The following is a 288,358-nucleotide window of genomic DNA, read 5'->3' as shown; positions in this document are numbered from 1 at the left end:
ACTACGTAACGCCGGGCGTGTATGAGAGCCGTACACGCCGGCGTTACAGCAGGGCTGCCGAACACTTCCCATTCACTTCAATGGGAGCGCTCGTAAACGCCGCTGTTACGAGCGCTCCCATTGAAGTGAATGGGAAGTGTTCGGCAGTCTGCTGTAATGCCGGCGTGTACGGCTCTCATACACGCCCGGCGTTACTCAGTGTGCATGCACCCTAAAACTCCCACTCTGTCCTTTATCTGCAGTTGGACAGTTAAAGTATGTAATCTGCAGCAGACAGTGAAGCCCTGGCAGGAGAAGACCAAACACCCTTTTCTGCTAATTTGCATAAGAGTAAAATGAAAATTTCAGGAAAATGGAACTGCAATGCATAATAAGAAAGACATCTTTGGAAAGTGTAGAAGCAGCTCTGCAAGGTTCTGTCATTAATTAACACCAGGCCATAAGAGAAAGGGTTGGGAGAAAAACCACATCGGCAACACATTGCGTTTTTTCCCGCTGCACTTTTCAGATTTTTCACACCATCTGCTTCCATTATACCTTTAGGAAAACTGCCAGCGTTTCCTTAGGTATAAGTGATATACAATAGCACAAATGAGAAAAAGGGTTCTTAATTACTCATGAATCTGCAAAATTGTTAGAAAATTTTATGGAATTTTTACTTTCATTATACCTATAGGGAAACTGCCGGTATTTCCGTAGGTATAATTAATAGAGATGACCGAGTAGTACTCGATCGAGTAAGTATTCGATCGAATACTACGGTATTCGAAATACTCGTACTCGATCGAGTACAACTCACTGTTCGAATGCAGAACCAGCATTGATTGGCCGAATGCTATACAGTTGGCCAATCAACGCTGGTTCTTCTCCTACCTTTAGAAGTCTTCTCCGTGCAGCTTCCCCGCGGCGCCTTCCGGCTTATTCATTCACTCTGCCAGGCATTGGGCCTGGGCAGAGCCAACTGCATATGTCTGCTTGTAGTGTGGGCATGCGCAGTCGGCTCTGCCCAGGCCCGATGCCTGACAGAGTGAATGAAGAGCCGGAAGACGCCGCAAGGAGAAGACTTCTCGGCGGATCCAGCCCGACCCTCACTCGTGGACTTGGTAAGTATAATTTGATCGAACGTTGCTTACCCCTGACACGAGCATTTTCCCCCCATAGACTATAATAGGGTTCGATATTCGATTCGAGTAGTCGAATATTGAGGGGCTACTCGAAACGAATATCGAATCTCGAACATTTTACTGTTCACTCATCTCTAATAACATACTGTGAGTTCCAAAACTGTAATGTCTTTGGAAATCGCAGAGTATCCACTGTGCGTATTTTTCTGCAATGTGTGGATGGGATTTGCCTGTAAGACACTGCGTTTTTTTGTCATATGTATATGTTTCTGTATGATTGTATAGTATATCTGTCACAGAATTTTGGGGGGAAAGAAAAATTTGTTATAAACCAAAACAAAAAAACAGTGTACAGTGATGCGAAATATGTTGGTGCAACATAAATAAATTGTAATTTTTTTTTTATTATTATTATTAATAATATTGTACAGAACTGTATAATAATCATATTCTAGTATATAATACTACTACACTACTACTACTACTACTACTACTACTATAATGCAACTATATTTATTTTTGCCTACTTTTTTAGAATTTAAAGAAAAAAAACAAATTTTTAATTCCCAATATAAAAGGGAGCTAAAAGCTGCATTCACAGTTAATATTACAGAATATTTTAGTGGAACCAAACACATACTGTAACATAGCTTGTGTAGTGTCTGCGGTGCTATAAGATTGGATTATGTTTCTGTCAAAAACACTAATTTCTTTGTGTCTTGTACTTGGGCTATTTACAATTGGCTATGTATAAATGTTTGCTCTGGAAAGTTCAAGATACAATCAACAGGTAAAGTTCAATTTTGTCTTGCATGTTCAAAGGTGACATAAAAAAGGTCATTTTCATCTCACAGCGGAGTACTCCGAGACTAACATGCCAAAGTCTATTATACTCAAAAAGTCTGCAAAGAATCACCATGTCTGAGTGTGCAGAACAGCAATGTAAACATAGGCACATATTACACAAATCTAAGCCCATGTATGATCGGCACAGCTCCTATTCAACCTATAGGTCAATTCACATTTAGTTGTTGTTGAGTTGTTACTAGTGAAAGGTTCTCTTTAAGTATAGGTCTTGAAAAATGGTGGTGCAAAAAAAAAATGTTATAATTTATTTGTTATTTATTTATTTATTTGTTACAATTTATTTATAATTTATACTTGCGCATGCATTGAATTTTGACCCACCGCGCTCCGGAAGAAGAAGATGAAGAGGCCGTTGATGACGAAGATGGAGGTGGCGCTGGAGAGAGTTCTCTCGCAGCATTGGGGACTCCCCAAGTGCTGCAACAGAACTCATTTGCATACCGACAAAAAACGGGATTTCGGGTGAACGGCGGCACGGAGAAGACAACGAAAGGTAGGAGATGAATAGCCTTTATCATGGCTATTCTGACGTGTTAGTCATAAAAAATACGTTTGAATGATAGGATCCCTTTAATTTATTAGGTGACTGGAGCAAAATTTCTAGTATAAAAAGTCAATGGCAAAATTGTAGTTTTTTTTTTCTATTGCCTTCTAGATTATGTTAAAAAAAGTTAATCAAATAGATATATCTATGGGAAAATATTGTCATGAACCCCTTGGCGTCACAGCCAGTTTTGGACTTAATGACATCCCCATTTTTCAAATATGACGTGTTAATTTTTATGGTAATAACTTTGGTACGCATTAACTTTTCCAGTTGATTTTATATATGTATTTTTTGTGACACATTCTAATTCGTTTTTGTTGTAAATTTGGGTCAATATGTTTTGTGTTTATTTATGAAAGAATAGGAAATTTGGAGAAAATTCTAAAGTTTGAAATTGTCCTCTTTTCTTATAAAGAGTCATACCACTCAAATTAGTTAATAAACACAATTTACCATATCTCTGCTTTATGTTGACACCAAAATTAAAATGTTCAGTTAATTTTTTTGGACATTATAAGGCTTACGGTCTAACAGGAAATTTTTTAAGGTACTAATTCAGTTCCAAAGGGGCTTTGAAAGGTCTTTGTATTAGAAACATCCATAAATCGCCACGTTTTCAAAACTGCACCACAAAAACAATTCAACACAGCATTTGAGAAGTTTGTTAACCCTTTGGGTGCGTTCACACGATGTAACGTTGCGCATGATCTGGCACGTATACACGTGCCGGCAGATTGAGCACTCAAAATGCTCCCATTCATTTCAATGGGAGTTAGGAGCATATATAGGAGACTGCTGTGGTCCGATCTTAGACTCCGCCTCCTCACAGATGAGCCTCCGGCAGAACCAGCGTTGATTGGCTGAATGCTGTACACTGTCCAATCAACGCTGGTCTATTCATTCCTATGAGAAAAAGTAAGCTCGCTCATAACAGCAAGCTGCCAGCTCTCCTGACTAGCAAGGACGAGCCTGCGGCATATCAACGCTGGTTCTGCAGCAGGCTCGTCCTTGCTAGTCAGGAGAGCTGGCAGCTTGCTGTTACAAGGGAGCTGACTTTTTATCAGCGCAACTGCAAGCGCTTTTCTCATTTTCCTGTATCCTTGTATGTTTATCCCACCGAGCTTACAGAGGATGGAATGAGAAAGTTGTTATGGAGGGTCCCATTGACACAAATTCTTGTGGTCTCCCCACCCCCATTGCCCTCCTCTCTCCTTTGTACTCTTCCCAAGGAGATTAGCAAGGACACCTTCGAACTGCTTCTTTATTTCTCATGGTCACTTGGTGCTTCATAGCTTGTGGCTGGATGCAAATTCCACCTTTAATAATAACAGGACTTGCTCTCACAGATCTGTGGAGTATTACACATGAAGACTTGGTAAAACCCCTCAGTAACCAACTAGAGTTCAGGTAATTAGAGAGTCTTTGGATTATTATTGGGTCCAGAACAATCCATGTGAGGCTCGTGGTGCCCTTCCTAGTTCTAGCTTGCTTACAAGCTATGCCCTGGTAACTTTCTCTATTTCCATTTTCCCCCCCATGTGTTTGCCTTGTCTCCTCTTGTTGATTAAGCTTTAATATAAAGAAAAAATTGTAGGCTGTAGCTTACCACATGGAAGTTCCAAATATTCGAGGTGCTAGACCCAGCTTCTGGACCCTGGAAGCTTGTGCAATAGCGGAGATTCACAGAAGAAAGGAGGATGTCTGCAACACTCTTCATGAATAAAACTTAAATACTTTTAATCCATCATTTAAAATAGAGGAAAAAACACACAGAAGTAGTGACGGAAAAACATGTAGGTGCGTTAAAATCACACGCCTTGATTAAGCTTTATCTGCAGGGTTTTTTTTATACATTTAGCTTTCACATCACTTGTTTTATTGTATTGTGGTGACTGCCGACAGTTTTGTTGACGTGACCTTTACCCAAATGTGATATACTAAAGTACTGCACTGCTGCAATGACTTTGCACATGTTTTGCTGTTTTTAATAATGAAATGGGAAATTGGCAAGAACATAATAAAAAAAAACTAAACAAAACATGGTTATCTATAACATTTGACTAAAACAATATTGTAGGTCATTTAATGATTTTACATTCTTTTCAAAACTTTCCCGATATCTGTTATAATAGTACGGTGGGTGTCAGATAATTAAATATGTTGTCTGCTGTATTATACAAGAGACCCCCAGCACTAATGCAGCCATTAACTCCCCTGGTGCCTCGGTCAAAGCTGACTGAGGCACCATTTTACCAGACTGAGATCCGGGGCCAACATCCTATTGGCATGACAGCCATGAACCTATCAAAGGCTCCCAGGCTTGTCTGCCATTCACTTGTATGGCAGGTTTCTTTGTGTAGCTTGGCATACATAGGCCGATATTTAGCAATTTTGAGTAAGCTTTGTAATGCATTGAATTAGTAATCAGATTCCCTGAAGTTCAAGACCCCTAGAGAGTCTAATAAATGCACAAAAAATGTAAATAAATAAATAAATAAAAAAAATTCAATTCAAACTGCAACCCTATTCCTATAACATATATAAAAGTATTTAAAACTGTGAAACACATAAACATTAGGTCCTATAGAAATCTTTTTCCTGTGCTCCAAGATGGGAAAAAAAATCTAAAGTACCGAACCGCCGTTTTTTCACTGTTTTGTCTCTGATTAAAATTTAAATAAGAAGTGATCAAACCAATAAACATTCTCCAAAATGGTATAACTAAAAAGTACACCTAGCTCCGCAAAAAAGACGCCCTATGCATCATTGTACATAGAAATATAAAAAAGTTATGGGTGTCAGAATTTAAGACTTAAAGAAAAAAATTTATTTTGCAAAGATTTGGATTTTTGTTAAGGGATTAAAATGTAAATAAATTCATATAAATTTGGTATTCCTGGAATCATACCGACACACAGAATACAGGTGACATGTCATTTTGGCTGTACAGTGAATGCACTAAAATGAGGCCAGTAACTTTTTTCCAGACTCCCAATATATTGTACAGAATAATAAATGGTACCATCATGAAGAACAATTTGTCCCGCAAACATTAAGTTCTCATATGGCTTTGTGAACAGAAAAATAGAAAGTTATGAAGTTTGGAAGGCGAGGAGTAAAAAACGAAAATTGAAAAATGTCACCAGTGGGAAGGGCTTAAATCTTTCCTTCTTTAGGATTTACTCCTGGCTCAGACTCAAAAACTGCGCCAAAAGAATCCAGTATTAAGAGAAGTTCAAAAATGGTGACCTGGCGCCCATCTGGTGGTAATAGTAGACTCCAGTCAGGAGCCCACCAGGCCAATTGCAGCTCTTACCCGGACACCGTCCCACACAGTGGGTGGTGATGCAAAATGGAAACGATATATGGAAAAACTGGGAACTGACAGAGTGCTAATGGCAGCAAAATCCGTAATAAACGTGAAAATAAAAATAATGGTGTGCAAGGTTAAGATGAATTGGTTCTGTTTTATTGCTCCAAGGACATGAACAACAGCTTAAAACGGCTATGCGTTTCGACACCGGGCGGGTGTCTTCTTCAGGCCACTAAAATATACAGTAACAGACAAATACTAGAATTAAAATCAATAATCAAAACATGATAAAACTTAATCATAAATAAATACATAAAAAATAGAAAAAACAGTGGTAGGAATCATAATAAAAAGTCACATGGTAGACATAAAATATCAGGTATAGGAGATAGATTGTCTCAGCAGCTCTAAACAAAGATTTTTGGAAAAAGAAACGAAAAAACCATGGCAAGACTTGGTTGACAGATAAATAGATACATACATGGGTAACAGATAGATGGAAAGGTGGTAATGGTCATAATAAAAAGTCATATGATAGATATCGAATATCAGGTATAGGGGAGTATGCTTGTCCCAGCAAGCTCTGAATAAAGGGGGGGGGGGGGGAGAGAGAGACAGTCATGTGCAGTTTTAGGTAGGCTAAATCAAAAGCTTTGGACATGTGCAAAGGTGGGGGTCCCCAAAACCTAAACCAACGTCCTAGTAAGATAGTGATGCGCAAACTTAAAGTTGCTAAGTAGGGTGGTAAAGTGGTAGTATACTGATAAAACAAGAAAGCCCCATAAAACACGTCATAGGGTGCAATAAACACATTCTTTTGTATATTAGTTGTGGATCCCTGTAAGGGCTTCAGTGTAATGCTAATGGGTAATGGAGAGTTACTTACAGCAGGAAGTGTCCAGCAATAGCCTTAGAACCAAATCAGGCCTTGTAGTGCCATGAGGGGTATATATACCCTGATGTGGGAGGAGGAAAAAGGGGTCGGGTATATGGGAGTAAGCTTGTCTCAGCAAACTATAAATAAAGACAAAAAAAAAAAAGAAAAAGAAAAGGGGAACAGGACCAAAAAGTATCAAATATAATGCATGCAAGGGCATAAAGTGGACAAATAAGTAGATACAGAGAGTTGCAAATGCATGGCACATGTCAGCGAGGTGGAATAGACATAGTTTGTAATATATAACAATACATAAATATATCATTAATGATATAGAGGTACACATAGTAAATAAAAACAAATAATTGGGAAATCAGGATGGATATACATATTGAAGGGTCAAAGGCGACAGGTAACAGTGAAAGTGGTAGTGGGCAGCGGGAAGATGAATCAAAAGGACGATTCTACAGTGTCATTAAGACCATTGGGTTCTAGGGTTTGAAGCCTAAATATCCAATAGGATTGTCTCTGTCGTAATTTTTGAAACCGATTTGGGATGGCTGTAGGAATCTGTTCAATTGGCATAATGGTAATATTGGAAAATTTGCTGTTATGAGTGCTGGCAAAGTGTGCTGACAGGTTATGTTTCAGATACCATTTTGAAACATTAGTTCTGTGTCCATTGATCCGACAATGGAATGGCTGGATTGTCTGACCCACGTATTGACGGCCACAGGGGCATTCTAATAGATATATCACATAGTCTGATGAGCAATCTAGATGTGTGAGAATGGGGAAAGACTCATGTGTCACATTTGATTGAAAGGATGTGGCTTTGTGTTTAATATTAAAGCAACAGAGACATCTAGTGTGGCTACATTTGTACACCCCCAGTGGTTTTTGGATAAGGTTTGTGGGTGGGGTAGGGGTTTTATTCCGGAGTCTACTTGGTGCTAAGATGTTGCGTAAGGTGGTAGACCTTCTGAAAGTCAGAGTTGGTTTGCCTTGATTTTGGTATGCCCTGAGTTATAGGTGGTGATGAAGTTCCTTCTACATGGAGGAAAGGAAGTGGGTGGGCTAGATGAGAGGATCACAGTGGTCAAACATGATTCCTGGCTGAGTACAGATGCTCTATTGAAGGCATGTTTGACAATGGAGTTAGGGTATTTTGTCTCACAAAACCTTTTCTTGAGAATGAGTGCCTGCTGTTTAAAAGTCTGATCGTTGTCACAGTTTTTGCGGATTTGTTTAACCCCTTAACGCTCTGGTCAGTAATAGTACGTCCTGGCAAGTAGCACGTTCGCGCTCAGGTCAGTACTATTACTGACCAGTAATGGCGCCGGCACAGAAGCTGTGCCTGCGCCATTACACCCGGCGCTCGGCTGCATTACACAGCCGAGGGCCTGGACGAGCTGCCCCAGTGAATTGCCGGTCGGAGATCCGCTCCGATCGGCGGTATTAACCCTCCCGATGCCGCGGACGCATGTCTGCGACATCGGGAGCGTTTTCTGTCACATCACCCCCCCTGGGCACCCTCCGCGGCGAGATCGGGGGGTGCCCTGATGAATTTTATGTAGCCCGGGGTCTGGTTAGTGACCCCGGGCTGCTAGGACCCCTGCTTACCTGGTGATGCTCCTGCCTTGATGCCCTGAAGTGTGTCTCTGCGTCTGCAGAGACACACTTCCTATATAGCCTGCAATACATGTGTATTGCAGGCTATAGTACTGGACCAGCAATCAGAGTATTGCTGGTTCAAGTACACTAATAGGACAAATAAAAAATGTGAAAAAAGTGTAAAAAATAAATAAATAAAGTGTGTGAAATAAATAAATAAATTAATAAAGCCCCAAAATTCCCTTTTTCTATAGCAAATGAGTTATTAAAAAAAAACACCTACAAAATAATAAAAACAATGCATATTTGGTATCGCCGCATCCATAACAACCTGTACCATAAAAGTAAAACATTATTTCACCTATATGGTAAATGTCGGGGAAAAAAAACGGAAAAAAACCCGCCGGAAATAATCTTTTTTTGCCATCTCACCTTAGAAAATATGCTATAAAAAGTGATCAAAAAGTCGTATGTACACCAAAATAGTACCAATGAAAAGCACAGGTTGTCTCGCAAAAAATAAGCCCTCAACCAACTCTGTCAATTGAAAAATAAAAATGTTACGCATCTCAGAAGATGGCGATGCAAAAAACATTGATTTATGTCCCCAAATGGGTTTTTGTTCGGCAAAATTACTAATGCATAAAAAATCCTATAAATGAGGTATCGCCGTAACCGTACCAACCCGCAGAATAAAGTTCACATGATACTTATGCTGTACACCATGTGGAAAAACATTTAAAAAGTAAAATTCAATGCCAGAATTGATTGATTTCTTTTTATCCAGCAAAAAAAGAGTTAATAAAAAATAGCCAATAAGCTATAGGCACCCAAAAATGGTGTCATTACAAAATGCATCATATCCCGGAAAAATACAAGCACTCATATGGCCACATCAACACAAAATAAAAAAAAATATAGCTTGAATAATGTGAAGACAAAAAAAAAACAAAATCGCCAAATGCGTCAGAAGGGGAATATATAAGCGGTGCGAGCGTATGTCAGGGTACAGACCAGTTTTGCAGCTTACAAAAAAAAAAACAATAGAAGAGACCCCCAAAGTGACCCCCCCAATCATAGTAGCTACTGGGACATAGTAGGGAATTTGGTGCTCCCAATGTCCTCCGCACCGCTTACATATTACCTCTTCACCATCCGCTGTGCATTCACGTCTGGGATACTAATACTCACTACACCCCCTGATAAATTCTTTGAGGGGTGCAGTTTCCAAAATGGGGTCACTTTTGGAGGTTTTCCACTATTGTGGTACTTCTAGGGCTCTGTAAAGCAACATGGTATCTAAAAACTATCCTAATGAAATTGCTGCCCGAAATCCCTAAAGGTGCTCTTTGATTTTGAGGACACGTATTGAGTCACGTTGCACAGAAGGGCCACATATGTGATATTTCTACAAACTGCAGAATCAGAGAAATAAATATTATGGTATGTTTTGCTGTTAACCCCTTCATTGTTACGGAAAAATGTGGTTTGAAATGGAAAATGTGCATAAAAAAGTGACTTTTGGAAATTTCACCTTCATTTTGAATTAATTCCTGTGGAACACCTAAAGGGTTAATAAAGTTCCTATATACAATTTTGAATAATTTGAAGACTACCGTTTCAAAAATGGGGTCATTTATGGATCTTTTCTATTATATAGGCCCCTCAAAGTCACTTCACAACTAAATAGGTCCCTAGAATACAAAATCTTCAAATTTTCTTGAAAATCTGACAATTTGCTACTAAAGTTATAAACCTTCTAACTTCCTAGAAAAGTAAAAATACATTGAAGAAACAATGCCAATATAAAGTAGTCATATGGGAAATGTTAATAAGGAAGAATTTTGTGTGTTATGACTGTCTGTGTTTTCACGAGAATAACAGAAACTTTCAAAATTGATAATTTTATGAAATTTTCAGTACATTGTCCGTTTTTTAACAAACAAACGCAAAGTATAATGACCAAAATTTACCACCAACATAAACTACAATGTGTCACGAAAAAACAATCTTGGAATCACCTGGATAGGTAAATGCATTATGAAGCTATCCTCACATAAAGTAAAAGACGTCATATTTGAAAAACAGGGTCTGAGCCTTAAGGCCCAAAGTACCTTGCGTCTTTAAGGGGTTAAACTGACTGTAGGGTATATTTCTCAGCCAGTTTAAACTATTCCACCTCGCTGACATGTGCCATGCATTTGCAACTCTCTGTATCTACTTATTTATCCACTTTATGCCATTACATGCATTATATTTGATACTTTTTGGTCCCGTTCCCCTTTTTTTTTTTTGCCTTTATTTATAGTTTGCTGAGACAAGCTTACTCCCATATACCCGACCCCTTTTTCCTCCTCCCACATCAGGGTATATATACCCCTCATGGCACTACAAGGCCTGATTTGGTTCTAAGGCTATTGCTGGACACTTCCTGCTGTAAGTAACTCTCCATTACCCATTAGCATTACACTGAAGCCCTTACAGGGATCCACAATTAATATGCAAAAGAATGTGTTTATTGCAACCCATGACATGTTATATGGGGCTTTCTTGTTTTATCAGTATACTACCACTTTACCACCCTACTTAGCAACTTTAAGTTTGCGCATCACTATCTTACTAGGATGTTGGTCTAGGTTTTGGGGACCCCCACCTTTGCACATGTCCAAAGCTTTTGATTTAGCCTACCTAGAACTGCACATGACTGTCTTTTTTTTTTTTTTTCTTTTTTTTTCCCTTTATTCAGAGCTTGCTGGGACAAGTATACTCCTCTATACTTGATATTTTATGTCTACCATGTGACTTTTTATTATGATTACTACCACTGTTATTTCTATCTATTTTTTATGTATCTATCTATCTATCTATCTATCTATCTATCTATATATTTATGATTAAGTTTTATCATGTTTTGATTATTGATTTCAATTCTAGTATTTGTCTGTTACTGTATATTTTAGTGGCCTGAAGAAGACACCCGCCCGGTGTCGAAACGCATAGCCATTTTAAGCTGTTGTTCATGTCCTTGGAGCAATAAAACAGAACCAATTCATCTTAACCTTGCACACCATTATTTTTATTTTCACGTTTATTACGGATTTTGCTGCCATTAGCACTCTGTCAGTTCCCAGTTTTTCCATATATCGAATCGAGTATTAGTCTTACTGTATATCGCATACAATATAATCTTATGTGCAATCTTTGAATTGACAAATAAGGGCCAGTGAAATTTTCAGTGAAAAGGTTTTTCTAGGGGATTGAATATTTCAAAGAAGAATCCCATACACAGAAGATGGGGAATTGAAAATTGAGGACTGATAATTGTGATCTAGCTGTGGTGGTGCTTTAAAGAGGACCTTTCACCGATTTGGGCACAGGCAGTTTTATATACTGCTGGAAAGCTGACAGTGTGCTGAATTCAGCGCACTGTCGGCTTTCCCGATCTGTGCCCTGGGTAAAGCGCTATCGGTCTTGGTACCGTAGCACTTTAGTGTCAGAAGGGCGTTTCTGACACTTAGCCAGAGACGCCCTTCTGCCCAGCAGCACCTATCGCGCTGTAGAGTGTGAGCGGGGAGGAACTCCTCCCTCCCTCTCCTGATAATACTCGTCTATGGACGAGCTGTGTGAGCAGAGGGAGGGGGCGTTCCTCCCCGCTCCACAGTACAGCGCGATAGGCGCTGCTGGGCAGAAGGGCGTCTCTGGCTAAGTGTCAGAAACGCCCTTCTGACTGTAAAGCGCTACGGTACCGGGACTGATAGCGCTTTACCCAGGGCACAGATTGGGAAAGCCGACAGTGCGGCTGAATTCAGCGCACTGTCAGCTTTCCAGCAGTATATAGAACTGCCTGTGCCCAATCTGATGAAAGGTCCTCTTTAAAAGAGAGATATACACTATGTATCTTATTTTTAATAAAGTAATATTTTATACGTTTAGGTATTAAATGGCAGGATGAAAGTTTCTAAACGTTATCGATTTGACTTTTTAGAAGATTTACTGCCATAAAGTATTAATTTACAAAATCAATTGTTGGAGCTCGTATAGCATGTGGATAAAGCTAATTTTATTATTTAATCATTTATTTTTCGAAGTACATGTAAATGTATACACAGGATTACTAGTTGTTCACAGTTATATTATCTATTATTCATACACAATGAACTTGCTTAGCCTTGTGGCTGCTGCGCTGAATTTCCCGCAATGAATTTTTCTTACTCAAATTTAAAGATGTTATCCCAGTTAAATACTAACAGAGAAACAACAGAATAAAAGGACATCTCCTTATGGACTGTACGTTTTACCTGTAGTTAACCCAAGCAGTGGGACTTACAACAGCCTGTCACCAAAATGCTAAATGACATATGATTATTGCTGTGCCCCTGAACAATTTGGCATTGTTTTTTTTTTAATATACTGGATGTAAAATAGGTCTGACCCTTCAAGTGGATGGTAAAGTTTTATTTTTCTCTAACATTTATCATACACCTGGATAATAAAAGATACTTTACATATAACTAGAGATGAGCGAACAGTAAAATGTTCGAGGTTCGATATTCGTTTCAAGTAGCCCCTCAATATTCGACTACTGGAATTGAATATCAAACCCTATTATAGCCTATGGGGGAAAATGCTCGTTTCAGGGGTAGGCAACGTTCGATCAAATTATACTTACCAAGTCCATGAGTGAGGGTCAGGCTGGATCCTCCGAGAAGTCTTCTCCTTGCAGGGTCCCCGCGGCGTCTTCTGGCTCTTCATTCACTCTGCCAGGTATCAGGCCTGGGCAGAGCTGACTGCGCATGCCCGCACTACAAGCAGACATGCACAGTCGGCTCTGCCCAGGCCCGATGCCTGGCAGAGTGAATGAAGAGCTGGAAGAAGCCGCGGGGAAGCTGCACGGAGAAGACTTCTAAAGGTAGGAGAAGAACCAGCATTGATTGGCCGACTGTATAGCATTCGAAAAATCAATGCTGGTTCTGCATCGAACTTTTACATTCGAACAGCGAGTGGTAATCTGCCTCCAAAAAAACTCCTCACCATACCTATGTAATCCACTTGTGATTTTTTTCCGCTAGCGGAAAAAAGAAGTGACATGTCCATTCTTCAAGTGGATTCCACCTGAAAAAATCAATGCAAGTCATTACGCTCACTGCTAGAAGACAGGAAGAGGGGGAGAACCCGTTCCCTGGACACAGGAAGGTTTGGTAAGTATTACAGGGGATAGGGGAGGGGAAAGAGTGATGGTGACGTTCCATTTCAGAAGTGGTGAAACAGAACGTCACTGGATTATCAGAAAGTGTCCTTGGAGTGGTCACATGACTAATTCAGTGATATGAGTAATTGTAGATTTTTGCTAATTAAAGTAAAATAGAAGTTAGGTGGGGGAGGGAGTTTATCAGTTTATCCTGGACAATCGCTTTAAGCAGCTATGCTATCTTCAGTGGGATCGAAATCCCATGCAAGCGCTGTACATGAACTCAATACTCTTGTGTAGAAATAAAATAAAGATGGCTGTCGAGCATGTGCTGTCGGCTCTACACATGCTCGGCGGCCATCTTTATTCTATTCCTACATGAGCTAGGAGAACCAGGACATTGCAGGGGGCGTGATTCAACAACCCAGGAGGAGGCATTCAAGTCATAATTAAGCAGAGCATGCGAGGGGGGTGTGGACACACAGACATCCCCTGTGTTCTCTGAGCCTCATTTGCATACATGGAAAAAGTGATTTATGTAAAAAATGGCGACATTGAGGACTGAAGCAAAGGTAGGAGAAGAATAGCCTTGTGTCCTTTTAATGCAGTAACATGCCATGTTGGTGGCCTTTTGCCTTGGCTTCCTCACTGACTTCATTGAAATATTGTATATTGAAAAGAGATGAGCGAACACTGTTCGATTGAATGGATATTCAATCAAATATCAGGCTGTTCGAGGCCGTTCAGACCACGAGGCAAATGCACTAAAAATTTGTATCCCCTCCAACCTTCCCTGGCGCTTTTTTTGCACCAATAATTGCGCAGGCGAGATGGGACAGGAACTACGACAATGGAGGCATCAAAAAAAATTGGAAAAAGTAATTGGCTGGCTAAATCAGGTGACCTCCAATTTATACGAATGGTGGATTTAACATTCGGTTAATTTGAGACTGAGAACTACGTGACTGTGAGACAGGGACAGATCTACAGGCAGGGTTAGCTAGGGATTACCTTTATTTAGGTGGGGATGTTACTCACCCAGCTCTTTGGGGCTCTATCTGGTCGGGATCCCTGTCAGCTTGCAATATGCGGGAGCTGACTTTTTCCCATAGGAATGCATCAAAAACATATGATTTAAATCAGGTTTTTATTCTGTACATATTTTTTAAACATTTTTGCTGTACATCATCTCTTCTAGAAAACTGTATTAGTTTTTTGATACTATTAGTTTTTTTTTTAATCTCATTTATTTAGGCTGCTACAACATTCACAGTGGGGTAGATGAACTGATAATTCTAAGAATTCTGGTGTAATTTGTTCCAAGAAATTGGTGTACAAGCTATATATCTCAGTTTCTATGTGTTTTAGACACTTTATATCAGTTTCTGCACCTCGTCCAACAGATGTACATGTTCAATTGTAACACACACTGTCTTGGAAGGTGCCAGTAGAGGACTTGTCACAGCCAGTTAGGATGCAGAGAAAGTCACAGCACACGTTCCAGTGCAGTTGAGACAATTTATTGAAGTATGTGATAGCAACAGTAGATAGTTGTTGTATTCACACTAAGAAATATTCCTAAATGTTTTGGTCTTCCTGATCTTTTTCAATGTGTATTCTATGAACCAAAATATTGGCTGAAACTAAGACAACTAGTAAGTTATGTAATGTTATACTAGACAGTCTATAGGTGCACAAGATTTTAAAAACAATATTAGATACTTTGGAACATCTGGTGCACTTTAAGATGGTCTAGTCTAAGGCCAAGTTCACACAGGATACTTTGGACCAGAATTTGACACGGAGGCTGCCTCAGATTCCGGTCCAAAAAATTGGGTAGCTGCGACTGGATGCCGGAGCAAATGAATGGGCCTAGTCGGGAGGAGGGAGTGTCTTCAGGCGGATGTCGTGAGAGAATCCGCCTGAAGAATGAGCATGTCGCTTCTTTTTTCTGGGAGCCGGAACAAACAGAATAATAACGGTAAGAGAAGAATAGTCTTCCTACGTGTATTTAGTTTGAAAAGGGTATTCTAATAATAAAAATCCCTTTAAGAGCTATCTTCAACGTAAAGAACAACAAGGAGTCTTGGAAGTGATGCTACCCTGATCTCAACATCATCAAGTCTGTCTGCGATTACACAAAGAGATAGAAAGATGTGAGCAATCCTACATCCACAGAAGATCTGGGCTTACCAAGATGTTTGGAACAATGCCCCTGTAAAGTTCCTTCAAAAACTGTTTGCAAGACTCGATGTTTTGAAAATAAAGGGCGGACACACCAAGTATTGATTTGGTTTATATTTCTCTTTTGTTCATTCACTTTGCATTATGTTAATTGACAAATATAAACTATTAACACTTCTATTTTATAAAGCTTTTTTCCATATCAACCTAAAATGCCTGATCTGCTTTTGTGGTGGCAGCCATGCTGGAAAGTCAGCATCGTGTCCACCGATATGGCCCCAGCTTTAGACTAAAGTACCATCTTCTACCTAGTTTTTGATATTATAGTTGTATTCTTTAACAGTTTGTAGTAGTCAGTAAAGAACTTTAATATGTCTCTCTGCACTTTGTAGGAAGCTCAGATTTTTAGTTCAGTGTGAGGGTTCTCATTGATATGGTGAACACTGTGAATATGAAATAAACCACTTTGCACAGGCATTGGGAAAAATGTATATGAAACAAATCAAAGCATGAGAATCCCCGGATATTTCTGTACTTGAACAATGTAAAAGACACGGGACTAAGTATGACAAGACACCCCCTATCAGTGCCAATGTGAGTTCCAACTGAGCGCAGAGAACTGTACAGAGAGTGAAGAAACGGTCTGCAGACAGTAACTGGTGCTCTATATAGTAGAGGAGGAGTATCAAAGAACTTTCAGATTTTCAAATTTTTTTTGTGTTGATTTTCACATTTCTCGAAAACAAAACCTGCAATTATTTCCTTTGGATTGAGAAAAAAAGCATGTTTACAACATAAGAATACTTTCTAACAATTGTGGTTAATAAGAAAGCCTGGAATGTTATGTTAAATTGAAAGGTATGATTGACGTTAGCTACTGAGATAATAATAGATGATAATTGACACATTGGAGCCTTTCACTGCTCTTACATTGTATCAGCTCACATTCCTATCTTATTAATTATCCCATAGGCCTTCACCCCATTGCTGGTTAATTCCTCTGTAGGTACTGTATATAGGTGAACGTCCTTGTGAATAGCTGTTGGAAGAAAAGACACATAGACTAAGGTAATACAGCCATTATTGTTATATAACTTCCATGCTGAATTCTTCTGTTCATAATTGTTCAAATTTGTACAAGACCGAAATAATAAGCATTAAATGGAAAACGTGTTCCGGTGCAGAGGCTAAGTTTTATTCCCACTTTTTAATTCTTTATGCGAATATTCCTAATTTTTTACCAATGTCCAAGGGCGCTTATGTTCTGTGGGCTTCCTATGTATGACCCCTGCCTGTCCTTGACTTCTGAATCTGAGCTGTCCATCCTGATCCTTTGACTGGTTTATGACCTTGCTCTACTACTGCAGGCCACTGACCTTCAGCCCATATGCAACGATTCATTGCCTGGATGCCTTGCACATAAGTCATTCTGCTCCCTAGCCAGCTGCCACCTATACTGGGACCTCTATGAGAGGTACAGACTGTAGTCTCCCTGTGGCAAAGATAAGATCCCTGTAGTCAGGGAGACTACTTGGACAACACTCTTGAGAATGACCCAATGCTAATCTTGTTAGTTGGCACAGCAATTCTAAGATCTGATGCCCTTGATAAATCTGTTTCAATGTATTGTGACAATTTGGGGTAATTTAGCATCAAAGGAAGCGATTTCCTGGACTCAACAGATGTGTTGGTGGTGCTGGATGCCAAATAAACAGCATAGCAGGTAATGGCAGTCCAAAATAAGTGGTTTTAGTTGGCTTGTAAGTGACAACAGGAGCAAAAATAACAAAACAGCCTAGCCCACACACAGGGCAATACCTCAGTTCTTTAACCCTAACTAATCTACTGAGGGCAAGATACTTTACTGAGGCTTCTTGCCAGCAGTCTGGTTCACACTGAGCTTAACCAAGTCCCTTTTAGATTCCAATCCTCTTGCAACTGAAATCCAAACTCCAACTCCACCATCAGGAGCTCTGGCGAAGACCTCTGGGACCTGGTTCTGCTCCAGTTAGGAGAGCGCTCGACACTCCGTGCTGTTTTTGCCTCGGTGTGCAGGGGTTTCTGGTTGTCCACTGGTTGTTATTGCACTAGGTTTCTAACATAAAGACTATTAAGGGTTTTGGTAGCATATTGAAGTATTCTATTGAATTGGTTTTGGTGTGAAATTTAAGATTGTAAGCCGTATAATTTATGTAGCAAAAACAACCTCTGAAGCAAACGTTATAGATCTTGGAATGCAGCAATGATAATTCTGAAAAAAGCAAAAGCAGACCTAGAACCCAATTTTGCAATGGTATTTATGACAGAAATTCAACAGTGTGTCGGCCATTGTGACCCTTCAAACTTAAAACCATCTAAATCTAAACTTCTGTAGTTTTGCTTTTCAACAATTTGTATTACTAAGTAAAGACTAAAGTCTTATAAGAAACTTATGTCTTATTTAGTTCAGTCTGAGGATTTTCAATGACATGATGAACATTCTGACGGTGACCCAGATAATTCTGTGCTTGAGCAATGTAAATGACTAGTAGCAAATTGCAATGAGACCCCCTTTCAGTACCAGTATGATCTCTGGCAGAGTATAGAGCATTTTGCAGGAATTCGTGCCTTATATAGTAGTAGTAGTGGAATATCTCAGAATATTTATATTTTCAAATATTTTGGCTTTGTATTTTAATTTTCTCTATAATAATAATAATAATAATAATAATAATAATAATATATACATATAGAGAGAGGAGAGAAGGTGACAGGCAGCGTGCTGGAAGTGAGTACTTACGGTCCTGAGACCTTCCTCAGACTCTACATAAGATACAAAATAAACGTATAAGCAAACAGACACCATGTTACATGTTAAATTTCACATGTGACTCATGATAGTCAGTGACAGTAAGTATATACACTATATACAGAAAAAGCCATGTGTCGTAATAGGCAGGGTTCTGCAGCAGTGAGGAAAAGCCTGGATTGTAGTCTTTGTATACTGCATTAGTCAAAGATAATTGCTCAACAATTGTAAAGATGATGCAAGATATATGGAACACATAACTCAAATTAATGAAGTAATAATAAAGTTAATGTAATAAGAAAATTAATGAAAAGCTCCCCATAGCACTCCCATGCCAGAACCACCATAAATATGCATGTAAAGGTAATCACCTGGTAGTTAGATAATGTAAAGGATGGTCAGGGTCAGTTGTTTAGTAAGGAGGATCTAATGTACCTAAAATAATACATGGATAAGTATACAGTGGCCAACAGATGTCTACAGGGTTACAGTAGAAAGCCCAGCAGCTCGTTGTCAGGGGTCTTTACCTCCCGCCCGTCCGGGCCCGCAAAAATGGTCCAAATACAAGGCTGAATGCCAAGAATGTAGGGAAGAGCCTGTGGCTGAATGAAGAAAGTGCGCCGTATTGGCGTCTCTTGCTCATTCCAACTTTATACATACCAGTGTCTATACTATCTACTCTGGGCTACTCATACTTACAGTCTGACCACACTTTCCATTTACACATTGCATGGAGGTATTGCGTACCGTTGCCGGTTACTACATTATGAGGTAGTCCGTACAAGCGCTTATGCGCATGCGCGCCCTGGACCAATCATGAAGGGTCCGGCACCATTTTTTAAAATCACACCAGGGACGCCAATACGGCGCGCTTTCTTCATTCAGCCACAGGCTCTTCCCTGCTGCGCATATACTCTTCCCTGCTCCGCGTAACGGTGACCAGTTAAAGCGTAATCTTGTGTGGAGCTCCATTACTCATTGCAAGACGGAGTGGGACCCTAACTCCACAAACGGGACAATAGCTGTATCCCTGTATCTACAGGCAGAGTGCTGGAGTTATGGTATATCTCCCCCAGATTTCTGACATATGTGTGGTACAGCACTGCTCTTGAATAAGCCTCAGCACCCGGTGTTGTTCCCACACTTGTTACTGGACCATAAAAGGCTGCAGAGCCTGCAATACAGGGCAGATCCTGGGAGTGAGAGGAGGCACCTGGGTCTGTCCTGACACTGTGAGTCTGGTGAGACTGTATTGTGCTGTTTTTGTTCATTCGTATAGCTGGTGGTAAGCTACCTTTACAGTTAGTAATTATTGTGCAGTTAGCGCTCAGACGAGCAGGGTTTTGTTTCACACTTTTTTTGCCTGAAGTTAAGGCTGTATTTTATTTGCTAATTTTGTACCTGATGTGAAGGTTTATTGATTTTTCTATTTTTCTAAATAAACATGTTTGCTACAAGATTTTGTCTCCTTGTTCTGATGGGTTGTGTTTGCAGCATTGCTGCCACCAAGCTACCTTACCCACTATATCTATATATTTAAACATTTTTATATGTAATATTACTTTATAACCCCAATTTTGGCTAGTAAGAAAACCCAGAAGGTTACGGAATTGTTTCATACGTGGATGACTGACATCAACTATGGTCCATTGAGATAATAAGACCGTCTTTAGTATAACTACATAATATACGTTGAACTAGACAGGAAATCTGGCGATTGATATATAAGAAGCTTTCATGGCTGTTACATTGTATCAGCTCACATTCCTATGTTATTAATTATCCTATTGGCCTTTACCCTATTGCTGGTTAATTCCATTGTAGGTACCGTATGTGAACCTTATTAGGAATAACGGTTGTAGGAAAAGACACATAGACTAATTAAGGTAATAAAGTCATTATTGTTATATAACTTCCAGATTGAATTCTTCTGTATATAATTGTTCCTGCAAATTTATACAAGACCGAAATAATGAGCATTAAATGGAAAACGTGTTCCAGTGCAGAGGTTAAGCTTTAATCCCACTTTCTGCAAATGTTCTGCATTTTCTGCCAGTGCACAAGGGCATGCATAGTATATATTGTAGCGTATCAGTTATATAGGCTGCAATGGGTGGGGTGGCAAAGTATAGTATAAGATACATAAAGAAACATACAGAATTATCTCTTCTGTTGAATTGTTTATTAATCCATAAAAAAAAATGATGTTATATTTGACACTGTACAGAGACATTCCACTGTGAGTGTATGTCAGTGCATAGGGGCTGTAACTCTCAGTACTTTGGCAGCCATGTAAACTCCATGCACTGTTTGTGTTCTGAACATGAGCACTGATTGTTTAGGTTTTAGGATGAAATTTATTATACCATTATCAAAGATATCAGCAAGCTGTTTCAATGCGTATAAAATTACTGACACATTATTATCAATAATCTTTCTTGCTGCTGAACTTGTTCCTTCCGTCATGCCTATGACTGTTCCGGCATTTCAGGAGCTGACTGGGACACTATATAATGAGCATGTTGTTGGCTTCGATGATCCAACGGCTCTGGCATTTTGGCAGCTGTCAAGCTGGCCTGCCGCTGAACTCGTTTCTCACACCGTGCCCGTGATTGTTCCAGCATCTCAGCAGCTTGCTGGGACGCCACATAATGAGTGTGTTTTTGGTGTCGATGATCCGCTTGCTCCGGCGTTTTGGCTGCTCTAAGAGCCGCTTGACACCTAGCTTTTCAATCCTCCTGAGCTCCGCTTGAGGAGAAGTCTGTGACTTCTGGCTACCTCCATAGCCCTCGTTGTTTTAGATTTTTGCCACAAATTAGATTTTTTTTTTTCCCCAGCATGTTTAAAATTGGCAAAGTGCTGATTTGTATTAAAGGTGGTTTTCCTACATCAGTGTCTAAGCATTGAACCAGATCAGATAATATGCAGATGTTTGTACACAATGGACTCAGTATTATTTGTGTGTTTACATAGAGAGATAATAGACCTGGTGTTATCAGCAAGTTGCAGATTAGCTGATTCTCCTGGCAGCAATAGCAGTTTAATATAGTATATGAAAATAAATTCATAACAGTCCTGAATCCATGTCATTTACTGGGATAAAAATTAGCCTATGTGTTAATGCCATTAGATGCCATTACTATGATTCTGGCACAATTGGAATTTTCTCTGTTACCCTCACCATTCTGAAGCAATCAATGCTTTTAGTTTTGGTGCTTGGTATGCTACTTAGTCTCTGTACTGTCAGAAAGGCATTGTCATGCAGGAGCAGATAAGGGGCGTGATTCTGACCTCTGACACTGGCTGCTTCTGATTTGAGCCATGAATCCTGTCCGCCTGCCCTTCTGATATTACAGAGCTTAAATAGCACATCAGACACCAAATATATCCAGCCTGTTGATCGGGAACTGTGGGCACTAGAGAGAAATTTCTAACTGCACTGAAATCAATGGAGCAGCGCATATTATTCTGAGAACTTGAGTTTATGGAGATGATGAAAGGTCTTCTTTAACCACATTTGAGCTAAATTAAGGGTGGTAAGCAGCAGGTTGTACCATTGAGACCTGCACCTATGTGGAGAACAGGTGTCACCCATATGGAAAGGTAGCCATCACATTTAGGGCCCCTTAACACTACTGATACGCTGCCTGATTCTGAACGTTAAAACACGGTCAGAATCAGCGTGTATAAAGCAGATCCCATTCATTTCAATGGGGAGCCGGCATACGAGCGCTCCCCATTGAAATGAATGGGCTGCTTTGTACTCTACGAGCGCTCCCATTGAAGTGAATGGGAAGCGCTAACGTGTACGGCTCGCCGTGTGAAGGGGCCCGGCGCTCGGCTCAGTCCAAGCCGTACACGTGAGCGCTTCCCATTCACTTCAATGGGAGCTCTCGTAGAGTACAAAGCAGCCCATTCATTTCAATGGGGAGCGCTCGTATGCCAGCTCCCATTGAAATGAATGGGATCTGCTTTATACGCGCTGATTCTGACCGTGTTTTAACGTTCAGAATCAGGTAGCGTATCAGTAGTGTGAAGGGGCCCTTAGATTGAGAATGAATGGAGAAGTGACCTCACATATATGTAGCCCTCTATCCCCATTTTTACGGTAGTTGCATAAACTGTTGAATAGCAATGCAGCATCACTTCTCCAATTAAAGTTTTCCTGTATGAATGTCTTAATAAGGAAGTCACCTCTGGACACCAGTTCTCCACAGAACAGTAAGTTTCAAAGATAAGAACTCTATCCAACATAGAAATTCTTTGTCTTAAAAATGAGAGCGATATGAAAAAGTTATCTCAATTCTTGGGTCTCTTTGCTGCACGTCTTCTCATGATTTGCTTTCTGTATCCTGCTTTTGCGGTGGTCACATGGGAATAAAAATGTATCTTACATAACATTGTTTTATATTATTTTAAGAGTAGTTTGTAGCAACACCTTATTAAATATTTAGGTTATAGAAAGTAAGAAGTGTGAGCAGATGTCTCACATTTAAGTTTTTGGGGTTTTTTTGTACATGAGGACATTTAAACATCTACTAGCAAAATTAAAGGCAAACTAAATATATTATGAAATACATTTTATATGGAGATTTGTACACAATACCACCAAGAATATATTCTCTATCTTACTTAATGATCAACCAATAGCGATTGACTGGAGGCAGCACTGAGAGCAGAATAGAACAAGAAGCTAATTGTATACAAGTAAACTCTTTGGTGTGGAACTGTGTATAAGATTTCTTGGGTAGAGACTGATTTTTTGAAAAGCAACGTGCCCTGAAGTGAGTTAATAGAAAAACGTCTCCGATCAATGTTTCATCAACAATATTTACTTCCCTCAAAAGTAAACTTGCAGTTTAAAGTTCTTTGTAGCGACACTATGAAAGCAACCCTTGGAGGCTTCTTATGTTTGCTGGAAGGTTATAAATGAGATTAAACAACAACATCTAGTTCTTTGGAGAAGCGATAGGATGGTCATTTCAGGGTCTTTACAAATGTTGTTTTAAGGCTTTGTGTGATGTTAGTTAAAACCATTACATGTTCATTGTTCAGCATAATTCAAGAACTGTGAGAGTCTGTGCTTATAGCAATGGGAATAGATGAACCCGCACTCCTTACAGTTTACTTAAGAGTAGCATTGTTAGAAAAATAAAGGGAATCTGTTAGGGCTATCTGGGCACTAAAATACCAACAGGTTCTTATGGGCTGGTGATTTCAATTTACAAATAGTATAAGAAGACTTCATAGACCAATACATGCAGGGTAAACGGGGTTTTATTTACCAACAAATATTCAGTCTGTAGAGTGAGCAACGTTTTGGTCAGTGTAGGTCCTTTGTTAGACAAAAAAATTCTGGTACTCCAAATTGCTTCCAAAACACATCCAATATTTATTTCATCCACAAAAGAAAAACATGTCGGTCCCGTTATGGTCATTCATCAGTTTATCGGATGAAGAGAAGATGAGCAGGATATCTTTCCTGACATCCATTACATGGCTTCCACACTATGCCTGCTTATCTTCCCTTCATCCAATAAACTGATGAAGGTCCGTACCAGAACCGAAACATTTTTCTTTTGTGGATTAAATAAATATCTGATTTATTTTGGAAGATATTTGAAATGCCAGATTTTTTTGTCTACTGTTGTACGGCTGTGAGAAGCCTCTCTGGGCACGTCTGCAGACACTGAGCGATGGAACTTTATCACTAGAGTTGAGCAAGTAGTACTCGATCGAGTAGGTATTCGATCGAATACTACGGTATTCGAAATACTCGTACTCGATCGAGTACCACGCGCTGTTCGAATGTAAAAGTTTGATGCAGAACCAGCATTGATTGGCCGAATGCTATACAGTCGGCCAATCAATGCTGGTTCTTCTCCTACCTTTAGAAGTCTTCTCCGTGCAGCTTCCCCGCGGTGTCTTCCGGCTCTTCATTCACTCTGCCAGGCATCGGGCCTGGGCAGAACCAACTGCACATGTCCGCTTGTAGTGCGGGCATGCGCAGTCGGCTCTGCCAAGGCCCGACGCCTGGTAGAGTGAATGAACAGCCGGAAGACGCCAAGGAGAAGACTGCACAGAGGATCCAGCCCGACCCTCACTCGTGGACTTGGTAAGTATAATTTGTTCAAATGTTGCCTACCCCTGAAACAAGCATTTTTCCCCCATAGACTATAATAGGGTTCAATATTTGATTTGAGTAGTAGAATATTGAGGGGCTACTCGAAACAAATATTGAACCTCGGACATTTTACTGTTCACTCATCTCTAATTATTACTTTTATAGTATATGGCCTTCATCAGACTGTTAGAAGGCAGGAGAGCTGAGGGCAAGAGAGTACCACTCTGGTGACGGTGCCATGGTACTGCATCTAGGAAATAGCATATGCTGTGTATAATAGAGCACTCCCATATACACAGCATAAATAAAACAAAGTTAAAAAAACCTCTTTATATTTAATTTTATCTGGCAACTGCACTCCCAATGCATCTGCGTTTCTTCACTGACGCTGGAGTAGTACACTTTGGCTTTAGTACGCATGCGCCATACCTGCATGTACAGTGAAGCTTTGGTATACTTCCCCCACTTCAGTGAAGAGTCCTGCCAGTATCAGTAGCACGAGAGATGAGTCCAATAAGACAATAACACTCCTTTTCTCCTAATATTAGCCAAACTGTAGCAGATCTTTTGACTGGTAAGCACCTATTGCACATGGTATGGCTTGAAATGGGGTATTTTCATACATGTTGACCTTTAATCAATGTGAAAACATTATGCAGTGACATCCACATGTTTTTAATGCTGAAATTGTACAGTATTTCCAGAAATTGGTTCTCCACAAGTATAACTTACTAAATATTCAGAACACATATATATGGAACTTCTGAATATATTACCCAAAAAGTTCCTATTGTTAAATTGGACACAATTGTCCAATTGAGTCCATTTGGTTTATATAAACTAACATTTCTCTTGGGCTATTCCAAAAATTGTCATGAAATTCTGGAAGCCTTGGCTGAAGGCCCAGACTCAGTGAGCATTGCCAGGCATATGATGTACCACTGAGAAAAGTAGCATGAGTGTGGTGTAAATGTTATTGTCTGGTAATACACTAATGTTCAGACAGAAGCGGCGAAAGTATGAAAAAACTAATCTGGATTTCCAAAACAAAAGAAGATCTAAATTGTTGGTCCGCTAAAGAGTTTGGTAAGCATTAAACATTTGCACTGATATTATTAGAGCCAAGGAACGTACATCTTGCGCCATTACGCATGCACAGTGAATTGAGGCTGACTGTTCTTAGTTTATATAGTGCAATACACATGTGCTAAGAGCCACCAGAGATGAGTCCTGGACTCATTAAGAGAGAGGCAGATGGGACTGAAATTACCAGGCTTGGCACCCAAAACCTCAACAGTATAAGGACATGCCATTGATTTAGGAGCCTCACTTTAAAAAATATTAAAATGAAAAAGTATCGACTTATATTACCATCTTTGTAGTAGTATTTGGCACTCAATAAAATGAGTCAGAACCTCCTCAAAGGTTAAAGATAAAAGATATGTCTCCCCTATCCATAGGATACCACATCACTGGAGATCTGAAAGTCCCCCATTTCTCCTCCATGTGAATAAAGCAACAGTGCACTAGCATGACCCTCACTCCATTCCCTGCTATGGGGCTGCTGGCTGCAGTCTCTGGTTTTCAGTCCCCTGTTTTCCCGATCTCTCAGGGACCCAATAGTTGGACCCCCAACCCCTATCCTGTAGATAGAATATGTGTTTTTATTGGGACAGCCCCTTTAATTATTCTGTTTGGTTGCTTACTAAATTATTTTTTTCCACTATTACACCAATTGGTCGGCTGATCATCAACACTATTAGACAAGGATATTTTTGGAAACAAGCTTTCATAGGATCACTCATTGCTGATAATAGTGCTGAATATCAGTTAGTCTAAAAGGACCTTAAGTCACTGACGGACATATCTGATACCAGCTAATCTTCCGTAAGAAAAAAAGTTTATCCAACTTCCTAAACCTTCTTGGAGGTTGAGAGGCTTGCATGTAGTACACATTAGATGGTCCGCCAGTCCCATGTGAATTAGTCTGACAGTAATCTGCTTAACTAACTTTTTGCTTTTAGAATTTTAATGATATGCTAATACCCGCTGTTTTTAAAGGGGTATTCCCATCTGAAGTTTCATATTCTGAAGTGCCATACCCAATACATTAGTTTATTCATCTTGCTATGTTAGCCTGAAACAGCAAAATATCTTTGGAATTTACATCCGGTTGCCTAGATTACAGACCTGTTCTCAGATCACACTGATGACTTAATCCCTGCTCCTAACCAACAATATTCTCTTCTCTTTCTCTACACAAGGGCGTAACTATCGGGGCAGCAGTGGCAGTGGCTGCCACAGGGCTCGGGACATTAGCGGACCCGGGGACAACCGCTACCACTGCATTTTAAATTTTTTTTAACCCTGCTGTTCTGTTCGCATTTGCTATACACTTGTACTGTTCCCGGGTCAATATGACCCGACCTATTAATTCTTGATTTTTAGCTACTCTAATTGTTTTATTTGAATACTTTTTTCATTGAAATACTGTATGTGAACATGTTTGATCATAAACAAAAGAAAAATTTAAATTCAAACTTAATTTTTTTATTTTTTTTTGCAATTATCTTCGATTGTTGACATTCTGCACACAAATAATAAAGAAGCTTTACATTACTATTACTAAAACATGAAATTTATCTTTTTGAAAACAAATTTTATAAATCAACAAATGGAAAATCATAAAAACTTCAACCATTTTAGAAAGAAAAAAGAAAAAACTGAACATGTTCATGCGTTTTTACACTGAGCACAATAATAAAACACATGTCCTTTACACAGATATTTTGAACATCCAGCACAGATTAGTCTTATTGTCACAGGACAGAAGCTCCATCTCTTCCTTTTTTTGCTGGTAGCTGTGCTGGTGGAGGCCGTGGATGTGGAGTCTCTTTCTTGAGCATGCTGGACACTTTTTACAATGGCTGCTGCTCCCTCACTTCTGGGGGTCACTTTTCTGCTCTCAATATATGGCCTCACCAGGGATTTTCCCAATTCCTCAAGAAATAATCTTCTTTTATGCAGCTTATTCTGGTTCCACTCGGGGTCGATTTCTCCCCATAAGACAAATGCCTTGTATGCAGAAACGTCCAGTATGTTATAAAATAAAATCATTGGCCACCGATTGGTTTTGCGTTTGCATGTATATGTTGATATTACTTGGTCTAAAGTATCAACTGCTCCCTTTGTGGCATTATAATCCAAAATAATGTCAGGCTTTCTGTCTTCTCTATCACTTACGGAATTGTCATGGTGCATTGTGCTCATGAGAATTACCTGTTTGGTTTTTTTTGGAACATAAGAAACAACAGTTGTATTTCCAGAAAAATAAAAAGTTGAACTGTACACCTCTCTCTTGCTAAGGATACCTTGCGTTAGTTCAGGTTTGTTTTTTCTCATAGTACCCAGCATGGTAAGTTTTTTCTTCAACATCTGGCCTAGTTGATAGGATGTAAAAAAGTTGTCACATGTGACATTTTGTCCTTTTAGTCCATGAGTCAAATCTAGAACAACACGCATACCCTGATTTTTTTCAGGTCTTTCATCAGGGGCTTTTCCTGTATACACTTGAACATTTAGAGCGTATAAACTTTTGCTGTCGCAAAGTGTCCAGATCTTGATGCCATATTTTGCTGGCTTACTTGGTATATATTGTCTGAATGGGCACCTACCTCGGAATGCCACCAGTTGCTCATCAACAGTTACATTTTCACCACTGTTATACAATTTTGGTAGAATCTCTACCCATTGATTCCAAACATTTCTAATAGGGGCTAGTTTATCTTTAGCTCTTCTTTCCATTCTATCTGTTTTAGAATCAAACCGTAGTACTCTCGAAACGTCATGAAACCTTTCAAGACACATTGTACCTCTAAATATGTGGCGACCGGTTTCGCAATTCCACAAACTTTTACCCATTGAATGATAGACAACCAGTCTCCTCTCTCACAAACATACTAGTAATTACTTGCTTATTGATAAGAACAGTGAAACCACCACCATTTGGGGATGAAGTACATATAAAAAAACATAACTTTTGCAGTCAGAAATAATCAGAGACCTGTAGAACAGTATAAAATGCTATCGGGTCATATTGACCCGAACAGTACAAGTGTAACAATCAGCGTGTAGCAAAAAGTAAACAAAAAAAATTAAAAAAATTAAAAAATAAATGTAGAGCTCCACAAATGAGGAAAAGTCAAGGAACCACTAGTTTCAAATCCTCATTAAAAAAAAATCTGCAGGGTCTCAAAAATCGTTTCGGGTCATATTGACCCGAACAGAACAGCAGGGTTAAATAGGCCGTAACGGGCCCTACTTACCGATATTGGCAGGGGCCGGGATCAGTAAGTGACGCCGCGGGCCCCTCAAGCACTATTATTCTTGGGGGGCCTTTTCGGACCCCTGAGTATGTATATATGTGTATATATATATATATATATATATATATATATATATTCCGGGCAGGCTTTGTGCCTACTTGCGTGACATCCATGACGTCACATGTCAGGGACCTGCGTCCATATTGCATCGTGACGCAGGCCCCCCGGTCACATGATGTCCCGGACGTCATTGAAGATGGCCGACAGCGGCGGAGACTGTGTGCAGGGGCCACTATGGGGCATAATACTGTGTGCAGGGGTCACTACTATGGGGCATAATACTGTGTGCAGGGGCCACTATGGGACATATTATTGTGAGTAGAAATGAGGTGGGGGGGGGTTGGTTGGTCAAGGTCATGCCACTGTCTCTACATTACCAGAATAATTTTCTTGATAAGAGCTCTGTTATCTCTGTATAAATCCAGAGATAACTGTGCAGTTTCCAACAAGCACAGAGCAGCTGCTGGCCTGACCTGGAAACCAGGAAGTGGAGGGAAGAGGACATAAGAAGGAGGTGAAATCCTGACATAGGAAAATAGTTTTCTGGCAACACTGTACAATAAATGTATATTAAAATATATACAAATCAATACAATAATATAACAAAGTAGAGAATAACAACAAGGCCATGGAGAACCTACATCAATCTCATGCAGCATAATAAGCATTGTAGAGTTACTGTAAAATCCCAAGGTTAAGGTTCCCATATACATAACAGTTAGGTCAGTCAAAGCCACTAATCTTGCATGCTAATAGCACACTTGCATATTAGGAGGTCGGGAATAATAGATAGTCAGCTAAAAGCTCATCAGCCTCCTATCAAATTCCTAAAATTATTGCAAACCACCCTTCGACTTTTTTTGTTTCGAGGAAACACTAAATTGTTTGGCACTCACCATAACCTGTAATTTTACCGCAATTTTACTCAACCAAATGTCATCATAGCTTTATTGACAGCTTTTGTTCTTGAACGATTATCTGCTTTACCGTTTACTCATACTGAAAGGCTAAATCCAAGCCTGCTGTGAGTATACTGTAAATGAAAAGATTGAAGTCAAGTAAGGAAAGCAAATAGCCAAAAGTATTTAGTAAATGACTGCTTGAATTACACTTCTATGTTCTTCCTGCTGTACATATGTCATAATTAGTACGCGCTTCAAGCTAACCTGTCACTGTTACAAGAGTGCAATTCTCACCTTATGCTTCCTGTCTGAAAACCGCATGCATAAACATAAACCATTCTAATAGCCCATAATTCTATAATTATGGAATTAAAATACATTATTTCTTCATGTTAGGTTTGATTTAAAAGGAAAACTACTCGAGTTACATATTGTGAATTATAAGAAAGCGGTGACAAAGTATAAAAACAAGATTTGACACAGCAGTAGTTCCATAAATATTGAGAAAAACACAAGTTTAATTGCCTAGTCCATATTATTGCGGAATTAGGGGCTGTCTTTATAATTGATTGAAATTTTTTCCATAATGTTTTCTCCACATGCATCCAATATTTGTTCAACAAATCTGGATATATAGAATCAGCCAAGTACCACGTCTCTGGTCTGATTCACAGTTTATTTACTTGTTTATTTCAGTTTTATCTGCTTTACAAACATTAGTTACGGCTTCCTCATAAAATCTGGATTTTTTTCTTTACAATCACAGTCAGGTCTGCAAGGAATATATTACAGTGATTTATAAATCTCTTTGGAAACAAGCCAGATGGAGCAGCCTACAAAGGATCAAAGTGCTCCGAAAGTGATGGTTTATTTAAAGGGGCTTCCTTAAGGTGTCAGGAGTCCGTATGGCAGATATGTCCATGTGGCGTCATACTACACAGCCATAGGCACTCTGTATACCTCCATATGGTATTTTCTACAGAGTTATTCTTTCTAGAAACAGTATTTTAATAAAAGATTAGTTTTTTAATGTGACATCTGATGGAGCATGCAAAGGGTTTTTTTATTGTCAGATTCAGGCTGAATCTACCAGAAAAAGAAGGGGTCTCTTTATGAATTATAGGATTATGGGTCTACAACAGAGAGACATGTAGTGAAGTGAAAAAAACATTCTGGAGGATTACCCAATTACCCAATTTAAGCTACTTCCCCAATTTTAAAGATACTATTCCTGTCTGATTTTGTGGCCCTGCTTACGTGGCTCCTATTCATTGAATGAAAGGGGCAGTGGAAGCATAGCCATACATGGGCGTCATACAGATGATATCCGTGTGTCCACCATACGCCGCCTGTGCCATTTATTCAGTGCAGCCGCTTCTCTCAGGGTTATGTACAAGCAGCTTAACAGATATGAAACATGCAACTCCTGGGCCCATAATGCAAAATCTGTAAACGCGCTCCTTACTACAATGGGCCATTTAGAATAGTTGTATATTTATTGTGGCAGTAGGACATTTGGGAACCCGCTGTAGCTATGCCCCTGCTTACCAATACATTGGTACATACAATTATTGACATTCATACTTGTTGAAATACATTGGGGATTCACGCACATATGCAAAGTGAATGGACTTTTGGCTAGTCCTATCCACATATTGCAGACAAAAATCTGCCGTGCTGTGTTCTTAAAAGCACTTGCGTTTTTGAAAATTGCAGTATGTCAATTATACCTAAGGAAACCGTTTCGAATAGCCCCTCAATATTCGACTATTCAAACGAATATTGAACCCCATTATAGTCTATGGGGAAAAATGCTTTGTTTCAGGGGAAGCCACATTTCGACTTAGGAGAGTCACCAAGTCCATTATGACACCCCAGGAAATGATGACAACACCCTGGAATGCAACTGGGACAGCAGGGGAAGCATGCCTGGGGGCATCTAACGTGCCCAAGTACCTGTATTACGCCACTATCTCGTCGGGATCCCTATCAGCTTGCGATATGCGGGAGCTGACTTTTTCCCCATAGGAATGCATTGATCAGCGTTGATTTGCCGAATACCATACAGAGTACAGCATTCGGCCAATCAACGCTGGTTCTGCCGGAAGAGGCGGAGTCTAAGATCGGTCCAAAGCAGTCTCCATTGTGGTCCAATCTCTGATGTAGCGGAGCTCAGCACACACTCAGCTCTGCTACATCTCTGGTGTAGCAGAGCTCAGCGCACACAACTCTTCTACATCTCTGGTGTAGCAGAGCTCAGTGCACACTCAGCTCTGCTACATCTCTGGTGTAGTAGAGCTCAGCGCATGGCCATCTCTGCTACATCTCAGCTGTAGCAGAGCTATGCACTCAACATTGCTACATCTAAGATTGGACTGTGGACCGATCTTAGACTCCGCCTCCTCCGGCACTCAGCTCTGCTACATCTCTGGTGTAGCAGAGCTCAGCGCACACTCAGCTCTGCTACATCTATGGTGTAGCAGAGCTCAGCGCACAGCCAGCTCTGCTACATCTCGAGTGTAGCAGAGCTCAGCGCAGGGTCAGCTCTGCTACATCTCGAGTGTAGCAGAGCTCAGCATACGGCCAGCTCTGCTACATCTCAAGTGTAGCAGAGCTCAGCGCACAGTCAGCTCTGCTACATCTAGAGTGTAGCAGAGCTCAGCGCATGGCCAGCTCTGCTACATTTCAGGTGTAGCAGAGCTGTGCGCTCAACACTGCTACATCTGAGATCGGACCACAATGGAGACTGCTTGGATCTTTGACTCCGCCTCCTCCGGCAGAACCAGCATTGATTGACCGAATGCTGTACTCTGTATGGCATTTGACCAATCAACCCTGGTCAATGCATTCCTATGGGAAAAAGTCAGCTCCAGCATATCTCAAGCTGACAGGGATCCCGACGAGATAGAGCCCCAAAGAGATGTTTGAGTAACATTCCCACCTAAATAAAGGTAATCCCTAGCTAACCCTGCCAGTACATCTATCCCTGTCTCACAGTCACATAGTTCACAGTCTCATATGACCCGGATCTTAAATCCACTATTCATATAAATTGGAGGTCACCCGATTTAGCTAGCCAATTACTTTTTCCGATTTTTTTTCGATGCCTCCATTGTCGTAGTTCCTGTCCAACCTCCCCTGCACAGTTATTGGTGCAAAAAAAGCGCCAGGGAAGGTGGGAGGGGATACAAATTTTTAGTGTGTTTGCCTCGTGGTATTCAATTGGAATCGAATACCTCGAACGGCCTGATATTTGATCGAATATCAATTCGATCGAACGCCATTTACTCATCTCTAATAATAGTCATTCTGTATAAAAAAAAAAAAACATGCTGGAAAATAAAGTGTTAAAATCTGCATTAAAATTTAAGTGAACTTTGACAATATGAACATACAGTTAGGGCAGGGTTCAGCAACCTGCAGGACTCCAACTACTCTGACGCTACAACGTCAAGCATGCTCTCAAAACCATGGCATCTGACGGTATGCTGGGAATTGTAAATTTATAACAGTTATGCTAGGTTCACACTAGTGTTCTCCTGTCCGTTCTGTGGTTTCCGTCTTCTGCATGCCAGAAGACGGAAACCACAGACCGGGTCCAGCCGTGAGCGGCGGTGAGCGTTTTAGGCTCTCCGCCGCGAAACCGGATTTTTTTATCCGGACACAGAGTACTGCATATCCGACTCTGTGTCCGGATTATAAAACCCGGTTTCAATGGGTGAGAGAGACTCCTGCAGGTTTCCGTATCCTGCCTCTGTTTTAGGCAGGAAACGGAAACCTGAAGTACGGAGTTCACAACGCTGATGTGAACGAGCCGTTAGAGTATGACAATGTGCTGACCCCTGCCATATGGTGTCAGCAGTATACATTGTTTCAATCATTATTTCTTTTTTTTTTGGCCTTTATTATAATATAGTAGATTATATGTGGAAATGCATTTTTCAAGCTCTACAAAAATGACATTTATTATCACTTCTAGACACATTATAATTCTGAGCATGATCATTCATCCACTTTACTTACACATTCATTTTATGCTTTAAAACTCAATATGTTTTACAAGTAGTATAGTTAATCCATGGAGATCACGTATATACAGTCGTGGTGTTTCATGTGATTCTAGTATAAATGTATCGGTATCTGGAGGCCATTGATGATGAGTCAGTTTCTTGGCAAAAACAACACTATGAAGAATTAGCACACTCAAGATGACTCAAGAGTGACAATGTTATTAGAAAGTACCTTTCAAGGAACAAATTCAAGAAAATATCCAAGTCACTGAATATTTCTTGAATCACATTTAGTCAGTTATTAGAAGTGGTAAGAGCATGGCATGTTTGTAAACCTGGTGGGCGCATGGTCTGAGCAAGCATGGTGGGCACCAATAGGGAGAACCATCAATAGGCCTATGAAAAGTCTTACAAATAACATGTTCCCTCTGCCAGTAGCATACAGCAGGGGTAGGCAACCTACAGCACTCCAGGTTTTATGAATCTACGACTTTCAGCATTTATACTCTCTGCTGTTCTTAAAATTTTCATAGAAGTAAAGGTGGCATGTTGGGAATTGTAGTTTCACAGCAGCCACAGTGCCAAAGGTTTCTGTACATCCCACCAGATTTTCACCTTCATTTTTGGAGTGCTAACTATTGCTTTATCTGTTAATTTCAGGCTTTACACCCAATTACTTATATGGTGCGTCTGTGAACTTTTTATTTTCTGCTTGATAGCAGCAATGGTGCAGACTCAGCCAGTCACAGACGGGGACACAAAATATGCAGGAAACAAGTTTATTTAGAAACCTGTCAGGAAAATAAATAAACCTTGACTTCAGGCACAAAATGAGCAAAATAAAATACAGCCTTAACTTCAGGCAAAACAATAAGAAACAAAATCCTGCTCGTCTGAGCAACTATTACGGTTCTGTGTATATATATAAATATTTTTTTTTAAACTACAGAACCTCTTAGCTGTAGAACACTACAGCGAGGTCCACAGGCCCAATGGTGGGCGGCTGTTTGTCTGAACTCAATGCGAACTACTGCAAAGACACTGCAGCGTGAAAATCAATGTGAACTACTGAAAAGACACTGCAGCATGGACTCAATATGAACTACTGCAAGACACTGCAGCCTGGACTCAATGTGAACAACTGCAAGACATTGCAGCCTGAACTCAATGTGAACAGTGTGTACTGTGCAACACTCCATGTGAACAAGGTGCAACTAAAGTCCTGCCAGTTTAGCTCACTGGCCAGGTGCACCAGTACAAGTGAAACACACGGCTGCCAAGGGTTAACACTCACCCCAGGCCAGCAAACACACACACTTACCCCTGCGACAGCTAGGGGCCACCACGGAAGTTTTAGAACATTCTCCTGCACACAGCTTGGAGTTACCAGGGGAGTTTGCATGCTCCTGCACACAGCTTGGAGCCATCAAACACCCATGCTCCCGCACACAGCTAGGTTCCATACATGAAGTCAGACAGTACACATAGGCTATCTCAGAGACCATATCTGCCGCAGATCTACAAGCTGGAACGGTGTCTACCGCTCCTAGCCCTGGTGTAGATCTAACGGTTCAGGGCTTACAGGTACTACCTAACAGCACCCAGATTGAAGCAGAGAAACCCCACATAGAGGCCTAGTCTGAAACCTGCCTGAGTACTGGAGCATATCCCTGAAAACTACTGTCATTCACTCTGTGGACTTTGAGGAAATTTTAGTGGAAGTGTGAGCACCCGGCGGGCGTCGGCTCACACTATTTAAAGGGAAGTCCCCACCCAATAGTGGCAGAGGTGATGACCTCACCGCTCATGCTCAATAGGGGAGAAATGACACTTAGCTTGTGAGCAGCTCCAATACGTCTGAGCATGCTCAGTAAGGTGACAGCTGGATGGTTAGACTGACCCGCAGGTGGCGCTGTGCGCTATGCTAGCCACCTGCGGGTCAGTCCTAACAGCAACTAACTAAACAGTAGTAATAAACTAACTATACGTGTGGCTTACTAACAGCCACACGAACAAACCAATAAACATGGCACAGTCTCACCGGACTCAGAGCAACAGGACAGAATCAGACACCTCCTCTCACTCCCTGGAACTGCCCTGAAGTGCAGGCTCTTTAGCTTTTTATGGGCCAGTAAAGCGCCCAGGATCTACACTTGAAGCTGAGGCATACTCCAGATCCGCCCTGGAACACACATATGTTAGAAACCTGGGGGTGATACATAGCGGGACTCCAGCACTCTGCCTGTCATTTTCTCACTATATTATATATATATATATATATATATATATATATATATATATATATATATATATACACACGCATACATGTATATCTCTACATAGATAGACATATGTATATCTACCTATTACATGCTCACATACAGTCAGTGGTTTGTAGGGCTTTTAAAGTTTTGTGTACAAAATGGAACAAATGCAGTCACCTCTGTAGGTTATTGTAAATTGCCTGAATACCTTATATAGTATAGTTGAATAATTATGGGTGACTTCTATTGGAAGTAAGAGGGAATTGGAATTATTGTGTAAAATTCAATGCAGAAAAATTGTGCTGGGGTCACAGAGGTCTTCCCAAACATGTAGAAAGAAACACAAATAACGAAAAATGACAAGGCTATAGTAGAGTATTGAGAAGTACATTTTGTAGTCATGGGCTCATGTTAACATTATGTCTATGCTACTATAATACACAACAAGCTAATAGCGAGTGAGATGTACATGAATAACCTGTGGCATTTTGTATAGCAGTGTGCAAGGCTGTTTCATTTCCAAGCAAGAGACAAACCACAGTGATTGTTAGAAGGTCAGTTCATGATTGATAATATCGCTCTATGGCTTTTTGCTGATGGGATGAATAGCAATGAATAAGATACTTTCAGAGCTTGTGTCATTTAGTAGCATAGCCGTAATATCAGCTTCTGACAGGGGCTCTAGGGAGTGCAGAGGTTGCAGTCGTGACTGGGCCCTGGACACTAAGTGGGCCCCAAAGGTCTCTTTGTACACATAATATACTACTATTCTAAATGTCACATGATCGGTAGGAGCCACATAACAGATTTTGCATTAAAGCCTAGTTACGCCTCTGGGACACCAATGCTCAAGAGCAAGCTCCTTGTTGGCTTGACTTTGCTGTGTAGTGGTGGGCCTATTCTGGGGGCCCCATAATCAAAATGCTCCATACCTTTTTTTTTTTAATATGGTTATGTACACCATGCACAATACAGATATACTATTGGCTATAGTCTCAGTTTTCTATGTTTATATCCATATTGCATGTAACCTACAGCAAGACAGGGTAGATACTGAGGTAGTAAAGAATAGATATTGAGGTCAAAGTCCACATTGTGCACGTTCTTACATACTTGCTCCTGTATACCTTGTCTAACACTTTTGTCCTATATACTAAAATTGCATTTGAAAGAAAAAACCCAAATAACATAGCCTATAGTCATTATAACTTCTCTGGCTCTTCTTAATACTTAATACTGTTTTTTGTGGTCAAAATATAATTTAATTGTGGAACAATAATAGAGCTTATTCCATGGAACAATATTTATGGATTAGACATAGGATGATCAGTGGGGGTCTGACCACTCTGATCCAACTGATCCTGAGAATAGGGGTGTTTTTCCCCTTTTGGGAATAAAGTCAACTGCACCCTTGTTGCGCACAGACGTACCTCTGCTCCATTTTACTTCAATAGGAGTGCTGCATATTGCAAGTGCTACACTATGGGTATCTCTGTCGCTCACATTGAAATGAATAAGATCAGTGACATGTCTGGATCCACCAGGGCTCAGCTGCCTTCACAGCGGCTGCATTCACAATTCAGATACAAACACTGCCTTTCTCAGCATCAGTGGGGGTCTTAGTGGAGAGACCCTCACCAATCAGCCATTTATCTTCTATCGTGAGGATAGAGAATAAATATTGCTCATGGCATTTCCTCATTAAATGTCAAGGAAATAAAACCAAGTCCTGTTTTTAACCTGACTATTCCATTGAACCCATTTGAACTTTTAACACTGTCTTAGCTTTTCACGATTGCTATCTAAATATCATATTTGTATAGTGAATGTCCTTTAGTTAAATATTCAACAATCCAGGAAATCTGATAATTCCTTCTTTTTTCAATACATAAAAACAGAGAACTTGGAGAATTTCCCAACTGTTAACACTTAGTATAGAAGAACTTGGTATCTTACTACTTGGAAATTACCTCTGGAACCTCAATCTTCATGCGAAAAGATTCCTTGAGTTATTGTCTGTTCTTGAAGCCCCAAAGCAGTAAATAGATCAGTGGTCATGTATGTACACTACAGTCTATTCACGTGAGGCATTTGGGGATGATTGGTTAATTCTCTTGATTGCTTGGTGTCCCAAAGACACTTATCCTCTATCCCTTGGACTTTCATAAGTGTAAGAAGTTGGGAAAAGGTGGCCATAAGTATTCAATAACTGTTGTCTAAACTATCAATAGATTCACATTAGTGTTTGGATATTCCATCCGAGATTGTGCCTAAAATCGGTGGAATGAAAAATAACTGGGAACTGGTTAGACTCAGCGGACCCTATTATAGTCTATGGAGTCCGTGGGTTTCCGTATATAACCACTTTTTAAGTAGATAGGGTTACCATTTTTCAGTTCCCTAAGCATACCTCAAGAAAGGAAACGTGAACTTAGCGTATGTGGTCTTCATAGGTAGTGTTGAGCGAATAGTATTTGTCGAATACCTCGCCGGCATAGGAATGCGTGTAATCGGCCGAACACCAAGGGGATAAACGCATTGAATCTTCGAAGTGTTTAACCCCTTGGTGTTCGTCCGATTACACGCATTCCTATGCCGGTGAGGTATTCGACGAATACTATTCGTTACTATGGCTACCTTTAGTGGACACAAGATTCCTCTTAGCATTGGAATACTTAGTAACAAGTTATGTAACAGAATATTGACCTAGTTCCATTTACCTGTTAATTTACAATTTCTCTTTGATGAAGCTGATCAATTACTTTTGCATTCGCTGTGGAAGAGAAGGATAAACTGCTATGGGAAAATTTATTAAGACCTATCTTTATATGGAGGTCATATGCTAAACCCTACTCACACCTCTTCTCATTGGGAAAAGTCATTTTTAACTAAGCACATACATGCATAGCCTTTAGAAATGCTATTCCACACCTACATTCGTATGTAAACAGGGCGGTGAGACGTGACGTCTCCCCTCCCAGTACCCGCCCACACTCTCCTAACCCGCCCACACTCTCCTAACCTGGCAGGGAGGGGGCAGCGAGTAGAAGAAGACAGCAGCTGGACCGGCAGCGGACCAGCCATCTCTGCAGGTAAGTGGACACCAGGGGGGAGTAAGTAGCCAGAGGATTAAAAAAAAATCCTCTGGCTACTTAGTGATTCACTACACAGCGTGGATTCTAACAATTGTTAGATTCCATGCTGTATAGTGAATAGGATTGCTTTTAAAATCCGATCTCCGATTAATAAAAAAATCCCATTGATTTGCATTGGGATCGAGATCGGGTTCGAATGAAAAATGATCGGAAATCGGATTTTAAAATCGATCCTGAAAAGTCAGCATTGGTTCAACCCTAATGATGGTGCTATATAAGTACGCAAAATGAAGAAATAATAATGAGATGTAGCCGAACCACGCAATGTGTGTAGTGGTGGAAATCTCAAAAAAGCCATTTGTTAACATACAGAGCCTAATTTTGGCTGCTACATCTGTATACATACAGACTGAAGCATTACTCACACAACACAGTTATTTTATAAACCCTCAGTCAGATTCAGATGCAAGACTCTTATGGAAACGGCATAAGGGAGTTCTGCACCGGTTCTCACCACCTAATAACAAAGTGGAAAGAACGAACCATGGCTGTACCACCTCTATCCCAATGGGCTATCACTATATTATATACATTATGCTCTTACTATTTGCTCATGTAAACCTAGAAGAGGGCAGTCATCCAGAATTCAATATGTATGGATGTTAATATATTTTTGTTGCCTCTAAATAATCTATGCATGAAGTAATTGTTGATGTCACTACTCATAATGGGTATGTTTTGCCATCACTAGACCATGTATTTAGAAAACTTAGTTATGAAAATGTATATTAATAATTCCAAATATAGCAGGCATGCTGCAGTTTATTACGGCAATTTTACATATGATGGATTGTTGTGGCTCTGTTAATTTATCGTTCATTGCTTTTAATTATTGAGATCATATGCCTTCAGCTTACACTACAATAATTCATTTTATATTGGAAACAATATTATGTTATATAAAGCTAGAACACTGTGATGTACTATTGTAAGTATAACATGATATACATCTCACTGTTTGATCATTTTATTCGGTATTACGTATTTTTGAAAATGAGCACAGACATTTTGTACATTTCCAGATGTATTTGGCCCTAATTGTAATGTTGATGTGAGCTTGAATTTCCTGGACACAACATGACCCCTGCCTGCCATTCATTAATCTGGTACCTTCTTATGTTCATATACAGACATCCTCTTATCATATCACATTATGCTGCATTAATATAGTACATACGATGTGGCTGTCTTTATCAACTGAAGCCTATAGGAATTACATGCATAGTAAAGTGCACATCAGCAGATCCATAGCTCCTAATTGTCCCGGATCCTTCAGGACAGTCCCGATTTTACACTGCCATTCCGCCGTCCCGGACAGGTTACAATTTGCTCCATTATGCCCCTGAAGTGTTTTGCTGTTAACAGCCTTTGTTAGAGTAAGGTAAAGAATAAATGGTAGGATAAAGGTAGATGCTAATCCTAGTGAGCTAAAGGACCTTTGATGATGTTATGACCATGTGATGAGATTCTAGTGTAGGCAGAGCTATTCTGGATACTACAGGACAGTGCGGTGTTACACAGAAAGTGGAAGCTGGGAACGGAGACTGATGGAAGGTAAGGAGGAGAGCAGAGACAGCATGTGAGAGCAAGAGGGGGGAACTGTGGGCAGATATTGAAGGCAGATGAAGGGGCAATTAAACTGAAGGCAGATGAAGGGGCAGTTAAACTGGAGGCAGATAAAGGTCGAGATTAAGCTGGTGACAGATGAAGGGGGACATTAAATTGGTGGTAGATGAAGGGGGATATTAAACTGGGGCAGATGAAGGGGAATATTAAAATGAGAACAGATGCCCCTCCAGATGCCACAGTTTAATGCCCCCCTCTAGTTTCCACCAGTTTAAACTGGTGCAGGAGGAGAGGGACTTAATACTGTGGGGCAATTGGAGGGGGACATTATAATATGAGGGAATATAATGTTAGGGTGACTGTATGAGCATTATACTGTGTGGCAATACATGGAGAAATAGATGGGAATGGGCGGAGTCAACATAGAAGTGGGTGGAGCTAAATTTGCCATGGCATGCATAGCACGCTGCACATTTTGTCACTCTTTCTGTCCTTTGAAAGTTGGGAGGTATGGCAGATCTACTCCTGAGCTTGATACCACCTAAAGCTTTATACAGCTTTTGGTGCCCAGTGTTCCTCGGTAAGGTATCATTGTGTCACTATCCTGCAGCGCCCCAGCCATCTCCAGATAGCCGTAAACGTTTGGGCCCGGTCATAGGCACAACTGTGATCGTTATGCCACTGCTGAGCATGCTATCAAGACATATCCAGTGAAAACAGTGCTCAGACACTGGAAGGAGGAGAGAATTTCATTAGACTTTTCGTACTGGTGTATACAACTTGTCTTATTACATACAATGGGTGACAATGATAGTTTTAAAGGGATCCTATCACTTACACACAATTTTTTTTTAGTTACCACGTCGGAATAGCGTTAAGAAAGGCTCACAATACTGTGCAAGTGGCCATTTTCTCGTGGGCTGTGGGCATGCGCAGTCTGCTCTGCCGAAGGCCCGAGGCCTAGAATTTACAAGCCACCACCGGAAGAAGAGGATGAAGAGGACGCTGCTGATGAAGATGGAGGCGGTGCTGGAGAGAGTTCTCTCGTAGCATTGGGGACACCCCCAGTGCTGTTTGAGTGCTGGGGCCCACCCCCAGTGCTGCGAGAGAGCTAATTTGCACACCGAGAAAAACTGGGATTGTAGGCGAACAGCGGCGCGGAGAAGACAACAAGAGGTAGAAGAAGAATAGCCTTTCTTAAGACTATTCCGTCGTGGTACCTAGAAAAAATTTTGTGTGAGTGATAGGATCCCTTTAAAGCACTTTTATATAATTAACTAGCCTCTGCCTGCGACTTCGTCTGCGGGTTGTTGGAGTGGATGATCCGCCTTTATTCAGCAAATTGCTGCTGTCGATGGTTTGCTTGCTTCGGAGTTTTGGAAGCTCTTAAGCTGTCCTGCTGCTGAACTTGTTCCTCGCACCATGCCTCTGATTCTTCCTGCATCTCAGCAGCTCTCTGGGCCGCCATATAATGAGCGTGTTGTTGGTGTTGATCCATCTGCTCCGGCGTTTCAACAGCTGTCAAGCTGACCTGTCACTGAATTTGTTCCTTGCGCTGGTCCCGGGATTGTTTCAGGATCTCAGAAGCTCGCTGGGACACCATATAATGAGCGTGTTGTTGGCGTTGAGGATCCACCAGCTCCGGCATTTTGGCAGCTCTCGAGCTGGCCTGTCGCTGAATTCGTTCCACGTGCTGTGACGCCATATAATGCAAACTGGGAAAGGTGTTGGGGACTACTTTGTTTCTGCAATGAGCACTTCCAGATTGAATTGCTCATTGCACTGTTAACACAGCAGAGCGGTATGGGTAGGTTTCATTCTAACTTACAGGACGTAGTTCCTCAGATGAGGTGGTAACTAGAGGAGCTAAGTGTGGTACGTGAGCATGAAATCTGCAGTGACCCCTCAGCCTTGTAAAGCAGGAGGTGTCATAAGGGGCCATAATATTGTGGCGTATAGAGCCATTGTACTGTAAGGAGGCATAAGGGGCTATTATATGGGGTATTTTACTGTATCAGGACATAAGGACATTTACTGTATCAGGTCATTGTATGAGGGCATAAGGAACCATTATATGGAGGAATTATATAGGACTATAAGGGGGCCATTGTACTGAATGAGGGCATAAGCGGCCATTGTAATACATGGTGGCATAAGGAGGGCATCCTAATATAGGCATATAAAGGGGACATTATACTGTGTGGGTTATAAGGAAGTCCTTATGCTTTGTGGTGAAATGAGCGTTCATTATACTATTTGGGACATAATATGGAGTCCATTATACTGCGTGAGGGCATACAAGGGCCATTAGGTATGGGGGCATGTCAATGTCATATCACCCAGGGTTTTCAACTGTTGTAATGCAGTGTCTGATCAATGATGCCCCTAACCTCACTGAACTGCTCCATGGACTCAACATCAGCCTGAAATAGGATTCCTTACTGGACATCATAGGGGGAGGGAGGTGTGTTGGGGGTTAGCAGCTCCTTGGAAAGTAGTACTATCATCAGAGTAGGTAGCTCATTCTTATGCATGATGCATCTTTTGGAGGAAACATGAAAAATTCAGTCAAAAGATGAAGAGGTTACTGTCACTAAAAACTAACAACAGAGGAATGGTCTGTTTTTTCTCATGGCTGTTTTACATCTGTGGGGCATCCATTTTCACAGATTCCTAATAAGCTTGAGTCTATGAGGAATCTGTGAAAATGGATCAAAATAGGACAAGTGAATAGACCAATAGATTCATGGTTATGAAAATAGACAAGTGGCGGCAATGACAAATGACCCCTAGATGCTCTGTCTTGTTTATGCCTCTTAAAGGATTTGTTATCTGACATGTCTTTTAACACTGCTTTAGAAAGATTTCTGGAAACATTGTTCTCTTCACCTTCAACTTCACCTATAGCAAAAGATTGAAGCTCTTAAAGGGGCTCTCTAGTCTCCATTAGTTTCTGCCTGAAGGTTCAGGGTACCATAGTGGCCAGTGGTGTAACTAAAGTCTTACGGGCCCTGGTGAAAATGTTGACTGGGGCCCCCTACCCCCTCTTAAAGCATTGTATTGATAGCGATGGTTATGGGTACTGCAGCAGTATCTCAGATACAACTATAGTGAGCAATGCAGCACCCAACATGGAAACAATGCTTGGAGCTGCGTGCTCTGGGAAAAAGCTGATGAGCAGTGGACCTAACATTTTAAGAGATCAGTGGAGGTCCAATACCAATGGGCCCCTGTTGATCACCTGTTTGATAGGACCATGGTGCCTTTGTGAGCTTGTTGACTCCTTTTACTATTGCACAGTATCTTCTGTATAGTGATTGTGTGATGTAATTACAGCCTGTAATATTATTATATGACTACTATAAAAAGATGTACTTCCAGTATCTTCCAACAGCTCTTTCCACCAGGAGAGCTGTTTAATCCCAAGGTGGCGAACCATTGTCTGGATACCAATCATCTCCTATTTTACCTAATTTGAGAGGACAATAGTCTTAGGAAATGTATGGGATTTTTTTGAGGACAAGTTTCCAAACGTGACCCAATTTAATATTTCCAAAAGGAAGCGCAAGATATCCTTCTTTTTTGGTTCCTCTCCATCCAGCATACTATAAAAAGATAGCATGTAATGTAGATAGTGTAGGGACCCCACACAGTATAATATGCTTCTCAGAGTCCTCCACAATATAATGCTCCACAGATGCCCATCCACCACTGTATAATGCTCCACTATGGCCCCTCACAGTATAATATGTTCCCCACAGTGGCCCCACACAATATAATATACTCCTCAATGAACCTCCACAGTATAATAATTCACATTGGCCCCACATTATTATTATTTTATTATTATTGTTTATTTATATAGCACCATTAATTCCATGGTCCTTTACATTTGGGTAGCATAATATATTCCACAATGGCCCCACATAGAATACTGCTCCACAGTGGCCCCACACAGTATAATATGCTCCCAAGAGGACCCAGTCCCAGTCTAATATGCTCTGAAATCTCAATCTGCTTTAGGCGAAGCCCGTGAAATTCGTTTTGACCAATATTTGTGAGGTTCAACCTTCTGGATCATTTTGGTACTATTATTACGCACTGGAGTCTCTCAGTTGCAAGCCAGAAGAACTCCAAAGAGAATGCTGGGGACTGTCAAAAACCCAGGAGTGGTGAGTAGAAGTGTTTGTTATTTTATCTTACCTCTCTTGGGCACCTTCTATTTCCAATTTCCATTAACAGCGCTGACTACGAGCTTTCCCCAACCATTATAATGGTGCTGCAGAGCCACAGCCATCTCCACCCCTCTTTGTGATAAGATGCTGCTATAGTAATACATATACATACACTGACAGACATGATGATGACATGCTGTGGTAATAATGTATATACACTGACAGACATGATTAGATGCTCTAGTAATGCTGTATATACACTGACAGACATGTTAAGCTGCTGTAGTAAAAGTGTACGTATATAGACTAACAGACATGATAAGCTTCTGTAGTAATAGTGTATAAACAGTGTTAAACATAAAATAATACTGTAGTAATAATGTGTGTTTATACACTGACAAATAATAAAATACTGTAGTAATGTTTTTCCTCTTAGCCATTCTTGGGTGTTTAGCCGTGAGTTTTGGCTCATTATCCTGTTGCAAGACCCATGACCTGAGACTGAGACCAATCTTTCTGACATTGGGCAGCACATTTCTCTCTAGAATCCCTTGATAGTTTTGAGATTTCATTGTACCCTGCACAGATTAAGACACCCTGTACCAGATGTAACAAAGCAGCCCCAGAACATAACAGAGCCTCCACCATGTTTCACAGTACGGACCGTGTTCTTTTCAAGATATGCTTCATATTTCCATCTGTGAGCATAGAGCTGATGTGCCTTGTCAAAAAGCTTTGTGGCTTGTCAACATGCAGTTTGGCAAATTTAATGGGATTCTACCATTAAACTACCTTTTTTTCTAATGAACACGTCGGAATAGCCTTAAGAAAGGCTATTCGTCTCCTACCTTTAGATGTGGTCTCCGCCGCGCCGTTCCGTAGAAATACCGGTTTTAACCGGTATGCAAATGAGCTCTCCGCAGCAATGAGGGCGGGCCCCAGCACTGAAACACTGATGAGCGCGTCCCCATTGCTGCCCAGAGCTCTTTCCTGTGCCGCCTCCTTGTTCTGTAGCAACTCCGCCTCTTCTGGCTTCTCTTGCTCTTGTAGTTATATACAGGAGCATAGAGAGGCCACCCCAAAATGGCTGCCGGCCGGCTCCTGTATTGAACTGCAAGAGCGGCTACCCAAAAATGGCCGCCGGCGAGTTGCTGCAGAAGAAGGAGGTGGCGCAGGAAAGAGCTCTCAGGCAGCAATGGGGATGTGCTCATCGGCCTTTCAGCGCTGGGGCCCACCCTCATTGCTGCGGAAAGCTCATTTGCATATCGGTTAAAAACGGTATTTCTACGGAACGGCGCGGCGGAGACCACATCTAAAGGTAGGAGACGAATAGCCTTTCTAAAGGCAATTCCGACGTCTTCATTAGAAAAAAAAGGTAGTTTAATGGTAGAATCCCTTTAAGTTATTTCTGTGACCATTGTGGGTTTTTCTTTCATTAAACGAGGGGTACCAACAATTTTGTCCACGTGTGTATGTACTGTACATTGGCAGACATGTTGAGATACTGCAGTAATAGTGTAAATACAGTGACAGATGTGATGAGATGTAGTAATACTGTATGTGTTTTGCACCTCACTATTCACATACCTGGACTCTAAAGGCAAATATATTAGAAAACTGCACCACTTCATTTTCTGTAAATAAGTAAAAAATATAAGGCAGACAACCCCTTCAACCAAAAATGTTACAGATAAATTGAAAACCAAAAAGAATCCTAGAGATAAATATATATAGCTCAGAATAATATTATAAATTATGGCTTCATACACGGTTGAAAGGGAGCAGAGAAGGAGAAGGAATCCCAGAACGCACTGACTAAATGTGCTGCCTAGTAACAATATAAAAGCGTTAAATGATGAAGGAACTGACAGAACCAAACAGGACAAACAACATGGGAAACACCGAGCTTCATAAGATATTTAAGAAGATTTCTCAAGTTTTACAGCAAACACAAAGCGGTTTGCCTGGATTTCTTTGCAGTTGTAATACCTGCTAGAAAACAAGGCAAAGGGCAGTATTTCCAGATACAAATAACTGCAGGAGCGACGCGTTAAGTGTGGAAGTGTGTTGTAACTTTCGTTGGCTGTCTTGCCTTTCCTGCAAGGTTCCACCAATCACAGCTGTTAAACTATTAGCAGGATATTGCAGGAAGCGATTTGCAGTGTGTTGTTGAGCCTAAGATTTTCAGCACTTTCCTACTTGTGTTGCAATGAATCAATAACAGCGAAAAAATAAAGCAAACTTGTTTCAGGAGCTAAATGAGAGCCTCAGAATAACGGCAGCAGCCTGAGAGCGTTTGGAAAGCTATCTCTTTAGTAACCGGCCTGTGAATCAGTGACTCACTGGTAAGTGTAATGTGATCTAAGAGAGGGGTGTGCGTGAAATACTGGGTAAAAGGCTTGCTGTCAAACTCTGCACTTCATATTATTGTTATCTGCGCTTTCTTTTCAATGTGAATTACAGTAACATGAAATTTGTATCGTGTTCTGTGAAAGGATACATTTTGTGCCGTATATTTTTGCATTGCCCTACTGTATCTTTCTCTAGGTCTGCTTGAAAACTAATTGATTGTAACAAATGGCTGGTTAATGGTGAATATATAAAGAAGGATGTTTGCAGTGTAAGGCTATCTGCTCACGACTGTGCTAAAATGACTGTTTGGCGCCTTTTCTCCAGCCGTTTTTACAGATCCATCAGACTTTAGTCTATTTAGGGTTCTATGAAAATGGCCCAAAATAAGACTTGTTCTTTTATTTATTTATTTATTTTTTTGAGAACCAGCATTCACAGTTTCAAATAAATAAAGTGTATGTGTAAATAAACCCATTCGGGGGATGCCTCAAAATCATTACACCACTTTTGTGGCTTGAAATAGTGTTATTGTGCGGGACTTGACTCTTTCCCAAAAGTGGGTGGGGGCATGGGTGGGTCTACCACCCTGTCCTTGTCCCACTGTTTTGGGCAGTTGGTATGGGCTTACCCATCAACAGGTGTCTTCACCATCAACTGTGTCTTCAGGGGTCTTCAGGATGCCGAAGAGCTGTATATCATGATGAAGCAGTAAGACATTAAACTCTCGGGGGGTCGTCATACTCTTGGTGCACTTGAAGGGTGACATTATGCTGTGGAAGCAGATGAACGGGGACATTATACTGTAGGTGCACTTGAAGACGAACACTGCACTGTGGGTGCAATTGGATGGGTACATTCTGCTGTGGGAGCAGATGGAGGGTTACATTATACTGTGGCCACACTTGGAGGGGAACATTATGCTGTGGGGGCAGATGGACGGGGCCATTAAACTGTGGGGATGGCTAGAGGGGGATATTATACTGTAGCTGCACTTGAAGGGGGGATATTACAATGTGGGTGCACTTGGAGGGGCACATTCTGCTGTAGGAGCAGATGAAGGGGGGCATTATGCTGTGGGTGCACTTGGAGGGGTACATTCTGCTGTGGGAGCAGATGGAGGGGGACATTATACTGTGGGGGCAGATGGACAGGGACATTAAACTGTGGGGATAGCTACAGAGGATATTATACTGTTAGTTCACTTAGTGGGGGACATTATGCTGTCGGAGTAGCTGGAGGGGCATATTATATAATATGGGACTACCAGGGAGGCCTTAGACTGTGTGAGAGTCAAATAAATGGGGCATTATATTATGTGTAAGTCAAGTATTTGTAAGTGGTGGTAATGGAGAACGGGGGGGGGGGGTGTTCTTATGAACCTTTGCACTGGGCCCACCAATGTGTTAAAGTGACCCTAAATACACTAATACATCCCATACTCCTTTATTATTCTTAAAAACAGCTGTTGTCATTGTTATGTGCATGTATCCTAGTTTACTCTGTTTGTGCTTGGAAATGCTGAATGAATTCTATGCAGATGTTGCAACAATGATAATAATGCGGGAATGAAGACTGATGTTCTCTACTGTGATTCTCTTGCTGATGTTAGATGCACCTGAATTACTAAGAAGGTTAATGTGAGTGTATTGAGCAGTGGGGTCCACATTCCAGCCCTCCTTGGTCTCTGCCCCACTCTGCCAACTTTTGTTAAAAGAAGCAAAATTAGTGAAGAAAGATAATCTCTGGTTGTTAAATGGCGTGCCAAAATTATGCCACAAATATATTAATATATACCAGTTTTCTGGCACAGAGGGAATAGTAAATCCCACTGAATGTTGCTGGATTCATATAGCTTATCTGTGAACTGTTGTAATAAGTACATTTGAGCACTGCAAGGGTCTCCTGTATATAAATACAGTATGTCTCTGCTTTCTGATCCCGATGGGCACACAGATAATGCTGCCTACATAATCATTGGCTGAGGTGGGTCCCCCTGTGGCCATTGATTGTCAGAGCATTCATTTCCTCTGGGCAGTCAATTCCTGTGAATGGGACCCAGCATTGGAACACAAGTAGTGGGGATTGGTGTGCTGAATATTGCCTATTATTTTTTTATTCTTTAAAGTCATTACAGTATGAACCTGTTGTCAACCTTTTATATAAAGAAAGGTATATTTTATAACCTATATAGTAGCATAAATGTCCCCTAACTTCCATTTTTGGGCACTGGCATCAGTGATTGTACTACATATTCACATGAACAGGAAATCAAGATATCCAGACTGGTCTATGAGAGTTAGACTAAGGCTCCAATAGGCTTGCATAGTGTGTGTGTGCTCCCAGATCAGTGCGCTAGATAAACAACTAACTACAAATAACTTCGCAATGACACTTTCAGGTATTCAATAATAGCTGATGAGCAAAAGGGTAACAATGTTTTGAACTTTTGAGTTTCAGGCTTAGGCCCCATATTGCGGAAACAAAGCTTTTTTGTTGCACATTTTGCTAAATTTTTTAATCGAGTCCTGGCTTTGGTTAAAAAAAAAACCTGCAGCAAAACCTGAATAAAAAAGCTGGGTTTCCTCAATCAACTGCCATGTTTGTCTTGCAGGACTGATAGACCTTATAATGAGCGAACTTGTTGATATTTTCCATGGGTGTCCACCTCTTGGTTTTTGAATAGATGGAGAGACTTAATTTTGTATTCTTTCAACTGTCATGGCTCTCACATGATGCAGTTTGGCAATTCTCTTGGCCGAGAGACAGCTGTTGATGAGTTGGATGATGCTGTTTTTCTTTCTTGGGAAATCTTCATGGCTGATACTTGATTGAAACCAGTGACCTTTTGCTTGGGAATCAACCTAATAACACACTGAGCTATTGGGACGGGAATTGTAATTTGTAGTATAAAAGAGGAAAAAAAAATTCTACCACCACCAGCAGCAAAACAGTAACAATGTAGTTACATGACAGGAATCTGCATAACTAATCATATGCTAAATAGTAGCAAGTCAAATTTATGTATGAGATAGCCAAGATGATTGTCTATAAAATGATGGTATTCTCACGTTCACAGCTGTAGTGGATGGTGAGATATGGAGCCTGGAAGTCACAAGTTCCAAACATTGTTACCCTTAAGTAGCAATAGAGTCAATGGTTTTGTCATGTGTTTGCAACCCCAGTTTCTGCTTTAGCAACTTAAACTAACTTATCATTTATTTTATTTATTTATTATGCTTACTTATATAGCGCCATCATATTCCGCAGTGCTTTACAGATATTGACAGTCACTGTCCCATATAGGGCTCACAATCTAAATTCCCTATCAGTATGTCTTTGGTGTGTTGGAGGAAACCGGAGTACGCGGAGGAAGCCCACACAAACACAGGGAGAACATACAAACTCCTTGCAGATGTTGTCCTTGGCAGGATTCGAACCCGAGATTCCAGTGCAGCAAGGCTGCAGTGCTAACCACTGAGCCACCATGCTGGCCATTTATGACAGTTTATTAGTGCATGGCCCATTTGAGGTGTGTCATAAATGAAAGGCATCCTCCGTTGGTGCGGGAGATATGAACCACAGAGTCTTGAGTAGGCCTCAGCCCCAGTTGTAGGTCCCAGGCTTGTTGCTGGTACATAAAAGGCTGCAGAACCTGTACTTGTTAGGAGTATTTAGGTTCATTGCTTTCTATTTTTCTTACCTGGGGAGTTTTTGGCTGCGCGGTGTCTGGGGTGGCATCCTGGCACTGCGGGGTTGTCCTGTCGTGGGTATTGGTGCACACCTTCTGACTTGCACGCGCGCACTGCTGGTAGGCAGCTTTATTTCCTGGTTTATTAGTCTGTCCTTCCATTTGCACCTGGGAGGAGTGGTCTCTACTCTGTATTTAAACCCATGCCTCCCATGGTTCTGGGCTGAGTGTCTCTTTTACAGTGCTAGGCCTTAGCAGGAGGAGTAGGTGGTGATCTGGGATAGAGGAAGTTCCATGGTTGGTTTTTGGGAGGTTTGGGTGAACAAGTTGGTGTGTGAGTTTTCCCTTCTGTGTTCACCAATCCTACCTCTGTGTGTTTTGACTGTGTGAGTGAATTGCCTTATCCTTTGATTTCTACTCAGTTTCCCTGTGTTTGTTTCCTAGTGTAAGGTTCCTTCCCATATTGGTTTGGGGGAATCCTTTCCCACATTTTTTCTGTGTGCTGCTTGTGTTGTTAGTCAGCGCACACCCTTGTCAGTCCCTGTCAGTAGCAGCTTCACTTGTTCATTAGGGGTGACCCCCTTTAGTCTCCAGTCCCTAGAGATCTTATGGGGCATTCCTTCTCCCACTTCCCTCTAGGCCTACGGTATCAGTGAGAGAGGAGCCGTCGGGGTCAGGCTTAGCCTGAGAACAGCCGACCCACACCCGTGAGGCAGGGACCGGGATAGCTAGTGGGAGTAGTGCAGGGCGAGATTCCCTACTGCTATTCCTTAGCCCCGTTGCAGCTACCTGGACTGACATAACAGTACTTCAGGGCAGATCCTGGGAGGAGAGGAAGTGTCTGGTTATGTCCTGACACTGTGAGTCTGCTGAGACAGTATTGTGCTTTTCTTTGATTCATGTAGCTGATAGTAAGTCCCATGTACAGTTAGTATTTACTGTTAGTGCTCAGACAAGCAGGATTTTTTGTCACACTGTTTTGCCTGAAGTTAAAGCATGAATTTTATTTTTCTGTTTTTATATATATATTTTATATTATATATATTATATATATATTGTAAGCAGCTCTCTCCATTATTGTCATATAGTCATTAGGAGTTGCAGAAATATCTACTGTATATTACTTACTAAATATTACTATTACTGTTACTAACTAAATATTTTATATAGCATCAATGATGCACAGTATGACCTTATTTTCTATGTATAATATTTGTTTCCTCTGTACTAGATCCTTAGAATTTATAATTAATTGACGGCTAAGTTTGTGGCAAAACATATTTGTATTTGGTACATTGCGTCTTTTAGCTCTGTGTTTTGTTTAGTTACAGGCTTTTCAAGAACTGGTACTTTATTTCGAGGTCACTTTTTGCTTTAAAGACTCCTGAGAGTATAATGGATGAGTGTGTTTAAGTTGTTCTCATTTGAACAAAGTACTTCTACTTGTTAATTTCCTTTGACCCTTGAAGCCTTAGTAAACCCACTTGAATGTATCTGATGGCAGTGTGGGAGCAAAGTTGTTTGATCCACTAATTATACGTCGTGCATTCTAGTATGTGTTTTTGAGCACTGATCACTGTTAAACAACAATGTTGCTTTCCGATACTATTTGTCCCTTCTTATTTGTGTGCATTCTTTTTGTTATTACGTATATGGTTTCCCAAGTAACAACATTGGTTACTGAGGTAACATCTTACACTGTTATAATATCGTAAGTCATGTGATAAGTGATATGTTCTCTGAAATCCTCAATAACAAACATATTTGCTCTTAAAAACAAGGTTTTAAGCTCCCTGTAAACACTAATTTAGTTATTAATAAAAAAAGAAAATCTAATTTAATATAAATTGGCTTTATAATGTGAATTAGAGTAATAGCTTTGATTCTAAAATACATTTGCGCAAGTTGTGTAGATTCTGTACTGATTCATTTCTCAATATAACTTGATATTGATTGAAGCACTATTGTACTGATAGAGTTATATACACTCTACATAAACACAGATTTAAAATATATAGAGATAATAATAATAATAATAATAATAATAATAATAATAATAATAATAATAATAATAATTAATATTCCCCCCATAACAGTTGCTGCACTCAGGGCATGCCTTTAGTTCCCAGAACACTGCGAAAGCTGAAGACATCCCTTCCATACACCAACTGTCTCATTTGCATATCGCTTCAAAGTTGTCAGGATTTGGGGACACCATGGCCTTCCTGCTATGCGGTGCATGCCCCGGAGGCATGTCAGAGACTCCTCCGGCTGTATTTAGTATATTATGGGGTTAAGTTGTCTCCTTGGTGTCGGTTTGACTGGCAGGCTGTCTGGCCAGTAATTCCTATCTGTGATGGGTGGGGTTGTATCTCAGTTCCTATTTAGTTCCCCTCCCCCATCTTCATGTGCCTGCTATAGTATTCAGAATAGTTTACTTTCAGTTTCTATATACTTTACAAAAGTTACTTTTTTCTCCAAATCTACAAAGTGACATACAAAACAAATGTATGCTGTTTATCATTGTAATGTTTCTTGTGATGCAGTCATGGCAGTTTATAGACTTGGGTGGGGTGGTAGACTCTTTTTAACTCCAGATCCTTATCAGGGTTGTCGGCTATCTATACACCTGCCATCATAGATGCAATGCAAACATGGAAAGACAGAATGTCTGCCATCAGGACAGGTACATAATGTTGTTAAGCTGATCACCATTGTCAGCATGTTGTTGATGCTGTGTGTGGTGCGTACAGGGTCCTGGTACTGGTCAGCCTCAAGTCTTTGTACATTGGTACTTGCAAACAAATGTGAACTGAGCATTGTAAGTCTGGTTTCCCATATATCAGTTGTGGCCGGCCACTAGTATGCCTGAGATTACAGAATTTATAACATTTTTGTATACTTTGTTCATTGATCTTATGTCCATAGCAGAACATAGTCTGGGAAAAAATGCTACTTGCATAGTTTTCCTCTGTCTGGCGCAGGGAAATAGATATCTGGCACAAAAATTGATGTGCTAGATTTCTAGACTTATGGGACCAGACCTGTTGCAAAAACTCATCTTGGGCCCCTCTGGCCCCTCTGTTAACCTTTTGTAATGGATGTGTCAGGAATGTTACATCTGTTGTTGATTGAAGATTGTCATGATAACATAGGGAAGCTTCCTGTGCAGGCCTTTATAAACCACTCCCTCGTCACCCAGCTATGCTGGCTAATTAGTTTGCAACTTCCTGCTTGGCTCCTGACATTGAATTGACTGCTCTAATACTGACATTTGACTGTTTCGGGATTCTTCTCTGTATTGTGATTTTGTTCTTGCATTCCTGATCAGTTTCGACTGTCTTCGTTTTCTGGATTTGTCTTCAGCTCGTGATTTGGTTTCTTGTTGCCCCTTTTCAGCTGCTGACCCCTGATAGACGACCATTCTATTATCTTTGTCCCTTTGAGTAGTGTGTGGATTTGGTGTTTGGCTTCTGCTGCAGTGCAAATGCTTTGTGTTACATTTGTGCTACACTTTCTGTTCTGGTGACAATTCTGGTCTTCAGATTCAGTGAAAGTCCTTCTCTTCTTGCGAGGAGCTCTAGTGAAGGCGTCTGAGGTCGGTCTTGGCTTGCTGTAGTGTATTACCTTTAAGTAGCATTTTCTACTGCTCCCAGTTATCAGCCCCATTATGCTGCTGCTTTCCTGAAGACCAGTACATTTCTTACCCTGCATCTGAATCCTAACAGGATGCTACCAACGGACACTACTAACGGCAGTGTGAATACTCCTTTAATAAAGTACATTATGTTAATTGCAGTAAAGTTCATTTTCTTAACCGTTTCTGTATTTGTGAGCTATTCTCTTCATTCTGGTCCTCATCTCTGTCATGCAACTCGCACTACAACTCTATGACAAAGCATCTTATGTGTGGACAAGAAGTCAGTTTCTCTGTTAATTTCTCGCGTAACCCACATCAAGACTTTCATAGAAATAGTTGAGAAATTGATTTCCTGTCCACATAAAGTGGTGACAGTTGCAGAGTGTGATAGTTGGTCATATGACACAAGTGTTAGACTAGAGGACCAGAAGAGTGTGGATAACTCAGAAATACAGCAACCGATATAAGATTACCTTCATTGCAATTTACGTCGAGTACCTTTCAAACAAGACTTGGAATACGATTTCTGCCATAGATACATCAGATGATCACTTTTGCGGTTAGAAGCCTTTTACACTTCTCTGACATTTTAGATACTGTCTCTGATGATCTAAGCAAAACTCCATTTGTTTGCATGATCTTGAAGTTAGAATGGTGGGTCAGAAATGCAGTAATGAAAATCTTTAAGCAATGCTGCTAAGTGATGCAAACTCCACAAATCTAAGCTTGTGGCATATTTTTGTTACATGATAAATGGATGGCTATCCCTCTCTAAAATTTTGGCAGTTTTGAAATAAAGTATAAAATCCCAGTTTTTGTGTGTTCAAAACATCAAAAAAGCAAAAGCAGCACTGGACCAGACTGTAGCAGACCAGACTACGAATGGAATATTGAGTGCTTTTTTTTGTTTCAGTTCTGAGGGTGATCTGATCCAACCCACCTCGGGACAGCACTAGATAGTCAGTTGTTTAATACTAGGGTGTTGCTCAATCCTTTTAGTTTTACCATAAATACATGTAAGGGGGTTAAGTTTTGTGTTTGCCTGTTTCTCCGTTTGTCCCTTATTTTTAAGGGGGCTGTTTTGCGTTGTCACTGAAAACCTTTGATTTAAAAACTTGCCAGGATCAGATTTCCATCCAAAAGAAGAATTGTAGAATCATCGTCGATCATGATTTCGATGTGACCCACTTAACTACTGAGGCTCAATCATAGGTCTCAGAGGTTTCTAATGACATTCATGATTTCTCTGAGACTAGGAAAGGCCCAAAGACCAGTACCGGAGACCAGGGGAGGTGAGTAACACTGCTTGCTATGTTAAATCCGAAGTTCACCTCTGCAGCCTGTTCAGGCACACACTTTGTCTTCTTCCCTGGATGTCTTGTACCCCATGTGACCATTTGCAGAGAGGGCCCAGTGATGTCACTCTCGTATGTTACCATTCCCTCTCCAGTGACTCCTGACTGGTGGCCACATGAGGCACAGGACTTCCAGGGACCAAGGCATAGCGCATAAACGGACAGTGAGATGTTGGGGACAGGTAAGTATGTTGTTGGTTCCCATACTGGACCCTACACACAGTATAATGTTCCTTAGTGGCCCCTTCACACAGCATAATGTTCCATAGCAGCCTCTTCACAAGGTATAATATCCCATAGTGACCGCCAAATGTCGCAAGGTTCTCTCAACAAATTCTCTTCCCGTAGCCCTACTTACCACTTACCTATTTATCTCTGCTTCTGCCTTTGGCCAACTTCGCTTCCCCTTCAGCTCTCCATAGGGCCCATCAGTAATGTGGTATGGAAAGCACAGAGCCCTCTTGAGGACTGTGGGTTTGGACTTTGGCAGGAGCAGGGATCGGTAAGTAAATTGAGCCCATTACCTGCTGGAGTAACTCCAAAAAAAAAAGCAGGGGCCCATCTGGGCTAAGACTGCTACAGCCGTAGTTCCTCTAGTTCCCCAACTCTTTCAATCACTGTGTATTTTCCCGGGAACTCTATGACTTATCTCATTCAGGCAGCTTCAGTGCTGAGTTGTTTCAAACCTTTTTTCACAGTTTTTTTTTTTTTACTATTTTTATATTTTATATTTCATACAATTTTATATGAATTTTGCATATCTGACAATTAACTCTTACATCCAATATCTGCTGTATCTATTATTTAGTAAAACATTACTATTCGAAACTATAATTTTAGATAATACAACCTCTATGTATTGTGAAAGCAAGAAATTAAGAAAAATTATAATAATTTTAACATGGACTGTGCTGAAATGTGTTGTAGAACAGCAAGGGATGTGTATCTTTAAATGAAAGTATGTTGCAATGCTATATAGTCTTTAGAACTAGTAATCTTGAAGCACTTGTTCATTTCTTATGATTCAGATGAAAAGCTCATTGATGTACTGATGAGGTATGGCTGCCTGTGTACAGTTCCAGGTTGGGACCAATTTATGTGAGTTTCAAGCCCCTTTATTCTGTGCCTGCGGGCGTTATGAATTACACACATGATGAGTTGTACTAATGTGAGGAGTGTACTAGCGTGCCATGATTCAATCTACAGACAATACTCCATAAAGAACATGAAAAATTGCATAGTCAAAATTTTTACAGATTTTTTTTTAAATAAAAACATAGAAATCACATTTGTATATGTATTCAAACCTTTTTACTGAAAACTTTGCTAAAGTGTAAATATACTTTTTATTTTTTTTTCTAAATCAATAGCGCCAACAAAAGGAGCACATTTTATAATATAGTTTATTTTTTTTAAAAGTGCCTTTTTCTTCACTTATTTATTTCTTTCTGTTACTGATCAACTCTGTATAATAGAGGGGAACTATATAGTGGAGGGGGAGATGAGGGGAGCTCCTCAAAGCAGAGAGACATCTCTTTTCTTTAACAATAAAGCTGGGTTATTCAGGAATGACTCATGCAATGCTGTAGACAGCCTCTTATCTCTGTTGCTCTCCTTCTTCTCCGCCTTCCTCTCCATGGATTGGATTGTAAACTTAAACCGCTGGTGTATGGAATACTGACCAAAATCACTCAGGTCCGGTTCACATCTGTGTTCTGTATTCCATTTGGGGACCCCCTGAATGGAAACCTATACACATTAAAAAGTGATTATCTAAGAAACCTTTCCCAAGACGACTATAATGGAGTCCGTGTTGTTTCCGCACGAAACATGCGGAGAGAAAAGTGCTGCTTGCAGTACTTTTTCTCCACATGTTTCGTGCTGAAACAACATGGACCTCATTATAGTCTATGGGGTCCATTTAGTGTCTTAGGTAACTGCTTTTTAATGCATATAGATTTCCATTCAGGGGGTCCCCAAGCGGACTTCCAGAATGGAATACTGAATGCAGATGTGAACCGGGGGTCAGATAGGAAGTAAGGACAGAAGTTATACTTAATGACTTAGGTACTTTTCTTTAGTGTATTGTATTGCAAATGTTGTTCCTTTAGCCTGACAATGGATTTTTGATAAAAATAAATATAAGTATACTTACACTCTAAGGGACCTTTGACAGCATGAAGTCTTCTTGGGCTAACTGTACAAATATAATATGCCTAAAGATTTTTTTCTATTATTTTCTCTAGTTCCCCTCAAGCTTTTCAAATTGGATGGGGAACATCAATGCTTATCAATTCATCTCTTTCCAGGGATGTTCCTTTGGGTTTAAGCTTATGTACTGACTGAACTATTCAAAGACATTCAGTCTTGTCCTAGAGCATCCCATACCAAAGCATTGCCATGGCTTTTTGTTTAGGGATGTTTTCATGTTAGAGGGTAAATCTTTTATTAGTCTGAAATACAGGGTGCACTGGAGCAGGTTTACACCAAGGAAACTTCTTTACTTACTTTATCCATTTTTACCTTTTTTTGACTTGTCTTATAATATCTCAGGTTAAAATACAACCCCGCACTATGACGTTACTTACACTTTACTTCACTGAGATGGTTTTTAAGTGATACTGCAAAAGGAAATCAGAAAAAGCTGGCTCATTCCTTCTCGGTGCTTAGGTTCTGATGGGTCCTAAAGCCCATGCATACCAGGTACAAAATGGAACCATATGCAAATTTTTTAAACTGATATGTAATGAAGCAATGCACAAGGATAGTAGAATCACAAATGCATGAAGTCATCACCTTTCTTAAATCATTCCAGATCCTGATATTATTAGAGATGAGCAAATCGAGGCTGACGAAGTGGAATTCGATCTGAATTTTAGGAAATATTCGACTTGCATCGAAACTGGATTTCCTCTTGCTTCATTTTAACCAGTCACATAGCGGGTGACATTGGGAGCATGTGTTAGCTGTAACTAATAGCTAACACCCTGCTCCATAACCCCCAGTCGGAGCATAGCTCCAATCCAGGGTTTTAACCATCCAATGGGTTCTGCCATGCTACCATTAATGAGGTCGGTGAAGGCCTGGTTCCCCGACAGCTATACATACTGCTAATGGAGAGTGGCCTGGCGATTGCCGGGCCTCTTTTCGTTAGATCCCAGGCCAGGGGAGGTGATTAAAAATAAAAAAAATACTGTTACTCAACTGTCCTGGGCTCAGCATCTACTCCGGAGCTCTTCTGGCTAGTAACTAAGGTCCTGCTTCCTGGGCCTGCTGGGCCTGTGATTGGGCCCCAGCGGTCATGTGAAGTGTGCCAGCATAATGACATCATCACGCCCCACGTGACCCTTGAGGCCCAAGAACAGGCCCCAGCAGTATTGTCTGGGGAACAGGACCTCAGATACTGGCCAGAGCTCAGTCACAAGGCAGAAGAGGAGCGAGGATACACAGGAGAGGTGAGGCAAGGTGAGTATAAGTGTTTGTTATTTTTAATCAACCAGAAATGCTTTAGATGTTATAATAGACTGTAAGTGAAAGTCCCCTGAGAGTGTTCTGTTCATGTGCTATTCCTGGGCTCTTTGCACTGAATGTTCCCAATCCTCTCCCCTCTGCACTTTAGTGATAAGTCAGGAAACTGGATTTGTAAGCATTGAGTGCAGAGAGCCTGGAGTAATGAATATGAAGAGAACACCCTCAGGACTCCAGGTTCCCTTGTTTCCAACATCTTGGGAAAATTATGCAAATCTGTTTTCCAAGATGTAAATAAGAAAACAGTGCCTCTGCTTGCTGCCCTCTAGGGGCCACCCCCTTAAGCATCATGTACAACTTCTTCAAAAAGCCTTAATGCTATGATGCGAGGTTTAGCCAAACCAGTAAATCTATTCCAACAGATTTTCACATTTTTCCCATAATCCCCCAGTGGAGAGAAAATGGCTTTGTACGTCTCCATATGCCTATGAAGCTGCTGACTCCTTAAGGAGTGATATTATCCCAAGATCCATGTGGTTACTGTCATATGCTGATGGTTTCCCATTGCTTACATATTCTCTTCCCAACTACGTTTATTTAGCCTTGCTGTGTCCGAGCACCAGTAGGCCATATAAGTGCCCTGGGAAGTTGACTGTTATAGTCGGAGCCCAGTTCTCACACTTATTGTCCTGCCATTATCATTACAGACATGTGATCTATAAAAGCTACTATTTCTGGCTTCTACATCTACTACAAGCATCACCACACATATATTTATACAGCTTTTCTCATCTACTGCCGACTCCTTTTAAATAGTATTGAGTTATGTCTAGTAACGCAATTCATCTTTTTCCATTTAATTATCTGATTTTTTTTTTCTTAGTTGAATATTCACACCAGAAAATATATATTTTTACACATGAGCTCACAATGTTATATTTTATATGACTAATTCCTGCTTCTTCCATACAGCAGCCTTCAGCACAGCCATTTATATTGATGATGCATTCCAGTTAGTAAACTTGGCTCTTCTTTGTGAATGTTAAAAGCCATTACCATGAACTCAGGTGGTTATTTTCAGTATATGAAATGAGCTGTGACCTTGATTCGGCAGCTGATTGATTGCTGTTCACACTAATGAATTGTCATGTTTGTTCTATATTTCCCTGGAAAAGAAGATTTGTTGGACTGGAGAGGGGCTAATTATTTTTGTAACTGTATAATAAAGTGTCAGCCCTGGAACCTGAACTGTAAAGCTTTCTAATGTTCTTTCTTCATTAAGTGCGCCAATTTAGTGATTGTTTTGTAGTTAAACACTTCATTTTACTGACTTGAGAAGTACTTGAGAATGATTGGCTATCGTTTAATCCGCTCAGATTGTCCGCTATTATTTTTCGACTAAAACGCTATACTTATTTTATTTCTATGCCGTAAACAAATCCTCCAAAACAATCTCGAAAAGAGAAATTGTCACTGACTCATTAAAGTTAGTTAAATGCTCCTAAAAGAACCTGAGAAAAAGCTTGAAAGTCCGGCATGTAGACCCTTGTATTCATTCCTTCATTTTTCATTAACATGCCCTTAAAGCTGCTGCTTAATGAAATGTTTTAAAGGGCAAAAAAAAAAAAGAAGAAAAATATGTTCTTCCGCTACTTCACAAGATTTTATTACAGACTATGCATTCGGAACATGAAGTTCTTTTTAATTCGATACCAGGGTTGGCAAGTCATGGATCATTGTGGGTAAAAATGAAGAATTCAGCGAGTACAATCTATGGTTATAAACAACCGAACTACGCAGCAACACGTCTAGAGTAAATTATAATCATCATTATTATGATTTTAGTAACATTTCTTTAAAGGGAAATTGCAAGTCATATTACTGTTAAAACAGGTGTGTCCTCCTGACATATACATTAACAATATGATGAAATCATGGTACATCTCAGTATATGTTAATTAGAGATGAGCGAACAGTAAAATGTTCGAGGTTCGATATTCGTTTCGAGTAGCCCCTCAATATTCGACTATGTGAATCGAATATTGAACCCTATTATACTCTATGGGGGGAAATACTCATTTCAGGGGTAGGCAACGTTCGATCAAATTACACTTACCAAGTCCACGAGTGAGGGTCGGGCTGGATCCTCTGAGAAGTCTTCTCCATGCAGCGTCCCCGCGGCATCTTCCGGCTCTGAATTCACTCTGCCAGGCATCGGGCCTGGGCAGAGCCGACTGCGCATGTCCGCACTACAACCGGACATGAGCAGTCGGCTCTGCCCAGGCCCGATGCCTGGCAGAGTGAATTCAGAGCTGGAAGACGCCATGGGGAAGCTGCACGGAGAAGACTTCTAAAGGTAGGAGAAGAACCAGCATTGATTGGCCGACTGTATAGCATTCGGCCAATCAATGCTGGTTCTGCATCGAACTTTTACATTCGAATAGTGAGTGGTACTCGATCGAGTATGAGTATTTCGAATACTGTAGTATTCAATCGAATACCTACTCATTGAGTACTACTCGCTCATCTCTATTAACAATATGATGAAATCATGGTTTTTGTATTTATTTATTTTTTTTACATCTTAGTATATGTTCATCCAAAGAAGAATACATCTGCTTATCATTTGGCTTTAATTGACTTATAACCCTCAATTTGCTGTTAGATAAGCATCTAGCCCTTTAAAATGTCATTTAGTACCTGCCATTAATTCATCTTAGTGTAGGGCATTCCATAGCTATAAACTGGATGTTTAAATCACTTGTTTCCTCACAAATGGTGTTGTCCAAGAATTGGACCAACCACTGTGGAATCCAGGTGAGGTATAAAATAAAAAACATACCACTGCCCTGATTCCTGCACCCTGTTGTCTGATGCTGGTGTTTGTTCTGTCTCTCATCAGGACCTGGATGCCAGTGGTCCTACACCCCTTGAGACCAGTGATGTATTTGAGTTACATCATAAGTCCCTCTACAACAGCTGCTGAGGCCTGGTTCACATCTGCGTTCGGTAATCCATTTGGGGAATCCGCATGGGGACCACCCAAATGAACTACCGAACGCATTGGCAAGCGGTGAGCACTGAAAGCACACGGACTCAATAGACTATAATGGGGTCCGCATGCTTTCTGTGCGGTCTCTGCACGATTCATACTGGACAGGAAAGTAGATTGTGATGTACTTTTCTGTCCCCATGTTCTGTGTGGACTCCGCGTGGAAAGCATGCGGACCCCATTATAGTCTACAGGGTCTGTGTGCTTTCATAAACTAACTGCTTGCCGATGCGTTTGTTAGTCCATTCGGGAGGGACCCCATGTGGACTCCTCAAACGTATTACCGAACACAGATGTGAACCAGGCCTTAGCGGTCACTTGGGTTTCAAGATTTCCAGTATCCAAGCACTAAGTTCATTCAGCACTCTCCCGACCTCCACACGGGTTGGTCCAACCCCTTTAAGAATGACCTATGTTAAATATTAGTTATTTTTATTAGGGTGCGTTCACACTGAGTATACGCCAGCTTATTCTGAACGTAAAACACGTTCAGAATCAGCAGCGTATAAAGCAGTTCCCATTCATTTCTATGGGAGCGGGGATACGAGCGCTCCCCATAGAAATGAATGGGTTGCTTTTTTCACTACGAGCACTCCCATTGAAGTGAATGGGATGTGCTCGCATGTACGGCTAGCTCTGCTCATGCCGAGCCGTACACACGGGCACTTTCCATTCACTTCAATGGGAGTGCTCGTAGTGAAAAAAGCAGCCCATTCATTTCTATGGGGAGCGCTCGTATGCCGGCTCCCATAGAAATGAATGGGAACTGCTTTATACGCTGCTGATTCTGAACGTGTTTTACGTTCAGAATAAGCTGGCGTATACTCAGTGTGAACTCACCCTAACCTTTTAAACTTTGCAGTCCTCTTTACTGTGATTTTTTTCCAATTGCTTTCAATTACTTTTGTTGTATGATCAGATTCAAGCTAAAGAATGCTATATCTGTATCTACCAAATATTCTGTATCTACCAAATATGTGCCCTTACTGCCCCTGGAGTAAGACATCTCATAGTTTAACTACTATAGCTATACAGAACCTTTTTCTGCACTGGTGTCTAAATATCCGGAAGCACGTCCACTGGTGTTTTGTGCAATTCTTTGAAAGAATAAATCATGTTCTAGTTTTTTCTATTATTCGTTACCTGTAAATAAGACCCTATCTATCTATCTATCTATCTATCTATCTATCTATCTATCTATCTATCTATCATCACTCTACCTTCTATTTTGCATCTATCTCATTGACATACATGTATTCACAGAGATGAAGCTTCTGCTACTACTCTCATTCTTACTCGTGAATGTTCTTGGCGCTAAGAAATCAAGGCCCAACTTTGTCCTGATAATGGTTGATGACCTCGGAATTGGAGATGTAGGATGCTATGGAAACAAAACACTCAGGTTTGATAACGTTTCTGCTCGTCTATGCTTAACCTTGCAAATCTTTCTAAAAAAAATATCCTGAAGATTATATAATAAAAATTTATTTTAGGATACATTTTTAAAACAATGTTATTTCATCTTCATGGTAGAATTACTTTCATTTATTTTTCAGGACACCAAACATTGACAGATTAGCTGCAGAGGGAGCCAAGCTTACCCAACATATAGCGGCCTCTCCCTTATGTACACCGAGCCGAGCAGCATTCATGACGGGCAGATATCCTGTGAGATCAGGTATACTGTTGTATTTACTGCATATTACCTAAAATAACTCAAAAGCAGTATAATGCATAACATGTGAGGTCAAATAACATTTGCTCAAAGGATTGGGTTTCCATGTGGTTGATACTGGTTCATTTATGAATTTCACTTCAGTTGCATAAGGTCTAAGGGTTGGTTCACACTAGCGCTTGTATTCCATTCGCAAGGAGTCCGCATGGAGACCCTCCCCCCCCGGACGGAATACCAACGCTAATGCAAGCGCTGTGCAGTTAAGCACACAGAGCCCATAGACTATTATGGGCTCTGTGTGCTTGCCGCGCACTGCCTGCACAATTCATTCGTGCGGGCAGTACATGCCAAGCACACATAGCCCATTATAGTCTATGGGCTCCATGAGCTTTGCAAGCATATCGCTTGCAATTGCGATTGCATTCCATCCGGAGGGGTCACCATGTTGACTGCTTGCGGACGGAATACAAGCGCTAGTGTGAACCAACCCTAACAATGAGCGTTCTAGTTGATAATGTGCTCAGAAATTGTACATACACGATGTGCATTGTTATAATTGTTAAAGGGATTTTCTATGACTACATTTTATTTAGTTTTTTTACAGTATCTTTACCTGTGTAAATCAATGCACAATGAACTTATTACTTTTAGTTGCTTCCTTTAGGGTAAGTTCACACAGAGTTTTTTCGAGCGGATTTTGATGTGGGAATCTGTCTCAGAATCTGCTCCAAAAAATGGCTCTCACGGCTAGCTGCGACTGGATGCCAATGTAGTGCACCGGCATTCAGTCGCAGCATTCTGCTCCAAATTAGATCCAAATGAATGGGCCTTTTCGAGAGGGTGGGAATGGGAGGTGAAGTGGGGGCTCCCAAAGGCAAAAGAGTGTTCCAAGAGCCGAGTCCATCTGCAGGCTGATTCGGGATATCACCAAATGCATTGCTTGGTAGGTGGAAGAAGCTTTTTTATTTTTTTTTTTTAAATTGTGCCCTGTGACAAGACCAGGGGAAAAGTGGTAAAAGGTGTATACATTTCTCCCAGGTTTCTATACATTCTCAAAGCACCTGGGAAAACTGGGAGTAAAAAAGCAGTGTTTTTTGCTGGAGGCTTTTACCAAAACCTTGGTAAAAGGTTTGGCTGCTGGGGGCAGACTGATTTGGTATAGGTAGGTTTGGGGCGCTAATACTTAAATATTTTCCAAGACATCAATATTCAATTTCCTTTGGACTCATCGCTGCACATTGTGTTCTTTTGTAATGAAGCCACTGACCTACGTTTCATTGGCACAATGTGCATGTGTCTAGAATACTTTCTTGGTAAATTTGTTTAATAAAATATCTCTGGGGTGAACAGACTTGTCAAATGCGGGTTTGGCACATTTAACCTTTGACTGTTGTGACACAGAAAGATCCTTGAAATGTCAATCAAATCTAGAGGAGTAGCCCTGGGCAGTGATTGTGGTTGTCTGTAGGCCCATCCGGGGAACATTTGCTGAATTGCATATCAATAAAAAGTTGATTATCTCTCAGCAAGTAGCCATAAAAGTATGCTCCGATTAAAGAGCCCTATATGGCACCATTATTGGTTTGGAAGACATGTTGGATCTGATAGTCCCACTTTAATATTATATCACTTTTTGATTAAGTTTTTCTAGATTCTTTATAACAAAGCTCCAGTATAGAATTCTAAAGTACTATAATTACTACCGTGCTCAATGTCAATTATAAACTATCACCAGTTCCTATAGATAGAGGTCAACTATCCAAGCCGTTGATGTAGGTGGTGTGACAGCGATGGTAATAATTCTTCTTGATGGCACTAAGACTTTGATAGTCATATGGATAAAAGGCTCAGAATTCTCTCAGAGAAGGATTCATTACAGCATGTATCAGCTGAAAACAAGAGATATCTTCTGTCCTCCGGCTATATAACAGAAACTCCTCACAGTTTGATTGGAAGGTGTTGTAGAAAATTTATTTGCAGGATTTATCAAGACAGATGATTCACAGATTGTTTCCAATGTAACTTTAGTTGGTGAGTGATTCATCGCTTGAAACAACAAAGTCATTAGTTATATTAGCATTCTTGGTAACTGCATGGAGAGATTGGTTGTTATGTAGAAGGCTAGCTGACAGTTTTCTAAAAATAGGATTATTTATTACAGTTGTAATAGATGACAACGCTTGGTTTCTGTCCGTGCAAATATTATTCAGAATGCTATTTAGGAAAGCGCTATTGAAAAGGAGGCATAAATAGATGCTTTGAAAGTTAACGATTTATGATGCGTTGTCATTTATCTTCCGATTTATATTAATCTTGTGTTTTAATAATTGCAAAGATATATTGTAAACCGATGGCTGGTCAGGTAGTGGAGGCAGTGTACATCTCACCCAGACTACTAAGGTGGGTGAGATGAGAAAACTCCAGAAAGAATGTTTCTCAGCAGATAACTATTGTCTGCTGAGTGTTATTTCAAGTTTCCGGTTACTGGGCTGGATTTTTAGGAATGGCCGGTAGGTTTGGTAATGGGACCTGTCATTCCACCCCCCTCCAGTCCACACTTTGGGGATGTTCCGGCAGCGACTCAGCTGCAGAGAGTCTCCTCGTCAAGGAGGCTTAAGAAGCCAGCTCCAGCAGCAGAGTTTGGCTGGAGAGCTAACAGAGAGGTCATGTTTTTGGAGCTGTGTCCTGAATGATTCTACTGGCTTTTGGATTTCTGTTATTCTAGGTGAGGTAACCTATTCTATGTTTAGTTAGAGCCTAGCCGGGCAGGTATTTATTTTGGTATTATTTCCTTTTGTTGCTTCACTACCTATTTGGTGAAAATAAACTCTGCCTTTGTTTTGGACTAAAGAAACTGGACTTTTGTGTCTATGCCACCCCACCTAGCAACCCCAGACCCTGACTATATATATATATATATATATATATATATATATATATATGTCACAATTATCTGCTATTTTGTGTTGGTTAATCACTTAAAATCTCAATAAAATGCATTGAAGTTTGCTGTTGTAGGGTGACAAAATGTGAAAAAGTGCAAGTGGTACGAATACTTTCGCTAGGCTCTGTATATATATATATATATATATATATATATATATATATATACATACATATAGGGACACAGAGACTGGATCACACTCAAGTCTGATGTTTATTTACTTCAGTTTCATAAACAAATTGTTTTTACAATGGCAGGAACAAAACAAAACCTTCCCAGCTGAGAAATAACTATTACACAAATGTTCCTTACCTATACAAGACCCTGGCTACCAGACTCCCTCTCTGGTTATTCAAATGGGTGGCACACAGTTAACTTGTTGCAGGTACAGTTCACGCAGGTTAGTATTCTCAGTGTAGTACCACACCACCTACTCCTGAGACACATCCTATACCAGGCCTTAATTAGTCACCTGACCTCCCTGCTTTGGGCTTCTACCACACACCCTTTACCTTCCTGGCAGGAACAAACCTGATCTCCCAAACCACATCCCTGACTTTCTCACTATAATATATATAATATTGACAACATTTGACATTAAAATGTGTATGAAGTATCTTTACCTGTCATGTTGTCTACCCCCAAACATGTTAGTAACTAAGTATAGAAATAAGCAAACTGGCAGATTTCATTTAAAATTCATATTTAATGTGACCTTTCTCAATAATTAAACCTGCTGATTAGAAAACAAAATGTGGAAAATAGTGAGAATAATCAGAATAATTTATGAACGTGAACAAAATTAGCTTTAATGTTGATTCTTTCTCTACTTTGCTGTTCTAGACAAACTCTGCAAGAAGTTTTCAAAGGTCGGTCAAGACTGTGACCATGACAATGACCTCCACTAGGGTCAGTTTTTCATGGGCAGCAAGTGTACCTCTTTCTATATTTTGGTTTGTGGGCTAAATGGAGCTATACTGAGTTTGGTTTAGCCCACTACATAATGTAGTATAGCAGACATCTTATTGCTCTAAAGAGGGGAAGGTCTTGTGATTTAGTATACTTGGACTTATTCATGGCTCCTTAATATTTTTATGTTTAATTAAGACTAAGGCTCCGTTCCCACGGAGTAACGCGCAGCTCATTCTGACTAGAGATGAGCGAACACTAAAATGTTCGAGGTTCGAAATTCGATTCGAACAGCCGCTCACTGTTCGAGTGTTCGAACGGGTTTCGAACCCCATTATATTCTATGGGGAACATATACTCGTTAAGGGGGAAACCCAAATCCGTGTCTGGAGGGTCACCAAGTCCACTATGACACCCCAGGAAATGATACCAACACCCTGGAATGACACTGGGACAGCAGGGGAAGCATTTCTGGGGGCATAAAAGTCACTTAATTTCATGTAAATCCCTGTCAGCTTGCGATTTTCGTAAGCTAACTTTTCCCCATAGGAATGCATTGGCCAGCGCTGATTGGCCAGAGTACGGAATTCGACCAATCAGCGCTGGCTCTGCTGGAGGAGGCGGAGTCTAAGATCGCTCCACACCAGTCTCCATTCAGGTCCGACCTTAGACTCCGCCTCCTCCGGCAGAGCCAGCGCTGATTGGCCGAAGGCTGGCCAATGCATTCCTATGGGAATGCAGAGACTTAGCAGTGCTGAGCCAGTTCTGCTCAACTACACCGTGTGCCGAGTGTGCACACTCGGCTCTGCTACATCAGATGTAGCAGAGCCGAGGGTGCACTAGAACCCTTATTCACACTCGGCTCTGCTATATCAGATGGACTGACCGGCACACGGTGTAGTTGAGCAGAACTGGCTCAGCACTGCTACATCTGCTGTAGCAGAGCCGAGTGTGCACACTCGGCTCTGCTATATCAGATGGGCTGACCGGCACACGGTGTAGTTGAGCAGAACTGGCTCAGCACTGCTAAGTTTCTGCAGTAGCAGGCTCTGCTACATCTGATGTAGCAGAGCCGAGTGTGCACACTCGGCACACGGTGTAGATAAGCAGAACTGGCTCAGCACTGCTAAGTCTCTGCATTCCCATAGGAATGCATTGGCCAGCCTTCGGCCAATCAGTGCTGGCTCTGCCGGAGGAGGCGGAGTCTAAGGTCGCACCTGAATGGAAACTGGTGTGGAGCGATCTTAGACTCCGCCTCCTCCAGCAGAGCCAGCGCTGATTGGTCGAGTTCCGTACTCTGGCCAATCAGCGCTGGCCAATGCATTCCTATGGGAATGCAGAGACTTAGCAGTGCTGAGCCAGTTCTGCTCAACTACATTGTGTGCCGGTCAGCCCATCTGATATAGCAGAGCTGAGTGTGCACACTCGGCTCTGCTACATCTGATGTAGCAGTCCGAGTGTGCACATTTGGCTCTGCTATATCAGATGGGCTGACCGACACACGGTGTAGTTGAGCAGAACTGGCTCAGCACTGCTAAGTCTCTGCAGTAGCAGGCTCTACCACATCAGATGTAGCAGAGCCGAGTGTGCACACTCGGCTCTGCTATATCAGATGGGCTGACCGGCACACGGTGTAGTTGAGCAGAACTGGCTCAGCACTGCTAAGTCTCTGCAGTAACAGGCTCTGCTACATCAGATGTAGCAGAGCCGAGTGTGCACACTTGGCTCTGCTACATCTGATGTAGCAGAGCCGAGTGTGCACACTTGGCTCTGCTACATCTGATGTAGCAGAGCCGAGTGTGCACACTCGGCTCTGCTATATCAGATGGGCTGACCGGCACACAGTGTAGTTGAGCAGAACTGGCTCAGCACTGCTAAGTCTCTGCAGTAGCAGGCTCTGCTACATCAGATGTAGCAGAGCCGAGTGTGCACACTCGGCTCTGTTATATCAGATGGGCTGACGGCACACAGTGTAGTTGAGCAGAACTGGCTCAGCACTGCTAAGTCTCTGCAGTAGCAGGCTCTGCTACATCAGATTTAGCAGAGCCGAGTGTGCACACTCGGCTCTGCTACATCTGATGTAGCAGAGCCGAGTGTGCACACTCGGCACACGGTGTAGTTGAGCAGAACTGGCTCAGCACTGCTAAGTCTCTGCATTCCCATAGGAATGCATTGGCCAGCCTTCGGCCAATCAGCGCTGGCTCTGCCAGAGGAGGCGGGGTCTAAGGTCGGACCTGAATGGAGACTGATGTGGAGCGATCTTAGACTCCGCCTCCTCCAGCAGAGCCAGCGCTGATTGGTCGAATTCCGTACTCTGGCCAATCAGCACTGGCCAATGCATTCCTATGGGAAAAAGTTTATGTCACAAAAATCACAATTACACACCCGATAGAGCCCCAAAAAGTTATTTTTAATAACATTCCTACCTAAATAAAGGTTATCCCTAGCTATCCCTGCCTGTACAGCTATCCCTGTCTCATAGTCACAAAGTTCACATTCTCATATGACCCGGATTTGAAATCCACTATTCGTCTAAAATGGAGGTCACCTGATTTCGGCAGCCAATGACTTTTTCCGATTTTTTTCGATGCCTCCGGTGTCGTAGTTCCTGTCCCACCTCCCCTGCGCTGTTATTGGTGCAAAAAAAAGCGCCAGGGAAGGTGGGAGGGGAATCAAATTTTTTTGGAGTTTGCCACGTGATGTTCGATTTCGAATCGAACACATCGAACAGCCTGATATCTGATCGAACATGTGTTCGATAGAACACTGTTCGCTCATCTCTAATTCTGACACATAAACACGTGTCAGAGTGAGGTGCCTCAAAACAGATCCCATTGACTTTAATGGGTGCCGGCTTATGCACGATACCCATTGAACTCAATGGGAGGCTTTTTTACCTTTTGCTTTCAATGTGATACGGGAGTAGGGGACACACACCAGTGTTTCCTATAAAAGAGTATGTGGGGCGCGTCAGCATTGTGGTAGGTTTCTCTATGACTTGAATACACTCCCATTTTCTTCATAGAGCTTGTCTGTGCCTTTGTTACATTTATAAATGCTTTGGCTATGCATTTTCATTATTAAGTTCATATTTTATGGCATTTGCAGTATCAATAGCCTTGCATTTATATCTTCTCATTTGCACTTTCACCCCTCATAATATTGTTATTTATCACCATTCATAACTTTCCTCCCACATGCTCTTTTATAAGAAGCACTGGTTTCCCCTCCTCCACTCCATTTTGTATTTAATCATGCTTTGTCATGTCGTTATCATAGCATATGTTTTTACTGGATTTTCTAATAAAATTTCTATTTTTTATGGTGATTCTGTCTATCGACATTGTTTTTTTGCTTTTGCTGTGAATTCACCGATTTTTTTTTTTTTAAGCTTTTGTTTGAATTTTGTTTGTGTTATTACACAAAGATAAAAGTAAACCAATGTATGGTAAAATCCTTAACCCATTCTTGCAAATCTAAGCCTAGAATCATGGAACTGAGTTTCATATTCTAGTTATGTATAATGCTACAAGTCCCTGCCTCCAAGCAAAATACTCTTCTACATCGATTATAATTCGTTCAGTATGTACTTCACTGTTCCCATAGAATTTAGACTTCCAAACTAATCCCACTACCCGACACCCAAAATCCGGGTGTGGCATGACTCCTGCCACCACAGTACTTATAGATATGACATGTCTCACATCTCGTAATTCTACAATCAAAAGAATCATCTCCACCCTCTTGCTTTGATTTATATCTCAGGGTTAATGATTTCTCAATATATGATATGTAATAGCCAGATTAATCAATTCATTGGATCACTCATATTAGATTTGGGCTGGCCTTGGGTGACCTTTTGGTAACAAACAGGAATTTAATTCCGACTACCTTGTTCTACGACATTGTAGGGTCAGTGCAAACTATTGTTGCACTTGTTTTTTCCTCCTTTCCCTCTCCATCCTTGCCACCGATGGACTCCCTCCATCTAATATGTTTCACATATATTTCTATGCCTGTTTTTTTCTGTTATGTTTCAATACTTGTATCTATCACTCTATACAATGTTTTAGCTAGAATACACAATGTATCCCCATAAGACCTTCTGCCACAGAGCACAAATGTTCTCCTGTGAGTGATAGTACTGGACACAACCTCACCACCTTTTGCTATCATACAATATTTTATTTACGATTATACTTCGGGCTTGTGATATGTTTTTCTCATGAACTCAATTTACTGAGCATGTGACAGTAATTTTTCAATCTTATTCTTTTTTTCATATTAAAAATCTATAATAACAAGACAAACAAATGCAGTTTTAAAGCCATTTCGTTTGTAATTGTATTCTGATAGAATTTTCCTAATAGGAATCTGATAAAATGTTGCTGGGGTGATACTTAAAGACTAAGTGCACTTTGTATAACATTTTATTGCTCTGATGCATTGCATTTAAAGTAAAAAAAAAAAAAAAATGAACTAAGTAAATATTCTTGATTGTACTTTCTTATTTTTTGTATAGATTTATTTGTCTTTATACAGTAGTAACACTTTGTCTTATCCTGCAGTAGTGTTAGTAGTGGTCATGGACCCACTGTGTCATCAAGAGGGCTTGACTGTGACTCCCGAGGAAGTTGTAGAATCCCCAGTAACTCCTATACTGGAATCTGGACTTCATTATGGGCATACCACGGGTCAATAACTTTTGGGGAGGTCCTAGGGTAGATAACAGCTAGCAGGGACCAAGAGACACTAGGGAGATTGTGGCACCAATGGGTTAGATGACACAGTAGCCCAGGAAAAGGATAGAAGATGGAGGGCAGAGCAGAAATCAGCAGACAGAGACATATTCTGAGAATATGCCAAGGGGTAATACACAGGTAAATAAGGACTTCTTAAGAACTAATAAAATAAGGACCTTCATGTGGAAGAAACTGCCTGCAAGGATTAAAGCTTCTTAAAGGGGTTTTCCCAACTTGCTGTTAGGATGGGGTCCCACAGGCTTCTGTCCCGGCGCACGGCGCCACCTGCGGGTCAACCCGACTCTCGCCCTCGGCCTCATGTAGTGAGGTGTCTAGAGACTAAGTCCCTTTTTTCCTCTACTGAGCATGCTCAGACCTGTTGGGGCCACTCAGAGGCTAAGTCCCATTTTGTCCATACTGAGCATGATTGGTGAGGTCATGGCCACCGCCCTGCTGGGTGGGGACTTCCCTTTATATCGTTTGAGTGTGCCGCTGCCTGGCGCTCACACTTTGACTGGAAATTGTTAATGACAGAAGTTCTGGGTATTGCTAGTAATCCTCCTGAACTGTCAGCTCTACACTAGGGCTTTGGAGCAGTGGTCGCTGTTCCAGCCCGTGGCACTATCAGCAGGTTTGGTCTCTGTGTTAGCCTGTGCCCTGGCACTGTATTCCTGTCAGTTCTAAATACTAGGGGTCCATGAGCCACTGACCTCTTTGTTTGTGTTGCTGAGAAGGGGCGACATTTAACCCCTGGCAGCCTGCACCTGTCGTATCTACTCACATTTGTGTTTATCCAGTGCAGTTAAACTGGTGAACCTTGTTGCAGTATGTTCACACTGTATCACAGATGCTATTATCCGGTGCAGTTAAACTGGTGAAACCTTGTAGCAGTCTGTTCACACTGTATCACAGACGCTATTATCCAGTGCAGTTGAACTGGTGGAGACTTTTGTTGCAGTTTGTGCACACTGAATCGTACAAATCTCGACTGTTCAATGCAGCTAACTGGCAGTCGTGACTAAGGCCTTGTTCAGACAAACGGCTGACTCTGCACCTCGACTGCAGTTACCAGTGCTGACTCTGCACCTCGACTGCAGTTACCAGTGCAGTCTAAAGGGTTCTGCTGTCATTCACATCTTAATTTAAAAATATATAGGCAGAACCGTAACACTTACCTCCTCACCAACTTGCAGACTGTGAGCTCTGTTCACTTCCTGGTTTTCTCGGTACATTGGTGGGCAGGGTTTCATTTGCTCTGCTAGCTCTCTTCATAGCACTACATGTTTACAGCCAGTAATGAAGGATGGTTGTAAATTAATTAGCACAGTATCATTGGAAGATGCACACTATGAAGCTGATGTGGCAGAGCTGGATTTGATAGGTGATGAAAATCCCACATTTACATGCTACAGAACCAAGCGTCAGCTTGCAATAAACTCAGTTGTAGGTCTGTGTTACATACAGAGGTAACGGACTCCCTGTCTCAGCCCTTATTAGCAAAATTCAATTAGCTGACTGATACTTGGAAGAGGGAGATAAACGGCTCAGAAATACAAACTGCTCCTGAGCACTCAGCCCCTCCCTCCTGAGAGCAGGGAGCTACATCACTTGTCCTGGGCGGAGAGAGAAGATCATCCCCAGGTCTGTGGTTATGGAGATGCAGTGTAAACAATGAAGTGCATAATCTCAAATAGTGGCCAAACAAAGCAGTTTTGCTGAAGCAATGTATTTAGGAAAAGTCTTAAATCCATGTAAACTAGCAGTATAGATAGGATCCTTGAGATGGGACAACCCCTTTAAAGGGCTGGCACACCCCTCAGACAAGTACTGAAGCACAGCTCCAATAACATGGCAGAGAGAAGTTACAATTGACCACGTTCCGGTGGCATTGCCTCAGTGTGTGTATGTGGTTGGGGAGGGAACAAGGAAAGAACGGTACAGCCTTGGCCAGCAACAACTACACTTTGCTTTCTTTATTCATTTTTTTGTTAAACTGATCAACAATAGAAAAGGAACATAAAGCATGAAGGGGAGTATAATTGAAGGTTCAGAGTTTACATAGGGCTTTCTTTTAGCCTGCAACCATGAAGTTCATGTAAGGGCGTTAGATACAAAACAGTGGGATATTTTTAATCAAAAAGATTTACAAAGCTGTTGTTTTCAGATGCACTGGAGCAATAAACTAAGGTTACTAAAGTTCACACATCCTTTAATGAGGATCTGTCTGCTCTCCTGCGTCCTGATACTGTGTGTCTGTTTTGCTAAATACTGTTATTCCCCATGAAACAATTATTTTATATTCTTTTCCTACAACTTTGTTTATGCCATTGTTTTATTATTACCACTGAATAATCTTTAGTGCACTTGTGAGGGGTTAATGTCGTGCACACCCCACTATTTCTATTTAGGCATGGTTATGATCTCTTATTCCACTGGGTGTTGACTGTGTCCTGACTGTAGGGGCGGTGAGGTTGCTTCAATGGTTTAGGACCAGATTATTGTACATAGGAATGAATGTGAGCAAGATGTCCTATAATGCACAGAGGTAGAGTCAGTTGTGTAACTAAAGTCTTCTTGGCCGCAGTGCAATCTTTTGTCTGGGCCCCCTACATCACCCCTACAGCAAATTCTTGATAGCAATGATTACGGGTGCTAATCAACCTTAGTGTGGTTAGGATAATTTGTGGGTCTCTTTGGCTTATGGGCCAGATACAATCTCAATACTGATGCCAGTGCTTATGGGCCCCCTAAGGCTCCTGGACCCCAGTGCGACTGCACCCCTCAAGTTAGACCCCTGGGTGGAGTCCTAGTGTTCCTTTACTTGTGTGTGAATGGTGGACATGGGTGCTACGTCACCCACAGAGGGGGACATATGGGAGCTTTCATCTAGTTTTCCCTCTAGATGACCAGTCAGGGGAGGGTAGTCAGGCAAAGAAGTGTGCTCCAAAAAGCAGATCCTAGTAAGAATGTTAACAGCACCCCATGGTGTTGTGGCTTTACTCTGTAATTTCCACAAAACTGTCAAACAACCTTACATACTGACAATTGAGTGTAATATTGCCCTTGTCAAAGGAGTGTGTCCCTACACATTATGACAATGGGAATACTGATTATATAGTGTCAAACTTAGGACATCCTCCCACACAACTCTTAGTTGTCATTGTATATGTAAATTTCTAGGAGGAATAAGAGGGACTCTACAACATGGTGTTGCTGTATAAGAAATAGCTTTCCAGAATTATCATATAATGACAAATATAATTAGTGTATTTACTAGAACAGACATATCGGGAGAGCTGGCAGGTTCTTTATAAAGTGCATTTGTATATAAAGTGTACCTCCAACTACTTTTCATCAATGAATAATACAGGGGAATATAAGAAACTATGTAATATATCTTATAAAATATGTTTCCTTCTCCATTTATAAGACTTAGTTACTTTTTGCGTAGAAGCCTATGGAGAGCGAAAAGGAGAAGACTACCGGAAAATACACAAATTTTGCAGCGGCTAAACTCTGCTTCACTGTAAGTGAGAGAGCCGTCTTAGCATTGCTGTATCTTCCAACAAGACTCCACCACTGAAACTAAGTAACTAAACTAACCTCCTGCTCCCTTCTCCATAGACTTTTATGTGATAAGAGTACAGAGGCATATTCTATATAGATCAGAGTGAAGATTAGGCGGAAAGGTGGAGGAACACACTGGCTCAGGGGTAAGCATTGCAGCCTTACAGCACTAGAGTCCTGGGTTCGAATCCTGCCAAGGACAAACTCTGCAAGGAAGTTCTTTCCGTGTTTGCATGGATTTCCTCCCATACGCCAAAGACATACTGATAGGGTCAAGTATAGATAAATAAAAAAGATAAGTGGGAGAGCAGCCTAATATATTGTGAAAGAAACATAATACAAAATTATTTCTATTCATTTGTATTATTCATTGCGTTTTATGTAATTCAATTGTGTAAGGTCCTAATAAATGTTGTTTTACTAGAACCAGATTTTTTGTGTAAGAGTTTCTATTGTGTGTCACGATGAGTTATTTATTTTAGGATAACTTATAAAAACTATTATAAGTCTTATAGAAAACTGATGAGTGATGCAAAAAATACACACAAACATTTACACAGAGTTGTAAGTCTGAGCTCTAAGGACCAAATGCCAAATCTGTAGTTACCAAGATCCATTTATACCAATGGTGTCTACTTATGTGGCATTTAGGACCACAGGAGCACAATGGGCACTGAAAGTGGTTTTACCTTCTACTACTTCATTCCTTAAAATTATTCCATATACCCATATACATATATGCACATACACATATAAATATAAAACCATCTCATACATCTTTCATACATGATTATAGAAGATCATCCTCTGTTTATTTATCTCATTCGCTGGTAAGATGTAACATTATTGCCTCCAGTTTTGCTATGGGGAAGCAGTACCGGGAAACTCGATAAAAGGCTTTAATAATAAAGGCTTATATACCGGGCACACCTGAGACTTGACTGAAGTTTCACGATCAGCACTTAATAGACCTAGAACATAAATTCAGAACATTCTTTATTGTTGCCCTCGTGTAGTGTCTTGCATGATGCTATAGAGTATGTTAGTCGTAGCATGAACTATTTCCAGGCTTGAAACAATAAGTCAAATTGTTTACTCGCCGTGCGTTATGTGACCATTTTATGTGTTTACTGATTCCTGTAGGGACGAGTCAGTGCACTCAGAAATAGCTGAAGCAAAGCTGAGACCACATTGTACATTGATTTAAAATAACAGACAAAAACACATTATCATAACATAGAAATACATTCACCGCATTCCTTCTTTCTCTTTGTATGTTTTTGTCATTTAGGTATGGCGGCTGAGTCAATATTTGGAGCTTACGTATTTTCAGCATCTTCCGGCGGACTTCCAAAACATGAAATTACTTTTGCTGAAATTTTGAAGAAAGAAGGTTATTCTACTGGAATTATAGGTAAGTATACGCACGTTTTAGTCATATAATTTATGGAAATATCTTACTATGGGCAGGTTCACATCTGGAACGCCCCCTCCCTTCCTGATAATACTCGTCTATGGACGAGTACTGTGAGCAGAGGGAAGGGGCGTTCCTCCCCACTCACACAGTACAGCATGATAGGTGCTGCTTTGAAGAAGGACATACCTGACTGTCAGGAACCATGGACCAAAGTGGACCAAGAACAGGGAGCTGCAGGTAAGCGGACACCGGGGGAGTTTGGGGTTGGGGGGGGGGGGGGTTGGGGTTTGTAGTACTAACATGCTCAGCTTGGCTATTCCTTGGTACTACTAACACGCTCAGATGGGCTATTACACTAAGGAATAGCCAAGCTGAGCGTGTTAGTAGTACTAAGGAATAGCCAGCTGAGTGTGTAGGAGATGTAGGAGAGCTGGCAGATATGCAGCAGACTAACACGCTCAGCTTAGCTATTCCTTAGTACTACTAACATGCTCAGCTCGGCTATTACACTAAGGAATACCGAGCTGAGCGTTAGTAGTACTAAGGAATAGCCAAGCTGAGCTAGTCGTGTTAGTACAGGAGGAGTAGCTGGAGAGATGATTGGGTGTAGTGCAGAGCTCTTTCATCTGTCCGCAGTAGCCGGGATAACAGCATGGCCAGCTCTGCTATATATCACTATAGAAATGCATTAACCAGCATTGATTGGCCATTCTACGGGATTCGGCCAATCAACGCTGGTTCTGCCGGAGGAGGCGGAGTCAAAAATCGGACCAGAATGGAAACTGCTGTGGATCGATTTTAGACTCTGCCTCCTCAGGCAGAACCAGCATTGATTGGCTGAATCCTGTAGAATGGCCAATCAACGCTGGTCAATGCATTCCTATGAGAAAAAGTCAGCTCTGGCTTATCGCAAGCTGACAGGGATCCCGACATAATAAAGGTACTTGATGCCCCCAGACATGCTTCCCCTGCTGTCCCAGTTGCTTTCCAGGGTGTTAGCATCATTTCCTGGGGTGTGATAGTGGACTTGGTGACTCTCCTGAGTTGAATTGTAGGATCCCCTGTAGCGAAGCATTTTCTCCCACAGACTATAATGGGGTTCGATATTCGATCGAATAGTCGAATATTGAGCGGCTATTCGAAACGAATATCGAATCTCGAACATTTTACTGTTCGCTCATCTCTAGTAATAATAGTGTCCCATAGTCTAGGGCACCACTCTTGCCAATAAAAATAGCAACATAGAAACCTGATGGACACCATTGTAAGTCACTGTGATGAACCAAAATGTGTTGATCATATAGTGCCCGTCATGGCTTCTTTAAGACCGTGTTTACCAAGCCTTACTGCAATTCTTAGACATGATGAGTAGAGTCTACCACTTTAACTAATAACTGGTTTACTGTCTTTTAATATCTGTTTGTTAGAAAGCATGGCTTCAATGTTTGCAGCCGATCTCACACTCTTGTCAATAATTTGTCATGCTTCTTATGTGATTAAACACAAACTGCTTCTGATTCACATTGATCTTATTTGCAAGGTAGAGCACTGACAAAATAACAATTTTATATTTAGCCATTTAAGAATCCACTCTTGCATATGTATGACACTATTCATCATGACTTGAAAGCGGCTTTTGAATATGTATGATATTATTTAACCTGATATGGCATGATCTCTTTTTCATATAGGTTAAAGTAAATGTTGGGCTTATGGTACTTGCAAAAACATGTTCCTATATATTACTTATCATATGTTGTTCTGTGTGAATTATTAGAGAACAGATCCTGTTCACAAGACCCTCTATTAGCATTCATTTTAATGGGCACATTTCTTGCATAGTGACCTCAATGTGGTAAATTTGATGAACCTTGATAGAGACAATGCAGGAGTTGTCTCACAATTGAATACCACTAAAAGTTTCTGTTAGATCCAGCAACAACTTGTCCGCTTCAATGATTATAAAGCATACCTCCAATTCTAAAATAACTTTTCATAAATGAATAGTACAGGCGAATATAAGAAACTTTGCAATATATCTTATTAAAGAAATCTGTTTCCTTCTCCACTTATTAGACTTCTATCCTTTTCTTCTCTAAGCTGTGCGTTTACATCTCAGTATTGACCTCACACAGAATTAAAAGAACTACTTCAATGCATCACGTAGGAGAATGTGCAGCTGCAATTATTTGTATATGTTTTCCAGCCACCTTCTCCCATTCCTTACGTAAAAAGTAACTGACCCTGATACCTAGAGAAGGAAACATATTTATTATATTCACCTGTACTATTTATTTATGAAAAGTTGCTTTATAATTGGATGTACGCTATGAAAGACGTGCATGTCTCTAGATATTAGGGTGTTACATCAGTGGTGTAACTAGGAATGGTGGGGCCCCGTGGCAAACTTTTGACATGCCCCTCCTCGACTGACACCGAAGACCTCGACCAACCCCCTCCTATGCATTCCTGCGTGCTCTATTATGCCCCATAGTGGCCCCTGCCACAGTATTATCCCCCATAGTGGCCCCTCCACACAGTATTGTACCCCATAGTGGCCCCTCCACACAGTATTGTACCCCATAGTGGCTCCTGCACACACAGTATTATGCCCCACTGTGGACACCCATAAACAATTATTATACTCTGGGGCCTTTTCAGACACCAGAGTATAATAATCGGAGACCCACAGGGAGAAAAACATAAAAAAAACTCTGTTGCTCACCTATCTCCCAGCTCCTATGCTGTCAGCCTCTGCTGTAGTCCATCTTCAATTATGTCAGACGTCACGACCCGGGACGCAGGCGGGGGTCATGAGACGTCAGACGACTAGGCCTGAAGGCTGCCCGGATCATGGAGAGGTAAGTAACAGTGTTTTTTATCCTCTCCTGGGCCTCTGATCATTATACTTGGGGTCTGGAAAGACCCCCAAGTATAATGATAGTGTTTGTGGGGCCCGCGGTGTCACTTACCGATCCCAGCCGTGCCAGCATTGGTAAGTAAATAAAGTAAGTTAAAAAAAAAATTAAAAACCGTAGCGGTAGCAGCTGTCACTGGGCCCCTAATGTCCCAGGCCCTGTGGCAGCTGCCTCTGCTGCTATGGCGGTAGTTACGCCACTGGGTTACATACTTGTTACAGATTCCAAGTATTCTTTTTTGGATTCCTCATAAAAACAACTACCCAATGTGTCAAGTTTCGGTGAGATGGAGCTATTATTATGCTGTAAAATTGCACTAATAAATAGTGATTTTTTTTTCAATAAATATCTATTACTGGACAACATTAAAATTAATTATATTTCCAGAAATAAAAGGGAAAAAAAAAAATAGACTTTTCAAAACATGCGAGAATATTAGCCAAAAGGTCAAGGTGGAATCGTATCATCTTACAAAAAAGTGATATTCATTCTTATATTCCTTGGGAAAAAGATGTATTTGAAAATAGAGGAAAGAATTATTACAATAATAAATAATTTTTTTTAGAAAATATTATTTTTTATTATTAAGATTGAACAAAAGAAATTTTTGTGACCTGATAGTTGACTCTTCAGAGCGCACGGCTATATCAAGCGCTGCAGAGACGGCCGCGACTGCGGTCAGTTCATACCGAACAGGGCAGCGGTGCGGCGTCACTAGACGGTGGTCGCCTGCTTGAACTAAACAATACCTGCAAACAAGATATCCCACCATAGATACCCCTGATGAGCCTTAGCATAGAGGCGAAACGCGTAGGGTTAAAAGAGGGTTAAAATGGAAGTAGTGAAGACCTAGGTGGATTATGCAGAGCACTCCTAAGGGTAGATAGGAGTATATATAGGAACATCTGACCGATCCTATTTGAATAGCATGGATGTAAGAGATGGACTATATAGACAGGACGCTATACATTGATGGAGGGGCTATGGAACGATTGTGAGGGGTGGAGTGTAGTAAACAAATCCTCGTCCCCACGATATACCCTATATAAGGACCCACATGTATATAGCGATATACCCTATATAAGGACCCACATGTATAGCGGTGTCTGCTGAATCTCTGATCCGTGCTGCTGTGAATAGGCTGTAATTGACACTGCGGCACGCTATAACTAGCAGCGCAGTATATGCAGTATACACATCTTTGTAATCAAAAAAGTGGGGAAAAGAGTATAGAGGGAGGTAACACTCATATCCCTTATCTCTCCCAACAATTTGTGTATATTTTTATTGATGAAATAATGGCTATATAAGATTTACTGAAGGATGGAGAAGTAAACTAAATTGTTATCCCTCCAAAGAACTGTTTATATAAAGCCAGATCTAGTTTAGCTAAGCGCTACACAGTTTTTATGATCACTATAAATTATAGGGTTACGTACCCCAAATAAAGTCTAACGTTTTTATCAGGTCACAAAAATTTCTTTTGTTTAATATTATGGTTGTGATTTAACACCACTAATATATTTTTAGAGTGGTACTTGTTTATATTATTATTAAGATTGATCTTATTAAGAGATGCTTATCTTATTATGGCAGTATAAAATGTAGGTCTTATGGAAGATGTCTATATGCTAGTATTTATCAAACTACTATAGCTTACACAGCAAAGAAAAGTTCAAAGTTCCTCCACATCAAATGCACGTCTTTATTGATAAATGTTAGAAAATAGGTTGCCAGCAATGAAAATGATTCAATGACTGGTCCAACGCCTTTGTGTTTCCAATCCTTTAGTTTCTTAAGAACCTAGGGGGTTTGAAATGGGCAAGTGTTGGAGCATTCATCGCACCATTTTTATTACTGGCAACCTATTTTCTATCATTTATCAATAGAGATATAGATTTTATATGGAAAACTATTGACCTTTTCTTTGTTGTGACACTACAGTATTTTACCCCGCAAGCCATGAGGATGTTCAAGGACCAGAAGCAACTATAGGACTAAGTGTTGGTTTATCAAAGGCCTTGGTGTGCACTAAAAAGTCAATCCAAGCTTATTGTAAGCTTTACATCTTAATCACCTATTATGGATCTGGAATATCCCAATACACAATTCTACAGGTTAAAAGGGCTGCTGTATTATTTATTTGCTCTTGAAGGATGATATTGTGGAGGATAGTTGAATGTATTGGTGTCACGAGTTCCAGTGTAGAGGAGCGGTATGGGAAAATATCATAGAATAGTTTGAGATTGCAAAAGCCTTTTCATTGATCATGTAGCCGCCATCCTACTAGAAATTAAATGACATTATAAATGGTTTTATCTCCAATTATTTTCACTTTATTATTTCTGAGCTTGTCATGGCTTGTCCTTGACCATTTATAAATTGCAGCTGCAGCACAGCCTGTAGAGGATGCAAAGAACAGGTTTACTTGGTGCCCTTGTGACTTCCAAATGTGTTGGCCATTATTTCCAATACATTTAGTATTATACAAACGCAGATCATATTGTTGGTTTTAGTGTCGATGACACCCTGTGTGGCACTCTACAATATATTGTAGTATACAAACACCATTATAAGCATAATATACACTCACCGGCCACTTTATTAGGTACATCATGCTAGTAACGGGTTGGACCCCCTTTTGCCTTCAGAACTGCTTCAATTCTTCGTGGCATAGATTCAACAAGGTGCTGGAAGCATTCCTCAGAGATTTTGGTCCATATTGACATGATGGTTCACAGAGGGACAAATGACACTATCTGCCCAAAAAAATAAACACATAAAATTTCACTTTTATTGATATCCTTTAAAACCAATCCAAAAAGTAAAACAAAATGATTGTGTTCCACCTGTTCAGTCCATACAAAAGTGAAGAAATAACTAGGGAGGGGCAATTGTATATACACCTATATATGCCCTATAGGATATTGAAACCCTCACTCCCTAATAAACCACAGTGGCTTTTTTCCAAACAGCAACTTGTGAACAGGACCCAAAGCATGAACTGCCAGCAAATCACTCCCCCCCTCTGAGGTTACTGGCCTATTGCCACGCCAACAGAGAGGAGAGAGGCACCGACAGTCAGGTCACCGTACAAATGCTGAACTGGATGATAAGTCCACTGACTAACTGGGAATTTATGACCCTACGCAGCGTTTCTTCTATTAAAAAGAGTCATCAGGGGTCTTTTTCTCACTTCACAAAATAAACAGCTTAACACTGTAACACATGATAGCGGTGTGGTGTGCTGACCGCTGGCAGGACCGCCGCTCAAAGATTCAGCGGTCATATTGACATGATGGCATCACACAGTTGCCGCAGATTTGTCGGCTGCACATCCATGATGCGAATCTCCCGTTCCACCACATCCCAAAGATGCTCTATTGGATTGAGATCTGGTGACTGTGGAGGCCATTGGAGTACAGTGAACTCATTGTCATGTTCAAGAAACCAGTCTGAGATGATTCCAGCTTTATGACATGGCGCATTATCCTGCTGAAAGTAGCCATCAGATGTTGGGTACATTGTGGTCATAAAGGGATGGACATGGTCAGCAACAATACTCAGGTAGGCTTTGGCGTTGCAACGATGCTCAATTGGTACCAAGGGGCCCAAAGAGTGCCAAGAAAATATTCCCCACACCATGACACCACCATCACCAGCCTGAACCGTTGATACAAGGCAGGATGGATCCATGCTTTCATGTTGTTGACGCCAAATTCTGACCCTACCATCCGAATGTCGCAGCAGAAATCGAGACTCATCAGACCAGGCAACGTTTTTCCAATCTTCAATTGTCCAATTTCGATGAGCTTGTGCAAATTGTAGCCTCAGTTTCCTGTTCTTAGCTGAAAGGAGTGGCACCCGGTGTGGTCTTCTGCTGCTGTAGCCCATCTGCCTCAAAGTTCGACGTACTGTGCGTTCAGAGATGCTCTTCTGGCTACCTTGGTTGTAACGGGTGGCTATTTGAGTCACTGTTGCCTTTCTATCAGCTCGAACCAGTCTGGCCATTCTCCTCTGACCTCTGGCATCAACAACGCATTTCTGCCCACAGAACTGCCGCTCACTGGATGTTTTTTCTTTTTTGGACCATTCTCTGTAAACCCTAGAGATGGTTGTGTGTGAAAATCCCAGTAGATCAGCAGTTTCTGAAATACTCAGACCAGCCCTTCTGGCACCAACAACCATGCCACGTTCAAAGGCACTCAAATCACCTTTCTTCCCCATACTGATGCTCGGTTTGAACTGCAGGAGATTGTCTTGACCATGTCTACATGCCTAAATGCACTGAGTTGCCGCCATGTGATTGGCTGATTAGAAATTAAGTGTTAACGAGCAGTTGGACAGGTGTACCTAATAAAGTGGCCGGTGAGTGTAGTATGGTGCCAAAATAATATTTCCATACAAATGCCTTAGTAATAGTGCTAAACAGTGATGCCAACATGGTGCATTACAAAAATAATATTTTGTGTAATACATGAGTAGAAGTGTCACCACATATTGCTCAAATAATGCTACTGTACAGTAACCAAATAGAAGCTCCATACAAATACATATCTAATCAGAGTTAATCCAGCTGGTAACAGGCCCTACTTACTTACCGATCCTGGCAGGGGCCGGGATCGATAAGTGACGCCGCGGGCCCCACAAGCACTATTATACTCGGGGGGTCTTTTTTGACCCCCGAGTATAATGATCGGAGGCCCAGGAGAGGTAAAGAACATAAAAAAACAATGTTACTTACCTCTCCAGGCAGGCTTCAGGCCTACTTGCGTGACGTCCCTGATGTCACATGACCGGGACCTGCATCCATATGCGTCGCGATGCAGGCTCCCCGGTCACATGATGTCCCATATGTCATTGAAGATGGCTGACAGCGGCAGAGAGTGCAGCGGATCCGGGGAGAGGTAAGTAACAGTGTTTTTTTAATGTTTTTATTCCCCCCGGGTCTCTGATTATTATACGCTGGGGTCTGAAAAGCCCCCAGAGTATAATAATTGTTCATGGGTGTCCACAATGGAGCATAATACTGTGTACAGGGGCCATTATGGGGCATAATATTGTGTGCAGGGGCCACTATGAGGCATAATACTGTGTGCAGGGGCCACTATGGGGGATAATACTGTGTTCAGGGGCCACTATGGGGCATAATAGTTTGTGCAGAGGAGTAGTGGGGGGGGTGGGGGTTGGTTGGTCGAGGTCTTTGACGTAGGTCGGTCGGGGCGCATGTCAAAAGTATGCCACGGGGCCCCGCCATTCCTAGTTACGCCACTGTACCTAATAACATTGCTATATGATGACTGAATAAAAATGTAATTTGCCAGGTTGAGTGGGGCATTCCCTTCAACAAGGGGCTACTGACCAAATAGATAGCATACGTCTAAGGCTGGAGTTAAAGGGGAGAGGAGAGCCGAGGTTATGTTTAGAATAAGCAGTGACTGTAGTGTTTATAACCAATGAAAGTTGAAATAATATATTGTTGGGGGTTTTTTTTGTTAAAAAGTAGAAAGTTTTTTTCCCTAACATCAGTACAAATGAAATGTAATCCCCGACGGCCCCTTTAAACCTATACGTTATATTTTATTTCTCCTCCTCGATATACATAGAGTTAAATATGGTAAGATGGAAATTCATGGCTCAATTGTGGTTGTTCTTGTCAGTTATAATGTTGTAAATTTCACTTTCACAATAATAGTTTACCATAACAGCCTTATAAAAAGTGACACATAATTGGCTAAAGATTAGATGAAAAGTGGCAGTATTCTTCTAGTAGAAACTAGGCAAAATAAATGAGCAGATCCTGATACCATATTCAATTAATGGAATCTAATAATAATTCTTTATGTGTTCATCCAGGAAAATGGCATCTTGGACTAAATCAGGAAAGGAGCGATGACTTTTACCACCACCCTCTTAATCATGGCTTTGATTATTTTTATGGCACAACAGTGACACATTTACGAGACTGCATCCCAGGAAATGGCAGTGTATTTCTAGCTGGAGCAGCTCAGACTCTGAAGCGGATATTTGTAATTGCTTGTATAACATTTTTCACGCTGCTTATCCTCAGTTACACCGGGTCCCTCAAAATACCTGGGAAAGTTTTTGGATATGTTCTTTTAGGAATCATCATTTTGGTTGGACTGGTGGTTTTCTTTTTTTGGAATTTTCGTTACTTGAATTGTTTTTTGATGAAAAATTACCAAATTATTCAACAACCACTAATGTACGAGAATCTGACCCAAAGGATGACAAGTGAGGCTATCCATTTCATACGCAGGTATGTATGTAGAATATGCTGTATATTAATGAAGCTATCATTAGTTTCTGCAAAAAAATGACATTTTTAATATGACTCGGGAGCAAACTGATCTACAGTATCTTAGGGGGCGTTCACACTACCGTTGCATTCCATCAGCAGTGTCCATGGTTTTTTTTTTTTTTTTTTTTTAAATGTAGATTGTGAGCCCCACATAGAGCTCACAATGTACATTTTTCCCTATCGGTACGTCTTTTTGGAATATGGGATGGAAATCCATGCAAACACGGGGAGAACATACAAACTCCTTACAGATGTTTTTTTGCCCTTGGCGGGATTTGAACACTAGAACCCACTGCTGCAAGGTTGCAGTGCTAACCACTGAGCCAACGTGTGGCCCCAGCAGTGTCCATGTCTATTGTCCATTACAAGATTTTAGCAATGGACACTAGCTGGTCCATGTGAAATTTCGATTCATTTCAATGGGATTTTATTTTGTGTCTGTTTACACCCATGTAGGTTTTTTTCAAGCGGACAAAAAAATCCTACATACAGGACTTTTCTGTCCATTTGAAAAAAAGTGTCTGTTATATTTTTGGCATTGAAGTCTATGGGCAAAGGACAGCAATAGCAATTAGTTACTGTCTGTTATTTTGTGTCCGCTTATTTTCTGCACATGCTGAGAAAGCATAAACAGAAAAAAAAACAAAACACTGACAGTATGAAAAAATGGACATTACCGTATTTTTCGGACTATAAGACGCACCTAGGTTTTAGAGGAGGAAAATAGGGAAAAAAAATTTTGAAGCAAAAAATGGTAAAATATTTAATATATGGGAGTTGTAGTTTTGCAACAGCTGCAAGGCCACATTGACAGGTGACCCTGCAGCTGTACGGGGACGCATAGAGATTTTTTTGTGGGGCCAGAAGTACTTTTTAGTTATACCATTTTGGGGAATATCTATTGCTTAGATCACCTTGTATTGAAAAAAAAACCCGGTGGTTTATGATATGATTTTCTACTTTTATATATATATTCTAGGGACAGGAGGTGATTTAGAACTTTTATTTATTTCATATTTTTATTATATATTTTTAAAGCTTTTTTTTTTTTTTTTTTTTTTTACTATTCCCCCGGGGCTTGAGCCTGCGGTCACTTGATTGCAAGTCCCATAGACGGCAATACAATTGTATTGCCGTCTATGGGACATTCTGTCTATTAGTATTACGGCTGGTCACAGACCCAGCCGTAATACTAATATAGCAGTGACAGGCCTCGGAGCCTCATTAGGCTCCCGGCTGTCACCCGAACAGGTCGGCTCTTGCAATATCGCCGCGCAGGAGCCGGCCTGCAACTTCACAGGTACGGGGCCGGTGGGGACCGGCCCCGGGGGAGAAGGGGCCACCGATACTGACCCGGCATCCGCTGTACTAGAGAGGCGGATGCCGGCGAGGGATAGACGCCAGCACAGGTGCCGGGGCCTGAGACATCGCTACGCTCTTCTGCCCTGCATGAAGCCAGCGGCGGGGGGACTGAGGAGCGGAATAGCATCACTCCTCCCGCTGCTGGCTTCATGCAGGGCAGAGGAGCGCAGCGATGTCTCAGGCCCCGGCGTCTATCCCTAGCCCGCATCTGCCTCTCTATTACGGCGGGTGCCAGGCGCCACATTCGGAATATAAGACGCACCCTTCTTTTCCCCCCAAATTTTTTGGGAAAAAAGTGCGTCTTATAGTCCGAAAAATACGGTAACTGATGCTAACTGATACAATTTTTATAATATTATATTTTTATACTATTCATTAAATGGATCAGTTAAAAAATGGACACATTAACGTCAATTAATGTTTGTTGTAATGGGTGTCTGCTTTTCTTTTTCCTTTTTAAATCGACACCTTCCTAGTGGAACCAACAATAGTGTGAACTCTGCCCTAGTACTGAGCGAAGCATTGACAAGTAGAGAAATTTGCTTAATAATAGCTAAAATAAGGGATATCTACACTTTGGCACCCGGTGCTGGCACTAGCAGCAGGAAAACATGGACAAATGTCAGAGCCAATCAACTTGAGGAAAGCAGTCCTGCAATAGTCTGATCCTAAAGTATATTGTTTAACCCCTCCTTCCACTGCTTTACTATTTTTAATGTAAGAAAGGAGTAAGTTAAGTGGAGTAAGGATCCATTCACACGGAGTAAATGCGCGCTCATTTTGGCAAAATACACGTGTAAAAATAAGACTCCCATTGACTTCAATGACATTTTTTTACATGTGTAAAAAAACACGGCAAAATACACGTCCAAATACATTGAAGTCAATGGGAGTCTTATTTTTACACGTGTATTCTTTACACGTGTATTTTGTCAAAATGAGCGCGCGTTTACTCCGTGTGAATGGAGCCTAATATGACTTCAAGATAAGAATTTATTGTTAGCAATCTGTAACCATGGGTCTACATACTGTAGGACTTGTATACACAAAATGGTAGTATATTCTTAGTCAAGGCTATTTACTATGTAGATCCTCTCTTAGGATATGTTCACATGATGGAATCTGGCACAGATTTTGAGACCGATTTGGCTTCACAATCATTAGCAGATGTACCCTAAGGGTAAGTTCACACAAAATACGGGTAGCTGCGACTGTAAGCCAGAGCACTGCACCGGCATCCAGTCACGCACTCCACTCCGGATTAGACCCAAATGAATGAGCCTAGTCGGGAGGGAGTGTCTTCAGGCGGATGTCGCGAGGCGAATCCGCCTGAAAAAATGAGCATGTCGCTCATTTTTCGACTCCCATAAAAAAGAACTGACCAGCTCCCATTGATTTCAATGGAAGCCATCTTTTCGGTTAGGATTTTGAGTCAGATTTGAGAGAATTGTGTAGCTGTCCCAGGCTTTATTATAATGTGACCCACCAGTAGCAGGGGTCTTGGAATTGTTGGAGGTATCATTCCATAAATATCTTATTAATCCCTATTCTGATATCTGATATCATTTGTGTGCAGTCAAAACAGCATATTATACAATGTAGTTAAGAGGAAATGTGTCCTTATAGCCGGACAGTGAGCATATGGTGTCATTTTTATACTCCAGTCTGACATTGGCTCTAGTTAAAATGTTAGCAAGTTAGGAAAAATCATTTTGACGGTGACTTCAGCTTTTAGAGCCTTCGGGCTCTTCTAGATGAGACTTTTTTTTTTTTTAATGAGCGCTGATCAGTATAAAAAGGTGCCGATCAGCACTCATTCTGCATTGTCCTATTACATCGGCCAATGCAGAGGACATGCAGCAGGAAATTGTGTGCGTGAGATAAGGGCTGTGCTGACGGTAAAAATAGATATTTTTTTGACCTGCCAAAAGCAGCCGATCACTCATTGATGAGGATGAGCCAGTCCATCAGGTGATCGTCTGCCCTATTATATAGTGTGATTATTGGGAAGGAGTCCTTATATAAGCATTTGTCCTAATAATTATATGCAAAACCTTTTCATCGAATAGAGTGCTCAGGTTCTGTGCACAATGTTTAGCCATACATTTACTGTTTATTTAGGAAAGGCTTTTGGCATTATAATATAAGTCAAACATACATCTATAGGGCTTCACCAAGGGCTGACAATGACAGCAAAGGACCACTGTCCAAAAGGTGTCTGCTCCCCTTACTTCAAAGTCAACCAAGATACATATTTCATACTAGCAAAATCAAAAGAGGCAATTTTTTTCTATAAAACCATATTTGTTTTGTGTCTAAAAAAATCACAGATAAGCATCTTTCTCAAAGAAGGAGCTCTTTAAATATTAAAATATACAAAAGAGAGTGTCAGTGTAGTGTATGGTTAACTTTGGAGTGTGTATCTATTGTTTAACATAAGCAGACTTGTTATTCTTACTTTGACTATGCTTGCCTTAGAGAGATAAAAATTGCAGATAGGTTCCTAGGAGCCCTGACAGTGTCGTACACTATGTTTTAAGCCAATTTGAGTTCATACCCAAAACAAATCTTTCAGAAGTTCGTCCATATCTACCTGTTAGTATCAAAATGTCTTGAAGGTGTTGCTTAGCAAAAACTATTGCTTTTCCATAAGTATCAAAACATAGAAAAGAAAACTAAAGTTAAAAGCAATTCATTGAAAAGAACATAAAATTATAGGAACTACTAGCATCTGCCCGCGACTTCGTCTGCGGGTTGGTGTTGGCGTGTAGCCGCGTACATTGTTGCAAGTGCTGTTGGTTCTCATACACCGTGCGCCAACGTGGCCCCCTTCACCTCCTACCACGTAACTTCCCACACCCCCCTCTCCCACAGAGCCCCCCGCCCCCCTTCCCACGGCAAACTCTGGCCCGGCGGCACCCCCACACACAGTCCCACTGTACTTGCGGCACCCCCTGGCCAACGTTCCCGCGGCAAACCTCTGCACCCAGCAGAACGCCATGCACACGGTTGTACTCACCGAAAAACCCCAGCTGATACACCGGTCTGCCGGCTGTAATACAATGCTGCATCTTGTGTCCTCTCTTGAGCGAGTGAGAGATGCCATGTTCCTCTGCTTGCTGCCCAGCCGATAGCTCCGTCCACACAGTAGTGCAAGCCAATTGGGGAAATGGCTGAAGGGCCTGAGATGAAGTCATCTCAGGTCCTTCAGCGGCTGCAGAAGCGAACATCGCTGGTAACGACCGCGAAGTCTGGGGCTTGTACGTGGATACAAAGTGGCCTATGTTTCAATCTGGGACTCAAGGTATGTATGTGCAAAATTTCATGTAAATCCATTTGGTCGTTTAGTCGTGATTGAGGAACAAAGATCCAAACATCCGAACCCACAAACATCCAAACCCACAAACATCCAAACATCCAATCTTTTACATTTATAATATTAGTAGGATAATTTCTGTATCAGTTAAATATCAGACATGTGTCAAAGCACTGATGAATAATTTAAATCTTAACATTTAATATTACCCCTAAAAGCAACAAACATACATAATGCAGCATATAATGCATCACAAAGAGTACAAAAAAGTATAGATCACTGCAGGGTGGGTACCCCAATAGTACCAAGAGGGTACATCAAAGAGCGCTGTGACCAATATAAATCACATAAATAAAGGGGTTGACATTACCCAGTCAGTTGGTGAAATAGCAGATGCCAGGAATTGACCTAACAGTCCCTATGATGTCCCTAGGGCACTGTCCCTGTCACCCCAAATTTCTCCCTCCCTGACAAGGGCATTACCAAACTATACCCTCACACAAAAATTGTCCCTTTAGTCCCTATGCATTTCAAGGTGTATTTGCCCCTGTCATCATGTGATCTAACTGTCATAAGACTAGAAAGACAAATACAAAAACAAAATGGGTGTTAGAAATACAGAACACCCAACAATAACCCAAACACATTGGTGCAAGGGTTACAGGGGCTCCATAGGATAACAGGAGAATAAAAAAAAATCCCTCATGAAGAAATAACGCACTCTCACCTAGGCTAGGTTAATGGCAGTGACAACCAATCTGATCCACATGGGAGTCTAATATAGTAAAAAACCTGACACACCTTTGATTAGGGGAGGTACCGTAAAAACACTCACCTGTAGGAGTAAACATGGCTGCATGAAATGCCATGCACCGCTTCCTGATGACGCTGCATGTCAACACTCACACACAAAACCAGCGCCATTACTCATCAGCCAATTGGCGCCATGACTGCAGTCAAGTATCGCGCGAGTTCTGTCAAAAACTCAATTAATTTCATAGCCCCATCGAAGGTAGTAATCAGTCAAATAACATGATTACTTTCCTCCTCTTCCCTCTCTTTTGTTTTTAGCACTTGTATTCTCTCACATGACAAGGAATATTGGTATGCCTCCCGTAGTAGTTTTTCAGGGTATCCCCGGTTTTTGGAGCGAATACGTAGATCATCTGCCTGGTCCACAAAATCCTGCTCCCACATGCAGTTACTTCTTAGTCTCAAATACTGTCCTCTAGGGATGCCCTTCTTCATGGATTGGGGGTGACTACTTCCCCATTGGAGAAGAGAGTTTGTGGCTGCAGGTTTCCTATACACCTCCGTGATTAAGTTACCCACCGAATCCTTGGATATACAAACATCCAAAAATGGTAAGGATGTCTCCCCAATTTCACTAGTAAAGGACAACCCTATCTCACTAGAGTTAAGAGAACTTACAAACTCCATAAACAAGGTTCAATTACCACTCTGTAGTATTAAAACATCATCTATATACTATGCCCACAAATCAATGTTTTCAGTGTAACACTAAAAATTAATGTCTCCTCCCACCAGCCCAGAAGCGAGTTTGTGTACGTTGGTGCACATGGATTGCCCATGTGGTGCCCCTTAGTGCCTTCCATTAAATAGAAAGAAGTTATGTGTGAGGGAAAATTCTAACAGGTCGAAACTAAAGAGCCTCAACATTTATTGAACACAAGATTACCTCCTCATCCAGGACCACCCCTTCCAACTTCCTCAATAAGTCTGAGGTATCCTGCAAAAATGACAGTAGGGATGACAGTATGTTCTCCCTGTGTTTGCGTGGATTTCCTCCCATACTCCAAAGACATACTGATAAGAAAGAAAAAAAAAATATGTACATTGTGATCCCTATATGGGGCTCACAATCTACATAAAAAAAAAAAAAAAAAAAAAAAAGTTATGATCAATAGATACTCACCTCTCTGTTTGCCTGGAGATCCAGTGGAGAACCTGTGTTTGGATCCCTGGTCTTCCTGACCTTTGACCTGAACACAAGTGCACCAGCCAATCAGTGTATGTGTTCCAATGAAACAACAGTACTTGGCTATTGATTGGCTGATGTGCTTGTACATAGGCAGCAAGTGAACAAACGCTGGGGACCCAAATGGAGACTCCCCGCTGGATCCCCAGCCAAATGGACAGGTGTGTATGCACTGTTTACCATTTATAAGCCTCCCTATGGGTTACAAAATAATATGGAATACCCCTTTATGCATGAAGACCGTTTCAGATACCCTGTTAGGGGTTCAAGAGTTAATAGTGGATTCTCCCCATTTAGGATCGCCCTTCTCTGTACCACCTGTTATCTTGCTGTAGAAGATCCCCATCATGTCCATGAATTATTCAGACAGCATTATCTCATTCTTTATTACCCCTGCATGGTGCTGTTCGGGAGTTAAAGGGATTCTATCATTAAAATGACATTTTTTCTCCCTAACATGGTTTTCTTTGGTATGCAAATTAGTTCTCTCGCAGCACTCTATCTTCTTCTGGAACTGCCTCTCTCCGCGTCTTCTTATGGCGCTGGCTTCAAACGTCTAGGCATATGCAGTCGGCTCTGCCGTCTGGCTTTGGGCAGAGCCGACTGCGCATGACCACTGCCATTTTCTTGTGGCCACTTATCCCAGCTTACTGTGTAAGCGGCCACAAAAAAATGGCCATGGGCAAGTGCAGTCAGCTCTGCCCAAGTCCCGATGGCAGAGCCGACTGTCCATGTGAAGAAGTTTGAACCCAGCGCTGGAAGAAGACGTTGAGAGAAGTCATTCCAGAAGAAGATGGAGATTTCTCTCACAGCATTGGGGTGTGAGAGAACTCACTGCAAGATAACTCATTTGCATACCGAAGAAAACTGGGATTTTTACCGAACGGTGGCGCAGAGAAGATATCTAAAGATAGGAGAAGAATAGCCTTTCTTAAGGCTATTCTTACGTGTTAGTGAGAAAAAATAGCATTTTATTGATAGAATCCCTTTAAAGATTTGCTGCCAGTCTCGATGTGGGCATACCTGTAGCACAGGCTATGATTGGCTTATCATCCAAGGACCAGTCCAACAAAAAGGGCTTGTAAAGCGATGTAGCAAATGTCACCCGTTAGGGCTACAAAGGGTCGCTTCTAATTGAAAAGCGTTTTTTTGTTTAGACTTATTTCTCCCATCTTTCGTAAGTAGGTCACCTCTTAGGCTTATCAATTTAATTTGCTTTCAAGAGCAAACAGTTTAGTTTTTCATTATCATTTAAGTTATCAAACAAATAAGCAGAGCAATGTACAGAGACATCAATCTGTAAGACTCTGATGAAGATTCACACAGCTCAATGACCACTGGAATTAAATGAGCAATTTTGTCTGCCCGTTAATTGTAAATAGATTAAGTGTTCTCCTTTTTTTGCTGTCGCACAGAGAAAAGAAAAATCAATATACATTTCTAAAGCTGTCCGGACTCTTTTATACATATTTACAAATAAAGTGGAAATATCAAGCACCGCAGGTAGCTTACAGCAGTGAAATCCTGGGAAATGGCTTGATGGACAGCTTAGTTAGGGGTTGTACCGCTTGCAATTACCCAACCATGTTACCTCCATTAATTTACTCACTAGGAGTTTTACAATAATATAAAATGTGAATAGATAGTAATTAACATACTTTAAATTTTAATACATTTATTGCTTAAGTCTTCACAATAAATGGCCTAATTTGCAGGCACTTCAGATTTCATAAAGGTCAGGAAATGCCATGCTTAACCTTTAGAATTAGCAAAGCATGTAGCATGCACTTGTTCATTTGAAAACGGTGCTTTCTTCAAAGTCAAAGGGCTTTATTTTCCCGTTATGAGTGGCTATTAAAGCTCATTGGCTATGGCAGACTTGCTAATCATAATTTTTAAAGCAGGGCAGAATTGAATTAATGAAATGTTTTGATATAAAGCATATAAAAATCAAATTTTTATTCTTATTAAGCCAGATTTCAGTAGGTTCTTTGTAAAGAAGAACTTGTTCTCGCTGCAAAGTAAAATGAATCGTTTCGATGGCTTTTGTCTCTTTCGGTATTATGTACGTCATCAATTATTGTAACCTGACATTTAATGGAACGGAGGTGGGACATCAAAGATCTTGACCTCTAAATGTATGTGGAGTAGTATATAATTGTAATGCAGCACTATCATTTTATGGCTTCACGGTGATCAGGGTCATTTTATCTGTAGAGAATGGCTATTTCCAGGTTTCTTTTTTCCAATTTTTGTTACAGAGAATGACAGCTCTACTGGTCTTCTTCCTCCTCCTGTCTCTCAGACACTACATTTTGTATTGCTAGGTTCCCTTTCCTCTAGTGGATCCATCCTCTTTCTACAGCCACAACTTTACAGGGTAGCTCAAGAATGCAATGTATTCATGTCGGGCAGATATGGAGCTTCTTTATTGGCCACCATTATTGGAGGAATGTTGGCACTAAACAACAGACAATAAGAACACGGTGTTCTGTCTTTAGTGTTGCTATGTAAACCCTTTGCTGCCACCATGGCAGTATTGCTGGTAGGAGCTCAGCCATACCTCTTGTCCTCTGGACCCTTTAATGTTGCTTTGGGGGAAAGAACAGATAGCATTACAATTTCAGAGCCCATTCCTTTTGCTAAAGTTACTATGAGTCCCCTAAGATACCAAAGAGCCAGACCCCTCCTCAATTTCTGTGTGTGATGTGAGGAGGTGGAGACGACTCTATCGATTGCCCCCCATGCCCCACACAGAACCTTCCCACAGTAGCTACTGTTTCCTCATTTGCTACCTACAGATCTTTTGTTTAAATGCTTTATCCATTGACCATTGAAGAAGATCATACCAGGATGTATTTCCTTTCTGCCCCATACTACTTTCCATTCTAAGTCTCTCCTCCATCCGAGGGATGTTCCACCTATTGCTACTTCCTCTTCCCAACAGAGCCCCTGCATTTCTGTTTTCTCTTCCTGACCCTACTGGGCCCCAGTCAGGTTTCTGTCACTCTAATTGCACTTTCCACTTTCTTATCCTCTTCATTAGAGTAATGACACCTATTATCTCGCTCCCCCCTCCCACTAGAGCTCCATCTCTTTGCCACTTTCATTTTCCCCAGTCTTGCCACCCTGCCACCTAGTATCTCCACATTGACAAAGACAGTGTTCTTTCTAACCTTCTATCTCTTCTATGCCTCTTTACAAAGCCCTGTTTGATTTTTAATTCCATCTTTCCCTTCTTTGTCACTTTCTGTTTCTAATTCTTCATCCCCCACAGAGTCCTGACACCTAGTGTCTCCTCATAGATCCTAGATGTAGCTCTTCTGTCCATATTTCATCTACTTCCTACCCTAACTCTATCTTTTCTAAGACCTCTGCCACTTTTATCTCTTCCGTGCCACGCCCTTTGCACTTACCACTTTCTGTTTTCCATACATCTCGCCACACATAGCTTTTTGGGGGGGTCTGAAGAGACCCAGAGTATAATAATGATTTGTAGATGGTGAGTGCCCCCAAATCTCAGATTCAGTTGAACCTCAAATTTTTGCAAAACTATCTTAGTGCATTCTTACTTGATTGGGAGACAATTGGGAGCATTATGGCTTGCCTGGGGGACACTGGAGAGTGTTATTAGGTGATTGAGGCCATGGAAGAATAATTAGGTGCTTGGGACCTGGAAAATGGATCTCCATGGATCACTGGAAAATGTACCCTTCAGTGAATATAGTTTGAAAAAATAGGAGACTCTATCTAGAAGTCAGTGAATCATCAACAAAGGTATCAGTTGCAGTACTGCTCGCTTCATCATGCTGCATAGAAAATCAGATGGGGGTAAAATGTCACAATGGTCAACTACTACACGTGTTTGCAATCTGAGACTGAGAAAAATGTTGCATTATGTTTAACTGTATGTGATGGGGAGAGGTTGTGAATACTAAGCTATGATGTTATACTGTGCAATGGAGTACATCCTAAAAATAGACAGACATAAAACTCCCTTACCCTTCTGTTCCTCACATAGAGTATAGATATAAATGCTGGCATATATACCCTTGTAATATTGATTCATATTCATTCCTTTTCATTGAATAGTTGCTATCAGCTATCTGTTATCTTTTGTTAATCCACATACATTTATGTTGCAAGGTAACCATTTAGCATCAACACAGTTAACTTAATGGTCTTCAATGTTCTCAGCCTGTACATTCATTATAATGACTTACACAATTATTAATTCAACAGTCATTAATCTGACAGTTGTACACATTAGTCTAATGAGAGAAAGAATGCTACAGAGTAGTGCCAGTCCTGACAATGCATCCTTCACTGCATAGCAAGCATTGCTTGGCTTGGTTTGTACATAGAGATAAAAAAATAAATGCACTTGGAAAATCTCCTACCCTTTGCACTGCAAGTGAACCCCTGCTCTCACAAATGCAGCAGTATGCCATACCGTAACATATACTTAGACTCATATTTACATAGACTCCCATGTAAATGAAAATTATAGTATCATGTGTACTACACATTTATTTGTGAGATGTCTCTGTACTTAAAGGGATCCTATCATTGGATACCCTTTTTTTCTGACTAACACGTAGGACTAGCCTTAAGAAAGGCTATTCTTTTCCTACCTTTAGATCTGTTCTCCGTGCCGCTGTTCTGTAGAAATCCGGGTTTTCTTAGGTATGCAAATGAGTTCTCTCGCAGCACTGGGTGCAGTCCCCAGCGCTCAAACAGCACTAGGGGTGTCCCCAATGCTGCGAGAGAAATCTCCACTGATGCCTCTATCTTCTTCTGGAATGCCCTCTCCCTGTGCCTTCTTCCGTCCTGGTTTTCAATCTTCTAGGCATGTTCAGTCGGCTCTATCGGGCCTCAGGCAGAGCTGACTGCTTATGTCCACAGCCACAAGGAAATGGCTGCTTACACCAGCTTACTGAGTAAGCAGCCACAAGAAAATGGCCGCTCACACAGCTTACTGTGCAAGCGGCTATTTCTTGTGGCCACGGGCATAAGCAGTCGGCTCTGTTGGAATAGCATTTGGAAAGGCTATTATAGCCCTATCCTTCTTTATATGTTCTTCAAAACCATTTTTGAATAAAATACGTTATTTTTATATGCAAATGCTGTGCCATGCTCCAAGCACAGCACAGTCATCCCCAGTATTCCACCTCCTCCTGCTGTTACATACTCCTTCTTGTGAAAGCATCAGTCTCTTTTTATTCTTCACTGTGTCAGCAGCAGCATTCTTCATGCACATGCATGGGCTTTGTACTCTAGTACCCAAAGCAAAGAAATAAGAAGGGGAGGAAATTTCTTTCACATAAAGGGCCATGTAACAGAAGCAGGAGGTAGAATTCTGGTGATGACAGTGCTGTGCTCTGAGAACGTCCCCTGTGTTCCGTACAAAGAATTTGATCAAAAATGGCATTAAAGAGCAGATAAAGAATGGTAGAGTTAGAATAGTCTTTCTAAAGGCTATTCCAACATGTCTTCATGGAAATTTGGCTAAATGTAATGATAGACTCCCTTTAAATTATGCTCACTCTATAACTAAGTTGTTAAAGGACCCGTCATCAAGTACAAAATGCTACATGCCATATCATTTAACTCTTGCTTATTAGAAAAATACAAAAGGTTACCGCCCATTTGGAGAATGAGAGCAAGTTTATGTATAACCTTCTAGGGGCCATATTTTTTGAATGGGGAGAAAAAGAAGAACTTTTGCCTGGCAGAGCGAAAATCAAATAACATATGGCACTTAGCATCTTGTACTTGATAAGTTCCTCTTTAGTTATTGTAAATGCTTATGACATAGGAAACCCCCTGTATCTATGTGACAACATGTGCAAATAGAAGTGCCATAAAATGCAGTGAATTAAAGTAAAACCAACTATAAAAAGAAATGGCCAACATAAATGTATCCAATGGTCAGCCAGAGGCCAAAAGTGCAGATTTTTTGTAAATTTAGTTTTGACAGGTTGAGTAGTAGGTCGTTGTGATTGCGGAACCTATTTATATTTCCTAGACAATTTCCCGGTATTTCACTATATAGATGTAAATAAGCAATTCTTCACCACTGCCTAACCAATTCACAGTGATTATTTGAACATAGGGAGAAACATTGAAACTAATTTCCATATATTGTAGACAACAGCCTCCAGCATGTGCAGGCATGTATAAGCAATGTTATTTATGACTATCAATCAAGAGCCTAATGCACCATAAAAGGTCACATATCAGACAAGTGAATAAGAGAATTCAGTAATATAAATCCATGGATTTTGTATAGGCTTTATATTTTAATATTTAATGTTCTACCGAAAAGTTATTTAATAATTTATGGCTTTTATTTTATGACAATAGCCGCTGACCAAATGGGTCATGTTGAAATTTTATCTGGAGGTGTGGAAATTTTATAAAAAGAAAATGGTAATTCATATCTCCTGCTGGAGAGTAGTTGGGACTGTACATTTGTAGCAAAGTTTAGCGCAAAAATTGCTAATTCAGCTTCTTAGCTTGTTCATTTTAAAGTGCTAACCAAATTCTTTTACTTGTTAACTTTAAGTGATTTGCTCAATTTTTCCAGTAGATTTTAATGGCTATTGTTGTTTTTTGTAACAAAATAGTGTAGAGGATTCCTAGTATAGTGTTTAAACTTTGCTATATCTGTTTATGAGAAAAGCCCCTATTAATTATAATAAGAAAATTTTAAGGTAAACTGGTACACCATTTAGATCTTATAAGGATCCTATGAGAGGTAAATATTACAGAGGGGTGTTTATTTTTCTATCCTTTGGGTGTGACCCCAAGGATGGGTTGTGTTGAATTTGGGGCCCAATTATCACAAAAGTAACCAGTAGAATGAATAATTTCTTCACAAAATGAAGTCTAACCAGAACCCACTATAAACTCTCAAGGCAGATCAAAACCTGGAAAATTAATCAGAAGAGTGAATGTATCCAAGCCAAAAGTCAATCTGGGAGATTGCTAGAGCTAAAATTGGAAGACAAGCAGATGTTGTAACACCTCTGTCTGTTCGGGTCTCTGCGCCACCCTCTGCTCGCGTGCTGCGGCGCAGGAGGCGGGTGCAGTTTGGTTCTTGGATTAAAGTTTTTGGTCGCACGGTGTGAACTCGGCTCTAGTTCTGTGATTGCATTTTCACCACACCCGTCTTCTGCCAATGTTGCCTCTGTTCATTAAGTGGTTAGTTTGTCTTGCCTGTGATTGACAGCCTGCCTTCCTGTCAACTCCAGGGGCGGGTTCTTCCTTCAGATTTAGCATTGGTTCCCATTCACACCAGTGCTTGCTATTGCCGTGTGCATACCTGCACTTACTATCCCTGTTTTGCTTATACTATTATCCTTGACCTTTGGCATTTCTCATTGACTATTCTCTTGACTCCGATTTGGCACTGCATCGCTCTCCTGTTACTGAACCCTGGCTAGCTGACCTTCCGTTGTTGTTGTTTGACTTGTCTGCGTTTTGTGTTTCACATATTCAGGGAGGGACTGTCTTCGTGGTTGTCGCCTATTACCTAGGATAGGGTCTGGCAATAGGAAGGGAAAGTTGGGGGCTTCAGCTTAGGGATCACTGTCTCTTGTGCCCCGTCCCTGGGTTTTAACAGTTACTGGGGAATTGCTGTCCTAGCAATTCCCTTACAGATGTCCAGTAACATACCAAAGATCAATATTAGAGCAGTCCAGTACAAGCAGTGTATGGGAGCGCAACTAAAGTACAACCAAATAGCAGGCACCTGGAAGAGAAGGAACAGGGTTTAAATATCCCTCCTCATCTGCTAATTGGATCAGCAGGAGAACCCTGTAAACTACAGAAGCTTCATAGATTGGCATGGCAACCGCAGCTAAACAAATATTCCTGTCAGGAAATGTCCAAACAATGTGATTTTACGTCAGGGTACATCCCTGGTTTACAGATTACGTGTTTTTCTTCATGATCCACTCCTTAAGGAAGCAGCATTATTTGGTTTCTGGAGCACAGATTTACATGTTTTTGGATGGAATTCCACTTTTGTAGATGTACTTTGGATCCCCATCACTCCATACCGAGCTGTCTACACTGAGGCAATGTTTTAATGGTTTGCTTAATTATGTGTCCAAATTTTAAAAAGTGAAATGTTTTTACATGGAGAAAATTTATTATATACATTTCATCAAAACTGAGCATAATTTATGTCTTACCTCTACACCCTTTATTGCTCCTCACTTCATAACATAGAAGATAACTTCCCCACAAATAGTGACTGCATTTAATTGAATCTTTTCTGTCTGTCTCTCATGTTTAAACTTAGGCAGACTGGAGTCCATTCAAGCGGTGCAAACGGGTGACACATTTTATGTACACAGCCACAGCTTTTGTGGATGATTTGTTACTGATGTGTACTGATCCTGCTACATCTCTCCCTATAATATTGTCTAGTTGGATCCCTGGCTCCTAGAGCCCATTGTTCCACAACCCCATATTCTAAGGGGTTTTCTCCTCACGGCATTTCCTGTGTTGCTTTGACCACAAAGATGTAAGACTCAGTAGTGTCCTAGGTTTGGGCTCTCTCCACTTCTTGGATGTCCTGTGTGCTTTCAGTCCAGGCCTCACCTGGTCCTGGTTGGAACATCACCAGCTATTTTGTTTCATCCATAAGTTCTCTTTGCTGCCGGTTTCCTCCTTCGATCCCAACGCACTGGTAAAGGCTTTTCTTCAGTCTGTCTCTCCCCGGGAAGTAGTCTCCTTCCTCTACAATGTCCTCCTGAGTGATGCTACATTGGGAGACCCCCCCCATATAATGATGATGGGCCCTCCTCCATTACCATTATTATGGTTCAAAATGCCACTTTCTAACACGCTCGCTTTACCTAGCCAGCTCACTAGGGCAATCCTCAGTGTACATTACAAGCCAAGTATCTAATCCTTCACTGGATCACCTTTCCCATGAGGCACCTCTGAGTACACTCACTCATGTTACAGGGAAAAAAAAAAATCGTCCATATCAATTACACACTTTACTACCATACCATCTACTCCTCCCTACCAAAAGAAATAACAAGTGGAGAAAACGCGACTAAACATACCTTTGACTTTATTTTGTCTTCAGATGTTTCTATCATCCCATCACTCTCCCTATTATGATTCTACGTGGTTATAGAACTGACTAACTTTTCCACATCCAATCCCCAAAATATTGTCTAAAATTGATAATGCTGTTTTCTTAGATGTAGCCCCTCCTAAGCCTTGTTTACTTGCAGAGTGACAACGTGAATTGGGGATTTCTTCATCAACATCTAATGCTGATTTCATATGAACTCAACCTCATGATCTCTAGTGTAGTGTCCATCTTAAGGAAAACCCATACAAAACTAGTTAAGGCCTTTTACAGTTTACAGTACTTGCAAAGTGGATGGGATTCATGTGAATTCCATGCCCACTTTGCGGAAAGAATCGCAGTGCAGCTTTCCCGTAGATATAATTGTAACAGAAAGTCAGTGGAGGAAAACTCTGTGAATTTTTTGTTCAAAGCACTGCGGGAAGAACCACGATGCATTCACACCAACGTTGTTCCTGCAGCGCTTTAGCGCGGCGATTCCGGCCCGTGGGTTCTTAGCCTAAAGATGGTATCGCACTCCAGATTACCTACATAGACTATGTTTGACCCACAGGATACTAGCTGGAGATTTAAGGTAGCAAAGGGAACCTTATCTCATATTTGCTTTCATTTGCCCCAAAATAAGACCTATTTGCCAACAAGTTAAGATTTCTATAACCGCTATATGTCCACTTAAGATACTGCTTACGCCAGAAATGATTCTGCATTGGCTTCCCCTAAGAAACCTTATATCCAAAGCCAATGACCTTCCTGCTATCATGATCTCATCTGCTAAACTACTCATTCCATCTCAATGGCGAGAGACAGAAACCCCTGACCTATCAGTGTGGACAGCCAAAGTGCATCAATTGTCAATTAAAGGAATTGGTGGTTGTGCAACAGAACCCTATTCCTCTGCATTTGGAACTTTGGATTGAATGCAATGTTGACACTTATAGGGTTTTCTCTTAACATACTTGCCTTTGAGTGGATTTATCTAGTCATTCTTAATTGTAATGTTTGCTTCACAGACCATTCCAGTCTTCCCCTTTCCTCATTTTATGTCACTCCTTTTTGACTTCTCTCTAAATGCACAGCCCACTTAGGGTATGTCCATATGGCGGAAACCTTTTCTGCCTTGTGAACTTTCTGCGCGGCTAGCTGAAATGGGATTCCAATGCAGCATTGGCATTCCGTCGCAGCATCCTGCTCCTGGTTAGGCCCAAATGAATGGGCCTAAACAGGAGCATGTCTTGAGCAATGGAATCTGCGTCAAGATAGGTCTTGTTGCTTTTATTTTTCCGCTGCTAGCTATCAGGAAAAAAAAGCGAGTGGTTCCCATTGAAGTCAATGGGAGACATTTTTGCAGGCGGATTCCATGTCAAAATCTGCATGCCAAAATCTCTGTGTGAACATACCCTTAGGCTGGTCTTACACAGCCGTAATGATTTTACGGCCCGCAAGTTGCCGATCAGCAACACTAGCAACATAGACACCGCAGATGCCCGTAAACTGACGCACTCACCCATAGAGTTCTATGGGCGAATCCATGCAGTGCTGCAATTCACGACCATTACGGACATGTTCTATAAATTGCGGACCACGGTTGCGGCCCGGCAACACCACGGATAAAATAGTGGTGTAAGAGGCTGCATTGAATATAATGTGTCTGCAAATGGTCTGCAATCGAAAACCCTCAATTGCGGACCATTTACAGACTTACATTACGGCCGTGTAAGACCAGCCTTAGGCCAGGTTCACACGGAGTATTCTGGCTCGTCATTTGGTACGTAAACGCCGCGGGAGGATTTGCGGGCCATATACGCTCCCATTGTTTTCAATGGGAGCTGGTACTGTACACGCGGCACTATTTTGCAGCGTGATTTTGCGGCGTCTACGTACCAAATGACGAGCCAGAATACTCCGTGTGAACCCGGCCTTAGGCTTTAACACTCAAGCAGTGAAGCCATAATTCCTTTCACCAATGAGCTATGGTGCTCTATGACTATCTTTTTAATTATGTGTATAATTTACTGGCTATATTTGTGGACCACAGATTTTGCATCTACTCAACCCAGGAGGACTACATTGCTACATAGTTCACTGTTACTCCAAAGGGGGGTTGCATATGTACTTGAATTCACTCCAAATTGTGATATGATATGATGCTGTATTAAACTCTACCTTTATATGCAGGGGTGAACCTACCCCTTTCGCCGCCCGAGGCAAACTACAGAAAGCCCCCCCCCCGCCCCGAGGGGGCGGAGCGAAGGGGCGTGGTAGTGCACAGTAGGCGTGGCAGAGCAAAGGGGGCGGGGACTGGACTGGCTTAGATAATCAAAAATGCCGCCCTCCCTGGGGTCCTGACATAGCGCCGCCTGAAGCGCTCGCTTCAGGTCACCTCATGGGAGGTGCGGTGCTGTTTATATGTCAAGGTACCATCTGCACATTAAAGGACACTGAGTGGTAACGGCTCATTCAGTGTAATCTTGTAATTGTGATGAAAATATCCTTTATTACAAACTAGCTTCTGCCCATGACTTCGTCTGCGGGTTGTTGGCGATGATGATCCAGAGGTGAGATAAGAGCAGTGTAATATAGTAAGTGAACAAAAATTCATAACAGTCATGAAGCCATGTCATTTACCGGGATAAAAAGTAGCCTATATTTTAATCCAGGTTACAATCTATCTATGTGCCAAATGTGATTCAAATCCGTTTATCCGTTTTTACATGATTGAGGAACAAACATCCAAACATCCAATATTAGTAGGATTGGCTGGACGACTGTATAAGCAATGCTACCTTCTATGCCGTCCCTGGTACCTCTTGTGTCTCTACCTCATAGATTGTAAGCTCTTGTGAGCAGGATCCTCAGTCCCATTGTGTGAATTACGCTGTAATGTATCTTTTTGTATGTACTTGAACCCTACAAATTGTACAGCGCTGCAAAATATGTTGGCACTATATAAATAAAATGTATTATATTATTATATTACTCCCAGACCTTCTACATAGTTCATTAACGTTCCACAAGCAAGGGGTAAGGCCCCAGACCTTACAAGTGCTTGACTTTTTCCTCACAACTCTCCTTCAGCTTAATCTATATTATCCCCATTTCTTGGCTAGTATATTGTACTTTTTCCCATGTAACTTCTATATAACCTGATGTCTACTTTTTTTTAATTACCTGCAATTTCTATACCGTTGAAATAAATAAAAAAAAGAATTTACAATAACAAAAAAAAACTTATCAAGAAAACACAATTCCAGGGAATCCTTTGGTTCTAATGAAATGAACTTGGATCAATAAGTCTCATTATATAGTGATTAAAGTTTGCCTGCTTAAACCCCAGGATATCCAAATGTTGCAACCATAATGTGGATACTATTATGTGTTATGAACATGTAAATGTGGCTTTTCAGTCCGTATATAAGTGGGGCTGTGCCAGAAATATCTGAAGTGTTAGAACACCTTTTATTTAGCTCTCCATTATTTATTTCACAGTACAATTCCTGCTATTTTTCCTTTCAATCTAGTATAGTATTTTTTTTCAGGCACAATGAAATTAACAGTATGCCTTTTCTACATTCTTATCTTCTCCATGACATTTACTATTGTAGAGACAGAATCTGGAATTTACTAATGATATTCGATTTGCGACTTTCTGTTTAATTAATATTCTCGAAGAATGTTTTGTTTAACAAGAATGATACAATACGTACTCGACGCTTTGCTTTTTTTTTGTTTAGGAACCAAAACAAGCCCTTTCTTCTGTATATGTCCTACATTCAAGTACACACAGCTCTGTATGCATCTGCCGAGTTTAGAGGAAAAAGCCAACATGGCATTTATGGAGATGCTGTAGAAGAGGTGGACTGGAGTGTAGGTAAGTGTATATTTACCTAGCCGTATAATCTGTTATGTGTCGGAAGAATGCAATTCACACCTCAGTTCTTTTTTTTACTTTTTAAAACCTTTTTGCTATATCGTTTTTTATATTATACAGGGTGTCTGGAAAGTAAGTACACAAAATGAATGGGTGGACTTCAGCTGGTATATGAAGCGTTTTTTTTTTTTTTTTTAATTACTGAACATGTGACTAGAGATGAGCGAACACTAAAATGTTCGAGGTTCGAAATTCGATTCGAACAGCCGCTCACTGTTCGAGTGTTCGAATGGGTTTCGAACCCCATTATAGTCTATGGGGAACATAAACTCGTTAAGGGGGAAACCCAAATTCGTGTCTGGAGGGTCACCAAGTCCACTATGACACCCCAGGAAATGATACCAACACCCTGGAATGACACTGGGACAGCAGGGGAAGCATGTCTGGGGGCATAAAAGTCACTTTATTTCATGGAAATCCCTGTCAGTTTGCGATTTTCGCAAGCTAACTTTTCCCCATAGAAATGCATTGGCCAGTGCTGATTGGCCAGAGTACGGAACTCGACCAATCAGCGCTGGCTCTGCTGGAGGAGGCGGAGTCTAAGATAGCTCCACACCAGTCTCCATTCAGGTCCGACCTTAGACTCCGCCTCCTCCGGCAGAGCCAGCGCTGATTGGCCGAAGGCTGGCCAATGCATTCCTATGCGAATGCAGACTTAGCAGTGCTGAGTCAGTTTTGCTCAACTACACATCTGATGCACACTCGGCACTGCTACATCAGATGTAGCAATCTGATGTAGCAGAGCCGAGGGTGCACTAGAACCCCTGTGCAAACTCAGTTCACGCTAATAGAATGCATTGGCCAGCGCTGATTGGCCAATGCATTCTATTAGCCCGATGAAGTAGAGCTGAATGTGTGTGCTAAGCACACACATTCAGCACTGCTTCATCACGCCAATACAATGCATTAGCCAGTGCTGATTGGCCAGAGTACGGAATTCGGCCAATCAGCGCTGGCTCTGCTGGAGGAGGCGGAGTCTAAGATCGCTCCACACCAGTCTCCATTCAGGTCCGACCTTAGACTCCGCCTCCTCCAGCAGAGCCAGCGCTGATTGGCCGAATTCCGTACTCTGGCCAATCAGCACTGGCTAATGCATTGTATTGGCTTGATGAAGCAGTGCTGAATGTGTGTGCTTAGCACACACATTCAGCTCTACTTCATCGGGCTAATAGAATGCATTGGCCAATCAGCGCTGGCCAATGCATTCTATTAGCGTGAACTGAGTTTGCACAGGGGTTCTAGTGCACCCTCGGCTCTGCTACATCAGATTGCTACATCTGATGTAGCAGTGCCGAGTGTGCATCAGATGTGTAGTTGAGCAAAACTGACTCAGCACTGCTAAGTCTGCATTCGCATAGGAATGCATTGGCCAGCCTTCGGCCAATCAGCGCTGGCTCTGCCGGAGGAGGCGGAGTCTAAGGTCGGACCTGAATGGAGACTGGTGTGGAGCGATCTTAGACTCCGCCTCCTCCAGCAGAGCCAGCGCTGATTGGTCGAGTTCCGTACTCTGGCCAATCAGCGCTGGCCAATGCATTCTATTAGCCCGATGAAGTAGAGCTGAATGTGTGTGCTTAGCACACACATTCAGCTCTACTTCATCAGGCTAATAGAATACATTGGCCAATCAGCGCTGGCCAATGCATTCTATTAGCTTGATGAAGCAGAGTGTGCACAAGGGTTCAAGCGCACCCTCGGCTCTGATGTAGCAGAGCTGAGGGTGCACAAGGGTTCAAGTGCACCCTCGGCTCTCCTACATCAGAGCCGAGGGTGCGCTTGAACCCTTGTGCAGCCTCGGCTCTGCTACATCAGAGCCGAGGGTGCGCTTGAACCCTTGTGCACACTCTGCTTCATCAAGCTAATAGAATGCATTGGCCAGCACTGATTGGCCAGAGTACGGAATTCGGCCAATCAGCGCTGGCCAATGCATCCCTATGGGAAAAAGTTTATCTCACAAAAATCACAATTACACACCCGATAGAGCCCCAAAAAGTTATTTTTAATAACATTCCCCCCTAAATAAAGGTTATCCCTAGCTATCCCTGCCTGTACAGCTATCCCTGTCTCATAGTCACAAAGTTCACATTCTCATATGACCCGGATTTGAAATCCACTATTCGTCTAAAATGGAGGTCACCTGATTTCGGCAGCCAATGACTTTTTCCAATTTTTTTCAATGCCCCCAGTGTCGTAGTTCCTGTCCCACCTCCCCTGCGCTGTTATTGGTGCAAAAAAGGCGCCAGGGAAGGTGGGAGGGGAATCGAATTTTGGCGCACTTTACCACGTGGTGTTCGATTCGATTCGAACATGGCGAACACCCTGATATCCGATCGAACATGTGTTCGATAGAACACTGTTCGCTCATCTCTACATGTGACCAGAAATGCACCGAAGGGGCGCTGCAGGTAGACCAACACAGTGAATGTAAGCATATTCACTTTCAGGCATTTTGTTGACGTAAGCCATGCATCGATTCACTTGTGAAGTCTGTTGGGTGAGCAATGCCTGTGCCAACCCGCGAAGAGCTCGTGAACCACATCCAGGCTGCGTTCGTCACAGTGAGGGCCATGCCAGGAGTCTGTGAACGGGTGCGTTAGTCCATCTCCTGACATAATACTACTTGCATCAAGGCAGGCACCAGCGCTTCGAGCAATGCTTGTAAATAAGTAACAGTGATTAATCTGATTTCCCATTAAAGCGCTTTCTCTTCTTCGTTTCTCCTTTCACATGGCATAGTGAAGGATAGGAAACCGACATCTCGGTCTAACTGCAGCGCCGCCACGGTGCATTTCCGTTCACATGTTCATTAATAAAAAACGCTTCATATACCGGCTAAAGTCCACCCTTTCATTTTGTGTACTTACTTTCCAGACACCCTGTATAAACAATCAATGGAGCAAAAATAACAAATACTAATAGGTTGTATAATATTGCTATACACTTGGTAAAGATTAATTCATAGAACTCAATATTATTTAGTGATCTTTCCCTCAGTCCACTTTGTAAGAATTGGCTTTGTGTTGGTAAATGTGCTCCACATAAAAACTGCATTTTGCATTGGGTAAAGTAATTTGGAAACCATTGGGTATTTGTTATGAGAAAAAGTCTGGATCACCCAAAGATTTCCAAAAAGAGAGTGAACAGGATTCAATCCACGTATGAGCGTAGTTCTAGAAAGGCGACCAGACTGGTATGGAACTACGGGTGCCACAAACCGGGGCATGGTGTATTTTAGGAAATCACTACAATGCAAGAGTTTGAGGCTCAACAAATCCTATGCTTTTAGTACACACATAGGGGATTCTCCAAAAACAAATGTGTTCTGTGCAGTGAACTGAAGCAAGGACTATGGTCCCATCATTTTTGCTGAGAATAGTGTTAAGTAACATTGTCTAAAAATATGTTCACTTGTGTAGAATTGTTTGAAGTCCAGCATACTATTATTCTTTATCTCGATGGTTGGGTTTGGACAGTTGGTCCCCTATACACAATATATTTCAATGTATTGTTTTATAGATCATTATGTAATGTGTATGGCTACTCCAGTTCTGTCATCATATTGAATAAAGATAAAACAAACAAAAGAAATTTAAAGAATTTGAATAGAACTTACAGTACCCAGACTCCCTGTATTTCCAGGGGTAAACCAATAATAGACTTTTAATGGTGATGGTTGGTGTGGCTCAAACTAAATACAAGTATGTCATATTATTATTTAAACTGATTTTATTATACATTTATTTTTAAATATTTTTGACAGTTTTTTTAAACATTACTTTCTAAACCTGAACATGGAACAAACTGAATTCAGCATTTTCCTCCTTCTCACTCAGCCTTCCCAGTCCTCCAAACCTATAAATCACTGTTAATGATTTTCAACGTTTCCCAGTTTCACATGTCTGCTGTCTTGGAATCACCTTATATGTTGGCCTGTCCTTCAAATTGCATGCTTTATTATCTCCTTCCAACCGTACCTCCTAAAATATTTCTGAACCCTCTCTTTTTTTTATCCTCTACTAAACAAAATGCTTGTTCACGCTCTCATTTCACACCTCAAAAACGGAAAAATTCTTTTCTGTAGAATTCCGTCTAACACTAGTCTTCCTACACATTATCAGCTCTGCTAGTGTACATCTTTTCTCTATCAACCTCTGCTCCTTCCTTCTGCCGAGCCTTTCCCTGACTAATCATTGCTCTGCACACAATGACTTCCAAGTTGTCTCCTGTGCATTTTCCATGTTTTGGAACTTGTTACCCTAAGGGTTCAGATACTCACTTACCTTGAAATCTTTCAATGGCCAGGGCCCATGTGGTGTTAATGCCACAATTTTCCTAAGTGGGAACGCCATAGAAAAAAATTGTGACATTTTACAGTCTGAACAAAGTAGATGGGAATCTAGTGGGGCACCATGTGGGGCCTTAGACAAAAGCAGCCCAGAAACCCACCTTTCTAGAAAATTCTTCAACTTAAATTAACCCTTCTGCACTATAATACCATCTATACCCTGTTGGTGAGGTAGCTTGTTAGCTGCAATGGTGCAAACCCAACTAGTTAGAGACAAGGACACAAAATCCTGTAGCAAACAGGTTTATTTAGAAAAAAACTGCAAAGTAAATAAACCTTCACATCAGGTACAGAAGGAGCAAAATAAAATACAGCCTTAACTTCAGGCAAAAACAATGTGAAACAACCCTGCTCGTCTGAGCACTCACTAGACAATAAGTACTAACTATACGCGTGGCTTATTACAGAGCACATGAATCAACAAAAAACGCAGCACAGTCTTACCAGACTCAGTGTCAGGACAGACCCAGGCACCTCCTCTCGCTCCCATAATCTGTCCTGAAGTGCAGGCTCTGCAGCCTTTTATGGCCCAGTATCGAGCCTGGGACCTGCACCTGGGACTGAGGCCTATTCAAGATCCGCTCTGGACCACTCATATGTCAGAAATTTGGAGTTAGATATACCTTGAATCCAGCACTCTTCCTGTCACCTCCTCACAACCCAAAAAGCAGTTTCTATATGCACCACATCCCCATACTTTGTTCTAAGCTCTCACTGACAAAGTCTTCTCTCCCTCCATACTGTTACTCATTTAGTTCACGCTTATTATTAATTTTTTTATTAAATTTTTTTTAATTATTATTATTAATTTTTTAAATATACTTGTATTTACCCTTTTTACCAAATGTACATTGCCTTGGATTTAATGCGGCTATAAGCCTTTAAGGACACAGGTTAGTTTGTACGTTAACACTTGCCAACTTCTTTCATATTTTATATAACCTTCCCGCCCTCCATAATTCCTAACATTTTTCTTTTTCTTTTAACATAGATATGTGAGGGCTTATACTTTACATGACAAGTTGTGCTTTCATTGTGCACCATTTTGGGGTACATATAATGTTTTGATTAGCTTTTATTAACATTTTGGGGGTCTATGTGAAAAAACTCACAATTACATACATAGGCAGTGGCAGTTTATGGGCGAATAGAAAAAGATCTAGAGCAAGCAGCAGGAGAGAGGCTAAGATGGAGGTCAATCTCCCAGGCCCTAGTATAGGGAGAGACCCCCTGGTGTCTACACCTCCAGGAGGGCACAATACAGGAGAGACGGGGCATTCAGGGGTATAACTGTCCACATGAAAAACTCTTGAGCATAGAAGGACTAGACAAGGGAATTGGGAGGAGTGAGAACTCGCAGAGGAAATCCAAAATACATTAATTTGTGCATTGAGATATATTTTATATGCTATTTATACATTCTAACCCTATTTTTGGATTGCGAGGGTCTACACGTGGACACCTAACATATTTTTTTTATTTTTATTTTTTTAAACTGTGAAGGTGATTTTTTTTAAAAAAAGTTTTTGTATTATTTAAAACCACTTTAAACATTAAAAAACTTTTTACCTGTCCTACAAGGAACCTGAGATATCTCTGATCCCTAGTGCAATGTACTGCAATACATTAACACATCGAACATAGGTTCACATAGGTTCAACTTATCGCAGGGGGCCCTAGGGGTTGCAGGAGGTTGATGTTTCCTTTGGAACCTTTGATGCCATGATCGCTTTTGATCATGAAATCTGGGGGTATATTTTTGGATTACTGACCATGGGGGCTACGGTAGTTCCAGGCCTTGGCTGTGTAAAATAACCAAGTGCCAGAAATAATGCCATAGACATAGCTCCTGTGCCTGTTGTATTGCAGCGCCATACTACTATGGCAATAAGCATTAACTATACACTCAGCACAATTAATAGTACAGTGCAGAGTGGGAAGGAGTTAAAATAGTAAAAAATATATATACAGTATCATAATATCACTATCCATATAATAAAATCTGGAAATATTCTAAATATCCTGCTTTTCACACTGTCCACTGGAGCACATATGCATGTCATGTGGCAGCTTTGTTGTATAGAATCAGCAAAGTAATTTCCAGTAGTGATGTCAACAATTGTGGATGGGACATCTGTCAAGACTCTGAAGGCTGCCACTAATTTTGTCTCATGGCCGATGTGGCCCTGCTGTCAGAAGTTGCAGAGTCAGATCTTTACCTACGCAGTAGTCATGATTTAGTCAGACGGAGTAAAGACGATTCTGTCACATACAGCAAATCTGACACTGACAGTCATTTCACAGTTTTGGTTGTGTTGCCTGTGATAGATTTGTACCTTCTGCGTATGACAGAATAATCTGTTCTGTATCTGACAGAATAATCTCTGCTGTATATATCAGACCCTGCACTGCTACATCTGCCAAACCCGGCTCTGGAACTCCTGACGGGTTGTCAAACATAGCAAAGTTGGGTCTGTCATGTTTAGCATAGCCAAGTCTCTTCTATGTAATAGAATAGAGTCTGTCACATGTAGTAGACAAGATACTGGCAGATGTAGCAGAGCCAGGTCAGTCAAATAAAGAAGAACTGAATGTAACCTGTAAGAAACCTATTGCTGTAGGGTATCTGAATCTATCACATGTAGGAGATACAGTATAACTCGATAAAGTAAAGAAGTGTCAGTTATGTCATTTTACCCTGCAATTGATCCTGATTCCTGATGTGTTGGTATTGCAGAGAACGTCAACTCTGCTATAATTGGAAAATAGGCTTATGTCTGCTTGTCTTGGGTGGTCAGATGTGGAAAAAGTTCTCTTTGACGAAGCTGAACCATAGGGTTGTATTGGGCATGCTGGGACTTCCTCTGGTGCTGACTCCTTTAGGGGAGAGGGGTATTTTGTGTAAACGGCATGGGTCAAACAGAGCCAACGAAACTGGTTATTGTAAAAATATTTATTTGTTCATATATCACAATGTACTTATTATTTTATATTATTATTATTATTATTATTATTATTATTATTTATTTTTTAATTTTTTTAAGTGAGACTACCACCTCCCTCAGTCATATTCAACTGTCACCATTATGTTACAGAACATATTAAAGCCATAAACAACATAGCTTTTGTTATGTCCACTTTTGTGGAGAAAACAATTTGAAGTCTTATGCCAATGAGACAGTTGGTACACTGGGGTGGCATAGGTAGAAGATAGTAGGGGACTGAGTAAAGAGGTGCAAAAATTGAGCAACATCAATCCAGTACATGAGAACTGAAAAGAAAACCCTGAAATATCTGACAGCAATGGCATCACAATTTCCATGAATTGAATTTTGTGCAGGATTTATGATACAATTAGTAAATTAAGTACACAGATTGAGAAAGCATAAACAGGTGCATGCCAAAGAAAACACAAGAAAATGCCTCAATGAAAAATAATCCCCAATGCAGTACACAGAAAAATAAACATAGCAAAATAGTAAAACCATTTTGCTACTTTATTTTTATCTCAATTTGCAAATTACAAAATTTAGTATTATAAATTTAAAAAAATTCTCTCTCTGAATAAGATATTAAAATTCACCCCCATGAGTAGTACATATATATAGTGCATAAACATAAACAGTGCACAGAGTATCACTTTAACTGGTTGTGCCCAAGGTGACTTCTGGTGGTCCATGAACCGTTGTCCTTGATGTCTAATATCAAGTAACTATATTTCTTAAAATGTTTATATTGCTTCTTAGCTTTTAGAATAAATTCTGCTTCTACCCGTCCCGTCCCATCATAGGCAGGGTTTACACTACCATTGAATTCCGTTATGAAGATGTCCATTCAAAAAAATAATAAAAATGGACACCTATCATAATGGACACAAACAGACAATAACTGATGGCTGTTAGAGATGAGCGAAGACTAAAATGTCCGAGGTTCGAAATTTGATTCGAACAGTCGCTCACTGTTCGACTGTTCAAACAGATTTCAAACCCCATTATAGTCTATGGGGGGAAATGCTCGTTTCAGGGGTAGGCAAAATTCGATAAAATTATACTTACCAAGTCCACGAGTGACGGTCGGGCTGGATTCTCCTTTACGTCTTCTCCCGGCGCAGCGTCCCCGCGTCTTCTTCCGGCTGGAATTCACTCTGCCTAGACATTGGAGCCTAGGCAGAGCTGACTGCGCATGAGCGGACATGCGCAGTCGGCTCTGCCCGGCCCGACGCCTTAGCAGAGCCGACTGCGCATGCGAGGGCATGCCCGCGCATGCGCAGTCAGCTCTGCCTAGGCCGGATGCCTAGGCAGAGTGAATTCCAGCCGGAAGACGCCGCAGGGATGCTGCACAGAGAAGACTTCTAAAGGTAAGAGAAGAACCAGTGTTGATTGGCAGAATGTATAGCATTCTGCCAATCAGCGCTGGTTCTGCATCGAACCTTAAACTTCGAACAGCTAGTAGTGTTCGATCGAGTACGAGTATTTCGAATACCGTAGTATTCGATCGAACACCTACTCGATCAAACACTACTCGCTCATCTCTAATGGCTATGAGTTACTGTCCGTTATAAGTATGTTGCCCATAGACTTCAATGTTAAAAAAAAAATAACGGAAACTTGCCGTCTGTTTTTTTCTAATGGACAAAAAAAACCTGCAGGTAGGATTTGTTTTGTCCACTGGAAAAAAAACGGACTTGGATGTAGACAATAATGGACACAAGATAAAATTTCATCGAAATGACTGGAAATTTTCTGAAGTTCAGCCAGTGTCTGTTGCTGAAATCCTGTAACGGCCACCAACGGTAGTGTGAACCCCCCATAGATAAAATATTTATTTTTCCCTTTCAGGTGTATAATATACAATTGTTTAAATCTGACTTGAGTTTTTTAAAAAAAATCTCTAATATCCTAAAATGGCCTTTACAGACCTTCTCAAACTATCTTTAAACGATACGTTGAGCATATCGTATTACCAGAAAAGTAGATGCTACTGGGTAGATTTTTCATTATGTAAAAAATATTTTCTTCCTAGAATTCTCCCAGACCGCGCTTTTGAGAATGTGTTTAAAAGTGCATTTGTTAACTGTTAGACAAGTCAAATTATTGAACTGTGATATGGGAAAAATTAAACCATACATTTGACCTTGTCAAAAGCTGAAAGCAGATGATACAGGTGATAATACAGGAAAGAATGAGTGAACACGCGAATCAGAAGAAATATATCTAACCTTGTCTGCTTGACTGACGTGTCACGAAATTGGATTGCTTAGTGACATGTTGATGCAGAAAAAAAATGAGATAATTTGGGCTGGTGGCAACAGTGATGCTTTATTATATACCTATGAGTAATTATGATGCATAGAAAGGGCTGCAGTGTCAGAGGTTTTATGGCAACTATTATTTACATAGTAATTGACTGAAGAGGGTTAAATTGTGTGGATGCATTTATCATTCTTCCATTACATTCTGGACCAAACATAACACACAGTGAATTATGATGATATCAGCTATTTCTAAACTTAGCAATGAGAAAAAAAAACTCCTTATTCCCAGATTTTATTAACCTTATAATTGTAAATTCTGCCTGATTTTTGTTTAATGAAATGGAAAGAAGAGGAATTAGTAAGAGTCCAGCAGGAAGATTTTTTAAATTAATTTGAACCTTTTGTAAATATTTCCAGAAGTTCTTTCCAAGCATTCTAGAAAAAAAACACTGCATATATAAAAATGCAAAAAAACCCAAAAAAAACAATTGAGAGCTTATGCACATTACAATGCCATTCACTCTGTGGTCATATAATGCTTCCATGAAGTTCTATATTTGTACTTAGAAACAATATTCCCATGAGAAGATAAACAAGTCTGGAACATCAAATGAAGTCATATAGAATTTTCAAGAAAATCCATTTTCTTGTGTTTTTGTATGAAATTGTACGGATACTAAGCTCTTATTGACCAAAACAATATCCTTTTTTCTGTTTTATTCATAGTGCAAGTTATGCAACTATAGTAGTGGGGGTCCCTTGTCACCCTTCTGTATTCAGCAAGACAGTCCTGCATTTCGGGTACTATTCCACTGTTTCAGGTAGTGACCCCCGAATTTTAGGTCTATCTGTGTCCTCAGGCCTTAGGTACAATTAAAGAGCTTGTCCAGGATAATTGGAAATCCCTGCACTAATCTAAAAACCCTCCTACTTTCTAAATAAAATAATTAATCAAAGGGCCCCTTTACACGGCGTAAGCGCTTGGCTCATTCCGAGCCGTACACGCGAGCGCTTCTAAACACTTCCCGTTCACTTCAATGGGAGCGTTCATAAAGCTGGTTTTATGCGTGCTCCCATTGAAGTGAATGGGAAGTGTTTAGAAGCGCTCGCGTGAACGGCTCGGAATGAGCCGAGCGCTTACGCCGTGTGAAGGGGCCCAAAAATGTATATTTACCCATATTTTCTGATAATCTGGTGATGATCTGTTTCCCCATTTCTGGAAATGGATCGTCACTACTACTCTCCCCATCCACCCCATTATACTTACCCTCCACGCTTCTTTTGGCGAGACGGCTTCTCCTTCTGTACTGACTATGCAGGGTGCGCGTTCTTCTCCAAGCACTGTGAGCACTACTATCGATAATTCACCTCTACTGTGCATCCATACATGTGAGGTAGAGATGAATCATCGCTGGAGGAGAAAAGCGAAAACAGACTGCATCAGTACAGGAGGAGGGCCGTCTCGCAGGAAGAAGCGAGGAGGGTAAGTATATAATATGGGTCAATGGTTGAACTGAGTAGGTAGGGAAGGAGGGGATAGCTAGAGAGATAGGGAGGGGCTGTTTGGGAGGGAGGAGTGAGGTGAGAGGGGCTAGGGAGGAAGTTACAGAGCAGGAAGCTGATGCACGTAGACAAATGCAAGAGATACCAGGAGCTCTCAGAGACACCCATAAATCACTCAAAACACGACTAAAGTTATAGATGCATTTACTAACCCATCAATAGCACTAACATACATTTTTTGAAAAAACATTTTTTGCCCTGAAAACCCCTTTAAATGTAACGGTGAAGCACAGAGCCATTAGCTCCATGCTCAGCTGTATCTGACTTCAGAAGGAAATTATAATGAGCTAGAAACAGTACTACAGCCAGGGTTTGCAGATAGGTTTCGGAAAATGGGGCTAAGGGAACTATTTGCTTATTTTTTGAAAACTTGTATATATTACACTCTATCATGTAAGAGAATTCCATAATGTATCTTTGTATAGAAAGATTATAACTAGATGTACAAGTTAAGTCAATTTAGCTTTTCTCGACATCAATAAAACTAGGTTCCATTATGAATCCGTGTTTCCTTCATTTTGCAGCAATTGGGGTATAAATGGCCATTTTAGATCTTTTTTGCAAATTTTATCATTTTTATTATCTTAAACTTTCTTTCACATTCTGTAGAGAAATATTCACATCGACACAGAGAAATTTTACAATGAATCTGCATCTCCCTGTCGCTGTAGGAGATTAGCCTGAAAGGACCAAATATATTTGCCGAAGTCTATACATTTTATTCCACAGTTCCGTGTATGAATCTTAGTTCCCATTGAAGTATTATTGTGGCAATGTACGACACTCAATAGCGAGATTAAGACCGACACTACTTGGTTCCATTCCGAAGAACTAGAAGCCCCAGAACAACTTAGAACATTTTTCTAATTCTTATTTTTAAATATCCACAAAAAAAAAATCTAGCTTGTAAAATTGCGAAAGTATGAAGGATAATGAATAGTATTTCCAGTCTTTAGTATAATTAGTGTCATTTTAGGTTATCTGCCTTTTAAGCTCCTTGTCTGTCCCTTGTCTTAAATAATGTATTAAGATCTATTAAAACAGCCTTAAAAACTACATATTTTAAAGTGCATTGTATGAAGAAAATGGTTACTAACTTTCCATTCTTTTTACAATGTGATTAGTATTGTTCTCATGTTATTACTCATAGCAGTATGCTTTCCTCAATGTGTGATTCCCATGAGAGCCAGTCACAGCATGACCTAGATTTTCCTTTGCATTACAAGAAGTGAATATTTCTTTATCGGTTGTCTCTCTCTGCTGATGCCAAGCATGCGGTAGGTGTTACTGTAAATGTCATATAGTATTAGCAAAACCAAGTCATTTGGGATTTCATAAGTTAGAAAAAATATTAGTTAATGCAGAAAAGTGACTGTAATATGCACAATGTTGAAAAATCTTCTAAGTGATGTTGACTGAGTTAAGAAGGTGTTTTAAAATAAAATATCTTTAAAAATGTGTATGTTTAATCTCTCATTCCTTACACGTCAATACATAATCAAAACATCTTAGAAACCTGAGATCTCATAAAGATCCAGCCCTAGAATTTCAGGACACAAAGGCAGACTAGATGGACCAGGTCATCTTTCTTGCCTTCAATTTTCTATGTGTCTAAGTATTTTGAAGATTAGTATTTACCAGTTGCTACAATTTTTGTTCCAAGACTATAGCGTTTCTTTTTTTTGTTTGTTTGTTTTTTTAAATTGCTGACTAATATTTATTCCCCTTGCCCAAATTTGGCAAGGAGCACAAAATAAATAAAAAAAAATACTATTATATTTTTATAGTAGTAATCATCTCGTAATAACATGAAAGTGAATTAGTAGGCCAAGTGAGAACCAGTTTCAGGTGTGAGCTTGTGGCAGGACATGTTACCTAGCGCAAATTATCTATACAATTATAAATAGATTGCAGCCATGAAGGGTTGCAATACTTACAGATGTAGCCAACTTCAACTTGAATCTGATAATTTTCTATACCATGATTATTTATAACAAAGTCTTTGAAAACAATGGGAAAAAGTTGAGTTAGACTGGGTCCCCATATGGTTTGGCTGCAGGGTTTTACAGTCCCTAGTTAATTCCATCCACACAATCCAGAAAAATATGTACAGTGGACATGCTAAGATTTCCAAAACCATTGCGGTTTTGGAAATCTCAGTATATCAATTATAGCTACAAGAACTCCAGCATTTTCCCTATAGGTATAATGGAATCAGAAAGTCCGCAGAGGAAACCTGTGCGGACTTTCTGTGAAAGTGCTGTGGGAAAAACTGTGATGCATTGCTGCTGTGGGGGACCTGACTATTGCGGAGGTTCTAGCCCTCCTCCTCTAGGGACTGGCACAGAAGACAGCGCAGCAGAGGCCCCGTCCCGGAGTGTAACAGATAACCTATCCACAGGACACCTGAAAAAACACCATGGAAACACTTGAAAAAGACACCATGTTAAACTTGTACATGTGTAGGATGAGGTGGGATGTATGAACTCTGTAAGTGCATATAGATCACTGAATTGCATTAATAAGTTATGTTTACTTTTACATAGTATTTTTCCGATTCCCACTCATTTGAACAATTATTGCCAAAAAAACGATATAGGATTTCTAACTATATCTTCTTTAATTAGTTTAAGACTAAAGTTAACTGAGTTTGTGTTCATTGTATGTTCAGTGCTTTAAGAATTCATATACACATGCTGAGTAATATTATTTTTTTTAAAGGGAAAATTGTCAATGCATTGAACATAAATAAACTGCAAGAAAACACATTGATCTATTTTACATCTGACAATGGAGCACATCTGGAGGAAATCTCCTCTTCTGGTGAAATTCATGGAGGAAACAATGGAATCTTCAAAGGTAATCTAGTAGAAAGAAGAAACTATAACTGCCATTTTTATGCTAAGTTCATATTAGTGTCAACTATCCACTGTTCTAGTCCATCGGAGGAGCACAACAAGGGATAGGCTGACTGTGAAACTACTGATTACACACAGAGCCCGACAGACCCTATTGATTATAATGGGATCCATCAAATGGAACCATCAGACAAAAAAGCCATGATATTGTCATAATTTTTAGAGATGAGCGAACACTAAAATGTTCGAGGTTCGAAATTCGATTCGAACAGCCGCTCAATGTTCGTGTGTTCGAACGGGTTTCGAACCCCATTATAGTCTATGGGGAACAGATACTCGTTAAGGGGGAAACCCAAATCCGTGTCTGGAGGGTCACCAAGTCCACTATGACACCCCAGGAAATGATGCCAACACCTCTGGAATGACACTGGGACAGCAGGGGAAGCATGTCTGGGGGCATCTAACACACCAAAGACCCTCTATTACCCCAACATCACAGCCTAACAACTACACACTTTACACACTCAATACCACCTCTCTGACAGTAGGAAAACACCTTGAAACATGTGTATTTGGCACTTGCAGTGAGGAGAGCTTGTCACCAGCAGTGAATTTGGCCCTTGTAGTAAGTTGAGGTTGGCACCAACATTTGTTTTGAAAATCAGGGTGGATTGAGCCTCTAACCAGCAGAGTTTGGGCAAATTCATGGTGGAGGGAGCCTCTAAAAACCCCAGTTTGGACCAATTCATGGTGGAGGGAGACTCTAAAAACCCCAGTTTGGACCAATTCATGGTGGAGGGAGCCTCTAAAAACCCCAGTTTGGACCAATTCATGGTGGAGGGAGCCTCTAACCAGCCCAGTTTGGGCAAATTCATGGTGGAGGGAGCCTCTAACCAGCCCAGTTTGGACCAATTAATGGTGGAGGGAGCCTCTAACCAGCTCAGTTTGGACCAATTAATGGTGGAGGGAGCCTCTAACCACCCCAGTTTGGACCAATTCATGGTGGAGGGAGCCTCTAACCAGCCCAGTTTGGACCAATTCATGGTGGAGGGAGCCTCTAACCAGCCCAGTTTGGACCAATTAATGGTGGAGGGAGCCTCTAAACAGCCAAGTTTTGGGAAATTCATGGTGGAGGGAGCCTCTAACCAGCCCAGTTTGGACCAATTCATGGTGGAGGGAGCCTCTAACCAGCCCAGTTTGGACCAATTCATGGTGGAGGGAGCCTCTAAACAGCCAAGTTTTGGGAAATTCATGGTGGAGGGAGCCTCTAACCAGCCCAGTTTGGGCCAATTCATGGTGGAGGGAGCCTCTAAAAAACCCAGTTTGGACCAATTCATGGTGGAGGGAGCCTCTAAACAGCCCAGTTTGGGCAAATTCATGGTGGAGGGAGCCTCTAACCACCCCAGTTTGGACCAATTCATGGTGGAGGGAGCCTCTAAACAGCCAAGTTTGGACCAATTCATGGTGAAGGGAGCCTCTAAAAACCCGTTTGGACCAATTCATGGTGGAGGGAGCCTCTAACCAGCCCAGTTTGGGCAAATTCATGGTGGAGGGAGCCTCTAAACAGCCCAGTTTGGGCAAATTCATGGTGGAGGGAGCCTCTAACCAGCCCAGTTTGGACCAATTCATGGTGGAGGGAGCCTCTAACCAGCCCAGTTTGGGCAAATTCATGGTGGAGGGAGCCTCTAAACAGCCAAGTTTGGACCAATTCATGGTGAAGGGAGCCTCTAAAAACCCGTTTGGACCAATTCATGGTGGAGGGAGCCTCTAACCAGCCCAGTTTGGGCAAATTCATGGTGGAGGGAGCCTCTAAAAAACCCAGTTTGGACCAATTCATGGTGGAGGGAGCCTCTAATTAGCCCAGTTTGGACCAATTAATTGTGGAGGGAGCCTCTAACCAGCCCAGTTTGGACCAATTAATGGTGGAGGGAGCCTCTAACCACCCCAGTTTGGACCAATTCATGGTGGAGGGAGCCTCTAAAAACCCCAGTTTGGACCAATTCATGGTGGAGGGAGCCTCTAACCAGCCCAGTTTGGGCAAATTCATGGTGGAGGGAGCCTCTAAACAGCCCAGTTTGGGCAAATTCATGGTGGAGGGAGCCTCTAACCAGCCCAGTTTGGACCAATTAATGGTGGAGGGAGCCTCTAAACAGCCAAGTTTTGGGAAATTCATGGTGGAGGGAGCCTCTAACCAGCCCAGTTTGGACCAATTCATGGTGGAGGGAGCCTCTAACCAGCCCAGTTTGGACCAATTCATGGTGGAGGGAGCCTCTAACCAGCCCAGTTTGGACCAATTCATGGTGGAGGGAGCCTCTAACCAGCCCAGTTTGGGCCAATTCATGGTGGAGGGAGCCTCTAAAAAACCCAGTTTGGACCAATTCATGGTGGAGGGAGCCTCTAAACAGCCCAGTTTGGGCAAATTCATGGTGGAGGGAGCCTCTAACCACCCCAGTGTGGACCAATTCATGGTGGAGGGAGCCTCTAAACAGCCAAGTTTGGACCAATTCATGGTGAAGGGAGCCTCTAAAAACCCGTTTGGACCAATTCATGGTGGAGGGAGCCTCTAACCAGCCCAGTTTGGGCAAATTCATGGTGGAGGGAGCCTCTAAACAGCCCAGTTTGGGCAAATTCATGGTGGAGGGAGCCTCTAACCAGCCCAGTTTGGACCAATTCATGGTGGAGGGAGCCTCTAACCAGCCCAGTTTGGGCAAATTCATGGTGGAGGGAGCCTCTAAACAGCCAAGTTTGGACCAATTCATGGTGAAGGGAGCCTCTAAAAACCCGTTTGGACCAATTCATGGTGGAGGGAGCCTCTAACCAGCCCAGTTTGGGCAAATTCATGGTGGAGGGAGCCTCTAAACAGCCCAGTTTGGGCAAATTCATGGTGGAGGGAGCCTCTAACCAGCCCAGTTTGGACCAATTCATGGTGGAGGGAGCCTCTAACCAGCCCAGTTTGGACCAATTCATGGTGGAGGGAGCCTCTAACCAGCCCAGTTTGGACCAATTCATGGTGGAGGGAGCCTCTAAACAGCCCAGTTTGGGCAAATTCATGGTGGAGGGAGCCTCTAAAAAACCCAGTTTGGACCAATTCATGGTGGAGGGAGCCTCTAATTAGCCCAGTTTGGACCAATTAATTGTGGAGGGAGCCTCTAACCAGCCCAGTTTGGACCAATTAATGGTGGAGGGAGCCTCTAACCTGCCCAGTTTGGACCAATTAATGGTGGAGGGAGCCTCTAACCACCCCAGTTTGGACCAATTCATGGTGGAGGGAGCCTCTAACCAGCCCAGTTTGGACCAATTCATGGTGGAGGGAGCCTCTAACCAGCCCAGTTTGGACCAATTCATGGTGGAGGGAGCCTCTAAAAAACCCAGTTTGGACCAATTCATGGTGGAGGGAGCCTCTAAACAGCCCAGTTTGGGCAAATTCATGGTGGAAGGAGCCTCTAACCAGCAGAGTTGTGGGAAAGCAGGGTGGAGGGAGCCTCTAACCAGCAGAGTTGGTGGAAATCAGGGTGGAGGGAGCCTCTAACCAGCAGAGTTGGGGGAAATCATGTTGGAGGGAGCCTAGTATTAGCAGAATTGTGCAACGCTTATGGTGGATGAGTATGAGGATGCGGAGGAATTGGAGAGGTTGAGTACAGACATGGAGTTTCATGTTGGGGTGCTTTACACAGGTGGGCACAAAAATGAAGGCTCTATCCAGTGGTGGTTCATTTTTATCAAAGTGAGCCGGTCGGCACTCTCAGCTGACAGACGGGTGCGCTTGTCAGTGATGATGCCACCGGCTGCACTGAACACCCTCTCAGATAGGACGCTGGCGGCAGGACAGGACAGCACCTCCAAGGCATATAGGGCAAGTTCAAGCCACAGGTCCAACTTCGACACCCAATACGTGTAGGGCGCAGAGGGGTCGGAGAGGACAGGGCTGTGGTCGGAAAGGTATTCCCGCAACATGCGCCTATACTTCTCACGCCTGGTGACACTAGGACCCTCCGTGGCGGCACTTTGGCGAGGGGGTGCCATCAAGGTGTCCCAGACCTTAGACAGTGTGCCCCTCGTTTGTGTGGACCGGTGAGAACTTGGTTGCCTACTGGAGGAACTGCCCTCCCTGCCGCCAACGTCACATGCTGGAAACATCTCCATCATATTCTGCACCAATTGCCTGTGGCAAGCATTGATGCGATTGGCCCTCCCCTCTACCGGAATAAAAGACGAGATGTTGTTTTTATACCGGGGGTCAAGGATAGCAAAGATCCAGTACTGGTTGTCCTCCATGATTTTGACAATACGCTTGTCGGTTGTAAAGCACCCCAACATGAACTCAGCCATGTCTGCCACAGTGTTAGTTGGCATGACTCCTCTGGCCCCACCGGAAAGTTCAATCTCCATTTCCTCCTCATCCTCCATGTCTACCCATCCGCGCTGCAACAATGGGACGATTCGAAGTTGCCCGGAAGCCTCCTGTATCACCATCACATCATCGGACAACTCTTCTTCCTCCTCCTCCTCCTCCTCCATTAAACGCAGTGAAGCGGACAGATGTGTGGACCTACTCTCCAGCTGTGACGGATCGGATGCTATCCCTAACTCCTCTGTGTGATCTGAGTTATCCCTGATGTCAATCAGGGATTCTCTCAGAACACACAAGAGCGGGATTGTAAGGCTCACCATCGCATCCTCAGAGCTCACCCTCCTTGTGGACTCCTCAAAGACCCGTAGGATGTCACAAAGGTCTCTCATCCATGGCCACTCATGGATGTGAAACTGAGGCAGCTGACTTTGTGGCACCCTAGGGTTTTGTAGCTGGTATTCCATCAAAGGTCTCTGCTGCTCAACCACTCTATTCAACATCTGAAACGTTGAGTTCCAGCGTGTGGGGACGTCGCACAAAAGCCGGTGTTGTGGCACATGCAGGCGTTGCTGGAGAGATTTTAAGCTAGCAGCGGCTACTGTCGACTTGCGAAAGTGGGCGCACATGCGCCGCACTTTCACCAGTAGCTCTGGAACATTGGGGTAGCTCTTTAGGAAACGTTGCACCACTAGGTTGAAGACGTGGGCCAGGCATGGAACATGTTGGAGTCCGGCAAGCTCCAGAGCTGCTACCAGGTTCCGGCCGTTATCACAAACGACCATGCCTGGGCCCAGGTGCAGCAGCTCAAACCATATTGCCGTCTCATCGAGGAGGGCATCCCTCACCTCGGAGGCAGTGTGCTGTCTGTCCCCCAAGCTGATCAGCTTCAGCACAGCCTGCTGACGTCTACCAACGCCAGTGCTGCAACGTTTCCAACTCGTAGCTGGGGTCAATCTAACAGCGGAGGAGGAGGCGGTGGCGGAGGAGGAGGCGGTGGCGGAGGAGGAGGAGGCGGTAGAGGAGGAGGAGGAGGGGGGTGTTCTTCTCGTGTCCCTGCCAGGAATGTTAGGCGGGGAGACGAGGTACACCGGGCCAGTTTGGGAAGCAGTCCCAGCCTCAACTACATTCACCCAGTGTGCCGTCAGTGAAATGTAGCGTCCCTGTCCGCATGCACTTGTCCACGCGTCGGTGGTCAAGTGGACCTTTGTGCAAAGCGCGGAACTAAGGGCCCGCCTGATGTTGAGTGACACGTGCTGGTGCAAGGCGGGGACGGCACACCGGGAGAAGTAGTGACGGCTAGGGACGGCATAGCGAGGTGCCGCAGTTGCCATCAGGTCCAGGAAGGCGGGAGTTTCAACAAGCCGGAACGCCAACATCTCCTGGGCCAGCAGTTTAGCGATGTTGGCGTTCAAGGCTTGCGCGTGTGGGTGGTTAGCAGTGTATTTCTGCCGCCGCTCCAATGTCTGAGAGATGGTGGGTTGTTGTAAAGAAACGCCTGATGGTGCCTTTGATGGTGCAGGAGAAGGAGATAAGACAGGACCAGGGGAGGATGAGGTAGAAGTCAACAAAGTGGCGGAGGCAGATGAAGTGGTGTCCTGGCTCGTCCTCTGGAGTGCATCGCCAGCACAGTCAGCAGTGGCAGTGGCAGAGGCAGAGGCAGTGGCAGAGGCAGTGGCAGTGGCGTGAACGGCAGGCGGCCTTTGTCCTGCCGTTGCTGCCTGCCACTGATTCCAGTGCTTGGATTCCAAATGACGGCTTATTGAAGTGGTGGACAGGTTGCTCTTCTCAGAGCCCCTAATCAATTTCGAGAGGCAAATTGTGCAGACAACACTATATCTGTCCTCGGCGCATTCCTTGAAAAAACTCCACACCTTCGAGAAACGTGCCCTCGAGGTGGGAGTTTTTCGGGGCTGGGTACGAACTGGAACATCTTGGGAGATTCCGGGTGTGGCCTGGCTTCGCCTAAGCTGCTGACCTCTGCCTCTGCCTCTAGCTACCCTTTTTGGTGCTGCACCTGCCTCAACATCCACACTACTTTCCCCGCTTGACATCCCCCCTGTCCAGGTCGGGTCAGTGTCCTCATCATCCACCACTTCCTCTTCCAACTCCTGTCTCATCTCCTCTTCCCGCACAATGCGCCGGTCAACTGGATGCCCTGACGGCAACTGCGTCACATCATCGTCGATGAGGGTGGGTTGCTGGTCATCCACCACCAAATCGAACGGAGATGGAGGAGACTCTAGTGTTTGAGCATCTGGACACAGATGCTCCTCTGTTAGGTTCGTGGAATCGTGACGTGGAGAGGCAGGTTGAGGGACAATGAAAGGAGCGGAGAACAGCTCTGGGGAGCAGGGACAGTTTGGGTTATTGTTCTGTAAAGCTTCGGAATTTTGGGAGGAAGGAAGACAAGACTGTTGGGTAATAGGAGGAGAGGAGGCAGAGTCTGACTGGCTGCTGGACAATGTGCTGTAAGCGTTCTCTGACAGCCATTGCAAGACCTGTTCCTGGTTCTCGGGCCTACTAAGGTTTGTACCCTGCAGTTTAGTTAATGTGGCAAGCAACCCTGGCACTGTGGAGTGGCGCAATGCTTGCTGCCCCACAGGAGTAGGCACGGGACGCCCTGTGGCTTCACTGCTACCTTGCTCCCCAGAACCATTCCCCCGACCTCGCCCACGGCCTCGTCCACGTCCTTTTCCGGGAGCCTTGCGCATTTTGAATTCCTAGTTAGAAATTGGCACTGTATACCAGTAGTAAAAATTGTGGGTGCACGTAACCCCAATATATTCTTTGAATTCCCAGTCAGACACTGGCACTATATGGCAGTAGCAAGAAATGAGGGTATTTGTATTCCCAATATACTCTTTAAATTCCCAGTCAGACAATGGCACTGTATACCAGTAGTAAAAATTGTGGGTGCACGTAACCCCAATATATTCTTTGAATTCCCAGTCAGAAACTGGCACTATATGGCAGTAGCAAGAAATGAGGGTATTTGTATTCCCAATATACTCTTTGAATTCCCAGTCAGACAATGGCACTGTATACCAGTAGTAAAAATTGTGGGTGCACGTAACCCCAATATATTCTTTGAATTACCAGTCAGAAACTGGCACTATATGGCAGTAGCAAGAAATGAGGGTATTTATAACCCCAATATATTCTTTGAATTCCCAGTCAGACAATGGCACTGTATACCAGTAGTAAAAATTGTGGGTGCACGTAACCCCAATATATTCTTTGAATTCCCAGTCAGAAACTGGCACTATATGGCAGTAGCAAGAAATGAGGGTATTTGTATTCCCAATATACTCTTTGAATTCCCAGTCAGACAATGGCACTGTATACCAGTAGTAAAAATTGTGGGTGCACGTAACCCCAATATATTCTTTGAATTACCAGTCAGAAACTGGCACTATATGGCAGTAGCAAGAAATGAGGGTATTTATAACCCCAATATATTCTTTGAATTCCCAGTCAGACAATGGCACTGTATACCAGTAGTAAAAATTGTGGGTGCACGTAACCCCAATATATTCTTTGAATTCCCAGTCAGAAACTGGCACTATATGGCAGTAGCAAGAAATGAGGGTATTTGTATTCCCAATATACTCTTTGAATTCCCAGTCAGACAATGGCACTGTATACCAGTAGTAAAAATTGTGGGTGCACGTAACCCCAATATATTCTTTGAATTACCAGTCAGAAACTGGCACTATATGGCAGTAGCAAGAAATGAGGGTATTTATAACCCCAATATATTCTTTGAATTCCCAGTCAGACAATGGCACTGTATACCAGTAGTAAAAATTGTGGGTGCACGTAACCCCAATATATTCTTTGAATTCCCAGTCAGAAACTGGCACTATATGGCAGTAGCAAGAAATGAGGGTATTTGTATTCCCAATATACTCTTTGAATTCCCAGTCAGACAATGGCACTGTATACCAGTAGTAAAAATTGTGGGTGCACGTAACCCCAATATATTCTTTGAATTACCAGTCAGAAACTGGCACTATATGGCAGTAGCAAGAAATGAGGGTATTTATAACCCCAATATATTCTTTGAATTCCCAGTCAGACAATGGCACTGTATACCAGTAGTAAAAATTGTGGGTGCACGTAACCCCAATATATTCTTTGAATTCCCAGTCAGAAACTGGCACTATATGGCAGTAGCAAGAAATGAGGGTATTTGTATTCCCAATATACTCTTTGAATTCCCAGTCAGACAATGGCACTGTATACCAGTAGTAAAAATTGTGGGTGCACGTAACCCCAATATATTCTTTGAATTACCAGTCAGAAACTGGCACTATATGGCAGTAGCAAGAAATGAGGGTATTTGTATTCCCAATATATTCTTTGAATTCCCAGTCAGACAATGGCACTGTATACCAGTAGTAAAAATTGTGGGTGCACGTAACCCCAATATATTCTTTGAATTCCCAGTCAGAAACTGGCACTATATGGCAGTAGCAAGAAATGAGGGTATTTGTATTCCCAATATACTCTTTGAATTCCCAGTCAGACAATGGCACTGTATACCAGTAGTAAAAATTGTGGGTGCACGTAACCCCAATATATTCTTTGAATTCCCAGTCAGAAACTGGCACTATATGGCAGTAGCAAGAAATGAGGGTATTTGTATTCCCAATATACTCTTTGAATTCCCAGTCAGACAATGGCACTGTATACCAGTAGTAAAAATTGTGGGTGCACGTAACCCCAATATATTCTTTGAATTCCCAGTCAGAAACTGGCACTATATGGCAGTAGCAAGAAATGAGGGTATTTATAACCCCAATATATTCTTTGAATTCCCAGTCAGACAATGGCACTGTATACCAGTAGTAAAAATTGTGGGTGCACGTAACCCCAATATATTCTTTGAATTCCCAGTCAGAAACTGGCACTATATGTCAGTAGCAAGAAATGAGGGTATTTGTATTCCCAATATACTCTTTGAATTCCCAGTCAGACAATGGCACTGTATACCAGTAGTAAAAATTGTGGGTGCACGTAACCCCAATATATTCTTTGAATTCCCAGTCAGAAACTGGCACTATATGGCAGTAGCAAGAAATGAGGGTATTTGTATTCCCAATATACTCTTTGAATTCCCAGTCAGACAATGGCACTGTATACCAGTAGTAAAAATTGTGGGTGCACGTAACCCCAATATATTCTTTGAATTACCAGTCAGACACTGGCACTATATGGCAGTAGCAAGAAATGAGGGTATTTGTATTCCCAATATATTCTTTGAATTCCCAGTCAGACAATGGCACTGTATACCAGTAGTAAAAATTGTGGGTGCACGTAACCCCAATATATTCTTTGAATTCCCAGTCAGAAACTGGCACTATATGGCAGTAGCAAGAAATGAGGGTATTTGTATTCCCAATATACTCTTTGAATTCCCAGTCAGACAATGGCACTGTATACCAGTAGTAAAAATTGTGGGTGCACGTAACCCCAATATATTCTTTGAATTCCCAGTCAGAAACTGGCACTATATGGCAGTAGCAAGAAATGAGGGTATTTGTATTCCCAATATACTCTTTGAATTCCCAGTCAGACAATGGCACTGTATACCAGTAGTAAAAATTGTGGGTGCACGTAACCCCAATATATTCTTTGAATTACCAGTCAGAAACTGGCACTATATGGCAGTAGCAAGAAATGAGGGTATTTGTATTCCCAATATATTCTTTGAATTCCCAGTCAGACAATGGCACTGTATACCAGTAGTAAAAATTGTGGGTGTATATAGCCCCAATTCTATTGCTAGGGGACTTGCAGGGTATTTCTGGGGTGAAGGTGGGGGGGCACACCGTTGGAACGGGTATCGGGGTATATATCGGGTATACGGGAATACACTGACAGTGTATTCCATTCAGGATCCTGGGAAAGCTGGGTTGCGGCGATTGAGCCCGTCAGTGCCACGTTACACTGACAAGCTTCTCCCTGGAATTTAGCTCTTACAAGAGCTGTTGGTTGTCTTCTCCTTCCTATCCTAGCCTGTCCCTGCCTACCCAGAATCTAAGCCCTAGCTAGCTGGACGGAAACCTCCGTCCCCGGTGAATTGCAAGCTCAGAATGACGCGAAGCTGGGCGGCGCTGTTCTTTTAAATTAGAGGTCACATGTTTTCGGCAGCCAATGGGTTTTGCCTACTTTTTTCAACGTCACCGGTGTCGTAGTTCCTGTCCCACCTACCGTGCGCTGTTATTGGAGCAAAAAAGGCGCCAGGGAAGGTGGGAGGGGAATCGAGTAATGGCGCACTTTACCACGCGGTGTTCGATTCGATTCGAACATGCCGAACAGCCTAATATCCGATCGAACATGAGTTCGATAGAACACTGTTCGCTCATCTCTAATAATTTTATCAGAAGTAATATTCAGTAATTATTAAATTTTTTCAGTCTTTTTTTTTTTTTTTTACCTTTAACAGACTTTAAAGGGGTTGGCCACTTTCAGACCAATATTGACAAACAATTGTACAATAAAAAGATATACAATTTTCCAATATACTTTCTGTATCAGTTCCTCACGGTTTTCTAGATCTCTGCTTTCTGTCATTCATATATACAAAATCCTGCATATACGACTTTGTGTCCCTGCAAAAAAAACAAAAAAACAATGGTTTCCAGCTGAGGGACTGCATATGGACACCAGTGGTCACCTTTAAAAACCCTTTCAAATGAATACATTTTAAAGCTGACCGCTGGCAAGCCATCCCCTGTGCAGTTTCCCCAGGGTTTAAGATGGAAACCCCGGGGTGTACAGCAGCGGTAATGTGAACGTCCCCTAAGTGGCATTGTTACACTGTGAGCTTGTGAAATTACAGAAGGGCCTATACCATGTCATTTATACTTTGGCTATTTGCTGAGCAGTTCTAAACAGTTTTGTGCAGGATTTAGTGTTTTCATCATATTTTGCTGTAGTGTTACGACCAGTTTGTGGGAAAGTCTTTGAGAAATATATACCACAATGTCACAGATTAAACCCGGTTTACCAATTGCTATGAAATATTCAACAACAGGCTTAAAAATGTTGATATGACAAACAGTCATGTACTTTCTATATTCCCTCTTATGCCAGATATGGCATTTCATTACACTTTGGAGGACCATTTCTTTTGTGCAGGAATGATGAAAAACATAAAATTGGGATATATTTAGTTATTATATTTTAAATGATTCAAAGAATTTATTTAATTTAAAATTTTGAATAAATTTATTTGGTTACACTTTGGACAAATATTCAGAAACATTATTTATTCTCAAACTTCTGGCTTTTTTTATAATTTTGTTTCATTCTTATAGAATATACTATAATATCTGCTTAAGTTTATGGAAACAATTTAATTTTTTTGTTTTTCAAGGAGGAAAAGCAACTAACTGGGAAGGAGGGATACGTGTCCCTGGACTTCTTCATTGGTTTGGAGTTCTAAAGCCTGGGACAGTTATTAATGAACCCACAAGTAACATGGACATATTCCCTACGATTGTTAGGCTCAGTGGAGCAGCGGTTCCACAGGACAGGTATTAATTGCCAATGATGTAACATATTTATTAAATCCTTATGATTACATTGCACTGTGACACTTGATTTAAAAAACTATTCTACTGCATCGTTTTGGGTGTGTACATCTTGTTTTAGGCTAAGGCCCCACATAGCGAGCTACAAAGAACATTGTGGCAGAAACACATTTTGTTTTTTTCTGCAGCGTTTTTCACAGACAGCCTCTAGAGTTTTCCCCTGTGGACTTTCTGCCCCTATAAGGGTTTGTTCACACGGCGGAATTTGCATTCCGCATGTGAATATTCCACGGGGCTAGCTGCAACGGGATGTCGAAGCAGTGCATCAGCATTCTGGCACGGCATTCCGCTCTGGATTAGGCCCAAATGAATGGGCCTAGTCGGGAGTGATTCTCGCGCTGTGGACACTGCGGCTGAGTCAGTTATGGAATCCGCGGCAAGATAGGTCACCTCACTTCTTTTTTTCCACTAGTGGTAAAAAACCGCTGGTGGAAAAAATAAGCGAGACGCTCTCATTGAAGTAATTTTTGGCAGCAGATTTTGAGGCGTCAAAATCCACTGCCAAAAAACTCCATGTGAACGGCCCCTTAAACTTATCTAAAAAATGCCAGAGGTTTTGAAGGTACAATTGGTAGGTAAAATTTTCTGAAGCAAATCTTTTTTCTATAATTAGAGATGAGCGAACACTAAAATGTTCGAGGTTCGAAATTCGATTCGAACAGCCGCTCAATGTTCGTGTGTTCGAACGGGTTTCGAACCCCATTATAGTCTATGGGGAACATATACTCGTTAAGGGGGAAACCCAAATCCGTGTCTGGAGGGTCACCAAGTCCACTATGACACTCCAGGAAATGATGCCAACACCTCTGGAATGACACTGAGACAGCAGGGGAAGCATGTCTGGGGGCATCTAACACACCAAAGACCCTCTATTACCCCAACATCACTGCCTAACAACTACACACTTTCCACATTCAAAAAAACCTCTATCAAAGTGGGAAAATACCTGGAAACCTTCTTTACTCCCCAAATGGATGGACACAAACCCCAATTTAAGCTCAACAAACAGTAACAACCACCCCTTTAAATCACGTTCCCCATGACAACCACAAATGGAATAGGCAATGGGAATTCCAAAAGCCCTCACCCTTAACTGTCATTTTGAGTGTGTGTGTGTGTGTGTGTGTGTGTGTGTGTGTGTGTGTGTGTGATGTGGTAAGACCTTCCAAAATTCACTTTTCTAGCCCTTAACATGAGACCTTCCAAACAAAGTTACAGGACCTTAAGCTGAGCTACCAGCAGAGATTGAGGCCCTTGGCATGAGTAGAGCCTTGCACCAGCAGTGTTTTTGGCACTTAGGGTGAGTTGAGCCTTGTACCAGCGTGTGTCCCTTAACATCAGGCGGGCCCTAAGTTCTGCGCTTTGCACAAAAGTTCCACATTAACTAGGCTGAATGGTACAAAGATTAGTAGGCCCGAGAACCAGGAACAGGTCTTGCAATGGCTGTCGGATAACGCTTAAAGCACATTGTCCACCAGCCAGTCAGCCTCTACCTCCTCTTACCCAACAGTCTTGTCCTCCTTCCACCCAAAATTCCCAATCTTCCCAGAACAATAACCCCAACTGTCCCTGCTCCCCAGAGCTGTTCTCCCTTCCTTTGACTGTACCGCAACCTGCCCCTCCATTTCGCGATTCCACGGACCTAACAGACGAGTATCTGTGTCCAGATGCTCAAACACTAGAGTCTCCTCCATTCCATCTCCGGTCGATTTGGTGGCGGATGACCAGCAACCCACCCTCATCGACGACGATGAGACGCAGTTGCTGTCAGGGCAGCCAGTTGACATGCGCATTGTGCAGGAGGAGGAGGCGAGACAGGAGTTGGAAGAGGAGGTGGTGGACGACGAGGACACCGACCCCACCTGGACAAGGCAGATGTCAAGCTGGGAAAGTAGTGTGGATGTTGAGGCAGGTGCAGCACCAAAAAGGGTAGCTAGAGGCAGAGACATGTCCAGAGGCAGAGGTCAGCTGCTTTGCTGAAGCCAGGCCAGACCCGGAATGTCCGAAGATGTTCCCTTTTGTACCCAGCCCAGAAAAACTCCCCCATTGAGGGCACGTTTCTTGAAGGTGTAGAGTTTTTTCAAGGAATGCGCCGAGGACAGATATAGTGTCGTCTACACAATTTGCCTCTCGAAATCGAGTAGGGGCCCTGAGAAGAGCAACCTGTCCACCACTTCAATGCACCGTCATTTGGAATCCAAGCAATGGAATCAGTGGCAGGCAGCAACGGCAGGACAAACGTCGCCCGCCGTTCATGCCACTGCCTCTGCTCACAGTGCTGGCGATGCACTCCAGAGGACGAGCCAGGACATCACTTCATCTGCCTCCGCCACTTTGTTGACTTCTCCCTCATCCTCCCCTGTTTCTGTCTTATCTCCTTCTCCTGCACCATCAAAGGCACCATCAGGCGCTTCTTTACAACAACCCACCATCTCTCAGACATTGGAGCGCCGGCAGAAATACACCGCTAACCACCCACCCACGCAAGCCTAGAACGCCAACATCGCTAAACTGCTGGCCCAGGAGAGGTTGGCGTTCCGGCTTCTTGAAACTCCCGCCTTCCCGGACCTGATGGCAACTGTGGCACCTCACTATGCCATCCCTAGCCGTCTCAACTTCTCCCGGTGTGGCGTCCCCGCCTTGCACCAGCACGTGTCACTCAACATCAGGTGGGCCCTTAGTTCCGCGCTTTGCTGCAAGGTCCACTTGACCACCGACACTTGGACAAGCGCCTGTGGTCAGGGATGCTGCTTATCTTTAAGGACAGGCAGGGTGAATGTGGTGGAGTCTGGTCCCGGGGTGCAAACTGAGGTACCCTATCTCCTCTCCCAGGCCAAAATTCATGGCAGGAGTAGACTGAAACCCTACGACGCTGCAACCTCCACCACAGCTACTAGCGGCAAACGCTAAAACACTGGTGTGGGGAGACGTCAGCAGGCGGTGCTGAAGCTCATCAGCTTGGGGGACAGACAGCACAGTGCCTCCGAGGTCAGGGATGCCATCCTGGCTGAGATGGCATTTTTTTTTCCCTGCTACACCTGGGGCCTGGCATTTTTACGCCTGTGATAATGGCTGGAACCTGGTAGCGGCTCTGGAGCTTGCCAGCCTCCAACATGTTCCATGTTTGGCCCACGTCTAACCTAGTGGTGCAAAGTTTTTTAAAACATACCCAAATGTACCGAAGCTACTGTTGAAAATGCGGCGCTTGTGCGCCCACTTTTGCAAGTGCACAGGAGTCGCTGCTAGCCTAAAAACACTCTAGCAAGGCCTACATCTGTCCAAACACAGGCTGTTGTCCGTCATTCACACACGCTGAAACCCTACAATACCATATCTTGAGCAGGGTGTGTGAGCTGCACAGACCTTTGATGGAGTTCCATCTACAAAACCCAAGGGTTCCTCAAAGTCAGCTCCCAAAGTTCTGCACCATGAGTTTCCAGGGGTGGCAGAGTTATGGCTAGGGGAAGAGGCATGGATAGGGATGATGTCTAGGGGCAAAAGCAGTGTGGATGTGGAGGCAAGCTAAGCAGGAAAAACTGGGGGTACAAGCTAAGGCATGGACTGGGGTGATGTCTAGGGGCAAAAGCAGTGTGGATGTGGAGGCAAGCTAAGCAGGAAAAACTGGGGGTACAAGCTAAGGCATGGACTGGGGTGATGTCTAGGGGCAAAAGCAGTGTGGATGTGGAGGCAAGCTAAGCAGGAAAAATTGGGGGTACAAGCTAAGGCATGGACTGGGGTGATGTCTAGGGGCAAAAGCAGTGTGGATGTGGAGGCAAGCAAAGCAGGGAAAATGGTGGCTAGAGGCAAAGGGATGTCCATAGGCAGCAAGGGCAAAGATGCAAAACTCTCCCCTGTTTCAAGAATTTTCCTGACTTGTCTCCCCACAAAACATTCCTGGGAGAAGGGCTGAAACAACACCCTCCTCCTCCGCTGTTAGATTGACCCCAGCTACGAGCTGAAAACGCTGCAACACTGGTGTGGGGAGACGTCAGCAGGCTGAGCTGAAGCTCATCAGCTTGGGAGACGGAAAGCACACTGCCTCTGAGGTCAGGGATGCCATCCTGGATGAGATGGCAATTTGTTTATCCCCGCTGCCCCTGGGGCCAGGCTTTTTTGTCTTGTTGGAGGGCTCTGGAGCTTGCCAGCCTCCAACACGTTCCATGCCTGGCCCACGTGTTCAATGTAGTGGTGCAATGATTTTTAAAAACATACCCCAAATTAGCTGAGCTAAGGGTGAAAGTGCGGCACTTGGACACCCACTTTCCCAAGTCTACAGTACCTGGAGCTAGCCGCAATACACTCCAGCAAGGCCTACATCTGCCTGAAGCACCTACTGTTGTGCGAGGTCACCACACGCTCTAACCCTAGATACCGTATGTTCAGCAGGGTGTGTGAGCAGCAGAGACCTTTGATGGAGTACCAGCTACAAAACCCAAGGGTTCCTCAGAGTCAGCTCCCTCACTTTCTGCACCATGAGTTTCCATGGGTGGCAGACTTATGGCTAGAGGCACAGGCATGGATAGGGGTGATGTGTAGGGGCAAAAGCAGTGTGGATGTGGAGGCAAGCTAAGCAGCAAAAACTGGGGGTACAAGCAGCCGGTGGCATCATCACTGACAAGCACAGCTGTCTGTCAGCTGACAGGCTGACTTTCACCAAAATGAACAGACAATGGATAGACTCATCATATACATGTCAGTTACATGACAAATTTAGTGCAATTTGCAAGTCCAAGATGGGTTGGAGATCTGCGGAGAGGAATCTCACCACCTCTTGCGGGTGCCATCATTTGGAAGGCAAGCCCTGGGCTCAGTGGGTGAGAGCAAGCGCAGGATAATCGTCATTTGGCCTGGCGGCCACTGCCTCTCCCGCTGTTGACAGGGCTGGCGCTGCAGTCCAGACCAGCAGCCAGGACACCTCCACATCTGCCTCTGACACTTTGGGGAGTTCACCCTTATCCTCACCTTTTCCTGCCATTTCTCCTTTTGCCCGCGCCATCATGCGCCTCTTCCCAGCAACTCCCCATCTCCCAAGCCTTTCATTTCATGCTAAAGTACAGCGCAACCCACCCACATGCCCAAGGCTTCAATGGCCTCATCTCAAGAAATCTGGCCCAGGAGATGTTGGAATCCCGGCTGGGGGACACTCTGCCCTTTTTGGGCAGAGTGTCTACTGCGCCACCGCACTGTGCCGTCCACACCAGCACTTTCCCCCAAACATGAGGCGGTCCCTAAATTCAGCGCTTAGCCCTAAAGTTCCATGTGACCAGTTACGAATGGACAAGTGCATGCGGACAGGGACGCTACCTTTCAATTTGGGCACAGTGGTTGAATGTAGTTGAGGTGTGGACCGGGTCGCAAAATGTGGTGGCCTGACTTGTCTCCCCACACAACATTCCTGGGAGGAGGGCTGAAACACCACCCTCCTCCGCTGTTAAATTGACCCCAGCTACGAGCTGGAAACGCTGCAACACTGGTGTGGGGAGACGTCAGCGGGCCGTGCTGAAGCTCATCAGCTTGGGGGCCAGACAGCACACTGCCTACAAAGTGAGTCATGCCATCCTCGATGAGACGGCAATGTGGTTTTTGCCACTGCACCTGGGCCCAGGCATGTTGTCATGTGTGATAATGGCCGTAACCTGGGATTGGCTCTGTAGCTTGGCAGCCTGCAACATATTCCATGCCTGGGCCACGTTTTTAACTCATTGCTGCTAATCATTTTAAAAAGGTACCCCAATGTTCCTGAGCTACTGGTGAAAGTGTGGCGCTTGTGCGGATAGTTTTTAAAGTCTATAGTTGCCGCTGCTAGCCTCTATGCACTCCTACAACGCCTGTACCTGCTGGAACAACGGCTGTTGTGCGACGTCTCCACACTGCTGGCACTAAACATATCATGTGTTGAGCAGAGTGTGTGAGCAGCACAGACCTTTGATGTAGTTCCAACTCCAAAACCCTCGGGTTCGTCAAAGTCAACTCCCTCAGTTGCTCAACCATGAGTGGCCATGGGTGGCAGACTTATGTGAAATCCCATCCCATCCATTGCACTGGACACGAAACATTAGCATGCGCTCAGCACAACTTCGGATATGGCAGCTGCGTTAAGCAGGGTGCAGGGTACAACACAGACCAGGCCCGAGCACCAGGAACAGGTGTTAGAAATACTGCAGCATCCGCCATTTCCTTCCAATTTTGGGGTTTTGGACCCGCCACCGACTTGTCTGGACCTAAGTGGGGATCATGAGACACAGTTGCCATCAGGGCAAGCTGTGGTCATGTGCGGTTTGCAGTAAGGGGCCAGTGCGCAATTGGAAGAGGAGTTGGTGGATGACGAGGCCACCGACCCCACATGGACAGGGGTGATGTCTAGGGGCTAAAGCAGTGTAGATGTAGAGGGAAGCTAAATCAACAAAAAACCTGGGTAGAAGCAAAGGCATAAACTGGGGTGATGTTTAGGGGCTAAAGCAGTGTAGATGTGGAGGGAAGCTAATTCAACAAAAAAAAAAACAGGGTAGAAGCAAAGACATAAACTGGGGTGATGTTTAGGGGCTAAAGCAGTGTAGATGTGGAGGGAAGCTAATTCAACAAAAAAAACAGGGTAGAAACAAAGGCATAAACTGGGGTGATGTTTAGGGGTGAAAGCAGTGTAGATGTGGAGGGAAGCTAAGCAGCAAAAACAGTGGGTAGAAGCAAAGGCATGCAAAACTCTACCCTGTTGGAAGACTTATTCCTAGGTCTGGAACACGTTAATGGCCCCCCTGGACAAATTACTGCCACTCAGGGGCCTAGTGTCACCAGGAGGGACAAGTATAGGCGCATGTTGTGGGAATACCTGGCCGACACCAGCTCTGTCCTCTCCGATCCCTCTGTGCTCTACAGCCTACACTTATTTTCTCATCTTTTTTTCTGCACTGCACATCTCTTGCCTGCTTCCTTTGGGATCTTACAAGTGGTGGTCCACTTCCAAAGATGGTAATTTCACTAGACAGTGTAACGGGAGTAGCTGAGGGATCGCTGTCTTAACCACTTTTTGGCACAAAATTAACTTCCAAAGCCAAATATGGTGCAAGTATATGATGCAAGGACACCTACACACCTATCTCTGACACATTGGGGAGTTCACCCTCATGCGCCCTTTTGGCCTGCACCATCATGCGCCTCTTCCCAGCCACTCCACATTTCCCAAGCTTTTCATTGCAGGCAGAAGTACAACACAACCCACCCCCATGCCCAAGCCTTTAACAGCCTCATCGATAAACTGCTGGCCCTGGAGATGTTGGTGTTTGTTTATGTTTCTGGAGACCCAGGCCTTCCGTCAGCAGATGGCAGCTGGGGCACCTCCCTATGCTGGGCCTAGCCGTTACTACTTCTCTTGGTGTGCTGTCCCTGCCTTGCGCCTGCATGTGTCCCATAACATCAGTCGGGCCCAGAGCTCTGCGCTTTGCTGCAAGGTCCACTTGACCACCGACACATGGACAAGCGCCTGTGGTCAGGGATGCTGCAGTGCTTATCTTTAATGACAGGCAGGGTGAATGTGGTGGAGTCTGTTCCCCGGGTGCAAACTGGGGTGGCCTATCTCCTCTCCCAGGCCAAAATTTATGGCAGGAGTAGACTGAAACCCTACGATGCTGCAACCTCCACCCCAGCTACTAGCGAAAAACACTGTAACACTGGCATGGGGAGATGTCAGCAGGCCGTGCTGAAACTGATCAGCTTGGGGGACAGACAGCACAGTGCCTCCGAGGTCAGGGATGCCATCCTGGCTGAGATGGCATTTTTTTTTCCCTGCTACACCTGGGGCCTGGCATTTTTGCGCCTGTGATAATGGCTGGAACCTGGTAGCAGATCTGGAGCTTGCCAGACTCAAACACGGTCCACGCATGGCCCACGTTTTTCAACTTGTTGGTGCCATGTTTCTTTGAAACCTACACCATTGTGCCTGATATACAGGTCAAAGTGGGGCCATTTTCGTAAGTGAGAACTAGCCTCTGCTAGGCAGAAAACATTCAGAGCACACTCCTCTCATCTTCGCACCGTTGGCTGGCGGAGGAAGACGAGGGGGTTGGAGTGGCATCTGATGTCCCTGTCCCACACGAGGCTAGAGGGTGCACTTCAGTGCATCCCATTGCTTCACCACAAATGGTGTGAAGGGGAGTGGAAAATGGAGGAAATGGAGAGTGACCCTTACAGTTGGGGCCAGCAAAGGCATGCCAAGTAACACACTGGCACACATGGCTGACTTCATCTTGGGTTGCTTTTCAACACATATTTCACATCATGAAGAACAAATAATACTGGATTTTTACAAGCCTCGAACCCCGGTCTAGGTCTAATGTCTGTTCCTTTCTTATATTAGGGGAGAGGGAAAAAAAATTACTTCAGTGATACGTTTAGCGTACATAGACTGACTATTAATGTGCATCCCACTTAGTGTTGTTAGGGTTACACACCGTCACAACCTGGCTAAAGCTTCTATAGCTGTTAATAAAGTCAACATAACTTTACGGTATCCAAAAAGACAGCTGGTACCGACAGAGAGCAAGACAAATGTCAACCAAAGCTGTGAGCTCTGAACACCCACAGTGACTTTGGCGTCATCATCATTATAAGGGAGCGGGTGGTAATAAATAACTTGGCAGTGCCTAAAACCCAAAAAGCTTATACAACTATATTTACATTAAGATACACAAATGACACTTTTCAGTAGCATGTCATGAGACAAGCTGATAAGCTCTTCCTTTGTGCAGTGCTATTTGAAAGTTAAACGCTGCCTTTATTTTAATTCTGGAGAAGGTGCAGACATTAGATTTAGAACATGTTGTCTTCATTGTCCAAATCCTCTATATAGGTAACGTGTTTTTCGGGCCGAGCTGTCTGGGAACGAGCTGGTGCAGCACTGACAACCTGGGTGAATATGGCAAGAGCCTGAGATGTAGGGTGAATGAATCCCCAAATTATTTGTGGAATTCCCAGTGAGACAATGGCACTATCTACCAGTAGCAAAAATTGTGGGTGCACGTAACCCCAATATATTCTTTGAATTCCCAGTGAGACAATGGCACTGTATAGCAGTAGCAAAAATTGTGGGTGCACGTAACCCCAATATATTCTTTGAATTCCCAGTGAGACAATGGCACTGTATAGCAGTAGCAAGAAATGAGGGTATTTGTAACCCCAATATATTCTTTGAATTCCCAGTCAGACAATGGCACTATATACCAGTAGCAAAAATTGTGGGTGCACATAACCCCAATATATTCTTTGAATTCCCAGTGAGACAATGGCACTGTATAGCAGTAGCAAAAATTGTGGGTGCACGTAACCCCCATATATTCTTTGAATTCCCAGTGAGACAATGGCACTAAATACCAGTAGCAAAAATTGTGGGTGTACGTAACCCCAATATATTCTTTGAATTCCCAGTGAGACGATGGCACTGTATAGCAGTAGCAAAAATTGTGGGTGCACGTAACCCCCATATATTCTTTGAATTCCCAGTCAGACAATGGCACTATATACCAGTAGCAAAAATTGTGGGTGCACGTAACCCCCATATATTCTTTGAATTCCCAGTCAGAAACTGGCACTATATACCATTAGCAAAAATTGTGGGTGCACGTAACCCCAATATATTCTTTGAATTACCAGTCAGAAACTGGCACTATATAGCAGTAGCAAAAATTGTGGGTGCACATAACCCCAATATATTCTTTGAATTCCCAGTCAGACAATGGCACTATATACCAGTAGCAAAAATAGTGGGTGTATATAGCCCCAATTCTATTGCTAGGGGACTTGCAGGGTATTTCTGAGGTGAAGGTGGGGGGGCACACCGTTGGAACGGGGATTTGGGGTGTATATATGGGGTATACGGGAATACACTGTCAGTGTGTTCCATTCAGGATCCTGGGAAAGCTGGGTTGCGGCGATTGAGCCCGTCAGTGCCACGTTACACAGACAAGCTTCTCCCTGGAATTGAAGTTATATGTAAGCCCAATATATTCTTTGAATTCCCAGTGAGACAATGGCACTATATACAAGTAGCAAAAATTGTGGGTGCACGTAACCCCAATATATTCTTTGAATTCCCAGTGAGACAATGGCACTATATAGCAGTAGCAAAAATTGTGGGTGCACGTAACCCCCATATATTCTTTGAATTCCCAGTCAGAAACTGGCACTATATACCAGTAGCAAAAATTGTGGGTGCACGTAACCCCAATATATTCTTTGAATTCCCAGTCAGACAATGGCACTATATACCAGTAGCAAAAATAGTGGGTGTATATAGCCCCAATTCTATTGCTAGGGGACTTGCAGGGTATTTCTGAGGTGAAGGTGGGGGGGGCACACCGTTGGAACGGGGATTTGGGGTGTATATATGGGGTATACGGGAATACACTGTCAGTGTGTTCCATTCAGGATCCTGGGAAAGCTGGGTTGCGGCGATTGAGCCCGTCAGTGCCACGTTACACTGACAAGCTTCTCCCTGGAATTGAAGTTATATGTAAGCCCAATATATTCTTTGAATTCCCAGTCAGACAATGGCACCATATGGCAGTAGCAAAAATAGTGGGTGTATATAGCCCCAATTCTATTGCTAGGGGACTTGCAGGGTATTTCTGGGGTGAAGGTGGGGGGGCACACCGTTGGAACGGATATCGGGGGTATATATCGGGTATATGGGAATACACTGTCAGTGTATGCCATTCAGGATCCTGGGAAAGCTGGGTTGCGGCGATTGAGCCCGTCAGTGCCACGTTACACTGACAAGCTTCTCCCTGGAATTTAGCTCTTACAAGAGCTGTTGTGGTTGTCTTCTCCTTCCTATCCTAGCCTGTCCCTGCCTACCCAGAATCTAACCCCTAGCTAGCTGGACGGAAACCTCCGTCCCCAGTGAATTGCAAGCTCAGAATGACGCGAACCTGGGCGGCGCTGTTCTTTTAAATTAGAGGTCACATGTTTTCGGCAGCCAATGGGTTTTGCCTACTTTTTTCAACATCACCGGTGTCGTAGTTCCTGTCCCACCTACCCTGCGCTGTTATTGGAGCAAAAAAGGCGCCAGGGAAGGTGGGAGGGGAATCGAGTAATGGCGCACTTTACCACGCGGTGTTCGATTCGATTCGAACATGCCGAACAGCCTAATATCCGATCGAACATGAGTTTGATAGAACACTGTTCGCTCATCTCTATCTATAATGTGTGCATGGGTTTTGCCAGTATTCCATCCACTTTGCAGGTACTGTAAAATGCAGTGTTTTTTGCTGTGGCATTACTGTACTTTGATTTAAAAAAAAAATAAAAATTGGGGTGTGGTCAAGACATGAAAACAAGAGTTACCAGCATTATTTATGAATTGAACATAGAGTGGTGACGCAAACATTTTGGAGGTCAGTTAAGATGATTTTTATCCCCTTCCAACTATGTCACTATTCCTTCCAGACTGGTTTCATTGAGTATAACAGGTACGCCTCTGGGGAGAGTGTGACCAAGAAGGGGCAGAATATTTCAGTTGGATTAATTATTGATTTTCTGGAAGTTTCTTTGACCGGGATTTTTTTTTTTTTTTTGCCTATTTTCGGGATATCTGATCATGGGGACAAATGCCTGGCTCCTGGGCTAACCATCAGTATGGAGCATCTTCTGCCTTCCACCCTGTACACAATACAGGGTTGGAAGAAGAAAGCTCTGTCTATTGTCTACCAGCATGGCATCTTCACTTCAGCTCACCTCCCATTGAAGTTGGTGGGAGCTGAGCTGCAGTGAAGGTGCTAGATTTCTATACAGTGGACAGAGCTTTCTGCTTCTGACTCCGAACTACTTACTGGATAGGCACCAAAAGCAGCTCCATACAAATGCTCAGTCCAGGGGCATGGTACCAATCAGATATTTACAGCCTATCCTGTGGATAAGCCATAAAAAATAAGAGCCTGGTTGAACCCTTTAAGACTGGTGTATCATACCACAGTCTTAATAAATAGTCCAACTGTTTGTAGCCTATTCAGAAATCTTGCAGACATCCCGGAAATCTATACCATGTAGGAAGTGGCATAGATTCCCATTCTATCTCATGCCAGGAAACTGGCATGTTTTAATAACTCAGTCAGGCAAGGTACAGATAGGACCTTAGAGTATATGTTTAGTACAAGAAGGTGTTTATGTAAAACATGCACCTTAATGTTATCCCTTTATACCAATTTTCTTATGTAGAGATATTGATGAATTTGTCCCAATTATCTGCAAAGTCTTGGTATTGAGATGGCAGCTCAGGTACAAAAGAAGCAGAAGAGAAGAGAAGAGTGATAATACTAGCTTGCTATTCAGTCCAAGAGGGCAATACAAGGGTCCCAGTGAGCAAATTTACCATATATTAAGGCAATGAATCGATAAGGGTAAGTTCATACAGGGTTTTTTGGTCCGGAACCTGAGGCGGAGGCTGTCTCAGGTTTCCGGACCAAAATACAGGTTGCTGCGACTGGATGCCGATGCCGTGCCCTGGCATCCAGTTGTGCACTCCGCTCCGGATTAGGCCGAAATGAATGGGCTGATTCGGGAGGAAGTGTCTTCAGGCGGATGTCGTGAGGCAAATCCACCTGAAAGAATGAGTATGTTGCTTCTTTTTTCTGGGAGCCGGAAATCAATGGGAACCGTCTTTTTGGTCAGGATTTTGAGGCGGATACAGCCTCCAAATCCTGACCAAAAAACCCTGTGTGAACTTACCTTAATGCTATCTGATCCATGATAAATCATGCTACACAGCGCTAGAATGACTGTAAATGAATTAAAAAAAAACCTTTTCAGCAATATTCATAAATGTTAGCATAACGTTTTTATCATATTTTTTATTTAAAAAACTGACTTCAAATTAAGGTTTTTTTAATAGTTTTTTTTTTATTAACCCTTTCGCTGCCAGGCACGTACGCTGTACGTGCTCCCAAGGTGGCACTTCAGTAGCGGAGGACGTAGTTAGTATGTCCTCCCTACTAATGCTGATATCTCTGGACTGCATCAACATATCTTTTTTTTTTTGTTTGTTTGTTTTTTGTTTTATGTAGATTGTGAGCCCCACATAGAGCTCACAATGTACATTTTTTTCCCTATCAGTATGTCTTTTTGGAATATGGGATGGAAATCCATGCAAACACGGGGAGAACATACAAACTCCTTGCAGATGGGTTTTTTTTTTGCCCTTGGCGGGATTTGAACTCCAGGACTTCAGCGCTGCAAGGCTGCAGTGCTAACCACTGAGCCACCGTGTGGCCCCCGCATCAACATATCTTGATGCTTTAAAATGCATTTTAAAGAAGAGACTCTCATCTTTAAAATGATACCAAGGACTTGATGATTTTACTTACAGTCTTGGAACGATTCACTGTTGAAAACACTATTTGGCATTGAGATCCAACTGCAGATCTTAATTCCCGACAGCGTTTGAACAGTGAATTGCTCCAAAACTGTATCCAGTTCTTGATATCATTTTAAAGATGAGATTCTCCTCTTTAAAATGCAATTGAAAGCATCAAGATATGTTGATGCAGTCCAAAGATATAGAGCTCCAAAGTGTCCCCCCCTCCTGTCTAAGCAAGCAATTTGCGATCTAACAAGAAAGGGAGAGGGACACGGAGCAGCCCAGCAGAGAGAGAGAGACACAGAAACGATCTCTCTCTGCATAACTTGTATGTGACAGCAGGAGGGGGGTGGCAGGGACTCTATTGTCCCTATTAACCCTTCTCCTGCCAATCAGAGAACATACTATACATTTGTCTCTGATTGTCACATACAGTTATAATGTAATTCCCTCCTGAGCTTTTCTAGTGGGGTATTCTTATGTTATACCTCCTGAACATAACCAGGAAGTTTATTGGCGCTGTGACCCAGACGTTTACCATTGTCCAGGTCGCAGCCCCCCCAAAAAAAAAGTCGCACCAAACACTTACACAACATATACATAAAGTCGCAAATAAAGTTTACATTTCACCCAATCTCTGTCTATACCTGAGCTTTCTACAGTAAAATACGTCTTTAGTGATGTCCGTTACACACTAAAATAATATTAATAACGCTTATCACTAGAAATGAACGTATAGATTGCTAAAATTATTATAGGAGGATGGAAAATAACATTTTTATGTAAAGTCCTATTTAATTTGCATGCACAAAATGGGATGGCGCATTTCTGCGATTTTGGCGATTCTTTAACACCTGCCCCTGTAAATATATACATGTGTGGTATGTATGAACTCCTCACATATGGACAGTACATTATGTTTGCAGAAAGGGATTTCCTGAGCCGCACTTTAGTGGCAAATTTGAATTTTTGCGCAATTTTTGCTTGCAATCTCTGTTTGCGGCAAAGTTGAATGAAGGTGGTTGTATATATAAACTATTAAATTGTGTTTTTATATACGGTATGCTGTGTAATCTGAGAAAAGTTAGATTTTGGTATCACAGTCACAGTTTGGTAGCTTTTTAACATATTAGTGAACAACAGCAAAATCCTGCTTGTCTTCTGTATTCGTGTTTTTGGGAGTCCGAGCTCTTGTTGTAGTTGATGTTTGCGGTACATATAGTATATATACACATTGTATACACCATAAGCTATTATTTTAAAAGTATTTTGTATATGAATGTGAGATTGAACATAAGTTTTAGGTGCAAATATGTGTTTTAGCGTATTTTTTCAAAAAATTATTTGTGTTGGTCGCAAAGGTGCATGAAGGTGGATGTGGCTATCAATGACCCATTAAGACATTTGTAATCTTCAGGTTGTCTACTTTCAAAAAATATATAGGGTTTAGGGGTTCACTTACTTTTCATGGTGTGTAATCCCTACATTTTATAGGATGATATTTTTTTAACATTTCCAGCTTCAAAGCAGAATTTTGTTCCTTCCAGTTCTAGCGATTTTCTGAAGACACGTGCATGCGGGTTCAGGCCATAGTGATATGTATGAACTCTGCACATGTTGAACTTTTATTTTTAGGAGGTTTGGTGCATTTAATTTTTTGTTTGGTTTCCGCTTTTAACAACTAATATACATTTATTTGCATTTTTTCATAAAACATTCACTTTAAATCAAAATTGCATAAAGGTGCCTGTTCGTATACAGTACCAAGTGGTATTCTGACAATGCTGCAGGTGTCTACTTTAAGAAAATATATAGGTATGGGGGGGTTGGATGCTTTTTTAATGTTGCAATTTAGGTTTGATTTGTCCATCTCAAAACTGTGAAAATTGCTCTGGCTACTGAAGGTGCAAAATTTCCAGAGACCCTTGGCAGTGAAAAGGTTAAATGTAAATAGTGAGCCCCACATAGAGCTCACAATGTACATTTTTCCCTATCAGTATGTCTTTGGAATATGGGATGGAAATCTATGCAAACATGGGGAGAACATACAAACTCCTTGCAGATGGTTTTATGCACTTGGCAGGATTTGAGCACCAGGACTCCAGTGCTGCAGGGCTGCAGTGCTGACCACTGAGCCACCGTGTGGCCCCCTTTTTTAATAGTTTTTTTATCACATGATCTTTTTTTTTCCACCACAAATCCATATAAAATGGTTTGTGTATTGGGACATTCAAGTGTAAAATCTAAATAATGAAAACTGTATATATTTGTACTCTGTGTGTATATATATATATATATATATATATATATATATATATAAAATACATAAATTAAAAGCCGTGTTGCAGTAAAAGTCAGCCTAGCAGGGAGAATTCAGATCTTTTTCAGCGATATGGCATGCTGGGAAGTGATTTATTTAGCTTATTGTTCCATATACAATTCATTCTATTAAGTATCTAATTAAAACCTGTATAATTATAACGTGCATTGCGGGAATTTTAATAACAATGTATGCACTGTAAATTGCATGGCATGTGCTAAACACCAGTGAGGCGGGCTTGTCTGGCTCTTTATCGGTTCGGATCTCTACAAATGCATTTTCAGAAAACATTGCTCGATAGCACTATATTTTCAGACGTGAAGCTTCATTTAAATTGCAGAACATCTCCAACAAAGGTATAAATCAATTACTTATTTAAAAGTTGTTTAAGTGTAAGAGTAACTTTTGTAACTTTCTAATCTATGTCTTCCTCTCAGCCAAGTGGTAAAAGAAAGCCAAGCACTTTACAACTTGACCTGCTTTACCCTCCCAATTTAAAGTTAAGTTAATTTGTAGTTGAATTAGTTCATCAAAGTGCATTAGAGCATTTTCTTAGCATTCTAAATGTTAAGTTGCTATCAACAGCAGGGTCACTTTTAATTCTGTGCAGTAGGATTGGAGCACCGTCTGACAGACAGTTACTTTTGCCCAAGTGCATTGAAGAGGCACTCCAAAGTTTATGATTTATTGAGTGCTTTTAGGAAAGGAAATGCAAAGGAACAGTAAGCACATTATTCAGAGGTTTTTTTTTAAACAACGGTTGTTGGAACTATGTGGCCAAATTAAAGACAAATCTTCTCACTTTGTATTGTATTTATTTTTAATGCTGTGGAATCTTTCACACAGTCAGAATGTAAAGTTCAATATTACACAAAGTAATAAGAACAAAATAAGATATTTGGCTTCTTAGTTATGTAAGTATAAAAAAATAAAGTGAGAACTATATTAAAGAGTGATGGATATATAGTTATTAACTCTATTAGATATTATTTACACCTCTAAAACTGAGGCTAACCCTTGTGCCCTTGTAGAAATTAGAGATGAGCGAACTGTAAAATGTTCAAGGTTTGATATTCGTTTCGAGTAGCCCCTCAATATTCGACTATTCGAATCGAATATCGAACCCTATTATAGTCTATGGGGGGAAAATGCTCATTTCAGGGGTAGGCAACGTTCGATAAAATTATACTTACCAAGTCCACGAATGAGGGTCGGGCTTGATCCCCCGAGCAGTCTTCTCCTTGTAGCGTCCCCGCGGTGTCTTCCGGCTCTTCATTCACTCTGCCAGGCATCGGGCCTGGGCAGAGCCGACTGCGCATGCCCGCACTACAAGCGGACATGCGCAGTCGGCTCTACCCAGGCCCAATGCCTGGCAGAGTGAATTCAGACCCGGAAGACATCTCGGGGAAGCTGCACAGAGAAGACTTCTAAAGGTAGTAGAAGAACCAGCGTTGATTGGCTGACCGTATAGCATTCGGCCAATCAATGCTGGTTCTGCATCCAACTTTTACATTCGATCAGCGAGTGGTACTCAATCGAGTATGAGTATTTTGATTACCGTAGTATTCGATCGAATACCTACTCGATCGAGTACTACTCGCTCATCTCTAGTAGAAATGCATTCTCATAGAAAATTTCCTTTTTATTTTATTCATTTATTTTACCAAATTCAAGAATGGATGCCAATGGAATGAGAAATATAAAGGAATCTCTTATACTACTCACTTGTTCTAAATTCACTCTGGACACACTCTGAAAAAAAAAACAGCTTTTCCACAATATGTGGCCTCAGCCTCAGTCCGTTTTTTTGCTTCAGGGAAAAAATGGACCATTTACAATTTATTAAAGGTCCATTTTTCATAAATTTTCTGTGTACGTGTTCCCGATTCTTCATTCTTATATAATTTGTTTCAATGCCTGTTTAAATGGAAAAAGATCTAACCTGCAGTAAAAGATCACATGACTACACAAAAATAACTTTTGAAGCATGTGTGTGTTTTTGATGGAGTCATTGACTTCATGGAGATGTTTGATATGAAAATCAGACAAAAATAGGACATAGTTAATAAGTTGAAAAAAGACTTACCCATGATGCACATGACTGGCTTTCACCCGTGAATCTCTGTCCATGTGTGTGCTGGATTTACTGGCCTATACAATATGCCAGGTGTGGGATTACTAGTATTATAGTTATCTACGATGCTAGGAGTTCCTGCCTCCCAGCAACATACTGTTTCCTACCTAGTACAATATGGGACGGTATCTATGCAAGTCAATGATTCATATGAAAAACACAAACACAGAGATGTAGCTAGTGAGAGGGGGCGGCTTACCTGATGCACTGGCTCTGTAGGGCACAGAGGAAACAATTTAATTCTATCTAGATCGGGGTCTACACCCACCACCCTGCCACTTCAGGCCTGAGGTTTACAAGACACTGAGATTATAGGCAGAACAAGTCTGCTCTCAACACAATATATATATAGTTATACTGGCTTGTCTATTATTACCAGATTAACCTTAAGTTTCTTTAAACACCTGGTCTTAATCTATACAGAGGAACCTTCAAATAAGTAGCACTAGAAGCGGCGCTAGGAGCAAATTCCTCTTTTTCATCAATGATTATATGAATTCCTTACCCAGAATTCTTAGCAGAACATGTGTGGCCTAATAAGTCCTTTTACCAGTCTCTCCCTAATAAGAGACATTACCAGTTCTGACCCATGTCTAGACCTCTGACACAGCCAGACAGTACCCTAATCTGCACTGATAAAAGGCAAAAGCTTAGAACAGCAGACGCCAAGCTTTTCCTTCTGGAGGAGTTATATTATTCCCAGATTATTCCTTTAGGTTCCTTTGAAAACCAGGTATTAATCTATGGGGAACTACCTTCTAATATGTGGTGCTAGGAGCAAATTTCTGTCTTTCACCAATAAGGTCTTATTTGTATTTCTATGTGAGGGACAGTATGGCATGATTTAAAAAAAAAAATTGAAGTATATGACAAAGTTTAAGAAAACTGAGTAATTCATTTGACATGACCTTCCCTTCTTCAAGCCATGCTGGTTACTTGTGATTATATTGTTATCTAGGACATGCTGATCAATATGATCTCTTAATAGAATTACAAGTAATTTTATAGTTATAGAAGCTGAACTCACTGGCTTGTACAGAGTTAGGAAAGTTTATCTTGACACTGTCAGCTATGTAAGTAGTGGTGCCCACCATCAGGGCTCCGGGAAATGAAGTCTTAATGGTATTTTCTTTTGTTGTTTTGCTTGTTCTGTTTCTCTATATCTTAGGGCCAGTCTCCTAATGAACCCCAATATACCACTAGGGGGAAATACGTAGAGATAATAGTTGTAGCCTGTGAGATACAGCATTTAGACAGAACTAACAGTAAATAGCATCGATGTCTTCTGAGCATGACCCTGGATTAGATCAAGATCCAGATTTTGAAATAGAAGGAGATCACTTGTACTTTGGAACAGTGTATATCTTTATATGAATATCTGAATTACTACTGTCTACCAGTTTAGACTCTCTCCTCTAACGGGATTCTACATACATATTGTAAAGTATTGCGGAATATGTTGGCCCAATATTAAAAAAAGTATTATTATTGGCTATTCACTTTTCTTTACTAGTTTACGTTTTTTATTGTTAGTTGCTACCATACATCACCACTAAGTGGATTCTGTTTTAGCTATCTCCCCACAATAAGGTTTACATGAGTAATAGAATGGTTGACAATAACTGATTCCACCAGACTACCTTATCTGTTATTAATCACTATTTGTATTATTGACATTATTTAAAATTATGTTAATGATATGTTTCATTTATCTTTGATTCCCATACTTCTCTGTGATTATCTTTTCAAATATTTTTGGTTTATTTCTCCTGTGAGTGTCACTTTGTTGGCTGCTGCCATAATGCTTCGTAATAGTGCGGCACAATGACTCTAACCAAACAGTAGTACCTATGGGTTCTGCAGTGGGATTTGTCCTTTTCATGTTAGGTGCAGTACAGCCTATGCCTGCTACAAGATGTCTGGCCATTAAGGAATGGTTAAACATTAATGGGAGGCTTTCCAACGCCTTTGGGTTTTCCGTTTGGAGCTCTGTTGAGATTGTTGTGCTTACCAGTCTGGATAGTTTGATTCTCTTCAGTAGTTGATACCTTTTTTAATGGCTAACTAAAAATCAGGCAATGATGCAAGCTATGCGTGAGGAAGGGATCTGAGAAATCCCAAAAGCTTGCAATATGTCATCATTTTTAGTTAGCCATTAAAAAAGGTATCAACTACTGAAGACTCTCATTTTTTTTATATTTCATATCAACTGGCTAACATGGTACAAAGATATGCTTTGATTCTGGAATTGAGCCTGAATGTATCTGAAGACCATTGTAGTGAACTTATTGGGTGTCTTAGAAGTGGGACTCATAAGAGCTGAGCACAAACCCCTGTAATGACTGTGTGTTGCCTTGGTACAGATGATCTCATGCTGTGAAAGGTCATTGAGCATTTAGGGTATTTATCAAATTAAACTGCGGTCATCGATTCTGAGCATCTGCTGTTAACTACTTTGTGGCTGAGCAACTGCTATCTGAAGATAAGCATATGTTTGTTATACATGAAGTCTCACAAACTGGAGATAAAAGTGAGACTGAACTGCGCATGAGACTGGCTTACAGAGACCTATGAGCTAAATATGGTGCATTAATAAATGCCTAATTTTAGGGCATATGCAGAGGTGCCCAACCTTTACTTAGTATACTTGAAAAAAGACTTGGCCATCAAGTTCAACCATATGATGGGAAAGGACACGACTGAATTAAATAAACATTCTATACATTTCCATAAGCATCAGTTTTCAAAAGTTTTGATCAGTTTTTGCTGAGACCAGCTCCTGAGTAGGTTATTCCACAGATTTACAGTCTTTACAGTGAGGATACCTTTTTTACCTCTTTGAGATTATTATTTTTTTTCTAGATGGAGGGAATGCCCCCTTGTCTTTTAAGGGGATTTCACATGGAATAGAATATTCTCATATTTCTTGTAATGGTCATTTATATATTAGGTTTATCATGTCTCCCTTTACATGCCTCTTCTTAATACTAAACAAATTTATCTCCTTTAATCTCTCTTTAATCTCTCTTTAATCTTTCTATGAACTGGTGCCCAAAACTGAACTACATAATCCAGATGGGGATGCACCAGTATTTTATAAAGTGGTAATATTTTATCTCTGTTGTACGAGTCCATGCTCCTTTTAATACATAACAATATCCTGCTAGCCTTAGAAGCAGCCGATTGACATTGCATGCTGTTATTTAATCTATGATCTACAAGTACACCCAGATCCTTCTCCACCAATGACTCTCTCAGCTTTATTCCCACTATGACATATGTTATAAGCATATGGATTATTTTTACCCTGCTGCATAACCTTACATTTATCCACATTGAACCTCATTTGACAAGTGGATGCTCAAACACTCAGTCTGTCCAAGTCTCCTTGTAACCCACATACATCCACCATAGACTGCACTGTACTATATAGCTTGGTGTCCTCTGCAAATATAGAAACAGTGATATTAATCCCATCATCTATATCACTAATAAATACATTAAATAACAGTGGACCCAGCACTGAATGAACCCTGAGGTACACCCCTTATAAGTGAAAACCAGTCTGAGAAGCAGTCATTGACCACAACTCTTTAGATACCATCCTTTAACCCATTGGTGACATTGCCATAATAGCATGGCACTGCCATATAAGTCTTAACACAACTGCCATAATAATTTCACATTCAGTTCTATCCGAACAAGTTCTGAATTGAAGGATTGCTTTGTCTGAACACTGGACAAAACAAATCTTCAGAGGTTTGCCCATTCTTACTCACGGTTGTAATCCACCTTGCTCTCATTTAATTTCTTTAGCTTGGCTTAGACCATTTCTATGTTTATCCAGCTTAGTATGTATTACCAGCATTGATTAAACCTATATCTACTACTCCTTCAGAACTAAAGAACCCATTTATTATCTCTGCCTTTTCTTGATGCCCGGTGAAAAATAACTGAGTAGTAAAAATCTTCACCAAGACCACTGTACCCACCTGTGCTATCCACTCAGTTTGGTTATACAACTGATCCTCTAGATCTTTAGTTATGTTGGGGAGGGGGTTTATAGGTTGTGCCATAAATAGTTTATCGATAGACACATCCTTAAGCCATCTCACCCACTTAGGGTAAGTTCAGATGGGTTTTTTTTTGTCCAGAACCTGAGGTGGAGGCCACCTCAGGTTCTGGACCAAAATACAGGTAGCTGAGACTGGATGCCAGTGCACTGCACCAGCATCCAGTCGCGCACTGCGCTCCGATTCGGCCCAAATGAATGAGTCTATTCAGGAGGGAGTGTCTTCAGGTTGGATGTCGCAAGGCGAATCTGCCTGAAAGAATGAGCATCTTGCTTCTTTTTGTGGGAGCCGGAACAAACAGCTCCTGGAAAAAAGAATTGACCGGCTCCCTTTGATTTCAATGGGAGCTGTCTTTTTGGTCAGGACTTTGAGGCGGATACAGACTTAAAATCCTGACCAAAAACCCTGTGTGAACTTACCCTTAACTTTAATTTTGTTAAGGACTCAATTTCCCATGAAACCAATTCAATGCAATATCACAACAATAATCTTCATAGACCGTAATTCACAGCCCAAACAGTGAGTGACCACATTCATTGTAGACACAAATACCATATAATTTTGTGACATCATGCAGAATCATATTGTTTTGAAATGATCATCTTGTTATAAAAAAGGAAAGGTAAAGAAGGATAGCACTGTAATTTTTTTTTACATATTGTACTTAACATTCAGAAAACTCCTTTTTGTTCAATAATAGAGATGAGCGAACAGTGTTCTATCGAACACATGTTCGATCGGATATCAGGGTGTTCGCCATGTTCGAATCGAATCGAACACCACGTGGTAAAGTGCGCCAAAATTCGATTCCCCTCCCACCTTCCCTGGCGCCTTTTTTGCACCAATAACAGCGCAGGGGAGGTGGGACAGGAACTACGACACTGGGGGCATTGAAAAAAATTGGAAAAAGTCATTGGCTGCCGAAATCAGGTGACCTCCATTTTAGACGAATAGTGGATTTCAAATCCGGGTCATATGAGAATGTGAACTTTGTGACTATGAGACAGGGATAGCTGTACAGGCAGGGATAGCTAGGGATAACCTTTATTTAGGGGGGAATGTTATTAAAAATAACTTTTTGGGGCTCTATCGGGTGTGTAATTGTGATTTTTGTGAGATAAACTTTTTCCCATAGGGATGCATTGGCCAGCGCTGATTGGCCGAATTCCGTACTCTGGCCAATCAGTGCTGGCCAATGCATTCTATTAGCTTGATGAAGCAGAGTGTGCACAAGGGTTCAAGCGCACCCTCGGCTCTGATGTAGCAGAGCCGAGGCTGCACAAGGGTTCAAGCGCACCCTCGGCTCTGATGTAGGAGAGCCGAGGGTGCACTTGAACCCTTGTGCACCCTCAGCTCTGCTACATCAGAGCCGAGGGTGCGCTTGAACCCTTGTGCACACTCTGCTTCATCAAGCTAATAGAATGCATTGGCCAGCGCTGATTGGCCAATGTATTCTATTAGCCTGATGAAGTAGAGCTGAATGTGTGTGCTAAGCACACACATTCAGCTCTACTTCATCGGGCTAATAGAATGCATTGGCCAGCGCTGATTGGCCAGAGTACGGAACTCGACCAATCAGCGCTGGCTCTGCTGGAGGAGGCGGAGTCTAAGATCGCTCCACACCAGTCTCCATTCAGGTCCGACCTTAGACTCCGCCTCCTCCGGCAGAGCCAGCGCTGATTGGCCGAATTCCGTACTCTGGCCAATCAGCACTGGCTAATGCATTGTATTGGCTTGATGAAGCAGTGCTGAATGTGTGTGCTTAGCACACACATTCAGCTCTACTTCATCGGGCTAATAGAATGCATTGGCCAGCGCTGATTGGCCGAATTCCGTACTCTGGCCAATCAGCACTGGCTAATGCATTGTATTGGCTTGATGAAGCAGTGCTGAATGTGTGTGCTTAGCACACACATTCAGCTCTACTTCATCGGGCTAATAGAATGCATTGGCCAGCGCTGATTGGCCGAATTCCGTACTCTGGCCAATCAGCACTGGCTAATGCATTGTATTGGCTTGATGAAGCAGTGCTGAATGTGTGTGCTTAGCACACACATTCAGCTCTACTTCATCGGGCTAATAGAATGCATTGGCCAATCAGCGCTGGCCAATGCATTCTATTAGCGTGAACTGAGTTTGCACAGGGGTTCTAGTGCACCCTCGGCTCTGCTACATCAGATTGCTACATCTGATGTAGCAGTGCCGAGTGTGCATCAGATGTGTAGTTGAGCAAAACTGACTCAGCACTGCTAAGTCTGCATTCGCATAGGAATGCATTGGCCAGCCTTCGGCCAATCAGCGCTGGCTCTGCCGGAGGAGGCGGAGTCTAAGGTCGGACCTGAATGGAGACTGGTGTGGAGCTATCTTAGACTCCGCCTCCTCCAGCAGAGCCAGCGCTGATTGGTCGAGTTCCGTACTCTGGCCAATCAGCACTGGCCAATGCATTTCTATGGGGAAAAGTTAGCTTGCGAAAATCGCAAACTGACAGGGATTTCCATGAAATAAAGTGACTTTTATGCCCCCAGACATGCTTCCGCTGCTGTCCCAGTGTCATTCCAGGGTGTTGGTATCATTTCCTGGGGTGTCATAGTGGACTTGGTGACCCTCCAGACACGAATTTGGGTTTCCCCCTTAACGAGTTTATGTTCCCCATAGACTATAATGGGGTTCGAAACCCATTCGAACACTCGAACAGTGAGCGGCTGTTCGAATCGAATTTCGAACCTCGAACATTTTAGTGTTCGCTCATCTCTATTCAATAAATTATTACATCTTTCTAATATTGCTTGTTCAATTATATTTTATGAAGCTTTAGATGCTATTGCTATGAAGATTAATATTTATTTGTCTATATATACTTGCATATGAGAATAAGTAGTGAAACACTTCTGGGGTTGCCATAGCTTGAAAATAATAGCAACATTAAGTCCAATCCACACCTATGTTTTTGCCCATTTATGGGATGTTTTTCACATAAGAATAATTGCTGGCTACATGACAAATACTGTCATGAAAATACTATATGAAAGCAGAATATTTAAACTAATGCATAAGAAACATAGTACCCACTGTTTAATTTCCTGTCACTTATATTTTCTTACGTTTTGTTGATCTTCAGGATTATTGATGGACTGGATCTGATGCCCTTAATTCAAAACAAAAGTGTCACATCTGAACACGAGTTCCTCTTCCATTACTGTAATGCATATTTAAATGCAATAAGGTGGAATCAAAGAAACAGTAAGTCAACTTTTATGTTTCTATATAAAACATTTATGCCTTAAGTAAATAAAATGGTAACACATAAGCTTAAAACAATAAGAAAAATGTTATTCTTCCTTGTGTTAAAACCTCAGTCTTAGTGTTATAGTTAACATAATCTTATTAAATAATTCATATTCATATATGAGTGGAAGTCATAAAAGGTTCCCTTATTTTTAATGTGGTTTATTTGCTTTTAGCTGGATATACCTGTGATATTTCATCACTAGATGGCATACATATTAAATGAGGACACTTTCCTTCATTATGTAAATATGTAAGAGGGTTAAAATCCAATGAAAACTGTTCTCATTCCCCTCATTTAAACTTTTTATTTTATTATTTGTGCATAGACTCAATTCTGAATTATACCTTTTGAGTCATGGCCGAAAGTGTTGGCACTAGAGATGAGCGAACACTGTTCGGATCAGTCGATCCGAACAGAACGCACCCATAGAAATGAATGGAAGAACCTGTGACACCGGCCGGCCACCGGCAAAGTCAGCGTCACAGGTGCTTCCATTCATTTCTATGGGTGCGTGCTGTTCAGATCGGCTGATCCGAACAGTATTCGCTCATCTCTAGTTGGCACCTCTGAAATTTTGCCAAGAAATGAATTATTTCTCCCAGAAAATTACTGCAATTACACATGTTTTGTTATACACATGTTCATTCCCTTCTTGTGTATGGGAACAACACAAAAATATGAGGAAAAAAAAGCCAAATTCGACTTAATTTCGAATAAAACAAAAAAATCGTATGGACAAAATTGTTGGCAACTTTTTAAAATTGTTGGTAAATAACTTTGTTTCAAGCATGCGATGCTTGATCAAACTCACCTGTGGCAAATAACAGGTGTGGACAATATAAAAATAATACTTGACACCAGATGAAAAGGAGAGGAGTTGACTCAATAGTTGCAGTGTGTGTGTGTGTGTGTGTGTGTGTGTGTGTGTGTGTGTGTGTGTGTGTGTGTGTGTGTGTGTGTGTGTGTGTGTGTGTGTGTGTGTGTGTGTGTCACTCAGCATGGGGAACAGAAAAAGGAGAAGAAAATTGTCTGAGAACTTGTGAACCAAAATTGTGGAAGACTATCAACAATCTTAAGAGTGGTTTGGTATGAACCACAACTTAATTTTCTTTGTTTTGTTTTTTTGTATTTTTTTCTGCAAAAAAATTATATTAAGAAGCATACCAAATCACTAGAATCACTAAAGAGCTGCCCTGGTGAGTGACTATTAAACTAGAACTGCATCAGTCAGCTTGTATTTTTTTTCTGTTAAAATGGTGGCAGTTTATGTGTATATTGGGTAATTGAACAGAGATTTTTTCAGATTAGCGGGCTGTATCACACTGTTTCTTTGAGCACAAAAAAAAACCTTAAATAGTAGAGATTTTTTTTTTATTTCATATTAGCATAGGCTGTGTATATTGTGTGATCAACAAACAAACTGCTTAAAATAATATTTTTTTCAATGACCATCACACAAAATCTGTGTTTTGCTGTTAAAATAGCAGTTTCTAGGTATTAAAAAAATAATCTCTTACCCAAAAAACACTTGAGAAAAGGACTAATTGTAATAACTATGTTTAAACACCTAGACAAAATTAGAAGTTTGGATGAAATAAAAGTGTTAACTGTACTTTGTCTGTGTATTAGTGCAGGTTGCTTTGCTCTCAGTCTCACAACAGCACAGATATTTTCCCTCGCCTGGTCATAGCTATGGTTTCTATCACTAATCTGCCTGTAATTGATTATATTCAACTAATCTGTATATTCCTAACATTCTCTAGGCCTACTTCAATTTGTAGGCTTTCAGAGCTTAGTGCTCTCTGCATCATGCAGTGAGATGAATCACAGATCCATCCCTACATCCACAATCAGTGCAGTGCCTTACATAGTTACATAGTAGATGAGGTTGGATAAAGACATTAGTCCATCAAGTCCAACCTATAACCCTACAATCCCTACAATGTTGATCCAGGGGACGGCCATTTTAGTTTGCCTGATACAAATTTGCATTTGTTCAGTTTTGTTAAAAACTGAACAATTGGGGATTATTTGTGTCGAACACAATTTGTAATGAATTTATTCTCACATCTCTACTTCCACTTCGCATACAAATTTGTTATTGAATTATGATACTCACTGAAATCAATAACAATCTTATATAATAAATAATCTACAGTAAATCCTTAAATGAGGAAATTGTTCTTTTTTGACACTTATGTTCTCTGATATGATATATTGACAATGGCGGGATACAATTTCTTGTGGTCTTTTTTATCTCTCTGACATGTATCCCTAAATTAGGCTACATTCCCTACATTCACTGTGTATAACAACATATACAAGTTTTTTCTTGGACTGTTTCTTTCACAACAGGGTGGTAGTCCTAATCTTTTATATGGATGTATCTACAGTTAACTGATCTCTAATTTGGTTAAGTATTACAATTTGTGTAGAAAAATGTGCTAGCAAAAGTGAACACAAAAAGCAGACACAAATTGGACACTTAGCATACCACTTTGTCACAAACCCATGTTTAGAATAGCAGCGTAACTAATTTTAATTGTAAGTTTTTTTTCTGGACAGTTTATAGCAAAATCAGGTGTAAACTCAGTAATGCTAATGAGTAGAGATTGACAAATCAGTTCGTAATGAAACAGATTTGACCTGAATATTCCAAATTGTTCAATTTGTTAAAAATGATGGTGTGTCCACTATCACAGAAAAGTCGATTGAATTGTCTCTTGTGATTGGACAATTTGAACTTAGATCCAGAGCAGGTACTTTGGTGCCAAATTCAAATGGACCAATCACAGGAAAGCTGTTGCTGTATTACGGTTCTGTCTATATATATATATATATATATATATATATATATATATAATAATATTATTAACTATGACAGAACCGCTAGACTGCAGAACACTGCAGTGAGGTCCACAAGCTCCAGAGGGGGCAGCCGTCTGCCTGGGCAGAGCAGTAGTTGCAAGCTGCAGTATACACCACTCAGTTACTCATACAGGCACGGTGAGGGTGTGTGGATGGACGAATGTACCACCAGTTTACTGCACTGGCAGATGTCTTGTGCGGTTCAAATGTGAACAGACTGCAATAAAGCTTCTCCAGTTAACTTCACTGGGAAGCTGCAGCTGTGTATAGATGCGGGGCATAGCCCAATGAAGCCTTGCAAAAGTTGTCTGCTAACTTCAGCAGAGAGATAGGGTCTGAACACTGCTCCACCCTGCTATACAGCAAATGCTTCCAGGGGTTAAACTTCACCCCTGGTCAGTAACATAAGGGGCTCCACAACAGCTAGGAGCTACAAAGTTGTTAGACAGTTTCAATAGTCTTATCTTATTCCCACTGGCAGAGCCAAGGAATCCTAACTAGATCCCTAGACTGCTCCTGCCTAACACTGGAACCTAGCCCTGACCTCCTGTCTCAAAGTTTTAGTCAAAGTGTGAGCACTGGGTGGACGTCGTCTCACACTATATAAAGGCAAGTCCACGCCCACAGGGGCGGTGGCATAACTTCACCGGACATGCTCAGTCAGAGCAGAATGGGACTTAGCCTCTGAGCGCCTCCAAAAGGTCTGAGTACGCTCAGTAGGAGAAGAATGGGACTTGGCCTCTGAGTGCCTCCAAAATGCTCAGTAGGCAGAAAGCATATAGCTCACTGCATGACGCTGAGGGTGAGGATTGGATTGGCCCGCAGGTGGCGCTGTGAGCTGGACAGGAAACGTGCGGGACCCCATCCAAACATGCTGCTATTGAATTAAAAAAATTGGTGGCAGTGGGTAAAAAAAAAAAAATCATCAGTTCCTCCATTAGTCTCGATTTCTCACCTGCTTTATACAGCAGGACCACCCCCACTATTAAAGAAGGCTCTTTTGCGTTTGGCCTATAGGAGTCCCAGTTTTTTAGAAGCCCTGAGAGTGTTCTACACTATATTTTAAGCCAATTTAAGGAGTGATTCGTACTTGTTTGACCCAGAGCTAATCAGGGTCTCGATCTAGCCAAACTCGATATGATGCAAATCCTGAGAGGTTCTCTCATCTCTACTTATGATCTAACTTTTTTCAGGATGTTTTTATTTTAGAGGTTTGTGAGACAGGAAATTCTACTCTTTCCCAGGAACTGCCATTATTGTTCATGGATGTTATTGCAGCTCATCTTGTTTCAAATTTTTAGACCCATAGTGTAGTACCAAGTATAGCCATGCACAGGACACAGGGGTGAACCTGCCCCTTTCACCGCCCGAGGCGAACGACAGAAAGCCCCCCACCCCCGGGGAAGGGGGCATGGCGGAGCGGAGGGGTGGGGTTAAGCGAAGGGGCGAGGCTTATTGGCGTTCGCAGGCAGAGAGCAGGCACGGAGAGGAACTGCTCTCTGCCTGAGCGTGAGGGGAGGCTGCTGGAGCAGCGCTGCTCCAGTGTCCTCCCCAATCCACCACTTGGTGCTAAGCCAGTCCAGGAAAGCTTGTCCTGGACTGGCTTAGGTAAGCAAAAATGCCACCCTCCCTCGGGCCCTGGCATAGCGCCGTCTGAAGCGGTCGCTTCAGGTCGCCTCATGGGAGTTGCGGCACTGACAGGACCGATACAGTTTCTAATACAACCTCTTTATTTTACATTTCTATCAGTAATTATTTATTGGTATTTTACATTCTCAGCAATATATACGTGAAATTTTCTCCTAATAGTGTATGAAATTTCATAGAGGAACCTCAGTCCATTTTGCTGTTTACGTTGCCTATCCCTCCTTAGTGTCTTGTCCTATGTCCTTGTTCAAGTTTGTACACTTGTCTTATTTGGGTTCTTTACAGTAGCTCAGCTGAATATTATTAGCTTGTGATATGAAATATGTGATGGTACGTATTGTATTAAACGATTACGTCCAAACTAAACTATCTTCAATTTGTTTACAGTTACAATTTGTGTTCCAATTTAACAAAATAGCACAACACTAAAGCCTTGGATGGTTGCAAAGGGAGAAAACATCTGTATAATACATGCTGTATCACAGTACACTTGTTTTTTCCCATCATTAAATGCTATAGCTGCCTAAAGTGATTGTTATGTTCTCTGCTCCAATTTTGCTGTCTAGCAGTATTGTGCTTTCAATCTATTGAGAATTGTAGTTTTTTTTATTTTTTTTTTACATTTTATTCATTGGTGACAGTGACCGCTTTAACCCAATGTCCTTTCCAAAATCTGAAGTGTATAAATGTCCATTTGAGGAAAAGGCCAAGAGCAATCACAATATGTTGACTGTCATATGGATTAAAGATGGACAATTTTTTGCAATCCATTTTGTTGCTTTTCTTCGCTTCCATTACAGTCATTATATTATCAGGAAAAGTTTTATTTAAGATCTCAGATGTTATCTTAGCTTTATTTAGAACAATATTCTATAACCTTTATATTCTGTCATAAATAATAATAAAAAAAAAACCTGAAAAATAACAGGATAATAAAATGAAAATTGAGCAAACCACAGATGCATATCGTAAGCCCATTCCTGAGAATGCATTTTCCTATATACCCAGCACCATATTCAGTAAAGCCATATATGTCAGAAATCCAAAACCTCCCAATATACTGTACCCTCTAACTTTTTGTTAGTGCCTTAGTTCATCAATTTTATTTCCCATGCCCCAGCTCCTCATAAGGCTCCCTGCACCTCAACCACCAATATTACAAATAAATTCCCAAAAAACAACAGGGCAGAAATTGAGATGTGGTCTGTCCTGCTAAATCTGGGGTAGTTGAGGGGGGCCTCCGTTACCATAGGGGCTATGGTTAAACCAAACCTGCCCACTCCACACTGACTTTTGAAGAAGTGATCAGGAAAATATAAAAAGCCAGAAATTTGAGTTAGTATTCAGACTAGTAAATATGGGCTTGATCAAAAACCTGCCCAATTGTGCATGTTATATGTTTCTGTAACTTACTATAACATTATTAGAGATGGATGAACTCCAGCATGTACCTGTGTTTTTTTTTTTTGTTTTTTTTTTAACTTTCACTTTGCAGAGGGAGCTCTCCTCCTCTTCTACTTTTCTTAGCAGGATGTACAGGGCAGGTGCTCATCACAGTAGAGAGAGGTTCCTTGTTATGTACAATGATGAGCTCCACCTCCTGGACTTTCTTCATCCCTCTCATTGGTGAGCAGAGAGGGCAGCAAGAGAAGAGGGAGTATCCTATACCACTGCAGTAGCTGAGCACTAAAAAATGTTCGCCCATGTGCTAAGAGTGGAAAACATGCCAGGGGATATGGACCCCAGGGGAGGTACAAAAAAAAATGAAAAAAACATTTGGGCCTCCTTGCAGCATCCGGCACTCTCATGGTGACATCATGATGCTCAGCATGCCCATGTCACCAGTGAGGCCCAATTAGAGGCCTCAGTGATGACCCAGGGGCATGACATCACCGAGGAGACACCAGACACCATAAAGACATGAGGGAAGGAGTATAAATGTTTATTTTTTTTTTTTTACTTTACACCTCCTCTGGGCTTCCACCCATTGCATAATAATTTTACTTCCTGATCATATCAAACATGTCGACCTAAAACAAAATTATGCAAAATCTTCACTAGGAGCTTTGTGTTCCTATAAAGAATTGCAGAGAGTAAATCGTAGAATTTTAAGTAGCTTGTGACAAATCCTAACAAAAGTTGAAATTCTCTTTTATATCAACTGTGCTAATACATAATTAACACAAATGGAGGTTTTGCCTTAAATGGTTGTCTATTATCTATATGAATAAGCTATAATGTGTAATCTTCTGAATCTCCATTAATTTACAGATTGAGAAGTTTCATTTTGTATTTGCAAATTGCTTAAAATTATAAATAAACATTTCTTTTAATTGGCATTGTTCAGTCGGGAAGCATTCAATTCCATTTTTTTTTTTTTTTTTCTAATCTAGTCATTAATAAGGATTTTTTAATTGAAATGATTAAAGCAAGACTAAAAGTGATTTATAAGTTGCCGCCAAATAGCAAAGAAACCGGTTCTTTAGACTCCACCATAATTAGATTGTTTTAATAGTATCTGTTTTGTATCATTTTTGTAACGGTCATTTTTTTTGAAGGTACTTTTTGTTATAAAGGTTAGAGGATCAGCTGGGGAAGGGGGGCAGCAGAGACTTGTCCCGAGTGCTGGTTGTTGGGGAAGGGGGGGCACCAGTAAGCAACTTTTATACATTTAGATACAGAATTAGGGCACTGAAGGGCACTTTGCCCTGGATATAAGAACGCCTGGCTACAGCTCTGGAGCTACACATTGGCTAAATGCTGAATATTCTGCCATCTTTTGTTCCTGACCTCCCTGTACATGTACATATTCTGAATAGGGGGAGGGGTGTAAACTGCTGCCAGACTCCTCTGGTGGTAGCTTTCCTCCCTTGATAAAGAAAGATCAGGTATGATGAAATTCGACATGTTCCATCCCTTTTTCTCCCGACACACACTAATCTTATGTGTATGATCAGGGATATCAAATAGTTGAACATTGTGGAATTTCATATACGGTGTTATCTTGGCATGATGAGAACATGAAAACACACTACAAAAATTGTAGAACAAAAAGAATGTGCAAATAGCCTTATATCCACATAATAATATAGGTATCAAAAATGATTGAATAGCAGGGTCACTCACATGAATGTCCATAAGCCCTGGGGCGAGGGTAGGATCCTGGAAGAGTTGCACGGATAATGTCCACCGGCTGAGACATGCAATGAAGAGGAAAAAAGAAAGAAATTCAGCACCTCAGGATCCAAAGTGGCTTAAATTAAAACTTCATATTTATTGGTGGGAGATATACTCCATATAAAATAAATGAAGGGTCCAAGTGCAGCGTTCGTGGCGCTAGCCTACACGTTTCAGGGCCATAGCCCCTTAATCATGGCATGAACATAGCTGCATGGACAACCTGTATGTATACAGGGTAAAAACAGCTAAAAGAAAAAGGCCCCTCCCGTCTGCACTTGGACAGAAGCATACATAATTGGACATTATACAACACGTGAAAGCAGTTGGACAGAACACATGATAACAGACAAAGTCAGCAGAAAATGCAACAACCTGTATTCTTTCATCAATAAATCATTAACATAACGGTGTTTGAATACACAGAGTCACATTATATCAATGTACCAAAGGATTTACATTGTTCACTATGTTAACCCCGTGTTAGACCAATCCACATAAAGTATGTATCCAACTGAAAAAAATAATAATGAGATGAAATGTAATAACAACACAAGATGGCGCCGAATGAGTGGCTGCCTCGATACAGAGCTCCAAGCTGAAAGCAACCTTTATCTTCCTTTTCAGTCTTTTTGTCTGTATTTTCAAGAATCCTCTAACCAAGCAAACTAGCACTATGAATTAGCAGCTATAAATCGAATGGAAGACCCTTTGGAGTATTTTTTTTTTCTTTTGTTTCTATTGTTAAAGCATTGAGAAGACTCAAGCTGGTTTCCTGTGTGCACATGTGTCTGTTACCATCCCCCCACGAGCTAGGAACCACATGGTCACCATGAGGCAGACAAAGCTGGAGGAGAAACCTTCATGGAAGTGTGGACTTCTTCTTTCAAGGAGATGATTTCTGGCTGTTTTTTCTTTCTATTACTGTGGACACGTGGGACTCTGTTACAACCTGGGAGCCCACCATCACACACCTACCCCATGAGTTTATGGAACCTTGGCAAGAGAGCAGCACCCTGTCTACCTGGATGGCTTCAGACTTCCTTGGGCAGTAGAACACAGTGGTAAGAAGAAAGGAAGAGGAGGGCCTGTGATGAAGGACATTTGGGGCATTTTATTGTGGTTAAGAAACAATAGCGCTGATGCAAGATACCAAACGATCAGCTGTGAGCAGGAGATCTCACTACCTACCAAAGGAACTGCCACATGTTATCATGATAGCTGCATATGTCTCCCACCTCTGCAAAAATGTTTTTTGCCTGTTATATCTACATGCTGTGACCCCTCCTCGTGTCCTCCAACCACATTCGGCTGTATTATTAACATCACTCCGCACAGAGAACTAAATGATCCTGCAGTGTGTCTGTGTTTCTTTCTTTTTTAGTTGCTATGATTCCTATGATTTCTCTATCTGCCATGAGCTTGTATGTGTTTTCTCTCTTGCTATATACTACTGTACCATCTATGAAACTGTATCACTGAAATTTCCCCATTGTGGGACTATTAAAGGATTATCTTATCTTATCTTATAATACAAAATGTATGAATTTAAATTGGATAAGTCTCATGTTGGAGAAAAACTGCATCCCATACACCAGACTGGCCATGGCCTTTACAAAAATGGCAAATAATGAGGGTTAAGTATTCTTAGTAGTTCTTGACATAGGATACCCTTAATAAAGATGGAGAATAGGGATTGTTGATCATGCTCAGTAGAGTTTGCCCATACTTGGGAGAGTAAGTATACCCCAAAGTGCATGTGTGGAGCTCATTATGGCCGTAGGACGGGCTGGGAAGACCGTAGAAGCAAAATCACCATCAGCAACCAAATGTAAGTGTACCCAATGAATAAAAATCGTTGTATAATAATTATGAATGAATTATTGTATGTTTGATAGGAATTTAGTCTTGTAAAGGATGATTCCTACTGGAATAAATATAGATGACATTTCTGCAAGAGAAGTCATTTGCATACCGGAGAAAATTGGTATTTCTACCGAATGGCGGTGCGGAGAAGACATCTAAAGGTAGGAGAAGAACAACCTTTCTTAAGGCTATTCCTATGTGTTAGTCAGAAAAAAATTGCATATTAATGATAGGATCCCTTTAAGATAAATTAAAAATATTTAATCAAATTGGAGTTTATCAGTTGAGTGTGTACATATAGGATTTAATTAATACTTGTATTTCCTATATAAATATCTTTTCTAATAACTGCTCCGACATTTCTCCCAGAGATTTAACAAGATATCTCCAGTTTGGTACCAGATTGACCCTGGCCATCGGTACTGACAGTGCATATGTAGGACCCTTTCGACAAGACGAATGTTAGCAACAAGCTATTTATAAATTTTAGGAATGAGAGAAGAATTGCAGAATGTAGAGTTATAATATGAAAAAATCTGACTCAGGGTTGTTATTACACGAAGAATACAAGTATTTTTCTAAAAGCACATGTCAGAAGTGGTGACGGGTCCTCTTTAAGTTTGTTGTGTAAAAAAAATAGGAAATGTTACATCATGTGTAGAAACTAACAGATGTTTCTGCTTGAATCATTAGGCAAACAAATCTGTTTGTGTAGATTGTTTGGAAATAGCATTGGATGTGTTTTGCTCTGATGTATCATAGTTTAATTAACTTGTCAATGGTTTGGTTCTCTTCGCTTAATACAGAGATTTGCTAGTAAAGGTTGAACAGATTGGTTAAGACTAGAGATGAGCGAACACTAAAATGTTCGAGGTTCGAAATTCGATTCGAACAGCCGCTCACTGTTCGAGTGTTCGAATGGGTTTCGAACCCCATTATAGTCTATGGGGAACATAAACTCGTTAAGGGGGAAACCCAAATTCGTGTCTGGAGGGTCACCAAGTCCACTATGACACCCCAGGAAATGATACCATCACCCTGGAATGACACTGGGACAGCAGGGGAAGCATGTCTGGGGGCATAAAAGTCACTTTATTTCATGGAAATCCCTGTCAGTTTGCGATTTTCGCAAGCTAACTTTTCCCCATAGAAATGCATTGGCCAGTGCTGATTGGCCAGAGTATGGAACTCGACCAATCAGCGCTGGCTCTGCTGGAGGAGGCGGAGTCTAAGATCGCTCCACACCAGTCTCCATTCAGGTCCGACCTTAGACTCCGCCTCCTCCGGCAGAGCCAGCGCTGATTGGCCGAAGGCTGGCCAATGCATTCCTATGCGAATGCAGAGACTTAGCAGTGCTGAGTCAGTTTTGCTCAACTACACATCTGATGCACACTCGGCACTGCTACATCAGATGTAGCAATCTGATGTAGCAGAGCCGAGGGTGCACTAGAACCCCTGTGCAAACTCAGTTCACGCTAATAGAATGCATTGGCCAGTGCTGATTGGCCAATGCATTCTATTAGCCCGATGAAGTAGAGCTGAATGTGTGTGCTAAGCACACACATTCAGCACTGCTTCATCACGCCAATACAATGCATTAGCCAGTGCTGATTGGCCAGAGTACGGAATTCGGCCAATCAGCGCTGGCTCTGCTGGAGGAGGCGGAGTCTAAGATCGCTCCACACCAGTCTCCATTCAGGTCCGACCTTAGACTCCGCCTCCTCCAGCAGAGCCAGCGCTGATTGGCCGAATTCCGTACTCTGGCCAATCAGCACTGGCTAATGCATTGTATTGGCGTGATGAAGCAGTGCTGAATGTGTGTGCTTAGCACACACATTCAGCTCTACTTCATCGGGCTAATAGAATGCATTGGCCAAACAGCGCTGGCCAATGCATTCTATTAGCTTGATGAAGCAGAGTGTGCACAAGGGTTCAAGCGCACCCTCGGCTCTGATGTAGCAGAGCCGAGGCTGCACAAGGGTTCAAGTGCACCCTCGGCTCTCCTACATCAGAGCCGAGGGTGCGCTTGAACCCTTGTGCAGCCTCGGCTCTGCTACATCAGAGCCGAGGGTGCGCTTGAACCCTTGTGCACACTCTGCTTCATCAAGCTAATAGAATGCATTGGCCAGCACTGATTGGCCAGAGTACGGAATTCGGCCAATCAGCGCTGGCCAATGCATCCCTATGGGAAAAAGTTTATCTCACAAAAATCACAATTACACACCCGATAGAGCCCCAAAAAGTTATTTTTAATAACATTCCCCCCTAAATAAAGGTTATCCCTAGCTATCCCTGCCTGTACAGCTATCCCTGTCTCATAGTCACAAAGTTCACATTCTCATATGACCCGGATTTGAAATCCACTATTCGTCTAAAATGGAGGTCACCTGATTTCGGCAGCCAATGACTTTTTCCAATTTTTTTCAATGCCCCCGGTGTCGTAGTTCCTGTCTAGAGATGAGCGAACACTAAAATGTTCGAGGTTCGAAATTCGATTCGAACAGCCGCTCAATGTTCGTGTGTTCGAACGGGTTTCGAACCCCATTATAGTCTATGGGGAACAGATACTCGTTAAGGGGGAAACCCAAATCCGTGTCTGGAGGGTCACCAAGTCCACTATGACACCCCAGGAAATGATGCCAACACCTCTGGAATGACACTGGGACAGCAGGGGAAGCATGTCTGGGGGCATCTAACACACCAAAGACCCTCTATTACCCCAACATCACAGCCTAACAACTACACACTTTACACACTCAATACCACCTCTCTGACAGTAGGAAAACACCTTGAAACATGTGTATTTGGCACTTGCAGTGAGGAGAGCTTGTCACCAGCAGTGAATTTGGCCCTTGTAGTAAGTTGAGGTTGGCACCAACATTTGTTTTGAAAATCAGGGTGGATTGAGCCTCTAACCAGCAGAGTTTGGGCAAATTCATGGTGGAGGGAGCCTCTAAAAACCCCAGTTTGGACCAATTCATGGTGGAGGGAGACTCTAAAAACCCCAGTTTGGACCAATTCATGGTGGAGGGAGCCTCTAAAAACCCCAGTTTGGACCAATTCATGGTGGAGGGAGCCTCTAACCAGCCCAGTTTGGGCAAATTCATGGTGGAGGGAGCCTCTAACCAGCCCAGTTTGGACCAATTAATGGTGGAGGGAGCCTCTAACCAGCCCAGTTTGGACCAATTAATGGTGGAGGGAGCCTCTAACCACCCCAGTTTGGACCAATTCATGGTGGAGGGAGCCTCTAACCAGCCCAGTTTGGACCAATTCATGGTGGAGGGAGCCTCTAAAAAACCCAGTTTGGACCAATTCATGGTGGAGGGAGCCTCTAAACAGCCCAGTTTGGGCAAATTCATGGTGGAGGGAGCCTCTAACCACCCCAGTTTGGACCAATTCATGGTGGAGGGAGCCTCTAAACAGCCAAGTTTGGACCAATTCATGGTGAAGGGAGCCTCTAAAAACCCGTTTGGACCAATTCATGGTGGAGGGAGCCTCTAACCAGCCCAGTTTGGGCAAATTCATGGTGGAGGGAGCCTCTAAACAGCCCAGTTTGGGCAAATTCATGGTGGAGGGAGCCTCTAACCAGCCCAGTTTGGACCAATTCATGGTGGAGGGAGCCTCTAACCAGCCCAGTTTGGGCAAATTCATGGTGGAGGGAGCCTCTAAACAGCCCAGTTTGGGCAAATTCATGGTGGAGGGAGCCTCTAACCAGCCCAGTTTGGACCAATTCATGGTGGAGGGAGCCTCTAACCAGCCCAGCTTGGACCAATTCATGGTGGAGGGAGCCTCTAAAAAACCCAGTTTGGACCAATTCATGGTGGAGGGAGCCTCTAAACAGCCCAGTTTGGGCAAATTCATGGTGGAGGGAGCCTCTAACCACCCCAGTTTGGACCAATTCATGGTGGAGGGAGCCTCTAAACAGCCAAGTTTGGATCAATTCATGGTGAAGGGAGCCTCTAAAAACCCGTTTGGACCAATTCATGGTGGAGGGAGCCTCTAACCAGCCCAGTTTGGGCAAATTCATGGTGGAGGGAGCCTCTAAACAGCCCAGTTTGGGCAAATTCATGGTGGAGGGAGCCTCTAACCAGCCCAGTTTGGACCAATTCATGGTGGAGGGAGCCTCTAACCAGCCCAGTTTGGGCAAATTCATGGTGGAGGGAGCCTCTAAACAGCCCAGTTTGGGCAAATTCATGGTGGAGGGAGCCTCTAACCAGCCCAGTTTGGACCAATTAATGGTGGAGGGAGCCTCTAAACAGCCAAGTTTTGGGAAATTCATGGTGGAGGGAGCCTCTAACCAGCCCAGTTTGGACCAATTAATGGTGGAGGGAGCCTCTAACCACCCCAGTTTGGACCAATTCATGGTGGAGGGAGCCTCTAAACAGCCAAGTTTGGACCAATTCATGGTGGAGGGAGCCTCTAAAAACCCCAGTTTGGACCAATTCATGGTGGAGGGAGCCTCTAACCAGCCCAGTTTGGGCAAATTCATGGTGGAGGGAGCCTCTAAACAGCCCAGTTTGGGCAAATTCATGGTGGAGGGAGCCTCTAACCAGCCCAGTTTGGACCAATTAATGGTGGAGGGAGCCTCTAAACAGCCAAGTTTTGGGAAATTCATGGTGGAGGGAGCCTCTAACCAGCCCAGTTTGGACCAATTCATGGTGGAGGGAGCCTCTAACCAGCCAAGTTTTGGGAAATTCATGGTGGAGGGAGCCTCTAACCAGCCCAGTTTGGGCAAATTCATGGTGGAGGGAGCCTCTAACCAGCCCAGTTTGGACCAATTAATGGTGGAGGGAGCCTCTAAACAGCCAAGTTTTGGGAAATTCATGGTGGAGGGAGCCTCTAACCAGCCCAGTTTGGACCAATTCATGGTGGAGGGAGCCTCTAACCAGCCCAGTTTGGACCAATTCATGGTGGAGGGAGCCTCTAAACAGCCCAGTTTGGGCAAATTCATGGTGGAGGGAGCCTCTAAAAAACCCAGTTTGGACCAATTCATGGTGGAGGGAGCCTCTAATTAGCCCAGTTTGGACCAATTAATTGTGGAGGGAGCCTCTAACCAGCCCAGTTTGGACCAATTAATGGTGGAGGGAGCCTCTAACCACCCCAGTTTGGGCAAATTCATGGTGGAGGGAGCCTCTAACCAGCCCAGTTTGGACCAATTAATGGTGGAGGGAGGCTCTAAACAGCCAAGTTTTGGGAAATTCATGGTGGAGGGAGCCTCTAAACAGCCAAGTTTGGACCAATTCATGGTGGAGGGAGCCTCTAAAAACCCCAGTTTGGACCAATTCATGGTGGAGGGAGCCTCTAACCAGCCCAGTTTGGGCAAATTCATGGTGGAGGGAGCCTCTAAACAGCCCAGTTTGGGCAAATTCATGGTGGAGGGAGCCTCTAACCAGCCCAGTTTGGACCAATTAATGGTGGAGGGAGCCTCTAAACAGCCAAGTTTTGGGAAATTCATGGTGGAGGGAGCCTCTAACCAGCCCAGTTTGGACCAATTCATGGTGGAGGGAGCCTCTAACCAGCCCAGTTTGGACCAATTCATGGTGGAGGGAGCCTCTAACCAGCCCAGTTTGGACCAATTCATGGTGGAGGGAGCCTCTAACCAGCCCAGTTTGGACCAATTCATGGTGGAGGGAGCCTCTAAAAAACCCAGTTTGGACCAATTCATGGTGGAGGGAGCCTCTAAACAGCCCAGTTTGGGCAAATTCATGGTGGAGGGAGCCTCTAACCACCCCAGTTTGGACCAATTCATGGTGGAGGGAGCCTCTAAACAGCCAAGTTTGGACCAATTCATGGTGAAGGGAGCCTCTAAAAACCCGTTTGGACCAATTCATGGTGGAGGGAGCCTCTAACCAGCCCAGTTTGGGCAAATTCATGGTGGAGGGAGCCTCTAAACAGCCCAGTTTGGGCAAATTCATGGTGGAGGGAGCCTCTAACCAGCCCAGTTTGGACCAATTCATGGTGGAGGGAGCCTCTAACCAGCCCAGTTTGGGCAAATTCATGGTGGAGGGAGCCTCTAAACAGCCCAGTTTGGGCAAATTCATGGTGGAGGGAGCCTCTAACCACCCCAGTTTGGACCAATTCATGGTGGAGGGAGCCTCTAAACAGCCAAGTTTGGACCAATTCATGGTGAAGGGAGCCTCTAAAAACCCGTTTGGACCAATTCATGGTGGAGGGAGCCTCTAACCAGCCCAGTTTGGGCAAATTCATGGTGGAGGGAGCCTCTAAACAGCCCAGTTTGGGCAAATTCATGGTGGAGGGAGCCTCTAACCAGCCCAGTTTGGACCAATTAATGGTGGAGGGAGCCTCTAACCAGCCCAGTTTGGACCAATTAATGGTGGAGGGAGCCTCTAACCTGCCCAGTTTGGACCAATTAATGGTGGAGGGAGCCTCTAACCTGCCCAGTTTGGACCAATTCATGGTGGAGGGAGCCTCTAACCAGCCCAGTTTGGACCAATTCATGGTGGAGGGAGCCTCTAACCAGCCCAGTTTGGACCAATTCATGGTGGAGGGAGCCTCTAAAAAACCCAGTTTGGACCAATTCATGGTGGAGGGAGCCTCTAAACAGCCCAGTTTGGGCAAATTCATGGTGGAAGGAGCCTCTAACCAGCAGAGTTGTGGGAAAGCAGGGTGGAGGGAGCCTCTAACCAGCAGAGTTGGTGGAAATCAGGGTGGAGGGAGCCTCTAACCAGCAGAGTTGGGGGAAATCATGTTGGAGGGAGCCTAGTATTAGCAGAATTGTGCAACGCTTATGGTGGATGAGTATGAGGATGCGGAGGAATTGGAGAGGTTGAGTACAGACATGGAGTTTCATGTTGGGGTGCTTTACACAGGTGGGCACAAAAATGAAGGCTCTATCCAGTGGTGGTTCATTTTTATCAAAGTGAGCCGGTCGGCACTCTCAGCTGACAGACGGGTGCGCTTGTCAGTGATGATGCCACCGGCTGCACTGAACACCCTCTCAGATAGGACGCTGGCGGCAGGACAGGACAGCACCTCCAAGGCATATAGGGCAAGTTCAAGCCACAGGTCCAACTTCGACACCCAATACGTGTAGGGCGCAGAGGGGTCGGAGAGGACAGGGCTGTGGTCGGAAAGGTATTCCCGCAACATGCGCCTATACTTCTCACGCCTGGTGACACTAGGACCCTCCGTGGCGGCACTTTGGCGAGGGGGTGCCATCAAGGTGTCCCAGACCTTAGACAGTGTGCCCCTCGTTTGTGTGGACCGGTGAGAACTTGGTTGCCTACTGGAGGAACTGCCCTCCCTGCCGCCAACGTCACATGCTGGAAACATCTCCATCATATTCTGCACCAATTGCCTGTGGCAAGCATTGATGCGATTGGCCCTCCCCTCTACCGGAATAAAAGACGAGATGTTGTTTTTATACCGGGGGTCAAGGATAGCAAAGATCCAGTACTGGTTGTCCTCCATGATTTTGACAATACGCTTGTCGGTTGTAAAGCACCCCAACATGAACTCAGCCATGTCTGCCACAGTGTTAGTTGGCATGACTCCTCTGGCCCCACCGGAAAGTTCAATCTCCATTTCCTCCTCATCCTCCATGTCTACCCATCCGCGCTGCAACAATGGGACGATTCGAAGTTGCCCGGAAGCCTCCTGTATCACCATCACATCATCGGACAACTCTTCTTCCTCCTCCTCCTCCTCCTCCTCCTCCATTAAACGCAGTGAAGCGGACAGATGTGTGGACCTACTCTCCAGCTGTGACGGATCGGATGCTATCCCTAACTCCTCTGTGTGATCTGAGTTATCCCTGATGTCAATCAGGGATTCTCTCAGAACACACAAGAGCGGGATTGTAAGGCTCACCATCGCATCCTCAGAGCTCACCCTCCTTGTGGACTCCTCAAAGACCCGTAGGATGTCACAAAGGTCTCTCATCCATGGCCACTCATGGATGTGAAACTGAGGCAGCTGACTTTGTGGCACCCTAGGGTTTTGTAGCTGGTATTCCATCAAAGGTCTCTGCTGCTCAACCACTCTATTCAACATCTGAAACGTTGAGTTCCAGCGTGTGGGGACGTCGCACAAAAGCCGGTGTTGTGGCACATGCAGGCGTTGCTGGAGAGATTTTAAGCTAGCAGCGGCTACTGTCGACTTGCGAAAGTGGGCGCACATGCGCCGCACTTTCACCAGTAGCTCTGGAACATTGGGGTAGCTCTTTAGGAAACGTTGCACCACTAGGTTGAAGACGTGGGCCAGGCATGGAACATGTTGGAGTCCGGCAAGCTCCAGAGCTGCTACCAGGTTCCGGCCGTTATCACAAACGACCATGCCTGGGCCCAGGTGCAGCGGCTCAAACCATATTGCCGTCTCATCGAGGAGGGCATCCCTCACCTCGGAGGCAGTGTGCTGTCTGTCCCCCAAGCTGATCAGCTTCAGCACAGCCTGCTGACGTCTACCAACGCCAGTGCTGCAACGTTTCCAACTCGTAGCTGGGGTCAATCTAACAGCGGAGGAGGAGGCGGTGGCGGAGGAGGAGGCGGTGGCGGAGGAGGAGGCGGTAGAGGAGGAGGAGGAGGGGGGTGTTCTTCTCGTGTCCCTGCCAGGAATGTTAGGCGGGGAGACGAGGTACACCGGGCCAGTTTGGGAAGCAGTCCCAGCCTCAACTACATTCACCCAGTGTGCCGTCAGTGAAATGTAGCGTCCCTGTCCGCATGCACTTGTCCACGCGTCGGTGGTCAAGTGGACCTTTGTGCAAAGCGCGGAACTAAGGGCCCGCCTGATGTTGAGTGACACGTGCTGGTGCAAGGCGGGGACGGCACACCGGGAGAAGTAGTGACGGCTAGGGACGGCATAGCGAGGTGCCGCAGTTGCCATCAGGTCCAGGAAGGCGGGAGTTTCAACAAGCTGGAACGCCAACATCTCCTGGGCCAGCAGTTTAGCGATGTTGGCGTTCAAGGCTTGCGCGTGTGGGTGGTTAGCAGTGTATTTCTGCCGCCGCTCCAATGTCTGAGAGATGGTGGGTTGTTGTAAAGAAACGCCTGATGGTGCCTTTGATGGTGCAGGAGAAGGAGATAAGACAGGACCAGGGGAGGATGAGGTAGAAGTCAACAAAGTGGCGGAGGCAGATGAAGTGGTGTCCTGGCTCGTCCTCTGGAGTGCATCGCCAGCACAGTCAGCAGTGGCAGTGGCAGAGGCAGAGGCAGAGGCAGTGGCAGTGGCGTGAACGGCAGGCGGCCTTTGTCCTGCCGTTGCTGCCTGCCACTGATTCCAGTGCTTGGATTCCAAATGACGGCGCATTGAAGTGGTGGACAGGTTGCTCTTCTCAGAGCCCCTAATCAATTTCGAGAGGCAAATTGTGCAGACAACACTATATCTGTCCTCGGCGCATTCCTTGAAAAAACTCCACACCTTCGAGAAACGTGCCCTCGAGGTGGGAGTTTTTCGGGGCTGGGTACGAACTGGAACATCTTGGGAGATTCCGGGTGTGGCCTGGCTTCGCCTAAGCTGCTGACCTCTGCCTCTGCCTCTAGCTACCCTTTTTGGTGCTGCACCTGCCTCAACATCCACACTACTTTCCCCGCTTGACATCCCCCCTGTCCAGGTCGGGTCAGTGTCCTCATCATCCACCACTTCCTCTTCCAACTCCTGTCTCATCTCCTCCTCCCGCACAATGCGCCGGTCAACTGGATGCCCTGACGGCAACTGCGTCACATCATCGTCGATGAGGGTGGGTTGCTGGTCATCCACCACCAAATCGAACGGAGATGGAGGAGACTCTAGTGTTTGAGCATCTGGACACAGATGCTCCTCTGTTAGGTTCGTGGAATCGTGACGTGGAGAGGCAGGTTGAGGGACAATGAAAGGAGCGGAGAACAGCTCTGGGGAGCAGGGACAGTTTGGGTTATTGTTCTGTAAAGCTTCGGAATTTTGGGAGGAAGGAAGACAAGACTGTTGGGTAATAGGAGGAGAGGAGGCAGAGTCTGACTGGCTGCTGGACAATGTGCTGTAAGCATTCTCTGACAGCCATTGCAAGACCTGTTCCTGGTTCTCGGGCCTACTAAGGTTTGTACCCTGCAGTTTAGTTAATGTGGCAAGCAACCCTGGCACTGTGGAGTGGCGCAATGCTTGCTGCCCCACAGGAGTAGGCACGGGACGCCCTGTGGCTTCACTGCTACCTTGCTCCCCAGAACCATTCCCCCGACCTCGCCCACGGCCTCGTCCACGTCCCTTTCCGGGAGCCTTGCGCATTTTGAATTCCTAGTTAGAAATTGGCACTGTATACCAGTAGTAAAAATTGTGGGTGCACGTAACCCCAATATATTCTTTGAATTCCCAGTCAGACAATGGCACTGTATACCAGTAGTAAAAATTGTGGGTGCACGTAACCCCAATATATTCTTTGAATTCCCAGTCAGAAACTGGCACTATATGGCAGTAGCAAGAAATGAGGGTATTTGTATTCCCAATATACTCTTTGAATTCCCAGTCAGACAATGGCACTGTATACCAGTAGTAAAAATTGTGGGTGCACGTAACCCCAATATATTCTTTGAATTACCAGTCAGAAACTGGCACTATATGGCAGTAGCAAGAAATGAGGGTATTTATAACCCCAATATATTCTTTGAATTCCCAGTCAGACAATGGCACTGTATACCAGTAGTAAAAATTGTGGGTGCACGTAACCCCAATATATTCTTTGAATTCCCAGTCAGAAACTGGCACTATATGGCAGTAGCAAGAAATGAGGGTATTTGTATTCCCAATATACTCTTTGAATTCCCAGTCAGACAATGGCACTGTATACCAGTAGTAAAAATTGTGGGTGCACGTAACCCCAATATATTCTTTGAATTACCAGTCAGAAACTGGCACTATATGGCAGTAGCAAGAAATGAGGGTATTTGTATTCCCAATATACTCTTTGAATTCCCAGTCAGACAATGGCACTGTATACCAGTAGTAAAAATTGTGGGTGCACGTAACCCCAATATATTCTTTGAATTCCCAGTCAGAAACTGGCACTATATGGCAGTAGCAAGAAATGAGGGTATTTGTATTCCCAATATACTCTTTGAATTCCCAGTCAGACAATGGCACTGTATACCAGTAGTAAAAATTGTGGGTGCACGTAACCCCAATATATTCTTTGAATTACCAGTCAGAAACTGGCACTATATGGCAGTAGCAAGAAATGAGGGTATTTGTATTCCCAATATACTCTTTGAATTCCCAGTCAGACAATGGCACTGTATACCAGTAGTAATAATGGAGGGTGCACGTAACCCCAATATATTCTTTGAATTCCCAGTCAGAAACTGGCACTATATGGCAGTAGCAAGAAATGAGGGTATTTGTATTCCCAATATACTCTTTGAATTCCCAGTCAGACAATGGCACTGTATACCAGTAGTAAAAATTGTGGGTGCACGTAACCCCAATATATTCTTTGAATTCCCAGTCAGAAACTGGCACTATATGGCAGTAGCAAGAAATGAGGGTATTTGTATTCCCAATATACTCTTTGAATTCCCAGTCAGACAATGGCACTGTATACCAGTAGTAAAAATTGTGGGTGCACGTAACCCCAATATATTCTTTGAATTACCAGTCAGAAACTGGCACTATATGGCAGTAGCAAGAAATGAGGGTATTTGTATTCCCAATATACTCTTTGAATTCCCAGTCAGACAATGGCACTGTATACCAGTAGTAAAAATTGTGGGTGCACGTAACCCCAATATATTCTTTGAATTCCCAGTCAGACACTGGCACTATATGGCAGTAGCAAGAAATGAGGGTATTTGTATTCCCAATATATTCTTTGAATTCCCAGTCAGACAATGGCACTGTATACCAGTAGTAAAAATTGTGGGTGCACGTAACCCCAATATATTCTTTGAATTCCCAGTCAGAAACTGGCACTATATGGCAGTAGCAAGAAATGAGGGTATTTGTATTCCCAATATACTCTTTGAATTCCCAGTCAGACAATGGCACTGTATACCAGTAGTAAAAATTGTGGGTGCACGTAACCCCAATATATTCTTTGAATTACCAGTCAGAAACTGGCACTATATGGCAGTAGCAAGAAATGAGGGTATTTGTATTCCCAATATACTCTTTGAATTCCCAGTCAGACAATGGCACTGTATACCAGTAGTAAAAATTGTGGGTGCACGTAACCCCAATATATTCTTTGAATTACCAGTCAGAAACTGGCACTATATGGCAGTAGCAAGAAATGAGGGTATTTATAACCCCAATATATTCTTTGAATTCCCAGTCAGACAATGGCACTGTATACCAGTAGTAAAAATTGTGGGTGCACGTAACCCCAATATATTCTTTGAATTCCCAGTCAGAAACTGGCACTATATGGCAGTAGCAAGAAATGAGGGTATTTGTATTCCCAATATACTCTTTGAATTCCCAGTCAGACAATGGCACTGTATACCAGTAGTAAAAATTGTGGGTGCACGTAACCCCAATATATTCTTTGAATTACCAGTCAGAAACTGGCACTATATGGCAGTAGCAAGAAATGAGGGTATTTATAACCCCAATATATTCTTTGAATTCCCAGTCAGACAATGGCACTGTATACCAGTAGTAAAAATTGTGGGTGCACGTAACCCCAATATATTCTTTGAATTCCCAGTCAGAAACTGGCACTATATGGCAGTAGCAAGAAATGAGGGTATTTGTATTCCCAATATACTCTTTGAATTCCCAGTCAGACAATGGCACTGTATACCAGTAGTAAAAATTGTGGGTGCACGTAACCCCAATATATTCTTTGAATTACCAGTCAGAAACTGGCACTATATGGCAGTAGCAAGAAATGAGGGTATTTATAACCCCAATATATTCTTTGAATTCCCAGTCAGACAATGGCACTGTATACCAGTAGTAAAAATTGTGGGTGCACGTAACCCCAATATATTCTTTGAATTCCCAGTCAGAAACTGGCACTATATGGCAGTAGCAAGAAATGAGGGTATTTGTATTCCCAATATACTCTTTGAATTCCCAGTCAGACAATGGCACTGTATACCAGTAGTAAAAATTGTGGGTGCACGTAACCCCAATATATTCTTTGAATTACCAGTCAGAAACTGGCACTATATGGCAGTAGCAAGAAATGAGGGTATTTATAACCCCAATATATTCTTTGAATTCCCAGTCAGACAATGGCACTGTATACCAGTAGTAAAAATTGTGGGTGCACGTAACCCCAATATATTCTTTGAATTCCCAGTCAGAAACTGGCACTATATGGCAGTAGCAAGAAATGAGGGTATTTGTATTCCCAATATACTCTTTGAATTCCCAGTCAGACAATGGCACTGTATACCAGTAGTAAAAATTGTGGGTGCACGTAACCCCAATATATTCTTTGAATTCCCAGTCAGACACTGGCACTATATGGCAGTAGCAAGAAATGAGGGTATTTGTATTCCCAATATATTCTTTGAATTCCCAGTCAGACAATGGCACTGTATACCAGTAGTAAAAATTGTGGGTGCACGTAACCCCAATATATTCTTTGAATTACCAGTCAGAAACTGGCACTATATGGCAGTAGCAAGAAATGAGGGTATTTGTATTCCCAATATATTCTTTGAATTCCCAGTCAGACAATGGCACTGTATACCAGTAGTAAAAATTGTGGGTGTATATAGCCCCAATTCTATTGCTAGGGGACTTGCAGGGTATTTCTGGGGTGAAGGTGGGGGGGCACACCGTTGGAACGGGTATCGGGGTATATATCGGGTATACGGGAATACACTGACAGTGTATTCCATTCAGGATCCTGGGAAAGCTGGGTTGCGGCGATTGAGCCCGTCAGTGCCACGTTACACTGACAAGCTTCTCCCTGGAATTTAGCTCTTACAAGAGCTGTTGGTTGTCTTCTCCTTCGTATCCTAGCCTGTCCCTGCCTACCCAGAATCTAAGCCCTAGCTAGCTGGACGGAAACCTCCGTCCTCGGTGAATTGCAAGCTCAGAATGACGCGAAGCTGGGCGGCGCTGTTCTTTTAAATTAGAGGTCACATGTTTTCGGCAGCCAATGGGTTTTGCCTACTTTTTTCAACGTCACCGGTGTCGTAGTTCCTGTCCCACCTACCCTGCGCTGTTATTGGAGCAAAAAAGGCGCCAGGGAAGGTGGGAGGGGAATCGAGTAATGGCGCACTTTACCACGCGGTGTTCGATTCGATTCGAACATGCCGAACAGCCTAATATCCGATCGAACATGAGTTCGATAGAACACTGTTCGCTCATCTCTATTCCTGTCCCACCTCCCCTGCGCTGTTATTGGTGCAAAAAAGGTGCCAGGGAAGGTGGGAGGGGAATCGAATTTTGGCGCACTTTACCACGCGGTGTTCGATTCGATTCGAACATGGCGAACACCCTGATATCCGATTGAACATGTGTTCGATAGAACACTGTTCGCTCATCTCTAGTTAAGACCTGAATACTTACAATTCCATTTAGACAGCTCAAAAGCTTGAACTGGATCAAAGTGCATACCCCTGTATTGCAAAAGACTTGACATTGTAGGTAATATATTGCTATGTATTAGCAGTGCATATACTTTCTACACGTGGGTGTTTTTCATCTTTACTGCCAGGTTTTTTTTTTGTTTTTTTTTAAATGTAGATTGTGAGCCCCACACAGAGCTCACAATGTACATTTTTCCCTATCAGTATGTCTTTTTTGGAATATGGGATGGAAATCCATGCAAACACGGGGAGAACATACAAACTCCTTGCAGATGGTTTTTTGCCCTTGGCAGGATTTGAACACCAGGACCCAGCGCTGCAAGGCTGCAGTGCTAACCACTGAGCCACCGTGTGGCCCCCTACTGCCAGGATTTTGTACTTGTGTTCATGGATAATAATATAGTAGTAAATATATCAGGTGAAACGCTTTATAAACCAAGCTGAAGCGTCTATAAATAACCAGGTACATTAAAATTGGATTTATATATATATATATATATATATATATATATATATATATATATATATATATATATATATATATATATAGTATATGTTGTGTTATTAAGTTTTTAAAAGTACCTGTTGAGTCAGTAGGTGTACAGAATGCGCTGTAAAAGGTAACAAAGAATATGAAGTTAATTTAAAAAAATGCATTTTCCTACGTTGATAAATAAATTCTTATGCTGAATAAAAAATGCCAAAAAGGAGCACATACTGTATAAACTGCATAACTATTGATGGGTTTCCACTTTCCAGCATTCTGTTGTAGTGCTTTAACCCCTTCCCGCTGACTGCATTTTTCGTTTTGGACTCCCCTCCTTCCAAATCCCCTAACTTTTTTTTATTTTTTATTTCTCCGCTCTCAGAGCCATATGAGGTCTTAATGTTTGCAGGACAAATTTTTCTTCATGATGCCGCCATTAATTATTCTGTACAATGTACTGGGAAGCTGGAAAAACATTAGAATGGAGGGGATTTGAAGAAAAAGTGCATTTGTGCGATTTTCTTATGGGCTTCGTTTTTACGGCGTACAATGTGCTGTCAAAATGACATGTCAACCGTATTCTATGTTTTTTTTTATATTGTATTTTATTTATATTGTATTTTTATATTTATATTGTATTTTTATATTGTATTTTTTTTATATTGTTTTATTTACATTTTAACCCCTTAACAAAAATCCAAAACTGTGCCAATTTTTTTTTTTTCTAAAAGTCGCCATATTCTGACACCTGTAATTTTTTCATACTTCCGTGTACAGGGATGTATAGGGCATCTTTTTTTGCGGGGCCAGGTGTGCTTTTTAGTTCTACCATTTTGGGAAATGCTATTGCTTTGATCATTTTTTATAAAAATTTTTATCAGACTTAAAACAGTGAAAAAATGGCGGTTAGGCACTTTTGACTTTTTTCCCGCTATGGCGTTTACCGTACAGGAAAAATATTTTTATAGAGCAGGTGTTTTCAGACACAGGGATACCTAACATGTATGTGTTTCACAGTATTTAACTTCTTGTATATGTGTTCTAGGGAAAAGGGGGTGATTTGAATTTTTAATACTTTTTAATTTTTTAAATATTTTTTATACTAAAAAAATAAATAAAAAATTTTTGGCATTTATTAGACCCCCTAGGGGGTCGTGAACCCCAGGGGGTCTGATCACTAATGCAATGCATTACAATGCTGATGCATTGAAATACATTGCTAAATATCGTCATTTCTTTTGCAGGCTGCATAGAGCAACCTGCAAAAGAAAATCACTGCAGACTGGCCGGGGAGCCTTTACAAGGTTCCCGGCTGTCATTCCATCATGACATCGGCCCTGGAGCATGCTGCAGGAGCCGGTGCCGCCAGGAAAATGGAGCCTTGGTCAGCTTTGACTTAATGCCTCCAATCGGTGCGGGCACTGACCGGGGGCATTAGCGCTGGGTGTTTACTGTGTAAAACAGTAGACACCCGGCAGCTATGGCAGCGGTCCGACTACCGGGCGGCCACCATAGTTAAACACCCGGCACCCACCGTAGTATTACGGCAGATGTCAGGAAGGGGTTAAAGAAGTATAAAAAAAAAATAAAAGAATAAAGAAGTGTTACCCTTTGAAAACTGAGCATATGTATATTGTAATGTTACTGAATAACTTACTGACAGCTTGGTACTGACTTCTCTGCTTTTACTATTTGGATTCAGTATTTCCTGTTATATATATTATTTTTCACATTTTGATTACTGGACATGTTCTTGTTTTCCATATTTCTGTAATGCTGTTAATGATACTGGACTGTGTTAAATTTAGGATAATATTCTAATAATACATTTTACGAAAAAAAAATTTTGAGAGAAGTCCTCAGTAGTTGATACCTTTTTTAATGGCTAACTTAAAAATTTTTTTGATGACATATTTCGAGCTTTCGGGACTACTATAAAGGTCCCTTCATCAGGATGGTATAGCACAATTTCTGAAGGTAGGCATATATATACAGGAATGGAGTGTTAGATGCAAAATGGAAAATAGAACATGTAAATACACAGTTTAAAAAAAACCCATATATATCAGTTCACAGAAAAGTTCTCTGGGTTTATGGCTCCTTTGATCAGTGACGTGGTGTCTAGTTGTTGTAAAATGTCATAAAACCCTGGGCCTGATTTAACCCCTATATGTAGGTGAGACAGGACAGACACTGGGGATGAGGATGAATGCACACAGACATACGATTAGAGAGCAAAGAATGGACCTCCCTGTGCCAAAACATTTCTGCAATGAAAATCATAATATCACCTAGGATATGAAGATCCTGGTACTAAGAGGGAATTTCAGAAACAGAAAGGATCGTCGCATATGGGAGATTAAAGGGATTCTACCATTAAAAATCTTTTTTCTGTGGCTAACACGTTGGAATAGCCTTTAGAAAGGCTATTCGTCTCTTACCTTTAGATGGGATCTCCACCGTGCCGTTCCTTAGTAATACCGTTTTTTACCGGTATGTAAATTAGTTCTTTGGCAGCGATGGGGGCGGGCCCCAGTGCTTAAAATGCGATGAGGGTGTCCCCACCGCTGTCCAAAAACACGATCCTGCGCCGCCTCTATCTTCTGCTGGATCCTCCCCTTCTTTCTTCGTCTTTTTTCGGCGGCTTCACCTCTGTCGGCTCTGACACTAGTAGAGCCGACTGCGCATGCAGTCCGAGGCCGCAATTGCGCGCATGTGTAGTCGGCTCTACTAGTGTCTCAGTGGCAGAGCCAACTGCGCAGGTGTCAGAAGAAAGACAAAGAAAGAAGGGGAGGTTCCAGCAGAAGATAGAGGCGGCGCAGGATCCTGTTCTTGGGCAGGGGTGGGGACACCCCCATCGCATTTTCAGTGCTGGGGCCTGCCCCCATTGCTGCCAGAGAACTAATTTACATACCGGTAAAAACCGGTATTACTAAGGAACGGCGCGGCGGAGATCCCATCTAAAGGTAAGAGACGAATAGCCTTTCTAAAGGTTATTCCGATGTGTTAGCCACAGAAAAAAGATTTTTAATGGTAGAATCCCTTTAAACTCATGATGACCTTCAACACTCTCCAAAGGGGGTTAAATCAGGCACAGGGTTTTACAACAACTAGACACCACGTCACTGATCAAAGAAGCCATAAACCCAGAGAACTTTTCTGTGAACTGATATATATGTTTTTTTTAAACTGTGTATGTATATATATGCCTACCTTCAGAAATTGTGTTATACCATCCTGATGAAGGGACCTTTATAGTAGTCCCAAAAGCTCAAAATATGTCATCAAAAATTTTAAAGTTATCAACTACTGAGGACTTCTCTCAAAAAAAAATTTCATTTCATATCCACTGGCTAATACGGTACAAGGATATTTTTTCTTATACATAATACATTTTAGTTATATAGCGCCAATATATTCCGTAGCACTTTAAAATTTATTTAAAAAAAAGGGTAATAAAATTTATGGATTTTTCAGAATTAATATAATTTAATCATGCCCACTTCTAATCCCTACCTACTTGTCTCAACTACCCTGGGCGGTAGAGGACAACTGGGCGACCATCCTTTCCTATAATTCAAGTGGAACACAAAATGCAGACAAGACAAAAAAACAGGTAGGGTAATCAAGAGAGCCAGGAGTCAAAACCAATCAGGCAGAATCAGAACCAGAAGAAAAGCCAAGGTCAGAAATATAATATCAGCAAACAGATTATAGCCAGCACACTCAGAGAAGCTAATAGTAAGCAAGCAAGGGAGGGCTGGAAAACTATATATAGGGAATTAGGAATCCGCTCCAGGCTTGATTGGCAAGGAAGGATATCAATGAAATAGCTACTAATGTTAAAGCCTTAGTAACCAGAGGAACTAATAGCATTGGCTGGACCGACACCCTGCAATGAATACTCAGCTGTGCTAAAACAGGAGCAGAAGATCACAAATGCAGACCAGAGAATGGTGCAGTGGCCCGAATGGGCAAAGATGTTACATAGTAACGCAACAAAGAAGCCCTTAAACAACTATGTCAACAAAATGAAGGCTGTGACTTTTAAAATGTGGCAAAAACAAAAAAAGCAAAACAGAACAGTGTCCGTAAGGATAATATTAGTCCGTGTCCTTACGGGGTTAAGAGAAAAAAAAAGCTTTGATGTAAGAACAACAGGAGGTAATAACCTTCAAATCAGAGCGAGCTGTATTTGTAAGATTACATTTGAAGCATTACCTTTTCTCTGGTTTAGAGCTGCAAATTATAGGTTTAATTCAGTATTGACTTTTGTAAACATCCAACATACCTATGCTATATTTTATACATTAGTGCTCCACTGTGCAGAGATGGAACAATCTGACATTTGTGGGTTACTTAATGGTTTTTAGAGAACTATTTATAGTTTCTTATTAGTGGTCCAGGATATCAGAAGAAAAGAAACAAGCCCTGTGGCATCAATGAGGAAGCCATTTATTTCAGGAAAAAAAAAACATATTTAAACACATAATTCATTTAAAAAAAAAAAGATACAAAAGGGCCCTGAAATATTCCCTTACAATTAGGGTTGAGCCGATCTTGACTTTTCAGGATCGATTTTAAAATCTGATTTCCGATCATTTTTCATTCGAACCCAATCTCGATCCCAATTCCAATCCCAATGCAAGTCAATGGGATTTTTTTATTATTTCCTATTCACTATACAGCATGGAATCTAACAATTGTTCGAATCCACGCTGTGTAGTGAATCACTAAGTAGCCAGAGGATTTTTTTTTTAATCCTCTGGCTACTTAGTCCCGCCTGGTATCCACTTACCTCCAGAAATGGCTGGTCCAGTGCCCGGTGCCTTCCTTCTTCTTTGCTTCGCTGCCTCTCCACGCTGCTCCCTGCCCCCTCCCTGCCAGGTTAGGAGAGTGTGGGCGAGTTAGGAGAGTGTGGGCGGGTATTGGGAGGGGAGATGTCATGTCTCCCCGCCCTGTACCCGCCCACACTCTCCTAAGCCACAAGCCCCGCCTACCTAGCGCTTTAAACACTAACCTGGGAGGCGGGGCAGCGAGGCAAGAAGAAGGAGGGCACCGGAGCAGCCATCTCTAGAGGTAAGTAGCTGCTAGAGATGTTAGTTTAGCCTCCCATTCCAATGAATGGAGGCAGCCGGCATGCAGGGGCTTAAGGCTGTGTGCCGGCTGCTTCCATTCATTCCTATGGAACTGCAGCGGAGCCTTCACACTGAGTATACACTATATACTCAGTGTGAAGGCATTGTGGGAAATACTACCGATCTCTATCCCACCTAAAAAGATCGTGTTCGGAATTCCGATCGTGATCGTGAAATTTTTCTCGATCGCCGATCGGAATCCGATTTTTTCCGAACACGATCGCTCAACCCTACTTACAATACAGAAATTTCCACAAACTGCAAATATGCAAAACACATCTGTCTTGCCAAATCATATCACAAAGTGTGATGTCATATGTGACAATGTGTGGACGATCAGTAGTTGTAAACTGCAGTATTTCAAGAGTTTGTCTCTATGCTGTATCCATTGGTTTCCAAATTTAAACACCGTGTTATTATGTACATTCATTTCTTAATATACTGTAACCTTATAGGGGGCTGGAGCCATCAGCATGGAAAGCATAGTCTATGAGATTTATTATATACTTTGTATTCAATGATAAAACAGTATGAGATGACGGGCAGCTTACAGGCACATATGTTATATATCAAGGGCTGCCAATGGTGTAATCTAGATTGACACGTCTATCACCAGCCCATACATTTGCTCCGCACGTTCACAGCATATTCTTAAATTCAAGTATAATTTACTGGATTTGGAGGATCAAACAGGTAACCCACCACTTCACTTCTAGTCTCTTACCTACAGATGTGTCCACTTATCACTGAAATGGAAAAGCAAAAAGCTGCTTATCTCTTAACACACATATCTCAACATGTTCAGCCAAGAAGAAAGATAAGGAAGGACATATTTCTAATTGACAGGCCTGCTTGGGCATTCACTTGGCAAATGAGGTTCAGTGTGAACAAATGTAAAGTTATGTATATGGGTAAAAACATTGTGCATGCAGGATATGTCCAATGATGAGTACAGATTGAAGAGTCACTGGTAGAGAAGGACCTGGATGTTCTTGTAGATCATTGATTAAATAACAGCATGTAATGTCAATCAGCTGCATCTAAAGCCAGATATTTTAATTCACTAAAAGGGGTATGGACTCGTAATGTCTTTTTGCATAAGACCCAGTACATCTGGAATTTGAATGCTTTAACTTGAGATTAATGCATTTTCTGCCTTACAGTAACACTAGCACATTACAGACTGCTATCTCCATCACTCAAGTCATAGTTTTCTAATCCAGTATTCACATTATATTTCTCCAGAACCCTCACACTTTGCTATCTGAGTATTTTCCTATCTACCTAGTATGACTGTTGAAGTGTCTATCTCTTTAATCTCTCCTCATAAGATTGACACTTTAGCCTCAGGACTGAGTATTTTGGGTCATCAGTGACCTTTGACCCTATAGTCCCTCGAGATTAGCTCATAATTAGTCCCCTGTCATGAGGGCTTCTAGCAAGGCTTTATTGGAAAGCCTCCCTGATCTCTGAGCACATGTGATCCTTCTTCTCTGCTTGCTTTATGCTTTCATTTAGTGAGTGCCATTTTAACTGGTTCATACAAACTCAACCGAAGAAGACTTTTTGGCAAGTTCGGGTCAAACCCAATTTGATAGTTGCTATGTTTCAACAGTCCTTTCTTGAATTAAGCGATATTAAGAGAGAATATGGTAAAATGAACCATCTGTGGCAATGTCACATCACTGCCCGAATTTTTCTCTGAGGCGTCCGGTTACTATCTGTAAAGAAGGTTCAATGGCGCACTCTGTATATAGAATAATGTCCTGGTTGGTAATAGCTACTATGGATGTGTCCATGCTTAACTGGTCTCCAACTGGTCACATATACAGACAGACAGAACAGATAGAATATTACTTTGTGATAACTTGTCACAAAACTATGATGTGTGTGGAAAATCTGCATAACTTGTTGTGTCACATGTATCCGGACATGTTCAAAAAGAGGAACAGTAAGGAAGGGCTATCTGTTCAATTATATTTTAGTTTGCTCACATTTCCAGAGCAACGCAGGCAAATGAAATATTTGTGAAAATACAATATGGTTATAAGGAAGAAGGAACTATTCCAAAACATTAACTTCCTTCTTTAACAATTCTTTGGTAGAAGAACTTTTGTACTTAGGGTTGTTGTCTTGCTGCATAATTCCGTCCCATCAGTGATGTCCAGTCATTCTGGCCCAGAGGTGGCAAAACATGTCCACCCCATGATACTACCACCTTTGTGTTTTGCATCTGGTACTGATGGTATGAGGTTTTTATGTTGGAATGCAGTGCTTTATTTTCTCCAAATGTATCACTTCTCGCAAAATAGCTCTTTGTTGGTCCTATTCATCTACTAAACACTATTCCACTTCTGGCACTCACAAATATTGGATCATGAGAAATATAGTTTTACATCAAATGTTAAAGAATTATAAAAAAATATGTGAAGGATTTACACTAGAGATGAGCGAGTAGTGAAATATTCAATATTCGTTTCGAGTAGAGCCTCAATATTCGACTACTCGATTGAATATCGAATCCCATTATAGTCTATGGGAAAAAATGCTTGTTTCAGGGGAAACCACTATTTGACTAAAGGAGAGTCACCAAGTCCACGAGTAACAGGAGGAGCGAGTTTAGGAGGAGCGCTGTGCAGTTAAAGCGCATGGACCCCATTATAGTCTATTGGGACCGTTCGCTTTAACAGCACAGCGCTTGCAGTTGCGCTGAATAAATGTAAGCTCCCTCGTAACAGCAAGCTTCCAGCTCTCCTGACTAACAAAGACGAGCCTGCAGCAAATCAACGCTGGTTCTGCAGCAGGCTCATCCTTGCTAGTCAGGAGAGCTGGCAGCTTGCTGTTACGAGGGAGCTTACTGTTTCTCATAGGAATGAGTTGACCAGCGTTGATTGGCCAGTGTACAGCATTTGGCCAATCAATGCTAGTTCTGCCGTAATCTCGTCTGTATGGAGGCGGAGTCTAAGGTCGGAACTCTAACCCCCCCGCGTGCCAGCTACGTCCATTCATTTCTATGGGAGTGTGCTATTCGAAACGGCTGTTCGCTCATCTCTGTGCTGGGTCAAAGTCAGCTGACTTCCCTCTGCCATAGCTTCCGGATTCAATAACGTCATTCTGGATTTAAGTTTTAAGTCATCTGACATATTACGTTTAGGTTATTTTCATGGCCATGTACTGTACTGCGTTGGCCTTCTGACAAGTGCCAGATCATAGAAAGCTTCTATATCCATGGTCGTGTCAATTGACAACCAATCGAGTAAACAGACTGTCACCACTACGATGGTTGGTGCAAAATTTAAAATTATTCAGATTTACAAAAATAACTTTAAATTGTCTTGAAATTTAAAAATGGTAGGAATATTCTTTTAAGGAAACAAAAAAGTGGAAAAAATCCTAAACACAGAATCATCATATCTATATGAATATACATAAATCAATGTAAGAATTTTATTTTGTTATAATCTAAGCTCACACCTATGTTACTCTGAAATACCGCAGGCTTATTTATCCTTCACAGAATTCGGAATAAAATCTTATAAGTTCTGATTAATGCGACTAAAAAGGTGTTTTACATCAACTTTGCATAGTTTATCATGAATCAAGAGACCACTTGTGTTTTTATGTCATGCTAAGTTGAGCACCAATAAAATCCAATTAAACGGCGTGAGGCATGGCTAGCACACAGCGGTGCGGTGACCATTACAGCAATATGCTTCAAGGAGCACACGGACTGTGAAATGTCCAGAGTCATTTGCAAGAAAGTGAAAAGACCTCCTTGAAATAAATCTACTGTTAAGTTATCGGCCTTGGAATGGCTGCTTAACTTCAGCTACAGTCTGCTACCGAAAGAAAGTTTATTCACAACATTTCGGGAGGCAACATTGTGTAAATGATTCTCTATTTTAATTTGACTTTTCAATTCTTAGATGCGACCCTACAAAATATGTAGAAAATTACACAATTCTTGAATTGAGTACTCATTTGAAAAAAAAAATTGGGATGAGAATACATTTAGACTACATTTGTCACTACTTAAAAAAATAAAAGTTTTGCCATTTGCTAGATTATTTACATCTCAGATTTGTCTCAATCTTTTTTTTTTTCCAAAGCACATATGAGGCTTTTAGAATTATTGAAGTATAAGTTTTAAAGGGAATCTGCAGTTTAATCCGCAGGCAGAATGTTAAAGGGGTATTCCCATCACGATTGTTCACCAACCTGCATGCTGTCTGCTCTGTTCACTTCCTGGTTTTCTCGGCACATTGGTGGGCGGGGTTTCACTTGCTCTGCTGTCTGCTATTTTTGCAGTCAGTAATGAGGGATTGGTTGTAAATGAATTACCACAGTATGAAGCTGATGTGGAAGCTGATGTAGCAGAGCTGGATTTGAGTCAGTTTGCATTATATATAGAGGTAACGGACTCCCTATCTCAGCCCCTATCAGCCAAAGTCAATTAAACCGACTGATAAGAGCTCAGAAATCCCGGAGCTCTCACCTCCCCCTCCCCTATCTGAGGAGCTCCGTTGTCTGTGACAGAGACATACACAGCTCAGAGCTGCTGCTGAGCACTCAGCCTCTCCCTTCCCCCTGAGAGCAGGCAGCTACATCACTTGGGGACTGAGCAGATAAGCCCGTGGTCCGGGGCCCATGGTTATAGAAATGCATATAAATAATGAAGTGAATAGATTAATATAGCGGCCAAACAAAGCAGTTTTGATAATACAATGTAATTAGAAAAAGTCTTATATCCACATAAACTAGTAGTATAGATAGGATCCTTGTTATGGGACAACCCCTTCAAGGGTCCATTCACACGGAGAAAAATGGCGCTGATTCTGCCATGATAACTCGTGGCAGAATCAGCACTGATAAAGACTCCCATTGAGTTCAATGGGTCTCATGTTCCACGTGGAACCCATTGAAATCAATGAGAGGCTTTTTAACCCTATTGATTTTAATGTGCTCTGTGCGGAAGATGGAAGCCATTGAAGTCAATGGGAGTCTTTTTATCAGCGCTGATTCTTCCGTGAGTTATTGTGGCAGAATCAGCGCATTTTCCTCCATGTGAATGGACCCTTACAGAGCAGGGAAACCTGAGCAGTTCTATCAATGATTGACAACCTTCTCTCTATGACTCTGCATACACAGGTAGCTCTCAATCACTGAGAGAGTCAGCTTTTTAACCAGGCCTTTGGAGTCAACAGTATCACTGACGCGTGTAGAATATTCCAATACTAAAATGTAACTTTTAATAAAATATTAATAAAATGAATCTGGAAATAAACAACTCTTATATCAAGTTTATGGCATACCAGCTTCACATGAGAGAGTAATAGAGATATGAATTCCCCATTTTATGTAGACCATGCATCAAATAGTCTATATAAATCAGACTAGTCTTCCAACTCTAAATAGAATAATAGAGGGTTATATGCCCAGTCCTAAAACTCCTTATTCATTTTATCCACAACCTGCCCCAGGTATGAATCAAGAGAGCACACAAACTCCTTCCTACTTCAGTGCTCTATCTATTCCACTTAAAATGAATTGGGTTATAGCGTAGATGAATAATATTTCAGAGCTTTCGTGTCAGTCATAGATTCTGATTCGAAGTTGGGGATAGTGTTGTGTGGAATCGAAGTCAGAAAAAAACACCAAGTCTGGCTTCAGAATAAAGTGATTCATTATTTTTAATTACATTATATAAATATTTATATTGTATGATTCTTTAAATGCATCGTTTCTTTCATATTTACTTTTATAGGAAATCAATCTTTACTGATTTTTTTTATTTTTTTTTATGAGGCCTGGTTCACATGTGTATTGGTAATCCGTTCGGGGAGTCATGGGGACCCCCCCCCCCCCCCCGAACGGACCACCGAATGCATTGGCAAGCGGTGTGCAGTAAAAGCACACTGACCCCATAAACTATAATGGGGTCCGTGTGTTTTCCGCACGGTCTCCGTACAAGTCATGCGGACAGGAAAGTAGATCATGAACTACTTTCCTGTTTGCATGTTCCATGCGCAGACTGTGCGGAAAGCACATCAACCCCATTATAGTCTAGGGCAGGGGTCCTCAAACTTTTTAAACAGTGGGCCGGAAGCAGAGCAGGTCACACAGACATCGGGAGTGGTGCCCTCCAATACATAAAGTGAAGTGCACTCCATGGCCTGGCCCGAGCTCCCCAGGAGCTTCATTATAAATGCACGCCTGCTGGCGTTGTCGGTGGGGCCAGACAGAAGTACTTGGCGGGCTGCATGTGGCCCTCGGGACGCAGTTTGAGGACCACTGGTCTAGGGGGTCTGTTGCTTTCACTGCACATCACTTGCCAATGCATTCAGTAGTCCGTTCGGGACTCCCCCGAATGGATTACCGATGTAGATGTGACCAGGCCTTAGAGGATCTTTGCAGCTTCTGTCTGACCATTGCTGTCAGCCTTTTATGAAGGATTCAGAGTCGAATCAAGAGTTGTAGAAAAATAGAAGAGTCAGAGCCCAGTCCTTTTTTGGCAACATAGAAAGAACAGACATTTCAATGGAAAAATGACACAAATATATCAATCTCCTGAGCTCCACTTGCTCTGTAACAGGCTACTGTGTTGTACGGGGGATTCAGAAGCTCTGAATTCTTTCCCAAAAGCAGTCTTTATTGCAGCAGACAAGCTTAATGGTACAGGTAGTGCTGTTCAGCAGCTCAGCATGTCAAAACAAACAAATGAAAATAAAGACCTACGCCTCTCTGGCGGCTTACTAAACGAGTTATTCCCTCACTAACCGGGGGGTCTGCCTACTGCTGACCTCCTAACAAACAAAGTTCGCAAGTAAACAAGGGGTACACATATCAAGCCCTTTAACAGCGTCCTTTTTTTGGCAGAGCTTTCCCAGACTGGTTGAGTGTGTGTTTCAGTCCCTCTCCTCTCTCTCTCCCTCACTAACTATCCCACCTGTGCTACTTACAAATCCCTGCTGGTTGGTTTCCCAAGTCCGGAGTGGATGGCCCTACAGGACTGGCCCGAACTTTTACTCCAGTCCGGGACCTACAAGCCAAACGCCTGTGCATACTGCAACAGTCTTGGGGAAAAATAGCAGTTCTCCCACACTATACCTCTCTCCACTTCACACTACCTACAGATCGAATAACATTTTACATGTGACTGAGTGCTTTTATGTATATATCTTTATGTTTTATACATCTACAGTCCTATGAAAAAGTTTGGGCACCCCTATTAATCTTAATCATTTTTAGTTCTAAATATTTTGGTATTTGCAACAGCCATTTCAGTTTGATATATCTAATAACTGATGGACACAGTAATATTTCAGGATTGAAATGAGGTTTATTGTACTAACAGAAAATGTGCAATATGCATTAAACCAAAATTTGACCGGTGCAAAAGTATGGGCACCTCAACAGAAAAGTGACATTAATATTTAGTACATCCTCCTTTTGCAAAGATAACAGCCTCTAGTCGCTTCCTGTAGCTTTTAATCAGTTCCTGGATCCTGGATAAAGGTATTTTGGACAAACAATTCAAGTTCAGTTAAGTTTGATGGTCGCCGAGCATGGACAGCCCGCTTCAAATCATCCCACAGATGTTCAATGATATTCAGGTCTGGGGACTGGGATGGCCATTCCAGAACATTGTAATTGTTCCTCTGCATGAATGCCTGAGGATTTGGAGCGGTGTTTTGGATCATTGTCTTGCTGAAATATCCATCCCCGGCGTAACTTCAACTTCGTCACTGATTCTTGAACATTATTCTCAAGAATCTGCTGATACTGAGTGGAATCCATGCGACTCTCAACTTTAACAAGATTCCCGATGCCGGCATTGGCCACACAGCCCCAAAGCATGATGGAACCTCCACCAAATTTTACAGTGGGTAGCATGTGTTTTTCTTGGAATGCTGTTTCTTTTTGGACGCCATGCATAACGCCTTTTTTTTATAACCAAACAACTCAATTTTTGTTTCCAAAATGAAGCTGCCTTGTCCAAATGTGCTTTTTCATACCTCAGGCAACTCTATTTGTGGCGTACGTGCAGAAACGGCTTCTTTCTCATCACTCTCCCATACAGCTTCTATTTGTGCAAAGTGCGCTGTATAGTTGACCGATGCACAGTGACACCATCTGCAGCAAGATGATGCTGCAGCTCTTTGGAGGTGGTCTGTGGATTGTCCTTGACTGTTCTCACCATTCTTCTTCTCTGCCTTTCTGATATTTTTCTTGGCCTGCCACTTCTGGGCTTAACAAGAACTGTCCCTGTGGTCTTCCATTTCCTTACTATGTTCCTCACAGTGGAAACTGACAGGTTAAATCTCTGAAACAACTTTTTGTATCCTTCCCCTGAACAACTATGTTGAACAATCTTTGTTTTCAGATCATTTGAGAGTTGTTTTGAGTAGCCCATGATGCCACTCTTCAGAGGAGATTCAAATAGGAGATCAACTTGCAATTGGCCACCTTAAATACCTTTTCTTATGATTGGATACATCTGGCTATGAAGTTCAAAGCTCACTGAGGTTACAAAACCAATTTTGTGCTTCAGTAAGTCAGTAAAAAGTAGTTAGGGGAATTCAAATCAATAAAATGATAAGGGTGCCCATACTTTTGCACCGGTCAAATTTTGGTTTAATGCATATTGCACATTTTCTGTTAGTACAATAAACCTCATTTCAATCCTGAAATATTACTGTGTCCATCAGTTATTAGATATATCAAACTGAAATGGCTGTTGCAAACACCAAAATATTTAGAACAAAAAATGATTAAGATTAATAGGGGTGCCCAAACTTTTTCATAGGACTGTATATGCTATTATTTTCAATATTTTGAACTCTCATTTCTAACCAGAGGCATTTCGACAAATATTCAGCAAACCTGCACACGACACCCATAATTTATACAGTCATATACTATACCGTTTCATATGGGAACAAAATATTATTTAAATAATGCAGCATGTTTAGTCACAGTTGTAATAAAAAATACTTGCATAAAAGTAACGGCTTCAGCCCTAAGGAGTATTCTAAACATTTTTTATATGCCTGGAAAATATCTTTGTAGGGAAAAAATTGAAATGCATAATTAATCTTGCATAAATACATTAGCTTCCTGTTTTTTGCATTAAGGTCTGAATGTCATTAAATATTTAGTTTAAAATAGCAGTTCTTGAAATTGCCAGAATGCTAATGAAAGATGCTATCTTTGATAATGCATTAGAAAGGTGTCATAAATCAACAGATGACTTACACTCAGATCCCTTCTCATTCCAATTCAGAAATCTCAAGAAATTAGCAAAAGGCTGATCCACATCACATTACACATACAATTTGTACTGGGATAATATGAACTTCTCGTTACCTTCCCATCACTAATTACATCAAATATGCTACAAAATGTGGTAGTTATTAATATATATTAAGAATCATACTTAATACGGATCCAGATCTTCTGTATGATGTGTATGAAGAGAGGTCAACAGCCCCCTTTGACAATAATGCTATCCTGTAGATTTTTGTCTAGGGGTTAGAGATGACCGAGTAGTACTCGATCGAGTAGGTGTTCGATCGAATACTACGGTATTCGAAATACTCGTACTCGATCGAATACTACTAGCTGTTCAAAGTTAAGATTCGATGCAGAACCAGCGTTGATTTGCAGAATGCTATACATTGCCAATCAACGCTGGTTCTTTTACCTTTAGAAGTCTTCTCCCTGTGCAGTGTCCCCAAGTCCTCTTCCGGCTCTGCATTCATTCTGCTTAGGCATCGGGCCTGGACAGAGCCGACTGCGCATGTCTGCGCGGGCGCGGGCATGCGCAGTCGGGTCTGCCTAGGCCCGATGCCTAGCAGAGTGAATTCAAGGCCGGAAGAGGACGCGGGGATGCTGCGCAGGGAGAAGACTTCTAAAGGTAAAAGAACCAGCGTTGATTGGCAATGTATAGCATTCTGCAAATCAACGCTGGTTCTGCATCGAATCTTAACTTCGAACAGCTAGACTCAGCTTTAGACTCATATTGTACATGTGTGTAATTGTACCACCCAGCTGGTCACCACACATTTTAAGAACTCTTGTGCTTATTCCATCAGGTCCTCCGGCCTTGTCTGCTTTAATCCTCTTGATTTCCCTACACACCTGAGACTGGGCTGGGCAATTTTTGCCTAATAATAAGCAGAGATTTATCAAGTGAAATGCACCAGAATTTTAGCAAAAATAAAGTCTAACCTGCTGTGCGCCACATTTATCAAATGTATTAGACACTTTTTAGATACTTTTGCAACTTGTACACAAATGGGTGTGGTCTTTCATAAAAAGGGCATGGCCTCGCAGCAAAGGGGCATGATCTAAGACTGTCTAGTCTACGTTTACACTGACTAACTTTAATGATCGGTGTCCTACACGTATTGCAGAGTGATGACATAAACACAAACACTTGAGATGACAAGGGGCCACACGGTGGCTCAGTGGTTAGCACTGTAGCCTTGCAGTGCTGGAGTCTTGGTGTTCAAATCCCGCCAAGGGCAAAAAACCATCTGCAAGGAGTTTGTATGTTCTCCCCGTGTTTGCATGGATTTCCATCCCATATTGCAAAGACTTACTGATAGGGAAAAATGTACATTGTGAGCTCTATGTGGGGTTCACAATCTACATTTAAAAAAAAAAAAAAATTGAGATGACAGTCTTCCATTGCAAAACTTGAGCTCAGTGATAGCTCTGATCTTGACTGTTTAACCATTTAGACATTGAAGCCAATAGAGACTGAAGAATGTAGGAAATCCAAACAAAGAATGGTCAGTCTCTTTTGTTATCTATTGTCAACTGCCATTTTGCAATTGTGAGAAATGGTTAAATATGGCAGCCATTGAAAGGCATCTGTGGTGTAGACATGGCATAAAATCCACTAAAGTCCAGATGATGATATATTGGTCACTAATAGCCTAAACAAGTAGACTGACTAAGGCAACAGTCTAATTGATGTAGAAACAACTTGGCTATCAAGCATTTGGTATTAGGAACATACTTTAAGAATCAAAATACTGAACTGATAAGTTGACTTCGGCATGCTAGTAATAGATTAAACAAAAAGGGATATTAGTGACCGGGCAAATGTCACCAGTCAAAACATACAACAGGAATTCAGGCAGGATACTACACTGTCTACCAATAAGTATTTGGACACCCATAAAAATGAATATATCTGCAGTGTCACACCTTCCACTGTTAAATATTGTGTAGGAAACAGCATTGGCATGAGTCGCATGCAAGATGCCACGAAGTGCAGAGTTGTCCGATTTCGAGAAAGGGGTAATTGTGGGGTACCAAAGAAATGTTCCATCCTTAAGGGACATAGCAAGCGAACTGAATTACCCAAAATCGATAGTGGCCTATGTGATTACGAAGTGGAAGGTGAATGGTGATTGCCGGAATGTGTCCCAAGTCGGAAGACCCCCGAAACTAGAAGATAGAGACCTATCTAAACAATAGCTCACATACACCAGGAATTTCAGCAGGCATCTGGGAGTACTGTGTCAATCAATACCATCCGTAAGGAAGCATCTGCTGGATTCTGCAAACAATTGAATATGAATAAATATGAGGAAGGGGCAAATATAACGCCCCGAAACGCGTCAGTCAGACGTTTTTCTGTATTCAACTCTGCCATTATGAATATTTGCTGATATTTTATTGAACATTCCATGTTCAGAAAAACTTTTCACAATAAAAGTTAAGTTTTAATCAAAGGAATTTGGATGCTGGAGTTTTCGATTTGGAAGTTTATGAATAAATATTGTTTTTCTATTCTACCACAGGTGTCTAAATACTTATTGGTAGATAATGTACTTAATAGTTTAAGGTATGGTACAAAAACGCTGAAAAAAATACATATTTTTATCTTCAATAGCTCATAAATTGCTTGCAAACAGTATTCCACTGAATATCTATATGGGTGGGTTCACACTACCATTATCAAATGTCCATTGCTCTCACCCATTACAGGATGAACATGACGGACATTAGTTGACAGATTCAGATGGAGCTCCCTCCTTTAGTTGTTCGTCCGCGTTCACCCCAATGTAAAAAAAAACAAAAAAACATGGCAGAATCTTTCTTCTATCAAATGTTTGACTTTTCTGATGGAAGAAAAAGTCAAGCTGGCAAACAGTGAAAAGTAAACAAACAAGACGGAAGACAGCGTCACTCATATTGTTTACATTAGAGTCGATGGGAACGGACACAGACGTAGGGGGCTCCGTTTCTGTTTCTCTGCCAAGCCAATGTCCATTGTTGTCTTCCTATGACAATTGACAGTAACAGTCATTATGAATAGTAGAGTGAATGTCTTTTTGTTGTTTCTTACAGTATTTTTTTATGTAATATGTAAATGTCTGCCAATATCTATGCAAAGTACATATATGAAACTTTTTTTTATTTTTTTATTTCATACCTTTTAGCATGCAATTATATATATTTTACTTGCAACATATTTTTTCTTCTGGAAATATGTATTCTTACACTATACTTGCAGGCATCAGCATTAGCATGTTTTAACATTGCAATCGAATCTCTGTGCAGCTTATTCAGCATCCCTTCCTTATACCCAGCAAACTATCTATTCGTGCCTGCTCCTATTGTGTTGGAAATTCTTCACTGAAATTAGAGACATCCTGATTGAACTGTGACAAAATGTCAGGTCTGAATGGTTTTACAGAAGCATTGAAATCTTTAAGAGAGTAATTCTATCCCATTTCAACATATGGTAATTGGAATATAGTCACACCTTGACACAGCTAAAACATTAAGAGACAAGCCCTAAGGGAAATGCAATTCATAGGATTTACAGCGTGTCTTCTCAAAAAACAAACTGTAAGTGAGGACATATTTAAAAAAAGCACATATTCCGAAATGAACAGCAGGTATAGTAAATTAGCTCTCAAAATGTGGGGAAGAAAATGTGCCTGTTTCCCAAAGCTGAGCGGAATTTCTGCTTAATGACTCTCATAAAAACTAGAGCTAGCGATCCCTAGAGCATTACATTACTAAAAATAACTAATTTTCAATTTAGTATCATATTGGTGATGGTAACAGAGTAAACTTATGTGAATGAACAGTCTCAAATTCATATTATATGCATTTTGTCACTTGTATGGTCATGTAAAAAAAATCTACATGTAATATACTTTTATTATTATGATATATTTATTATTAAGTTCCAAACAGATCAGATGCAACGCAAAAGTAATGTAAACTACTAACACTGCGCAACAATGATTTTACTACTGAGAGAAAAACGTGATATATGCTAAAATGAGCGCGCTGATTCCAAATATGAACTAGGAATTTGCCTGAGATTTTAAGTTATACATGCAAAGCCTATTCAGTTATAATATTAATGTTTTTTATATTGGAAACATTCCAATGGACATACCCAGACCTGTTAGGCACCAAAACTTCACACTTTCGTCACCGACACACCAAGTTAGCTGAATACTATGCAATGAAAAGTGATGTCTGTTTCTGTACTGATGTAAATGGTCTTATGATGGACTTAGATGGTGCACATGTTCCTGATGAATGGCAAAGCAAGATTGAAAGCTGTCTTGTTGCACAATGGTGACGAAAAACCGTCTGTTCCATTGGCTCATGTGGTTGGAATAAAAGAATCCCAAGCTTTGATGGAGTTAATTTTGGAAATGATCAAATACTCAGAACATAAATGGAAAATTTGTGTTGACCTGAAAGTGGTAGCACTTGGCCTACAGCTGCTTGGCCTACAGTTATGGTACATAAAGCATTTGTGTTTCTTGTGCCTGTGAAACAGTCATGATGATTACAATCATTACAAAATGAGACAGTGGACTCTGAGAGTCCAGCACTCAATTGGAAAGTACAATGTACAACTCAAATGGGGTAACACAGTGGCTCAGTGGTTAGCCTTGCAGCTCTGGAGTCCTGGGTTAGAATCCCGCCCGGAACAACATCTGCAAGGAGTTTGTATGTTCTCCTCATGTTTGTGTGGATTTCCTTCCATTCTACAAAAACATACCGATAGGGAAAAAAAAAAAAAGTATATTGTGATCCCTATATGGGGCTCACAATCCACATTTAGAAAAAAAAAAGTACAACACAAATAATTGGTTGATCCACTTCAAGTTTATCTTCCATCACTCCACATTAAACTTGGTTTAATGAAAAATATTGCAATTACACTTGATGGTTATGGAAATGGTTTTCAGTATTTGAAGGAGAGGTTTAGGAGACTGAAAACTGAGGCTAAAATAAAGGCCGGAATTTTTATTGGCCCCAAAATCAACAAACTGATGCGATGACACATTCAGAATGAAACTCAACCCTCTGGACCTTGCAGCTTGGGATGTATTTGTGCTGGTAGTGCAGAACTTCCTTGGGAACAGACGAGGTGAAAACTCTGCTGAATTAGTAGACAACAGGCTTATAGCGTATGAATGTAATTGAAAATGCAGTTCTTACATTCCCATCTTGACTTTTTCCCACCCAATTTGGGACACGTTATAAACATGGAGATATAAAGATATTTCTACAATGGAGAACAGATATCAAGGCCACTGGAATCCCAAAATGATGGGGGACTACTGCTGGTTTTTGCAATGAGAAAATATGACCGTTCAAAAACACAAAAGCAGATGTCTGAAGCACTTCTAACAGTCCTGGGCCTTGCTCAAGTAAGTAACTTTTAAACTGAAAAATTAGACTTTTTGAAATTTTGTAATATTTCATTAAAGGGTTGCTGAATTTTCATAAGAAGTTAAAACATCTGCAGGGTTTTGTATGGCTATCTGTTCTCTGGCTGTATAAGCTTACATCTATGGTGTCTATCAGATTTTCTGCTATTAATAGTCCAATAACAGCTGCAGCACATTTACATTTGTCTCCGAGTCTGTGGGCATGAACAATGAAGAGCATTTTGGCTCCCCCCTCCCCTATCCATTATAATTACTACTGGCATACTGAGCCAATTGAGCATAATATAGGAGATTAAGTAACACTGAACTACTAGTACTGGGTACATACATGCAGAAATGATGCAGCTGAACAGATCACTGAATCAGAAAAAGAGAAATCTATGAGCAGAATCAAGAGAATTGCTTGTGACTAACATCCCATCTGTAATAACACAGTCGAATGTAGATAAAAGTATATCAAAGACTTTTCTTACATTTTAAGCAGTGAGAGGTACAGAATATTCAGTCCAGTGAACATAGAAGTTTTTAGATGTGTGTGGCAGCTGTAACGAAAACCATCCTCCTCCTTCCATTCACTGTGAAGATGTCTTGCTTTGAATTTGTAACTATAGCCAGGACTTCCCTAGTGACAGGGAGTGAACTGCAAATTAGCTAGTAAGGAAACACCTAGTGACATGAATTTCATAACATTTTTTTAATTAAAATGCATTACATTTTTGTTCAGAATCACATGCTCTATTAAAGGAGACTAAGTTGTCTGAAAAATGAATGACCATTTAAGAGTTGTATGTCTCCTAATGAATTAGACACAACTTCACTTTGATTCCCAGGGTATCAAAACTGGCATGTGAATATTGCCCATTTGCTTTAAAAGTGTGGTGCATGATTTGGGCTTCAAAATGTATATGCAGCTTTAAAGCTTGCATTTCTTCATTCTGACTTAAGTATGTCTAGCACCTGAGACACCTGTGAACCCAGAAGAGACACAAGTAGTTCATAGTAAATGATGCAAGTACATTTATACATACATACATAATGCTAAAGTACATTTTTGAATCTGCTAATTTAAAATATATAAAACTATAAATTACAACATTTATTTTAATAACTTTGTACAATGCACTCTTAATACTGAAAAAGATGAAAAAAAATACTGTTTTCAAAAAAGATAGCTAATAAACGTTTGTAGTATTTTAGCAATATCACACTTTGGTCATTAAGAGGTTAATATTACAAGTGTGAATTTCCGAAAAAAAATAGCGTAAGGACATAGAAAACCATGACATTTTGCCTGCGCGTCAGGGGGTATTTATGAATAGCTTATCACAAGTTAGTAGTACAAACTACTCAATGATTCATATTATGTCTATTATTTTATTCAATTTAGGTGTAGTGTATGTGGAATATAAAAAGTGCTGTTTCTAGGAATGTAGGGAATTTAAGCCTTCAATTTTATATATATATATATATATATATATATATATATATATATATATATATATATATAATGACTATATATAACATTTACATGAAAAGCAACCAATCTTTATAATTATGGCTTTGAATAATGATGTGGGCTGTGCTGAATTGCACCGAGATTTTCCATTATAACATTATTAGTATTTCCTATAGTAATATTAAATAGTCTGTATTCTTTAAGGGAATTTAGCCAGCCCTATGGTATTTATTCAAAGCCTTATCTATGAATGACTTTCAGCCACCTCACCTTGGTGTACATTTTTGGTGTACATTTGGTGTACATTTGGTGTGTGCTGTAAATTCACACCATGAGATTACTGACAAGGGGACCCTTCTCCACGCAACAGCTGAAATTGGTAAAAACTCTGATCCCTACATGTAACCCCTTTTTTCTGTATTTCAGCATTCTTGCTGCGCAATAGAAATGAGACTGGAATGATATTAGAAAAGCAATGATCCCCAGGCCAAAATGAGGAACTGCACATGAGCAGTCTTCTGAGTGGCTCCAGCATGCCTTGTCTAGTGTATGGGCTAGATCAGGGGTCCTCAAACTGCGGCCCACGGGCCACATGCAGCCCACCAAGCACTTCTGTCTGGTCCAGCCGACAACGTCGGCAGGCGTGCATTTGTAATGAAGCTCCTGGGGAGCTCGGGCCAGGCCATGGAGCGCACTTCATTTTACCTATTGGAGGGCACCGCTCCCGATGTCTGTGCGACCTGCTCTGCCTCCGGCCCACTGTTTAAAAAGTTTGAGGGCCCCTGGGCTAGATAGTGAAAAAGGGAGGGGGTGTGATTGAGAAAGGGAGGGGGGGGAGTCAGTTATGAGTGAAGCCCAATGCATCATGGTAGTTGTGGGAAAACAGAACCGAAAGATGCCCATGTAAGGAAACTCAGAAGATGCCTGGAGCTCACAGAGACCCCAGAAATCATGCAAAACAGTGCTAAAGGTATGTGGGTGCACTAGCACTAATAGATCTTTTTTTAAAAAAAAAGTTGAGTTTTTGCTCAGAAAACCCCTTTAAGTCCTGACATTCATGTACTGTTATGATGGATACCAGTAGTTAAAATAGTAACATTCTAGAACCTTTCTAATTATTTTTACTATTTTATTTTTTGAATTATTTCTAATTCTAATCTTTATAATGTTTTCACTATTTTTTTTCCTAAAGATTTATACCTGGGTTGTATTTCCATTTCCTTGCAGTCCACAGGATAATTGATAACTATCTGATTGCTGCCCCCCAACCACCACTGAGACCCCTTCCATGGATCCTAAGCTCCCATTTTACTATATGACCACAGTGAAGATTTTGAGTTGAGTTGTGCTTGAGTGTGCTGTTGCTCTCTTCATAGTCTAGAGAACATTCCGCTCACGGAAAAATGAAATGACCGGTTCCCATTGATTTCAATGGGAGGCAGCAGGATTTTGACGCGGATTCCGCGTCAAAATCCTGACCATTTTGCCCCATGTGAAATAGCCCTTAGAGACCATCACGTACAGTGCTCGGACAGTTAATATCTTGGATATGGATATGCTTATTAAAATCTTTGGGTTGCTATAATTTGAAGATCATAGTTTTAACAGGAAAAAAAAACTGTTACAATTTACGAAAGTTTTGTAATTTTTTTTTCTTAACGCAATACAACTTTTCTTGAAATAACTCTTCATAGAGTAAACATGCAGAGACTGCTACTATCCAAGCCACAATGATAAATTACAGTTTCGCTACTCCCGATGATCTGCATTTAAAATTTACCCTGTGGGTCGAGCTTGAATGAGTTACATGATACTGCTTATTAGAGATAAAAGTTTAATATGTAATGTAATTAAGAAGAATAAATGCACTTTTCACTTGATGGTATAACAGAGACTGGTTCAGTAATAATTGCAAATGTCTGAAATGGAGTTTTAGTTCTTAACCATACATAATCTGTAATCACGATGTGATCAAAATTCTCAAATACATCACGGCTATCACTGAGGAACAGGGATAGGGAAAAATGAACAGTAGAGCAAGAATTCTTGCTCTGAAGCGAAACTTCAAAGAACTAGATTTATCAAAGGGCGCTAGTGTTAGGACTCCTTATCTCTCATACAAGCAAATGGCAGATAAGGAGTACACAACCTTAGAACTCTTTTAATATATCTAGGCCAATAAGTTTTGAATATAAAATATTATGTTAGTTGGGTTTCATGATGTTTTTGTTCCTGAATCTGAGTCATTTATTTTTGACAGAATTTTAAAATGTTCCTGCCAAGTCAACATATTGTAACTGAGCAAGTATACACTATATACAGTCATGAGAAAACATATTGCAGTGTTACTGTATAGTGTGCGTAGTGCCCAGACAATTGAGCGGTCTATTATCAATTCAACATTAGGCTGTCTCGCTACCTGTTGCATCGAGTGCACATAGTGCACACGTAACTGTATTGTCTACCATTAGTCCAATAGTTGGCTGCCTCACAACTATGTATATGGCAGTTTAACCATTCAGTGTACATAGTGCACATACAACTAGCAGATCTATAGTGAGCTGTTTTATTACCTGGTGTGCATACGGCAGTGATATCGCAGCGTACATAGTGCACATATAATTGAGTTGTCCATCTTAAGCTCATTACTTAGTGTGCATACGGCAGGAATATCATAGAGTGTACATAGTGCATATATAATTGATCTGTCCATTATAAGCTCAACATGACGCTGTCTCATTACCTGTCGTATATAGTGCACATATATACCGTTAGTCCAACAGTTAGCTGCTTCACTGCTGGGTATATGGCAGCATAGTGCACACACATTTGAGTTGTCCATCATCTACTTGATATTGAGCTGCTTTACTATATGTGGCACATCCGATAGTATAATCACACAGTGCACATAGTGCACATATAACTGAATGATTTATCGGCAGTTCAATAGCTGATTTAACAGTTAGCTGCTTGTCACGGGAACAGTGGGACACCTGGGGCAGAGACAACACCCGGGTCTCTACAATTTGACTCACTTGTTACTTTGTGACTGAATTTGAAGTGCCTACTGTCACCCTAATCTAATAGTTGGATCATTTAATGTAGGAGGTGTTGATCAAACCTCAAGATCTGACTAAGAATTCCCCTACCAGTATATTCCTGAACCATCGGGTTTCTTTGTAAGGTGGACATCCCTTTGAAGTTATCCGGGGGTGTTCCCACCGGTTTCAGACTCTTAGTCCTGTATATTGTTAGGGATTGTCATAAGGGGGCCTTCACATGGAGTAACGTCGGACTCAATGTGTGCTTATTTTTACTGCCGTAGAAATGCGAGGGCAGCGTTTACGTTGAGTTTACGCGGCGTATTTTACTATGAGCGTATACGCAGCGTTTGCGGCCGTAAACGTGATATAAACGCTGCCCTCGCATTTCTACAGCAGTAAAAGTAAGCACACATTGAGCCCAGCTTTACTCCGTATTAAGGCTCCCTAAGACACTACACACCGCAGTTCACAGTAATATGTTTAGGTGTGACACTGGGTGTTAGTGTGTCTGTATATCATTAGTGTCCTCACCACATACAATTTCTCTCTGTCAGACCTTTAGAGAAATTAGTAGTTAGTGTGAAGTGACACTCATATCTTTTTTATTTTTAGTGTGAGGTTTTTAAAAAAGATAGTCAATAAAAGTTGAGTTTTATCATTATCAATTTATTTTCGCCATTTCTTTTTCTTTTTCTGCCAGTTCCTATCTAGCATAGATCTCCATTCTCACAGGAATACACTTTGATTAATCTGTCATGTCCTATGCCTATGGAGGTCTTTTTTTAAGTGTAGTGTACAACACGCTAGTCTTAAAGTGAGTAAGTACCATTAAACATAGCTGACAATCTTCTCGTTCTTTCTATAAATAATATTACAGCATAACTTAAGTCTTCAAAGTTGCATACAAAGAAGGCACAAGATTTATGGAAGAATAGGGAACAGTTATTAAAGGGATTCTACCATTAAAGCAACTTTTTTTCTAATTACCACGTCAGAATAGACTTAAGAAAGGCTATTTGTCTCCTACCTTTAGATGTGGTCTCCGTCGCACTGTTCCTTATGGATGCACCTGGTAATTCCGCTTTGATGACGGCCGGCCGCTTAACCCCCCGCGTGCCGGCTACGTCCATTCATTTGTATGCAAGCGTGCTGTTCGGATCAGCTGATCCGAACAGTACTCGCTCATCTCTAGTACTTACCAGTATGCTAATGAGGTTTTGACAGTAATGGGGGCGTCCTTCTTATTCATCTGCCTCCTCCCCTTGTCTGTCGTCTTCTTTTTTTGTCATGTCTGACACCTGCGCAGTCGGTTCTGACAGCGAGAGCCTGTTAGAGCCGACTGTGCATGCTCAGTAAGGTCCGTACAGCCCTCCGACACCTGGATGAGTTCACTCGCGCGTCGGAGGGCTGTATGGACGTTACTGAGCATGCACAGTCGGCTCTAACAGGCTCTCGCTGTCAGAACCGACTGCGCAGGTGTCAGACATGACAAAGAAAGAAGACGACAGACAAGGGGAGGAGGCAGATGAAGAAGAAGGACGCCCCCATTACTGTCAAAACCTCATTAGCATACTGGTAAGTACCAGTATTTCTAAGGAACGGCGCGACGGAGACCACATCTAAAGGTAGGAGACGAATAGCCTTTCTTAAGGCTATTCCGACGTGGTAATTAGAAAAAAGTTGCTTTAATGGTAGAATCCCTTTAATAACTGTTCCCTATTCTTCCATAAATCTTGTGCCTTCTTTGTATGCAACTTTGAAGACTTAAGTTATGCTGTAATATTATTTATAGAAAGAACGAGAAGATTGTCAGCTATGTTTAATGGTTTCTATTTGTGGACAATCTTTCTTGCTATAGAATGGTAGACTTCGAATTATTTAAAAATGGGCTTTTGTTTTTTTTTCTATGTAGATTGTGAGCCCCATATAGGAATCACAATGTACAATTTTTTTTTCCTATCAGTATGTCTTTGTAGAATGTAAGGAAATCCACATAAACACGGGGAGAACATACAAACTCCTTGCAGATGTTGTTCCTGGCGGGATTCAAACCCAGTACTACAGTGCTGCAAGGCTGCAGTGCCAACCACTGAGCCTCCATGTTGCCCTGGAAATAGGCAGTTGTGCGCTTATGGTGTAAATGGAAGCCTGTCAAGGGTTTTGCTAGCATGTCGGGATATTGTATTGCATTCGTGTCATGATAAATTTGAGTGTGAAACTACATTTTGACAATGAGTGAACATTTTGGGAATGAGCCTGGCTGTTCATGTATTTTTATTGTTTGCTTTACATTATCTTCCCACTACTTACATGTATCACCTTCTCATGTAGCCTAGTTATGACATAGCGGTATACATTAAAGTAAATGTTATCTACAAACAGAAAATGGAATCTTTTACAATCTTTTCTGATCTGCTATAAATGTTCTAATGTCCTTCTCTTACATCTTCGTATTACAGTTAAACATTAGAGATGAGCGAACACTAAAATGTTCGAGGTTCGAAATTCGATTCGAACAGCCGCTCACTGTTCGAGTGTTCGAATGGGTTTCGAACCCCATTATAGTCTATGGGGAACATAAACTCGTTAAGGGGGAAACCCAAATTCGTGTCTGGAGGGTCACCAAGTCCACTATGACACCCCAGGAAATGATACCAACACCCTGGAATGACACTGGGACAGCAGGGGAAGCATGTCTGGGGGCATAAAAGTCACTTTATTTCATGGAAATCCCTGTCAGTTTGCGATTTTCGCAAGCTAACTTTTCCCCATAGAAATGCATTGGCCAGTGCTGATTGGCCAGAGTACGGAACTCGACCAATCAGCGCTGGCTCTGCTGGAGGAGGCGGAGTCTAAGATAGCTCCACACCAGTCTCCATTCAGGTCCGACCTTAGACTCCGCCTCCTCCGGCAGAGCCAGCGCTGATTGGCCGAAGGCTGGCCAATGCATTCCTATGCAAATGCAGACTTAGCAGTGCTGAGTCAGTTTTGCTCAACTACACATCTGATGCACACTCGGCACTGCTACATCAGATGTAGCAATCTGATGTAGCAGAGCCGAGGGTGCACTAGAACCCCTGTGCAAACTCAGTTCACGCTAATAGAATGCATTGGCCAGCGCTGATTGGCCAATGCATTCTATTAGCCCGATGAAGTAGAGCTGAATGTGTGTGCTAAGCACACACATTCAGCACTGCTTCATCAAGCCAATACAATGCATTAGCCAGTGCTGATTGGCCAGAGTACGGAATTCGGCCAATCAGCGCTGGCCAATGCATTCTATTAGCCCGATGAAGTAGAGCTGAATGTGTGTGCTAAGCACACACATTCAGCACTGCTTCATCAAGCCAATACAATGCATTAGCCAGTGCTGATTGGCCAGAGTACGGAATTCGGCCAATCAGCGCTGGCTCTGCTGGAGGAGGCGGAGTCTAAGGTCGGACCTGAATGGAGACTGGTGTGGAGCGATCTTAGACTCCGCCTCCTCCAGCAGAGCCAGCGCTGATTGGCCGAATTCCGTACTCTGGCCAATCAGCACTGGCTAATGCATTGTATTGGCGTGATGAAGCAGTGCTGAATGTGTGTGCTTAGCACACACATTCAGCTCTACTTCATCGGGCTAATAGAATGCATTGGCCAGCGCTGATTGGCCGAATTCCGTACTCTGGCCAATCAGTGCTGGCCAATGCATTCTATTAGCTTGATGAAGCAGAGTGTGCACAAGGGTTCAAGCGCACCCTCGGCTCTGATGTAGCAGAGCCGAGGCTGCACAAGGGTTCAAGCGCACCCTCGGCTCTGATGTAGGAGAGCCGAGGGTGCACTTGAACCCTTGTGCAGCCTCGGCTCTGCTACATCAGAGCCGAGGGTGCGCTTGAACCCTTGTGCACACTCTGCTTCATCAAGCTAATAGAATGCATTGGCCAGCGCTGATTGGCCAATGTATTCTATTAGCCTGATGAAGTAGAGCTGAATGTGTGTGCTAAGCACACACATTCAGCTCTACTTCATCGGGCTAATAGAATGCATTGGCCAGCGCTGATTGGCCGAATTCCGTACTCTGGCCAATCAGTGCTGGCCAATGCATTCTATTAGCTTGATGAAGCAGAGTGTGCACAAGGGTTCAAGCGCACCCTCGGCTCTGATGTAGCAGAGCCGAGGCTGCACAAGGGTTCAAGCGCACCCTCGGCTCTGATGTAGGAGAGCCGAGGGTGCACTTGAACCCTTGTGCAGCCTCGGCTCTGCTACATCAGAGCCGAGGGTGCGCTTGAACCCTTGTGCACACTCTGCTTCATCAAGCTAATAGAATGCATTGGCCAGCGCTGATTGGCCAATATATTCTATTAGCCTGATGAAGTAGAGCTGAATGTGTGTGCTAAGCACACACATTCAGCTCTACTTCATCGGGCTAATAGAATGCATTGGCCAGCGCTGATTGGCCAGAGTACGGAACTCGACCAATCAGCGCTGGCTCTGCTGGAGGAGGCGGAGTCTAAGATCGCTCCACACCAGTCTCCATTCAGGTCCGACCTTAGACTCCGCCTCCTCCAGCAGAGCCAGCGCTGATTGGCCGAATTCCGTACTCTGGCCAATCAGCACTGGCTAATGCATTGTATTGGCGTGATGAAGCAGTGCTGAATGTGTGTGCTTAGCACACACATTCAGCTCTACTTCATCGGGCTAATAGAATGCATTGGCCAATCAGCGCTGGCCAATGCATTCTATTAGCGTGAACTGAGTTTGCACAGGGGTTCTAGTGCACCCTCGGCTCTGCTACATCAGATTGCTACATCTGATGTAGCAGTGCCGAGTGTGCATCAGATGTGTAGTTGAGCAAAACTGACTCAGCACTGCTAAGTCTCTGCATTCGCATAGGAATGCATTGGCCAGCCTTCGGCCAATCAGCGCTGGCTCTGCCGGAGGAGGCGGAGTCTAAGGTCGGACCTGAATGGAGACTGGTGTGGAGCGATCTTAGACTCCGCCTCCTCCAGCAGAGCCAGCGCTGATTGGTCGAGTTCCGTACTCTGGCCAATCAGCGCTGGCCAATGCATTCTATTAGCCCGATGAAGTAGAGCTGAATGTGTGTGCTTAGCACACACATTCAGCTCTACTTCATCAGGCTAATAGAATACATTGGCCAATCAGCGCTGGCCAATGCATTCTATTAGCTTGATGAAGCAGAGTGTGCACAAGGGTTCAAGCGCACCCTCGGCTCTGATGTAGCAGAGCTGAGGGTGCACAAGGGTTCAAGTGCACCCTCGGCTCTCCTACATCAGAGCCGAGGGTGCGCTTGAACCCTTGTGCAGCCTCGGCTCTGCTACATCAGAGCCGAGGGTGCGCTTGAACCCTTGTGCACACTCTGCTTCATCAAGCTAATAGAATGCATTGGCCAGCACTGATTGGCCAGAGTACGGAATTCGGCCAATCAGCGCTGGCCAATGCATCCCTATGGGAAAAAGTTTATCTCACAAAAATCACAATTACACACCCGATAGAGCCCCAAAAAGTTATTTTTAATAACATTCCCCCCTAAATAAAGGTTATCCCTAGCTATCCCTGCCTGTACAGCTATCCCTGTCTCATAGTCACAAAGTTCACATTCTCATATGACCCGGATTTGAAATCCACTATTCGTCTAAAATGGAGGTCACCTGATTTCGGCAGCCAATGACTTTTTCCAATTTTTTTCAATGCCCCCAGTGTCGTAGTTCCTGTCCCACCTCCCCTGCGCTGTTATTGGTGCAAAAAAGGCGCCAGGGAAGGTGGGAGGGGAATCGAATTTTGGCGCACTTTACCACGTGGTGTTCGATTCGATTCGAACATGGCGAACACCCTGATATCCGATCGAACATGTGTTCGATAGAACACTGTTCGCTCATCTCTATTAAACATTCCTCTTGTGCTCAATGTCTGAAATTCTGAATGTTTCCAGCATTAACACAAGTATATTTCCCTTCTTCAAATCATTTAAACAGCTAATGTATTTTTATGCAATACGTGTAATTTAGATCTCTTTTGCGGTGTTCATTTTGTATTCATTGCTGTCTTCCTTCTGCTCGGTGTACAGTATATTTCACAGCTCATATTTCACGCCTTTGATTTCTAACTACAGAAGGAAAAAAGTCTAACCATCATTAAATGTCAGTGGCACGGTATATGCTGGCATACGGGTAATAATGATATAGTGGATGCTTCTTCCTAGTAGCCATTTAATAAATAAAAACTACTGAAAATAGAAATTTATGTTCATTTAAAATCAATTTATATTGGACATGAAGTGACTCATGATGCATATTACATTTACATGAGATCTCGTGTTCACTTTCTTAAAGCAAAGCATTACGTGAATTGTATTAACAGCAGTAATAAGAAGGGGTAAAGTCTCTCATTTCGGAGAAACTAGTACAATTGCCTTCCAATAGGTAGAAACAAATTTGGCACCAATGAGGTCTTATTTGCACATTCCTTGCTTTGAAGTAAGCAAGGCGACCGGGAAGAACATCATTTAAACAGATCTTTAAAGTCTGCCATCACAACAAGAGATGAGCGAATCGAAGATGACGAAGTGAAATTCGATCTGAATTTCAGGAAGTATTCGATTCGCGATTTCCTCACGCTTTGTGGGAACGAATCGCATTATGTGAACTAACGTGAAATTTCACAGAAAGCAAGGAGGGCACATTATATTGGGGTTTAAAGGGAACCTCTTACTTGGCAAATTGAGATAAATTCCTAGACAGTATGTTATAGAGCAGAAAGCAGCTAACAGATTGGTATATAGATTTGAAAAAAAAAAAATCTGTATAACTTGTCATTGGCTTAAATCTCTGCTCTTTCTACTTTAAAACATTTTTTATCAGTGTTTTTACGAAGACTGACAGCCTTCCCTATAGGGCTGTGTATACAGGGATATCTGTCTATACTGATAGGACCGACCCCTTGACTTCTTAATAGAGATGAGCGAATAGTATTCAATAGAATACCTTGCTGCCATAGGAATGCGTGTAAGCGGCTGAACATCAAGGGGTTAAGGGGTTATATCTTTCTGCTTCCTGCTATGCAACTTCCTAACCCCTCTCACCTCTCTCCCCCCTCTTTACTCACTCCCCATCCTATAACCCCCTCCCTATCTATCTACCCTTCCTATCCAATGTCTTTTCCTACATACTCAGCCCAAACCCTGACCGATATCACATACTTACCCTTCTTCCTGTGAGACAGCCTCTTCTCCTCCTGTACTGTGTGCGCACTCCTCCGATGAGTAGATACGCAGTATATGTGATTTACCACTGCTAAGAGGATGCACCCTGCCAGTACAGGAGGAGGACCTGTCTAACTAGAAGAAGACGTGGATGGGTAAGTATGAGTGAAGTGGATGGGGGGAGTAGTAGTGACGATCCATTTCCAGAAATGGGGAAACAGATTGTTACTGGGTTATCAGAAAATGTCCCTGGAGTGTTTACATGAGCGCCCCAAGGAAATGGGTAAATATAGTTGTTTTTTTTAATAATGTTATTTAGAAAGTTGGAGGGGGGGGTGTTTAGATTAGTGTAGGGTTTTCAAAATATCCCGGACAACCCCTTTAAGCTCATCCTTCTGTATTTTAATGGGTTTTTTTTTTCTGAATATAGTAATCATTGATCTTGCTACTATAAAGCAGAATTTTCAAATCTTTATAATCTTGTGCATTCCGACAAATGATGTATAGTAACTTTTTTACGTCACCTTGCTTATTTTTATCATTTTAGGTTCATCCGTCTGGAAGGCATTTTTCTTTACACCTGTCTTTCATCCAGAAGAATCTGAAGGCTGTTTTAATAGTCATGTCTGTCCCTGCTGTGGACATCTTATCACTCAGCATGATCCTCCATTACTTTTTGACCTGTCCAAAGACCCAGGTGAAAATAATATTCTCACACCCAAGAATGAACCTAATTTCTATAATATTCTTAAAACAATGGAAGAAGCAACAAAAAAACATGAAGAAAATCTGCCTGTGGTAGATAATCAGTTAACAGTGAACAATGTCATTTGGAAGCCATGGCTTCAAGCCTGCTGCTCATCCTGGCTTGAGTTTTGCTACTGTGATTATGATGAAGCATTAGTCTTGGAATGATCCACCCTAATATATAAATAAATAAGAATGGGAAGTCAATCTTAAATATTGGATTTCATGTCCCTGAGAAAAAGAGTTCAAGCATTATCACCTTCTTCTGCTCAGATGTATGGATTGCATGTTTTGTAGGTGGTGGTTTCATTTCCAAAACAGACCTTAGGCTGTGACTTACACATTTCATCACATTTTTCCATTCGGTGAGACCCTCTAACATACATCAGTTTTACAATACCGCGTGCCCGCTTTATGCATTTACCCTGCAGCATGTGCACTTATATTTTGTTACCATCCTTCTGTCAGGGATATGATTCACTTTGGCACATCAGATGCTAAGACATACATCAGCCTTCCATAAATGTGTGTGATGTTTGAGAACAAAATATTACTTTCTTTCTGCTACACTAAACCGGAAAACAATCTTCCAGATGTCTTTTATATTTCAGAAAGAAAGTCAACTTTGACCAAACTAGTGAACAAATTAAATCTCAGCGTGTATTCAAATATTTTTGATAGAATAATGTAGAAAATTCTCACGTTTTTGCATAACAAAGACAACATAACAGGCAAATATATAATTGTCACTCTTTTATTGTGACATAAAGATGAAAACACATTGGTGCATTTCAAACATCAAGAAAACATATGTTGGACTTAAGCAAAACCAATCTGAATTTGCATTGCTCTTCATTTAATTTACTGAAGTTACATAGGCAATGGGATGGTTTCACTGCAGGGGATGAGCAAACTGATTGGTAAATTTTAATTAGTCTGATTTTATCACAAAGTTTTGGGTTGGCTACCCACAAAACACTTGGGAAACCCCAGATTATAATAAATGGAGGCACAACAGAGGTGAGTAAAATAACAAGAGTTATACTCACCTGGGTTCCTTTACAGAGTTTGGCGGTTGCCCAGCATTCTCTTCAGGCCTATTCTGGCCTCTGGCTGACATCATATGCCTTGAGGTCACTGCTGAGGCCTGTAATTGGGTGATATTCGCATGGGGCATGCTGACCTCAGAGTTTATTAATAGTATTTCCTTTTTTGTGCCAAACAAGTTTGATCTAAAACAAACCGTAAGGCAGAACCTCACAAATATTTGTTAAAACAAATCTGAGTCTTGAGTAAAGTCATGCACATGGAGAGTAGGGATCTGACAGGTCTGGATAGGCTGCTGCATAATTCTAGTATAATACATAAAGCCAGCATCACTTATGGCTGCTTGTTCTGGATTGTCCGGGGTAGAGCATTCCAGAGGAGTGGTGCAACTCAGGAGAAGTCTTGTATACGAGTGTGGGAGGTTCTGACAATAGAGGATGTAAGTGTTAGGTCATTGAGTGAACAGAGAGCATGGGTTGGGCGGTAGACAGAAATGAGGGAGGAAAAGTAGAGAGGTGCAGCATTATGGAGAGCCTTGTGGATGGGGGTGATACCGGAGGTATCGCTGTAGCGTCTAGACTGATAGATGAGCCTGGCTGCTGCATTCAGAATAGAATGTAGAGTTTAGTAAGGGGTTGTGATGACTTCCGTAGTAAGAAATCACATTGTAGTAAGAAATTACTCTACATAAAATCAGTGGAGTAAGAGGAGTGGAATCAAAATATTGTTCCTTTTTCAGTTTTGAGGGTCATATCTTCATCCAAAGAAAAGCAATGTGGATAAATAACTAAAAAAGTCATTTATAGCACCAGATAGACCTGGACGAAAATCACAGCGGATAGCTAGATCACTCCACTGAGGATGAAACAACAACCTTCTGAACTCAAAACAATAATCTTCAATTGGATGATGAACTTGGCAGAGGGAAAGCAGATTGGATTCAGTCATGGTTGTGAGATCTGGTTCATCAGTAGTCAGTTCAGGAGTAAACATCTGAGCCAGAGTCAGGACACCAGAATATTCTGGTATCAAGTCAAGGGTTGGTCCCTAGTGGTTGAGTCAGAGTCATAATTATACATATGAAAGCCAGACAAGGTAAACAAATTGCAGGCACCTGACTGAGTAGGGAACAAGCTTAAATATGCCAAATAGCTTATAATTGGTTAAAGGGGTATTCCCATCTCAAGGAGCCTATCTATACTGGTAGCTTATGTAAATTGCAGACTTTTCCTGATATATTTCTTTTGCAATGATGCTTTGTTTACCTGCTATGTGATCTTATTAATTCCATTGTTTACACAGCTTTTCCATAACACCGGACCTGTGTAATAGGACAAGTTGTCTGCTGAGAACAAACATTCCTTTTGGAGTTTTCTCACCTCACCCACCTTAGTAGTCAGGGTGAGATGTACACCCCCTCCATTACCTGACCAGCCACTCACAGTACATACACTCATTTTAACACATTGGTTTAAAATGTTGAACTCAAAAATATTGTTGATGAATGATAATATAATTTTTACAAAAAGGAGGACACTTCATCATTATAACACCAACATTATTAGGAATTAGAGATGAGCGAACAGTGTTCTATCGAACACATGTTCGATCGGATATCAGGGTGTTCGCCATGTTCGAATCGAATCGAACACCACGTGGTAAAGTGCGCCAAAATTCGATTCCCCTCCCACCTTCCCTGGCGCCTTTTTTGCACCAATAACAGCGCAGGGGAGGTGGGACAGGAACTACGACACTGGGGGCATTGAAAAAAATTGGAAAAAGTCATTGGCTGCCGAAATCAGGTGACCTCCATTTTAGACGAATAGTGGATTTCAAATCCGGGTCATATGAGAATGTGAACTTTGTGACTATGAGACAGGGATAGCTGTACAGGCAGGGATAGCTAGGGATAACCTTTATTTAGGGGGGAATGTTATTAAAAATAACTTTTTGGGGCTCTATCGGGTGTGTAATTGTGATTTTTGTGAGATAAACTTTTTCCCATAGGGATGCATTGGCCAGCGCTGATTGGCCGAATTCCGTACTCTGGCCAATCAGTGCTGGCCAATGCATTCTATTAGCTTGATGAAGCAGAGTGTGCACAAGGGTTCAAGCGCACCCTCGGCTCTGATGTAGCAGAGCCGAGGCTGCACAAGGGTTCAAGCGCACCCTCGGCTCTGATGTAGGAGAGCCGAGGGTGCACTTGAACCCTTGTGCACCCTCAGCTCTGCTACATCAGAGCCGAGGGTGCGCTTGAACCCTTGTGCACACTCTGCTTCATCAAGCTAATAGAATGCATTGGCCAGCGCTGATTGGCCAATGTATTCTATTAGCCTGATGAAGTAGAGCTGAATGTGTGTGCTAAGCACACACATTCAGCTCTACTTCATCGGGCTAATAGAATGCATTGGCCAGCGCTGATTGGCCAGAGTACGGAACTCGACCAATCAGCGCTGGCTCTGCTGGAGGAGGCGGAGTCTAAGATCGCTCCACACCAGTCTCCATTCAGGTCCGACCTTAGACTCCGCCTCCTCCGGCAGAGCCAGCGCTGATTGGCCGAAGGCTGGCCAATGCATTCCTATGCGAATGCAGAGACTTAGCAGTGCTGAGTCAGTTTTGCTCAACTACACATCTGATGCACACTCGGCACTGCTACATCAGATGTAGCAATCTGATGTAGCAGAGCCGAGGGTGCACTAGAACCCCTGTGCAAACTCAGTTCACGCTAATAGAATGCATTGGCCAGCGCTGATTGGCCAATGCATTCTATTAGCCCGATGAAGTAGAGCTGAATGTGTGTGCTAAGCACACACATTCAGCACTGCTTCATCAAGCCAATACAATGCATTAGCCAGTGCTGATTGGCCAGAGTACGGAATTCGGCCAATCAGCGCTGGCTCTGCTGGAGGAGGCGGAGTCTAAGGTCGCTCCACACCAGTCTCCATTCAGGTCCGACCTTAGACTCCGCCTCCTCCGGCAGAGCCAGCGCTGATTGGCCGAAGGCTGGCCAATGCATTCCTATGCGAATGCATACTTAGCAGTGCTGAGTCAGTTTTGCTCAACTACACATCTGATGCACACTCGGCACTGCTACATCAGATGTAGCAATCTGATGTAGCAGAGCCGAGGGTGCACTAGAACCCCTGTGCAAACTCAGTTCACGCTAATAGAATGCATTGGCCAGCGCTGATTGGCCAATGCATTCTATTAGCCCGATGAAGTAGAGCTGAATGTGTGTGCTAAGCACACACATTCAGCACTGCTTCATCAAGCCAATACAATGCATTAGCCAGTGCTGATTGGCCAGAGTACGGAATTCGGCCAATCAGCGCTGGCTCTGCTGGAGGAGGCGGAGTCTAAGGTCAGACCTGAATGGAGACTGGTGTGGAGCGATCTTAGACTCCGCCTCCTCCAGCAGAGCCAGCGCTGATTGGTCGAGTTCCGTACTCTGGCCAATCAGCGCTGGCCAATGCATTCTATTAGCCCGATGAAGTAGAGCTGAATGTGTGTGCTTAGCACACACATTCAGCTCTACTTCATCAGGCTAATAGAATACATTGGCCAATCAGCGCTGGCCAATGCATTCTATTAGCTTGATGAAGCAGAGTGTGCACAAGGGTTCAAGCGCACCCTCGGCTCTGATGTAGCAGAGCTGAGGGTGCACAAGGGTTCAAGTGCACCCTCGGCTCTCCTACATCAGAGCCGAGGGTGCGCTTGAACCCTTGTGCACACTCTGCTTCATCAAGCTAATAGAATGCATTGGCCAGCACTGATTGGCCAGAGTACGGAATTCGGCCAATCAGCGCTGGCCAATGCATTCTATTAGCCCGATGAAGTAGAGCTGAATGTGTGTGCTAAGCACACACATTCAGCACTGCTTCATCACGCCAATACAATGCATTAGCCAGTGCTGATTGGCCAGAGTACGGAATTCGGCCAATCAGCGCTGGCTCTGCTGGAGGAGGCGGAGTCTAAGATCGCTCCACACCAGTCTCCATTCAGGTCCGACCTTAGACTCCGCCTCCTCCAGCAGAGCCAGCGCTGATTGGTCGAGTTCCGTACTCTGGCCAATCAGCGCTGGCCAATGCATTCTATTAGCCCGATGAAGTAGAGCTGAATGTGTGTGCTTAGCACACACATTCAGCTCTACTTCATCGGGCTAATAGAATGCATTGGCCAGCGCTGATTGGCCGAATTCCGTACTCTGGCCAATCAGCACTGGCTAATGCATTGTATTGGCTTGATGAAGCAGTGCTGAATGTGTGTGCTTAGCACACACATTCAGCTCTACTTCATCGGGCTAATAGAATGCATTGGCCAATCAGCGCTGGCCAATGCATTCTATTAGCGTGAACTGAGTTTGCACAGGGGTTCTAGTGCACCCTCGGCTCTGCTACATCAGATTGCTACATCTGATGTAGCAGTGCCGAGTGTGCATCAGATGTGTAGTTGAGCAAAACTGACTCAGCACTGCTAAGTCTGCATTCGCATAGGAATGCATTGGCCAGCCTTCGGCCAATCAGCGCTGGCTCTGCCGGAGGAGGCGGAGTCTAAGGTCGGACCTGAATGGAGACTGGTGTGGAGCGACCTTAGACTCCGCCTCCTCCAGCAGAGCCAGCGCTGATTGGCCGAATTCCGTACTCTGGCCAATCAGCACTGGCTAATGCATTGTATTGGCTTGATGAAGCAGTGCTGAATGTGTGTGCTTAGCACACACATTCAGCTCTACTTCATCGGGCTAATAGAATGCATTGGCCAGCGCTGATTGGCCGAATTCCGTACTCTGGCCAATCAGCACTGGCTAATGCATTGTATTGGCTTGATGAAGCAGTGCTGAATGTGTGTGCTTAGCACACACATTCAGCTCTACTTCATCGGGCTAATAGAATGCATTGGCCAATCAGCGCTGGCCAATGCATTCTATTAGCGTGAACTGAGTTTGCACAGGGGTTCTAGTGCACCCTCGGCTCTGCTACATCAGATTGCTACATCTGATGTAGCAGTGCCGAGTGTGCATCAGATGTGTAGTTGAGCAAAACTGACTCAGCACTGCTAAGTCTGCATTCGCATAGGAATGCATTGGCCAGCCTTCGGCCAATCAGCGCTGGCTCTGCCGGAGGAGGCGGAGTCTAAGGTCGGACCTGAATGGAGACTGGTGTGGAGCGACCTTAGACTCCGCCTCCTCCAGCAGAGCCAGCGCTGATTGGCCGAATTCCGTACTCTGGCCAATCAGCACTGGCTAATGCATTGTATTGGCTTGATGAAGCAGTGCTGAATGTGTGTGCTTAGCACACACATTCAGCTCTACTTCATCGGGCTAATAGAATGCATTGGCCAGCGCTGATTGGCCGAATTCCGTACTCTGGCCAATCAGCACTGGCTAATGCATTGTATTGGCTTGATGAAGCAGTGCTGAATGTGTGTGCTTAGCACACACATTCAGCTCTACTTCATCGGGCTAATAGAATGCATTGGCCAATCAGCGCTGGCCAATGCATTCTATTAGCGTGAACTGAGTTTGCACAGGGGTTCTAGTGCACCCTCGGCTCTGCTACATCAGATTGCTACATCTGATGTAGCAGTGCCGAGTGTGCATCAGATGTGTAGTTGAGCAAAACTGACTCAGCACTGCTAAGTCTGCATTCGCATAGGAATGCATTGGCCAGCCTTCGGCCAATCAGCGCTGGCTCTGCCGGAGGAGGCGGAGTCTAAGGTCGGACCTGAATGGAGACTGGTGTGGAGCGACCTTAGACTCCGCCTCCTCCAGCAGAGCCAGCGCTGATTGGCCGAATTCCGTACTCTGGCCAATCAGCACTGGCTAATGCATTGTATTGGCTTGATGAAGCAGTGCTGAATGTGTGTGCTTAGCACACACATTCAGCTCTACTTCATCGGGCTAATAGAATGCATTGGCCAATCAGCGCTGGCCAATGCATTCTATTAGCGTGAACTGAGTTTGCACAGGGGTTCTAGTGCACCCTCGGCTCTGCTACATCAGATTGCTACATCTGATGTAGCAGTGCCGAGTGTGCATCAGATGTGTAGTTGAGCAAAACTGACTCAGCACTGCTAAGTCTGCATTCGCATAGGAATGCATTGGCCAGCCTTCGGCCAATCAGCGCTGGCTCTGCCGGAGGAGGCGGAGTCTAAGGTCGGACCTGAATGGAGACTGGTGTGGAGCTATCTTAGACTCCGCCTCCTCCAGCAGAGCCAGCGCTGATTGGTCGAGTTCCGTACTCTGGCCAATCAGCACTGGCCAATGCATTTCTATGGGGAAAAGTTAGCTTGCGAAAATCGCAAACTGACAGGGATTTCCATGAAATAAAGTGACTTTTATGCCCCCAGACATGCTTCCCCTGCTGTCCCAGTGTCATTCCAGGGTGTTGGTATCATTTCCTGGGGTGTCATAGTGGACTTGGTGACCCTCCAGACACGAATTTGGGTTTCCCCCTTAACGAGTTTATGTTCCCCATAGACTATAATGGGGTTCGAAACCCATTCGAACACTCGAACAGTGAGCGGCTGTTCGAATCGAATTTCGAACCTCGAACATTTTAGTGTTCGCTCATCTCTATTAGGAATCAATGGATTGTTTAAATTTTTTATCATTCTTTATCTTCTATAAATTTGTACATTACTACTATTGACAAATAATGTATTGCTTTAGAAATGCCCTTGTGTGTTCATCACTTGACTGGAACTATGTTTTATCCACTGGAAAGAAACATTGGAGATTCCTAATTAAAATATAGGCAGGAACTTCAGAACCACGGGGGATTGATATAGTAAATTAAGTAGAAAGAGTAGATGGGAAGACCAAACCATCTATCTAGGGGAGAAGTTAAGGAACAACAACGTACTCTTGAGCAAATTTATATGTGATACATTTTGTATTTAGAAAATATAAAAAATAGTCATCTTGAATAAGCGCAGCATGAATCTATACTAGAGATGAGCAAGTACTATTCGAAACGGCCGTTTCGATTAGCACGCACCCATAGTAATGAATGGAAGCGGCCGGCATGCAGACTTTACCAGCGGCCGGCCGCTTAGCCCCCTGCCTGCCGGCTGTGTCCATTTATTCCTATGGGTCCGTGCTATTCAAAACGGGAGTTTCGAATACTACTCACTCATCTCTAATCAATACCATGTACCCACTCCGATCTTTACAAATGAACATTGAAGCAAAAGGTAAAATATCAAAAACCAGTGGACTGCAGTTATATCTCTCTAATAAGCTGCGATTTAATGACATGGCTTTTACTTGACCAGAAAACGTCTTAAGGACACAACCACATTTTTTTCAAAACTGCCGTGATTTTGAGATGATTTTCCTTTACTTTATTTTGGACATTGGAAGACTTGCAAGTCTAACAGCAATTTTTCATAGTTGGGAAGTTTGTTAACTTTAAAGGTCTTTAACTATCAGCAAAATCATGCTGATAGAGCCCCACATATGTGTGAATAGCCTTTAAAAAAGCTATTCAGGCACCGCTAAAGTTATATTAAACTACCCCCCAGTTTTAAAATAATACCCTAAAACAGAATGTGATCTACTTACGCATCGTGCACGATGGGCGGGCATTCAGGGTCTGACGTCTTCTTTATCCACGCCTCCTCTTCCTGCGATGTCCTCTTGCGATGTCCTCCGGTCCCGTCCTCCGGCGCTCGCGAACTGACATTGATAAAAAAAAAATGGCCTGGGCGCATGCGCAGTAGCATGCGGCTTCTAGTACGGTTACTGCGCATGCGCCCAGGCCATTTTTTTTTATCAATGTCAGTTCGCGAGCGCCGGAGGAGGACGGGACCGGAGGACATCGCAGGAAGAGGAGGCGTAGATGAAGAAGACGTCGGACCCTGAATGCCCGCCCATCGTGCACGATGCGTAAGTAGATCACATTCTGTTTTAGGGTATTATTTTAAAACTGGGGGGTAGTTTAATATAACTTTAGCGGTGCCTGAATAGCTTTTTTAAAGGCTATTCACACATATGTGGGGCTCTATCAGCATGATTTTGCTGATAGAGCCCCTTTAAGCATTTCATGGGATTTTAATCCCTTCCTGCTGGTGACATTTTTTGATTTTTGTTCCTTCCTCCCAAACCCCATAACTTTTTTTATTTTTCCATTCACAAAGCCGTATGAGAGCTTAATGTTTGCAGGACGAATTGATCTTCATAATGGTACCATGCCGTTTTTTAGATTTTTCTTCTTTTCTTCATTATGGAACTGTGCTCAGAAAGCACAAGAGCATTACATTACATTCCAGCACCGCCTCTGTCTTCTGTAGCCCTGTTTTCACTCCTCTTCTTACATAAGACCACCACAAAATGGCCAACAGAAGAGCTGACTCCGCATGTTCCGTCAAAATTTTGCGTTGAACTCTTGTCTACTGCATATTAAGGCCTCTTGGTGTAAAAAAGTATAAGTTTAAGGTATTTTTGCTCAATGAAAGGGTCTTATTTTTTATACCTATTATCTTTTCTAGGTAAAATTGTAAAATTATTATGGTGTGCATAGGGAATCAGAATAGTGAACAAGTAACCCCTAATCACCAATATGTCTTTTTATAGCAGCCATTAGGGGGCATTATTCTGCCTTTTTTTTCGCATAATAAGACTTACAAGTTTCTTGTGCAGAAGACTCCCACATTAATCAGGCCTCTGTGTTCTGAAGAATGACTTTGAAGTCAGTTCTTGGAACCTAGAAGACCCTCAGTGATGTCTTTATACTCAGCATGCAGTTTGGGCACATTAATTGTCAATGTAGCAACGATTGATGCCAAAATGGTATATTTGTGAAAGATTTACAGGTTTGTATTGTCTGTTTTGGGAATACTATATCTCAGGAACGGTACGTCCAAGAGAGTTGAGGCCCTGTCTAAAACCTTCCAAGACACCTGATGTATCTGTGTGCTAGATTTGGTGAAGATCGGTCCAGTCATTTGGTCACTTATAGAGGACAGATAGGCAGACAGACAGAAACTCAGTTTTACATATATCTTATCCTACTAATATTATAAATGTGAAAGTTTGTGTGTTTGGATGTTTGTTACTCCATTACGCAAAAACGGCTGAATGGATTTGAATGAAATTTGCACATATACAGTTTGTAACTTCTATCAACATATAGGCTACTTTTTATCCCGGTAAATGACAAGGGATAAAATGACAATGACTGTTATGAATTTATGTTCACATACTATATTAAACTGCTCTTGACAGCAGCTTATCTCAGGTTCTGAGGTCTGTTATCTCTCTATGTAAACACACAGCTAAACCTCAGTCCATTGTGTACATGCATTTGCATCTTATCTGATCTGCTCCAGGCAGTGTGCTGACACACTGGATGGGAAAACACCTTTAATCCAAATTGGCAGTTTGCCAATTTTAAACATGCCGGGAAAAAGAAAATCTAATTTGTCACAAAATTCTAAAACAACGAGAGCTATGAAAGTAGCTAGAAGTCACAGTTCTCCTCAAGAGGAGCTGAGGAGGATCATCGACGCCAACAACACAATCATATGGCATCCTAGTGAGCTGATGAGATGCCAGAACAATCACAGGCATGATGCAAGGATCAAGTTCAGTGGCAGGAGAGCTTGAAAGCTGTCGAAACGATGGAGCAGGTGGATCATCGACTCCAACAACACACTCATTATATGGCATCTCAACGAGCTGCTCAGATGCTGAAACAATCACAGGCACGACGTGAGGAACAAGTTCAGCAGCAGGACAGCTTGAGGGCTCACGAAATGCTGCAGCAGGCAAAACATAGACAGCAGCAATTTGCTGAATATAGGCGGATCATCCACGCCATCAACATGCAGACAAAGTCGTGGACAGAGGCTAGTAAGATATATACATAGACTAGCAGGAGGACCGGGCTTTGCATGGGTATATTACATTTTTTGTTTGTGTAGTGGCCCCATAAGAATTGTCCAATTTTGCACTGGTGTATTTTGTATGTTGTTTGTGTGTGTTCATAAGCATCATGTGATCATGTGTATCTCATTTTGGATATCAGTGAAAAACCTGTGATCAGTTGTAATGGATACCTGGAGTAAAACTTGTGTAACAGTGTCATCCACAGTGCTCTGCTTTTTTAAAGCTGACATACAGCAGTGAAGAAAAATGGCTGGGTTGCTATGGAAACCTGGATTAAAACTCTAATGTGTGATACTCTGTGCAGAGCCATCTATCTAATCCTCCAGCGTATGGTATTGTGTGCAGAGGCACATATCTAATCCTCCCTGTGTGGTATTGTGTGAAGAGGCGCATATCTAATCCTCCAGTGTGTGGAACTGTGTGCAGATATGCATATCTAATCCTCTCCTATGTAGTACTGTATGTAAACGCATGTATCTAATCCTCTTGCGTGTGGTACTGTCTGAAGATGTGCATATCTAATTCTCTGGCAAGTGGTACTGTTTGAAGATATGCATATCTAATCCTCTGGTGTGTGGTACTGTGTGCAGAGGCACGTATCTAATCCTCCTCCATGTGGCATTGTGTGCAGTGGCATGTATCTAATCCTCTGGCGTGTTGTACTGTGTGCAGATGCGCGTATCTAATCCTTCTCCGTGTAGTACTTTGTGTAGATGCAAGTATCTAATCCTTGTTGCTGTGGTACTGTGTGCAGATGCACATATCTAATCTTCCCCCGTGTGGTATTGTGTGAAGAGGTGCATATTGTTGAGAATAATGTTCAATGATACAAAACATCGCTCCAAATCGATTTAGGCATTCATGCAGAGGAACAATTACAATGTTCTGGAATGGTCATCCCAGTCCCCAGACCTGAATATCATTGAACATCTGTGGGATGATTTGAAGCGGGCTCGGCGACCATCAAACTTAACTGAACTTGAATTGTTTTGTAAAGAGGAATGGTCCAAAATACCTTCATCCAGGATCCAGGAACTGATTAAAAGCTACAGGAAGCGACTAGAGGCTGTTATCTTTGCAAAAGGAGGATCTACTAAATATTAATGTCACTTTTCTGTTGAGGTGCCCATACTTTTGCACCGGTCAAATTTTGGTTTAATGCATATTGCACATTTTCTGTTAGTACAATAAACCTCATTTCAATCCTGAAATATTACTGTGTCCACCAGTTATTAGATATATCAAACTGAAATGGCTGTTGCAAACACCAACATATTTAGAACTAAAAATTATTAAGATTAATAGGGGTGCCCAAACTTTTTCATAGGACTGTAATACTACGGCATGTGGTACTGTGTGCAGACACATCTTTCTAATCCTACGGCATGTAGAACTGTGTGCAGACGCACGTATCTAATCCTCTGGCGTGTGGTACTGTGTGCTGAGATGCGTATCTAATTCTCTGGCGTGTGGTACTGTGTGCAGAGGCATGTATCTAATACTCCAAAGTATGGTACTGTGTGCAGATGTACGTATGTAATCCTCCCCTGTGTGGTATTGTGTGAAGAGGCACGTATCTAATCCTATGGTGTGTGGAACTGTGTTTAAGCACGTACTGTATATAATCCTACAGCATATGGTACTGTGTGCAGACGCATGTATCTAATCCTATGGCATGTACAACTGTGTGCAAATGCGCGTATCTAATCCTACGGCATGTGGTACTGTGTGAAGACATGTGTATCTAATCCCCTGGCATGTTGAACTGTGTGCAGATTGGTGTATCTAATCCTCCCCCATGTGGTACAATGTGCAGACACAAGTATCTAATCCTTCAGCGTGTGGAACTGTGTGCAGACGCAGGTATTCAATCCTCCCCTGTGTGGTATTGTGTGAAGAGGCGCATATCTAATCCTACGGCATGTGGAACTGTGTGTAGATGCACATATCTAATCCTATGGCATGTGGTACTGTGTGAAGACATGCGTATCTAATCCTTCAGTATGTGGAACTGTGTGCAGACTCACATATCTAATCCTTCAGTGTGTGGAACTGTGTGCAGACGTGTGTATCTAATCCTCTGGCGTGTGCTACTGTGCTGATCTATGTATCTAATCCTCTGATGCGTGTATCTCAGTTTGGATATCAGTGTTGGATTGTGCATGTGGAGTGACTGTGTGTATTGCAGTTGGAATATAAGTGAAAGACTTGCAGGTTTGTAAGGGCTAAGGAGGGGGGGCATTGTGTTGGGAATGATGTATCTTAGCAACGGTACGTCCGAGCGAGTTGGAGTCTCGTCTTAAACCTTACCGGATACCTGAAGTATCTCTGTACCAAATTTGGTGAAGATTGGTCCAGTCGTTTGGTCGCGCATAAAGAACAGACAGACAGACAAGAATTCATTTTTATAAGATAGATAGATAGATTACATGCATAATTAGACTATATATCTTTATTTATTAACAATCTTTATAAATTTTAATGAGGTGATAGAAATCTTTCATTATTTTTCTTAAAAATCAGCCCCCAAAATACGTACAGTTCAGTTTTCAATCCCCTTGCCTTTTTTTTCATTGCAGGCCTGTGTTATTAAATGTGAATGTTCATGAATCTTCTGACATTAAACAAATCACTCATCATGATGCAAATGTTCCTTTTAAATGTGTTTTTTAAATGACATTCTTAATAGCTTTATTGCTTTTAACTGTATGGAAAATATGAATACAGTCATTTTTTTTTCAAAGATCTCGCTACTTCAAAATGGTCCAGATATATTGTATTGTCAGAATTATTTAGGAAGAGGCCAGTGAAACACTTTGAATAAAAAGAAAAATGGATGACCTTCCTCTTTATGCACCACTTACTGAGCTCAGAGCGAAGACTTTAAAGATGATTGTAAGATTTGATGCTGCAAATAGCTCAGAAAATAAACTTTCAGCTTAATTCAGCACTCAAGGTCACTACAGCTATATTATCAAAAAGCTATACACGTATAATAAGAAACAGCTCGACCCTTGATAGCATGAATCTGTGAAGGATGAAAAAATTGCATAAGGCTATTCATAGGTAATTGCTTTTTGTCTATTTCCTTTTCTTTTATTAATGGAATTGTTCTTAAAAAACTTGATAAGTTGGGAGTTTGTATAGGGTTAAGAAAAACAACTTGTCATCAAGTGCAATGTGCCAATTGCCCTATGGTAGTCCATCTTATGCTGCTATCTTACATTATGTATTGGAAGTCATTTGATTAATGCTCCTGTCCAAATAACTGCTTAAGCTCTGGGGAGATTGTTAGAGCAGGATGTTCCGATACTAACACCTTACTGTCTAGCAACGATGAAAGGGACAGTAAATCGGTGTCGTGCCATCATTCACTTTGTTTTCTTTTTCTTTCCAAGACATGTAGCCAGGCACATCAAGAGACTTTCCCCGATTCTTTTAATATACATATTCCTTTTGCTTGTGCAATTTTCTATAGGCTTTTGCTATGATGCTTTCTGGTGATAAAAGGAGTTCCTTACCGCAGTCTTAAGATTTATGTCTGCGAACAACAGCTCTCTTTAATTATCTCTCAATGAGATTCAGTCAGGAGAGGTGATCCCTAGCAGCTAGATTGCATTGTGCCCTTTCGCAAAATTAATGACAATGACAGAAGCCTTCTACCATACATAAGACGCGGCAGTGATATCTACCTTTTCACTACTGCAGATACTTAGCCTAGCCTATTAATTTTAAGTACTCAATATTACAACAGCTATTCCTGATGTATGAAGAGAATTGCTTAAATATATGTTCCTTATTTCAACAAGTTCTATACATTTCCTGTAAATACCAAATAGTTGTAAAAATAGAGATTGAGTACAAAGTACAAGATTGTTCCAGATATAGACTGAAGATATAGACTTACAATTTATATCATAAATTGAACTAAAACTTTGGTGTATTTCGATAGTCAATAAAAAAAAATTATTACTATATTCAAAATTAAGGATAAATATTAAAGGGGGGGTTGTCCGGGATAACCTAAAATCCCTACATTTCATCGAAACACCCTCCCCCTTCTACTTTGTAAATAACATAAAAAAATAATAGTTACTAGAGATGAGCGAACAGTAAAATGTTCGAGGTTCAATATTCGTTTCGAGTAGCCCCTCAATATTCGACTACTCGAATCGAATATCGAACCCTATTATAGTCTATGGGGGGAAAAGGCTTGTTTCAGGGGTAGGCAACGTTCGATCAAATTATACTTACCAAGTCCACAAGTGAGGGTCGGGCTGGATCCTCCGAGAAGTTTTCTCCGTGCAGCGTCCCCGCGGCATCTTCCGGCTCTGAATTCACTCTGCCAGGCATCGGGCCTGGGCAGAGCCGACTGCGCATGCCCGCACTACAAGCAGACATGTGCAGTCAGCTCTTCCCAGGTCCGATGCCTGGCATAGTGAATGAAGAGCCGGAAGATGCAGCGGGGAAGACTTCTAAAGGTAGGAGAAGAACCAGCGTTGATTGGCCAACTGTATAGCATTCGGCCAATCAATGCTGGTTCTGCATCGAACTTTTACATTCGAACAGTGAGTAGTACTTGATCGAGTACGAGTATTTTGAATACCGTAGTATTTGATCGAATACATACTCGATCAAGTACTACTCACTCATCTCTAATAGTTACCTATATTCCTATATGCGATCATTTGACTGCCCCAGGGACATTTTCTGATTATCTGGTGACGATCCGTTTCTCATTTCCTCCTGCTGTCTTTGCAGTGCGCGCTCTTCTACACTGTGCGCGCTGCCGCCTGTAATTCGCCTCTACTGCACTTCCACACATGCCCAACAGAGGTGTTTCATAGCTGCTGAGAAGTACAGGAGTAGTACAGGAGGAGGGGCCATCTTGCAAGAAGCATGGACGGGTAAGTATATACTATGGGTCGGGGTTGGGATGAGTAGATAGGAATGGGTGGGGTAGTTAGAGAGACAGGGAGGGGAGAGAAGAAGGAGCAGGGGAGAAAGGTGAGAGGGGTTAGTGAGGAAATTAGATAGCAGGAAGCAGAAGCAAGTAAACAAAAGCAGAGATACTAGCAGCCCCGGGAGACAATCAGAAATTACTCAAAACATGGATATAGGTGCATTTATTAACCCATTAGTAGCACTAAAAGACATTTTTTAATAAAACTTTTTTTGTCCAGGAAAACCCCTTGAATAATTAGAAAATGGCCTAAAATGAATAGATCATTAGTATGTGATCTGCAGGGAACTAACACCCAACCCCCATATCAGCTGATCTGATCCCCTCCAGGCACTGGACGGGAAACAGTGTTCCCAGAACCAATGCTATACAAGGGATGGGGTTGCAGCTCCATTACTGTTATTTGGATAGTAGAAGATACCACATGCATTTAAGTGTGGACATATCCCTATTAGAGATGAGCGAGTAGTGAAATATTCGAGATTCGATATTTGTTTTGAGTACAGCCTCAATTTTCAACAACTTGATCGAATATCGAATCCCATTATAGTCTATGGAAAAAAATGCTCGTTTCAGGGGAAACCACTATTCGACTAAAGGAGAGTCACCAAGTCCACGAATAGCAGGAAGAGAGTGTTTAGGAGGAGCGAAGTGCAGTTAATGCGCACGGACCCCATAGACTATAACCGGTCAGTGCGCTTTAACTGCACAGCCCTTGCAGTTGCGCTGATATTCCATTCGGGGTTGGGGGGGGTCCTCCTGCGGACTCCTTCTGGATGGGAGGCAAGCACTAATGTGAACCGGCCCTTACTCGTCCTGCAGAGCCAGCATTGATTGACCGATTGCTATACACTGTATAGCATTTGGCAAACCAACACTGTTTCTGCAGCAGGCTCGTCCTTGCTAGTCAGGAGAGCTGGCAACTTGCATTTATTCCGGAGCTGACTTTTTCTCCTAGGAATGCATTGACCAGCGTTGATCGGCCAGTGTACAGGATTCGGCCAATCAGCGCTGGTTCTTCCAGAGGCTTGTCTGTGAGGAGGCAGAGTATATGCTATATAGCATTCGGCAAATCAACGCTGGTTCTGAATCGAATCTTTACTGTGAATAGCGATAGTATTTGAATGAGTATGAGTATTTTGAATACGGTAGTATTCGTTCGAATACCTACTCGATTGAATACTACTTGCTCAACTCTAATCCCTATCAATGGTTCTTTGCTTTCATATTTAAAGCTGATAACTTCTGTACCCATACACTGAAATGTTTAGAATGAACAGTGTAAAAAGCACATAGTACAGATGTGATAAGATTTTCATTTTAGTTAATTAATGCAATTTCTCATAAAACCAATTCAACACATCACAACACCCTAACAAAAGCCTACAGATGTAATTCACACCTTCCCCTCCACCATCCTCATAGTGGCCACACTTTGCATAAATAGGCTAGTCAGCATATGTCTTTGTGTTAACCTATCTTGAGGCCATGTTGCTTTCAGAAAAGTTGCTCTACTTGTGACACACATATCTAGACATATCTAGTCAACAGGAAAGGAAAGTGAGGGCATATTGTATCTGATAATTCCCTAAATGTAGAAATGATCATAGGTCAGGGGAAGATTAAAGACCTGTAATATTATAGCGAATAGGAAGTCATTTCCAGCTGTATCAAATATGCTTTAATGTAACGTACAAAGATTTGATTCAAGAGGTCAAGCCACTGGTTGTCATAGTAGTAGGCAACCAATGACTTATTGTGCGCTCTTTCAGAGGCTTAAGTGGATGAGAACCTATAACCCATTATATGCTCCAAGGCATTCTCTGGATAATAAACTTAAAGTAATAGGAAAATGGTAGCTATGTACATGTGAGGCTGAAGTCTGATTTACTCTTTTATCTATCAAGCAACTTGAAAGCCAAAAGCTATTGTGCTGCTCACACCATCCAAAATGCAACTCAAATTCATAGGGCCTAGGATCCTGAGGGCCGCCTATGCCATGATGGGCATTTATGTCTAAGTCTAAGCAGAAGCAGCTGCTTCCCATCCCTAGGATACCTATGCCAACCAAAAGTACTTGCCAAGTTTACAAAGTGTGGTAGCTTGGTGAGGAGTGATATTAAATATTGCCTATATATTACACACAGAGCGACAAACTTTGCAAATATTCACATACTGCATACGCCAACAACACAATTAATATATGGCATCTAGAGATGAGCGAGTAGTACTTGATCGAGTAGGTATTCGATTGAATACTACGGTATTCGAAATACTCGTACTCGATCGAGTACTAGAGATGAGCGAACACTAAAATGTTCGAGGTTCGAAATTCGATTCGAACAGCCGCTCACTGTTCGAGTGTTCGAATGGGTTTCGAACCCCATTATAGTCTATGGGGAACATAAACTCGTTAAGGGGGAAACCCAAATTCGTGTCTGGAGGGTCACCAAGTCCACTATGACACCCCAGGAAATGATACCAACACCCTGGAATGACACTGGGACAGCAGGGGAAGCATGTCTGGGGGCATAAAAGTCACTTTATTTCATGGAAATCCCTGTCAGTTTGCGATTTTCGCAAGCTAACTTTTCCCCATAGAAATGCATTGGCCAGTGCTGATTGGCCAGAGTACGGAACTCGACCAATCAGCGCTGGCTCTGCTGGAGGAGGCGGAGTCTAAGATAGCTCCACACCAGTCTCCATTCAGGTCCGACCTTAGACTCCGCCTCCTCCGGCAGAGCCAGCGCTGATTGGCCGAAGGCTGGCCAATGCATTCCTATGCGAATGCAGACTTAGCAGTGCTGAGTCAGTTTTGCTCAACTACACATCTGATGCACACTCGGCACTGCTACATCAGATGTAGCAATCTGATGTAGCAGAGCCGAGGGTGCACTAGAACCCCTGTGCAAACTCAGTTCACGCTAATAGAATGCATTGGCCAGCGCTGATTGGCCAATGCATTCTATTAGCCCGATGAAGTAGAGCTGAATGTGTGTGCTAAGCACACACATTCAGCACTGCTTCATCAAGCCAATACAATGCATTAGCCAGTGCTGATTGGCCAGAGTACGGAATTCGGCCAATCAGCGCTGGCTCTGCTGGAGGAGGCGGAGTCTAAGGTCGCTCCACACCAGTCTCCATTCAGGTCCGACCTTAGACTCCGCCTCCTCCGGCAGAGCCAGCGCTGATTGGCCGAAGGCTGGCCAATGCATTCCTATGCGAATGCAGACTTAGCAGTGCTGAGTCAGTTTTGCTCAACTACACATCTGATGCACACTCGGCACTGCTACATCAGATGTAGCAATCTGATGTAGCAGAGCCGAGGGTGCACTAGAACCCCTGTGCAAACTCAGTTCACGCTAATAGAATGCATTGGCCAGCGCTGATTGGCCAATGCATTCTATTAGCCCGATGAAGTAGAGCTGAATGTGTGTGCTAAGCACACACATTCAGCACTGCTTCATCAAGCCAATACAATGCATTAGCCAGTGCTGATTGGCCAGAGTACGGAATTCGGCCAATCAGCGCTGGCCAATGCATTCTATTAGCCCGATGAAGTAGAGCTGAATGTGTGTGCTAAGCACACACATTCAGCTCTACTTCATCGGGCTAATAGAATGCATTGGCCAGCGCTGATTGGCCAGAGTACGGAACTCGACCAATCAGCGCTGGCTCTGCTGGAGGAGGCGGAGTCTAAGGTCGGACCTGAATGGAGACTGGTGTGGAGCGATCTTAGACTCCGCCTCCTCCAGCAGAGCCAGCGCTGATTGGCCGAATTCCGTACTCTGGCCAATCAGCACTGGCCAATGCATTCTATTAGCTTGATGAAGCAGAGTGTGCACAAGGGTTCAAGCGCACCCTCGGCTCTGATGTAGGAGAGCCGAGGGTGCACTTGAACCCTTGTGCACCCTCAGCTCTGCTACATCAGAGCCGAGGGTGCGCTTGAACCCTTGTGCACACTCTGCTTCATCAAGCTAATAGAATGCATTGGCCAGCGCTGATTGGCCAATGTATTCTATTAGCCTGATGAAGTAGAGCTGAATGTGTGTGCTAAGCACACACATTCAGCTCTACTTCATCGGGCTAATAGAATGCATTGGCCAGCGCTGATTGGCCAGAGTACGGAACTCGACCAATCAGCGCTGGCTCTGCTGGAGGAGGCGGAGTCTAAGATCGCTCCACACCAGTCTCCATTCAGGTCCGACCTTAGACTCCGCCTCCTCCAGCAGAGCCAGCGCTGATTGGCCGAATTCCGTACTCTGGCCAATCAGCACTGGCTAATGCATTGTATTGGCTTGATGAAGCAGTGCTGAATGTGTGTGCTTAGCACACACATTCAGCTCTACTTCATCGGGCTAATAGAATGCATTGGCCAATCAGCGCTGGCCAATGCATTCTATTAGCGTGAACTGAGTTTGCACAGGGGTTCTAGTGCACCCTCGGCTCTGCTACATCAGATTGCTACATCTGATGTAGCAGTGCCGAGTGTGCATCAGATGTGTAGTTGAGCAAAACTGACTCAGCACTGCTAAGTCTCTGCATTCGCATAGGAATGCATTGGCCAGCCTTCGGCCAATCAGCGCTGGCTCTGCCGGAGGAGGCGGAGTCTAAGGTCGGACCTGAATGGAGACTGGTGTGGAGCGATCTTAGACTCCGCCTCCTCCAGCAGAGCCAGCGCTGATTGGTCGAGTTCCGTACTCTGGCCAATCAGCGCTGGCCAATGCATTCTATTAGCCCGATGAAGTAGAGCTGAATGTGTGTGCTTAGCACACACATTCAGCTCTACTTCATCAGGCTAATAGAATACATTGGCCAATCAGCGCTGGCCAATGCATTCTATTAGCTTGATGAAGCAGAGTGTGCACAAGGGTTCAAGCGCACCCTCGGCTCTGATGTAGCAGAGCTGAGGGTGCACAAGGGTTCAAGTGCACCCTCGGCTCTCCTACATCAGAGCCGAGGGTGCGCTTGAACCCTTGTGCAGCCTCGGCTCTGCTACATCAGAGCCGAGGGTGCGCTTGAACCCTTGTGCACACTCTGCTTCATCAAGCTAATAGAATGCATTGGCCAGCACTGATTGGCCAGAGTACGGAATTCGGCCAATCAGCGCTGGCCAATGCATCCCTATGGGAAAAAGTTTATCTCACAAAAATCACAATTACACACCCGATAGAGCCCCAAAAAGTTATTTTTAATAACATTCCCCCCTAAATAAAGGTTATCCCTAGCTATCCCTGCCTGTACAGCTATCCCTGTCTCATAGTCACAAAGTTCACATTCTCATATGACCCGGATTTGAAATCCATTATTCGTCTAAAATGGAGGTCACCTGATTTCGGCAGCCAATGACTTTTTCCAATTTTTTTCAATGCCCCCAGTGTCGTAGTTCCTGTCCCACCTCCCCTGCGCTGTTATTGGTGCAAAAAAGGCGCCAGGGAAGGTGGGAGGGGAATCGAATTTTGGCGCACTTTACCACGTGGTGTTCGATTCGATTCGAACATGGCGAACACCCTGATATCCGATCGAACATGTGTTCGATAGAACACTGTTCGCTCATCTCTATCGAGTACCACTCGCTGTTCAAATGTAAAAGTTTGATGCAGAACCAGCATTGATTGGCCGAATGCTATACAGTCGGCCAATCAACGCTGGTTCTTCTCCTACCTTTAGAAGTCTTCTCCTTGCAGCGTCCCCGTGGCGTCTTCCGACTCTTCATTCACTCTGCCAGGCATCGGGCCTGGGCAGAGTCGACTGTAGTGTGGGCATGCGCAGTCGGCTCTGCCCAGGCCCGATGCCTGGCAGAGTGAATGAAGAGCCGGAAGACGCCACGGGGAAGCTGCAAGGAGAAGACTGCATGGAGAATCCAGCCTGACCCTCACTCGTGGACTTGGTAAGTATAATTTGATCGAACGTTGCCTACCCCTGAAACGAGCATTTTCCCCCCATAGACTATAATAGGGTTCGATATTCGATTCGAGTAGTCGAATATTAAGGGGCTACTTGAAACGAATATCGAACCTCGGACATTTTACTATTCGCTCATCTCTAATGGCATCCCAGCAAGCTGCTGAGATGCTGGAACAATCACATGCACAGCGCGAGGAACAAGTTCAGTGGCAGGCCAGCTTGAGAGCTGCCGAAATACCGCAGCAGGCGGAACATCGATGCCAACAACACACAGATGAAGGTCTTCCATAGTCCTTACCCAGATTTGTCCTCAGATCAGAAAGTGATAACTTATTGTCTAAAGGTGTTGAAGTTCAAGCCACAGGACTTAAGCCATGGAGAGTTGCACTGGACATACCTGAAAGTTGTGAGGAGATACTGGTATGATAGGAGATCTGCACTGAGATGCAGAAGAGTTGACAAACAGCTGCCCACACCATCTTATTATGAGCTTCCCATGTCCCATGTTCCTCTCACGCCACAAGCATCAGGTCAGGAGTTGGTGACAATTAATAATGAGTGTACTTGTTTTGTAATGCCAGTACAAAATACATTTCCAGCAGCGGCCTGTGGGCAGTAATACAGACTGCACAGGTGGCTTAAACCTACTGTCCCCTGCCGCTCAAGCAGCGAAGTTGCAAACATTCCCTTCTCTCCTCCTTTGGCTCATTCATTTATTTCTACTCTCTGTCTTTGTCAGATGTGACAGAAGCAGAGCAACAATGAATGTTTTTCCACCCCACTTGAAACGTGCAGACAATCATTATTGTATGTGGTTGTCATTCATTGCTACCGCTCTGCTTGTCACATCTGACATACGGTACAAAGTCAGAGCAGAATCACATGCTGCCTACTTTGTTGTGTTTCCTAGTTTGTTGCTAAGTTTTGTCTTATACAGTGTCCTCTCAGAACCTGTGCAACTGAATCTTCTAAACTCCTGCTTCTGCTGCAGTGGAGCTGGATGACGACCCACATGGGGTCTGCCACTTAAGGCAATTTATTCAGCTCGCCTCTTGGCGGATGTGGTTCTAGATCAGGGGTAGGAAACCTTCAGCACTCCAGCTGTTGTAAAACTACAACTCCCAGCATGCATACTTGCTTTGCTTATTTTGGAACTCCCATGGAAGTGGATGGAACATGTTGGAAGTTGTAGTTTCACAGCAGCTGGAATTCTGAAGGTTGCTAACCTCTGTTCTAGCAAGGCATTGATCTATAGGTCTAACTACCTTCCAAAAGGTGGCGCTAGAGCAAACTTTCCTTTTTAAATTAAGGAGAACTTATTTGTATATCCCTTTCCTTTCCAAGCACGTATTTACTCTACACACCTCATTTGACCTTCATATAATACTCTACATACAAAAAAGTAACTTGTAAAGGCAATGTTCACCATACATGAACTTCATAAAAACACAATGTAATTCCTTAGCCGAATCACCAAATTTGCAGCATGAAAACAGTATTATTACAGAAATAGTGCCACTGGTGTCGAAAGTCTGTTACTGCAGCCAAGTCTCATGCATGCACCACATGTGGTTTACTCTGTGCTAGTACAATTGGATGTTAGTAACCCCTAGGGATATACATACACATTCCTCATCATTAAAACTGGAGCCCCAAGAGAAAATGATAAAGAAAATGTCTTGGAATTATGGAAATCTTGGATGTGTTAATGATATGTAAATGATGAGAAAATGAAAACAAAATGTTCAAAGCATTCAGTATAGAACATAAGCACCACACTTAGAGGTATACATAATTACAAGCCTTGGCATGTTATCAATGGGGCTATAAATGGTTGTCAGAGGAACTTTAAGTCACACTGAATGTCCTTGAGCATAAAAATCATCAAGATTGGCTGATGGCACCTCCCTTTGCAGTTATCAACCAATGACCTTACAGATGAACTGGATAGGAGACAAGTTCGGAGATGTTGCAAGCCATTGTTAGCACATTTAAGCCAAGCAGGAACAAGCAACATGTGGCTTGGTGTTGTTCTGTTGAAAAAAAATTCCTTATACGCTGTGGAGAACTGGTATTATCACTGGTTCAACAACCAAATCAATGTAAAGCCATGGTGTTAGTGTACCTGAAATAAAGATTAAAGAGCATAGTGTAAATTATGCAACACCACACCCTAGGTATGGGAGTAATTCTGCTGTGTTATGAAGGTCTCTTCATAACGCCACCCATGTGGTCTTCAGACCAATCTCTGGCAATAATTTCAATTGAGACAAAAGTGGGACTTTTCTGAGGAGGATTGACATCCATTCCAGCCTCCTTTACTGTCTGTCCCCCAAGCTGACGAGCTTCAGCACGGCCTGCTGACGTCTACCCACGCTAGTGCTGCAATGTTTCCATCTTGTAGCTGGAGTCAATTTAATGGCGGCGGAAGAGGAGGGTGTTGTTTCAGAGCCCCTGCCAGTAATGATAGGCGGGGAAACGAGGTACACCAGCCCAGTTTGTGACCCAGTCTCAGCCTCAACTACATTCACCCAGTGTGCCGTCAGTGAAATGTAGCATCCCTGTCCGCATGCACTTGTCCACGTGTCGGTGGTCAAGTGGACCTTTATGCAAAGCACGGAACTTAGGGCCCACCTGATGTTGAGTGCTGGTGCTGGTGCAAGGCGGGGATGGCATAGCGAAGTGCTGCACTTGCCATCAGGTTCTGGAAGGCTGGAGTGTCCACATGCCGAAACGCCAACATCTCCTGGGCCAGGAGTTTGGAGATGTGCGCGTTCAAGGCTTGCGCATGTGGGTGGTTAGCGGTGTATTTTTGCCTGCGCTGAAATGTCTGAGAGATGGTGGGTTGCTTGGAGGAAGCGCAAGATGGTGCAGGCGAAGGAGCTGAGACAGGAACAGGGGAGGATGAGGGAGAAGTCCCCAAAGTGGCGGAGCCAGATGTTGCGGTGGTGATCTGGGCTGCAGCCCCAGCACTGGCAACAGTGGGAGAGGCAGTAGTGGCAACGCCAGATGACAATTGTCCTGTGTTTGCTCTCTCCCACTGAGCCAAGTGCTTGGATTCCAAATGATGGAGCAAGAAAGTGGTCGAAACATTGCTCTTTTCAGAGCCCCTACTCAGTTTTGAGTGGCAAATTGTGCAAACCACACTATATTTGTCCTCCGCGCATTCCTTGAAAAATCTCCACACCATCGAGGAATGTGCCTTCGATGGGGGAGTTTTTCTGGGCTGGCTATGATAGGGAACATCTTGGGCCATTCTGGGTGTGGCCTGGCTTCGGCGAAGCAGCTGACCTCTGCCTCTGGACATGCCTCTGCCTCTAGCTACCCTCTTTGGTGCTGCACCTCCCTTAACATCAACACTGCTTTCCTCGCTTGACATCCCCCCTGTCCAGGTCAGGTCAGTGTCCTCATCCTCCACCACCTCCTCTGCCAATTCCTCTTTCGCCTCCTCCTCCTGCACACCGCACATGGCAACAGGCTTCCCTGATGTCAACTGTGTCTCGTCATCGTCACTGAGGGTGGGTTACTGGTCAACCACCACAAAGTACTTGGGCATCTGCACACAGAAAGTCGTCTGGTAGCTCCGTGGAATTGGGAAATGGAGGGACAGGGAGAGGGACAGTTAAAGGACCAGAGAACAGCTCCTGGGAGCAGGGAAAGTTGGGATTACTCTGCTGGGAAGATTGGGCATTTTGGGAGGAAGCCGGACCAGAATGTTGTGTAGGAGGAGGAGTTGAGGTAAAGGCTGACTGGCTGGTGGATAATTTGGTGGAAGCATTATCCGCTAGCCATTGTAACACATGTTCCTGGTGCTCGGGCCTACTTAGGTTTGTCCATGTCCCTTACCGGTAGCCTTGTGCATTTTTAGATGGTTTTGATGGTTTGGTGGGTACACACCATGACAACCTGGATGAAGTGTATATAGCCTAAGAATTAGAATGTATACCCCGCTGATTTTGGGGGGTACACACCGTGACAACCTGGATGAAGTGTATATAACCTGATAGTTAAAATGTATACCCTACTGATTTTTTGTGGGCACACCCTGTGACAACCTGGATGAATCGAATATAGCCTGATAATTAGAATGAATATCCCACTGCTTTTTTGTGGGTACACACCGTGACAACTTGGATAAAGCGTCTATAGCCTGAGAATTAGAATGTTTATCCCACTGATTTTTTTGTGGGTACACACCGTGACAACCTGGATGAAGCATATATAGTGTATATGGGCTGAGAATTTCAGTGTATACCCCTTAGTTTCAGGGGGGTGGGGGGGGGGACACACTGTTGAACCCTGGATGAAGCGTATATAGTGTATAAGGGAATAAAGTTTCAGTGTATCCCACTTAGCTTAATCCCCACTGCGGAAAGTTGGGTTGTAAAGATACAGCCTGGCTTAATTGCTGTGAATCCCACTTTGGCATTTGTGGGTAGACACTGTGCCACTCTTGTTTGAGCTTCTCCCTTTAGTGCAGCTCTTAAAAGAGCTGTTGTGGTTCTTCTTCTTTGCTATTCCTGCCTAGCAGAATCTAAAACCTAACTAGCCCTCAGCAGATGTCTGTCTCTAACTAAATGCAAGCACAGAATGAATCGGAGATGATGCCGCCTGTTCGTTTGAATCTGAGGTCACATGTCCTTGGCAGCCAATGGCTTTTTCCTAGTTTTTTCATGGCCTCTGTTGTCATAGTTCCTGTTCCACCTCCCCTGCGCTATTATTGGTGCAGAAAAAGCGCCAGGGAAGGTGGGAGGGGAATTGAACATCAAGTGCATTTTCAACGCGGTGTTCATATGGATTTGAACATTGTGAACAGCGTGATGTCCAATCAAACATATACTCGATAGAACGCTGTTTGCTCATCTCTAAATTCTACGCATTTCAAAATTGATTTATTGACAACCTCTAAGTAATAGCTAGTGATAGATATGTCAAGCGATTCATTTTAAGGTCATCCTAATCATTTTGTCATGCCAGGATGCCAACATTTTAATTATTGTAATTATATGGGTTTTCCAATTAGAAGGAGGTTGTAACAAGAGTAAATTAAAATCTTCTTTTAATTTAAATTATCTTGCTAATCTCAATTAAAAGGTGTGGGGTAACATATGGGTCTTGCTTAAGTTTACTGTGAGACCAGTGACAGATTGTTTTACTGTACATTATGGAGATCTTGGGCTTCCCACGCAGCTAATAAAACCTTAATGTGTGAATCATAGTTTTTTGTTATAGGATCCTGATATAATTATGGCATCATTTATACTCCAGTTTGCAGATTAATTGGTTGTTTTTCTTAATTCATTCCACACAAGATGTTGTTCAGTAATTTTTGTTAGTATGATATTTTGATGGTAGACTAATCTTTATTTTGGCAATTACATATTTCCTTTTCCCTACTTTATAACTCAGAAAATGATCTTGATTTATGCAAATTAGGAGAAAGGGAATTGACCAGGAAAGAAGTACATTACACGTAAGTTACTGATGCTATTTAAGAATCACATATTCTATTTCATACCAAGGGTTTATGCACAATTCAGAGCCTTTTATGAAAAGATACAAGGCTCCACTGAATTCCTTTTAACAGCATGCTTGCAAAACCATGACAGGTTCATGCAATTCCTATACCAACCATTGAATGGTCACTAGAGATGAGCGAGTAATGTTCGATCGAGTAGGTGTTCGATCGAATACTACGGTATTCGAAATACTCGTACTCGTTCGAACACTACTAGCTGTTCGAAGTTTAAGGTTCGATGCAGAACCAGCGTTGATTGGCAGAATGCTATACATTCTGCCAATCAACGCTGGTTCTTCTCTTACCTTTAGAAGTCTTCTCCGTGCAGCGTCCCCGCGGCATCTTCCGGCTGGAATTCACTCTGCCTAGGCATCCGGCCTAGGCAGAGCCAACTGCGCATGCGCGGGCATGCCCTCGCATTTGCAGTCAGCTCTGCTCAGGCGTCGGGCCGGGCATAGTCGACCACGCATGCGCAGTCGGCTCTGCCTAGGCCCCGATGCCTAGGCAGAGTGAATTCCCGCCGGAAGACGCCGCGGGGGCGCTGCGCCGGGAGAAGACTTCAAAGAGAATCCAGCCCAACCGTCACTCATGGACTTAGTAAGTATAATTTTGTCGAATTTTGCGTACCCCTGAAACAAGCATTTCCCCCCCCATAGGCTATAATGGGGTTCGAAATCCGTTCGAACAGTCAAACAGTGTGCGGCTGTTCGAATCGGATTTCGAACCTCAGACATTTTAGTGTTCGCTCATCTCTAATAGTCACATATATGCAAGTCTGTTTTCCAGGATGTAATTAGGAAAACAATGTCTCTGATCACTGCCTTTAGGACAGCCCCCTTAATATCATGCATGACTTTTTAAATAGCCTAATAACATGATGCAGAATTATTGCCAAACTAGCATTTCTATTCCAAAAGGAACAGATTCCCAGCTATGGACAGCGCTGTTTCAATCAGTTGGATCTCATCAGCACAGCATAGGGATACTAGTTTGGCAGGGTGAGAAACTATAAACCAGATTAATGACTATGAAAACTCCTTAAGGAGAATGCCTTTGCAGGTGTATGGAGACTTACAAGCCATTTTCGTTCCACTAGGGGATTCTGAGGAATATACAAATTTGTTTTCCAGGATGTAATTAGGAAAACAATGCTTCTTTTCCCTGCCTCTAGAACAGCCTCCTTAAACATCAGACATGACCTTTTAGATAGCCTAATACCATGATGCGGGATTATTGCCAAACTAGTGTTTCTATTCCAAACGGAACAGAAATACTCCATACACCTGTAAAGGCACTCTCCTTAAGGAGTTTTCTTAGTCTTTGATTCCAGTCTAAAGTCTCTCACCCTGCCAAACTAGTTTCCCTTTGCGGTGCTGATGAGATCCAACAGATCAAAACAGCGCTGTCCACAGCTGGGAATCTGTTCCTTTTGGAATAGAAATACTAGTTTGGCAATATATATATATATATATATATATATATATATATATATATATATAATTATGCCCTTGTTGTATTCAGTTCAGTGGCATCAATGAAATACTTGCTGGGCAAGTCAGAAACTTACTTACATGCTGCTGTCTGTTAGGCCACACAGCTAAAAAAAAAAAATGCTGAGAAAACGCATTGCATTTTTTCTACAGTGTTTTTAAGGCTAAAGGTCCATGTTGTGAAAAATTTTTGTAAATTGCAGCTTGTGAATTGTACCAGAGGAAAAGAAGGTTCATGCTTATTCAGCTGTATTCAGTCCTATGAGTGCATTTGCAAAAGGCTCTCTTCTTTTCACATTGGCTGAGGTCGACAATCATTCAAGGAAGTCACATTTTGACCCAAAGACCCAGATCTAATATCCTAACAGTCATTATTATTAGAGATGAGCGAACAGTGTTCTATCGAACTCATGTTCGATCGGATATTAGGCTGTTCGGCATGTTCGAATCGAATCGAACACCGCGTGGTAAAGTGCGCCATTACTCGATTCCCCTCCCACCTTCCCTGGCGCCTTTTTTGCTCCAATAACAGCGCAGGGTAGGTGGGACAGGAACTACGACACCGGTGACGTTGAAAAAAGTAGGCAAAACCCATTGGCTGCCGAAAACATGTGACCTCTAATTTAAAAGAACAGCGACGCCCAGCTTCGCGTCATTCTGAGCTTGCAATTCACCGAGGACGGAGGTTTCCGTCCAGCTAGCTAGGGCTTAGATTCTGGGTAGGCAGGGACAGGCTAGGATAGGAAGGAGAAGACAACCAACAGCTCTTGTAAGAGCTAAATTCCAGGGAGAAGCTTGTCAGTGTAACGTGGCACTGACGGGCTCAATCGCCGCAACCCAGCTTTCCCAGGATCCTGAATGGAATACACTGTCAGTGTATTCCCGTATACCCGATATATACCCCGATACCCGTTCCAACGGTGTGCCCCCCCACCTTCACCCCAGAAATACCCTGCAAGTCCCCTAGCAATAGAATTGGGGCTATATACACCCACAATTTTTACTACTGGTATACAGTGCCATTGTCTGACTGGGAATTCAAATAATATATTGGGAATACAAATACCCTCATTTCTTGCTACTGCCATATAGTGCCAGTGTCTGACTGGGAATTCAAAGAATATATTGGGGTTACGTGCACCCACAATTTTTACTACTGGTATACAGTGCCATTGTCTGACTGGGAATTCAAAGAATATATTGGGGTTATAAATACCCTCATTTCTTGCTACTGCCATATAGTGCCAGTTTCTGACTGGTAATTCAAAGAATATATTGGGGTTACGTGCACCCACAATTTTTACTACTGGTATACAGTGCCATTGTCTGACTGGGAATTCAAAGAGTATATTGGGAATACAAATACCCTCATTTCTTGCTACTGCCATATAGTGCCAGTTTCTGACTGGGAATTCAAAGAATATATTGGGGTTACGTGCACCCACAATTTTTACTACTGGTATACAGTGCCATTGTCTGACTGGGAATTCAAAGAGTATATTGGGAATACAAATACCCTCATTTCTTGCTACTGCCATATAGTGCCAGTTTCTGACTGGGAATTCAAAGAATATATTGGGGTTACGTGCACCCACAATTTTTACTACTGGTATACAGTGCCATTGTCTGACTGGGAATTCAAAGAGTATATTGGGAATACAAATACCCTCATTTCTTGCTACTGCCATATAGTGCCAGTGTCTGACTGGGAATTCAAAGAATATATTGGGGTTACGTGCACCCACAATTTTTACTGCTGGTATACAGTGCCATTGTCTGACTGGGAATTCAAAGAGTATATTGGGAATACAAATACCCTCATTTCTTGCTACTGCCATATAGTGCCAGTGTCTGACTGGGAATTCAAAGAATATATTGGGGTTACGTGCACCCACAATTTTTACTACTGGTATACAGTGCCATTGTCTGACTGGGAATTCAAAGAATATATTGGGGTTATAAATACCCTCATTTCTTGCTACTGCCATATAGTGCCAGTTTCTGACTGGTAATTCAAAGAATATATTGGGGTTACGTGCACCCACAATTTTTACTACTGGTATACAGTGCCATTGTCTGACTGGGAATTCAAAGAGTATATTGGGAATACAAATACCCTCATTTCTTGCTACTGCCATATAGTGCCAGTGTCTGACTGGGAATTCAAAGAATATATTGGGGTTACGTGCACCCACAATTTTTACTACTGGTATACAGTGCCATTGTCTGACTGGGAATTCAAAGAGTATATTGGGAATACAAATACCCTCATTTCTTGCTACTGCCATATAGTGCCAGTGTCTGACTGGGAATTCAAAGAATATATTGGGGTTACGTGCACCCACAATTTTTACTACTGGTATACAGTGCCATTGTCTGACTGGGAATTCAAAGAGTATATTGGGAATACAAATACCCTCATTTCTTGCTACTGCCATATAGTGCCAGTTTCTGACTGGGAATTCAAAGAATATATTGGGGTTACGTGCACCCACAATTTTTACTACTGGTATACAGTGCCATTGTCTGACTGGGAATTCAAAGAGTATATTGGGAATACAAATACCCTCATTTCTTGCTACTGCCATATAGTGCCAGTGTCTGACTGGGAATTCAAAGAATATATTGGGGTTACGTGCACCCACAATTTTTACTACTGGTATACAGTGCCATTGTCTGACTGGGAATTCAAAGAGTATATTGGGAATACAAATACCCTCATTTCTTGCTACTGCCATATAGTGCCAGTGTCTGACTGGGAATTCAAAGAATATATTGGGGTTACGTGCACCCACAATTTTTACTACTGGTATACAGTGCCATTGTCTGACTGGGAATTCAAAGAGTATATTGGGAATACAAATACCCTCATTTCTTGCTACTGCCATATAGTGCCAGTTTCTGACTGGGAATTCAAAGAATATATTGGGGTTACGTGCACCCACAATTTTTACTACTGGTATACAGTGCCATTGTCTGACTGGGAATTCAAAGAGTATATTGGGAATACAAATACCCTCATTTCTTGCTACTGCCATATAGTGCCAGTGTCTGACTGGGAATTCAAAGAATATATTGGGGTTACGTGCACCCACAATTTTTACTACTGGTATACAGTGCCATTGTCTGACTGGGAATTCAAAGAATATATTGGGGTTATAAATACCCTCATTTCTTGCTACTGCCATATAGTGCCAGTTTCTGACTGGTAATTCAAAGAATATATTGGGGTTACGTGCACCCACAATTTTTACTACTGGTATACAGTGCCATTGTCTGACTGGGAATTCAAAGAGTATATTGGGAATACAAATACCCTCATTTCTTGCTACTGCCATATAGTGCCAGTTTCTGACTGGGAATTCAAAGAATATATTGGGGTTACGTGCACCCACAATTTTTACTACTGGTATACAGTGCCATTGTCTGACTGGGAATTCAAAGAGTATATTGGGAATACAAATACCCTCATTTCTTGCTACTGCCATATAGTGCCAGTTTCTGACTGGGAATTCAAAGAATATATTGGGGTTACGTGCACCCACAATTTTTACTACTGGTATACAGTGCCAATTTCTAACTAGGAATTCAAAATGCGCAAGGCTCCCGGAAAGGGACGTGGACGAGGCCGTGGGCGAGGTCGGGGGAATGGTTCTGGGGAGCAAGGTAGCAGTGAAGCCACAGGGCGTCCCGTGCCTACTCCTGTGGGGCAGCAAGCATTGCGCCACTCCACAGTGCCAGGGTTGCTTGCCACATTAACTAAACTGCAGGGTACAAACCTTAGTAGGCCCGAGAACCAGGAACAGGTCTTGCAATGGCTGTCAGAGAACGCTTACAGCACATTGTCCAGCAGCCAGTCAGACTCTGCCTCCTCTCCTCCTATTACCCAACAGTCTTGTCTTCCTTCCTCCCAAAATTCCGAAGCTTTACAGAACAATAACCCAAACTGTCCCTGCTCCCCAGAGCTGTTCTCCGCTCCTTTCATTGTCCCTCAACCTGCCTCTCCACGTCACGATTCCACGAACCTAACAGAGGAGCATCTGTGTCCAGATGCTCAAACACTAGAGTCTCCTCCATCTCCGTTCGATTTGGTGGTGGATGACCAGCAACCCACCCTCATCGACGATGATGTGACGCAGTTGCCGTCAGGGCATCCAGTTGACCGGCGCATTGTGCGGGAGGAGGAGATGAGACAGGAGTTGGAAGAGGAAGTGGTGGATGATGAGGACACTGACCCGACCTGGACAGGGGGGATGTCAAGCGGGGAAAGTAGTGTGGATGTTGAGGCAGGTGCAGCACCAAAAAGGGTAGCTAGAGGCAGAGGCAGAGGTCAGCAGCTTAGGCGAAGCCAGGCCACACCCGGAATCTCCCAAGATGTTCCAGTTCGTACCCAGCCCCGAAAAACTCCCACCTCGAGGGCACGTTTCTCGAAGGTGTGGAGTTTTTTCAAGGAATGCGCCGAGGACAGATATAGTGTTGTCTGCACAATTTGCCTCTCGAAATTGATTAGGGGCTCTGAGAAGAGCAACCTGTCCACCACTTCAATGCGCCGTCATTTGGAATCCAAGCACTGGAATCAGTGGCAGGCAGCAACGGCAGGACAAAGGCCGCCTGCCGTTCACGCCACTGCCACTGCCTCTGCCACTGCCTCTGCCTCTGCCACTGCCACTGCTGACTGTGCTGGCGATGCACTCCAGAGGACGAGCCAGGACACCACTTCATCTGCCTCCGCCACTTTGTTGACTTCTACCTCATCCTCCCCTGGTCCTGTCTTATCTCCTTCTCCTGCACCATCAAAGGCACCATCAGGCGTTTCTTTACAACAACCCACCATCTCTCAGACATTGGAGCGGCGGCAGAAATACACTGCTAACCACCCACACGCGCAAGCCTTGAACGCCAACATCGCTAAACTGCTGGCCCAGGAGATGTTGGCGTTCCGGCTTGTTGAAACTCCCGCCTTCCTGGACCTGATGGCAACTGCGGCACCTCGCTATGCCGTCCCTAGTCGTCACTACTTCTCCCGGTGTGCCGTCCCCGCCTTGCACCAGCACGTGTCACTCAACATCAGGCGGGCCCTTAGTTCCGCGCTTTGCACAAAGGTCCACTTGACCACCGACGCGTGGACAAGTGCATGCGGACAGGGACGCTACATTTCACTGACGGCACACTGGGTGAATGTAGTTGAGGCTGGGACTGCTTCCCAAACTGGCCCGGTGTACCTCGTCTCCCCGCCTAACATTCCTGGCAGGGACACGAGAAGAACACCCCCCTCCTCCTCCTCCTCTACCGCCTCCTCCTCCGCCACCGCCTCCTCCTCCGCCACCGCCTCCTCCTCCGCTGTTAGATTGACCCCAGCTACGAGTTGGAAACGTTGCAGCACTGGCGTTGGTAGACGTCAGCAGGCTGTGCTGAAGCTGATCAGCTTGGGGGACAGACAGCACACTGCCTCCGAGGTGAGGGATGCCCTCCTCGATGAGACGGCAATATGGTTTGAGCCGCTGCACCTGGGCCCAGGCATGGTCGTTTGTGATAACGGCCGGAACCTGGTAGCAGCTCTGGAGCTTGCCGGACTCCAACATGTTCCATGCCTGGCCCACGTCTTCAACCTAGTGGTGCAACGTTTCCTAAAGAGCTACCCCAATGTTCCAGAGCTACTGGTGAAAGTGCGGCGCATGTGCGCCCACTTTCGCAAGTCGACAGTAGCCGCTGCTAGCTTAAAATCTCTCCAGCAACGCCTGCATGTGCCACAACACCGGCTTTTGTGCGACGTCCCCACACGCTGGAACTCAACGTTTCAGATGTTGAATAGAGTGGTTGAGCAGCAGAGACCTTTGATGGAATACCAGCTACAAAACCCTAGGGTGCCACAAAGTCAGCTGCCTCAGTTTCACATCCATGAGTGGCCATGGATGAGAGACCTTTGTGACATCCTACGGGTCTTTGAGGAGTCCACAAGGAGGGTGAGCTCTGAGGATGCGATGGTGAGCCTTACAATCCCGCTCTTGTGTGTTCTGAGAGAATCCCTGATTGACATCAGGGATAACTCAGATCACACAGAGGAGTTAGGGATAGCATCCGATCCGTCACAGCTGGAGAGTAGGTCCACACATCTGTCCGCTTCACTGCGTTTAATGGAGGAGGAGGAGGAGGAGGAGGAGGAGGAGGAAGAAGAGTTGTCCGATGATGTGATGGTGATACAGGAGGCTTCCGGGCAACTTCGAATCGTCCCATTGTTGCAGCGCGGATGGGTAGACATGGAGGATGAGGAGGAAATGGAGATTGAACTTTCCGGTGGGGCCAGAGGAGTCATGCCAACTAACACTGTGGCAGACATGGCTGAGTTCATGTTGGGGTGCTTTACAACCGACAAGCGTATTGTCAAAATCATGGAGGACAACCAGTACTGGATCTTTGCTATCCTTGACCCCCGGTATAAAAACAACATCTCGTCTTTTATTCCGGTAGAGGGGAGGGCCAATCGCATCAATGCTTGCCACAGGCAATTGGTGCAGAATATGATGGAGATGTTTCCAGCATGTGACGTTGGCGGCAGGGAGGGCAGTTCCTCCAGTAGGCAACCAAGTTCTCACCGGTCCACACAAACGAGGGGCACACTGTCTAAGGTCTGGGACACCTTGATGGCACCCCCTCGCCAAAGTGCCGCCACGGAGGGTCCTAGTGTCACCAGGCGTGAGAAGTATAGGCGCATGTTGCGGGAATACCTTTCCGACCACAGCCCTGTCCTCTCCGACCCCTCTGCGCCCTACACGTATTGGGTGTCGAAGTTGGACCTGTGGCTTAAACTTGCCCTATATGCCTTGGAGGTGCTGTCCTGTCCTGCCGCCAGCGTCCTATCTGAGAGGGTGTTCAGTGCAGCCGGTGGCATCATCACTGACAAGCGCACCCGTCTGTCAGCTGAGAGTGCCGACCGGCTCACTTTGATAAAAATGAACCACCACTGGGTAGAGCCGTCATTTTTGTGCCCACCTGTGTAAAGCACCCCAACATGAAACTCCATGTCTGTACTCAACCTCTCCAATTCCTCCGCATCCTCATACTCATCCACCATAAGCGTTGCACAATTCTGCTAATACTAGGCTCCCTCCAACATGATTTCCCCCAACTCTGCTGGTTAGAGGCTCCCTCCACCCTGATTTCCACCAACTCTGCTGGTTAGAGGCTCCCTCCACCCTGCTTTCCCACAACTCTGCTGGTTAGAGGCTCCCTCCACCATGAATTTGCCCAAACTGGGCTGTTTAGAGGCTCCCTCCACCATGAATTGGTCCAAACTGGGTTTTTTAGAGGCTCCCTCCACCATGAATTGGTCCAAACTGGGCTGTTTAGAGGCTCCCTCCACCATGAATTTGCCCAAACTGGGCTGTTTAGCGGCTCCCTCCACCATTAATTGGTCCAAACTGGGCTGGTTAGAGGCTCCCTCCACCATGAATTTCCCAAAACTTGGCTGTTTAGAGGCTCCCTCCACCATGAATTGGTCCAAACTGGGCTGGTTAGAGGCTCCCTCCACCATGAATTTCCCAAAACTTGGCTGTTTAGAGGCTCCCTCCACCATTAATTGGTCCAAACTGGGCTGGTTAGAGGCTCCCTCCACCATGAATTGGTCCAAACTGGGCTGGTTAGAGGCTCCCTCCACCATTAATTGGTCCAAACTGGGCTGGTTAGAGGCTCCCTCCACCATGAATTTGCCCAAACTGGGCTGTTTAGAGGCTCCCTCCACCATGAATTTGCCCAAACTGGGCTGGTTAGAGGCTCCCTCCACCATGAATTGGTCCAAACTGGGGTTTTTAGAGGCTCCCTCCACCATGAATTGGTCCAAACTTGGCTGTTTAGAGGCTCCCTCCACCATGAATTGGTCCAAACTGGGCTGGTTAGAGGCTCCCTCCACCATGAATTGGTCCAAACTGGGTTTTTTAGAGGCTCCCTCCACCATGAATTTGCCCAAACTGGGCTGTTTAGAGGCTCCCTCCACCATGAATTGGTCCAAACTGGGTTTTTTAGAGGCTCCCTCCACCATGAATTGGTCCAAACTGGGCTGGTTAGAGGCTCCCTCCACCATGAATTTCCCAAAACTTGGCTGTTTAGAGGCTCCCTCCACCATTAATTGGTCCAAACTGGGCTGGTTAGAGGCTCCCTCCACCATTAATTGGTCCAAACTGGGCTGGTTAGAGGCTCCCTCCACCATTAATTGGTCCAAACTGGGCTGGTTAGAGGCTCCCTCCACCATGAATTTGCCCAAACTGGGCTGTTTAGAGGCTCCCTCCACCATGAATTTGCCCAAACTGGGCTGGTTAGAGGCTCCCTCCACCATGAATTGGTCCAAACTGGGGTTTTTAGAGGCTCCCTCCACCATGAATTGGTCCAAACTTGGCTGTTTAGAGGCTCCCTCCACCATTAATTGGTCCAAACTGGGCTGGTTAGAGGCTCCCTCCACCATGAATTGGTCCAAACTGGGTTTTTTAGAGGCTCCCTCCACCATGAATTTGCCCAAACTGGGCTGTTTAGAGGCTCCCTCCACCATGAATTGGTCCAAACTGGGCTGGTTAGAGGCTCCCTCCACCATGAATTTCCCAAAACTTGGCTGTTTAGAGGCTCCCTCCACCATTAATTGGTCCAAACTGGGCTGGTTAGAGGCTCCCTCCACCATGAATTTGCCCAAACTGGCCTGTTTAGAGGCTCCCTCCACCATGAATTTGCCCAAACTGGGCTGGTTAGAGGCTCCCTCCACCATGAATTGGTCCAAACTGGGGTTTTTAGAGGCTCCCTCCACCATGAATTGGTCCAAACTTGGCTGTTTAGAGGCTCCCTCCACCATGAATTGGTCCAAACTGGGCTGGTTAGAGGCTCCCTCCACCATTAATTGGTCCAAACTGGGCTGGTTAGAGGCTCCCTCCACCATGAATTTGCCCAAACTGGCCTGTTTAGAGGCTCCCTCCACCATGAATGTGCCCAAACTGGGCTGGTTAGAGGCTCCCTCCACCATGAATTGGTCCAAACTGGGGTTTTTAGAGGCTCCCTCCACCATGAATTGGTCCAAACTTGGCTGTTTAGAGGCTCCCTCCACCATGAATTGGTCCAAACTGGGGTGGTTAGAGGCTCCCTCCACCATTAATTGGTCCAAACTGGGCTGGTTAGAGGCTCCCTCCACCATTAATTGGTCCAAACTGGGCTGGTTAGAGGCTCCCTCCACCATTAATTGGTCCAAACTGGGCTGGTTAGAGGCTCCCTCCACCATGAATTTGCCCAAACTGGGCTGGTTAGAGGCTCCCTCCACCATGAATTGGTCCAAACTGGGTTTTTTAGAGGCTCCCTCCACCATGAATTTGCCCAAACTGGGCTGGTTAGAGGCTCCCTCCACCATGAATTGGTCCAAACTGGGGTTTTTAGAGGCTCCCTCCACCATGAATTTGCCCAAACTGGGGTGTTTAGAGGCTCCCTCCACCATGAATTTGCCCAAACTCTGCTGGTTAGAGGCTCAATCCACCCTGATTTTCAAAACAAATGTTGGTGCCAACCTCAACTTACTACAAGGGCCAAATTCACTGCTGGTGACAAGCTCTCCTCACTGCAAGTGCCAAATACACATGTTTCAAGGTGTTTTCCTACTGTCAGAGAGGTGGTATTGAGTGTGTAAAGTGTGTAGTTGTTAGGCTGTGATGTTGGGGTAATAGAGGGTCTTTGGTGTGTTAGATGCCCCCAGACATGCTTCCCCTGCTGTCCCAGTGTCATTCCAGAGGTGTTGGCATCATTTCCTGGGGTGTCATAGTGGAGTTGGTGACCCTCCAGACACGGATTTGGGTTTCCCCCTTAACGAGTATCTGTTCCCCATAGACTATAATGGGGTTCGAAACCCGTTCGAACACACGAACATTGAGCGGCTGTTCGAATCGAATTTCGAACCTCGAACATTTTAGTGTTCGCTCATCTCTAATTATTATGTTTTCGCTGGGATTCTACATATATGCCTGTTGATCTATGTTGCTAGTTTGTATGTATTGTAAGCCTGATGTCTGACTATATGTGTTAATAAAGTTGTCATCTGCTAAATGTGATATTTTGATGGTGCTCCTGAAGGCTACTGAAGCCTACTGAAGGCTCCCAGGCCTGTCATCGCTATATTACTATTGTGGCTGTTCTATGACCCTCCGCAATAGTAATGTATAGAATCTCCCATAGACAGCATTACACTTGTATTGCCGTCTATGGGACTTACAATCAAATGATTGCAGGTTCAAGCCCCCTAGGGGGTGCTAATAAAATAGTAGAAAAAAAAAACATTAAAAGAAATATAATAAAAAATAAAATAAATAAAAGTTCACCTCCTTTCCCTAAAATACATATAAAAGTATAACATTACTGTGAAACATACACTCACCGGCCACTTTATTAGGTAGACTATGCTAGTAACGGGTTGGACCCCCTTTTGCCTTCAGAACTGCCTCAATTCTTCGTGGCATAGATTCAACAAGGTGCTGGAAGCATTCCTCAGAGATTTTGGTCCATATTGACATGATGGCATCACACAGTTGCCGCAGATTTGTCGGCTGCACATCCATGATGCGAATCTCCCGTTCCACCACATCCCAAAGATGCTCTATTGGATTGAGATCTGGTGACTGTGGAGGCCATTGGAGTACAGTGAACTCATTGTCATGTTCAAGAAACCAGTCTGAGATGATTCCAGCTTTATGACATGGCGCATTATCCTGCTGAAAGTAGCCATCAGATGTTGGGTACATTGTGGTCATAAAGGGATGGACATGGTCAGCAACAATACTCAGGTAGGCTTTGGCATTGCAACGATGCTCAATTGGTACCAAGGGGCCCAAAGAGTGCCAAGAAAATATTCCCCACACCATGACACCACCACCACCAGCCTGAACCGTTGATACAAGGCAGGATGGATCCATGCTTTCATGTTGTTGATGCCAAATTCTGACCCTACCATCCGAATGTCGCAGCAGAAATCGAGACTCATCAGACCAGGCAACGTTTTTCCAATCTTCAATTGTCCAATTTCGATGAGCTTGTGCAAATTGTAGCCTCAGTTTCCTGTTCTTAGCTGAAAGGAGTGGCACCCGGTGTGGTCTTCTGCTGCTGTAGCCCATCTGCCTCAAAGTTCGACGTACTGTGCGTTCAGAGATGCTCTTCTGGCTACCTTGGTTGTAACGGGTGGCTATTTGAGTCACTGTTGCCTTTCTATCAGCTCGAACCAGTCTGGCCATTCTCCTCTGACCTCTGGCATCAACAACGCATTTCCGCCCACAGAACTGCCGCTCACTGGATGTTTTTTCTTTTTTGGACCATTCTCTGTAAACCCTAGAGATGGTTGTGCGTGAAAGTCCCAGTAGATCAGCAGTTTCTGAAATACTCAGACCAGCCCTTCTGGCACCAACAACCATGCCACGTTCAAAGGCACTCAAATCACCTTTCTTCCCCATACTGATGCTCGGTTTGAACTGCAGGAGATTGTCTTGACCATGTCTACATGCCTAAATGCACTGAGTTGCCGCCATGTGATTGGCTGATTAGAAATTAAGTGTTAACGAGCAGTTGGACAGGTGTACCTAATAAAGTGGCCGGTGAGTGTATATACATTAGGTATCCCTGTGTCCGAAAATGCCCGGTCTACTAATATTTTCCCTGTACAGTGAATGTCAAAATCAAAAGTGCTAAACCACCGAGTTTTTCTCACCGTTTTGCCTCTGATTTAAATAAAAGGTAATCTAAGTAATAGACATTTCCCAAAATGGTATAACTAAAAATACATCTGGCCCCACAAAAAAAAAAACGCCCTATACATCCCCAGGGTCACCTGTCAATGTGGCCTTGCAGCCATTGCAAAACTACAACTCCCATACATTAAATATTTTACCATTTTTTTTGCTTGAAATTTTTTTCCCTATTTTTCTACTCTAAAACCTGGGTGCGTCTTATAGTCCGAAAAATATGGTAACTTGTTAAGAGTTCATGTTGCTTTTACAATATGAGCTTAACTTGGGGTATACTTCTAAGGTAACGTAGACTACATAACCGTGAGAACAGCCATTTGCATTTTCTATATTATTTCCAGTATTAAACATTGGCAATAACATTATTTCCCATGATCAATATGTCTTCAAGTTTTAAATTTTATTATTTTGTTTGTATAAGAGAGCAAGGAAAGGTAAAACGCACTATAGATTTTTCATTAAGTTAATCCATGGATACAAATTTATAATTCAATTTGCTGGCCCATTTATTAACCCCCAGGAGAATTTCACACTCAGTGTGACTCTATAACCTACATATATAACTCAACAATAAACAAACTTTTGCCAACTTCTTTGATTTTATGGCTTTGATTCTTAAAAAAAATTGCCTTGATTGGCAAATACATTTCTGAAGTAGAGTGTAAAATGGGCTTTGTGTTGTATAAAGCTCTGTTCACACAACATCTGTGATGCATGCTTGGCATTTAGATAAGTAAATCTTCCACTGTGTAAATTGGTGGATCAGTAGTTTTTAAGAGTGAAAGTTTCTTTTTTTAAGGTACAACAGTGCGATCTTGTCCCAGAACACAAAAAAGTCATTGAAAAGTTGTTTGACCAGAGCTACCACGAAGAGGGACATCCTTAAAAAATAAACACATTATTTCTCTCCCATAGACTTAAACCTAATTTCTTAAATTACCATATATACTCGAGTATAAGCCTAGTTTTTCAGTACAGTTTTTGTGCTGAAAAAGTGCACCTCGGCTTATACTCGCGATAATACGGTAATTGAAAATGTCACATGACTGGTTTGCAGTGAAATACATCTGTGGGAGGGCGCTGGAGCAGCGCTGCTTCCGATAGGTGATTGTGAGGCAGCGATGCCTCCATGACCACCCCAATATGTTTCCAGACCATCTTCTCTGCCTTGGAAACATCTTAAGGCACCCCTGGAGACAGCGCTGCCTCACCGACCACCTATCGGCAGCAGTGCTGTTCCAGTGACCTCCCACAGATGTCTTTCACTGCGGACCATACGGTAATTGACGACCGTATTGACTTGGCTGCAGCGAGCCTCCGCTCCAGTCCCGGCCCCCTCCCCCGGCTACATTACACGCCGGGTGACGTGGCCATGTTAGCTCAGGCCCGCACCCAGCGTGTGTCCTGAAATCTCAAGATCGGCTCAACCCTAAAGCTCAGAGAGGAGTAAAAACAACAGATAGGGACACTGCTAACATTCCCAGAATACGTCATATAATGGCTGAGTTAGGATATGTTTACAAGGAGGAATTTTTTGCAGATTTGGAAGCAGATTTTGCCCCTGAATCCTGAACAGATTCCTCCCAGAAAATGTTTTCAATGGGAGGCAGAGATCGCAGCAGGATGCGGAAAAAAAGAAATATCCTGCTTGATCTTGCCATAGATTCTGCGCCTAATTCATCCACGAGTCTGCAGAGAAGGAAGCTGTGATGGAATGCACTGTATTAGCATTCTCTCGCAGCTAGACCACAGGCATAAATACCGGCGGTGGAAAATGAAGAGGAGTTCCTCTTCATTTTCTGCCATGTGAGCATATTCTTAGTGTTAGAGGCAGAAATGTGTTTCTCATTTGTCAATGTATGTGCAATGCATGATGGCAAGTCGGGGACAGGAGGTGAAAGTACCTTTCTGATCTGGACTTCTCACACTATGGACATGCACCTAGGAATAGAAATCACAGATAATTTACAGTACTAGTATCAGTGTGTGGACGCTGCAAAATATCTAAAAAGTAAGAGGATGAGGCTAGATGCTTATTAGATACTGTGTCAAAGATAACTACAGTGTAAATATATTGCACACATTTATAGCAAGGGAAATCACACAAGATGGAAGAAATTTGTAAGTAAATTGTTTTAATATAAAACAGATGGTGTCATTCATTTTGGCTGTATTGTCAGAAATGTTACGGTAGTCACAAAGTGTTATATTACACTGTCTTTCAGTAATAGATGAATGTCAACATGTCCAGCTCTGCTAAAATGACTTGGCATGGTTCTGTTATCTGGATTAAACAAAATAGTCTTTGGTGAAGTAACACATTAATTTTAATGTAGCATCTAAAATGGAGTATACTCTAATATAATACAAGTCAGTATAATCTCTTGTGCTATTTAGTTAAAGATGTGTATTTTGTAACGAGTGAAATCAAATATTGTAATATGTTTGCTTATATCTTAATATCGTATTAACAGAAGCTAAAATAACATTTCACCAGGCTATTATGTAATAATGTACCTGGAAATACATTATTATCAATCTATAATACGAAATTATTTTATAAATCTCATCTCTGGAGGACTGTCTATTAGAGATGAGCGAACAGCGTTCGATCGAGTACATGTTCGATCGGATATCAGGCTGTTCGAGATGTTCGATTCGAGTCGAACACCAGGTGGCAAACTCACTAAAAATTTGATTCCCCTCCCACGTTCCCTGGCGATTTTTTTTGCACTAATAACTGCGCAGGGGAGGTGGGACAGGAACTACAATGGAGGCATCGAAAAAAAATCGGAAAAAGTAATTGGCTGGCTAATTCAGGTGACCTCCAATTTATACGAACAGTAGATTTAATATCTGGTTCATATGAGACTGTGAACTATGTGATTGTGAGACAGGGACATATCTACAGGCAGGGTTAGCTAGGGATTACCTTTATTTAGGTGGGAATGTCACTCACCCAGCTCTTTGGGGCTCTATCTGGTCGGGATCCCTATCAGCTTGCGATATGCGCAAGCTGTCTTTTTCCCATAGGAATGCATTGACCAGCGTTGATTGGCCGAATGCCATCAACGCTGTTTCTGCCATAGGCTCATCTGTGAGGAGGCAGAGTCTAAAATTGGACCACAATGGAGACTGCTGTGGACCGATCTTAGACTCCGCCTCCTCCAGCAGAACCAGCGTTGATTGGCCGAATGCTGTACACTGTATGGCATTTGGCCAATCAATGCTGGTCAATGCATTCCTATGCCAAGATGTAGCAGTGCTGGCCATGCGCTCAGCACTGCTACAACGGAGATGAAGCAGAGCTGAGTGTGTACTGAACCCTGCTGCACACTCAGCTCTGCTGCATCAGAGATGCGCTGAACCATGCTGCACACTCAGCTTTGCTGCATCTCAGCAGAGCTGAGTGTGCAGCAGGGTTCAACACACACTCAGCTCTGCTTCATCTCCGGTGTGCTGAGTGCATGGCCAGCACTGCTACATCTCGGCATATGAATGCATTGACCAGTGTTGATTGGCCGAATGCCATACAGAGTACAGCATTCGGCCAATCAACGCTGGTTCTGTCGGAGGAGGCGGAGTCTAAGATCGGTCCACAGCAGTCTCCATTCTGGTCCGATCTTAGACTCCGCCTCCTCACAGATGAGCCTCCGGCAGAACCAGCGTTGATTAGCCAAATGCTGTACTCTGTATGGCATTCGGCCAATCAATGCTGGTCAATACATTCCTATGGAAAAAGTCAGCTCGCACATATCGCAAGCTGACAGGGATCCCGACGTAATACAGTGACTTGGGCATGTTAGATGCCCCCAGACATGCTTCCCCTGCTGTCCCAGTTGCATTACAGGGTGTTGGCACTGATTGGCCTCAGCAGTCATGTGACCGCTGAGGCCAATCAGCATCCTCAGCAGAAGGGAATCGTGATGTCACTGCGAGAACTTCATCAGCAAGAAGGCAGCTGACAAGACCGGACCAAACCGCCCAGGGATAGGTGATTATGTTTTGTAATGATACAATTCCTATATATCAGATATAAATCTTCCATAATTCTATACTACATAGCTAAACGCCTACTGTGGTATTTGACAAATAGAATGAACACATTAGATTTGATCATTTGGATGTTTTTGGAATTTTTTATATTCTATTTATCATTGAACAGAATTACAGAAACAAATGAACATATGAAGGAGGTATAAACACCACAAGATCTGCTCTGATTTGACATTGGCAGGATGTTAACTTTTCTGATGAACAGATGGTGGACCATAAGCAATATTTCAATACCAGAAGGTACCTTATGTTAGTAAATATCTGTGAGTGGCTCAAAATGGGTATTAAAATCATACGTTGTACTCGCCTAATACAATTATATACATCAGCTCAGACGTGAAATTCTATCATTGGAATTCCAGAAATTTGAGCCTAGAGAAGTGTCTGTCTGGGAATTCATTTATAATAACTGTTTTGAACTATGGTAGATATGAATTAGACTCCTATAGAACTGGTTGTGGATCAACTTGAAGATATAATGTCTGGGCTGTAATAATAGTTTTTTTTTTTTTTTTTCACAGAATAGGATTTGGACTGTTCATGTTTCCAGTTTCCAGCAACTTTACACTTGAATGAACTGGAAAGCAAACATATGAATGTAATCCGAGGATTGTAGGAGTTTATTGCTGTGAAATCTCATTGCGCTCAGGTAAAACTGTGATATGCTGTATGAACTCAAATTGTCAAATTCTTGACTGTCATATTTTGTGAATTAAGCATTTATTCATTCATATATGGCACATTTGCATCTGTTGCATCTACTTTGTAAATTTTATAGCACAATCCCGGTAGATTGGATGTGGTGAGTCAGACTCTGTTATAAACGACCTTTCCTAGGTATAATATAGCCAGTATTGGTAGCCTGGAAATCCCTTTTAACCCTTTAACGATCCTCCTATTTTAGAATTGATGACCAATTTTAATTTTTTTTGACAATTTTCCATTGTTACATACCAAGCTCTAAAACTTTTGTTTTTTTTTCTGTATACAGTGTTGGCCAAAAGTATTGGCACCCCTGCAATTCTGTCAGATAATACTCAGTTTCTTCCAGAAAATGATTGCAAGCACAAACTCTTTGGTATTATTATCTTCATTTATTTTGCTTGCAATGTAAAAAAACACAAAAGAGAATGAAAAAATTGTAAAAATTTACAGCATAAAAAGGCAATGTCAAAATTGTTTCTTTCAATTGAAATAAACTATTTTGACATTGTCTTTTTATGCTGTAAATTTTGCACTATTCATGTGGTTTATAGAATAGGATACATTTATTCACTGGGTCGCAATTAAATTGATGCCAATTTTTTTTTTTTTTTTTTTTTTTTTTTTTTTAATTTTGCTACTTTTGCAAACAATTCAGTTTTTTTTTCCATCCCCACTTTCCGAGAGTCATAAGCTAATTGTTATTTTATTAACTCCACTGTGCTTATTTTATGTGGGAAGACTAGAGATGAGCGAACACTAAAATGTTCGAGGTTCGAAATTCGATTCGAACAGCCGCTCAATGTTCGTGTGTTCGAACGGGTTTCGAACCCCATTATAGTCTATGGGGAACAGATACTCGTTAAGGGGGAAACCCAAATCCGTGTCTGGAGGGTCACCAAGTCCACTATGACACCCCAGGAAATGATGCCAACACCTCTGGAATGACACTGGGACAGCAGGGGAAGCATGTCTGGGGGCATCTTACACACCAAAGACCCTCTATTACCCCAACATCACAGCCTAACAACTACACACTTTACACACTCAATACCACCTCTCTGACAGTAGGAAAACACCTTGAAACATGTGTATTTGGCACTTGCAGTGAGGAGAGCTTGTCACCAGCAGTGAATTTGGCCCTTGTAGTAAGTTGAGGTTGGCACCAACATTTGTTTTGAAAATCAGGGTGGATTGAGCCTCTAACCAGCAGAGTTTGGGCAAATTCATGGTGGAGGGAGCCTCTAAACAGCCCAGTTTGGGCAAATTCATGGTGGAGGGAGCCTCTAACCAGCTCAGTTTGGACCAATTAATGGTGGAGGGAGCCTCTAAAAACCCCAGTTTGGACCAATTCATGGTGGAGGGAGCCTCTAAACAGCCAAGTTTTGGGAAATTCATGGTGGAGGGAGCCTCTAACCAGCCCAGTTTGGACCAATTCATGGTGGAGGGAGCCTCTAAAAACCCCAGTTTGGACCAATTCATGGTGGAGGGAGCCTCTAAACAGCCCAGTTTGGGCAAATTCATGGTGGAGGGAGCCTCTAACCAGCCCAGTTTGGACCAATTAATGGTGGAGGGAGCCTCTAAACAGCCAAGTTTTGGGAAATTCATGGTGGAGGGAGCCCCTAAAAACCCCAGTTTGGACCAATTCATGGTGGAGGGAGCCTCTAAACAGCCCAGTTTGGGCAAATTCATGGTGGAGGGAGCCTCTAACCAGCCCAGTTTGGACCAATTAATGGTGGAGGGAGCCTCTAAACAGCCAAGTTTTGGGAAATTCATGGTGGAGGGAGCCCCTAAAAACCCCAGTTTGGACAAATTCATGGTGGAGGGAGCCTCTAAACAGCCCAGTTTGGGCAAATTCATGGTGGAGGGAGCCTCTAACCAGCCCAGTTTGGACCAATTCATGGTGGAGGGAGCCTCTAAAAACCCCAGTTTGGACCAATTCATGGTGGAGGGAGCCTCTAAACAGCCCAGTTTGGGCAAATTCGTGGTGGAGGGAGCCTCTAACCAGCCCAGTTTGGACCAATTAATGGTGGAGGGAGCCTCTAAACAGCCAAGTTTTGGGAAATTCATGGTGGAGGGAGGCTCTAACCAGCCCAGTTTGGACCAATTCATGGTGGAGGGAGCCTCTAAAAACCCCAGTTTGGACCAATTCATGGTGGAGGGAGCCTCTAAACAGCCCAGTTTGGGCAAATTCATGGTGGAGGGAGCCTCTAACCAGCCCAGTTTGGACCAATTAATGGTGGAGGGAGCCTCTAAACAGCCAAGTTTTGGGAAATTCATGGTGGAGGGAGCCCCTAAAAACCCCAGTTTGGACCAATTCATGGTGGAGGGAGCCTCTAAACAGCCCAGTTTGGGCAAATTCATGGTGGAGGGAGCCCCTAAAAACCCCAGTTTGGACCAATTCATGGTGGAGGGAGCCTCTAAACAGCCCAGTTTGGGCAAATTCATGGTGGAGGGAGCCTCTAACCAGCCCAGTTTGGACCAATTAATGGTGGAGGGAGACTCTAAACAGCCAAGTTTTGGGAAATTCATGGTGGAGGGAGCCCCTAAAAACCCCAGTTTGGACCAATTCATGGTGGAGGGAGCCTCTAAACAGCCCAGTTTGGGCAAATTCATGGTGGAGGGAGCCTCTAACCAGCCCAGTTTGGACCAATTCATGGTGGAGGGAGCCTCTAAAAACCCCAGTTTGGACCAATTCATGGTGGAGGGAGCCTCTAAACAGCCCAGTTTGGGCAAATTCATGGTGGAGGGAGCCTCTAACCAGCCCAGTTTGGACCAATTAATGGTGGAGGGAGCCTCTAAACAGCCAAGTTTTGGGAAATTCATGGTGGAGGGAGCCCCTAAAAACCCCAGTTTGGACCAATTCATGGTGGAGGGAGCCTCTAAACAGCCCAGTTTGGGCAAATTCATGGTGGAGGGAGCCTCTAACCAGCCCAGTTTGGACCAATTAATGGTGGAGGGAGCCTCTAAAAACCCCAGTTTGGACCAATTCATGGTGGAGGGAGCCTCTAAACAGCCCAGTTTGGGCAAATTCATGGTGGAGGGAGCCTCTAACCAGCCCAGTTTGGACCAATTAATGGTGGAGGGAGCCTCTAAAAACCCCAGTTTGGACCAATTCATGGTGGAGGGAGCCTCTAAAAACCCCAGTTTGGACCAATTCATGGTGGAGGGAGCCGCTAAACAGCCCAGTTTGGACCAATTCATGGTGGAGGGAGCCTCTAACCAGCAGAGTTGGTGGAAATCAGGGTGGAGGGAGCCTCTAACCAGCAGAGTTGGGGGAAATCAGGGTGGAGGGAGCCTAGTATTAGCAGAATTGTGCAACGCTTATGGTGGATGAGTATGAGGATGCGGAGGAATTGGAGAGGTTGAGTACAGACATGGAGTTTCATGTTGGGGTGCTTTACACAGGTGGGCACAAAAATGACGGCTCTACCCAGTGGTGGTTCATTTTTATCAAAGTGAGCCGGTCGGCACTCTCAGCTGACAGACGGGTGCGCTTGTCAGTGATGATGCCACCGGCTGCACTGAACACCCTCTCAGATAGGACGCTGGCGGCAGGACAGGACAGCACCTCCAAGGCATATAGGGCAAGTTCAAGCCACAGGTCCAACTTCGACACCCAATACGTGTAGGGCGCAGAGGGGTCGGAGAGGACAGGGCTGTGGTCGGAAAGGTATTCCCGCAACATGCGCCTATACTTCTCACGCCTGGTGACACTAGGACCCTCCGTGGCGGCACTTTGGCGAGGGGGTGCCATCAAGGTGTCCCAGACCTTAGACAGTGTGCCCCTCGTTTGTGTGGACCGGTGAGAACTTGGTTGCCTACTGGAGGAACTGCCCTCCCTGCCGCCAACGTCACATGCTGGAAACATCTCCATCATATTCTGCACCAATTGCCTGTGGCAAGCATTGATGCGATTGGCCCTCCCCTCTACCGGAATAAAAGACGAGATGTTGTTTTTATACCGGGGGTCAAGGATAGCAAAGATCCAGTACTGGTTGTCCTCCATGATTTTGACAATACGCTTGTCGGTTGTAAAGCACCCCAACATGAACTCAGCCATGTCTGCCACAGTGTTAGTTGGCATGACTCCTCTGGCCCCACCGGAAAGTTCAATCTCCATTTCCTCCTCATCCTCCATGTCTACCCATCCGCGCTGCAACAATGGGACGATTCGAAGTTGCCCGGAAGCCTCCTGTATCACCATCACATCATCGGACAACTCTTCTTCCTCCTCCTCCTCCTCCTCCTCCTCCTCCATTAAACGCAGTGAAGCGGACAGATGTGTGGACCTACTCTCCAGCTGTGACGGATCGGATGCTATCCCCTCCTCTGTGTGATCTGAGTTATCCCTGATGTCAATCAGGGATTCTCTCAGAACACACAAGAGCGGGATTGTAAGGCTCACCATCGCATCCTCAGAGCTCACCCTCCTTGTGGACTCCTCAAAGACCCGTAGGATGTCACAAAGGTCTCTCATCCATGGCCACTCATGGATGTGAAACTGAGGCAGCTGACTTTGTGGCACCCTAGGGTTTTGTAGCTGGTATTCCATCAAAGGTCTCTGCTGCTCAACCACTCTATTCAACATCTGAAACGTTGAGTTCCAGCGTGTGGGGACGTCGCACAAAAGCCGGTGTTGTGGCACATGCAGGCGTTGCTGGAGAGATTTTAAGCTAGCAGCGGCTACTGTCGACTTGCGAAAGTGGGCGCACATGCGCCGCACTTTCACCAGTAGCTCTGGAACATTGGGGTAGCTCTTTAGGAAACGTTGCACCACTAGGTTGAAGACGTGGGCCAGGCATGGAACATGTTGGAGTCCGGCAAGCTCCAGAGCTGCTACCAGGTTCCGGCCGTTATCACAAACGACCATGCCTGGGCCCAGGTGCAGCGGCTCAAACCATATTGCCGTCTCATCGAGGAGGGCATCCCTCACCTCGGAGGCAGTGTGCTGTCTGTCCCCCAAGCTGATCAGCTACAGCACAGCCTGCTGACGTCTACCAACGCCAGTGCTGCAACGTTTCCAACTCGTAGCTGGGGTCAATCTAACAGCGGAGGAGGAGGCGGTGGCGGAGGAGGAGGCGGTGACGGAGGAGGAGGCGGTAGAGGAGGAGGAGGAGGGGGGTGTTCTTCTCGTGTCCCTGCCAGGAATGTTAGGCGGGGAGACGAGGTACACCGGGCCAGTTTGGGAAGCAGTCCCAGCCTCAACTACATTCACCCAGTGTGCCGTCAGTGAAATGTAGCGTCCCTGTCCGCATGCACTTGTCCACGCGTCGGTGGTCAAGTGGACCTTTGTGCAAAGCGCGGAACTAAGGGCCTGCCTGATGTTGAGTGACACGTGCTGGTGCAAGGCGGGGACGGCACACCGGGAGAAGTAGTGACGGCTAGGGACGGCATAGCGAGGTGCCGCAGTTGCCATCAGGTCCAGGAAGGCGGGAGTTTCAACAAGCCGGAACGCCAACATCTCCTGGGCCAGCAGTTTAGCGATGTTGGCGTTCAAGGCTTGCGCGTGTGGGTGGTTAGCAGTGTATTTCTGCCGCCGCTCCAATGTCTGAGAGATGGTGGGTTGTTGTAAAGAAGCGCCTGATGGTGCCTTTGATGGTGCAGGAGAAGGAGATAAGACAGGAACAGGGGAGGATGAGGGAGAAGTCAACAAAGTGGCGGAGGCAGATGAAGTGGTGTCCTGGCTCGTCCTCTGGAGTGCATCGCCAGCACAGTCAGCAGTGGCAGTGGCAGAGGCAGAGGCAGTGGCAGAGGCAGTGGCAGTGGCATGAACGGCAGGCGGCCTTTGTCCTGCCGTTGCTGCCTGCCACTGATTCCAGTGCTTGGATTCCAAATGACGGCGCATTGAAGTGGTGGACAGGTTGCTCTTCTCAGAGCCCCTAATCAATTTCGAGAGGCAAATTGTGCAGACAACACTATATCTGTCCTCGGCGCATTCCTTGAAAAAACTCCACACCTTCGAGAAACGTGCCCTCGAGGTGGGAGTTTTTCGGGGCTGGGTACGAACTGGAACATCTTGGGAGATTCCGGGTGTGGCCTGGCTTCGCCTAAGCTGCTGACCTCTGCCTCTGCCTCTAGCTACCCTTTTTGGTGCTGCACCTGCCTCAACATCCACACTACTTTCCCCGCTTGACATCCCCCCTGTCCAGGTCGGGTCAGTGTCCTCATCATCCACCACTTCCTCTTCCAACTCCTGTCTCATCTCCTCCTCCCGCACAATGCGCCGGTCAACTGGATGCCCTGACGGCAACTGCGTCACATCATCGTCGATGAGGGTGGGTTGCTGGTCATCCACCACCAAATCGAACGGAGATGGAGGAGACTCTAGTGTTTGAGCATCTGGACACAGATGCTCCTCTGTTAGGTTCGTGGAATCGTGACGTGGAGAGGCAGGTTGAGGGACAATGAAAGGAGCGGAGAACAGCTCTGGGGAGCAGGGACAGTTTGGGTTATTGTTCTGTAAAGCTTCGGAATTTTGGGAGGAAGGAAGACAAGACTGTTGGGTAATAGGAGGAGAGGAGGCAGAGTCTGACTGGCTGCTGGACAATGTGCTGTAAGCGTTCTCTGACAGCCATTGCAAGACCTGTTCCTGGTTCTCGGGCCTACTAAGGTTTGTACCCTGCAGTTTAGTTAATGTGGCAAGCAACCCTGGCACTGTGGAGTGGCGCAATGCTTGCTGCCCCACAGGAGTAGGCACGGGACGCCCTGTGGCTTCACTGCTATCTTGCTCCCCAGAACCATTCCCCCGACCTCGCCCACGGCCTCGTCCACGTCCCTTTCCGGGAGCCTTGCGCATTTTGAATTCCTAGTTAGAAATTGGCACTGTATACCAGTAGTAAAAATTGTGGGTGCACGTAACCCCAATATATTCTTTGAATTACCAGTCAGAAACTGGCACTATATGGCAGTAGCAAGAAATGAGGGTATTTGTATTCCCAATATATTCTTTGAATTCCCAGTCAGACAATGGCACTGTATACCAGTAGTAAAAATTGTGGGTGCACGTAACCCCAATATATTCTTTGAATTACCAGTCAGAAACTGGCACTATATGGCAGTAGCAAGAAATGAGGGTATTTGTATTCCCAATATATTCTTTGAATTCCAAGTCAGACAATGGCACTGTATACCAGTAGTAAAAATTGTGGGTGCACGTAACCCCAATATATTCTTTGAATTACCAGTCAGAAACTGGCACTATATGGCAGTAGCAAGAAATGAGGGTATTTGTATTCCCAATATATTCTTTGAATTCCCAGTCAGACAATGGCACTGTATACCAGTAGTAAAAATTGTGGGTGCACGTAACCCCAATATATTCTTTGAATTACCAGTCAGAAACTGGCACTATATGGCAGTAGCAAGAAATGAGGGTATTTGTATTCCCAATATATTCTTTGAATTCCCAGTCAGACAATGGCACTGTATACCAGTAGTAAAAATTGTGGGTGCACGTAACCCCAATATATTCTTTGAATTACCAGTCAGAAACTGGCACTATATGGCAGTAGCAAGAAATGAGGGTATTTGTATTCCCAATATATTCTTTGAATTCCCAGTCAGACAATGGCACTGTATACCAGTAGTAAAAATTGTGGGTGCACGTAACCCCAATATATTCTTTGAATTACCAGTCAGAAACTGGCACTATATGGCAGTAGCAAGAAATGAGGGTATTTGTATTCCCAATATATTCTTTGAATTCCCAGTCAGACAATGGCACTGTATACCAGTAGTAAAAATTGTGGGTGCACGTAACCCCAATATATTCTTTGAATTACCAGTCAGAAACTGGCACTATATGGCAGTAGCAAGAAATGAGGGTATTTGTATTCCCAATATATTCTTTGAATTCCCAGTCAGACAATGGCACTGTATACCAGTAGTAAAAATTGTGGGTGTATATAGCCCCAATTCTATTGCTAGGGGACTTGCAGGGTATTTCTGGGGTGAAGGTGGGGGGGCACACCGTTGGAACGGGTATCGGGGGTATATATCGGGTATACGGGAATACACTGACAGTGTATTCCATTCAGGATCCGCGGAAAGCTGGGTTGCGGCGATTGAGCCCGTCAGTGCCACGTTACACTGACAAGCTTCTCCCTGGAATTTAGCTCTTACAAGAGCTGTTGTGGTTGTCTTCTCCTTCCTATCCTAGCCTGTCCCTGCCTACCCAGAATCTAAGCCCTAGCTAGCTGGACGGAAACCTCCGTCCTCGGTGAATTGCAAGCTCAGAATGACGCGAACCTGGGCGGCGCTGTTCTTTTAAATTAGAGGTCACATGTTTTCGGCAGCCAATGGGTTTTGCCTACTTTTCTCAACGTCACCGGTGTCGTAGTTCCTGTCCCACCTACCCTGCGCTGTTATTGGAGCAAAAAAGGCGCCAGGGAAGGTGGGAGGGGAATCGAGTAATGGCGCACTTTACCACGCGGTGTTCGATTCGATTCGAACATGCCGAACAGCCTAATATCCGATCGAACATGAGTTCGATAGAACACTGTTCGCTCATCTCTAGGGAAGACATGACATTTTTATTGGTACCATTTTGGGGAACATAACACTTTTTATAGAGTTATTCGGTGGTGGACTGACAAGAAGTGGCAATTCTGGTATATATTTTTTAAAATTTTATTTTTACATTATTATGTGTGCAGGTAAAACAACATAACAGCTGTTTTGATCAAGTCCTTAGGGAGGAGGCAATACTCAGTAAATGTGTTATGTATTTATTTTTTATTATTAATGAAACTTTGTGGGGTGGGGATTAATGTAATGTTATGTTTTTAACATTTTTTTTTCCGAAACGTTATTAATTTTTTTACACAAAAACTTGCACTTCAGTGGTTATATTCAGCTAATCATCACTGCAGGAACAATCAACAGGACAGCAGACACAACAGGAACAATAGTGCTGGGGCATTCCCCGGTCTTACGCCGTTTCAAGAATTAAAGAATGAGCAGCACACAGGGGACACACGGATGTCCCCTGTGTGCACCTGTGCACGTTCCGTGCTTCCGCGGCTCCTTTCATTTAAAGGGATTCTATCACTCACACACAATTTTTTCTAGGTACCACGTCGGAATAGCCTTAAAGGGATTCTACCATTAAAGCAACTTTTTTGTAACTACCTCGTCGGAATAGCCTTAAGAAAGGCTATTCGTCTCCTACCTTTAGATGTGGTCTCCGTCGCGCCATTCCTTAGAAATTCCGGTACTTACCGGTATGCTAATGAGGTCTCGGCAGCAATGGGGGCATTCTTCTTCTTCATCTGCCTCCTCCCCTTGTCTGTTGTCTTCTTTCTTCATCATGTCTGACGCCTGCGCAGTCGGCGGCCATATTTCCAAGGCTGCAATTGCGGGCATGCACAGTACGCTCCTCACATCTTCGCCGAACAGAGTGTACTGCGCATGCTCAGTAATCTCCGTACAGCCCTCTGACGCGCAAGTGAACTCATCCAGGCATCGGAGAGCTGTACGGACCTAACGGAGCATGCACAGTACACTCTGTTCGGCGAAGATGTGAGGAGCATACTGCGCGTGCGTGCAATTGCAGCCTTGGAAATATGGCCACCGGCCGCCGACTGCCGCAGGCGTCAGACATGACGAAGAAAGAAGACGACAGACAAGAAGAGGAGACAGATGAAGAAGAAGGACGCCCCCATTGCTGCCGAGATCTCATTAGCATATCGGTAAGTATCGGTATTTCTAAGGAACGGTGTGACTGAGACCACATCTAAAGGTAGGAGACAAATAGCCTTTCTTAAAACTATTCCGACGTGGTAATTAGAAAAAAGTTGCTTTAATGGTAGAATCCCTTTAAGAAAGGCTATTCTTCTCCTACCTTTCGTCGTCTTCTCTGCGCCGCCGTTCCCCTACAATCCCGTTTTTTTTCTGTATGCAAATTAGCTCTTTCGCAGCACTGGGGCGGGCTCCAGTGCACAAACAGCACTGGGGGCGGCCCCAACGCTGTGAGAGAACTTTCTCTAGCATCGCCTCCATCTTCGTCAGCAGCGTCCTCTTCATCCTCTTCTTTCAGCGGTGGCTTGTAACTTCTAGGCCTCAGGCCTTGGGCAGAGCAGACTGCGCATGTCCACAGGCCACGAGAAAATGGCCTCTTGCACAGTATTGTAAGTAGCCATTTTCTTGTGGCCTGTGGGCATGCGCAGTCTGCTCTTCCCAAGGCCCGAAGCCTAGAAGTCGGAAAACTGCTCCAGAAGAAGAGGATGAATCTGCTGACGAAGATAGAGGCAGTGCTGGAGAGAGTTCTCCTGCAGCATTGGGGCCTGCTCCCAGTGCTGCGAGAGAACTAATTTGCATACCGAGAAACTGGGATTGTAGGCGAACGGCGGTGTGGAGAAGACGACGAAAGGTAGGAGAAGAATAGCCTTTCTTAAGGCTATTCCGACATGGTACCTAGAAAAAATTGTGTGTGAGTGATAGGATCCCTTCAATGAATAGGAGCCACAGAAGCAAGGGCCGCAAAATAGTACAGGAATAGGACCTGTTCTATATTTTGCGACCTGGACTGTTGGCCCACACACGGGACCGTGCAATTCACAGTTATGAGTACAGGCCCATAGAAAAGAATGAGTCAGTGTGCTATCTGTGAAATACATGTACTGTATATCACACTGAGCAAATCCATAGTCATCTGCAACCGGCCTTAAATATTTTAATAAAATGCTAGCCAACCCCTTTAATGCAGTAATTTATTTATATTTTCTTCTACAAATCCTATACATACATTACTGTAGCGTTTCACACTTCAAGTACTAAAATGACTCAAATTCACTCAATGTTTGATGACATTTAGATAAATGCAACATCTACAACACTTTTAATAAAGCGAGTCAGGACATAGAGATAATTAAACTCAGGATTGTCCTGATATTGCCGAAAGTAATTCTGAGTCATTTACCAGGAGGATCTATGGTAATGTAATTAATGGAGTGAACAAATACAATTACAATACTTTAACCTGATCCAGGAAAAGGCAAAGGTAACTTTCATTGTGACAATTACCAAATTTTCCTTACCGTTAAACAGGAATCCATACTAGTTAAATATCATAGGCTTTACAGTACCAGTCAGGTTCAAGATTGCTAAAGGGGTTGGTCACTTCCAGACCAAAATTGATAGACAAATGTTATTGTTTGTAATATAAAAATATATACAATTTTGCAATATACTTTCTGTATCAAGTACTCACAGTCTTCTAGATCTCTGCCTGCTGTCATTCATTCTGCTTAGGGGGCGTTCATACTTGAGCCCGTGTCCGCCCGGTGTCATTCCGCCGGATTTCCTTCCTAAGCCTCGGCGAAACTGAACTGGGGACGGCTTCTTGATGGTCAGCTTTAAAACCCATTCATTTGAATAGGTTTTAAAAGCAAACCACTGGTTTCTGCCTGCAGCCAGGTTTTAAAACTGACCGCATGACACAGGGTCGACATGGACGCAAGTGTGAACGCCCCTTACTTCTATTGGATAAAATTCTGACCGAGGTCATATGATAGAGTCCATGGTCATATGATATACAGTCCATGGTCATGTGATATACACACAGCTCGTTATAGTAACAGTACAGTAATCATACATCTGCTTGGTAACGAGCTGTGCACCTGTGTCCTAGTATTAATTCCCTTTTCCATTTCTCATTAAGTTATATACCACACTATCATCTCCACCACTTCATTTATTGCACCAAAATAAAAAATCTTCAGAAATTCCATCCTGCCAAGGTAATGTACAGAAAATCAACCAACACAAAACTCCATTCAGATCATGTTTTTACATCCATTTAGCAGGTTCACTTACGAATGCAAAAACCGGACACAAACGGATACAAAATGGTGACCATTTGTTTGTTTAAAGATCCATGTTACAAAAAAAAGGACTGGTTTTTGCCTTTTTTTTTTTTTTTTGAATGAACACAAAAATATAGTGCACCATACTTTCAAGACTTTTGGATTCATTTTTTAACATTGATCTCTATGTCAATGGGGGACCATGCACTTTCATCTGTTTTTTTTGGATCAATTTAAATGGATCTTGTAAACGGATGCTTTACCTTGCATTCACAAGGTGACTATAGGGTGAGGGTAAAATCAAGCACATATAGACCACATTTGCAGTAAACTAGAAGTAAGCTAGACACAATCCTGGCATACTATCACTGTTAAACTCCTACATTAATCACTAAGGCCAGGGTCACACTTGTTAAACCCAAAACAACACCAAAATTATTGGAGCGGTCCCGAAACCACAACAACCATGAATATCATAACAACTCAAGACTCGCAGAATATAAAAAATAATCAATTTATTAACAATTATAATTAATAAACATGAATAAACAACATATACAATAGGGAAAACACACAAGGGGACAGAACCCCCCCACACACACAATCGATGGCAGTATGACACCTAACCCTCCCACTAATGATGACTGAGAGAAATCCTATAATATGAATATAGTATCGCAGAATTGGATAGAATAGCTTGATATAATAATTTCTATCAAAAATATACACAATATAGAATAGATACTCTGAAGTGCTGATAAGATATTCCAACCAGAATGATAAATATATATCCACATTCATACTCCCACCACATGTCAATAAATGCAGCTAAGAGGATAATGTAAATGCATACCCGTTGGTAGAGACATGACCAAATGTCAGCAATGCCACAGGGGGAGATACTCAGCAGAAGGAGACTCTCAGTACATCAGAAGATGGGACTTGTTGAAACGCCCGACGCGCGTTTTGCCAACACCCGGCTTACTTATACTTATTGATAGTTAAACTTGCTCAGAGATTTAGGAAACTGTTCAGCCTGTTCATCTCCTCTCCTTGTTTACAATACCTAAACATGAACCAGTCTATGACCGGGTTCACATGGGGTATTTTGGACTGGAATTTGACACGGAGGCCGCCTTAGGTTCCAGTCCAAAATACAGGTATCTGCAATGGGCGGGATTCAGCCTCAAAATTCTGACCAAAATTACCCTTGTGAACTCAGCCTAACACTCAGAGTAAGATGGTCAGCATTTTTGTGCCTGATTTATTATACAGATATTTCATCCTATGTATTTTGTTACCTCTTGATGAAGTGCCACCAACTATGCAAAATTGCTATACATATATATATATATATATATATATATATATATATATATATATACACACACATACATATATACTCATTTATAACAAGCATTTTTCGTTTTCATACCTAGAGTTATACAAAAAAGTGTCTTACTGCAGGAGTCAATAATGTCTAAAAGTAAAAGCTAGCTTAGCACAGTGGATACATATTTTTACAGCCTAGAGCACAATATTGCGCAATTCAGAAGTAGTTATCTGTAATTTAAAAGACTGAAAATAGCAATAACTAAAATAGAAAATCCCAATGATTAACCCCTTCCCGCCGATGGCACTTTTTGACTTCCTGACCAAGCTCGATTTTTCAAAACTGACATGTGTCACTTTATGTGGCAATAACTTTGGAACGCTTTAACTTACCAAAGTGATTTTGAGATTGTTTTTTCGTAACACATTATACTTCATGTTAGTGGTAAATTTTGGTTGATATGTTTTGTGTTTAATTATGAAAAAATAGGAAATTTGGTGGAAATTCTGAAAAATATGCATTTTATAAAGTTTGAAATTATGTGCATTGCATACAGATAGTCAGACCGCCAAAATTATATCATAAATCTCATGTCCCAGATCTCTGCTTTATGTCGGCATCAAACTTTAGTCACCCTTTTATTTTTTATGGATATTAGAAAGTTTACAAGTGAAACAACAATATTCAAAATTTTCAAGAAGTTTCCAAAACCCATTTTTTAAGGGACTAATCCAGTTATGAAGGGGTTTTGAAAGACCCTTGTATTAAAGCCCCCCATAAATCACCCCATTTTCAAAACTGCACCCCTTAAATAAGCCAAAACAACATATACCTAGTATATATAACCCTATAAGTGCTTAACAGGAATTAATACAAAATGGAGGTGAAATTTACACATTTGATTTTATTTTACTAATATTTTCGTTTAGCCCTAGAATTTGCACATTCACAAGGGGTTAAAGGAGAAAACGCATCTCACAATTTGTTAGGCAAGTTCTCCCGACTACCATAGTACCCCACTTGTGGGTGTAAACTAATATATGGACGCACAGCGAGACGCAGAAGGGAAGGAGCGCCAAGGAGCTTTTAGAGGGCAGATCTGGCTGTGATCAGTTTCTGGAACCATGTCGCATTTACAAAGCCCTTGAGGTGTCAAAACAGTGGAAACCTCTAGAAAGTGACCCCGTTTTGAAAGCCGCACCCCTAAAAGAATTTATCAAGTGATGTAGTGAGCATTAGTAACCCAGAAGTGAATATGTAAGCTGTGTGGAGTAAATTGGGTACACCAAATCCAATTCTATTTTCCCACTAGCTCCTATGACATGGACGGGGAAGAGGGGCATTCTGGGGGATCAGCACTGGTGTTAGAGAGCCAGGAGTTGTCGGGGCCAAGGCTAGCTTGGGAAAAGCTGACCACCACCCGCAGGCAGGGCCTAGCCAGCCGCCACAGTGTCAGTGAAAGTCTCCCACCCCTGTCCCCTTAGCGGTGCAGTCTGAAGTCCGGATTCTGTGTCTGGTCATAGACACTATCGTAACACACAGGAAATTTGTCTAGAGATGCTTGCAGGCATGATAAGATTAAATCATATCTTAGGATGTCTTTATATACTTTGACATCTGTTTACAAACATATTCTTTACTTTTCTATAGGCTTCAATCAAAAATATCATTCTGTATCAAGTTAGTCAACCCTAGGTTTGTTGAACATAATCCAATCTCTGTCTACAGATGGACGGCAAAACCATAGTTTAAATTATAGAAAGTTCATCAGAGACGTCCAAAGCTCTTTAGTGCACCGTTTTCTATGATTTTAATCTTTACACTTTAGCCATGTTTTGTTGAATTCAGAATGTTATTGTAACACTATAAATAATGTGTTTATTGCAAATGTTCTCCTAAATATCCTTCTATTTTAGCAACTAAATTTAGTATTCTGAAATAAAATACTATAGTATTCTCAATCTATAGAAAAACAAATGTTTCAATACCCATAATAATTTACGAATAGAGATGAGCGAACAGTGTTCTATCGAACACATGTTCGATCGGATATCAGGGTGTTCGCTATGTTCGAATCGAATCGAACACCGCGTGGTAAAGTGCGCCAAAATTCGATTCCCCTCCCACCTTCCCTGGCGCCTTTTTTGCACCAATAACAGTGCAGGGGAGGTGGGACAGGAACTACGACACCGGGGGCATTGAAAAAAATTGGAAAAAGTCATTGGCTGCCGAAATCAGGTGACCTCCATTTTAGACGAATAGTGGATTTCAAATCCGGGTCATATGAGAATGTGAACTTTGTGACTATGAGACAGGGATAGCTGTACAGGCAGGGATAGCTAGGGATAACCTTTATTTAGGGGGGAATGTTATTAAAAATAACTTTTTGGGGCTCTATCGGGTGTGTAATTGTGATTTTTGTGAGATAAACTTTTTCCCATAGGGATACATTGGCCAGCGCTGATTGGCCAGAGTACGGAACTCGACCAATCAGCGCTGGCTCTGCTGGAGGAGGCGGAGTCTAAGATCGCTCCACACCAGTCTCCATTCAGGTCCGACCTTAGACTCCGCCTCCTCCAGCAGAGCCAGCGCTGATTGGCCGAATTCCGTACTCTGGCCAATCAGCACTGGCTAATGCATTGTATTGGCGTGATGAAGCAGTGCTGAATGTGTGTGCTTAGCACACACATTCAGCTCTACTTCATCGGGCTAATAGAATGCATTGGTCAATCAGCGCTGGCCAATGCATTCTATTAGCTTGATGAAGCAGAGTGTGCACAAGGGTTCAAGCGCACCCTCGGCTCTGATGTAGCAGAGCCGAGGCTGCACAAGGGTTCAAGCGCACCCTCGGCTCTGATGTAGCAGTGCAGAGTGTGCATCAGATGTGTAGTTGAGCAAAACTGACTCAGCACTGCTAAGTCTCTGCATTCGCATAGGAATGCATTGGCCAGCCTTCGGCCAATCAGCGCTGGCTCTGCCGGAGGAGGCGGAGTCTAAGGTCGGACCTGAATGGAGACTGGTGTGGAGCGATCTTAGACTCCGCCTCCTCCAGCAGAGCCAGCGCTGATTGGTCGAGTTCCGTACTCTGGCCAATCAGCACTGGCCAATGCATTTCTATGGGGAAAAGTTAGCTTGCGAAAATCGCAAACTGACAGGGATTTCCATGAAATAAAGTGACTTTTATGCCCCCAGACATGCTTCCCCTGCTGTCCCAGTGTCATTCCAGGGTGTTGGTATCATTTCCTGGGTTGTCTTAGTGGACTTGGTGACCCTCCAGACACGAATTTGGGTTTCCCCCTTAACGAGTATATGTTCCCCATAGACTATAATGGGGTTCGAAACCCATTCGAACACTCGAACAGTGAGCGGCTGTTCGAATCGAATTTCGAACCTCGAACATTTTAGTGTTCGCTCATCTCTATTTACGAAGCATGAACACAGGTCAACCCCTTCCAGTTGCAGCCATTTTTTTACATTTTTGTTTTTTAATCTCTGTCTTCCAAAAGCCATAGCTTGTTTATTTTTTCATTCACAGAGCATATTAGGGCTTACTTTAAGCAAGATAAATTGTACTTCTAAATGCCATATAATATTCCATACAAAGTACTCATTTTTATGTGCTTCTGTTTTTATGATGTTCATAGTGCAGCAAAAATTATATGTTACCTATATTTTGAAGGTTGGTTTGAACATGGTAATACTAGATGTAGATAGATTTTTTTTTTTTTAAGTATTTGCATAGGACAACTAAGAGAATAGTGTTTTTTCTATTCTAACACCTTTACAATAATCCAAAGCAAAGCAAAATAAAAATAAAATAAATAAATAAAACTCTATCTATATAGATCTCTCTCTCTCTCTCTCTCTCTCTCTCTCTCTCTCTCTATATATATATATATGTGTGTGTGTGTGTGTGTGTGTGTGTGTGTGTGTATATATATATATATATATATATATATATATATATATATATATATATATATATATATATATATATATATATATACACACACACATACATACTAGCATATTACATTTTATGTTTGTGTAGTGGCCCCATAAGAATTGTCCAGTTTTGCACTGGTGTATTTTGTATGTGGTTTGTGTGTATGTCCATAAGCGTCATGTGATTATGTGTATCTCATCTTGGATATCAGTGAAAAACCTGTGATCAGTTGTTATGAATACCTGGAGTAAAGCTGTATCTAACCCTTCCCCGTGTAGTACTGTGTTTAGATGCAAGTATCTAATCCTTGTTGGTGTGGTACTGTGTGCAGATGCACATATCTAATCCTCTGGCGTGTGGTACTGTGTGCAGATGCGCATATCTAATCCTCCCCTGTGTGGTATTGTGTGAAGAGGTGCGTATCTAATCCTTCCCTGTGTGGTACTTTGTGCAGACACACGTATCTAATCCTTCAGCATGTGGAACTGTGTGCATACACGCATATCTAACCCTCGGTCATGTGGTACTGTGTGCAAATGCACATATCTAATCCTCCCCCGTGTGGAACTGTGTGCTGAGACGCGTATCTAATTATCTTGCTTGTGGTACTATGTGCAGAGGCATGTATATAAACCTCCAAAGTGTGGTACTGTGTGCAGACACACGTATCTAATCCTCCCCTGTGTGGTATTGTGTCAAGAGGCACGTATCTAATCCTACGGCATGTTGAACTGTGTGTAGACACGTGTATCTAATCCCACGGCATGTGGTACTGTGTGCAGACGTGCTTATCTAATCCTCTGGTGTGTGGAACGGTGTGCAGATGTGCGTATCCAATCCTTTGGCATGTGGTACTGTGTGCAGATGTGCATATCTACTCCTCTGGCATGTGAAACTGTGTGCAGATGCGCATATCTAATCCTCCCCTGTGTGGTATTGTGAGGTGCATATCTAATCATCCTCTGTGTGGTACTTTGTGCAGACACACGTATGTAATCCTTCAGTGTGTGGAACTGTGTGCAGACGCACATATCTAACCCTTGGTTGTGTGGTACTGTGTGCAGATGCGCGTATCTAATCCTACGGCATTTGGTACTGTGTGCAGATGCGCGTATCTAATCCTCTGGCTTGTGGTACTGTCTGCAGACGCGTATCTAATCCTCCTCAGTGTGGTACTGTTTGATGAGACGCATATCTAATCCTCCGGCATATGAAACTGTGTGCAGATGCGTGTATCTCATCCTTCCCTGTGTGGTATTGTGTGAAGAGGTGCATATCTAATCCTATGGCATGTGGAACTCTGTGTAGATGCGTGTATCTAATCCTACGGCATGTGGTACTTTGTGTAGACGTGCTTATCTCATGCTCTGGTGTGTGGAACTGTGTGCAGATGCCGTATCCAATACTTTGGCATGTGGTACTGTGTGCAGAAGCATGTATTTAATCCTCTGGTGTGTGCAGACATGCGTATCTAATCCTCTGACATCTGATACTGTGCGTTGATCTGTGTATCTAATCTTCTGATGTGTGTATCTCAGTTTGTATATCAGTGTTGGATCATATATGTGGAGTGACCGTGTGTATTGCAGTTGAAATATGAGTGAAAGACTTGCAGGTTTGTTTTGGCTAATGGAGGTCAGGGTGTTGGGAAAGCTGTATCTCAGCAACCGTACGTCTGAGCGAGTTGGAGTCCAGATTGCTCAGATGTGTGAGATGATGGATATCCAGGGAATTTGTTTCTCAGCAGACAATTATGTTTGCTGAGCATTATTTAAGTGCTGTGCTCAGGGCTGTATTTTTGGGGAATGACAGGTAGGCTGGTAGTGGGACTTGACATTTCCATCCCCTCCAATTCACACCTTGTGGACACTCCTGGAGAAACTCCTCTATCTGGGATTGTCCTTATTAGTGGGGAATAAGAAGTGTGCTAGGAGACCTTGTCTGGAAAGCCACAAAGGGGGTTGCTACTGCTGGAGAAAAAAATGACTGAACTTGTTTCTATTCTAAGTGAGATAACCAATTTCAGTTTTGGTAGAGCCCAGACAGGTAGGTGTATAGTTTATGTTTTCTTCTGTGCTGCATATACTGTACCAATGTGTGTTTGGAGTGAATAAAACACTTGGATGGTTACCTTGGAGTCTATGCCAATGCCAACCACCCAGCACCGCCAGATCCTGAATATATATATATATATATATATATATATACACAGTCCTATGAAATATTTTGGTGTTTGCAACAGCCATTTCAGTTTGATATATCTAATAACTGATGGACACAGTAATATTTCAGGATTGAAATGAGGTTTATTGTACTAACAGAAAATGTGCAATATGCATTAAACCAAAATTTGACCGGTGCAAAAATTTTGGTACCCTTATCATTTTATTGATTTGAATACTCCTAACTACTTTTTACTGACTTCCTGAAGCACAAAATTGGTTTTGTAACCTCACTGAGCTTTGAAATTCATAGCCAGGAGTATCCAATCTTGAGAAAAGGTATTTAAGGTGGCCAATTGCAAGTTGTTCTCCTATTTGAATCTCCTCTGAAGAGTGGCATCATGGGCTACTCAAAACAACTCTCAAATGATCTGAAACCAAAGATTGTTCAACATAGTTGTTCATGGGAAGGATACAAAAAGTTGTCTCAGAGATTTAACCCTTCAGTTTCCACTGTGAGGAACATAGTAAGGAAATGGAAGACCACAGAGACAGTTCTTGTTAAGCCCAGAAGTGGCAGGCCAAGAAAAATATCAGAAAGGCAGAGAAGGAGAATGGTGAGAACAGTCAAGGACAATCCAAAGACCACCTCCAAAGAGCTGCAGCATCATCTTGCTGCAGATGGTGTCACTGTGCATCGGTCAACAATACAGCGCACTTTGCACAAGGAGAAGCTGTATGGGAGAGTGATGAGAAAGAAGCCATTTCTGCAAGCACGCCACAAACAGAGTCGCCTGAGGTATGAAAAAGCACATTTGGACAAGCCAGCTTCATTTTGGAAGAAGGTCCTGTGGACTGATGAAACAAAGATTGAGTTCTTTGGTCATTTGGTCATACAAAAGGTGTTATGCATGGCATCCAAAAAAAAAACAGCATTCCAAGAAAAACACTTGCTACCCACTGTAAAATTTAGTGGAGGTTCCATCATGCTTTGGGGCTGTGTGGCCAATGCCGGCATCGGGAATCTTGATAAAGTTAAGGGTCGCATGGATTCCACTCAGTATCAGCAGATTCTTGAGAATAATGTTCAAAAATCAGTGACGGAGTTGAAGTTATGCTGGAGACGGATATTTCAGCAAGACAATGATCCAAAATACCGCTCCAAATCGACTCAGGCATTCATGCAGAGGAACAATTACAATGTTCTGGAATGGCCATTCCAGTCCCCAGACCTGAATATCATTGAACATCTGTGGGATGATTTGAAGCGGGCTGTCCATGCTCGGCGACCATCAAACTTAACTGAACTTGAATTGTTTTGTAAAGAGGAATGGTCCAAAATACCTTCATCCAGGATCCAGGAACTGATTAAAAGTTACAGGAAGCAACTAGAGGCTGTTATCTTTGCAAAAGGAGGATCTACTAAATATTAATGTCACTTTTCTGTTGAGGTGCCCATACTTTTGCACCGGTCAAATTTTGGTTTAATGCATATTGCACATTTTCTGTTAGGACAATAAACCTCATTTCAATCCTGAAATATTACTGTGTCCATCAGTTATTAGATATATCAAATTGAAATGGCTGCTGTAAACACCAAAATATTTAGAACTAAAAATGATTAAGATTAACAGGGGTGCCCAAACTTTTTCATAGGACTGTATATATATATATATATATATATATATATATATATATATATATATATATGAATGAATCATGCGGACATGAAAGTAGATCATGAAGTACTTTTCTGTTTCATGTTCTGAGAAGACACCACACAGAGCGCACACGGGAAGTCAATGGGGTCCTTGTGCTTTCACTGCATACCACTTGCCAAAGTGTTTGCTATTCCGTTTGGATTATCAAACGCAGATGTGAACCAGGCATAAGAAAAGCCTAGCATTGTGCATTTTCAGTCTTGAAGTGGCACGGAGGAAGGACATACCCACCCTATGGGCGACACCAGGGGCAAATACATAACAGAATGGTAAGTTAGGAGCCGCACAGTGTAAAACAGAGATATGCATATTTGCTGGAAGAGAGACAGCCGATGCAGACTGTCGGGGTTACAATGTATAACCTTCCACTCAATTCATATGGGGCATATGGGACCAAGTTCTCATAATCAAGGTCTCAGTGGTTGGATCCCCATTGATCAGACAGTAAAGCTTTAACATAAGACTAGATAAAATCACCAGAGGTCCAATTCAATTCAAGGCACAATTCTCTGTTGTATAATATCTTTACAAAATAATAGAGCTTACACTATCCAATCTAATTTAGAAATATTTTTAAATGAATTTGTTCACATACTGTATCTTCTTCAATAGTAAAACCATACTAGAATTCTTTTGCTTAGGTGTCACTATATAAATAATGTATTAACTGATGTCACTAATTGTAGCAAATAAAGCTCTGAACAGAATGGGAATTCTCATTTTCATTATTCTACTCTGTTGGAAGTCCCAAGGTATCGTACAGGCAACTAAACAAAACAAAATGTTGAGCTTCAAAGACACATAACCAAAGAAACCTTGTGACAAGCAGAAACTGACCTAACTTCTTTGTCTCTCTCCCACTGTCTCATTTATGAGATCTTAATTTAAGAACTCAACTCACGGAACAATTCATGCGGAAGCTGTGGCTATAAATAAAAAATATGATCACAAAGGAAACTAGCACATACTTTGCAGCCAAATAAAATGGAACACAACTTTACAGTAGCATCTTACAAAAGAGTTAGTGTAAACTAATACAAAGTATATCAAGGATGATGCCCGGAAATTATACATTTTAATGTTGATAGTGCAAAGGCAATACAAGCAGAAATAGGATTTATTAGCACCTTGTTGAAGGGATTCTCTCATTGGGAAAATTCATTTTTAACTAAGCGGATATTTGCATAGCTTTTACAAAGGATATTCCAGACATACCTTTTATTTGTTAACCCTGTCAGCCATGTTTGAATTAGCCCGCTTTTATTGATATGCTAATTAGCCTCCAGGGTGCACTCTGGAAGTTCACTGAGCACTGTGTGATGTGTGTACACAGGGGAAGGGAACAGCAGGGAGGCTGCTGCTGATGATGGTGATGACTCATCAGCCTTCCTACTTGGGTGTGGAGTCTAGTGGTGAAGGTAAACACTTGCATGCTGGTGCCCTAGGATGAGGAGTCATTTTAGATGTGGGCATTTTGATACAGCCGTGCTTAGGTAATTCACATTCTCATGTGTAGCACTGATGCCGCTGGACTGGCATCATGCCTGTATATAGCAGTAAGCATATTGGTAGGGAGATCCTGTTTGTACCCATTCTCCCTAAACCCCTTTGACCCATTTCCTGAAGAAGCCAACACAAAACACATGTTGGGGTGTCTGTTCATGGTCCCCTTCTCCATCTCACTCATTGTTTCAGTAAGTGTTTATTCAATTAATTAATGGTTAATGTTTATAGCAAGGGCTTGCTGTGGAAGAGGATTAATGTGTATGGCATTAATGTGTAGTATATTGAGATATGAGAGATTTTATATTATAATTAACAGGCATTGGTGTATTTGATGTCTTTGAATACGACTGGTAATGGAAAAAGGGAATATTTCTTCATTCAAAGTGTGTGTGTGTGTGTGTGTGGGGGGGGTATGTGTTTCATAAATTATTTTTGTAGGTTGTTTTAATATAAATCATGTAACTTGTTTAGTTTTTTTTCTGATACAGAGCTTCAGCATAGACATAAATTTTTTAAAAAAGCAAAAATTAAGAGATATTGAGCAACTTTGTGCATTCTAGTTCATTATATTCAATGTATAAACGGTCTGCAGTAACTTCATATATCACCTCTAGTGGTGACTGCAGACCGCCAGAATGTTTTTTTTTGTAGCTTTGCCTTATATAAATAATTGATGGATAAATGGATATAAGAAAGTTATAATGTGATATAAATATAAAGATAATAATATAATTCAATATAATAAAGATATGTTATGCATTAAATATAATATTAATAAATAATATAATACAATATAATACAGGTATAATGTGATATTATTATAATTATTATTATTAACATCAATCTGCACAGAGAACTAAATGATCCTGCAGTATGTCTGTGTTTCTTTCTTTTTTAGTTGCTATGATTCCTAGGATTTCTCTATCTGCCATGAGCTTCTATGTGTTTCTCTCTTGTTATATACTACTGTACCATCTATGAAACTGTATCACTGAAATTTCCCCATTGTGGGACTATTAAAGGAATATCTTATCTTATCTTAAAATTAAATAATAATACTATATATTATAGATATAATGTGATAAATATAATAACAAGTCAATAATATATTATGATATAATTAATAGAGATGAGCGTACACCGTTCGATCGAATACATATTCTATTGAATATCAGGCTGTTCGAGGTATTTGATTACATTCGAATACCACGAGGCAAACGCAGTAAAAATTTGTATCCCCTCCCACCTTCCCTGGCACATTTTTTTGCACCAATAACTGCACAGGGGAGGTGGGACAGGAACTACGACAACGGAGGAATTGAAAAAAAAATCGGAAAAAGGAATTGGCTGGCTAAATCAGGTGACCTCCAATTTATACGAATGGTGGATTTAACATTCGACTAATTTGGGACTGTGAACTATGTGACTGTGAGACAGGGACAGATCTAAAGGCAAGGTTAGCTAGGGATTACTTTTATTTAGGGGGGAATGTCACTCACCCAGCTCTTTGGGGCTCTATCTGGTTGGGATCCCTGTCAACTTGCGATATGCACGAGCTGACTTTTTCCCATAGGAATGCATTGACCAGCATTGATTGGCCGAATGCCATACAGAAGTACAGCATTTGGCCAATTAACGCTGGTCAATGCATTCCTATGTCGAGATGAAGCAGAGCTGAACCTGCTACACACTCAGCTCTGCTGCATCGGACTGCTACATCGGACACTGCTACACTGCTACATTGGCCATCACTACTACATCGGGCCGTGCGCTCAGCTCGGCTACTCCGGAGTAGCAGAGCTCAGCGAACGGCCAGTTCTGCTTCATCTCCGATGTAGCAGTGCTGGCCGATGTAGCAGTGTCCGATGCAGCAGTCTGATGCAGCAGAGCTGAGTATGTAGCAGGTTCATGCTATAGCATTCGGCCAATCAACACTGGTTCTACCGGTGGAGGCAAAGAGGCGGAGTCTGAGTCTAAGAGCAGTCTCCATTCTGTTCCTATTCTTAGACTCTGCCTCCTCACAGACGAGCCTCCGGCAGAAACAGCGTTGATTGGCCAAATTCCGTTCTCTGTATGACATTCGGCCAATCAATGCTGGTCAATGCATTCCTATGGGAAAAAGTCAGTTCACACATATCGCAAGCTGACAGGGATCCCGATATAATACAGTGACTTGGGCATGTTAGATGCCCCCAGGCATGCTTCCCCTGCTGTTCCAGTTGCATTGCAGAGGTGTTGGCATCATTTCCTGGGGTGTCATAGTGGACTTGGTGACTCTCCTGAGTCAAATGGTCGGATTCCCCATAGACTATAATGGGGTTCGATATTTGTTCGAATAGTCGAATATTGAGTGTATATTCGAAACAAGTATCAAACATTTTACTGTTCGCTCATCTCTAATAATTAACATATAATGAGAGAAAGTAATCAGCACAGATTTTTTTTTTTTTTTCTAAATGTAGATTGTGAGCCCCACATAGAGCTCACAATGTACATTTTTTTTTTCCCTATCAATATGTCTTTTTGGAATTTGGGATGGAAATCCATGCAAACATGGGGAGAACATACAAACTCCTTGCAGATGTTTTTTTTTTTTTTTTTTTTGCCCTTGGCGGGATTTGAACACCAGGACTCCAGTGCTGCAAGGCTGCAGTGCTAACCACTGAGCCACCGTGTGGCCCCCAGCACAGATTTTTGAACCTATTTAGTTGAGAAAAACAGAGTGTTGTTTAGTAGTGGACATATACTTTATGGATACTTATATATACAGGCCAAGCTTTAATGGCAACTAAAAAGACTTCATTAAAAGTATCATCAAAGTGATTCTATATATAAATCCATCATGTAGTCCCCCCAAACATGAAGATGTGTCCACACTGATCTCCCACTTGGTTAAGAATTTCCATTTGTCTAAAAACTAATTAAACACTATACCACAATATGCTAGTAATTGGCTGGTCCCATATAGACACAATAAGAAATTCACTTTGTGATATCTTGCCACAAAAACTGTTATATTTAGTTAAGCTTAACTTGCCAAATACAATTCTGGGCATGTCCAACCAAGAGGACAGGTATGGAAAAATCTGAGGGACCCAGCAGACACTAAGGGGGACTCTCTACATATGTACAGTGGGACCAGTATACAAACACATACTTGCTTCAAGATATTCTGAGATAAATTATGTAAGATGCCCAATTTTTAAAGTAAAAACAAGGCAAAGAAACAACTTTTGTGTCTGGCATACTGTACATATATATATATATATATATATATATATATATATATATATATATATATATTTTTTTTTAATCATTTGTTTCAAAAAGCCAATCACACTGAACCATTCATCTTGGGATTTCTCAAAACATGCGGAAAAGAAAAGGAAGGACAAATTTGCATGCAACTATAATTTACAATTGGAGATTATTGAGACAAACAAAGGGGTTTCCCAAAGGTGGAGCTCTAGTTTACTGTACTTTAAAAAAAAAAAAAAAATCTACTTAATCTCGAATTCCAAAGTTTGAACATTTTTTATCAACACGAAAATACACCGAGAGTGTTGTGCAAATGATTTTCTAAATCACAGAAACCAGCTGAAAGAAAAAGTGTTATAAGTACAATAAATATTTGAGGAGTTCATTCTGACTTCAAGCTCTATTTTCTGCAGAATAATTCATCCACATCAAGTAGACACCGTTAGAATTACTCGCTATAATAAACATTACATAGTCATAAAACACTACTGAAACTTACTGAAAACATGTCTTTCCTATTCTCTATAAATATTTTATTTATTTTTGCAAACTTCAATTTTGGCACTGTGACTAAATTTGTTTGATTCTAAATGAATTATTTTTATTATGGAAAAATATGCAGAGTGTATGAGTTTACATCTGGAAAAAAGCGAGTCAGCCACATGCGGAGCTGTTCTGAAAGAAAACGGAATATATCAACCTCGTTTTATAGTATTTACAGTTCTTGTTACTGATATGTTTAATTTATAGCGCGTTAGGTTTGAGGCCAGGACTGCAGTTTTGATTTACCATAGCTCTGATTCAATTATGCACCTATAACCTCAATGGATATGTATTTATCTACATCTTTGTAACTAATCTATCTGTAGCATTCACCAATCTAAAACCTGCCACTTGCTGTCAACTTGGTATCAGATGAAGTAAAGCTAAATTTTTCATTTAGCTGTGTTGGGCTATACAGATTGTGAATAGTCATTATTCTAACTTGAGATAATGTTGTGAGTTTACCTTTAGTCCTGTGTAAAATCAGGGGAACACATTTCTATGTCATGATCAGGTGTGACAAAAATAAACTTACCTGTCTCAAACACTATTATTTATTATTATTATTTATTATTAGAGATGAGCGAGTAGTTAAATACTCGATATTCGATATTTGTTTCAAGTAGTCCCTCAATATTCGACTATCGAATCTCCTATTATACTCTATGGGGGAAAAATTCTCGTTTCAGGGGTAGGCAACATTCGATCAAACTGAACTTACCAAGTCCACAAGTGAGGGTCGGGCTGGATTCTCTGAGAAGTCTTCTCCGCACAGCGTCCCCGCGTCGTCATCCGGCAATGAATTCAATGACTACCGACCTGTAGCACTGACATCCCACCTGATGAAGGTCCTAGAGAGACTGGTCCTGACACACCTACGCCCCCTAGTGAGCTCTGCTCTGAACCCCCTCCAGTTTGCCTATTGACCGGGCATTGGGGTAGATGACGCCATCATCCACCTTCTTCACAGAGCTCTCTCTCACCTGGAGAAACCCGGGAACACTGTGAGAATAATGTTCTTTGATTTCTCCAGTGCGTTCAACACCATTCAGCCAGGGCTACTGAGGGAGAAGCTGAACCTTGGTGGTGTGGACCACCACCTGTCCAACTGAATCCTAGACTACCTGACAACCCGCCCTCGTTATGTGAGAGCCTGAGACTGTGTCCGACACTGTAATCTGTAGTATGGGGGCACCGCAAGGTACAGTTCTTGCCCCATTTCTCTTCACACTGTACACTGCTGACTTTAGGCACAACTCATCCAGCTGTTACTTACAGAAGTACTCCGATGACTCTGCAATAGTAGGCCTCATCACTGATGGCAACAATAGGGAATACAGAGACTTAAATCGGGACTTTGTTGAATGGTGCCAGCTGAACCACCTCAGGATTAATGCTGGGAAGACCAAGGAGATGGTGGTGGACTTTAGTAAACGGAGAAGTGCTTCGACCCCGGTGGAGATCCAAGGGACATGCATTGAGATAGTCAGGACCTATAAGTATCTGGGTGTGCTCCTCAATAATAAACTAGACTGGGCTGATCACCTGAAGGCACTTCACAGAAAGGGCCACAGCAGACTATACCTGCTCAGGAGGCTGAGGGCCTTCGGAGTCCAGGGGCCATTTCTTAGGGCCTTTTTCAACTCTTTGGTTGCTTCAGCCATCTTTTTCGGTGTGGCATGCTGGGGAGCAGTATATCAACCAGGTACAGAAATAGACTTGACAGGCTGATCAGTAGGGCCAGCTCTGTCCTGGGGAGCCCCCTAGACCCAGTACAGGTGGTGGGTGACAGAATGATACTGTCCGTGGTGACCTCCATGCAGGAGAACAAATCCCACCCCATGTATGAGACCTTGATGGCACTTGGCAGTAATGTAAGTGATCGTCTTCTTCACCCCAAGTGTGGGAAGGAGCGCCATCGCAAGTCCTTCCTTCCAACCGTGATTAGGCTGTATA

At 42.6% G+C, this 288,358-nt stretch overlaps 1 protein-coding gene across 1 annotated transcript; it reads left to right on the top strand.

Moving 5' to 3' along the window:
• The first annotated feature begins 47,276 nt into the window (after positions 1-47,276).
• Positions 47,277-215,444, top strand: STS (steroid sulfatase). The gene is made up of 10 exons (XM_075263650.1): positions 47,277-47,428; positions 63,902-64,040; positions 64,195-64,316; positions 77,767-77,889; positions 86,667-87,090; positions 106,659-106,795; positions 120,736-120,873; positions 132,608-132,767; positions 157,812-157,933; positions 214,608-215,444. The coding sequence occupies exons 2-10, from the start codon at positions 63,904-63,906 to the stop codon at positions 214,973-214,975; spliced, it is 1,731 nt and encodes a 576-aa protein (XP_075119751.1). The 5' UTR covers positions 47,277-47,428; positions 63,902-63,903; the 3' UTR covers positions 214,976-215,444.
• The last annotated feature ends 72,914 nt before the right edge of the window (positions 215,445-288,358 follow it).

This window comes from Leptodactylus fuscus, chromosome 2 (genome assembly GCF_031893055.1).
Source record: "Leptodactylus fuscus isolate aLepFus1 chromosome 2, aLepFus1.hap2, whole genome shotgun sequence".
Lineage (NCBI taxonomy): Eukaryota > Metazoa > Chordata > Amphibia > Anura > Leptodactylidae > Leptodactylus > Leptodactylus fuscus.
Note: the sequence above shows the minus strand (reverse complement) of the source record. Positions and strands in the feature narration are given on the sequence as shown.

Coding starts and splice junctions, on each gene's coding strand:
- STS (XM_075263650.1), top strand. CDS start 63,904: ATGAAGCTTCTGCTACTACTCTCATTCTTACTCGTGAATGTTCTTGGC. Junction 120,874..132,607: donor AAACAATGGAATCTTCAAAG/GTAATCTAGTAG, acceptor TTGTTTTTCAAG/GAGGAAAAGCAACTAACTGG. Junction 157,934..214,607: donor AAGGTGGAATCAAAGAAACA/GTAAGTCAACTT, acceptor TTATCATTTTAG/GTTCATCCGTCTGGAAGGCA.